The sequence below is a fragment of the Culex pipiens genome, chromosome 1 (assembly GCF_016801865.2).
Source record: "Culex pipiens pallens isolate TS chromosome 1, TS_CPP_V2, whole genome shotgun sequence".
Lineage (NCBI taxonomy): Eukaryota > Metazoa > Arthropoda > Insecta > Diptera > Culicidae > Culex > Culex pipiens.
The window spans coordinates 40,219,578-40,436,934 of record NC_068937.1 but is presented as its reverse complement, the minus strand read 5'-3'; the positions used below and the strand labels follow the sequence as shown (position 1 = coordinate 40,436,934).

General features: G+C 38.4%; 13 protein-coding genes across 17 annotated transcripts; 5 read left to right on the top strand and 8 right to left on the bottom strand.

Annotated features, from left to right (window-relative positions):
• Positions 1-17,140: 17,140 nt before the first annotated feature.
• On the bottom strand, positions 17,141-18,714 carry LOC120424175 (26S proteasome regulatory subunit 8). Its single transcript, XM_039588263.2, has 2 exons — positions 18,553-18,714; positions 17,141-18,460 (listed from the first exon to the last, which is right to left on the bottom strand). The coding sequence occupies exons 1-2, from the start codon at positions 18,565-18,567 to the stop codon at positions 17,267-17,269; spliced, it is 1,209 nt and encodes a 402-aa protein (XP_039444197.1). The 5' UTR covers positions 18,568-18,714; the 3' UTR covers positions 17,141-17,266.
• A 1,216-nt stretch (positions 18,715-19,930) lies between these two features.
• On the bottom strand, positions 19,931-21,811 carry LOC120426532 (uncharacterized). Its single transcript, XM_039591333.1, has 2 exons — positions 20,719-21,811; positions 19,931-20,654 (listed from the first exon to the last, which is right to left on the bottom strand). Exons 1-2 carry the CDS (start codon positions 21,745-21,747, stop codon positions 19,986-19,988), a joined length of 1,698 nt encoding a protein of 565 aa, XP_039447267.1. The 5' UTR covers positions 21,748-21,811; the 3' UTR covers positions 19,931-19,985.
• Positions 21,812-28,713: 6,902 nt separating this feature from the next.
• LOC120415792 (adenylate kinase isoenzyme 6 homolog) lies at positions 28,714-29,904 on the top strand. Its single transcript, XM_039577450.2, has 2 exons — positions 28,714-29,021; positions 29,109-29,904. Exons 1-2 carry the CDS (start codon positions 28,994-28,996, stop codon positions 29,615-29,617), a joined length of 537 nt encoding a protein of 178 aa, XP_039433384.1. The 5' UTR covers positions 28,714-28,993; the 3' UTR covers positions 29,618-29,904.
• A 100-nt stretch (positions 29,905-30,004) lies between these two features.
• LOC120415715 (titin) lies at positions 30,005-47,068 on the bottom strand. Its single transcript, XM_039577345.2, has 4 exons — positions 46,855-47,068; positions 46,621-46,788; positions 41,934-46,551; positions 30,005-30,673 (listed from the first exon to the last, which is right to left on the bottom strand). Exons 1-4 carry the CDS (start codon positions 46,895-46,897, stop codon positions 30,439-30,441), a joined length of 5,064 nt encoding a protein of 1,687 aa, XP_039433279.1. The 5' UTR covers positions 46,898-47,068; the 3' UTR covers positions 30,005-30,438.
• Positions 47,069-56,731: 9,663 nt separating this feature from the next.
• LOC120427646 (mannosyl-oligosaccharide alpha-1,2-mannosidase IA) lies at positions 56,732-142,095 on the bottom strand. Of its 5 annotated transcripts, none has more exons than XM_039592615.2 (7): positions 141,903-142,095; positions 139,730-140,432; positions 59,655-60,053; positions 58,227-58,665; positions 57,882-58,165; positions 57,700-57,816; positions 56,732-57,208 (listed from the first exon to the last, which is right to left on the bottom strand). In XM_039592615.2, the coding sequence occupies exons 2-7, from the start codon at positions 140,327-140,329 to the stop codon at positions 57,074-57,076; spliced, it is 1,974 nt and encodes a 657-aa protein (XP_039448549.1). In that variant the 5' UTR covers positions 140,330-140,432; positions 141,903-142,095; the 3' UTR covers positions 56,732-57,073. The 5 variants fall into 5 exon arrangements, with proteins under 5 accessions (XP_039448549.1, XP_052562782.1, XP_039448487.1 ...); XM_052706822.1 differs by having other exon boundaries at positions 139,730-140,412; XM_039592553.2 differs by having other exon boundaries at positions 139,730-140,419; positions 141,903-142,094.
• Positions 123,153-123,786, bottom strand: LOC120427876 (uncharacterized). The gene is made up of 2 exons (XM_039592843.1): positions 123,648-123,786; positions 123,153-123,586 (listed from the first exon to the last, which is right to left on the bottom strand). Exons 1-2 carry the CDS (start codon positions 123,711-123,713, stop codon positions 123,200-123,202), a joined length of 453 nt encoding a protein of 150 aa, XP_039448777.1. The 5' UTR covers positions 123,714-123,786; the 3' UTR covers positions 123,153-123,199.
• LOC120427567 (molybdenum cofactor sulfurase 1) lies at positions 129,289-139,723 on the top strand. Its single transcript, XM_039592469.2, has 3 exons — positions 129,289-129,897; positions 133,849-134,479; positions 134,539-139,723. The coding sequence occupies exons 1-3, from the start codon at positions 129,828-129,830 to the stop codon at positions 136,115-136,117; spliced, it is 2,280 nt and encodes a 759-aa protein (XP_039448403.1). The 5' UTR covers positions 129,289-129,827; the 3' UTR covers positions 136,118-139,723.
• A 3,829-nt stretch (positions 142,096-145,924) lies between the features above and the next one.
• On the top strand, positions 145,925-165,080 carry LOC120432235 (uncharacterized). Its single transcript, XM_039597447.2, has 3 exons — positions 145,925-146,084; positions 146,855-147,112; positions 164,346-165,080. The coding sequence occupies exons 1-3, from the start codon at positions 146,023-146,025 to the stop codon at positions 164,590-164,592; spliced, it is 567 nt and encodes a 188-aa protein (XP_039453381.1). The 5' UTR covers positions 145,925-146,022; the 3' UTR covers positions 164,593-165,080.
• On the bottom strand, positions 147,175-153,593 carry LOC120430610 (molybdenum cofactor sulfurase 2). The gene is made up of 2 exons (XM_039596015.2): positions 152,346-153,593; positions 147,175-149,401 (listed from the first exon to the last, which is right to left on the bottom strand). Exons 1-2 carry the CDS (start codon positions 152,416-152,418, stop codon positions 147,198-147,200), a joined length of 2,277 nt encoding a protein of 758 aa, XP_039451949.1. The 5' UTR covers positions 152,419-153,593; the 3' UTR covers positions 147,175-147,197.
• On the top strand, positions 156,797-157,640 carry LOC120432161 (density-regulated protein homolog). The gene is made up of 2 exons (XM_039597329.2): positions 156,797-156,947; positions 157,019-157,640. Exon 2 carries the CDS (start codon positions 157,026-157,028, stop codon positions 157,638-157,640), a length of 615 nt encoding a protein of 204 aa, XP_039453263.1. The 5' UTR covers positions 156,797-156,947; positions 157,019-157,025.
• On the bottom strand, positions 157,672-158,394 carry LOC120432328 (DNA-directed RNA polymerase III subunit RPC9). Its single transcript, XM_039597552.1, has 2 exons — positions 158,233-158,394; positions 157,672-158,166 (listed from the first exon to the last, which is right to left on the bottom strand). Exons 1-2 carry the CDS (start codon positions 158,238-158,240, stop codon positions 157,761-157,763), a joined length of 414 nt encoding a protein of 137 aa, XP_039453486.1. The 5' UTR covers positions 158,241-158,394; the 3' UTR covers positions 157,672-157,760.
• Positions 165,081-165,222: 142 nt separating the features above from the next.
• On the top strand, positions 165,223-172,696 carry LOC120431489 (uncharacterized). Its single transcript, XM_039596893.2, has 3 exons — positions 165,223-165,790; positions 171,039-171,306; positions 171,363-172,696. The coding sequence occupies exons 1-3, from the start codon at positions 165,689-165,691 to the stop codon at positions 172,676-172,678; spliced, it is 1,686 nt and encodes a 561-aa protein (XP_039452827.1). The 5' UTR covers positions 165,223-165,688; the 3' UTR covers positions 172,679-172,696.
• A 4,274-nt stretch (positions 172,697-176,970) lies between these two features.
• LOC120414948 (cytoplasmic dynein 1 light intermediate chain 2) lies at positions 176,971-215,568 on the bottom strand. Its single transcript, XM_039576313.2, has 8 exons — positions 214,663-215,568; positions 194,007-194,197; positions 193,735-193,938; positions 186,087-186,286; positions 185,768-185,997; positions 185,589-185,700; positions 185,329-185,517; positions 176,971-177,817 (listed from the first exon to the last, which is right to left on the bottom strand). The coding sequence occupies exons 1-8, from the start codon at positions 214,746-214,748 to the stop codon at positions 177,491-177,493; spliced, it is 1,539 nt and encodes a 512-aa protein (XP_039432247.1). The 5' UTR covers positions 214,749-215,568; the 3' UTR covers positions 176,971-177,490.
• Between the last annotated feature and the right edge of the window lie 1,789 nt (positions 215,569-217,357).

The window sequence follows — 217,357 nt, the reverse complement described above, 5'->3', positions numbered from 1 at the left end:
CCCAATTCTATTGCTTGGATCGGAAATGGGTCCAACAAAGGGACATCTACCTTAGATAAGTACCAGAAAAAAGCTATGCATCATGACTCATTGCTGCAAAGTGAACTTGTATCAAGGCCGTGAACCGAATCGGAACAAAATAAGGAAATCCTTGCCGCCATCAATCATGCTACTGCTCGAGTTGCCCGGAAGATGACTATAGCGCCCGAAACCCGGGAAGCCCCGTCACGCGTGGGGACTAATGTGAGAAGGAAGCTTTTCCGCCACAATAGTAACAGAGAGCGTAGAAAACGTTGTGGCGCCACTTCTCCCAGATCGGAGACGTAATCTGATGGAAAAATTGGAGATTTTGGACTCAAGTGCTAGTAATGGAGTTGTTCTTCTTCTTCTTAACGAATTATTTGAAAGTATTTTTTTTTCTTTGTTTGGAGGCACAAACTTTCAGTTTTGTAACTTCAAATTGACCAAAATTAAAAATAAACTAATACATTTGGAATAAGAAACTAAACTTTGTGCTTTGTTACCAGGAAACATCCTCATTCTGTTGGCAATAAATTCTGACGAAAGTGAAAAGGCAACTGTCGACAATGCATAACAAAAAGTACAAGATGGGGCCAATATACTGCCTCAAAGCTGACCTTGAAGGGGGAGATATTGGGTACATAAAAGGGCCCTCAAATCGACCACGAAAATTTCGCTCGTTCCTTTTTCTCTCGAAGTAGGCGTTGGCCGTCTTTTGTACTTTTTTTCAGATCAAAAAAAAATCATTTCACATTTTCCGGGTACGCACAGTGAAACAAATGGGGTTAATGAGTGTCAAATTTTCTTATAAAGGTCGTTAGGTCATTCCAGCTGAAGAAGTCGTCTTCCTGAAGTTGGAACAGACAAAAAAGGCAGTGGATTGGACTCATATTCCAGAGGTCTTCAGTTCCATAACAATTTTCAAATGATAATATGGATTATTTATTATTTTGTTGAATGGTCCAGCTCGTGGAAAGAAATTTTTTTTCTCAACTTATTTTTATTAGGTCCTTTTAGGTGCTGTGACCAGGTTTGAACCGGGGATCAGTAAAACAATATATAATAACAAAAAAAACTCCTTAAATTCCATACTTGGAGATCATGTAACTGACGAGGGTTACTTGGTCCAAGCGGGTCTTGCAGGTCTTGAACCTGCTGATGTACTCGGAGAAAATTCCCCACAGCTCAGCCGAACTGTAGAGTACCTCCCCGGCTTCCTTCTTCGTGGCTCCACCGTCTCGGGGGCCACCTTGGCTGCTTCCTGCGGGACGAGGGCGATCCTTGGATTTTCCGTCCGGAACTGCGCCCGGCAGCGGAGGGAACTCCGCCGGCGTAAACGCCGGAACTGCTGGACTCAGCTTCTCCGCCTTCCTTGCCGGCGGTTTCGGTTTCGACGCCTGCTGCCGCCTCCGGATGAAGTCCGCACGCTTAGGGCAGCTGCGGTCCGTGGCTTCGTGGGCTCCAGAGCAGTTGGCACACCGCTTCGGCTCGGCTTCTTGGACTTTGCACTCGTCCGTCTTGTGGGGACCCCCACAGTTGTTGCACCTGCCATTCAGGTGACAGTTCCTGGTTCCATGACCCAGCTGCAAGCAGTTCCTGCACTGGGTCACGTTCGGCCGCTTGTTCCGGTAGGCCTCCCACCGGATGATAGTGCTTGCCACAACTTTCATTGCAGAGAGCTTCTTCAGATTGGTGTATCCCTTGGGGAAGACCACAATGTACGGAGTTTCGTCCACGGTGGACTTTTCCTTCCGCTTGATGATATGCACCTCCAGCGCGTCCAGCTTGAGATCCCTCTTCAGAAGGTACTTGACCTCGTCCGGTTTCAGTTCATCAGGAAAACCACGAAGAACCACCCGATGATTTCGTTCGCTCCGCCGATCGTGGGAGTAGAATTCCACTTTCTTCTTCTTGAGTGGCTCTTGCAACTTGTCAAAATCTTTGACAGAGAAGCAGGTCACCTTGGTTCCAAATCGGGTTAGTTTGTAAATCGGTTTGAAACCAAATTTACAACTTCCCACTATCGCCACGAGCTTGTAAAATTCCGTGGTGTTCTTCACCACCAAAGGTGGTTGCTTTTGTTTACCTGCCGATTGGCCGGGTGGTGGAACCGCCGGGGCGTCCCCTCCTCCTGCTGGGCTGGCATTGTTGTTGTTTTTGTTATCCGCTAGCGGGCTGAACTTGTTGTTGTTGTTGAGACGGGTCTTCTCAACATTTTCTCCTTCGATGCCGATTCCAGTGACCTCGCTGGACTTCTTCCGCTTCCGATTCCCGCGGACGGGACGAAAATCTTCCTCCTCGGAGGATTCCTCCACCTCCATCTGTCAAAAACTTCCAAGCACGCGAGATGACAACACGAGCCAAATACGTCTTAACTTTTCGCTGGCTGGCGACTGAGTGAACAAGAGTCGGAGAGAAATTTTCTTTTTATAGAATTTATTGGTAGGCTTTTATGCATGTCGCGTATGATATTACAGATTTGGATAAAAAAATTAATTTTCTACAAGTAGTGACTATGGAAAACAAATTTTAAGTCGAAATTTTCGCAGTAATTTTGAGTTTTGACCCAGAAGGAGGGTAACCGTATAAATTAGAGCAACACATGTCTCATGGTGAGAAACATTGGAAAGTGATAAACATTGAATAAAGAAGTTGATTAGCGAAAAAATTGTGCACTGTATTCCGCCGGGGAATTGAACCCCGTTCTATCTCATACCGTGAGAACGCATCACCGATCTGCCAACGGAACCAAACCACCGTGCTGAGAGGCGACCTCTTAGAACGTGATCTGTTTCTACTGGGTAATCGTATGACATTTGTTCCATGTCTCCGACGCAACCATAACACCAATTCTTTCGCTCTTCTATTATGTCAATTTCTCTCTCTTTCCAGTGGCTCTCCGAGATCCTTGTGGATCAAGTATATTTTTAGAAGCATTTGTGTCGTTGTTCATTAGGGTCATTGGGTGAATACTGAACACCTCGACCCAAATGCGACGTATAAACGCGGTTGCCTACTTGAACAATGACAACATTTGAGTGGATTAAAGCCACCGGCTTATTTTCGCAGTAATTTTGAGTTTTGACCCAGGATCTCGGAGAGCCACTGGAAAGAGAGAGAAATTGACATAATAGAAGAGCGAAAGAATTGGTGTTATGGTTGCGTCGGAGACATGGAACAAATGTCATACGATTACCCAGTAGAAACAGATCACGTTCTAAGAGGTCGCCTCTCAGCACGGTGGTTTGGTTCCGTTGGCAGATCGGTGATGCGTTCTCACGGTATGAGATAGAACGGGGTTCAATTCCCCGGCGGGATACAGTGCACAATTTTTTCGCTAATCAACTTCTTTATTCAATATTTATCACTTTCCAATGTTTCTCACCATGAGACATGTGTTGCTCTAATCGAAATTTTCGTTTGCCACATCGTTTACTCTTTGATGTTGCAAGTGAGAGTGAGAAATAGTTAAATTTCGACGCTTTTTGGTTTCCCGGGCTGACGGTAATAACAAAATTCATGCCATTTCAATAACAAATACTGTTAAAATAACAGAAGTGTTATGGAATCTTCATTTTTGCAGAAAGGTTTAATAACAGTTTATGTTATCATAACAAAATTTGTTATTAGTCTGATATTGGTTGAAAGCCAAACTAACTTTGAAATAACATTTTTTGTTATGGAAGAATAACTTCAACTGTTATTGGGATGATCGGATTAGTTGTTAAAATAAAAAAAATAAAAAATAACAAAGATTTGTTCGAATAATAGCTAAAAAATTCATTAGTCTGTTATTACAATAACAATCCAATAACAAAAAAATCATAACGACGAATAACAAATCTGGTTATAAATAACATAAAATGTTATTGGTCTAGTATTTTCAAATATCGAAAAATGTTATTCCCAAGTTATTACCGTCTGCTCGGGTTCTTACAAATTAATAACTCATGTTCTAGTATGATAAACATTTTTCATTGTTAATCCAGCAGCGATTGGTGACTGGACGAATAAACAAAAACACAAATAATTAAAATGTTCAACCTATCAGCCAAAACGTGTCGTATTTGTCGCTGAAGAATGTGTCATGTGCAGGGATGAAATCCGTAGTAACAGTTCAATAGGGAGAATCTGCGTTTGTAAACAAGCAGTCTATCCCTTTAGCTCAAGTGACAGTTCACGTAAAGAAAGAGGGGGATAGACATGCTTGTTTACAAACGCAGATTCGCCCTATTGAACTGTTACTACGGAAATAATCGTGAAACGCGAAAGAGAGAGAAAAATCGCACCCAAACTTCTCGAAGAAAATCAATCGGCAGAAAGTTTTCTATGAATCTCATTGATAACAACACTTCATCTACAAAATATGACAGACCATTTTCCGACGTGTGACATTAGACCTGCAAATTTAGTGGTTCAAATCGGTGTTTCGCCGAAAAATCCAGATGATGATTTTTTGAGTTTCCTTTTCATGATCTTTCGGGCGCGAGAGAGGAGAGCCAAGGTTCACTATCGATTTTTTCTCTTGATAAGCGTCAACATCCGCATCTTGAGAAAGGATTTTCTGAACGATTTGGTATCTTCGGAAATGTGATAGGACTTTTCAGGAAAAATATTGGTACACAAATTGGCGAGTTGAATTTTCTAAACACATATTTTTAAAATTTCGAAATTTGATGATACTAGAATAGGTATTTTTTACGACAGAGTTTAAGATTGGAAAAAATCGAAATTTTCAAACAAAACGTCAACAGTCATTTTCACATGTCAAATCAAACTGGCAATTGAAAATGACTTTACATTTTTTTTATACAAAGTGCACCGTTTCCAAGGAAAAGGTATTTTGAGTGATTTTTTACGAAAAAAAAAGTTTTGTGGCAATTCAAAAAAAAATTGCGAAGGAAAAACATCAGTGCAAATTTTTTGAAAAGCTGAGAAAATGTGCTAAAATTTCCCTTTGTTGACTTTGTTGATCGGACTGCTGGTTGTTGTCATACTGGGTGCTGAAAAGACAGAGTGCGTATAGTAGTTTATGCAACAAGTTGCAAAAAGAGGATTTTTTCAGCACGAGTCGTACAATAAATACGGAGAGTGCTGAAAAAATTAAGTTTTGCAACGAGTTCCATACAACATTTTTTGCAATTCCAAAAAACACACACTGAGTGAAATTTTATGTCAAATTTTCATGTATTTTGTCAATAAATCGTTTAAATCAATTTTTTTTGAAAAGTGTTAATTTTCGAAACAAGTTCTGATAAGTTCAACTTTTCAGCACCCATTTGAGTGCTGAAAAGTAGAACTTTTCAGCATTTATTTTGAAAAGTGTTGCTATTCGATTCTGTTATTTTTGGTACAGAAAAGTAGGCTATTTCGTCGTTCAAGAATGACAGGAAAAGTAAGTAGTTTCACGACGGAATTGCAAAAACGTGCTTTTCGAATGTTCCAGAACAGCTGATAACATTAACCGCAGGGTGGCCACCGGATTTGGATTTTTAATTTCCCGGTTTTTTCCCGGTTTTCTCCCGAGGCCAGAAGGAATTTTTCAATATGTGTGTGTGTGTGTGTGTGTGCAACCAACCAAACGGGACCACGCGGTCGCTTCTTACAAATTGAGTTGTTTCCATGTATTTTTAGATCTACATTCTATACATGCAAATAACTCGCATAGGCATTTGGAAGGTGTTAGCTCTGCCGAGCTTCGGTAACCCATTTCTACGCTGGCTAGCCGAGCGCGAGGTACTTCAGCTTTGTCGACAAGCCCCGCCCTGAAGAACGTTTGGACCAATCGGATTCAAACGTTATTTAGAACTTCCGAACCCTTGTCAAATGGACAAGAACCCAGCGCGTATATAGTTGATAGTAACAGTATTCCTATTTCCAGTCATAGCTCACCAAGTCGCAAAGGCATAGTGGTTAGCATTTTTGCTTACCAATCCAAAGGACGGGGGATCGAACCCCGACTCGAGTGAATTGGATTTTTCGTTCATGTTCAGAATTTCAAGATTTATATTTCCTATACTTTCTCGTTGGGAGCAGATGGGAATCGAACCCAGGACCATTCGCTTACAAAGCGAACACCGTGACCAGTAAGCCACGGCCGCTCCCTAGAAGGAATTTTTCAATATAGTTTTAAATCAAATTACAATGTTTTTTTTATAGACTGACGTTAATCTAATCTAATCTAATCTAATCGAACATAAGCGCAGCCAGTCCTGGAAGAATCTTGTTTTTTTATAGACTGACGTTAGTATCAAAATACTTTTTGAACGCATGCATTTGGTTCAATAATTTTATTTCTCAAGAAAGCTTTCAAATTGAGTACAAAAAGTAAGAATCCGTTTTTAACAGTATTCAGTCCAAATCCTTAATTTCCATAATGCTTGTTATTTTTCATCTCCATGCTCCATCTCCATGCAATTTTTCTTAACTTAAAATGAATAAAAAATCGTATTGTTTTAAATTTATGAATAACGTAAATTATTACTGGAAAGCAGGAAATATAAATTACAATGTTTAGTATGAGTATAAGTAGAAAAGATTTGCAAAAGAATACAACATTAATGCAAATACTCTTCAGTTTTCTTTGAAAAAGCTTTAGTAAATTCAAGAAGCATGATTCTTCCAAAGAAAAAGTGTAATATGTTTAAACAATCGATTACTTAAAACATTTTTTGCTGATCGATTTAGTATCTTCGGCAAGGATTTAGGTACCGATGAGATGATTTCTAGAAAAAATGTAACTGTAAAAAAAAACCCCTCTGAGTTGGCCTGTACTCTAGCCTGTACTTCAACCCCTCATCGCGACTCGCAGATCGCGCAAACATAAACATAATTCTCGATACATCCTTTTTGTGAGCCGTGCCAAATTTATTGGAAAAAAGAAAAAATAAACATGTTTGGATGTTTTTAAATTCTTGAGTAACACAGAATGGTAAAAATCAATTGCCGTGCTGCGATTTTCTAAACAACACAACAGTAAAAATTCAGTAAATCTTTTTTTTCAGAATTTTCAGATGAGAATTAAATAAAACCCAACAAAAACTTATTTTTTGTGTTTGAATAAAAGAAAAAGGGACTGTTTGTATTGAAATGAAATGACAGGTTTGAACAATAAAAAACAATTCGTATTTTTTTTCTTGCTTTTAACATCAAATTCAAGTTCAGCGACTTAATTTTAGTCACTGTTGAGTGGTTGATTAAATTTTAAAAATGCATTTTTTCAATATTTCATTTCAGCCATTTTGACCGCCATATTGGATTTCATAATTCTAAATCGTTTTAAAATAGTTTAGGCTGGTACGAATTTTATTTAAAGTTTTTGTCTCCCCCCTTCAAAATTGGCCGAAAAATCAGGGGGCAAAATATTATTTTCAATAAACTTCAAAATTATAATGAAAATTTAAGTGGAATCAACTGAAATCAATTTTAGATCCATTCACCTGCGTTCAGAATCATTTTTAGCATGTTTGGGTTGATTTAAAAATCATTTGAATTTTTGAAAATTTTCGATTTTCATATTATTTTTTTTCGTTAAAATTTTTGTTTTCGTCAAATTTTACATTATTTGAAAACTAATGATTGCAAAACAACTGAACTAGTGTAAAATGCATTTTAAAACACAATCTCCATGCAAATGCGGAAACTGTGGCTTTTTTTTCAATATTTATATTTTTTTCCCCAGGAAAGTCGGGTCTGAACTGTATTCTTATTTTTAACGGCGCACACAAGCTAAGCTTTTTGCACCACAATTTTCGGTACGCAAATTTTAGTATCTTCGAAATTATGGGAACTATTGGTTATTTATTCCCTGAAGTTACTGTCTACAAAAAAAAAAAACAAAAAAAGGATTTTGACTCTTTTTACAATCATATTGTTGAAGGGTTAAATCCGTAAGAATGGCAATTTTGGAATAAAAAGGCAACAACTTCCTTGGCTGCTGTGCACCCGCAAGTTGATATTGAAATACATAATAAAATAAAAATAAATTGTTTATTGTGCTTATGAAATTCAATACTTATTGAAATAGGACTTCAAAAATCATAGCGCCGAGTAAATTTTCTATTGAACTTGATCGGAAAAATTGCAGCTTAATCGTAGTTGCTTCTCCCTACTCGTCAAAGAAATATATCATGGAATACTCAATTCAATTAAAGCTAATTAAAAGCGTTTTCAACTGAACTCGAGTGAAAAATAGCTCAATAAGAAGTGAGCAAGCAAGTTTCTACCAAAAGTTTTGCAAAATTAGTTGTTTAAATAGTGAAAATCAGCAAATTGGATGGAGTTAGGAGCGAGTGCTTAACCTGCCAAACATACGAAAATTTTCCCTAGCTTGAGTCTATTACACAAATTCAAATATTATTTTCCCGAATTCTTCATTTAATAATATTCTAATAGAGAAAAATATACGTTGAAGTCATTTAAGAGGAATTTGTCGAATTTAAACTAAACTTAAAATATTTTCCCGGTTTGTTAGTCGAATTCCCGAGTTTTTCCCGGTTTTCTCCCGGTGGAATAAATTCCCGGGTTTTTCCCGAGGTGGCCACCCTGCATTAACCAAGTAGCAGGCTATGTTCAAGTTCAAGCGTGACATAGTTTTCGCTGCTGAAGTGATTTATGTTAAAACATGTTGTGTATGGTGAAGTTGAACTACTCGCTGTAATATTAAGAATTTCGCGAGTTTTTGTTGGTACACCAGACGTTGGGCTGTACACAGAAAAAAAAGTTGATTTTTTGAATGTTGAAAATTTGGTAGGTTGAATATTACCTCTTTATTTGTGTAATATTACATAAAACTGTGTAAGAATGTGAACCTGATGAATATTCATCAAAAACTGATGAAAATTCATAATTTTCTGGGGTAAAATTTATCATTTATTTTGCCACAAAATCTGTCACCATTTCCGGATGAATATTACCATCATTTTTTTTCTGTGTAGAAAGAGGCCTTTTTCGTATACCGCGTAACGAAGAAAGGCGTCGGGATCGGTTGGAATTTCGTGAATCAAAAGAGCAACTAAATAGAAATTTCCGGAAGATTTGGATAAATGTTAATGAATACTACGGATATTTAAAAAAAATATATTTCGGTAGTGCATCCAGCTCCAGCTTTTTTATCATGCGACCAAAACGACTACAAAAACAATTTCCATTCAATGTTATCTATAATTATGCCAATCTCGATTAAAACCACTTTTAAACATTTTGACGCCTCTGTGCTCTCTTAAGCTAATTAGATAGGAATAACAGCAAGCTTAGCACAAGAGAGCACAGAGGCATCGATTTCACAGTAAAAAATAATGTAAATTTGGAAGCTGTAATTTTGGAAGGTTGAATATTACCTCTTTTATGATGTAATTTTACCTCAATTTAGACTGAAAAAGTGACATTACACCAGAAAAGTGTTAAAATTAGACATTTCCAGAGGTAAAATTACACCTTTTTTCTGACATAAAAGATGTACCCCTTCCCAGATGTAATATTAACATGATTTTTTTTTCTGTGTTGTTGACTTTGAATTTCTGAAAAGGACCGACGCCACAGACTTATTACTCATGACAAAAAATGATATGAATATATATGGGACATGAATTTTAAAACCAGATATTTAGTAATATAAAGTTTTAAAAAGTTGTTTAATACATTCACCACGTGCTTGTAAAAAAAATCAAGATTCTTCGTACCACGTGTGCACACTGTGTATATTAGGGTCTTTCTGTTTGTTCACTTTATGTTCACCGTATTTCATCAACAACATCCTGATTAGCAATCATCAATTTTTAAGAATACCCCTTCAAAATATCACAAAAACAAACTTTTTTACTCACATAAATTTTCCACAAATTCAGCTTTTTCAAATAATATCCTTAGGACCGCTCCATCGCACTGAATCCTTCCACCCTCAAAGGAAAACTCCGGCAAATCAGATGACGAGCTTCATCACATCCACCAAACTAGAGTCCTTTTTGCACTCACACAGGCTCACGAAACAAATCTCTCTCATCCGCTCGCAAAACTCTCTCTTTCTCTTGCAACCTCTCTCACACTTTCATCTCATCTTCTCATTTGCTCGCGCGCTCACGCTTTTCCTCCGAAAACTGACAGAACATCTAAAATTTCCACCACCCCCTCAAAAAAGGCAGCAGATTTCCACCGCCTTCTTCAGCGAACAAGAGCAGAACGTGACAGGACAAAGTGCGCGCGCTAGTGTGAGTGTGCCGAAACTATCCCCTTGTGTGCGTGTACGAGGAGCCCTAAAATTTTCACACTTTCTGATCCTTTGCACTTTTCCTGATTTTTCCTCCTCTCGATGGAAAATTGATGAAAATTTGGTTGATTTTGAACCTTTTCGAACGATTACGAAATCGCAGCAACCTTTGATCCTCAACTCACCGGAGTTCACTTGAATCTTTCAAGAAGAAAAATCTTCTGTGTGTCCTTTTTCCTCCCACCTCCCACTGGCACACACACACACACAAACAAGACCGCACACACACGCGCGAACTGCGGTCGGTCGCGGCCAACTGAGGATTTTCGTGTTCTGCTCGCTCGGCGGACGGGAATCGACTGAAGTTCAAGCTCACAAGCTTTTGATCTGACTGAATGAAAATTGGCTGCACACAAGAGCTCGTGAGGTGCGAGAGCGAGCGGTAATTTCGTGAGCAGCAGAAGGACATGCGGATTTGCAATTTGCTCTCTCTGCTCTGCTCTGCTCTGCTGGGAAGAATGGGGTGGAAAATCTCATCACTACCGTTGGGGGAGGGGATGGAAAGCAAGAGATCACAATATGTAATAGGGTCTGCAAACTTTTTAGATTACAGAATTAAAAAAACATGTTGTTTAGTTGGCAAATATTTATGAATTCATGATAATGTTTTTTTTTTCTAAAGTTCAAAATTTTTCTCCAGTCTGTAATTAAAAATTGAAATTGTAACTGTAATTTAAAATTGAAGAAAAAAACTCAAAATTAACCTTCTGATAAAAAATGATTTTTTTATTTATTTTTTTTTCTGTCTTGTAATGATGAATGATCATCTTTCATTAACAAGTTTTTAAATGCCTTGGAACATATACATTGATTTTAGCTGAAATGAGACAAACTTTGAGACTTTGAAAAAACGTAGGGCCATAGCAAATATTTTTAAAATCAAACGGCAAAAAAATTCAAAAAACTTCAAAATTTTAATGAAAACAGAAGTCAAATCAACTTAAACCAATCTAAATAGCATTTTTCTGCATTGATAATCATATTTAGCATGTTTGGGCTGGTTTAAAAATATTTTGATTTTTTATGAAATTCCCATGTACAGCACCGCAAACACGTTTTTTGCAATAAAAAAAATGCGTATTATTAGGTATTGTATTGTATTAGGTATTTTGGAAACAAATGCTTGCAAAACAACTGGAAAGATATATAACGATATAAATTTTTTAACTCTTTTCATTCAAATGTTGAAAGCATAGCACGGCTTTGGTCAGAGTCGAGGGACACAAACTTCAAAAATTATTTGCAACGGCCTTATTATTACAGTCCAGACTCGATTATCCAAAGTTTCGATTATCCGAAGTTCGGTTATCCGAAGGGTTGTGATTATCCGAAGTTTTTTTTTTATTTCCTTTTTTAAACTTCAAATTCGAGTTCTGCAACCCCGTTTTAGTCAAATTTGAATGGTTGATTGCCTGTAGATAAAATAAAATGCACTTTTTCAATATTTCATCACGGCCATGTTGGCCACTATCGTGAATTTAAAAAAAAAACATTTTAGAGTAGTTTAAGAGTCATACTAAGGGAGCGTTCTTTTATTACGTAATGCAGTAGGGGGGGTCGGAGGCCGTGTTACGCTCCATACAAATTTTTTAAAATTTGTATGGAAATTTTGTTACGAGGGGGGGAGGGGGTCTAAAAGTCCGATTTTTCGCGTTACGTAATAAAAGAACGCTCCCTAAAGATCAACAGTCGAAAATTAGACAAAGAAAAATCAAATTTCGTGATTCGATTATCCGAAGTGAAATTTTGATAACTAAAAAAAACCATTTCTGATCACTTTTTTTCATTTTAATGCAAAATTTTTGTTTAACAAGACAACATTTTTTCGATGCATCAACTATGGTCCCCTTGGAACGAGCTGTCAAGTAAGAGCTTTTCTGTCAAGAAGGACCGCGAGGTTAATTTTTCAAAATTGAATTAAAAATCCATTTTAAACTCTTTATGGTCGTACAAAGGGTCATTGTACTCAGAAAAATAAGATTTATCGCTGTAAACAATAATATCAGCAATCTAAGTTTCATTTTAGTACCCAATTATCAAAATTTCAATTATCAAAATTTCACTTCGGATAATCGAATCACGAAATTTGATTTTTCTTTGTCTAATTTTGGATTGTTGAGCTTTAGTATACTAAAGCTCATGAGAGCCCACAACAAAAACATAAATAGCTGTCAAATGGTTTTTTTCTTTTGGTCGATCAAACACATGGCTTTCTACCTGATAAATATACAGCCTTGGATCAAACAGTGCGCCCGTACACTGTGAATCGGCATTACAAATTTTTCAGTTTGGTTTTACACATTTGCATGGGACTTTTGAGTTTAACCAAGATAACACCTTTCGTGTTACCGAAGTAATAAGGTTTTCTAGTCACAAATTTACCAACACATTCAAAGTTTGTTTACATGATAACTGGACGTTTGTTTGCATCAGGTTTCCTATCTCTTTCTAGCAAAAGTTTTTGTCAGGAGACTTCTAGCTGGTTTTTTTGACTGGCTGCCCGATATGTCAGCTAACATACTTCGCAGGTCTGTGACAGCTACAGCTCGATCATTGTTTGCATCAGGACACTGTGACGAGGAGTTCGTAATTTTTGAGTTAAATTATATTTTTTTCACTGGGCCTAGAAAGCCTTATATGAATAATACTGATTCACAGTGTTTGTAATCTGAACTTCCAAGATGGCGGCTTCTTCGCTACCCCCTGGTTTGTTGGTCAATGTCAAACTAAAAAGTGACAAACTGTCACTGTTTACACGGTGCCACGGGTATGAATCTTCAAGCAATTTCAATATGGCGACTTGTAGCAGAGGGAAGTGAGGCATTTTCGCTATTTCTCACTGTTCTGTGTTCTGCGTGCACGTCCGCAAACATCGACCACACACATAGGGGAGTTTGGGGTAATACGAACAGGGGGGGTAATTTGGACACCCCTTTAAAAATCACGTTTTCTTCGGATATAAAGTGAAACGGCAATTTAAGTGATAAGGCTAGTACTAGTAATGGCCTAGGATTATGGACAAACCAAAAAAGTTGGAATAGGTTAAGTAGTTTTGGTGTAATATGTAAAAGTTTCCAAAGGCCGGTTGGCACTGCCTTAAATTCTAATATTTGAAGGTTAGGAAATAAGGTTTTGCAGGGGTTATATGGCAAAAAAGTGGACATTTTATGTTTAAGGAGGTTGCTTGGACGATGCCTGAGATATGTACGTATAAAAATTATGCATTTTATTCATTTTTATCATCAAAAATTGCAATTTATGATAGAATATGCTATGGGGGTAATTTGGACATGGCTTGTGGGGTAATTTGGACATACCTGAAAGTCTACCTGTCAGGCAACAAAAAAGTAACTTTCATGGTTGGATGAGTTTTTTAAGCGATTTAGATAAATTTAGAGGGATTTAATATGTTAAAACAATCAAAAAGGAAGGTGAGCAATGAGAACTTTCACAAAACCCCTATTTTTCAATTTAGATAAATTTATTCCAATATTCGAATTGATTAAAATCTGATTACTGTACATTTGGCGTTCAACAAGACTCTAATGTTGATTGCTTTTAATTAATTTCTTTGACATTTCTAATTTCTATGCTGGTTTACAATAATATTTAAATTTGAAGGGCTACAGAATGTAAAATAAAAAAAAATGGTTTTTTTCAGGCTAATAAAATAAATTGATTTATATAAACATAAACGATACCTTAATCACTAAAAACTATACTTGTACCTAATCCAGAATCAATGTTTAAATCATTTCAGTATTAATGATTAAATTATGTATACTACACTGAACTATTTGTTATCTTCCTATTGAATTATAGTTCTATCACAAAATCATTATTTAAACCTTTGATGAAATATTGTGAGCAAAACAACACTTCACAATATAAAGCAATTACAAAACCAGGTTGAAGGATAAAAAACATGCTCAAAAAATCAAATGTTAAACTTATTCTTCAACATGTGTCCAAATTACCCCACAAAAAGTGTCCATATTACCCCACAAGGTATGTCCATATTACCCCCACAAGGCATGTCCAAATTACCCCATAGGGGTGTTCATATTACCCCCACACAAAAATGTGGGGGTAATTTGGACACCTATTAATTTTTGTGATAAAAATGGGGTTTTCATCAAAATTTATCGAAATGAATGACATTTTTCTATCAAATATGGTCTCTATTATCCTCTGGTGTCATCCACATTCCTTTAAACTATCCATACAGCCCGTGGCAGAGCAATTTCCTTAGGGTGTCCAAATTACCCCACACTCCCCTACTAACACAAAGCGCCACCAAGAGGCAAAAGGTGATTACGAATATTTTTGGCACTTTCGTTAAAAATATGCGGTTTTGCAAAAACAAATAACAAAACCAACATTTAAGTGTAGTTCAACTGTCAAACTTGTAATTCGTTGCTGATTTGTTCGAAAATTTGTTAAAAATAATAAGTTTTTTTGCAGCACCCCTTTTGGACGGACATTTCTGTTGTCACCTTCTGGTTCCTTGGATTGGCCATGGATAATTTCACAGTGTAATAAACAGGGCAGCTACCACCACGTGGCGCCACTGTTTCGAATGAGAAAATGATACAGGTTTTTCAGACGAGTTTCAATCCCGTGACGGTGCTCACGCACTCTATCAAAACAAACGTTTGGTAGTGTGTGTGAAGTCCGTGTAAAAGGGGTGTCAAACTAAAAATTAACCCCGTTGGTTTGACAACAGTTGGTTTTTATATTCTTCATTCGATTTTTGAATCTCCGTTTCTCCAAGCTTTTTATAAACAGTTAGAGCAGGCTGATAGCACGGGATTGAAACTCGTCTGAAAAACCTGTACACTAGAGTGTAACAAAAATGACTTTTTGGCGGGCATTCAGGGGTTTGTTCCGGTGGGCATACTGAGCCTAAATCCCAAATATGAGCTTGATTGGACGTAACAGGAACTGGCGCTCCGCCCTTCAATTTTAAATGGGATTTAACCCGTAAAAAAAGATTTTTTCAAAAATGTCACTTTTTGAGGCATTTTGGCCACCAATGCGTTTACCAAAAACATCACTGGCGTGTAGGCCAGATCCTTGCGCATCTTTTGGTATATATAACATTGAAGTTTGGAGCATCCTGGAGCTCGGTACAGACCTCCAAAGTTTGGCATTTTTTCGAAAAATCGGCCCCGGCAAAAAAGATATGCGTCGCACCTCGCGACGCCCGAGACGCCATTTGATTTTGCTGGGACCGATTTTTCGAAAAAATGCCAAACTTTGAAGGTCTGTACCGAGCTCCAGGATGCTCCAAACTTCAATGTTATATATACCAAAAGATGCGCAAGGATCTGGCCTACACGCCGGTGATGTTTTTGGTAAACGCATTGGTGGCCAAAATGCCTAAAAAAGTGACATTTTTGAAAAAATCTTTTTTCACGGGTTAAATCCCATTTAAAATTGCAGGGCGGAGCACCAGCTCCTGTTACGTCCAATCAAGCTCATATTTGGGATTTAGGCTCAGTATGCCCACCGGAACAAACCCCTGAATGCCCGCCAAAAAGTCATTTTTGTTACATCCTACTGTACACTCAAACCCCGATGGTTTGGCACCAACTGTTGTCAAACGAACGGGGTCACTTTTTAGTTTGACACCCCTTTTACACGGAGTTCACACACATTACCAAACGTTTGTTTTGATAGTGTGCGTGAGCGCCGTGTAAAAAGTGACAGTTCGTCACTTTTTAGTTTGACTTTGACCAACCAACGGGGTACAAACTAAAAAAGTGTCAAACGAAAAAGTGACCAACCACCGGGGGTTGAGTGTATCATTTTCTCATTCGAAACAGTGGCGCCACGTGGTGGTAGCTGCCCTGTTTATTACACTGTGAAATTATCCATGGCCAATCCAAGGAACCAGAAGGTGACAACAGAAATGTCCGTCCAAAAGAGGTGCTGCAAAAAAACTTATTATTTTTAACAAATTTTCGAACAAATCAGCAACGAATTACAAGTTTGACAGTTGAACTACACTTAAATGTTGGTTTTGTTTGTTTGTTTTTGCAAAACCGCATATTTTTAACGAAAGTGCCAAAAATATTCGTAATCACCTTTTGCCTCTTGGTGGCGCTTTGTGTTAGTATGTGTGTGGTCGATGTTTGCGGACGTGCACGCAGAACACAGAACAGTGAGAAATAGCGAAAATGTCTCACTTCCTTCTGCTACAAGTCGCCATATTGAAATTGCTTGAAGATTCATACCCGTGCTGATAGCCTTACATCAGTGAGGAAGGCACAAAGCCTTATGCCTGATGCTCTGAAAGGTATCATTCCCGGTCGCCAACAAATGGGTTTTGTTTGTTTTAGAAAAAAAAACATCTTGTTTCAGAATTTTTTGTCCAACTTTTGATCTGGATCCTGCTGGTTTGACGCTGGTGGAATCGTAGAATAGACTACAGTAGTTGTTCGGTAACTGGGCGTTGTTTAACTGGGCTGCTTTTTAACTGGGCGCTCGATAACTGGGCCGTAGCCCAGTTAAAAAGCAGACAAACGTAAAAAAACCAAAACAAACCGAAATGACCGAGGGGTTAATGGATGCAAAAACATTTTCAATAAATAATAAAAACTTTTTTCAAACTTTTATTTCATTTCAAGTCACAATTAAAGAAATATGAAAAGTAAACATCGTAAATAAATTTGATTCACTTTTATTTTTATATTTCATCAGGAAAATATTATGCATCGGTGTTCCCCTCGTTATTTTTCGTTCAGCCCAGTTAGCGAGCAGCATTCGGTGACTGGGCTACGTTCTCAGCCCAGTTACCGAACAAATACTGTAAAAGACTTTCTTTTTAAATGAATAGCTCAACAACGTGTATATTATATTTGTTTTATTTGATTAATGCATACACTTAAGTTTACGACGCTCACGCAAAAAGAAGAAAAAGAAAGATGTTTGTTTTCCATATAAATTGTACCGCACGCGCGCGTCGCCTTCCACACCTTACTTCCACAACTTTTTGATGGACATGTTCTTCTCCGAGTCCTTCTGCATCACCTTGGCCACGGCCATCTCAAAGTCCTCCTGGGTGACGTGGACACGACGCTCGCGCAACGCGTACATTCCCGCCTCGGTACAGACGCCCTTCACCTCGGCGCCGGACGCCCCGGGCATGAGTTCGGCGATCTTGCGCAGGTTGATTCCACGCGTCAGGTTCATCTTACGCGAGTGGATCTTCAGGATGTCCAGACGGGCTTCCTCGTTTGGTGGCGGGAACTCGATCTTGCGATCGATACGGCCGGGACGGAGCAGGGCGGGATCCAGGATGTCGATACGGTTGGTGGCCATGATGACCTTGATGTTCTTGGTGGCTTCGAAACCGTCCAGTTGGTTGAGGAGCTCAAGCATGGTACGCTGGACTTCGGAGTCGCCACCGCTGCCGCTTTCGATACGGGACGAACCGATGGAATCGATTTCGTCCATGAAGATGATGGACGGGGCGTGCTCGCGGGCCATCACGAACAGTTCGCGCACCATTCGAGACCCTTCGCCGATGAACTTCTGGACCAGTTCGGAGCCGGACACGCGGATGAAGGTGCACTCGGTGTGGTGAGCCACGGCACGAGCAAGCAGAGTCTTTCCAGTTCCTGGAGGTCCGTAGAGCAGGACTCCCTTGGGTTGGGCGATTCCGAGGGCGTCGAACAGTTCCGGATGCTTCACGGGCAGTTCGATGACTTCCTTGATCTCCTTGATTTGCTTGTCCAACCCTCCGACCATTTCGTACGTCGAGTCCGGCACCTTCTCGACCATCATCAGCGACACCAGCGGGTCGACCTTGTTCGGCAGGATCTTGTGCAGCGTGTAGCTTTCGTTCCGCAGCGCAACCCGGCAGTTTGGCGTCACGTCGTTGATGTCGATGTTCTTATCGATGTCCACGACAAACTTGCCCTCCGGGTGGACCTTCACCAGCACCTTCTTCTTGTCCATCGGCTTGACGACCTCGCCCACGTAGCTGCCCTGTTCCTGCAGCAGCTGCAACTCCTCGCGCAACATCCGGACCTTGGCGTTCAGCTCGTTCCGCTGGGCCTGCAGTCGGCGCAGGTTCTGGTTCTTCTCCGCCACGATCAGCTGCAGCTCTTCGATCTTCTGGATGTAGTAGGACCGGAACCCCTCGCCCTTCTGGGAATCGACGTCCATCTGGAACATAACCACATAACACAAAGCCCACTTTAGTGTCGAGTTCAAAAACCTTACAAAATTCCACTCCTCCCATCGAAACTTCAACTCACCTTGGTGGCAGTCATGGCGGGGCCGAGTTATCCGTAACTTTTACGGTCCGAATCGGCGGATTTCGGTCGTATTTCGCTGAGAATTGGCCGGAACAAAATTCGTCTCCCCCGACACAAGCAAAGAGTGTTGTTTCAAATAATGCAAGCTCATCGGCTGTCAACGCTGGCGTTGCGGTTCTGCTGCTGCTGCATGGGCAAACGTTTGAACTGTCAGACGAGTTTGAAGACGCGCTGAAATGTTTCATGGACCAAAGATTTCAATATTTGGAGACGGCGCACTAACCAAAATCAGAGAGATGTGGGCCGGTAACCTGGAACCACAGCTGCGAATATGGACAAACAATTTAACTCAAGATTTAACTCCACTTTCAACTAACTTTCCTATAGTGGACCCTCTGAAGGGTTTTTGATGAAAAAATCAATAAAATCACAGTCCTTCTCACCAAAATAGGTGTTTTGAGTTCGACATCTGAGGGCTTATGTTAATTTGATTTGGTTAACCGCGGTGGATTTTCTTGAAATACACTCAACCCCCGGTGGTTGGTCACTTTTTCGTTTGACACTTTTTTAGTTTGTACCCCGTTGGTTGGTCAAAGTCAAACTAAAAAGTGACGAAATGTCACTTTTTACACTGCGCTTATGTGAACTCCGTGTAAAAGGGGTGTCAAACTAAAAAGTGACCTCGTTCGTTTGACAACAGTTTGTGTCAAACCATCGGGGTTTGAGTGTAATAATAAATCAGTTTAGTTTCGGTCAAGCATTTATGTTATTAATATGAAAAAATGTGCATCAACATAACTTTTTTTTAATTATTTTTATGTTTACAGTGGTTTTTGAAACGTTTTCTCTGATCTTTTTCGGATATAAATGTGTTTAAAGGTCTGTTAGGTTTTTGTTGTTGTTTAAAGCCAAATTTGTTAACAAAACATATTTATTTATGATGCAAAGTGAGCAAAATCCTCGGCAAAATCCATCTTTTATTCATTATATCTATCATTAGACCTACACCATGCATCAAAACATCAAATCTCGGTTAAATTTGGTATAAAAATAACAGTTTGCCTATAGTGGACCCGGGTCCACTATAGGAAAAGGGGGTCCATAACAGGCAAAAAAAACTTTTTTTTTTCAAATGGCTATTTTTCTGCTCAAAAACAAATAAACTGATGAAACAAATAGTCAAAATTGTTCAAAAGACCTCAGTTTTCATTGTTTTGTACAAAGGGTTATGAAAAAGTGCTTAAAAATATTGAAAATTTGTGAAAAATGTGCTTCGGCTCTACTAGGGGGTCTACTAATGGTTAAAATACCTTAATTTCTCGACATGAAAAAGAAAATTCAAATAAATAAATCAAGCAAATAAAGACAAAACAAATCATTCATCGTTGTACTTTTTATTAATCATGTAATATGCTTCGATCCCGCACAACCAGCTACTTCAAGTTGAGCTCCTCCAGCGCGCAACATTGCTGCCGGATGTGGCAGCTCAGCACGCTTTCCGTGTCGCAGCCCGAGGTGACGAACCTTTTCAGCTGCGTCAGGTTCAGAAAGATCGCGCCAAGGATCTCCGGCCCCAGCTCGATGTACTTCAGGTGGAGTTCCCACAGGTTGGGAACCATCGTTACGAGCGTGACCAGCATGTGCCGCGCGGTGTCCTTCGTTGTCGTGTTGTGGGATGTGAATTTGAGGTACCTCAAGTTGGTGAGAGCTTTGGGATGGAGCGTGTGAGGGGTGGGTTTGCAAGCGACTTTGTAAATGTCCAGCTTTAAATTCTGCAGCAACGGCAGTGCGCTTAAGGCGGTTAGGAAGGCACGCCAGTTGTCGAGTTTACATTTCTTTAGGCTTAAGATACGGAGGTTTGGCAGCGTGGCAAGTACGTGTTCATCATTAAGGTGAACATTGGTCAAATGCAGCTCGCGCAAGTTCGGATGGCTTTCGCTGGTGAAAGTTGAGGATCGAATGGATGTTAAGCTTTTCTCTCTTCCTCGCATTTTAAAAGTCTGCAGTTTGACGATCTGGTGCAGGAAGGATGGATCCACGTGGCTTGCGTAGATCGATAGAAACTTTAAGTTCGGAAGCAGTTGACCAAGTTCGTTCAGCATCTGAAATAGAATAATGGAAGAAATTTAACTTTTGAGACATTTGAACAATTCAACTGAAAATTACCATTCCATTTCGGTTGTTGAACGTGAGCATTCCTTGAACATCGAGGTATTCCAGAGACGGATGCATTCGGAGCAATTTCATCAGTTTTCGATCGTCTTTGAATTCTTTTTCCTCAGGTGTGTCGTATGTCAACGTTAGTTTCTTCAGGTTCAAACGGTCAAGTTTCAGCAGTTCAGTCAGGCACTGGTCCAAACAGTTGACTTCCAGCTCCTCCAAGCCGCTTCGATATCCTTTCACAAATTTCGCCACCTCAACCGGATCGACCACAGCATCTTCCTCGAACCACGTGATTACCAACGACTTTACGTTGGGACAGATTTTTCGAAAGATTTTCAAACGGCCCGCGTGGTTCTGAATGTTGTCCAGAACCAACTTTTCCACCTTCTCAAGGCAGTAATCGGCGCTGACGGAGTGTTTATCAATCAAATAGCAACCGCCCAGTTCCAATCGCCTTAGATTTGGCGTATGTTTCAACATTTTCAAAACACCCGCCAGTTTAATCCGTGGACTATCTTCGTACTGGCGACTTTTGATCTCAATCTCGACGAGCCCCTGGCCAAACGACTCCCACCAACCCCCATCGATCCCCTCGAATGACCTGAGCGAGGCCTTCGATACCGGCAGCAAGTAATCCGGTTTGAACTTCCGACCCCGGAACGAAACCGTAAGTTTGGCCATCAACGCCGGCGAACCGGTCACGATGTCCCTCCAGCGGCGACAAACCAGCCGCATCCGCAGCAGCTGATCCGCCGACATGTACCGGAACACCTCAGTCCACACCTCGCCAGGCAGCTCGGGAAGATCAGCAGCGGTGTTGCTCGCCGTGTTGGGCCCGGGGACCAACGAATGGAGTCCCCGTCGACACGCGTCACAGAACCAAAAGATACCACAATCCGCGTTGGCTAGCCTGACGCCTGTAACTGCGGCGCAGTGCGCGTGGACGGTTCGGCCGCAGGGGCCACTGCAGGGTACGCCGATGGTGCCATCCGCCAGCGAGCGGGACTGGCCGCAGATTTCGCAAGATTCCATTTCGTTTCGGGGATTCCGCGGATGAAGGAGCGATTCTGTGTTTGTTTTTTCGTTTTGAATCTGACTGACAGTTCGGGTGAAATAATTCACACACTCATCCAAAATGTGTCCTCTTTTTAAACCACTCAATTTTCGTCACAACAAAACCTACTCAAAATTGAGTAACTGTTGAAAAAGTAAGATTTTGGGCGAGGGGGATGACACTCCACGATTTCATTTCAATCGTGCCAAATCGCACCAAATTCCTTAAACTTTGCTCATCGTACCTTCATCGTGGTCGTTTTTCGCTCATCGTGCCAAATCGCGCCAGATCGCGCTCGTCGTGCTTAGATCGTGCTTGAACGAAATTATTCGTTCTAACAGTTTCCCATGAAATTGGGCGCACTGCTTCAATGTTTATTTTTGTTGATTCGAGCAGCCTGGTGTAAATACACTAAATTTCTTATTTTTAAGGACGGATTGCGGCAGACGGTAGCGGCGCCAAATGAGCGTGAAGGAACGGTGACGGAGTTGAGTCCAATCAACGACAAGTTGAACCCGTGGGGATTGTTCACGCAAGTTCTGGCCGCTGTACGCTGTACGAATCCTGTGGTGGAGTATCCTCACCGTCGAAACTCTTTTCGCAACTTACGAACAAAATTTGTCACAAAAATGGTTCCAATTTGTCAGCACGACTCGCATGAGCTGCTACGGCACCTGTTAGCAAGTAAACGCAGTGGAGCAATTCTCTAAGAAATCGGTCTTTTTTCTTTGATTTTAATTTTTGTACTTTTTCATTCGGCTGAAACTTTTTTGGTGCCTTTGGTATGCTCAAAGAAGCCATTTTACACATTTGGCAGCTGTCCATGCAAAAATGATATGTAAATTTAAAAATCTGTATCTTTTGAAGGAATTTTTTGATCGATTTGGTGTCTGGGGAGAAGTTGTAGGTATGGATAAGGGCTACACTGAAAAAAATGATACACGGTGATTTTTTTGTAATTTTGAATTTTACTTTTTGTCACTAAAACTTGATGTGCAAAAAACAGGGGGATGCTAACGGCAGCCATCTTGGGTGACTGAGATTGATAACGCGCGCAAACTGCGCGCAACTTTAAATGAGGTCATCGGCCCGATGTGTGCTTAATAATCCCACCTTAAGTAGTTTATTTTGCAAATAAATTGATGAAAATCACCTCACAAACATACACTAACTTTTAAACGTACATTGTGGTAATATTTTACATAAATAAAATAATTACTTTATTTCCATTTTATGCCTGCAGTTTTTGTACTTTTTTTTACAGTGCGCAGTTGCTTTGTTTTGGTTCCGTAACAAACAGCTGTTCTTTTGTGCTGGAGCCGAAGTTGACATTTCCCTTTTGTTCTGGTGCCGAAGTTGACAGCTTGTGTTGGCTACGGGCGAGCTGCCTGTAGTGAGATATAGGTGTCGCCCCCTGACAAAAAAATACAATTTCTAATATTTTTTTTTTATTTTCTGATATGTTTTAGGGGACAATAACCCAGACACGAGAATTTCTTACAGAATTGATTCTGCTGGAATCCTGCTAGAATGATTCTAGCAAGCCTGTCAGATTTCGGTTAGAATTTTGCCAGAATGTTCTAACAGAACAAAATCTGTCGAAAATGACGTCATTTTACAGAACCGCTTTGTGGCGAATGTGTTTGCCACCAAAACCATCTCATCGGCGAACTTGTTCGATCAAGTTCATTTTTACTTTTCCGTTGAAGCAAGATGTCGCGTTTTCCAGCACCGCCTGTTTTTGGTAAGTTAATTTATGTAAGATAATAAATCATCCACATTAATAAACATTCCGCTTTTTATTTTAACAGGATATTGCTGGGAACATGGTGAAAATAAATTCCATTTGCCGGAGCGTCCCCGGGAAAGGCAAGGCACTCCGCGATCTGCAAGTGTATCCGATGCAGCACACCAAAATCAGCAAGAAAATCACCACATTCGTTCCCCGGGACGGCGGGAGTAAACGACAACCCTTGGCGCTAGTTTCGATCGTCGTCGGCTATTAAATACGTTGATAAGAAGAATCAAAGTGCCACAGTGAAACAGTGATAAAAAAAAACATTGTGTTAACTTAAGATGTTGTAACCTTCTTTATTTTACAATAAATAAATGTTTCTATAAGTTTTATTTGGCAAACACAAGCTAGAAAAACTCCAAAATCCTCAAAAAATCGTTTCTTGTATTTTCTAACAAAATTCTAGCAGGATTCTAGCAGAATTTTTGCCATTTCATTCTAGCAAAATTCTTACAGAATTCTAACAGAAGGCCTGTCAGAATAGTTCTAGCTAAATTCTAGCAAGATTCTAACAGAACCGGTTGATTTCGCCGGCTCCTGCTAGAACCGGTTATTGCATTTGAGCTAGAATTCTCTGAGAATTCTTACAAAGTTCTAGCAGGATGATGACATAGTTCTAGCCCGGTCACGGAAATTTCTAGCAGAGATTGTTCTGTCAGAATCCTGCTAGAATAATTCTAGCAGGCCTGCCAGAATGCTGTTAGAATTTTACTAGAAAATTCTAGCAGATATAATCTGACAAAAATGACGTCATTTTCGCCAAACCGTTTTGTGGCGAATGAAATTACCGCCATCTTGTCAATTTTCTCTTTTATTTCTGATTATTGGAGGAGGATGACGCATTTTTCTGCATCGACCATTTTGGTTAGTAACTTAAAATTGATCATATTGAAACTAAATAAATAGCTTTCCTTTTTCATTAAAACAGGATCCAGCCAAACATTCACGGGATGAACTGCCTCTGCATATCACGGAACATATTGATATTCCAGCTCGCTGACCATGGGGGCCGGAAAACGTGGACCACAACACGGGGAACGTCTTGGAAAACGGAAAGTTACAACCATCCTCATTGGTTTCCAGGAAAAAAGTGCCCAAGTGAATTAGTGATTATTAGTTAATTAGGAAAAGTGTGTATTTTGAATCTATGGTTGTTGCGAGATATCTTATTTATTGAATAAATATATTTTTTTAATTTCTTTCAATTTGCTTGCAAAAATCTAGCAAATCTTCTCATGAAACCCATAACAAACTTTCCTCTTTAAAAAAACCGTATCCCTTCAATTCTAGCAAAATTCTGGCAGGATTCCAGCAGAAATTTGTTGCCATTTCTTTCTAGCAAAATTCTTACAGAATTCTAGCAGGCGGCCTGTCAGAATAGTTCTAACAAAATTCTAGCAGGATTCTAACAGAACCGGTTGGTTTCGCCGGCTCCTGCTAGAACCGGTTATTGCATTTGAGCTAGAATTCTCTGAGAATTCTTGCAAAGTTCTGGCAGAATGATGGCACAGTTCTAGTAAGAATATTTTCGCTCTGCTAGAATTTTGTTAGAATTCTGTGAGAACGCCGTGACTGGGAGTAAGAATATTTTCGCTCTGCTGGAATTCTGTAAGAATGGTAAGAATCCTGTGAGAACACCGTGACTGGGAAATGCCAACTTTTCAGAAATTTCCAGTACGGGCAAAAAATCTTCGACCGAGTAGTGAATTTTTGAATCAATACTGATTTAAAAAAGAATCAAACAATGGGTCGCAAAAAAATTATAACTTAATTTTTCGATGTAAAATCAAAATTGCAATCAAAAAGTACTTTAGTGAAATCGCAGACAAATTTTGATAAAGTGCACCGTTTTCAAGTTATAGTAATTTTTAGATAACTTTTTTGAAAATAGTCGCAGTTATTATTACTATTTTTTTTAAATTTAATTAGTGTTTATTAGAATTTAACCTCGAATTTAACAGTTCTGCTCCAGGATGTCACATTTGCAATTCAGAGATTTGGAGAACCTTTCAACTGAGATCAGTTAATAAGCCTTTACAGGGAGGGCACATATTTTTACGTTTAGATTTTGCTAGCTGAGTAGGGTTTCCAGCAAGGTCTCAGACTGGCAAGTAATTAATAATTACTTTGATTTTTAGCTGGTAATTAGGTACACTCAACCCCCGGTGGTTGGTCACTTTTTCGTTTGACACTTTTTTAGTTTGTACCTCGTTGGTTGGTCAAAGTCAAACTAAAAAGTGACGAACTGTCACTTTTTACACGGCGCTCATGCACACTATCAAAACAAACGTTTAGTAGTGTGTGTGAACTCCGTGTAAGAAGGGTGTCAAACTAAAAAGTGACCCCGTTCGTTTGACAACAGTTGGTGTCAAACCAACGGGGTTTGAGTGTAATTCTTTAATTACTTAGTAATTCATGGCAGTAAGAGTAATTTAAAGTAATTAATTGGTAATTAAAGTAACTTTTGAGTAATTAAAGTAATTGATTTTTTTAAATTATACTTTATCAACGAAACTATTTAGATATAATCTATAATAACAATATTTTATTAATTTCAAATTAGAGTGAAACACAAAGATAAAAAAAACTGATTCTGTATGTAGAAAGGCCTTATTCACTACAGTTCTCTTATAAAACTTTCCTAAAATTTATTTTTATCATGTTGTATATCGAAGCTGATTAACAACAAAAGGCCATGATATATTACTCAGTGAAAAATGTTTTGTGAATCCAAAATCTATTCATTTTTATTAAGTAATCATTAAAATATATATATTTTTTGCTAGAACTACATTAGAATTGATTAATTTTTTTAAGCTTTTCTACTAATACACTCAAACCCCGATGGTTTGACACCAACTGTTGTCAAACGAACGGGGTCACTTTTTAGTTTGACACCCCTTTTACACGGAGTTCACACACACTATCAAACGTTTGTTTTGATAGTGTGCGTGAGCGCCGTGTAAAAAGTGACAGTTCGTCACTTTTTAGTTTGACTTTGACCAACCAGCGGGGCACAAACTAAAAAAGTGTCAAACGAAAAAGTGACCAACCACCGGGGGTTGAGTGTAGGCAGTCAAAATTATTTGAAGTTTATGTGGATCAAATATTTAAAACCAAAATGTACTTAATAATCATTGAAAAAAAAAAAAACAAAGTTTTCAAGTGTTTATTTAAAAATCCATAAAAATAAAGATATGTATTTTTTAATATTTTTTCATCATCTGCAGAAAATGACAGTCCTGTAATATCTCTCTATTAAGAGCTAAGCTAAAAAAAATCGACTAATATTCAGATGCAGAAATTAAATCCAATGTAAATGTCACGTTCCACATTATCCGTATTTTCAGTAACAGATTTTTTTAATTTGCTTGAGAAAAAAAAAATGCAAAGTAATGTCAAACCAATGTTTAAAAAACGTTATTCTATATTTTAATGGCATTCGACTTTGGAAGCTGAAAATATTATTAAAATTCATATATTGAAGTAAAACAGAACAGTATTTTTTTTTTGGTTTTATGACAAACATGACTACAAAAACGTAAGTCAACTTAATTAATCTTCTTTTGCAATTGATTTAAATGCAATTTTTAAATTTAAATTAAATGTTTTTTATCTTAGTGAAAAATAATTATGTAATTTGTGTAATTAATCATTTTGTACCAGTAGCTTGAGTAATTAATTGGCAGACTGGCAAGTAATAAACGCTTCTGGAAACCCTTGAGCTGAGTGCTCTTTTAGGGAAAATAAATTTTGAGAAAAAACCCTAGATCTATGTTTGGCTTAAAAACTAATACAGTCGACTCTCTGGTTGTCAATATCCAAGGGACCGTCGAGGAAGAGAGTCATCCTAGGAGTCATCAGTTTACAGAACGATGCAAAATGAAGACTCGATTGAAAATATTTTTTTCTTGATACCCAGCTATGGGAGAAAATCATGGCAACGTCCATCAAACAAAAACAAATTAATGTCAAACACCCTTCAAAGCTTCGTTTCGCCAAGAAAAATGTCTATGCTAGCCATGAGAAAGTGAAATTATTGACAACCGGAAGAGATTTTTAAAGCAAACAGAATCCAAGGGACCGTCGAGGAAAAGATCCTTCAAGCAAGAGAAAATATCGAGGAATAAAGCCAATCGAAGTATGCAGTTTGAAGGAACTGAAGAATTCATCGATAGATGGAGCAATATTGATATCGAGAAGATCGACAGCCAGAGAGTCGACTGTATCACAGTTGTTCACGGAGGAGTGCTTCGGTGAGCGGATTCGTTGACATCCCACAGGAAGTCCTGAAGGTTCTCGTTGCTTTTTCGATGCTTGCGTCGATGGTGTCCAGGTTGTGCACCAGAGTTATTATTATTTTTTAAATTAGTACCCCTGTTTGCCCACTCCTGAAAAAAAAATGAAAAGCTGGGAAAATTCTCTATATTTTGCTTTTTTTGAACTTTGTCGATACGACCCTTAAAGAGCCATTACACTGCCGCAAAAAAAAAAAAAACAAACTCGAACTTTTTCGTGTTTGACAATTTGCCAAACTCGCAAACAAGGCAAAATGTATATGCAGGCTGACGTTTGTACAAACAAATCCAGGCAAACTGTCAAAAAGTGCAAGTTTGTTTGTTTGTTCGTTTGCCGTAGTGTAATATCTCCTTTAGTTGCTGAGATGTTGCCATGCAAAGATTAAAAAACAGGAAAATCGATATTTTCTAAAGGAGCTATTACACTACGGCAAACAAACTCGCACTTTTTGTCAGCCTGCATACATTTTGCCTTGTTGCGAGTTTGGCAAAATCTCAAACACGAAAAAGGGTGAGTTTGATTGTTTGCTTTAGTGTAATGGCTTCTTTAGGAACTGATCGTACAATCCAGGTCAAAATTACGGAGTGGTACCAATATTCCGAAAAAAAGTGTGCCATGGCATGACTGCCATATTTGTTTTCTGATGTTGGTACTACTGCGCGATTTTGACATTTCGGATGTTCACCATTCGAACGCCATCTTCGCTTAAAAACCTGGTTACTTGGGAAGTTACAAGTTTACTGTCTGAAAAGTCTATGGCGCCGAAACTTTTCACCTCTGCGCAGCTGTTTTCAACGTGGGACTACGCTCCATCCCGCGGGAAACCTTTCAATCTGTCAAGACGCGTTTGTTTTCTCCTCGCCTCGCACGCCGTCGCGTTTAACTACTCCAAAAACACATGAAAGTCTCGCAGCGAGAGTTCAAGCTAAAAACCAAAAGAAAGGGGTGAGAGGTGGTCCCGCGTCTGGAATCGGTTCTAAATTTAAACCCCAAGTTGCTAATTTAAAGAGCTCAGTTGGTTGTGTGTTTGAAACGCTAGAGGTTTGAGGGGATTTCCTGGAAACTGCTCAGAAATCGGGACCTACTCAGGACAGTGAGTGGAGTGAAAGTTCGTCTGGCGGCGGCCAAAAATGAAGCAGCCAAATATCTTGGTAACAGGTACGGTGCGGGTGTGGCGCGGACGATGATCAAATTTCCGCATTGGGATGAGTCTCGCAGCTAGACTAATGGATTTTCTAATTTTAGGAACGCCCGGCGTCGGCAAAACGCATCTGTGCCAGCGGTTGGCCGAGCAGCTTGGCTTCAAATGGCAAAGTGTGTCCGCGATTGTCCAAGAGCAGGGCTGCGTCGAGGAGTATGACGAGGAGTTTGAGTGCCCGGTGCTGGACGAGGACAAACTGCTCGATTACTTGGAACCGATAATGCAGCAGGGTGGGAACATTGTCGAGTACCACAGCAGCGAGTTCTTCCCGGAGCGCTGGTTCCAGGCGGTGTACGTGGTCCGGTGCGCCACCTCCCTGCTGTACGAACGGCTCCAGGGCCGGGGCTACAACGAGCGCAAGATTCGCTCCAACATGGAGTGCGAAATCTTCCAGATTCCGCTGGACGAAGCCAAAGAGTCCTACCGGGACGAACTGATCTTCGAGCTGCAGAGTGACCACGAGACGGACCTCGAGGCCAACGTCAAGACGGTCTGCGAGTGGCTCGAAAGCTGGCGCAGTGCCAACAAGCAGAAGGCGGACAAACAGAAGTAAGCCGCAACACTTTTATAATAAGATTGTATAAAACACACCACACACACCCGCAAAACTAAGTTTATCGTCGTTTCCCTGTGTTCAGAATGTTTTCGAGAAAATTATTTAATAAAAATGAAATGTTTTCGGCACACGGTAAGCGGCAAACGCCATGAGCACAGCAAAAGCATGTTTTAGAATCCATTTTGGCCTTTCAAAATTGTTACGCGTATAAGCTGAGTTTCTTTTCCCACTTTACACGGAAGGTAATAATAAATTTATTACGCTAGAATTAAAACCAAAGGAAACGTTGGACTTTTTTCTTTATATCCGAACAGCCTTCCAGTAATTTTGTCCCATGTTGGTATAAATTAATTCGGATTGTCGAAGAAATAATAAGACCAGCGAGAAGGTTTGTCCATAATCAAATAATAGTTCATGATTTATTTTATTAAATAATAAATTCAAATGAAAAATAATGAGTTATAAGCGTTTTCTATGAAATATGTACTACTTGACATGTGTTTAAAAATATAAAGTCTGCCTACACAAAATGAAAAAAAAAATGTACATTGTACATCCGGTTCGAGTCACCACCCTTCCGCTATCTAAAGGTACGATAATATGCTTTACAACCAGAAGCAAAACATTACACAACAACAGTGGATAAACTCTCTTCTTATTCGAATCGTCAATCGAGCGGGCGGGCAGGGAAAAAAAACAAAACACAAACGAAACTGGAAATACTTTCAACTTTTGGCTCGCGAAATCAACCGTCCTCAATGAAAAAACCCTTTCTTTTGTACAAGATGCGCTCTACCATCCTCTGCTTCCTTCCTTAATTACGACCCATGGAGATGCGACAGTATTGCCGCAATGTCGATGCTACTCTCCTCTTTCGGCTGCTGCTGCTGCTGTGCTGGTGCTGGTGGTTTTTCCTTCGGTTGCGATTGCTGCTTTTCGGACGAAGCGTGCTTCTCGCCGGAAGTCGACGACGATGATAACTTTTTGTCGGCCATCGTTTGCTGGTGCTTCTTTTTCATGTCCAGCTTGAGGGGCATCTTGGGCGATGGGGATCTAGGGGAGGAGATGAACATTTCTGTTTAGTTTGACTTTTACTAGAAGTTATTCCTATTCCTTTCACAAGCAGGGTTGTTACGGAAAAGTAGAAAAAAAAATCCGCGCCGACCCCAAAACCCAATCCGCGTGAAATCCGCGCCATATAAAAAAAATTTGCGACAAACATAGAAGAGAGTAACATAATGAATAAAATTTCAAACGAAAAATAATACATAATACATAAAGCATTTGGATAAGTACCGTTGATCAGTTGTGGATTCATATCCCACCTGCACCACGTAGAACCTTTTTTGCCGTTTCTGAAACAATATTAGCATTTTTTGTAACGTTGCGTTGCTTTCAAAACAAATTCAGGAAAAAAAAATTAAATTAAGAAATTTAAAACCATAAAATAAATCAGTTATAAACGTGGTGATTATTGCATTTGATCGTAATATTTCGATCGTAATTTGTCGAAGGTAAGTCGTAATTTGTCGATGGGAAGTCGTAATTTGTCGATAGTAGATTGAGATCATTCGATCGTAATTTCTCGATCTACCATCGACAAATTACGACCGACGATCGAGAAAATCTCGATATGTGTTTTAAAAATTTCAGGTATTAAAAAATTTCAAAAACTTCAAAAATTTCAAAAAAATCAAAAATTTAAAAAGATCCAAAAATAAAAAAAAATCAACAATTTCAAAAATTTCAAAAAATTTAAAAAGATTCAAAAATTTAAAAAAAATTAAAAATTTTATTTTTTTTAGGAATTTAAAATTTTTAAAAATTTTGAATATTTAATTTAATTTTTGTTTAATTTTATTAGGTGATTATTGCATTCGATCGTAATATTTCGATCGTAATTTCTCGACTCACGATTGAGATTTCTCGATCGTAATTTGTCAATGGTAAGTCGTAATTTGTCGATAGTAGATTGAGATCATTCGATCGTAATTTCTCGATCTACCATTGACAATTTACGACTTACGATCGAGAAAATCTCGATACGTATTTTAAAAAAATCAAGTATACAAAAATTTCTAAAAAATCATAAATTTCAAAGATTTTAAAAATTTATTTTTTTTTTAAATATTAAATTTGAAAAATTTCAGAGATTGCAGGCCAAGGATTGATACCTAAGAGCATGCAATGGCAGTGACCTTGTTGCGTGCTCTTCGGTTGACGTCCACGTAAGGAACATCCTGGAAGGAGCGTAACTAACTACATCCGTAGTTCTGTTAGATCATCCGAATTATCTTGATCAGAACAGTATAGCTCTGGTTCCTTGCGAGTGTTCTATTTTCTTACCTCCACGTTGGCTTGGTTTTCATGATGACCTAGCTGGTGGCCTGTGGAAACGGATCGTAAACCTTTGACCACCGCGGGTCAGAGTCGAGACGGCTAAAAGAAAGGGGCGCGACAATGTGGGAAAGGGAAGTAATTTGTGATTGTGGACGGTATTGTTTTGATTCGCAGTATGTTGAGTCAACTGCTGTGGATGTACCTGAAACATCGCACAACGGGGTTTCTCTTCTCTTCATTCTCAGCTACCACCTATCTCCTATTTTTATTTTTCTCTTCTGATTCCCAAATTCTTCACTGATTCTTCTATTTAATATCCAACCTTTGATTTTAATTTTACTAACTTTTGATTCTCTTATCTCTCAAAGCTTTTCCACTCTTTTCTATCAATTGATACTGCTGTAACAAACTTTGTTTTGTTTTTTTTCCTTAAAAATATACTTTTCCTTAATGTACTACACTCAACCCCCGGTGGTTGGTCACTTTTTCGTTTGACACTTTTTTTTTAGTTTGTACCCCGTTGTTTGGTCAAAGTCAAGCTAAAAAGTGACGAACTGTCACTTTTTACACGGCGCTTACGCACACTATCAAAACATGTGTGTGAACTCCGTGAAAAAGGGGTGTCAAACTAAAAAGTGACCCCGTTCGTTTGACAACAATTGGTGTCAAACCATCGGGGTTTGAGTGTAGTAATATCAAGTCTATTTATCATTCACCTTATCTTTTTTGATTTTATTGCGAATTTATTTATTTGAATAATTCTTTATCTGTCCTATAAATTATCGTTACTATAATCTAAGCTTGTTTTGTATCTCTATTTATTAACTATTGTCTAATTTTACATCTAATACATCTAGCTTCTCATTTTTATTCTTCAAAATACGCTCATCATTCTCTTACTATTGATACTTGATTTTTATAAATATTTCTAGACAGTAACTATTGTTTTCTATCTTCACCTTTTTTTTTTTTTTTCAAACAAGTGAGGTTTGAGCCCTTACTCAATTTATGGAATGGTTAAAGGATTAACACAAATATTACTATTGTATTCTGGTGAACTTTTATAACATGCTTAGGACCAAAAATTGTAACAAAACACCGCGACAAAAGAAATAGCAACAGATAAACAGACTCAACAATAGGGAAGATTTCAGGAGAAAACAATACACAGTAAATAACAACAAATTTTTGAATTCAAACTAAAAATAAAACAGTTTTTGCTTTAATGAAAGTTGATAGGCACACTATAAATGGTTAGGCGCTTATACTTACATCAAACCCTACGTAATTTACCACCCCCGGCCGAGTTAAAATGCGTAACCGGAAAAGAAGGTGTGCATGCCTGGCACGAACACTCAAAGCGTGTTCTAGCGTGCTGCTCGTACTGACTCAGAGCAAGGGTGAGATGTAGGTGTAAGGGCAGTGCGTGTTCGTCGGGAACCTAGTGCATAAGATCGGTCAAGGCCCGTTCTTACACTGAAAATTGCGAATTGCGAATTTGAAAAATTTCAGAGATTCCAAAATTTTTAAAATTTCAGAAATTTTAAAAAATTTAAAAATAAAAAAAATAAAATTTCTAAAAATTTCAAAAATTTATTAAAAAATTAAAATTTTTAAAAATTTCAAAATTTTTAAAAATTTCAAAAATTTCAAAAAATTTAAGAATTTTAAAAAATTTCAAAATTTTAAAATCAAAGTTTCTAAATATTTCTTAAAAATTCAAAAAGTCAAAAATTTTGATTTAATTTTTTTACATTTCAAAAAGTTTATTTTTTTTTAAACTTTTAAATAATTAAAAAAATAAAAATTCCAAACAACCAAAAAAAAATACAAAAATTCCGAAATTTGGATTATCCGAACTTCGATTTTTCGAAGGTTTGTATGGGAATTCGAATAATAGAATTACGAACTATTTTTTTTTTTTTTCGTTTCTTCTCTTATTTTAAACTTCAAATAGCCTATTTAATAATAAAATGCATTTTTTTCAATATTACGTCACCGCCATCTTGCATTGCAAAAATTTAAATCACTTTAGCTCGACAATCAAAAATTGAACAACGAAAAAAAAAATGTTTTTCGTGATTCGATTATCCGAAGTGAATTTTTTGCGAGGCCTTCGGATATTGTTCTGTTTCTTTTGCTAATGTTTTATAAACGCCCTCTCAAACGCCCTTATCAAGTTAGAAAATCACCAAATTCTTTCGCCATTGATACTTTTTTTGAAGTTATTGGATTGGATTTTATTTAAAGTCTTTTATTTTTCATTAATTTTTATCCTTTTAAATTTTTTAAAATGTTTGAAATTTTTAATTTTTTAAAGATTTTTAAAATTTCTAAAATTTTTAAAAATTATAAAAAAATTAAATGTTTAAAATTTTTAAAATTTTAAACATTTTTAATTAAAAAAAAAATTTAAATATTAGATTTTTTTTTAATTTTTGAAATTTGTAAAATTTTTGAAATTTTTAAAATTTTCGAATTTTTTAAAGTTTTTGTTTAAATAAAAAAAATATTCTAAAAAAAGGTATTACAAATTACGATCGTAATTTCTCGATCCACGATCGAGATTTCTCAATAGTAAAATTACGATCATAATTTCTCGATGGTAGATCGAGATTTGTCGATGATAAGTCGTAATCTTACTATCGAGAAATCTCGATCGTGAGTCGAGAAATTACGATCGTAATATTACGATCGAATGCAATAATCACCACGAAAATCTAGGGATTTTGTACTTGATAATTCTCGCCAAAATTTTACTCTGGAAAATCGAAACACGAAATTTCTATTAATTTCTTCTCTACATTTCTCTAAACTAAAATATGCCTCCGAAGATGATTCGAACTAAGAAAATGGCAAAAAAATAAGTTATTAATTTATTTATTGAATATTTTTTTATTTAGTAATTTAATAATTTAATAATTTAATAATCTAATAATTTAATAATTTAATAATTACATAATTTAAAAATTTTATAATTTAATAATTTAAAAAATTAATTATTTAATAATTTAATAATTTAATAATTTGATAACTTAAGAACTTTTTAAAAAAATTAAAAACCAAATCGTAATTTTTTAATTTAATAATTCGTACTTTTATACGTTTTTTGAGTCTGTGAATTTCGACAATTTCAAATTATGAATTCTATTTTTTTCATTAATTTGAATATGTAAATTCTGAGATTTCAAATGGTTGAATTCCAGATTTCTTATTTTATTTAATTTTTACATTACATTTCGCTTTAAGACGGAGATTTTAGCAGATTGCTGAGTGGATTTCGTCATGTTGTGAAAATTGGGAGTAGAATCAATTCTACCTGAATCAGAGTAGCAGCAGATTTTTTTTAATTTTTTCAATAAACCAAAAATATAAAAATTTCAATTTTTGTATTGAAAAAACTTAGAAAATCTAAAAAGTTTCATAGCTTAAATTTTTTAAAATTCTGTAATTTTTCGAATTTTGTTATTTTGATTTTAATAAAATTGTTATTAAACAGCTGTTTTAAAAATAATGAGTTATAATGTTATGTTAAATTTATATAACAAATCTCAAAACATTTAAAAAAAAATCGCTCCTTTAAGATTATTTCGAAGTTTCGTATTAAGAAAAAAACAATCTATAATTTTTAGAAGAAAACTTTCTTCATTAAGAACTTCTCAGAAATCGATGTTTTTGCACTCAACGAATTTATTCAATTCCAAATAATATTTTCCTTTGTAAATTGAAAGAAATTCTATCGTTCGCAATTATTGTGTTTATCAAAATTGCTATCCGCGCGAAATCCGCGCCTGAGCAAAATTATCCAGCAAATCCGCGCCAGATCCGCGCCGTCCGTAACAACCCTGCACAAGTTTATTCTGGTCTGATGAGAATGCACTGGAGCCCCTCGCAATTTCTATTATCGGCTGAGTTCTTTCATCTTTCAGCGCTTTTTTGTGTCTGCCCAGTGCTGCCACTTGTGACGAAAAGTTAAGCGAACACTTCCTGGCATCACTGGCTCACTACAACAGGTGAGCTGGTGGTGGTGTTGTTTGCCTCTCGCTCGGTTTTCGTCAGCCTTCGATTTGAATAGGCATAAACGTCAAGTGACTCGGCGCGTTTGTTTTTTTGGTGGCGCTGGCAAATTAATTACATGTTTCAGGATTATTTTTCAAGTAAGCGACTTACTAATGTGCAAATATACATGTTGCCGGTAGTAGGAAGCAATTTCATATCTTAAACGCTATGAAAACGTTAGCGCAAGTGATGGCAACTTTTGTTAAGCGGTTAAGCTCTCTTGCGTGTGGATGTGTGTGCAAACATAATGATGAGAAATGTTCTCGTCAAATAGAAATTATGATCAAAAGTGCATTAAATTTGATCTTTTTGGCCTTGAATGGCATTTTTTTAGCTTTAAACGAGCATCAAACTCTCCATATGGCGAAGATATGTGTTTGATTAGAAAGGGTATGTTTCCCCTATTCAGCCGGTTTGCAGGGTGACCACTCAAATCCCATTTTCAAATTCCCAACTTGTTTCCCGACTTTTCCAAAATCCCAAATAATAGGCATTTCTTATCAAAAGAATGATTTCAAACAAAAAACTTTTTATAAAACTATTGACAATTTTAGTAAAAACACAAAGATAACAACAAATTCCTTTAAAAAAACCATAAAAAATGGAAGCACTCATTATTTTGATTAAGATTAGAAACATTAACAACTAGTCTTTGAAAAATAACCGAAAGTTTAAAAATATTTATAATTTCAATGTTTTTTTAATTGACAGAAGTATAGTTTTTGATACTTCGTTTCAACTGAAAATGACAAAAAAAAATTACTGAATTTAAAATTTTATTCTTCATTTTAAAACATGATTGCTGTTATTATTTTTACAAATAATTCAGAAAATATTTAGAAATACATAAAAACATGTTTTTACCAAGTTTCCTTTTAAATTTTGTTATTGATTTTTTGAATTTATGTTGATTTATCAAGTTGTCAGTATAAAACTGCCTTAATTTTTTTTAATGGAGAAAAAACAGTTTGATAAGATTCTGTTTTTTACCACATATTTTATGTGAAATGATTGAAAGAACATTTTTTTTAGGCACATTTGGAAAACTTATACTAACATTTGTAAGATTTACTTTATTAGAAAATTCAATATTTTTTCATTTTTTCAAAACGTAAAAAAAAATATTGTTTTTCATTCAGAACGAACAACGAATAGATTTTTTCACTACAGTAGTTGTTCGGTAACTGGGCTGAGAACATAGCCCAGTCACCGAATGCTGTTCGCTAACTGGGCTGAACGAAAAATAACGAGGGACTACCGATGCATAATATTTTTTTGATGAAATATAAAAATAAAAGTTACTCTAATTTAAAAAATGATTACCTTTCATATTTTTCTAATTGTGACTTGAAATAACATAAAATTTAGAAAAAAGTTTTTTTTTTATTTGTTGAACATGATTTTTGAGTCCATTAACCCCTCCCTCGGTGATTTCGGTTGGTTTTTTTTTTACGTTTGTCTGTTTTTTAACTGGGCTACGGCCCAGTTATCGAGCGCCCAGTTAAAAAGCAGCCCAGTTAAACAACTCCCAGTTACCGAACAACTACTGTATTTAAGTTTTCGGATAACTGAAAATCAAGCTTTATCTAGAGTAATTTACCCATACTCAAAAAAAAAGTTCTAGGGAATCATATGAATAAAAAAATTGAAATGACTTTATGAATTTAAAAAATTATATTTTCCACAAAAAAAAACAAGATGAAATCTTTTTTTAAATATTCAACCAATATGATAAAATAAAACAGAATCATGCGTTCAAGCTCAATTTTTATAATAGTTTTTCATTAACTTTATTTTTGTTTTAAGTTAGAGTAAAAACAAGAGGTAATGTTTGATAAACATAAATAAATAAATAAAAATTGGATTCATAGAAAAATATCATGAAAATCTGTGTCAAATACATCCACTGTTTAGTAGGATTTTTTATGTCTTAGAAAACCTTTTCATTCTCAAATAGATTGAAATAGTGAAAAGACTAAATTTAAAGTAAGTTACTAATGAAGAATTGATTGTAATGAATTTGAAAATTGTACAAAATATTAAAAAAATATTGAAGAATAAGATTTTTTTTCAAGTAGGTATGGTAAAGTCAACTTCGTAGGTATGCCTGAGATTCCCGACTTTCTGACAACAAATCACAAATTCCCGACTTTTCCCGATTTTTGACGGATTTTTGGCGAATTCCCGACTTTCCCGACTTGAGTGGCCTGGGTTTGCTACCGCGTCAAATGGAATGATGCACGGAAAAAAAACAATAAAGAGCAATTCCAGCTTAAATCAGGAATTTGTCTGGTATTTTTGTACCAAACCCTCTCCGATTTCAATGAAACTTTTGAGACATGTTATCCTAGACATATATAAGCCATTTTTGTGTATATGGTGCCAATTGTACTCGAAAATGACATTTGAGAAGGGCGTAAGTAATTTAAATATTTTTGTATTTTGTAATTTAAAAATTACTGTAACTCAAAGCCGTTGCATCGTATCAAAAGTGGTCCAAAACTAACTTGTAGGAAATTGGACGGACTTTCTGAAAAAATACTCTGAAAAAAAATTACACGGCACTTCGATGAGATTTTTCAATTTTTAAGTTTAAAAGTTAAATTTAAAGGTTATGTCAAAATTATTTTTCGTTCACAATTTTTTAGAAAAAAAAACCCTCAAATGTTACAAAAAGACTTACGAAAAATGCAGGATGGTATGTCTCTCTTTAAAAAAACAAAATCATTTACAGTCATCTCTCATATTCGGAACAGTTTACAGATAGGCCAATGTTCAAAAAATCATAGCAATTTGATAAATGAACTTAATGATTCGCTTTTACCTTCATGTGAAAGCTATTTTTTGCTATCTTTCGAATGCTGTATCGAACAACTGCAAATTTTAATTTTTATATCAAGTTTTTAAGCATAAGCATAGGTGCCCACCCGCAGTTGCTACTCCGTTATTGACCAGGACCTCCAGAAGTTACATCCACGAGCCGTGGAAGATGAGTGGGCGCTATCTTTCCTCGCTTCGCAACTTCTCAAAGGCCCCTATCATGCTGATCAATACCGGCGCCGGCCACGACCAGTGGTAGGGTCACGGGGAAGTGGATGGGAATGTTAGTCCGATACTTGAGTGATAGAGACCGCCCAATCGACTGCTTCTCCGACAAAGTATCACATGAGTTTTGAGGGGGTTAGTAGATGGGTATGAGGTCAGGATTCACGAGTGGCAGTGATGTGACCATGAGCATTTTGTTTATCGGTTGAAAATGTTAAATCTTAGGCAGCCGGCTGCGGAAAGATAAATAATTGATTATTTAAAAAGTTTTTTAATCGAACGCGTGCCAACCGAGCAGTAGTGCTATGGGCTGGACTTATCAGTATATTTTTACTGTTTGTACAATTTAGATAACGCGAGCAAATTTCAAAAATAGTAGATGAGTTAATACTAAAGCTGCCAGTTGGAATAAATTATTACGATCAACGAATATAAACGAAAAGAAAACAGGACACCACGTAACCGATTGTAATGAAATTAAAACAATAACTTAAACGAACTTAACCGGCGACGTGCCTTCCTATCAACGATGATAAAAGAAGGACTTCTAAATTTAAAATATAAAAAGACTCCAAAAAAATACGTTGCATAGTAACCGCGAAGTCCCGCTACTCACAATCGAATCCGAAAGATAGCTATCTAGAATTTTAAATATAGTATTAATTCGACCGCGATCCTCCAGAAATTCTTCGTCGGCGTGCCTTCCGATCAACGGTGATGTAAGAAGGGCTTTATTCATTAAAATGATTCTATACCATAAGCCTTAAAACATATTCGTCGGCGTGCCTTCCGATCATCGATGATATAGAAAGGACTTAATCCAGCAATACGGCTTGCTTGTCTCGAAAAAAAAAAAAAGAATTCGGATCGTTTCTATCGAAAACTAACAAAACAAAAATAAACTCATTGGCCAACGAACGCGCGAACTAAACATAAAGAAAAAAGAAGAAGAAGAAGACCAATCACCCCATGCACACAAACAGCGACACAAAAGAGATGAAAACAACACGAATCAGAAGAAATCCAATCACCTCATGTACACAAATAGCGACACAAAAGAGACGGAAAATAACACGAAAAAAACAGGACTGAGCGTCCACACAGGCACCGCACTACTGATGCCATTATTTAATTATAATGACCAATCACCCAATGCACTCAAACAGCGACACAAAAGAGACGGAAAATAACACGAAAAAACAGGACTGAGCGTCCACACAGGCACCGCACTACTGATGCCATTATTTAATTATAATGACCAATCACCCAATGCACTCGAACAGCGACACAAAAGAGACGGAAAATAACACGAAAAAACAGGACTGAGCGTCCACACAGATTAATTTTTATATCAAGTTTTTGAAGAAAAACTTTGACCCTTAAAATCGGAACACTTTTTTTCTTACGGATGTAAACAAACTTTGGTTCTCTCCACGAGTACATAATTTTTACAAAACAATGACTTCACGCACTTAAACCAACGAAACTCAAGTTATGTTAGTTATGTTTTACGAATGGTCTGATAACTTTTGTTGTGAAAATATCAATTAAATTCAGGTGTTCCACAATTGTGGGAGGCACAATAACATCCCACAATTATGGAACAAGCAATTTGGAGGCAGGATTTTGCTGCTCTGAATAAAATAGTCTTGAGATGCAGTTTTTTGTTTTAAAAGTACTACTTTTACTAGTGAAATAGCAAGAGAATGCCCAAATAAAGGTCCTAAAAATAGTAGGGTCGACAGAAAAGATGCATTTGGCATGCTATTGACAAATTATCACAAAAGTGTTTCGAATTTGTGGGAGTTCCGAATATGTGGGATGACTGTACTAAAACTGTTTTTTTTAAATGGTCTAAACACGAAAATTTTCAAAAAAACGATAGTAGGAATCGATTCTTCAGACAAATTTACATAAAAGTATATATATTGAACATTGACTATTTCCATATGACTGATCTGATTTTTCAGTCTCAAAAATATTTTTATCGGAAAGCTCGTTCAATTTCCCATTAGTTTATCTTTGACAGCTATTGGAAATTTGAAATCGGAGAGGGTTGGGTACAAAAGTACCAGAAAAAATCATTATTTGAGCTGGAATTGCTCTAAAAAACTTGAAAAAAACTAAATATATTAAAAAAAGAAAGAAAAAAAAATCCAACCATTAACAAAAAAATAAATAAAATAAACTTTCCAAAAAATAAAAAAAGGTTAAAAATTATTGAAATTTTCAATGGGTTTAAAAAGTAGCATAAATTTTTAGCATTTCTAGGCATGAATCAGCGCATAGGTTATTGATTTTGAAGGTAAACAAGAGCAAAACACGAAAAAAACATATTTGCCCTCTCAAAAAGGGCGAGTTTGTTTGTTTGTTTGTCATAGTCTAATACCTCCTTCATGGTTCTTATTGAAGAGCAATCGAGCTTCCTACAAGAATCTCAAGCTTGGACAATTTTGGGCGAGACCTGCGCCACCTGCTGCCAAAATCCTGAAGCGATGTTTTTCCCTATAGATTCCCCTTAAAATCTTCAACGCTAAATAGCGATCCCTTAACTTAAACCTATTTTGCTCAAAATTGACACAGTTACTTATTTTTGCCTGAATAATCGAGCCAGAGGGTATCTCCTGCGATTTTCAAAAAAAATAATTCTTGTGTACATGGAGTTGAACTCTCTGTGAAGTTTACCATGGCACTTCGAAAAGTTTAACTCCATGTTGCAAGCACACACTCTCACTTTTAATCTCTCGATAAACAGTACACGTTCATTCAAAATTCATCGTATTTTGAGTTTAAGTCTCTTTTGCTGCATGGGTCAATTGACTATCTCTCGGAATTGAGGAACCGTTACAAATTTCAAAACAATACTCACACACTGTCCACCTTGTCGCCGCTCGTGGTCGCCCCCGATGTCCCCGCTCCATTTTCCTTCTCGCCCTTCGTCGTCTGCTTCGACCCCGCTGCTGCTGCCTGCTTCGCTTCCGCGCTAGCCTTCAGCACACTTTCCCGCAGCAGCAGCGACTTTCCCGTCGTCGCTTCCGGGGCGGCGGCCGCCGGTGCGTTTCGCTGCTGCACCTGATGGTTGCCGCGCTTGCCCGTGATGGGGTTCGTCGCCGTCCGGACCGCCGACACCACGTTGATTTTGGCTTTGATTGAGGGCGTCGACGGGGCCGGGGTTGAAGCGGGTGGTGGAGGGGGTTCCGACTTCTTCGGTTCTTTTGAAGATTTTTTCGAAGGTTTTGACGAGGATCTGGACGATTTCTTTTCTTTCTTCGGACTTCCGGCCGCTTTTTGGGGTTCCTGCTCGAACAGACAGATGGCGTCCTGCGGTTGGATGCAGATCTTGCGCCCGTCCAGAACGACGTTGCACTTTTTGATGACCCGGCTCGATGGCGAAGCCGTCGTCGTTCCGCGCTTCTTCTCGTCGTGCTGAAACCGGAAGTAGCAAGTAGAGTCTTCGGCCACGCTTCGGAGCGTCCACTCGTCGTCTTCGTCCTCTTCCTCGCCACTGCTGGAGGCGGCATCGTCCTGGATCCGTTCCGTCGAGAGGTTCTCTTTGTTGGAGTCTGGCGTGACCACGGGAACCTCTTCTGCGGGGGCGGTCCGTTCCGGACTCTTGAACGCGTAAACCTGCTTCCGGGGGAGGGGTTCTTCCTGGGTGGGTTCGACCGGGTCGGGCGTGCAGCAGAGCCGGGACAGGTTCTCGCTTTCGTAGGTGCCCTCGATGGGTCGGGACGTTTTGGGCTGGGTGGTTCGTGGGGACTTCCGGGTATGTTCCGGTGCGGTTGGTTTCCGTTTGGGGGAGTACTTCTTGGTTGGGATGGGGGCCGGTTTTTCCAGATAGACGACCTTTCGGGGAGTTGGGTTTTTGCGCTTGGACGAGGAGGAGGAGTACGTGGCTGTTTTGGTGGTTGGGACCGGTGGAACCGGTTTGAGCGGTGCTCTGCTTCCGGTTTGAGATGCGGCGGATTTTGGGGAGACCTTTTTGGTGGGTTCTTTCACGCCGCGGCTTACCACAACCTTGCGTGCCTTGAAGCCGGGTGCGCCGGAGAATTTCCGTTCGATCCGCTTGGGCGGTGGGGACATTTTGGTCGTTTTGATGCGGGCGATCGTGCGCTGCTTTTTGGCCTCGAGTTCGGCCCGCTGCAGGCGGCGCATCTCGAAGATGTTGTGCACGGTTGACGGAAGCTGGAGGGGGTCCGTTGGTTTCGCTGCGGTCGGTTCCGTTTCCGATGGTTTGACGGGGGACGTTTCCGGCGAGCTCGCGCTGCTCGATTCGGACGAATCCGAACTGCTAGAGGAGGAGGACGAGGAGCAGGAGTAGTGAGGTTCTGGTGCTAGAACCGGTTCCGGTTCGGGTGCCGGAAGTGGTTCTGGAGCGGCCGGCGGCCGCTTCCTCCGCTCATTCTGCAGCATCGTCTCCAGGTTTTTGTCTAGATCTTCCGACTCGTCGGGTTTGTAGTACGAACTTCCGGACGAGTAATCCGTGCGCCGACTGGAGAATCCTCCCGCGGTCGTACTTTGCGGACTCGTCAGCGACGTGACCGATTTGGGCGTGCTGATGAGACCCGGAGTAATGGGGAAGTTGGGCGTCTGGATTTCGCACGCTTGTGCCACGGACGAACCTTCGGCGGAACTTTTGAGATCGCGCATGATCTTCGTGATCGGAGTGTCCTGAAGAGGGTCCGGGACGAGGAAGCGCGGGGTGACGGGGAAGTTCTCCAGCTCGGCTTTGAAGGGCGTCTCGAGCAGGGCCGAGACGTTGAAGCTAAAGTCGCTGGGGGCTGGCGGAGGTGGTTCGTTTGAGGTTATGACTTCCGGTGGTTCCGGAACCACTTCCTGTTGCTGCTGTTCCTTTTCGAGACGGACGTATTCGGCGCTGGATTTCTTCGCCAACAGTTTTGGGTGATCTTTGACCGCCTTCGGCGGCTCCGGAGGAGTCACGGTCACTTCCGGAACGGGAACTTCCGGTTTAACCGGTTCTTCCTTCGCTGGACTTTCAACCTTTTCCGTTTCTTTGACTTCCATTGGTTCTACCGCCATTGTCGAAACAACTTTTTCTTTTGGCTCGGCAGGAACTTCCACCTCCATAGGAACTTCCACTTCCTCTTGCTTAACAACCTCCTTCTTCTTGACCACCTTCTTCCGCGCACTTCCGGACCGTCGCTTCTTCGCCGACCTGCCCCCCTTCGGATGCTTTCGCCTCGGACTTGCCTTGGCGGCGGCTTCCGCCTTCTTCTTTGGTGTCGCAATCTTCACGTAAATCTTGGCGTTGTCTTCCACTTCCGGTTGGTCTTCCAGCACTTCCTCGCGCTTGACCGGCGTCTTTTTTCGCGCCGACGCCAGCGCTTCCTCCAGCATCTGGGCGTGCGCATCGGTCAGCGAGCACTCGCCCTCGATGGTCGTCTCGCCGGACTCGTTCATCGCGTCCTGCGTCGTGTCCCCCCCTTCGGCCGCCGCCGCCGCCTTCTTCTTTTTCGTTTTGTGCGCCGTCGCGGGTCGCTTCTTCCGGGGGAGCATCTTGGTCGTGATGGACTTTTGCTCCTCGACCAGCCGCAGGTGCTGATCAAAGTTGGACTTGGACACGGCCCGGATGCGGCGCCACTCTTCCATGTCCGACGGATTGATGGCCACCGGAGTGCGGGCCTGGGTGGGCTTGCGCACTTCCGGCGCGGGGGATTCCGCGGGCGGTGCAGCTTCCGTGGGTTCGACGGAGGCCGCGCGGGACAGGACGCGCACGCATGGTTTTCGCGCGACCCGCGGCGTGTTGGACACGGAGTTGGGGTTGGGAGTTGCGGCGGCGGTAGCCGTGATGGCACCGATGCCGTGCACGGCGTCCCAATCGCCGGCCAGTTTGGCGAGAGGGGAAGGGGATGGCTCCTGCTCTTCGAGCAGATTCGATAGCTTGCTGACGACGGTCGAGACTGGAAGTCGTCGATTGTCAACGGAGGCCGGCGCAGATCCGGGCGTTGCGATGCGATTTCCTCCGAGGGCGGCCGCTTTCGCTGGGGTGTGAAAGTTGAGGATCCGGATGTGGGACTGCTTCCGGCTCGGGGTGGAGGCGCTGCGTGCTTTAGGGTTCGGAACGGACACGTTCTGCGGGGTGGTTTTGACCTCCTGCTTGATGAGTTGGGCTGAAGATGAAATGCTAGAGATGATGCTGGCCGTGGTTGTTGGGGCGTTGGCCATGGGGGCCGCCACGGTGCTGATAGATTCGACGGCGTTCGTTTCCGGCGCGCTGCTTGGGAATATAAGGAACTTATCCGGGCTGAGAAGCGTTTCCGGGGTGGGGGCGACGATGGCTGGAACCGGTTCCGGTTGGGGTTCGTTCGTGTACGCGCCCAGAACCAGCGGAAGCTGGCTGTCCAGGATGAAGTAGGTGTTTTCCGGGATGCCATTTCCGGCGATCGGGATCAGCGTTTGGGGCAGACTTTGTGTGCCATCCGGCCCGACGTTGATCGCCTGTTGCGTGGGGAATTGCAGCTGATTGATGTCCACAAGCTTTGTCGTGTTATCCGACTGAATTACGTAGTACTGCGTGGCAGAATTGCTTCCGGTCGCGATGGCTTGATCCCCCGTGGAGGACACTTCCGGTTGCACCTGAGCGGGATCGATTTTCAGCGATCGCAACACTTCCGGCACGGTTCCTTCGAATGGAACATCAGAAATTACTTTAACCTTTTTACAGCTTTTCTTAAGCGGGGACAAATTGGCGTAGTTTTTCTTGCAGGTCTTTCTAAGACGCGCCTTCAGCGGCGTTTCCGTCACCGGCGTCGTTGGCCGTTCCGTCTCTTCGGGAACAACAACGGGTTCTTCCGGTTTGCTCTCCTCAAGCATATCTTCAAACACGGGAATATGATTAACAATGTTCGATATCAAATCTTCAAAATTAAAATTAAACGATTGACTATCCGTCTTGGCCACTTCCTGCTGCTCCGGCACCGGAGGTGCCACAACCTCCTTCACTTCCACCTCCCCTACCTGCTGATTCATCGACGTCTCGCGCTCCTTATTGATCAAATCCGCAATCTTCTCCGGATAAATCTGATTCTCCAGCAGCGTTTGCTTCCACATATCGATCTGGGACAGTTCCTGCTCATCCTCCTCCGTCCTAACCCCACCCTCTTCCTCCTCCTTATTACTCTCGTCATCCCCGGCGACCGAATCCTGCGTCGTCTCGCCACCAATCGGCGAAATGTGCGACAAGTTGGACAAATTCCGACCTCCTCCCCCACCCCCACTTTCGTTCAGCACGATAAACGACCGGTTCATACAGATTCGTTTGTGCTTCGGCTCCGACACTTCCGGCGTGCTGCTCGCCAGCGACGGCTGCGGCGACGGAATCTTCCGCTTCCGTCCCACCGCCGTCGGTTCCCCCTTAATACGACGATTCTTCCGCAACGCCGCCAGCAAGTAGTCAATCTTTTTCAGCGTCGTCGAATCTCCCGGAATTTCCAACTGGTTCCCATACTTTTCCACAAAGGTATTCACTAAAATGGAAAATAACAAGAATCCGTTACAACTTCCAATAGGACACACGCGCCAAAATAAAAACCTACGCTTTATCTGAATCTCGCTGTACTCCCGGAACAAATCCGTCAGCTTGAAGCTGATGTACATGGCCGGTCGGAAGCCGGACTTTAGGCAGTTCCGTTCCTCCTTCAGGTACGGACTCGCCTTGCAGAACTCATCCGCCGCCCGGTTCAGCTTCTGGTCGTACAAATAAGCTGCGGAACGGAACACACATTAGCGTTTTTTTTCCTCCTGCGTAGAAAATCTCCACAAAAACTCACCCAAAACGACCCGGGCGATGTGCGAGCTTAAAATCACTTCCATCTTTTCCACTTTTTAGAAAACTGCGTCGACGAGTAAAAAGAGCACAATTTCACTAAACTAAATTCACGGCCATTCCGGTTCCCCGGGGAACGGAACGGAATCAACGGGTAAAGATCTCCGGTCACCGACGCGCGTCCTGTTTACGACCGCACAAAAAAAAGTTGCTTTGCTTGCGCTTGTTGTGTTTGATGAGAGGGGCAACAACAGCTGTCAAGCGTTTGATGTTTGCGCGCGAAAGTGTTGTGCGTCGGGGGAGTGGACGCTTGGGATCAGACGGTTGGAAGAGTTCGGACGCGTCTGATGAGATGATGGGGATGGTTCATTAGGGTGATGCGTTTTGAAAAAAGTTTAACGGATCGGTATGAACCAACGATGCCAGATTATTTTATGGGAGATCGGTATTTTCTTAAAAATAAATCTGTATTTTATCTGTATCATGTCACATTCGAAGCCACACAAGATATTTATAAAAATTTAACAGCAGATATCGTCGCCATCGTGTTAACTTGTCGTACGTGCATTTTGGGCCAAATTGAGTTAAGAACGCCATATTGTGCAGCTCACAATGCCTCACCTTTTGACCGTCACAGATCCCCAAAATTCGATTTCAATCCTGAGATATTCAACAAAAACCGATAAAACTCCGTGCATTTTTGTCACTTTATATATGAAAGTAGTTTCAATCTTGTCGTGCTATCTTGTCACTTTATAAAAATTGATGTAAGTGCGACAAAAGGCCAAAGGGATTTCAGGCCAGAAAAGTCAGGATGCGTTTATCGCACGTACAAGTTAGACTGCCGTAAACATTTGTAATTACAACTCGGAACTCCAGCAACCAACTTCAACCAAACTTCGGGACAACGCACAGAATGGTCAGCCAAACAAAACGTGTTTGTTATTGTTTACATTGCGTGCTCTCGTTTTTGTATATTCAAGGTCAAACATTAAAACGCGTTTTTCTCGGAACGTCGAAATGGCGGGTGCGACAAGATAGCACGACGACGTCGATATATGCTTTTTAATCATATTCAATTACCTAATTCAAATACCTAATTGTAAAAAAAATAATTACAATCAATTTTAAAAAATCTATATACAATTTTCAATCCCTTGATTTCACGGGGATGCTACGGCTGTCATCTGCGTACAATGTCACTGAAGCCTAAAAAGTACCAAAGTTTTGGTGTCTAGTGTCAAAATTATGGGTTGATTTCTGTTCCGTTTCGTTTGGGGAACCGGAATGGGCAGCGATTTTCAACGGGGGTACAGAGAAACCTCTTTTTACGCGGTGCAATCTTTTAAAAGCAATTTCACGGGTGAGTTTTCAAAAATACGTAAGAGCCACCGTGACCTCCGGCACTAATTTTCGTTTTTCTCCAAATTGAAACAATTTCATTTGTTTTAAGTTTAGGGCGATAGAAGGACGTGTAGATGAACAATCTCAAGCATTTTAGAAATTGGTTTTTCGTAAGTAGGTCGAATACCGATGCAAGAAGGGCTTTGTTTACCAATGGCTCTTACGTCTTTTTGAAAACTCCGAGATTTGTAGGGTTTTTTCAGATCTACAAAAAGCTTTTTGAAGCATGCACAAAAAATTGTAAGGTTTTAGACAGAGAAATCGAAGAAATAAAAAAGCATAACGCCACCGCATAATAAGAGGTATCTCTCTGTACTAGGCCCACTTCATTTACATGGCAGGGGGTACCAACCTAGAAGAAGGTTGAGAATCGCTGAAGTAGGAGATTCAACAACCAATAAGCCCTGAGTCGTATTGTTAACCAATTTTTGTAAATCGTGGTAGATTTTCTTGAAAAATAATTTTAACTGTCAAAAATGATATTAATCACACATAAAAAAACAGAGGTAGAAATTGGGATTAGCTGTCTTGTGCAGCGAAGATTTTTTTTTTTCATAAAATTATTTTTATTAGGTCCTTTTCGGTACTGGGACCTGGTTAGGACCGAGTCGGCTTTTGTAATTACATTTGACTTAATAATTACAGAGGATCTTGTGTGTAAATGTTAGTGGGAGGGGAGCCGCGGCATACTCGGGGTTAGTAGGGAAGGGATTGATGTTAAGGACAAGGCGTGGGAAGGGAAGGGGGATTGTGTAGGGGTCTTGATTGGCTCTGCTGGCCTTTGCGTTTTGTCCTCAGCCGCAACTCGGTGTCCAGCTGCTGGGGCGATCTTGCTTTGCTTCCGGTGCAACCAGAAACGACGGCTTTGTGCGGAGGCGAGTTATACTAACTAGAGGAAAACTAACTGAAGGGAAACTAACTGGAAGAAAACTAAATAGATATTTTGGAATCTGAGAGGAACTAATAGATAGGATAAAGAACATCTAGGTCTAGTTGAGATAGCGCGTCTCGCATCGGGATTTCTGGTGGTCTTCCTCGGGCCCTGAGGGTATCTTTCAAATTAATTCTGTGAGCCTGGTGATCTGGACACGCCCATACGAGATGGTGCAGCGAAGATTAATGACGTCAATAGACATAACATCGTGCATATTATACTGTGAGTTATGTCGTGACTTTCCCGATTTTCCTCAAATTTCAATAATTTCGGACACAAATAACAACACACGTCATTATTTCATACCCAAGCAAAACACACGACTGATTTATTTCTCGTATACTCACGCACACATACTCAACTTCTCTCTTAACACTGAGCAAAACTCACACAGCGCATCGAAGTGTTTCGCACATGATCTGAACCTGCAGTACAGAGCACTCAAATGTCAATCGCAAAACACTCGAAATTGCGGTGATTGGCCATGAAATAATTTCAATAGCCAAACACTTGTATTTTAAATGATGTTGAAAAATAAAAGTACGTACAAGCGATATACAGGTTCTCGCTTGTTAGTCGTGCACGCTACCACTGCGCCGGCTGGCCAGTTGAAAACGGGAGAGTTTTTTGTGCTACTGGTTCTAGCCTCGCTTCTAGCCATCGATAAAATTCGCGCTAAAATCGATCACTGAAACACATTAAATTCTAGTGGAATATCACGTTGACTTTGAATAGTGCATGTTTTGTGTAGATCTTAAGATCAGTTTCAAGTGTTTTCCTCATAACTTTGAATAGTTCAAGACAGTGGGACAAATTCATGAGCAAAACACAAAGCTTGAGCCACCCGAATGAAAATAACGTGTCAAAAAATAACAAAAAGTCAATCGCCCAAACAATTGCATTTGATTGTAATTTGGATTGATGTTGATACACACACCAATTAGACCTATGATGTGGTTTTATTCAATCATTCATTTGTTTGGGCACTTGAATAAAAAGTGTGGCGTATTTTCAGTGTTGGCTGGCCTGCTCCCACATTACGCTACATGAACTCTCTCTTCTCCAGTGATGCGATTTTGAGCGCTCATGCGCTCATGAGCGAGCATTTTTCGCTCATTCGTGAGGAGAAGCACTACGCGAGCCAGCTCACGTTTTGCTCATTGAGCAAAATGAGCGGTATTTTTTTACCTTTTTTACCATTATACGATAATATCTAAAATTCTATGTGTAATACAGTTAAACCTCGCATATGCACCTCATATGGGGGTTTCTTATGCGAAGCACGCATATGCGAGGTACAGAGCTTATGGGATTTTGGCTATATGGGAGACATGGGCTATATTTTTATAAAAAATCAACTAAACTATACAAATTTATAGTGTTTTGGAATCGTTATGAAGTCAGCTTTACAGCTACACCAAATTTACATGGTTTACGATGTTTTAGGTCATCCGAAACTTCGTCAAGTTAAGGCCTATGTGTTCAACGCCGTACAAGTATGAGGTAGGCGATTTGACTGTGGTTTTTGACCACAGGTCATATCCGGATAACCTCAGGGAGGTTCAGGGACTAGTCTACCGATATGTGGTGATGTTCTGGGTCTTCTGTAGAGTCCCTGACGGTACGTCCGATGGGTCTACCGCCGTAACACGGCAGAGGTCGGTAGTTTTAGACCTCAGATCATATCCGGATAGCCTCAAGGAGGTTCAGGGACTAGTCTACCGGTATGTGGTGATGTTCTGGGTCTTCTGTAGAGTCCCGGGAGGTACGACCGATGGGTCTACCGCCGTAACACGGCAGAGGTCGGTGTTTTTTGACCTCAGATCATATCCAGATAGCCTCAGGGAGGTTCAGGGACTAGTCTACCGATATGTGGAAATGTTCTGGGTCTTCTGTGGAGTCCCGAGAGCTACGCCTGAAGGGTCTACCGCCGTAACAAGGCAGAGGTCGGTGGATTTTGACCTCAGATCATATCTGGATAGCCTCAGGGAGGTTCAGGGACTAGTCTACCGATATGTGGTGATGTTCTGGGTCTCCTGTAGAGTCTCGGGAGTTACGGCCGATGGGTCTACCACCGTAAGAAGATAGAGGTCAGATGTTTTTGACCTCAGATTATATCCAGATAGCCTCAGCGAGGTTCAGGGACTAGTCTACCGATATTTGGAAATGTGCTGGGTCTTCTGTGGAGTCCCGGGAGCTACGCCTGAAGTGTCTACCGCCGTAACAAGGCAGAGGTCGATGGTTTTTGACCTTAAATCATATCCAGATAGACTCAGGGAGGTTCAGGGACTAGTCTACCGATATGTGGTGATGTGCTGGGTCTTCTGTAGAGTCCCGGGAGCTGCGTCCGATGGGTCTACTGATGTAACACGGCATAGGTCGGTGGTTTTTGACCTCAGATCATATCCGGATAGTCTCAGGGAGGTTCAAGGACTAGTCTACCGATATGTGGTGATGTTCTGGGTCTCCTGTAGAGTCCCGGGAGTAACGGCCGATGGGTCTACCACCGTAACAAAGTACAGGTCAGAAGTTTTTGACCTCAGATCATATTCGGATAGCCTCAGGGTGGTTCAGGGACTAGTCTACCGATGTGTGGTCATTTTTTGGGTCTTCTGTAGAGTCCCAGGAGTAACGGCCGATGGCTCTACCACCGCAACAAGATAGAGGTCGGAGGTTTTCGACCTCAGTTCATATCCGGATAGCATCAGGGAGGTTAAGAGACTAGTCTACCGATATGTGGTAATGTGCTGGGTCTTCTATAAAGTCCCTAGAGCTACAGTCAATGGGTCTACCGCCGTAACAAGGCAGAGGTCGGTGGATTTTGACCTCAGATCATATACGGATAGCCTCAGGGAGGTTCAGGGACTAGTCTATAGATATGTGGTGATGTTCTGGGCCTCCCGTAGAGTCCCGTGAATTACGGCCGATGGGTATACCTCCGTAACAAGATACCGATGTGTTATGATCTTTTGGGTCTTCCGTAGAGTCGCGGAAGTAACGGCCCTGAGGCTATTCGGATATGATCTGAGATCAAAAACCACAGACCTATATCTTGTTACGGCGGAGACCCATCGGCCGTAACTCCCGGGATCTTACAAAAGACCTATCACATCGGTAGACTAGCCCCAGAACCTCCCTGAGGCTATCCGGATATGATCTGAGGTCAAAAACCTCCGACCTCTATCTTGTTACAGTGGTAGACCCAACGGCCGTAGCTCCCGAAATCTTACAAAACACCCAGAACATCACCACATATCGGTAGACTAGTCCCTGAACCTCCCGAGGCTATCTGGATATTATCTAAGGTCAAAAACCATCGACCTCTGCTTTGTTAGGCGGTAGACCCGTCGGTCGTAACTCCCGGGACTCTATAGAAGACCCAGAACATCTCCACATATTGGTAGACTAGTCCCTGAACCTCCCTGAGTCTATCTGGATATAATCTAAGGCCAAAAACCATCGACCTTTGCCTTATTACGGCGGTAGACCCTTCAGGCGTAGCTCTCGGGACTCCACAGAAGACCCAGAACATTTCCACATATCGGTAGACTAGTCCCTGAACCTCCCTGAGGCTATCTGGATATGATCTGAGGTCAAAAAACACCGACCTCTGCCGTGTTACGGCGGTAGACCCATCGGTCGTACCTCCCGGGACTCTACAGAAGACCCAGAACATCACCACATACCGGTAGACTAGTCTCTGAACCTTCCTGAGGCTATCCGGATATGATCTGAGGTCTAAAACTACCGACCTCTGCCGTGTTACGGCGGTAGACCCATCGGACGTACCGTCAGGGACTCTACAGAAGACCCAGAACATCACCACATATCGGTAGACTAGTCCCTGAACCTCCCTGAGGCTATCCGGATATGATCTGTGGTCAAAAACCACAGTCAAATCGCCTACCTCATACTTGTACGGCGTTGAACACATAGGCCTTAACTTGACGAAGTTTCGGATGATCTAGAACATCGTAAACCATGTAAATTTGGTGTAGCTGTATAGCTGACTTCATAACGATTCCAAAACACTATAAATTTGTATAGTTTAGTTGATTTTTTATAAAAATATAGCCCATGTCTCCCATATAGCCAAAATCCCATAAGCCCTGTACCTCGCATATGCAACTCTTGCGACAAAACCGAATCAGGCGGAATGACTCGTATATGCAAAGTTGCATATGCGAGGCGCTCTTATACGAGGTTTAACTGTATGTACGTTTTTTCAGCAGAGCTTTGAGGTTGTGTCTTTTGAAAAATGGAGGCTGGACTAATCTTAATAATAATGGATGAACATATTTTTCTAAGTTTTGAATTGAAGCTTGAATTGGAGCCGGAGCTTACGCTTCCAAGTATGATTTTCATGGTGATCTGAAGAAATAATCCGATATAAAAATGAATTTTATAAAGGCACATGTGAAAGTAACCCGTTCAATAAAGCAGAAAAGCTGAAATCCAAAAACGTTTTATCGAAAGTGAAAATCAGACGATTACATATCTAAAGATGGGGATCTAAGAATTCAAAAAAGTGTCCACATGGTTTATGGAAGGTCGAAAGGAAGTAAGTACCAGTCGAAGTGAATTCAGGAATTTCTTTCAAGTTCTCCAAATTAAAACCGCACGCAACCTTTTTTTTAAAAACATGATAGTTTTAATCCACGTTTCACGCACTTTTCCCAAACAACGTTAACTTCATTTCTTCACGCTCGTACACGCACGTCAGTTTCACGATTCTCAAATGGTTCACTTTTTTTGTTCTTCCTCTTCCTCAGCTGCTATTTAGTGCCCTTGATTGTGTGAGCGAGTGTGTACTTTGCATTTGTTTTATCATTACTTCTGTCACTTTTGTAGCAATTTTTACCGTTTAGATTTTGTGTTTTTGTTTCTTTTCCCTAACACAAGTGTGTCTGTCTAACGAATTGGAGAAGGATTGTAATTGCTGTACTGTTTTTTTTGAATATTTTTTAAAGTTGTTTTCACTATTATATATTTTACCCATCAGCATACTGGAATGCCTGCTTGTAACGTTGCTAAATGTTTTTTGTGTGTTATTTTTCTCCCTCGCAATTTTCTGTCATTTGTTTTCTACTAAGATTGAACCAGCAGTCAAATTCGATCGGTTACTATTGTGTGTTGTGTGTTGTTACACTTTTTTTTCATTTACTTCTCTACTGGTAGTGCCTTGATTCGGAAAAACGGTGCTAGCTAGGGTGTTCTCTAATATTAAGTTACTTAGCGCTGCTCTGTTTTTAATTTTTGTTTTATATCCAACGAACGCGGATATTTACCCCTTCATTTTTTAATCAACTTAGGGTGTAAGGAAACGGCTTAGTGCGACTCTGTTAGAATTATTACTAATTTACTATTTGTTTAATGTTTTCTCTCTCTCTGTAGTGGAAAGTCTTCTGTTAAATGAGTTTGTTTTTTGCTTTGTTCTTTCCATTTCCCGTAAATATCAGTAATAGCGATAGTTTTGCGTAAAAGTTTTTTTGTTTTTCTAAAATGCTACAAATTATAACAGAATATTTACACGTAGTTGATTGCTAAATGTTTAACGGAAAGGCAATTCAGAAGAGAGTTAAAATTCTTGTTAAAGTTAAAGAAATTTTGTAAAAAGAGCGTCGGAAAAAACATTGTCTTCTACAAAATCCCAAAGTTTTATTCTCATTTCGCTCACTCTCTTTCAACTGTTGAAGAAATTCAGATAGCCAGGCCATGGTTGACCCTCTCTCGTTCTCGCTGCAACTTTGCGAGAGAGTAAAAATGAGAGCGAGCGCATAAAATGTACAAAATTGCGACTTTGTCGGAGAGATTTTCTCTCTCACTCTTCGACATAAATTCTTCGAGTCTGCAGAATAAACCAGACACGTGCAGAGAGTAAAAGTAACTTTATATGTACAGAGAAAATAATAAAAACTTAAAAACAGCAGGACAAATGGGTAAAGAAATGTTAGGCATCTCGGTTCGTAATTTTCGTGACCAGTTTTTGCTAGAGTTTGGCACCATTCGTGGGTTAATTTTTTAGAGATGTCGTCGATTTTCGTTAAAATTGGTGTTACACCCCCAAACCTGCTCTCGCGAGAGCAAGTTCTTTTTTGTTTGTTTTCATAAGTCTGCTTTAATTTTTTGGTGGGCTGTGTGGTTACATAGTAGTGGTGCCTCAATATCGAAACGTTCGTTTTTGATCCCACCAGGGGTGGGTGAGAAAACACTGTGCAGTGAGAAACAGACTTTCTACTTCTAAAAGGGTTGGAAGAGTTTAGGAGAAAAAGATTCAACTATCGGTCCGGAAAACGCCACGCGACAGATCGTGCCATCCGGACGCTTTAGTGTAGGGTATTTGTATTCTCAAGTTTCTTTTTCTTTTTTTTGCTAATATCAACACATCCTATAAAGAACAATTGTTGTCTTCGATAAATTAGTAGGTTTCATCACAATTATTGTTTATATATATATCTTTCCTATATAATTAACTACAATCACTCAAGAATTAAATAAATCCACGCACTCCGTTCCTCCTCACTTGTTTTTTAATAACCTTTTTTTTTGGGCTAATAATGAATATATAGATTAGGGTGGGTACGGATTTTCAAAAGTTCTCAGATCAAGTTCTGGTGTGGTTCCCCTTGTAGGGCATACCCATAGGGACTCTCAGGCCAAATTCCAGCTTATTTGGTTGAAAACTGGCTTGTCTCAAGCGAGTTCAAGTTTACATGGGATTTACTATGGGAAATTTTGAATTTTCGTTCATTCGCTCCTACAGGCCTGGGGGAAACATGTAGAAACTTCTAGGATGGCCAGAAATGAGCGGAATCGTCTGGAGAACAACTTTCTCTAAGAGACCAGGTCGATTCGTTCAACCCCCATCGAGCTCAACGGCAATACATCCGGGGTTTTCGGAACCAACGGTTTCCCCCAGAAAAGCAACAAATTTTCCTTAGCATGCTATGAATGCTTGATGAACACCGCGACGCCACATGTCAAACAGCTACCACGTGGACTAGCATCGCTTATAAAAAATTACTTTTTATTACTTTTTGAACCATAGAATTAAAATTTATGGCGATCCTAATGCTATTTAGCTGTATTCTAAACCTCCAAATAAGAAAAAAATGTTATGGTGCAAATTTTACAATCACGTGGTAGCTGTTTGACATGTGGCGTCGCGGTATTCATCAAGCATTCATAGCATGCTAAGGAAAATTTGTTGCTTTTCTGGGGGAAACCGTTGGTTCCGAAAACCCCGGATGTATTGCCGTTGAGCTCGGTGGGGGTTAAACGAATCGACCTGGTCTCTTAGGGAAAGTTGTTCTCCAGACGATTCCGCTCATTTCTGGCCATCCTAGAAGTTTCTACATGTTTCCCCCAGGCCTGTAGGAGCGAATGAACGAAAATTCAAAATTTCCCATAGTAAATCCCATGTAAACTTGAACTCGCTTGAGACAAGCCAGTTTTCAACCAAATGAGCTGAAATTTGGGCTGAGAGTCCCTATGGGTATGCCCTACAAGGGGAACCACACCAGAACTTGATCTGAGAACTTTTGAAAATCCGTACCCACCCTAATATAGATGTAGTGTCCATACACTCGCGCTAAGTTTCACAGTCAGACTGGCTAGTTAGAAGTTTTAAGGAATTGCTTCCTCCGCACAATCGAGGAAGGTTCGCTCACACTCTCATTCTCACTCACACATGCACGCAACGAAACGACTCCTCTCTCCCTCTCATCACTAGTGTCTACAACAGGTTTGTAGCGATAGTTTGTTGCTGTTACCCTTCTTCTTCCTCACCTTTTTTTCTCCTCATGCTTTGTAGTAGTGGTAATTAGTAGTAGTAGTGGGGGTGGTGCATCTTGTTGTTGTTGTCTCTTGAGTTTTTTTTTGATGCTTACGGCGCACTTGAAGCTGCCGCAGCCCGGAACAGCGAGTTCCGGCCCTTAACTGGGAGCGGATGTGCCTCCGTGTTGAACACCCAATCGTCCAGCGGGAGCAGCGAGTCGTCCGAGAAGAGCAGGTAGAGGTACTGGAGGAAAAAGTCGCATTTTGTTACTAAAAAGTTTGTCCAAATAAACTTATAAAATGTAATTTAAGCAAATTTGTTGCTACTTCCGTTGCAACGTGTAACACTAAAATTCACAGCTGTCAGTTGACGCAAACGAAAAAAAAAAAAACCGTTGGGCACTCAAGCGCCTGGTAACCTGTGTGACGTTTGTGACGCTCGCAGCAGAGAAATGTCAATTAAACAAGTTTTCGCTGTCAATCTTTCTGCAGCCGTCAAACAAAGCAGTTTTTGCTTGTTTGATTGGTTTTAAATCGCTAACAATCAAGTTTTGATGCCGAAATAAAACGTATTCGATAAAGTGTGAGAGAAATAAATCAGTCTTGTAGTATGTTGCGGTACAGAGTAACGCAATTTCTAAAATATATCCGAAAAAAACTGATTCCAGCTTGTTTACTTTTCGTTGTTCGTGAATAAATGTAACCGCTCCGGTAAGAGCCCACATGCCGACCTACCTTGAGTGTTTCCGCCAGGAAGAAGCTCTGCTGCACGTCGTCCTTTTGAGGATCCGTCAGATACACGTTCTTCAAACCGCTATAGCCGTTTGGCGTTCTGCAGTGCTTCTCCAGGGCCTGAAATGAAGCGCGTGGAAAACATCAATACACCGAGTTGTTTTGAGGAATGAGAAGTCGCCTACCATCACGGCATCCCAGCCCCAGTCGCGGTACTTCTGGTCGTGCGTCAGCCGCCACATCACGAAGTAGCTCTCGAACGTCTCCGGGCGCAGGATGTAGTACTTCTCCTGGGATTTGAGGGCCTTCGCCTCGACGCCGTCGTTGAAGCGGAACGCCTCCGGGCCGAGCCGCGTGTACGTGCGCACGTAGCTCTCGTGGCACGTGTTGGTGAGCCCTTCGCCCACCTCCAGGTACTTTTCCGAGTATTGGTTGTTCAGGGTGGTGCCGCCGAGGCCGAACAGGCCACCTGAAAGGGGGGGTTGGTTAGTAGACGAAGTTGGAATGAAAAAATGCCGCCGGGAACTTACCGGCAAAGCAAGCCAAATGGTCCATCTTGTGCTCCAGCCGGTCAAACTTCATGTCCGACACGTACGTTAGCCCGCCCGGGCTGGTCCGGATCATGTGCTGGATGATGGCCTGCATGGCGTCGTCGTACATCTCGCGGGCTTCCTCGTCCTCGTGGCCGGACTGGATCCACGCCTTCAGCAGGTACTCGTAGAAGCTGTCCCCGAGGGCGCCCAGCGACATGTGCTGCTGGCCCCACTTGCCGGTCTTCGGGTTCAGGTAGTTCGGGTACAGACCCTTGGGCTTTTCGATGTCCTTCAGGACGGTACGGATCGCCTGGACGCGCTCCCGGTACACGGAATCGCCGGTGACGTCCGACAGGTACGAGAACTCCAGGTGGAGCGTGCCGAACTCGGACAGGATGCTGCTGCCGCCGCTGGCCCAGCCGTAGTTTTTACTGATCTGTTGGAGGTGCGAGGGAAAGCTTTAGCATTGCTGACTTGGAGGAAGCGGTTATAGGAAAGAGATTGTAAAAATATTTCAACTCTTCGCTATTCTAGCTATTTTGGTGAAGTGACTACGGGAATCCTGAGATGATTGTAACCCTGTAACGCGCAGGTATCAGATGAGTCGTGAGAGCTATCGATTTGTGGTGTTGGTGGTGGTGGCAAAAATAACAGTCACACTTACTAACCTTGTAGAACAGATTGATAAAAAATATTTCTACATGATTGACGACCCGCTCGAGCAAGGTCTGAGGCTGCACATTGAAAACGATAGCGTGGGCGCACAACAAAATACCACAAACACAAAACCCATTTTTTTTCGATACGATTATTTAGTTTAGTGTTTGTACAAACAACCAACAGTTCCACAGAGTTTTCCAAGACAGAGTGGGAGAAAAAGAGAAAGATTACTGGATATGGTTGGACTCTAGCGGATCTATAGCCAAAAGGAGTAAAAAATCTAAATGGGGAAAAAAGTTTTACTCTATAAACTACTTTGTCCAATCCGGCTAGTGGTGTCGAGAGTAATGTGGGGAATGAATATTGTTTTTTATTAGACATACTTGAGTGGGTTAAAGTAACATGCAGTATAGAGCGCGAGGGCTAGATTGTTGTTTATGTACAGCTGTATAAATCACCCGTGAACTCTAGGCAGTTCGTTATCTACCTTTCGGGGTGCACACTATGAGATGACCTCTTGATAAGAGAAAGCGTCGAGCTAGGAATGGGATTCACATGGAAAGTCTGACCCCGCAAAAATTCTGAACAAACAATTTACACTAACAAACCCCCTGATTAAGGCTGATCTAATGCTCCGCAGGTCGTTACAATCACCTCGAATCCCATCCCCGTTGAGCGTTGGTGATTGTTATAGGTTATGTACAGATAAATTTCTTCAGAATAGATGATCAAAAAACTTTTTGAAAAAATGCCCTTAACACTCACCCCCGTATTGACGTTGACCAGCGCGTACGGGATCCCCGTCGGCGTCTGGAACGCCGGCAGCAGCTTGTCCGCCACGTACTTGGCCTTCTCCAGGAACAGCCGATCGCCGGTGAACGCGTAGCACGTCAAAAATCCACCGATAAACCGGATGTTCGTCTCGAACACGCTCAGATCGTTGCTCACGCTGTCCAGCGAAAACTTGCGCTCGACCCAGTCCCGGCCCTCGTCGAACTCCTTGTGCAGCCCCATCAGGTACAGCGTGTCCAGCCCGTCGACGATGGTGGCGCCGAGGTCGTACGCCCCGAAGATGCTGCCCGAGTGGCCCCGCTTGGTGATGGGCTTGAGCTCGTTCTTGCCCCACGCGTACAGCTTGTAATTGTCCCAGGCGTGGATCATCATCTGTTGAGGGGGGAGAAAAATGGCACAATTAGTTTCATTAATTAAACTTTTTTAATTTATTTTTTGAACAAAATTTAAGCCAAATTATTGCAATATAGACATAAAACTGCGATTATTGTTTTTGCGCAGTGGGTGGTAAAGGTGTGGGGAGAAATATACACAACATTTTTGAAGTCCAGGTTCGCATAGAAAATAATAAAATTCGTTAAAGACTTAAACGCATTTAACTTCAAGTACTTCAAAAGTCCCATCGTATTCTACATGTTTATGAAATGATCCAGCAAAAACATGTAGAAAATCTGCCAAACCTATCTGAGGTTATGAGTGATAACACCGACCAACAAAATTTCTGCGACGAATCGCCCTAATTCTCCATACAATTTTCATGCTTCCCTCGAGTTGAGCCTGCGCAGTCTTTTTTTGTAGGTCAGAGTAATCTGTTGGGTAGGGTATTCTAAAAAAATTAAGATCTGATGCACCCAATCTGATTTTTAATTTTTGATGAAAATTCTATAACAATGTGAAAAAGGTTCCTATACGCTTCACACAGCCGGCCGCCCATGTTCATACAATCGTGGATATACAAAAAAAAAAACAAGTGGGAAGCAGATGTGTTTAGAAGTCAACCACGTCCTGTAGTGTTTATCTACGTTCAAGGTTTTCTCAGTATTGATTTACGAAACAACTGTAGAATATTTAATAAACTACAAGAAAAACATCAGACGCACAGAAATTCTATACTATTTTTATACAATAGAATAGAAAGTCAAGATATCGATTTTTGGTCATATATTTTACATAAAACCCAAAATATGACCAAAGACATTTTGGCACTGTGGTATAATTCTGAGGACAGTTAGGCCTGCGCATTTTCGTGATATTTAAGTTTTAAATTTGGATCTTTTAACTAAAAATGGCTATAACTTTTGACCCTGAAGTCCAAATGGACATGTCAAAAAAAAGTTTTTTTTTTAAACTATAAAAGTGCCCATAATATATATTTTTTTCAAATAAAACGATTTTTGAAGGTTTTCTAAGATGTTTTTTTTTTTTTGGAAGGCGTGAATTTCGAGATAACATTTTGGTGTCTTCAACAAAGTTGTTTGGATTGGCAAGCCCAACAACTTTCTAAAAAACCCAAACATATTTTTAAAAAGCTAGATTTTCAAAATCACCCTAATCGTGAACCACTCTAATTTTCAACCAACCCAAAGGTTTCCCCTTTCTATTTGCAACAACCCTTCTCAAGACGCCAATGCTCCAAAACTTCGCAATTTTTCGGAAAATCAATTTTCGCTTGTTTGCGATCTGGACCACTGTTTATTTTTTTACATTTCGACCTCTTTGTTGATCGTTTTCCGAACACATTGTTTCCTGCTTTTGACAGCTGTCAGTCGCTCCAGTTACCGAATTAGGTTTTACACCGTGACGTCATTTGACAGCTCGTGTGCACTGTTTACATGGTCTTCGTCGATTGTCGACGAATTTCCCCGAACAAAATCGACGACCGCATTAGTCCATGTAAACAGTGCACTCCTTTCTAACCTCCAAATCGAGTCAGCGTAAAACCTAATTCGCTCTGTATTCGAAAAATAGGTATACGTAAAAATTGACTTGCTTTTTAACTAACTTTTGTCACAGAAATTCGATTTTGACAAAGTTTACTCCCTTGAATTTTATGATATAGTTTTTTTATATGTTTCAGAGGAAAAAATGTGCCAACTTATGAGCTATATGGTATGATGCACGTTTAGTTTTTCACCATATTATGATTTCTGGAAAAATAGTGATTTTTGAAAAGTATCGAAAATCTACCCGAAAAGCGTTCCAAAAGTCATCATCGATTAAATAAAATGTTATATATAACTAGAAAGAACAACACCACTTGTATTGCGACAACAAGCTTCTATAATGTTAATAACCTGCTAATGGTCAATCAAATGACCCTGACTTCGAGGAAGCTTGTGAATCAAGTTACATAAAAAAGTAAACAAAAAAAATCTGCTCAAAACTACCATCTAAACTAACAACGTAGTGCTTCTTACCTTCTTGAACCAATCATTAACCGAACAATTCAGTTCAATTGCCTGTTGTCTGTTTTTTTTGTCTTGCTCAAAATGACATAACTCTCAAGCCCCAATGCCAGTGTCCGTTCGAGAGGGTGCTCTCTGTCCTTAAGCCGGTCTTCTCGAGTGTCGTTAAGTTGGGCACCAACAAGCATATCTGAGAAACTTCCTTGCATCACAGACAAACAGACGTGAATCTTTTTTTTTTTAAATTTAACGGTCAATTTGAATAATCGGAAACTCACCACGGTATTGTTGTTGTCACAACTCGTTTACACGCATTTCACAGTTATACCAGTTACGCAGAGTGATGTCACACCCGACTTGAACTGGAAGCTTTTATATAAACACAAAGCTATAAAACTATTACCAATACTAATTAGGCATTGCTTATTGAGAGGGTACATTTCATTGCCGATGCTAAGTATCAATTTAATTGCCGGTAAAGATAAATAGTGCTTGCCGGTTTGACACAAGACTTAATGGTTCCAAGGGAGCTTTAGTGAGCTTGTAAAACAAAAACAGGATCTCAAAAGGCAATCAAAACACAATATATGGATAAACTAAACAGCCAAACCGACGTGTAAACGAGCTGTGGTGGGTTCAGGATTACAGTGGTGAGTTTGAATATTATTCAAATTGACCTTTAAATTCCAGAGTTTCTTAAAATAAATAAATAAAAAATTCTAGAATTGGGTTTTACGCCGACTCGGTTTTGAGGTTAGAAATTTGACAGCTTGGCTGCACTGTTTACATTTTTTGCACGTGTGTCTCAGTAAAAATGTGTGTGCGTGTGCACTCGTGACGTCACGCTGTAAAACCTAATTGTTGTTTGAAGGTTGGAAAAAGGTTTGTCTATATGTTTGAGTAATACCATTAAACAATTGAAGTTAGCATCATTGTCGGCCTGTTTCTGACCAGTTTCACGTTAGATGGCGTGACAATTGTTTTTAAAGCATTTCATATCAATTAGTTGAGTAAGAATAATGAATTAAAACAATCAACAATGCCACAGATTCTCTCAGCAACACTTTAAATGCACTCCTCCGACCCAGCCAACAATAGAGCAACTATGTAGCGAGGCCTATTTCCTCGTTTAATTTCCATTTAGCACCGCATGTTTAATTGCATGGTGTATTTATTTTGGACAACACGACCCACCTAAGCAAAAATTCCATTTGTCGTGCCGTCACGCTCTACGGGTTGTTAGTACTACCCCTGTCTTCTTCCTCACGCTCACCAGCCACACCGGTTCGATGCAGAATCGCCCAACGGTGATCGAGCTGACCTCACACCTCTCGAAAATAACATAACCTCAACGGTTGCTACCCAAGCGGTCGACCGAAACGTGCTCAGTGATTGTTCATGGCTTCGGCAAAGGTCACTACCGGCTTCAACAGAATCGAAGTTTTCACGCAGCCTTCGTGGTACCGATTACTGAATCGCGAACGTTCTCGAAGTACGTAACGCTCGAAAAAATAGCGATCTTTTGCGATTACTGTGGAGTACCGGTGGCTTCAACAAAATACCGCGTTATGTAATTTAAGTACGTCCCCCAAGCGATCAAAACACGTACCTCTTTGACTTTCTCACGCTTTTCGTGGTCGATTCCGGCCGAACCGACCTCGTCGACCCGCAACCAACCGGACGCGTTCCAGTACCGCGGCACGTAGCTGGCGTTCCGATAGAACTCACTCCGCCGCAGGTCCTCCTCGTCCGGGAAGTACGCGTCATAGTCCACATCGAGGGCGGACCGCCGACTGAGGCTGTAGAACGGAGATCCATCCTTCGGAGGACCCCGCAACCGGTACTCCTCGCCCTCCACAATCAGGTGGTTATCGACGGTGTCGTCAAACTTGCTGAAATCCTCGTACGTCCGGTACCGGTCCGCGGTCCGTCCGTCGTCGGCATGCTTGCGGACGACCAGCGTCACGCCGGTTATGGCCACCACGAAAACGGCCGTCGCGACCCCACTCAAGGCCGGTGCCATGCTACTGGAGTCTCACTGTTTAGCTTCACCTTAATCTTCTTTTCCTTCTTCTTCTTCTTCTTGTCTTCCAAACACACACACGCTAACTCTGCGCTTAGCCCTGGGCTAAGTCACGACCACCACCGAACGGTTCCGGGGCCGGTGTTAGCTCATTTTGTTGGTTGGTTCTTCAATTGATTTCCTATTTAGTGGCGCTACTTTCTCCACTTTAAACTATGGAAATAGGGGACGACACACAGACAAGCAGACGTGAAACACTAGCATACCGATTGTGGCTTGAAAATAACTGTCCTTTCCAAACATTTCACCGGAAATTTAAATTTCGTAGCGTTAACAGATATCTCGAACTTGTAGTATTTTAACGAAACTGCAAATAACGCGAATCATAATTTGAATTGACCGTTATTTTTTACGATGCAACATCAAAAAGTCTTTCACGTCTGCTTGTCTGCGACTTGTGGTTTGGGATTCAGTGACAATAGTTGGCTTTTTTGGACTTGCTGGACTGAAACTGTTGGGACGTGGGTATTCGGTACGACTTGCGTTGGAAAGTAAAAGTTACACGAGTTTTGAAGACTTCAACTTTCTTGAAGAGTTTGAAAGAAATTTAATTTAAATTTCAGTTCATTTTTCAATGACTAAACAACATTTTTCATCGATAATGTGTTATGTTATCCCAATTTTTCAGGAAAACTTATCTGAAATATTTCCTTGCGTGATTCGATTATCAGAAGTTTTTTGAAACCCCAAACTTCGTAAAATCGAGTCTGGACTGCCATAGCAGTCTTTTTATGGTACACGGAAAACCGGCATTAGTCTTTAAAGACTTATTTTTAGTCTTTTTTGAAGTTCGGTCAGTATTGTCAGAAAAAGGCCTAAAAATTAGGCTTTTTTTGGGCCTAAATTTTAGGCTTTTTTTAGAACTTAGTGCAAAACTTAGAAAAAGACTAAATTTTAGGTTTTTCTGTACTATAAACTTTGGTTCACGATTTAACATGTCAATTCAGGAAAAGTTGAAAGTTGCCGGTGGTGGTTGCTGTTCGTCGGACGGGGAAGGATTTTGGTCAGTTTGCAGGTAAGTTTTTGTGTTTTTCCTGCCGGAAGGTTCGGCAGGAGTGAATAAGCGGCCGAACGATAATGTCTGCTGTTTACCGGGTTCCCAAATTCCGGTCCTCGGTACGGTGGAGGAGGACGGGAAGGCGTGAATTGAGCCGTGTTATTTGCGGATGGAGGAGGGAAGGAACTTTTTTTTGTGGACGGCGTTGTGTTTCTGAGTGCTGGAGGAAGTTTTGAGTGAGACAACAGAGGACAGAAAATCTCGGAATCAATCCGCCGGGGATTGAATTCCAAAGTGGAAGCGAAAAAGGACAACGAGGCGGGAGTAGACAACCGATGGTGGCGGTGAAAATAATGGTGGTGGTGGTGGTGGTGGTTGTGTTTGTGAATGAGTGTGTAAGAGTGGTGTGTGTGTGTGTGTGTGTGTGTGTGTGTGTGTGTGTGTGTGTGTGTGTGTGTGTGTGTGTGTTCAAAATGTAATAATTTAAAAATTTAACCAAAAATTCAGCAATTCAACAATTTAAAAAAATCCAAAATTTTAAAATTAAAAAATTCAAAAATTTAAAAATTCAAAAATTCTAAAATTTTAAAATTTTAAAAATTAAATTTCAGAAATTAAAAATTCAAAAATTCCAAAAATTCAAAAATTCAAAAATTCAAAAATTTTAAAATTTTAAAATTTTAAAATTCTAAAATTCTAAAATTCTAAAATTCTAAAATTCTAAAATTCTAAAATTCTAAAATTCTAAAATTCTAAAATTCTAAAATTCTAAAATTCTAAAATTCTAAAATTCTAAAATTCTAAAATTCTAAAATTCTAAAATTCTAAAATTCTAAAATTCTAAAATTCTAAAATTCTAAAATTCTAAAATTCTAAAATTCTAAAATTCTAAAATTCTAAAATTCTAAAATTCTAAAATTCTAAAATTCTAAAATTCTAAAATTCTAAAATTCTAAAATTCTAAAATTCTAAAATTCTAAAATTCTAAAATTCTAAAATTCTAAAATTCTAAAATTCTAAAATTCTAAAATTCTAAAATTCTAAAATTCTAAAATTCTGAAATTCTAAAATTCTAAAATTCTAAAATTCTAAAATTCTAAAATTCTAAAATTCTAAAATTCTAAAATTCTAAAATTCTAAAATTCTAAAATTCTAAAATTCTAAAATTCTAAAATTCTAAAATTCTAAAATTCTAAAATTCTAAAATTCTAAAATTCTAAAATTCTAAAATTCTAAAATTCTAAAATTCTAAAATTCTAAAATTCTAAAATTCTAAAATTCTAAAATTCTAAAATTCTAAAATTCTAAAATTCTAAAATTCTAAAATTCTAAAATTCTAAAATTCTAAAATTCTAAAATTCTAAAATTCTAAAATTCTAAAATTCTAAAATTCTAAAATTCTAAAATTCTAAAATTCTAAAATTCTAAAATTCTAAAATTCTAAAATTCAAAAATTCAAAAATTCAAAAATTCAAAAATTCAAAAATTCAAAAATTCAAAAATTCAAAAATTTAAAAATTCAAAAATTCAAAAATTCAAAAATTCAAAAATTCAAAAATTCAAAAATTCAAAAATTCAAAAATTCAAAAATTCAAAAATTCAAAAATTCAAAAATTCAAAAATTCAAAAATTCAAAAATTCAAAAATTCAAAAATTCAAAAATTCAAAAATTCAAAAATACAAAAATTCAAAAATTCAAAAATTCAAAAATTCAAAAATTCAAAAATTCAAAAATTCAAAAATTCAAAAATTCAAAAATTCAAAAATTCAAAAATTCAAAAATTCAAAAATTCAAAAATTCAAAAATTCAAAAATTCAAAAATTCAAAAATTCAAAAATTCAAAAATTCAAAAATTCAAAAATTCAAAAATTCAAAAATTCAAAAATTCAAAAATTCAAAAATTCAAAAATTCAAAAATTCAAAAATTCAAAAATTCAAAAATTCAAAAATTCAAAAATTCAAAAATTCACAAATTTAAAAATTCAAAAATACAAAAATACAAAAATACAAAAATACAAAAATACAAAAATACAAAAATACAAAAATACAAAAATACAAAAATACAAAAATACAAAAATACAAAAATACAAAAATACAAAAATACAAAAATACAAAAATACAAAAATACAAAAATACAAAAATACAAAAATACAAAAATACAAAAATACAAAAATACAAAAATACAAAAATACAAAAATACAAAAATACAAAAATACAAAAATACAAAAATACAAAAATACAAAAATACAAAAATACAAAAATACCAAAATACCAAAATACTAAAAAACTAAAATACCAAAATACCAAAATACAAAAATACAAAAATACAAAATTGCAAAAAAATTAAAATACAAAAATTTAAAAATAAAAAGCTTAAAAAATCGAAAATTTAAAAATAAAAAGCTTATTCGAAATTCTTCAATTCTTAAACTCTTAAATTCTTAAATTCTTAAATTCTTAAATTCTTAAATTCTTAAATTCTTAAATTCTTAAATTCTTAAATTCTTAAATTCTTAAATTCTTAAATTCTTAAATTCTTAAATTCTTAAATTCTTAAATTCTTAAATTCTTAAATTCTTAAATTCTTAAATTCTTAAATTCTTAAATTCTTAAATTCTTAAATTCTTAAATTCTTAAATTCTTAAATTCTTAAATTCTTAAATTCTTAAATTCTTAAATTCTTAAATTCTTAAATTCTTAAATTCTTAAATTCTTAAATTCTTAAATTCTTAAATTCTTAAATTCTTAAATTCTTAAATTCTTAAATTCTTGAATTCTTAAATTCTTAAATTCTTAAATTCTTAAATTCTTAAATTCTTAAATTCTTAAATTCTTAAATTCTTAAATTCTTAAATTCTTAAATTCTTAAATTCTTAAATTCTTAAATTCTTAAATTCTTAAATTCTTAAATTCTTAAATTCTTAAATTCTTAAATTCTTAAATTCTTAAATTCTTAAATTCTTAAATTCTTAAATTCTTAAATTCTTAAATTCTTAAATTCTTAAATTCTTAAATTCTTAAATTCTTAAATTCTTAAATTCTTAAATTCTTAAATTCTTAAATTCTTAAATTCTTAAATTCTTAAATTCTTAAATTCTTAAATTCTTAAATTCTTAAATTCTTAAATTCTTAAATTCTTAAATTCTTAAATTCTTAAATTCTTAAATTCTTAAATTCTTAAATTCTTAAATTCTTAAATTCTTAAATTCTTAAATTCTTAAATTCCTAAATTCAATTCTTAAATACCTAAATTCAAATTCTCGCAACTCATCTTCAAAATATTGATTTTTTTATTTTCAGGTTAAAGCTGAACGCATCCGTGAATCCGTCGTATTCCGAAACTACCGAATTACCGAATAAAAACATTCTTATAAATATTTTATTTTCTACTGTTTATTCCCGCTATTTGATCCCCTAGCCTTCTCAGGCATAAAATAAGGATTCCGTCATCTTGGATTATGTCCGATTTGACCCCTCCCATTTCCTGCAAAAGCCTAAAAATTAGTCTTTTAAACCTATAAATAAGTCTTTTTAAGCCTAAAAATAAGTCTTAATCAAGTTCCGCCATCTTGGATTTTGTCCGCTTTGACCGCTCTCATTTCCTGCAAAAGCCTAAAAATTAGTCTTTTAAACCTATAAATAAGTCTTTTTAAGCCTAAAAATAAGTCTTAATCAAGTTCCGCCATCTTGGATTATGTACGCTTTGATCGCTCCAATTTCCTGCAAAAGCCTAAAAATTAGTCTTTTAAACCTATAAATAAGTCTTTTTAAGCCTAAAAATAAGTCTTAATCAAGTTCCACCATCTTGGATTATGTACGCTTTGACCGCTCCCATTTCGTGCAAAAGCCTAAAAATTAGTCTTTTAAACCTATAAATAAGTCTTTTTAAGCCTAAAAATAAGTCTTAATCAAGTTCCGCCATCTTGGATTTTGTCCGCTTTGACCGCTCTCATTTCCTGCAAAAGCCTAAAAATTAGTCTTTTAAACCTATAAATAAGTCTTTTTAAGCCTAAAAATAAGTCTTAATCAAGTTCCGCCATCTTGGATTATGTACGCTTTGATCGCTCCTATTTCCTGCAAAAGCCTAAAAATTAGTCTTTTAAACCTATAAATAAGTCTTTTTAAGCCTAAAAATAAGTCTTAATCAAGTTCCACCATCTTGGATTATGTACGCTTTGACCGCTCCCATTTCCTGCAAAAGCCTAAAAATTAGTCTTTTAAACCTATAAATAAGTCTTTTGAAGCCTAAAAATAAGTCTTAATCAAGTTCCGCCATCTTGGATTATGTACGCTTTGATCGCTCCTATTTCCTGCAAAAGCCTAAAAATTAGTCTTTTAAACCTATAAATAAGTCTTTTTAAGCCTAAAAATAAGTCTTAATCAAGTTCCGCCATCTTGGATTTTGTCCGCTTTGACCGCTCTCATTTCCTGCAAAAGCCTAAAAATTAGTCTTTTAAACCTATAAATAAGTCTTTTTAAGCCTAAAAATAAGTCTTAATCAAGTTCCGCCATCTTGGATTATGTCCGCTCTGATCCCCTCGCATTCTCGAAAAAGACTAAAATTTAGGCTTTTTGACGATAACATAAAGCCTAAAATTTAGGCTTTTTCGTACTAAAACGAAACTAGTCTTTTAAAGACTAACCCATCATTAGGCTTAAAAAGACTTAACACGGTTAGGTTCGATAAAGCCTAATTTTAAGTCTTAAAAGACTAATGTCGCCTTTGCGTGTAGTAATTGAGTTGAAAAATGTAGGAGAAGGCTTTCCAATTTAACGTGTAACCCTATTTTGATTTAAGTTGGCACCCCTGTTAACGGAAGAGCAACTGTCACTCTAAAAATTCTACGAGCAAAACAACACGCAAAATATATTTGCTCTCACACCGTAAAGTATCGCGTTTTATTACGACTACAGGTTATGGGAACCAGCACGAAATGACCTCGGAAAAGTCGGATTATCCGATCTTCGACGGCAAGGACTTCGCGGACTGGAAGTTTCGCCTCGAACTGACCTTGGCGGAGCGGGAGTTGCTGGACCACGTTAGGAAGGAGCCTAAGGTGGAGCAACTGCTCCTGGACAACTGGGTGAAGGTCGACGTGAAGGCGAAAAATGTCATCGTGAAGTCGCTTGGCCGGGAGCACTCGCACATCGTGCGCTCAGAGAAGTCCGCGCACGGGATGCTGAAGGCCCTGTCGGAGGTTTTTGAGAAAAGTGGAGCTGTGCAGGAGCGGCACTTGCGGATGAAGTTGAACAAGATGAAGTGCGAAGAGGGGCAGCCACTGGATGTTCACTTTGCGGCCTTTGATTCGGTTGTGATGGATCTGCGTGCCGCTGGAGCTGCTATGACGGAGACGGAACAAGTAACACATCTGCTGATGTCGCTTCCTCGATCGTACGAGCACATCGTGACGGTGCTTTTGGCAATGGAAGAGCTCACATTGCGGAAGGCTAAGGCCAGGTTGCTGAACGAAGAGGTTCGGCGCTCAGAGATGAACGAGGAAGAACCCACGGGACGAGCAGCTTTTCTCGGAGCCCCCAAAAAGTTCACGGGAAAATGCTGGCGTTGCAACGAGCCAGGACACAGGGCCTTTGAATGCCCGAAGGCTAGCGGAGAGGAAGCAAGAAACACGGAGAAAAGAAGGCCGGGCCCGCAGAAACGGGCGTTCAACCTCAGCAAGAGGGAGGATGATCGCGGCCAGGAGGAGGATACGAGCCGAGCATTTGCTTTCGTCGCGGCGCGAGGGACTGAATCACTTGGCAGTTCCGGACACGCTCCGAGAGAGGTCTTGTGGATCATCGACTCGGGATGTACGGATCATATGACCAACGATGACAAGCTGTTTCTCGTCGAGCGTCGACTGTCCGCGGTGTACCCGGTGTCGCTCGCAGAGAAGGGACAGGCCATTGAAGCGACAAAGATCGGGTTCATCGCTTCCACAAGTGTAGTCAACGGCCGAGAATATGACTGTCACATCTCGGATGTTCTTTTCGCACCTGGTTTGAGGCACAACCTCCTGTCCGTCAGCAGATTGGAGAAGGCTGGATTTGTTGCAGTTTTTCGTGAAGGTGGCGTTGAACTCTGGGCTGGAGATGTACTTTTTGCGGAAGGACAACGCAGGAACGCTTTGTACGAGCTTAAGTTCACGGTCAAGGAGCGTCAGTCGAACGTAGCGGCCGCGGTGGACACGAACGCGCTCTGGCATCGACGACTTGGGCACATAGGCATGAGAAGTATAAACCATATGGTGAAGAAAGGTATGGTAACCGGCATTAAACCAAACATTACAGACACTCTGGGCGTATGCGAACCGTGTGTTATGGGCAAACACAGTCGAGCTACCTTTCACCGGTGTGAACGCAGAGCTTCCAGACCACTCGAGCTAGTGCATACGGACGTGTGCGGTCCGATAACTCCAACAACGTGGGACGGCAAGAGGTACTTCGTGACGTTTATTGATGATTACACTCACTTTACCATTGCCTATTTGATCAGCACGAAGGATGAGGTCTACGAATGCTTGAAGGAGTACTACTCGATGGTCTGTGCTGGATTTGGCTCGTCCGTGGCTCGAATGAGATGTGACAACGGTGGTGAATACATCTCCCGGCGATGTAAGGAGTTCTGCAAGGAGAAAGGAGAGCAGTTCTCTAGGATTTCGGTCATTCGATTTTTTTTGTATTTTTTAATCCGACTGAAACTTTTTTGGTGCCTTCGGTATGCCCAAAGAAGCCATTTTGCATCATTAGTTTGTCCATATAATTTTCCATACAAATTCGGCAGCTGTCCATACAAAAATGATGTATGAAAATTCAAAAATCTGTATCTTTTGAAGGAATTTTTTGATCGATTTGGTGTCTTCGGCAAAGTTGTAGGTATGGATACGGACTACACTGGAAAAAAATAATACACGGTAAAAAAAATTTGGTGATTTTTTTATTTAACTTTTTATCACTAAAACTTGATTTACAAAAAAACACTATTTTTAATTTTTTTTATTTTTTGATATGTTTTAGAAGGCATAAAATGCCAACTTTTCAGAAATTTCCAGGTTGTGCAAAAAATCACTGACCGAGTTATGAATTTTTTAATCAATACTGATTTTTTCAAAAAATCGAAATTTTGGTCGTAAAAATTTTTCAACTTCATTTTTCGATGTAAAATCAAATTTGCAATCAAAAAGTACTTTACTGAAATTTTGATAAAGTGCACCGTTTTCAAGTTATAGCCATATTTAAGTGACTTTTTTGAAAATAGTCGCAGTTTTTCATTTTTTTTAAATTAGTGCACATGTTTGCCCAGTTTTGAAAAAAATATTTTTGAAAAGCTGAGAAAATTCTCTATATTTTGCTTATTTGGACTTTGTTGATACGACCTTTAGTTGCTGAGATATTGCAATGCAAAGGTTTAAAAACAGGAAAATTGATGTTTTCTAAGTTTCACCCAAACAACCCACCATTTTCTATCGTCAATATCTCAGCAACTAATGGTCCGATTTTCAATGTTAATATATGAAACATTTGTGAAATTTTCCGATCTCTTCGAAAAAAATATTTTTTGAATTTTCAAATCAAGACTAACATTTCACAAATGCCAAACATTCAATATTACGCCCTTTTAAAATGTTTGTCTTGATTTGAAAATTCCAAAAATATTTTTTTCGAAAAGATCGGAAAATTTCACAATTGTTTCATATATTAACATTGAAAATCGGACCATTAGTTGCTGAGATATCGACGATAGAAAATGGTGGGTTGTTTGGGTGAAACTTAGAAAACATCAATTTTCCTGTTTTTAAACCTTTGCATTGCAATATCTCAGCAACTAAAGGTCGTATCAACATAGTCCGAATAAGCAAAATATAGAGAATTTTCTCAGCTTTTCAAAAATATTTTTTTCAAAACTGGGCAAACATGTGCACTAATTTAAAAAAATGAAAAACTGCGACTATTTTCAAAAAAGTCACTTAAATATGGCTATAACTTGAAAACGGTGCACTTTATCAAAATTTTAGTAAAGTACTTTTTGATTGCAAATTTGATTTTACATCGAAAAATGAAGTTGAAAAATTTTTACGACCAAAATTTCGATTTTTTGAAAAAATCAGTATTGATTAAAAAATTCATAACTCGGTCAGTGATTTTTTGCACAACCTGGAAATTTCTGAAAAGTTGGCATTTTATGTCTTCTAAAACATATCAAAAAATAAAAAAAATTAAAAATAGTGTTTTTTTGTAAATCAAGTTTTAGTGATAAAAAGTTAAATAAAAAAATCACCAAATTTTTTTTTACCGTGTATTATTTTTTCCAGTGTAGTCCGTATCCATACCTACAACTTTGCCGAAGACACCAAATCGATCAAAAAATTCCTTCAAAAGATACAGATTTTTGAATTTTCATACATCATTTTTGTATGGACAGCTGCCGAATTTGTATGGAAAATTATATGGACAAACTAATGATGCAAAATGGCTTCTTTGGGCATACCGAAGGCACCAAAAAAGTTTCAGCCGGATTAAAAAATACAAAAATTAAAATTGAAGAAAAAAGACCGATTTCGTAGAGAATTGCTCAGGAGTTGTTTTGGAGTATACAGCTGCTTATATACCGGAGCAAAATGGCAGAGCCGAACGAATGAATAGAACGCTAGTAGAGAAGGCAAGGTCGCTGATCTACGAAAGTCAACTGCCGAAGGAGATGTGGGGCGAAGCGATTATGACAGCATTGTACCTGACGAACCGCAGCTGCACAGTTGCGCTGGATGACCTAACCCCGACTGAGCTGTGGTACGGGAAAAAGCCAGATGTGTCGAACCTCAGAGTGTTTGGATGCCGTGCCTACGCCCATTTGCCCAAGTGCAAGCGCCGCAAGATGGACGCCAAGAGCGAAAAGTTGATCATGGTCGGTTACTCTGGCAACGGGTACCGGCTCTGGAACCCAGAGGAAAGGAAGGTAAAGCTGTCCCGAGACGTCATTTTTGATGAAGCGGTTCTCCCGGGAAAAGAACGTGAGCCTGATCAAGATCCAGTGAGTGAGCAAATCGTTGGGGAACCGGTTCCAGAGGAGAATGCTGTTGAGCACGAGATGACAGATGACGAAGAGGCCGCTACGAGTGACGACGAACCTGAAGGTGCGTCTGAAGCAGGTGCACCAGAAGCAGTAGAACGCGAAGCAGCCGCGCGCGAGGCGGACACGCGCGAGGCACACACGCGAGGAGCAGACGTACAAGAAGCAGACGCGCGAGAAGCAGAAGCGAGCGAGGCAGGACGTCGCAAGTCCGAACGCAACAAGAAGAGACCTGTTTGGCACAAGGACTACCAAATGGACTCCACGGCACTGTTGACTAACGGTATCGAAGATGTTCCAGAATCGTACAACTCCATCGAAGGAAGACGGGACGCAGCTGACTGGTACGCTGCAGTTCGTGATGAGCTTAACTCGCTGACAGAAAACCAAACGTGGGATGTTGTCGATCTGCCAAGAGGAGCCAAAGTGATTACGTCCAAGTGGGTGTTCAAGAAGAAAGTCGACAAGAACGGAGATTTAGAACGCTTGAAGGCACGGTTGGTGGCAAGAGGCTTCCAGCAAACCGCTGGTGTTGATTACCACGACACTTTTGCACCAGTGGCCAAGCTGTCAACGGTGCGTTTCCTGCTGGCAGTTGGGATACAGAGGAGTTTCGAGTTCTGGCATATGGACGTAACCACCGCATTCTTGTACGGTGAGCTCGACGAGACGATCTTCATGAAACCGCCACCTGGTCTGGACGTCGAAGCTGGTAAGGTTTGCGAACTGAAACGATCGTTGTACGGTTTGAAACAGTCACCGAAGTGCTGGAACAACAGACTCCACTCCTTCTTGAGCAGTTTGAACTTCGAGCGGTCTGATGCTGATTATTGCCTGTATGTCCGTATCGCCCACACTGAACGCTTGTACATTTTACTGTACGTTGACGACCTCCTCATTTGTGGCAACAACAGCAGTGAGATAGCGGTTTTGAAGCAACAACTTTCCGCCGAGTTCCGCATGAAAGATCTTGGCCAGCTGGAATATTTCATGGGAATGCGTATCAGGATCGACGATGCGGCTGGAACGGTAACTATTGATCAGACAGCGTTTGCCGAAAGAATCCTGGAAAGATTCGGCATGGAAGCGTGCAATGCAGTGGCGACCCCACTGGAGCCGGGAGTCAAGTTTGATTCAGCCGAGAGCTCAGATGAAGTTCGAACAAACTTTCGGCAGCTGATTGGAAGTTTGATGTATCTGATGCTCGGAACCAGACCAGACTTGTGCTTCGCGATCAATCTGTTTAGTCGCTACCAGGACAAAGCAACGTGTGAACACTGGAACTGCGTGAAACGAGTGCTACGATACATCAAAGGGACGACCGGAATGCATCTGATGTACACACGGAAGGACGAAGCAACCCCCTTGGTTGGATACGTGGATTCCGACTGGGCGAACGATCCAGATGACCGTAGATCAACGAGTGGCTACTTGTTCGAAGTTTACGGCAACTTGATATCCTGGACAACCAAGAAACAAGGCCTGGTGACCTTGTCGACTGCAGAAGCGGAGTATGTGGCAGCGTCGCAAGCTGTCTGTGAAGCAATCTGGTTTAAGAAGCTGTTCCAGGACGTTGGATATCCAGTTGATCATCCCATCCCGGTCTACGAAGACAATCAAGCTTGTATTTTCATCTCGAAGAACCCGGAATCAAAGCGGACGAAGCATGTGGAGGTTAAATATCACTACGTGCGAGAAAAGGTTTGGCGGAAGGAGGTTGAACTGCGGTACATCTCGACGAAGGAACAGAAGGCGGATATCCTTACGAAGCCCTTGGCCCGTGTGGCTTTCGAGAAGATGCGGTTGGAGCTGGGTTTGGAAAGAGGAGGAGTGTAGGAGAAGGCTTTCCAATTTAACGTGTAACCCTATTTTGATTTAAGTTGGCACCCCTGTTAACGGAAGAGCAACTGTCACTCTAAAAATTCTACGAGCAAAACAACACGCAAAATATATTTGCTCTCACACCGTAAAGTATCGCGTTTTATTACGACTACAAAAAATAGATGTTGAACAATAAAATCTATTGAAAATTCTGAATTTTCAATAAGAGACACAAATGTGTTAATCGACTTTTCTTTGTATTTTTTTTTATTTGGATGACACGTCGTCAAAAGAAGTTATTTTGCAACAATGTGTTTTCCAAGTCTCCATACAATTTTGGGGGCTCGTCATACAAAATAAGGTAAAAATATTTATGGAATTCTATGAATGAATCTATGAATATTTCGTGCTTTCTATTTCATTAGGGCACAACACTTTTGTAAACAAGAGTGTATCCCTCTCACATCTTTTGCAAACTGTCATTTGAGCAAAAGGGATACACTATTGTTTACAAAAGTTTGAGCCCATTTGAAATGTTAGGCTTCGTTTATGGAATTCTTCAAGAGAAGGAATTTTTTGATCGATTTGGTGTTTACAGCAAAATTAGGACTGATTAGGACATTATGGGGAAAAAAGGTACACGGAAAAATCCGATTTTTTATTAAACTTAAATTAATTAAAAAATAATTTCTGAAACCAAAGTGTTTTTTATAAATGTCGAAAACAAAACAGACAACTAAAAAAAGGTTTAAATATCGGATGGCAATTGGTTTGATAAAATGTTCTCAAGTTATATTTTTTTTGCTTATTTCTATTCCATTTTTTGTTTTTTTTTTCATTTTCAAAAAAAAATTTTGAAAAAAAAAGCTGAGAAAATTTCTTACATGTTTTCTCGGAGTCATTGAAAATTGGACAATTACATTCCTAGACACAGGCTCACAGAGAATTAGAATTAATGAAAATCATTTTTTTTCTCTTAATGTCACCCGATTTGACTATTGGTTTGAATGTTTGAACTTCAATGTTAAATAATTAAACATATGCGAAATTTTCTGATCTTTTAAATAAAAAAAAAATTAGAATCCAGCACAAATTTTGAAAAGGGCTACAAATAAATAATGTTCCTCATTTCCAATTTTCAAAGTCTCAGAGAGAAGTTTTCATTTTTTTAAGGATTGCTTTCATTCATAAAGTATTTTTTTTTTTTCATTTCCGAAAATTACTAATATGACTATAATTCCAAAATGGTGCATTTTTCTAAAAATCGGTAAGTAGTTTTTTCGGCCGCATTTTTGTTTTATTTTTTCAAAAGTCGCATTTTTTTCAAAACCATTTTTTATCAGGATCCCCTGTAATAGATATATTTATGTACCCATTTTGTATGATCACCCTGCAAATTTGTATGGACTACTTTTATTGAAAAACTTACGATGCAAAATTGCTTCTTTTGGTATGGGGAATGTATGGACAAAGTTTAATCCAAATAAAAAAATATAACTCGGGTGAGTTTTCAAAAAGCCGTAAGAGCCACCGTGACCTCCGAAACTAATATTCGTTTTTCTCCAAATTGAAGCGAAATTTCATTTATTTTTAGTTTGGAGCCCGCCGGGGCAAAATGCAACTCTGCTTTTCTCGATATTTAGAAGAATTGTCCGAGAAAATAATCATAGAAATTGGAAGCTTATTATTGCTAAACCATGCTGAAAAAAATTGAGCTTCGTAGTACAAAATCAGCGTAAGTTATTTGCAAAACATTAAAATGTTGTGTTTTCATCTAATTTCCATTGAACTTTCATTATGAGTTTTGGACAATATAAAAATCATTTATTGATATTGTAAGTTTTGAGGTAGATAATTTTTGCCATAATCTTCATTATTCTGAAGATAGATGAGTCCAAAACCATCAAAAAATGCATTTTTAATTAAATTTTCTACAAAAAGCGTAGTCGGGGCAAAATGCACCGCTGTGAAGCTCCTATGTAAACACAGCGGTGTCATCTAGTGGTGACTAGTGACAACTGCTTTTACCCGGTGCATTTTGCCCCGCATGGTTGTTTGAAATAAATCAGAAAGGTTTTTAATTTTTTTTTATTTTCGAACAATTTTGAGGTTTTTAAAGACTTTTTTCACATGGATGACGAAGAATAATAGTTGGTTTAGAACATTGAACAAAATTCTTCCACAGTAATGCTGTAATAGTTGAGAAAACACAGTTTTCCCTTATTACCCCCTCTCCCCCTATAATAACATCAATTTATGTTAAAACTTTTCAACACAAAAAGGGAGAGAAAAATACAGAAACTACACAGTAAAAAAATGTTTAAATTAGGAAGGTGTAATTTTGGAAGGTTGAATATTTCCTCTTTATTGATGTAATTTTACCTCAATTTAGACTGAAAAAGCGACATAACAATAGAAAAGTGGTAAAATTACACATTTTCAGAGGTAAAATTACACATTTTTTCTGACATAAAAGTTGTACCCCTTTCCAGATGTAATATTATCATGATTTATTTTTCTGTGTAAATTTTCAAAAACTTATGTTGGGATAGGCCTACACAACAAAAAAAATCAATGGTAAAATCGCATTCAAAAGCAAAATCTTGAAGAAAAAAAAATTAGCCGGAGCGATTCAAACCCAGCACTAACAGTAAGGACTGGCGCCTTAGCTCGCTCGGCCATCAGACCGCATATATAATCGTATAATCGCATATATGAGCTTGACATTCCGGTCAAGTAGGTTGCCCATACTGATGGGCTACATATTTCAGAGTGTAATATTACATAAAATTTCATTAAATACATTTATTTTACAAACAGGTATTTTACATGCAGCTGTAATACTACTCATTTGCTGTTTGATTTAAAAACTAAACTGAAGAAAGCAGAAACTCACCCAAATTTGATTTTTATCCATTTTTGATCTTTAGTCGCATACTCCCAAAAAGTTCAGCTCTGGATTCAAATCCCGCAGGTTTAAAAATATTGTTCGATGTGCATGCTTTTGAATGCGATTTTACCATAGGAATTTTACTGTGCAGGCAAATGTCTCGGACTGACCCAGAATTACTTATGTATGGGTTAAAATAAAATCGTTAAATAGTTTCAAATGTTTAAACTTGAAAACACTGAAATTATCCTCAGATTCTTCAACACCCATTTTCGTTTTCGCCAAAACAAGACTACCACAATTTCATTGACCTTTTCCTTGGTCCATCTTTCGCATGGACCGGCTATTTACGACTGCGGAGGAAAGTTGGACCTACTAAAAACATGGCATCCATCCACTCTGCTTCTGAGCACCATTTCTAAATTTGACTGTTGTTGCATAATTCGACAACGCAGCATCGAGCCACGATGTAAAGGACCGCTTCACAAAAGGTTTTTTTCGTCTTTTGTTGATTGCGGTTTACAGTTTTCTTTAGGCGAATTAATGATTTATGAAACAACTTGGTTGGAGGAACCATGACTAGGCAGTTATGTTGATACCGATTGACTGCTTGTCAGCTTGTGTTTGGGACAAAAGAGAAAATTTTTCAAAGTTTGAAATTGGGTTTTCAAAAGAAAATTATCAATATTCTGAGAATCCCTGACAAAACATGGCGGTTAACAGTCCAAAAATAGAAAAGAGATTTCTCGAAGGCCTATAATTTATTACTGATCTGGTTCCATCCCATTTCCCAAGAATGTTGCCTAATCCAACCTTTTGTCTCATAAAATTTTAATTCCGGAGCCCAGAAATCGAATATTCATGCGTTACGTAGCGTCGTTTTTGCGACTCTTTTTTGTTGTTGCTAGTAGCAAAACAGTTGACAAGGCAAAAAAAAGTCACAACAGCTAGCAAAGAAAACAAAAGAAGAAGTCAAAAGAGAGGGAGACACTTGAAGCAAAACAAAAACGGTGTGCGCACTAAATAATCCACCAAGTGACTGTTGTCGAACAAAAACAGAACAATTTTAACACAAACGCGACAAAACTGTGTCGCCAGCGAAAATGGGCCACATTTTTAACCCTTAACATGCTGAACGTCCACGAATTTTTGAAATAATTAGCCTTCACAACAAAATCGTAACCAAATATTTCCATTAAAGCTGCCACCATTTCTTTCCGTGCAGTCACGCCAATGCCCATGTCCCGCAGAGTCCAGTTTCAGTCTAGCCAGTCAGCCGCGACGGTCCGCGAATAGCCCGCGCAGTTCTTCTTTTTCTCTTCCGATTCCCGGCCGGTCCGCGCTTCGTTGCACAATCCCTCAGAAAAAGTTTCACTTTTCAGCAGCTCACACCGCGAAAGCGCTTCGAATTCCCGTTGCGAGCTGGAACTCGACGGCCATTCACCAAAAGGGGCACAGACAATGACGATTCACTTGGCTGGTCAATTAACATGAATTACACACTGATGTGGTCGACCGATGGTCAGAACGATTCTTCTCGGTCTCGTACACGGAGGGAATCTTGACGGCTTTTGGTGCTGACAGAAATTGACTGAATTTGACAGGATTGTACTTACCTTTAGCAGGTTCACCAATCTGAATCACCTTCACTTTCACTTACACCTCAGATTTTGAAAACCACTTCAAGCTTAAGTACTGCTTGAAGTCCGTATTAGGGAAACGCTTGAGATGTCGAAGTCTAACATTATAATTTATATATTTGACAAGCTGATGAAAAGTTGATAACGAATAGATAACGAGATTCTTTCACGAGATTTAATGACTACAAGGTTTCCCAATCACGGACTTCATGGTGTACTTAAGCCTGGCGTGGCATACAAAAATTGCTGTGCGAGTAAAAGTGATTTTTATCGGTGGTTCCAACCAGGTAAGTACAGTTCTGTCAAGTTCATACATTTCTCAAATGCCAACAGGGTTTCTCTCCGTGCGAGAGTTGTTCTGTTATCTGGTTGCGCCAAAAAGGTCACTGTGCGACCTCCCCGCGAACGTCACACTTTGCACAGCCTTTAACAACAGGTTTTAGACGACACCTTCGCTCAGCCCGATCACGGTCGCCAGATTTGCGGGCGGTCAACGCGTTCATAAAATCAACAAACCAGACTAGCGGTACCGCAATCAGCGCGATCAGTACCGTACGGCGGCCACGATTCCAAGCAAAGTGGTTGTTCTCGTTCACGGCCGTTGCACCGCCGCTTCTTCTTCTTCTTCGCTGTTAAGCCGACGACTTGCAGCGAAGATCTTCAACACGTATGAAAAGAGGGGCCTTCTACCTTGGAGACCGGGCAGGGCGACCTGGACCCGGAGGAGAGACCTCTGACGACCCCCCCGCAGAGGGTGGTGTGTTCCCGGAGGACGTAACGTAACCGCGCAAACTACGAACCGTTTCCGTACGCGATCGACTCAAGACTGTTCGCGCAGCAGCTGATCGTGAGTAGCGATCGCCCGAGAGAGCGGGGAGAGCGGAAATCTTTCGTTGTTGGCTGAACGACGGCACTAAGTCGGAGCAGGAGAGTCGCCGAGATGTGCGAGAGATTGAGTGAGGAAGTTGGGGCTTTAGCTGGTGGATACGCGAACGCGAGTGAACAACCTGTTTTCGGCAAGCGGAAATCGATGGTTATTTGGGCTGGACTTCCTTGTAATATCGGGGTTCGCTTGAGCTTGTTGTTTTGCGTTTGCGAAAAGGTGAATAATACGCGGTAAAAATAGAGTGGTATTCTTGAACAAATCTTGGCATTTTAGCTAAGCGAACTAGTTTTGATCGAAAAGATAGATTTAAGTTAAAACAGTGCAAACTTGATGGATAACTAATATCTACCCTTTTATCGTTGAAAGAAATTGAAAATTGATCAACCCACATTTAAGTAAATTATAATTATACTCGTAGGAAGCGTTCTTTTATTACGTAACGCAGTTAGGGGGTATGGATCGACTGTGTTACATTTATATTAAAAATAAATATATTTATGGTCATTGTGTTACAAAAGGGAACAATATAAAATTCCTAAATGTTTGCATTACGTTATAACAGAACGCTCCAATATAAACTGTCATAAATAAGCAAGTTAAGTGTGACAAAATGTCGAATAGACAAATGGTCGAAGTTGGACAACTGGTCAAATGGACAAAACGTCGCAAGAACTAAATGTCGAATGAGGAAAAAGTGGAACAAAATGATGTAATATTTTTATGTTGATTTTCTAACATAGGGGAAATAAACCCACTTTTATCCCATTAAGCTTTTAGAAAAAAAAAACAAAATTCTTAATTTGACCTCTTAGACCCACCTTCATGTGTACATATTGATTCAGAATCAAATTCTGAGCAAATATCTGTGTGTGTGGTGGGGAGTTGATAAAAAAATGCACTAGATTATCTCGGCACTAGCTGAACAGATTTGGACCGTGTTAGTCTCATTCGATCCATCTTGTAAAGTTTTTATAAAGTTTAGTTAAGTACTTAAAAAAATATGCTAAAAATCGATTTTAACAAAAGTCCGGATGATTTTAAAAAGGGTGGTTTTTGTAAGAAACTTCGTCATGTTACACATTTTCAGGTATTCAAAAGACCTTTCCAACTAGTTCATAAGATTGAAGATCTGATAACCCTATCAAAAGTTATACGCACATAAGTGTTATTTATGCACTTTTAAGAGGCCGGATCTCAGATAATTTGATGAAAACGTTGTCCGGATCCATGATGCGACCTGTCGTTGGATAGGTAATCAAAAGACCTTTTCAACGAGTTCAAAAGATTGAATATCCGACAACCCTATCAAATGAGCATGAGCATGAGCATGAGCATGGTTGACTGCCAATGAGCTGCTACTCCGTTATTGACGGATCAGCTGAAGTTACACAATGAACCAACAGATGAATAGTGGGAGCTAATCATCCTCACTGTATAACCCCTGAAGATCTCTGCTTTAAGTCAATACCGGCGCCCCCCCAAGGAGATGCAGTTCAACAAAGGTAGGAATGTTAGTCCGATAGTTGAAGTTGCAGACTCATCAGACACAGAGTTTGTCGCTCTATACCTGTTGACACCGCATGAGACCGTTGAATCCACAGCATCTCCTTCAAGCATCACGGGAAGTGGGGGAGTTGTGTTAGTAGGGGAAGGAAAGGGAAGGTCAGGATTCATCTTGGTAGATGATATGACCAGAAAGTGAAACAATCGTTGCCTTCCGAGCTACGACGCTATGAGAAGGACTTATCAATCGCGTATTTTTACTTCTTACCGCCGGCGTGCCATCCGAGCAACGATGCTTTGGGAAGGGCTTTCAAACCGAATTGAAATTTGAATTGACGTATTATTCGGTGACGTACAATTTAAAAACCGAAATGAAATTTGAATTGCCGTATTATTCGATGACGTACAATTTAAAATAGATCAGGATTCATGATTGGAAGATGATATGACCAGAAAGTGAAACATTATAGTTGCATTCCGAGCTGCGACGCTATGAAAAAGACTTATCAATTCCTCAATCGCGTATTTATTTAACTTCTTACCGCCGGCGTGCCATCCGAGCAGCGATGCTATGGGAAGGGCTTTCAGAACGAAATGTAATTATAATTAACGTTTTGTTCGGCGACGTGCAGTTCATACTATAATATCACGAAAATTTCAAATAGTGCTGCTCAAGAAAAAAAAACTTCACGATTTTTTCCCGACAAGAGCGCAAACAACCGGCTCGTAGGCAGAAATTAATCTCACAAACAACGACGCGAATCTCTATTTCAATGAATTCATGAAATTTCCACTACGTCTCACGGGTTCTTACGCGTCGATCCTCACTTCGTCCAACGTCTCTGACCACACCGCGACCCCTTTTTTCAATGATTTCGAGAACTTTCTATCACTTTCTCGCGGATTCTCGCGCGCCGATTCACACCTCCGATCGATCCAACGAACACCACGCGACTGATGGCCCAACTTCTCTGGCCACACCGCGACCCCTTTTTTCAATGATTTCGAGAACTTTCTATCACTTTCTCGCGGATTCTCGCGCGCCGATTCACACCTCCGATCGATCCAACGAACACCACGCGACTCTCCGACAACCCTATCAAATGTAAAAAGCACATAAGTGCCCTGAATTATAAAGATCTGACTACCCAATCTGATGGTATGAATGATGATTCAAGTTGATAGAACATTGTATCTTTTTGTATCTGTTTTGAATAGCATTACCCTCTAAATGTGAGGAAGGCCCAACCACCTAAGGGTGGATTAAGTAACGTTTTTATGAGAAAAATTATGAAAAAATCATATAATTTGAAGATTTGGCAACCTTGTCTCATGTTATGATCACTTGATGTGATATTTATATACTTTTTTAAAGTGCGTCCATCCCGGGAATTCCCGGGACAAAGATCCAGGGATTTTTCTTTTTTTTTCAAATTTTTAACGGGAATTAACGACATTGAAAAAAATATCAAATTTTGCCCTGAAAATGTTTTGTTGTAGAAATACATTCATAGTTGAAAACATAGTAATCGATAAGAATTAAAAAGCATTAAAATTTGTATTCGGCATTTATCAGAATTAATTTGGCTTATTAGGGAAAATGGTTAAAATATGAGTTTACAGATTCACAAAATGCCTAGTGCATTAAATGTTTTCTATTTAACTCTCTATATTTTTAAAAGACTGGTTATTACATTTACAAATATTAATAATTCTAAAAATTGGAAAACAAATCATATTAAATTATTAAGACTGTAGTCCCGGATTTCTCCAGTTGGCCAAAGCAGAATAAAAAGCAAAAAATATATATTTTTTATTTCTTTAAAGGGGTTACATACATGCATATTTCATTATAAAACTGAGTAAGAGACGATTTGGACATAAAATTTTGCCATGCGCAAAGCAAACTGTCAAACTTTGTGAACATTTTTTTCTCAAGATAGGATGGACCAAATTGGCTGAAATTTGGGGAGAAGAATCACAAGACCTCCCGTGTGCATGACGATGCCCGATTCTTAAATTTTGCTTGTTTGAAAAATTCATAAATCAAAAGCTCTCTAGCTTTTTTGAAAATCAGCCTTCGTCAGGCACACGGAATCAGTTTAACGAGTGTTCACCAAAATTATGAGCCGATTTGGTCATAGCAGTGTTGCGATATCGTGGCACCCGTTTTTTGAAACTGCCAACTTCAAATTATTATATCTCGGCAATGGTATAACCAAAAGTTTTCAAATTTATTTAGTGAAAGATTAAAATATATATTTTGATGTCTTGAAAATAGATTTAAAAAAGTTTTAATATGTTCTCATACCATACTCTGACATTTATGCCGATTTACATTTATGTAACCCCTTAAGCTATTTAAAAACTGTCGTCTATGTTTAGATTGAAGTGTAGATATCACCAATTAATATAAATTAGCTGATTCAATGATTTATATAGATAGAGTGGGGAGACTTGATCCCCGGGGACACTTGATCCCAAGCCTGTATCTCATCAGCATGTGGGTAAAACAATTAGCTTTGTTCTAAAAAGTTGTGCGAAATTGACTAAAACTCATTGTAGAAAACAAAGAAAAAAATTAAGAAATGTTTAGATTGAGTTACACACATTTTTCTACAAAGTGCTGCAAAAAACTTCCAAGAGATCTTTTTTCTTTGTTTTGTTAAGTATAGAAAACACTGAAAAATTATTCAAAAAAATATTGTTTATATATGAATTGTTTGGTAAACATATCAACTCCAAACCCCTTACGCATTTGACGTTAAATTTATCGTCATACTATTTTTACAATCAATTGTTTAAAAAAGTGCGTTTAGGGAGACTTGATCCCTGCATTTTTACAGTCACTGGAATCAGCCTCAAGATTAAATAATTGGGCTGGGTTTTCGTACATAGTTTCCTTTAGTATAGTTGTACATAACTTACTGCAGTTTGAACCATTTTTCAAAAGTTTTGTAAACAAAAATTACCAGCTTTTGCTCAATTTTGGTCTAAAAAAGAAAATTTTAGGTTTTTAAATATTTTGCATGCTAAACTTGTTATATTTTGAACACAAACGTGCAGGTTTAATGTGCAATTGCTGTAACTTACGAAAATTAAAAGTTTGGATGAATAAAAAATATTTTGCTTAAGATTTCTTCAAAATGTTGAAAGGGGGATCAAATTACCCCCAACATTTTGAAAATGCCGGTTCAAAATATTTTTTTAAAACGCTTGGCATGATTCGAAGAGTCTATCTGATGAAATACCCTTATCAGCCAAACATAGTTGAATGTTTAAGCTTTCACTTCATGCAAAAAGATCATAGTTTAGTGAGAAATTTACAGAGTTATGTGCGATACAAAAAAAGGGGATCAAGTCTCCCCACTCTCCCCTAACTGTTCGAAAACCATATCCAGACCAATAATCCAACATATCGCTGGATGAGTAAGCACACCCTTCGAAGCGAGTCTAAAAGTTCGAACATTTGACAACACTGTCTTTTAAGTGATAATGATATACTTTTTGAGGGCGAATTTTAATTGGAAACAGTTGGATCCCACCATTTTTTTCATGCTAATTTTGTTTCTAAAAACATAATAAATTATGTGGTACAAGAAGAAACAAGTTTTAACTGAAAATGTTTATTTTTGTGTTTTTTTAATGTCTAGAAGACACCAACTCGCTACGACGCTGAGTTGATAAATTCAAAAAAATATTTTTTTCATAAACAGCTTCACCTAAATCACAAAAATGACTCTAAACACTTCCCGTTTGAAGATAGAGCTTTGTGCTCTTCAGCAAAGTTGCTCAGAATAGTGTCCCCTACAACTTTTTGAAGACAATGAAGCGCTATCTAGTCATACCGGTAAAATAATAATAATGGTTCACCACCCTAAAATTTTAACCACCCTAATGTCTTTTATACTAAAAGATCCCCAAAAGTATATACTAAAAGTATCCCCAGGGTTAAATTTTTGACAGTTCGACGTTAACGACAAATTTCAAGAAAATTGATTGGTTGATTGGTTGATCAAAATCTGTGTAACAATACGGCTAAAGTTTTCAGCAAACAAGAAAACTGTAAAGACTGTGGTTTGACAAGCTTGCAAACAAAGATTCCAGTATCAGTTTCACTGTAAGTGTTGCCAGATTGTCAAACTTTATGACTTACTGGAAAGTACATTACAATATTTATCCAACTATGTTTCTTGAGCTAACTTTACATCATCATGCATTGAAAATAGCTGTATACAAACTTTACTTGAGTCACGATTTTTCATGGTATCATACTTAAACTGAAATTAAAGTACTTATAACTATAGACAGTGTTGCTAGTTCTCTGATATCTCCACCTCATCTAAATTATCTTTGAAAACTTTTCAGAAAATGCAACTTGCAAATTTCGCTAATAATTAATAAAATTTTAAAAATCAACGTTCCCTGTAGGAACGACGTTTTTAAAGCAACATTCCTTCAACTCTTATCATTATTTTTTATTTACTTCCAGCGAACCCGATTCGCCACATTAGCAAAGATTACTCTCCAGCAGCGCCGACGATGATCGCCTGATGGTGCGGATCACTGGAAGCGATGACCTTTTTTTATTATTTTTCTTGTAAATTATTGCAATGAATGAATTGCGCTTATCTAAGTTGGTTTAAGTAGAATACGGAAAAGAAGTAAAATCAAGCGTGTTGAATTACAAGTTGCTGTTTATTTTAATAGAACTGATATGATTTCGGCTGAGGAATACGACTTCTGGCAAGCTCTCCACTAGGCTGAACTCATGTAGAGTCTTATCGCGAAACAGATTGCCACACAGCTGGAAGGGGCAATCTGAGTATATTTATTTACGTAGTGCACAATATACTATAGGAAAGTCCCGCGGGTAACGGTTTCCCAACTGTTCCACCCCCTGATGAAACTCAAAACACACAAACTGCACTGCCGGTGCAATTTTTAATGTTTTGTCGCAATTTCAGGCCCCTGCCTGCGATACGGATCAGTGACCACCGTACACGACGCGTACTCAACTAACGTTAGTTCATTGATTTGCTCCACATTCAACAGCCATGACATTGGCGGCTGTTGACCGTTGCATCACACCTGCTGCCTGTGCGACGACTGACGACTGACTCTAAACAGCTTATCCGAGGTTTGGTTGGGGGAGGGTGCAGTTACAATGTTCTGATTCACTTCCGTACTTGAGCGCGTAACTGGAGTCACTCATTGTGATCTGATCCCATTGCTCACGTAATGACACGTCCGAACTTGTTTAGACTCTTCCGGTTCTGAGCGTGCCTAGATTGGTACGGTATTATCTCGGTTGTCAAACTCTTAGTAGAAGTTCGAGCCTCCAACAGATGAATCAGATAACTTCCTAAATTTTCCAAAACAATGCTATGTTATTGGAAATACAAGCTACCGGGCAAGATCCTGACTCAATTATTAAGAAACACCACAATATCCGAACATAACTTACGCGTAAACTCTTCAAGGTAGTTACGCTGCTTGTGCCGCATACTAATTGTTGAAAGCGCGCGTGTAAACCATCTGAACCATCACCGGTCGTACACCCAAGTAAAGAACTACTGACAGCCAATGCGACATCCACATCGTGCCACCGAATGACAGCTATTTTGTCATTCGAAGCAACCTTGACGGTCGTCATCCTTTGGAAGGAAGCGCATTCTGGCTCTCTTCTATTGTCAAGCATTAGTGGTGCGATGGTAAAGAGGTAAGCTCTCGTCCAAAGAGCTTGGGATCGAATCTCGGATGAAGGCGTTGTTTCTACTCTAAAATTAGAGCTTCTACTAAGCTTATCCTCACATTCGATGTCAAAGCTATCAAACGATTGAGCAGTTTCCGGTTTGGGGTGTGTTCCACAATACCTGACCGTTTCTTCTGTTTGGTAGTGCGTGTTTATTGTCGATGGTCGAGCGGTTAGTTGCAGTAGCGGCAACCGAGACGACGGATGACCTTCTCTGCCTCTGTGTTTTTTTTTCTTGCAGAGCTCTTCTCGTCGTCTAGACTTGTAAACTTGCAGATCAGAAACAGGCCCCCTTCTCGGCTGGGGGGCAGCCCTTGGAAGTGAATTATACAGAGCATGATCGATGCGGATGGCGGAGATTTGAGGCAGTCTCACGATGATCAAGCAGTTTCTTGAAGGGTCCAAAATTTTAGCGAGTCAAATGAAATGTGATCTTACACCTTCTGGTAAGCTTGGTCGTTTGGTTGATATCAACCAGTTTATTAGTTTTTCAATATTAAAAAATATAGGAAAACTGTCGAATCTTTTGGAAGTCCAAGAACATAGAGCAATTCCAGCTCAAATCAGGAATTTTTCTGGTACTTTTGTACCCGACCCTCTCCGATTTCAATGAAACTTTGTAGACATGTTATCCTAGGCCTGTATAAGCCATTTTTGTGTATATGGAGCCAATAGTACTCGAAAATAACATTTGAAAAGGGCGTAAGGTATTTAAATATTTTGTATTTTGCAATTTAAAAAATAAGTGTATCTCGAAGCCGTTGCATCGTATCAAAGATGGTCAAAGACAAACTTGTAGGAAATTGGACGGGATTTCTGAAAAAAAAATACACTGAAACAAAAATACACACCAATTCTATGAGATTTTTCAGTTTTTAAGTTTAAAAGTTATATGGTGATGTCACTATTTTTCGCTCAAAATTTTTGAGGAAATAGCCTAAAATGTTACAAAAAGACTCACGAAAAATGCAGGATGGTATGTCTATCCTGAAAAAATGCAAAAATTATTTACTACAACTGTTTTTTTGGAAAGTGGTCTGTCAAAATTTTTCAAAATCGATAGTGGGAATCGTCAATTTTACATAAAAGTCTCCATATTGACCATTGTCCTAAGTCCAATCCTTGGGAAGATACACCGGTTTTAAAAATAAAAATGTTGAAAAATTGTTTTTTTGGTGGTTTTTGACCATTGCTATATCGACGTCGTCGTGCTATCTTGTCGCACCCGCCATTTTGACGTTCCAAGAAAAACGCGTTTTAATGTTTGACCTTGAATAGCTTTTCTGATGAATGTATGGGCTTACAGATATAAGCTTTATAAATTGCTCATAACTGAAAATAGAATATATTTTTTCAGTGTGGTAAAAACCTTGATAGTAAATAAGCTTATATAAATATTCAAACGAGTCAAATTGAAAAACTGTCAAAGACAAACTTATGGGAGGTTGGACGAGCCTTCCGGTAAAAATATTAACGAGACTGAAAAACCAAGTCTGTCATATAGAAATTGCCAAACACCACCAAAAAACCTATTTTTTCAACATTTTAATTTTTAAGACCGCTGTATCTTCCCAAGGATTGGACAATGGTCCATATAATCTTTTTGTAACATTTTAGGCTATTTCCTCAAAAATTTTGAGCGAAAAAAATCGTGACATCACCATCAAATTTAACTTTTTAGCTTAAAAACTGAAAAATCTCATAGAAGTGGCGTGTATTTTTGTTTCAGTGTATTTTTTCAGAAAGCCCGTCCAATTTCCGACAAGTTTGTCTTTGACCACTTTTTGATACGATGCAACGGTAATTTTTAAATTGCAAAATACAAAAATATTTAAATACCTTACGCCCTTCTCAAATGTTATTTTCGAGTACTATTGGCTCCATATACACAAAAATGGCTTATATAGGCCTAGGATAACATGTCTACAAAGTTTCATTGAAATCGGAGAGGGTCGGGTACAAAAGTAACAGAAAATTCCTGATTTGAGCTGGAATTGCTCCATATGGAAAACATACATTTAATTTAGAAAACAGTATACATTATAGCAATTTAGAAAAATATTTGAAGGTAAATTATATTCAGGTATATCTCTGGAATCACATTGTCTTCTCTTTAAACTTTTTGGACCATGTCCTGGGTCCTCTAAAGTTTCCTGTAATACAGATCTTGTATGCATAAGAGCATCATTACCGGTGCGTTGCGGAAATTATTGCTATTTTATTAACCCGTAACGCATCTATTTTAGTTTAGTCACCCGGTCCCACACCGGTCGTTGCTAAATTGGGTTAGCAATTTACTACCCGGCAACCTTACCGGTGGTTGCTGTATGGCAGTTTCATGAAAATGATTCGAAATCATTGTTTGAAGAAAACATAAAAGCTTTCACCATTTTAAATTATATTTTTTTATTGATACAAAAAACATACTACAAAAACAGAAGGCGCCTTCCAGAACCACTTTGGATGCTTATTGGCCAAATGGCCAGTTAACATGGAAACGGATACCAGAAAAATGGCCAACTTGATTATTTTTATGAAACCTTGTCATGTTGGATATTAAACTTTATGGAATTGAAAGATATGTAAATCTACGGTCATGCCGATGATTGCTGACCCATTCTGGCCAATCTGGAACCGGTTACAGGTGGCCCCTTGGGGACACTTCCGGAATATGAGAGAAACCCTGTAATCCGACATATCAAACTTCATGAAATTGAAAGATATGTCAATCTACGGTCATGCCGTTGTTCACTGACCCATTCTGGCCAATCTGGAACAGGTTACCGGTGGCCCCTTGGGGACACTTCCGGAATATGAGAGAAATCCTATCATCCGACATATCAAACTTCATGAAATTGATAGTTATGTCAATCTACGGTCATGCCGTTGTTCACTGATCCATTCTGGCCATTCTGGAACCGGTTACCGGTGGCCTCTTGGGGACACTTCCAGAATATGAGAGAAATCCTATCATCCGACATATCAAACTTCATGAAATTGAAAGATACCCATTTTGAATGATCATGTAAAATGGCCCGTTGACCACTTGTAAAGTGATTTTATGCTTTTTCAAAATTATGGTTTATTTTAAGCTTTTATATGCTAATCTTTTTTATTTTTTTGCTAATAAAAAAAACTTATGATTTATCAATATTTTGATCCCCACTTTAGGATACAAATAATATGTTCAAAATATTGTATAATTAAAACAATTTCACACGTTTCAATGTGAGTGAAACTAAACTCGTGAGTCGTCAAAACTTTCATCAAACATTTTTAGAAATATCAAAAAGACGTTCAAGTTTGCCTTAGGTAGAATTCTGTAATAGATGCAAAAAAAAAGTTTTCTTTATTAATTTGCAAGTCACCCTTAATCTTACATTGCACTTCATTAGGGATTCGAACTCATTACAGTTAGATAACGAATCTGATTGACTATCAACTGATTCAGGCAGACAAAATGTGGAAGTCGGAGGATCAAGTTTGCAGCAAATATTTTACAAAGCTTTCGTCGATCAACCCACCCCTCCACCATTATTTAAAAATTGACTCGAAAAACCAGGAGCAAAAATATATTTTCAAACAACTTAAAAAAAAAATTAAGAGCATTCAGCTGAAATTAATTAAATATGCATTCCTTTGCATTTAAAATCATTTGAGCATGTTTGGGTTTATTAAAAATAATTTGAATTTTAGTGAATTTTCGATGAAATAAATAAATGTTGTTTCGCTTTTTTTGAAAATAATGTTTGCAGGTTAACTATACGGAAGCATTTTCCAAAAAAAAATCATTGAAATGTTGAAATTCTGGATCTCAACGATTTTTCATTAGCCACACTTAACTTATAGAAGAATTCTAGATTACATTTTCAAAACAACCTATCCCTCATGGGTTTCCTATGCAGATAGAACCTTTTGAAAATTTAATCTAGAATTGTTCAACATGTAATGTCACCACCATTTTCGAAATATAAAAACAAAACTTTTTTTTTTGAAGATGCAAGTACATTCAGCTAAGAACACTTTTTTTAAATACCAGAAACTATAATACCAAAGAAACTCGTTATTTTGTGGTTCCTATTATTTTGAAAAGATTTTTTTTTTGAATAACAGAAATGTCTGATTATTTACATTAAAATAACGTAATTTATTTTTTTAACAACATTTTTTTGTAAATTTGGCCCGCAAGCTCATTTGAGCTTCAAATTTGGCCCGGCCTTCAAAAACTTTGAGCACCCCTGATGTCATGCCGCTGTTCGCAGACCCATCCTGGCCATTCTGGAACCAGTTACCGGTGGCCTCTTGGGGACACTTCCGGAATATGAGAGAAATCCTATCTTCCGACATATCAAACTTCATGAAATTGAAAACTACCTTAATCTACAGTTATGCAATTGATCGCTGACCGTTGCACTATGGTACATTGGGTGGCCAAGTTTAAAAAAAAGCGACCTTCTCCAAATATTTTTTGGTATTTTTTTCTCAAAAGTAAACATTCTAACTGAGAAAAATCCAAATTTTCAAAGCTCTAAGTTTGTTTATTACACAGATACGCAAGCTGAAAGTCAATAAATGGGGTAAAAAACTAGCGTTTTTCGTAAAAAAGGCTGATTGTTTAATTTTAACATAGCTCAGCCATTTTAAATATTTTATTAGGACAATTATACATCGTTGGAAAGGTAATGAGATAAGCTTTAAAACTATTAATAGATAACATGTTGTTTCCAAACCAAAAACTGAAATTTCATCGAATAACTGGAGCATTTTGTTGACAACACTTATTTTTTTGTGTTTGTTAATCGAGTACTTTTTTTTGCTAACCGATGCTAAACATGAAACTAAGATCATTTGAAAGATTGGATCATAATCTAACATTGCTGAAATTTCCAGCCTGCGATTTTTTGCGTTTTCGGAGATATGTCATTTGAGCATGAGCATGAGCATGAGCATGGTTGACTGCCAATGAGCTGCTACTCCGTTATTGACGGATCAGCTGAAGTTACACAATGAACCAACAGATGAGTAGTGGGAGCTAATCATCCTCACTGTATAACCCCTGAAGATCTCTGCTTTAAGTCAATACCGGCGCCCCCCCAAGGAGATGCAGTTCAACAAAGGTAGGAATGTTAGTCCGATAGTTGAAGTTGCAGACTCATCAGACACAGAGTTTGTCGTTCTATACCTGTTGACACCGCATGAGACCGTTGAATCCACAGCATCTCCTTCAAGCATCACGGGAAGTGGGGGAATTGTGTTAGAAGGGGAAGGAAAGGGAAGGTCAGGATTCATCTTGGTAGATGATATGACCAGAATGCGAACTGTGAACCATAATCGTTGCCTTCTGCGCTACGACGCTATGAGAAGGACTTATCATTCGCGTATTTTTTACTTCTTACCGCCGGCGTGCCATCCGAGCAACGATGCTTTGGGATGGGCTTTCAAAACGAAATGAAATTTGAATTAACGCATTATTCGGTAACGTACAATTTAAAATAGATCCGTCGTCGTGCCATCCGAGCCACGATGCTAAGGGAAGGGCTTTCAAAACAAAATGAAATTTTTAGCAACGTATTATTCGTTATCATGTAAACCTCAAATAGTGCTGATACACCGAACTGTTTCAATCGATTTAATGAAATTCTTCGCGCATGACTTCTTTGCAACAAACTTCACCAGGAATTTACCCAGTCCGGACCGCGAACAACCGGCTCAACAACAGAAAGAAAATATATACACAACGACGCGAAGCCTTCTATCAATAAATTCAAGAATCTTCTAGCACTTTCTCGCGGATTCTCGATTCTTCAACCGATCTCTCCACGAACACCACGCGACTGAGGGCCAAACTCCCAAGGCCACCACGAGACACTTTTTTCAATGAACTCTAGATTCTTCTACCCCTTTCTCGCGGATTCTCACGCGTCGATTCTTCAACCGATCTCTCCCACGAACACCACGCGACTGAGGGCCAAACTCCCAAGGCCACGACGAGACACTTTTTTCAATGAACTCTAGAATCTTCTAGCACTTTCTCGCGTATTCTCACGCGTCGATTATTCAACCGATCTCTCCCACGAACACCACGCGACTGAGGGCCAAACTCCCAAGGCCACGACGCGACGCAATTTTTCAATGAATTTCAGAATCTTCTAGCACTTTCTCGCGGATTCTCACGCGTCGATTCTTCAACCGATCTCTCCCACGAACACCACGCGACTCCGTTTTCGGAGATATGTCATTTTGAACATTTACGTTTTATCAAAATTTGCTTCAATCTACATATGCGCCCGTTTATTTCACTTGCTTTGCTACCTACTTCGTAAGCATCGTCGCTTCAAAAATCAATACCTGGTTTCAAGAAGTTCGTAATGACTTTATTGGAATTTTCTGTTGCCTACATTTAAAATTGAGTACCTTAGTCAAAATAAGGTATTCGTACCGAAGTTTCTCAAGCGAAACTGGAGAATCTCAGTTTGATACCGAAAAAAGTATTCAGCTAAATATTGACTTAGCATGATGAATTTCTGCGATCAATCCACATTTAAGTTCTATGTTGGTTAGTACAAAACATCATAAAAAGTACCTTTGACATATCCTGAAGCCGTCAGAAACTCTATAATCAAATGCATTTTCATGGACAAGAACATTAGGATTAGTAAGAATATGTTTTGTACATTATCGTTTTACTTCATAATTAAAATTTTGAATAAAATTAATTTTTCTATTATTTGATTTAACAATTAAAATTTTCGCAATTTATGCCCGTAAGGGTGGGGGGGTCTCAAGTTATATGGCATGGACTCACAAAAAGAAACACACAGCAGTAAATAATAAATATTTGACTTAAAATGATTTATTACGCTTAACAAAATTTTGTTGGAGGAGAAGGGGGGGGGGGGGTGAAAGAAAGAGGAGGGAGGGGTTGTGTCCTTAAAGTGGGGATGTATTAGCTTATCCATAATTTAATAATATAAACTTGCATTACAATATATACGCAATTCTGTTGCACTTGCAAATGTATGAAAAGACTATTTATTAGAAACAATCAACTATTGAAAAACATGAAAAGTCATAAAAATTTACGTATATCATTTCAATACCATACAATCACCCAAATTTGTATGAAAAAACATTTAAAAAGCAAAAAAATAATTTGGTCGCCTGTTTGTATGGAGATGGCCCATAGTGCGTTGGTTGAAATATCTATGAGTTTGATGAGTTTGATACATCGGATGATAGGGTTTCTCTCATATTCTGGAAGTGTCCCCAAGAGGCCACCGGGAACTAGTTCCAGAATTGCCAGAATGAATAAGCGTACAATGGCATGACCGTAGATTGACACATCAGAAGTGTAGCCAGAATTTTGGGCCGGGGGGGGGGGGGGGTGGCTTGAACATGATATTTTCTTCTTTTTTCTTCTTCTTCCCTCTCTCCCATTTTTCTTCCAAAAACTTTCAGGGGGGGGGGGGGGGTTTGCCCGAAGCCCACCCCCTTAGCCAAAGGGGCCACTGGTAACCGGTTCAGGATTGGCCAAGATTGGTCAACGATCAACGTCATGACCAAAGATTGGCATATCTATCAATTTCATGAAGTTTGATATGTCGGATAATGGGGTTTCTCTCATAATCCGAGAGTGTCCCCTAGGGGCCACCGGTAACCTGTTCCAGATTGGCAAAAATGGGTCACATCGGCGAACATCGGCAAGACCGTAGATTGACAAATCTTTCAATTTCATGAAGTTTGATATGTCGGATGGTAGGGTTACTTTCATATTCCAGAAGTGTATCCAAGGGGCCACCGGTAACCGGTTACAGAATGGCCAGAATGGGTCAACGAACAACGGCATGACCGTAAATTAACATATCTTTCAATTTCATAAAGTTTGATATGTCGATGTTTATTTACATATCAATCAATTTCATGAAGTTTGATATGTAAGATGATAGGGTTTCTCTCATATTAAGGAAGTATCCCCAAGGGGCCACCGGGAACCGGTTCCAAAATGGCCAGAATGGGTCAGCGAACAACGGCAAGATTGTACATTGACATATCTATCAATTTCATGAAGTTTGACATGTCGGATGATAGGATTTCTCTCATATTCTGGAAGTGTCCCCAAGAGGCCACCGGTAACCTGTTCCAGATTGGCCAGAATGGGTCAGCGAACAACGGCATGACCGTAAATTAACATATCTTTTAATTTCATAAAGTTTGATATGTCGATGTTTATTTACATATCTATCAATTTCATGAAGTTTGATATGTATGATGAAAGGGTTTCTCTCATATTAAGGAAGTATCCCCAAGGGGCCACCGGGAACCGGTTCCAAAATGGCCAGAATGGGTCAGCGAACAACGGCAAGACCGTACATTGACATATCTATCAATTTCATGAAGTTTGACATGTCGGATGATAGGATTTCTCTCATATTCCGGAAGTGTCCCCAAGGGGCCACCGGCAACCGGTTCCAGATTGGCCAGGATGGCTCAGCTAATAACGGCATTACCAAAGATGGACATATCTTTCAATTTCATGGAGTTTGAAGTGCAACATGATGGGTTTTCACCAAAAAAGTCAAGTTGGCCGTTCATCGGGTACCCGGGAACCGGTTCCAGGATACCCGGAAGTGGCCACTAACACTCCTGAGTGGTTCTGGCAATCGTGTATTGTATTTTTAGTAAGTTTTATGGATCAATTTCAACCATTGTGAGAGTATTTGTATCATATATATGTGGTAGGTCACCTGGCCCTGATATTAATATTTGTGGTCAAAGTACAGGTAAATACCTGTCTAATGCAACCCGGAGCATCCTGATTGGCTGAAATTTACCGGAGATACAGGTCGTCAAAGTTGGGGTCTCAAAAAGGTCTTTTTTTCGGTTGTAGCCGATTCCCGTGGCCACCGGTGTCCAAATGTTTTTGCCGGCTCTGACTATCGGAAGTCCAAACAGCATCCTCCCTCTTGCACAGGCAACTCGTTCCGGATGGTAACGAAACCAGCAAACACCATCCGGAAGGAGTTCCCTGCGCATGAGATGATGCTGCCGGATTTTGCTGCCAGCTCCGTGACCATCCGGAAGGAGTTCCCTGCGCTAGAGAAAGGATGCTGTTTGGCCTTCCGAGTATTCAGAAAACTGGGAAAACCATTCTCATGAACAGTCAATCCTTCAGTATCCGGTTCCGTGGCCAGTAAACCCGGAATCCAGGCCATTTTTCACGATACTTACCGGATTTTCTATTGCCGCAATCCAACTCCTTTTTAATTTTTGCGCGGTTTGGTCACTTCGACCGACAAAAGACGAAAAAAAACACATAAACAACATTCGAACATAAAAACTGAACAAACTTTGTTTTGAACTTTGACAGTTCCAAGTTTTAGTTGCGTTGCTAGCGCGTTGCTAGATTTGGTAACTCGCTCCCAACCGACGCGTTACGTTTTAGTTTAGCAACCCATTTAGCAACGACCGGTGTGGGAGCAAAGTTACTAACACGCGTTACAAAACGCTAAAACCGGCCTAATACTCACGCTGGTAAGGTTGCTCTAAGCCACCTCTACTCTACTCTACTAATTTAACAATTATAAGTATTCCCAAATTTGGAATTTTGAGACAAAACGTAAAAGTTTAAAGAACCAACGGCTTCAACGGCTTTTTGTGGCATAACTTTTTTTAGTTTGTTCAGATAAGAGCAGTGCTTCTGAGGACGCGCAGTCCGGTTTTTCGCGATAATTTTCGTCTCTTTTGTGTGGCTGTTTGTGTGCATGGGGTGATTGGTCATTATAATTGAAAAATGGCATCATAAGTGCAGTGCTTCTGAAGACGCGCAGTCCTGTTTTTTCGTGATAATTTTCGTCTCTTTTGTGTGGCTGTTTGTGTGCATGGGGTGATTGGTCATTATAATTGAACAATGGCATCATAAGTGCAGTGCTTCTGGGGACGCGCAGTCCGGTTTTTCGTGATAATTTTCGCCTCTTTTGTGTCGCTGTTTGTGTTCCGATTATGTTCCACCAGTGCAAGCGGATGGTTGTTTATGTGCAAAGTGAAGAAAAAAATCAGGATTGTGCCTGAATGAATGCTGAGTGAAGGGACGCGTTGGTTGGGGGAAATTATTCAATTATGGTTGTGTTTGTGTGCAAAGTGAAAAAAGCAAAAAAAATGAAAAAATAAGAAAAAAACAAATCAGGATTGTGAGATGGATTTTTGCGGTGTTCATTTTGTGCTGTATTCGGGATCGTGAAAATCAGGAGTGAGTCGCGCTGTAGTTATAAAACAAGATCGATCTTGAAAATTATTCATATTAATCGGTGAGTTATTGTGTGCTTCAAGCCCTTGTGTTGAAAAGACCTTCCCATAGCTCCGTAGCTCGGAGGGCTCGACGTCGGTTGTTTGTGTGTTAAGCCCTCTCCATAGCATCGTAGCTCGAGAGGCAACGAAAATCAATACTAACAGAAAGAAGATCGGAAGACACTTGATGGTTGAGTTCGTCGCGTCTATTCCGTAACAAATTCATGAACTAAATGATTAAATAATTAAAAATCAGACTACGCTATCATTGCAGCATTGCGTTTAACACCTCATTTTATAAATAAATATTATTTGGTTTTATCTTTCCACAGCCGGCTGTCTAAGATTAAACCATTTCATTAAAAAATTAACAACAGTTAAACGGGAAATGTCTCATCCGCAGCATCCGATTGTTTGCCTTGAGAATAAAATATAATACCTTTCAACAAACACTATGATTTTGGGTCACATCATCATCTTCTATGATGAATCCTGACCAAACACCCTATCCTACTAACAAGTTTTCAGGTTCCTGGCGCTCGTGGGGTGTAAGCACAGAGTAAATCAGCTGCCCTAGTAGCAACCTGCGCTAACTAACATTCCCGTCCCTTAAAACCGAGATCTACAAACTGACATGGCGGGCGCCGTTGGTGGCCAATGACTGTTACCTATTCGCAACTGATCTTGTTTTGGCAATCATAGTTTTTTATCTTTTCAGCGCATTCATACATGCTGTTGATAAGGGAAATACCACTTGATAGTCGAAGCCTATGATCAGTAGTGCTGAAAGGATATTACGGTTCTGTTCAGCAACGGAGAAGGACAACCATGGGTGGTCTCTCATGCTCATGCTCATGCTCATAACTTTTTTTAGTTTGTTCAATATTTGAAATAGCCTTTTTATTCTGGACTAGAATAAAATAATTAAAGAAACCCTACATTTTTAGTAATTTTTCAAAAGTTAACCATTTGACAAAAAATCTTTCGACTTTCCCGATTTCCTGAGTTGAGTGTCCACCCTGCTCTTTATGAATTAAATAACTCTTACCAGCAACAGCATTCAATCTATTCGATGCTTGAAATACATACCTGAAATAAAGAGAGACAAAATGAAACAAAATTAGTTATTTTTGAAAATAAAAATGTAATGCTAAAGATTGTAGTGTTTTCAACTTCATAATGATTTTTCAAAGAAAGAGTAAAAATCTGTTTTGAAATCAAACTGTTTTCTTTTTTGCATTTATTTTTTTATTGGTTCTATTGGATTTCTGTTGCACATGAAAACACAGTTTATTTTATTATTATTTTTATAAAGGAAAAACACACTTTTGTTATACAGTCCAGATTCGACTACCCGAAGTGATTTTTTTCTGAGGTCTTCGGATAATCGAGTCTGGACTGTATAGGTATTCTTCAAACACCAGAACATGACCGACGTTTCGCCAGCAACGGCTCGATTTCAAAATGTAGCATGACAGGACAACTGCATGCTGAAATTTGGACTTGATCAAACCACTTGCAGACAAACGGTGAATGTGAGACGGTTCGATTTTTGTTTTCTCATTTTCAGTTATTAAAAAATGGGTTGAAATTTGAATTTTTGCCAGCCATCGATTTGCGTCACTGGATGACACCATGAAGCTTCGTTTTTTTATTTGTTAAAAAGCATTTTTTCGAAACCTCATTCGTTCAGTCTTTTTTGCGAAAAGGTAGGAAAACGAATTTCAATTATAGTGCCATAATTAAAGGGTAACATTCTAAAAATCTGTAAAAGTAAGTACAGGGTTGTTACGGAAAAGTCGAAAAAAAAAATCCGCGCCAGATCCGCGCCGACCCCAAAACCCAATCCGCGCGAAATCTGCGCCATATAAAAAAAAATCGCGACTAACATAGAAGAGAGTAACCTAATGAATGAAATTTCAAACGAAAACAGAATAATACAGAAAGCATTTGGATCAGTACCGTTGATCAGATGTGGATTCATATTCCACCTGCACCAAGTTGAACCTTTTTTGGCATTTCTGAAACAATATTAGCATTTTTTGTAGCACTTTAAATATCGTTGCCTTGAAAACAAATTCAAGAAAAAAAAATAAATTCAAAAATTTAAAACGATAAAATAAATCACCAAATTATAAAATCTAGCGATTTTGTACTTGATAATTCTCGCCAAAATTTTAATCTGGAAAAACGAAACACGAAATTTTTATTATTTTCTTCTCTAAATCTCCTAAACTAAAATATGACTCTGAAAATAATCCGAACTAAGAAAATGGCTAAAAAATAAAATTCAATTATTTAATAATTTAATAATTTAATAATTTAATAATTAAATAATTAAATAATTTAAAACTTTAATAATTTAATAATTTAATAATTTAATAATTTAATAATTTAATAATTTAATAATTTAATAATTTAATAATTTAATAATTTAATAATTTAATAATTTAATAATTTAATAATTTAATAATTTAATAATTTAATAATTTAATAATTTAATAATTTAATAATTTAATAATTTAATAATTTAATAATTTAATAATTTAATAATTTAATAATTTAATAATTTAATAATTTAATAATTTAATAATTAAATAATTTAATAATTTAATAATTTAATAATTTAATAATTTAATAATTTAATAATTTAATAATTTAATAATTTAATAATTTAATAATTTAATAATTTAATAATTTAATAATTTAATAATTTAATAATTTAATAATTTAATAATTTAATAATTTAATAATTTAATAATTTAATAATTTAATAATTTAATAATTTAATAATTTAATAATTTAATAATTTAATAATTTAATAATTTAATAATTTAATAATTTAATAATTTAATAATTTAATAATTTAATAATTTAATAATTTAATAATTTAATAATTTAATAATTTAATAATTTAATAATTTAATAATTTAATAATTTAATAATTTAATAATTTCATAATTTAATAATTTAATAATTTAATAATTTAATAATTTAATAATTTAATAATTTAATAATTTAATAATTTAATAATTTAATAATTTAATAATTTAATAATTTAATAATTTAATAATTTAATAATTGAATAATTGAATAATTGAATAATTGAATAATTCAATAATTTAATAATTTAATAATTTAATTATTTAATAATTTGAAAAATTGATAATTTGATAATTTCATAATTTAAAGACAATCACACCGTCTTTGCAGACTGAACACTAATATTAAACGAGACAAACATTACATGGTGTCGATCCAAATCCCAAAATAAAATTCCCTGACTTTTCCCTGACCTCTCCAGACCACCAATTTTTTTATTTTCTATTTTTTAACTATCATATTGTTTGTGCGTTTTTATGGTTTCATGCATTTTCCTTTTTGAATATAACAAATTTAAGATATTGAAAAAAATCAATGACTTTTTTATTTTATTTTTTTAACGATGGATTATGCAAAAACTTAAATACATTTTTTATTTGTCAATCATTTTTTTGTAATCGAATATCCAAAATGAGCAACCATTAAATTGTCCTATGTTTTTTTTTATCTGGTGATGCCATTTTAAATATTGCCCTTTACCAAAAAATCCAGTTTTTTTTAATGGGTCCTATAAACATATGAAACACAATAGCTTATAGGACCTTTAAAAAAAACTCTAGAAATAATTAATAATTACAATTGTTGCAAATTTCAAATTGCGATTAGTTAGTTTCACTTCATTTACTAAAGAAAATTTAAAAATAAAAGTTTTCAACAAAAAAGCAATTGAAAATTTGAATTAAAGTAAGAAGTCATGTTAAATTTAAAAAAGGTTGCCTTTTGCAAAATTTTCAAACGAATTAAGCCGATGCCATTTTTGATTGTGTTTTTATAAAAAAAATAAAGGTTTTGGAGACAAAACTTGAAAAAATATGTAATTTTGTAGAACCTTAAGAAAGATTCAAACATAACTGAAAACTAAGAAAAATATACAATTAAATGTAAATTTTTCAAGTACATGTTTACGGTTTTAAAAAAGATCTAGGTCTTTTTCAACAATGATTGTATTTAAAGTAAACGGTTTTCTGGATATTTGAAGAAAACATCTTCTTAAATAATTTTACAAAAAAAATATTTTTGCTATAAAATTAAAAAAAAATGGTTTCTACCTTGACCAGAGCCTACAGACGATCATTCACACGATCAATACATTTTATAAAAATAAAAACAAAATACAACCTGCTCGAGCTTTTCAAAAAGTCATTATTTATCAAACTTAGATAAATAAATATATTCCAAATTTAAGCTCGAACTGACCACGGGAACTCCTCCTTGTAACCCCTTGAATGTTGTTTGGGGAAAATATGTTTTGTACAATCCCTATGAAATCTCGGATGCTGGAAACAACTTTTCCGAAGAGACCATATTATATAGATTCTTGAACTCTCAAACTCCTTTATTCAGAATTGTTACGCAGAAATCGAAAAAAATACGCGTCATCCCAAAACCCAATCCACGCAAAATCCTCGTCATTTTAAGAAAAATAATTTTGCGACAAACATACAAAAGAGTTTCATAATAAATTCAATTTTGTAATCTCAGAACGCAGAATCTTGAAACGCTAAAAATGTATTTTTGCTAGAATTAGGTAAACTAGAGGAAAAAGCCAAAACAAACATTTTGGCAAAAAAAAAATCAAAAATTTCAGCATTTAAAAATTGAGATATAAAAACTCAATGAAATCTTAGTAAAAAAAAATAAAATTTAAAAATTGTAATAAATTCTCGATCATGACGTTTTAAATGTAAGATACAGCTCATACTCGATGATCTTACCAAAGTCACTTAGAAAAATCGAAGCAAATTTTCCTAGATCTTCTTCTCAAAATTTCTCTAATCGAAAAACAACTCCAATAACACTTCAAATTTTATCAGGGTTTCTGCAATCTAAGATGGTAACAAAAATGGCAGCATTCAAGAACCTAGGAATTTAAGAATTTAAGAGTTTAAGAATTTAAGAATTTAAGAATTTAAGAATTTAAGAATTTAAGAATTTAAGAATTTAAGAATTTAAGAATTTAAGAATTTAAGAATTTAAGAATTTAAGAATTTAAGAATTTAAGAATTTAAGAATTTAAGAATTTAAGAATTTAAGAATTTAAGAATTTAAGAATTTAAGAATTTAAGAATTTAAGAATTTAAGAATTTAAGAATTTAAGAATTTAAGAATTTAAGAATTTAAGAATTTAAGAATTTAAGAATTTAAGAATTTAAGAATTTAAGAATTTAAGAATTTAAGAATTTAAGAATTTAAGAATTTAAGAATTTAAGAATTTAAGAATTTAAGAATTTAAGAATTTAAGAATTTAAGAATTTAAGAATTTAAGAATTTAAGAATTTAAGAATTTAAGAATTTAAGAATTTAAGAATTTAAGAATTTAAGAATTTAAGAATTTAAGAATTTAAGAATTTAAGAATTTAAGAATTTAAGAATTTAAGAATTTAAGAATTTAAGAATTTAAGAATTTAAGAATTTAAGAATTTAAGAATTTAAGAATTTAAGAATTTAAGAATTTAAGAATTTAAGAATTTAAGAATTTAAGAATTTAAGAATTTAAGAATTTAAGAATTTAAGAATTTAAGAATTTAAGAATTTAAGAATTTAAGAATTTAAGAATTTAAGAATTTAAGAATTTAAGAATTTAAGAATTTAAGAATTTAAGAATTTAAGAATTTAAGAATTTAAGAATTTAAGAATTTAAGAATTTAAGAATTTAAGAATTTAAGAATTTAAGAATTTAAGAATTTAAGAATTTAAGAATTTAAGAATTTAAGAATTTAAGAATTTAAGAATTTAAGAATTTAAGAATTTAAGAATTTAAGAATTTAAGAATTTAAGAATTTAAGAATTTAAGAATTTAAGAATTTAAGAATTTAAGAATTTAAGAATTTAAGAATTTAAGAATTTAAGAATTTAAGAATTTAAGAATTTAAGAATTTAAGAATTTAAGAATTTAAGAATTTAAGAATTTAAGAATTTAAGAATTTAAGAATTTAAGAATTTAAGAATTTAAGAATTTAAGAATTTAAGAATTTAAGAATTTAAGAATTTAAGAATTTAAGAATTTAAGAATTTAAGAATTTAAGAATTTAAGAATTTAAGAATTTAAGAATTTAAGAGTTTAAGAATTTAAGAATTGAAAAATAATATTTTTTAATATATTTGATTTTTGTTTTCAGATTTTTTTAGTTTTTGATCTAAAATTTTCGGATCTTTTAATTTCTTCTTTTAATATGAATTTAATTTTTTGTGGGTTTTTTAAATACTATTTTTCCAAATTTTATTTTCTAATTTCTGAAAAATCCAATTTTGAATGTTGGAGCTGTAATTTTTGAATGTTTTAAATTTTTTTAGTTTTCTTCAAGAATGTTCAAATTAAAAAAAATATTTTTACTGGTTGAATCCCATCTAAAATTCAAAGGCGGAGAAGCTTCTGTTACGTCCAATCAAGCTCATATTTGGGATAGAAGCATAGTACACCCACTGGAACATGCCCAATAATAATTTTTTGAGTAAAGTTTGAAATATGATTAAGATTCACAAGATTAAAATTGAATGTATCCAGAATAAAAGAACAATAAATAAAGATAAAAAACATTACTCAAAACTTTAAAGAAATTAAATGTTCAGAGTCAGTATGTTTTTCCATAAATTTTAGTTTTATTTCTTTAATTCTTTAATTTTTAATTCCATTTCACCATCATTTTTTTGCTTACATTTTAGATTACACAAAATTAGACTACTTTGGATCATTTTTAAATCATAGTTCAGTTTAATTTTGAGAAAATAAAAAATTAGATAACGAATACTAAAGTGAAATTTTGAAAAAAATTCTAGCCTTACATTCTTTAGAATTTTAGAATAAGAATTTAAAAAATTAAGAAATCAACAATTCCAAAAGATCAGAATTTCAAATTTTTTAAAATTTAGAATCTTTATGCTTTAGAATTTTAGATTTTTTTCAATTTTCAAATGTTCGAATTTTTAACTTTTGATTTTTTAAATCATTAAATTTTTCTGACAAAATGTATGATTTTCTCTATGGTCCCTATATGCTAAGCAAACGACCAATTTTAGAACAAATCTCTGAGGATGGTGGGGCAACTGCCTCATATTGTCCCACCCTGTGAGCGCTAGTAATTTGTAATTTTCAGTTGAACGGAAATCCAAATCAAATCCAAATTATTTGATTTTTAAAGCTAAACATATTGCAAACAAGCTACGCGCTTTTCATCGTGACCCTTTTCTTAAGCATTTTTATATGGAGTTCTGCGTTCCTTCCGGACTGACCAATATAAAAAATTAAATATTGCAAAGTTTGGCCTGGATGACATACAAATACATCATCAAGGGCGAATTTTCAAAAAGAAATGAATTGTTGTAGTAATAATTTTAAGATCATCGAAATTCCCTGACCCAGCTTGAAAGTCCCTGACTTTCCCTGACTTTTCCAGGTCAAATAAAATTCCCTGACAATTCCAGGTTTTCCCTGACTTTTCCAGAAATCGACACCATGATTAAACGAAAAGCTCCAGAAGGATAAGGCGGGCATCGTACCCGCAGCCCCATAGCAACTTAGGGATCGGCAGCCGAAGCCGCTAACCACCGCGCCACGAGTCCCTCCATTTTAATTGTAATCTAATGTAATGTAATGTAATGTAATTTTTCAATTTAATAATTCGTACTTTTTACGTTATTTCAAATTATGAATTCTTTTTTTTATTTTTTGAATATGTAAATTCTGAAATTTCAAATTGTTGAATTCCAGATTTCTTTTTTTTTATTTTTGAATAAATTCTACCTGAATCAGGGTGGCAACAGAATTTTTCATTTTTCAATAAACCAAAAATTTAAAAATTTCAATTTTTATATTAAAAAAACTTAGAAAATCTAAAAAGTTTCATAGCTTCAAATTTTCGAAATTCTGTATTTTTCGAATTTTGTTATTTTGATTTTAATAAAATTGTTATTAATATGAATTGTTAAGCAGATGTTTTAAAAATAATGAGTTGTAATGTCATGTTAAATTTATATAACAAATCTCAATGCATTTAAAAAAAACGCTCCTTGAAGATTATTTCGATGTTTCGTATTAAGAAATAAAATCGATAATTTTCAGAAGAAAATTTTCTTCATTAACAACTTTTTAGAAATTGATGTTTTTGCACACAACGAAAAAGATTGAATTTATTTAATTCCTAATAATATTTTCCTTTGTGAATTGAAAGAAATTTTATCGTTCGCAATTATTTTGTTTATCAAAATTGCTATCCGCGCGAAATCCGCGCCTGAGCAAAATTAGCCAGCAAATCCGCGCCAGATTCGCGCGATTCGCGCGATTCGCACCGTCCGTAACAACCCTGTAAGTAAGTCTGAGCTCAAATTTGAATATTGTTATTACTGCTTTAAGGCAATTAAAATACACAAATTTAAATTGCGTAACATTTGATCAAATACCAGGTACCGTAAACCGGGGTGACTTTGATAGGATTTCAATTTGTTTTTGGAATATTTTCGAACAGGTAAGGTTTTTCTCAAGATTATTATTTTTAAAACATGTACTGGGGTAGGCCACACAAAGTCCATGCACTATTTCGGAAAAAAAGTTTTTTCAATAATGTTTAGAAAAATAGTTACGTTAAAAAATTTTAGTTTTAATTCCGGGGTGACTTTGATAGTCATAGTTTTTCTTGTTAAAATCATATTTAAGATGTTCAAACTTTATTTGTACGCTAAATGTACCATCACTAAAGTAGCTGATATAGTTTTAAGAAAAAAAATCAATGTTTATATTTAGTTAACTAAGTGTATAAGCTTTTTAGCAAAAAAACATATAAATTTCAGGTAAAATTGTTAATAAGTCGGAATTTTGCCTGAAATTTGTTAAAACTTGTTTTGTTTATAAAATTATCGATTTATATTGCATTTTATACTGAATTTCAAGCACGAATCACAGATTTTCACATTTTACATGAAATTTGTTCAACTGAAATTGCCTATAAAGTTGGTGATTTTTTTAAATTGTGTTTCAAAAACAAAATATTATATATTATTTACAATTTTTTTTAACCTTCTCCTAGTGGAAAATTGTCCAAAGAATCCGAAAATGCATTCCGTTTTCCGATTAAAAATCATTCTCATTGAGAAAATCATGACACTTTGAGAAGTTCAAAATAATGACTTTCATCAACATTTTCTTAACTATACTTATCTAACTTTTTAAACTTGTCAAAATTTTATGAAAAGTTCTTTTTGAGGTACTTCGAACACTTCTCTACCACGGTCAGTATGTTTCTTAACCATTCCTTACGTATTTTAATTGTACTCTTCATTTTGCGTAAAAATCGCAAACCTATCAAAGTCACCCCGGCTATCAAAGTCACCCCGTTTTACGGTATGTACTATTGAAGAATTTATCGATTTATACCAAATTTGAGCCAGTGGCAAGTTTGGCAGTTCGCTTTGCTCGCAGTATTTTTCACTTTCACTTAAATAACATGGAATTTTTATTGGTGAATTTTTGAATCATGTGAATCTAGGAAAAAAATCTGAGCCCTCTCAAACCTAACCCTCGTTTTAAACAAAGTTCAATCATAAAGCCAAAAAAATACTAAAAATGCAAAAGATAATGACTGGGAGTTGTACATCATGCCCTAAACAATTTGCACACAATAAGAACTGAACATGATAAATGATCGAAAGAAGGCATGGACATTTGAATGTTATGGTATTCAATGAAGAAGGGACCATTTTTTGGAAAACTCTCATCACAAATTTTGATCGTAATCATAATCACCATCACAGCGGAGCAAAGTACAATACCAATTTGCATATATCCAAACCACTACCACAGCTCACAGCCTACTGCTTCCTGGGGGATTATCCAAACAATATGTCCGATTCAGAGTGTCAAGTACCATCAGCCAACGACCTAACGTAGACGAGGTGCACAACTTCCGTGATGCTCGTTGTTGACAATCTGTTTTTTTTTTTCCTGTTTGTAATTCTCATTTATGGAGTAAATTGAACAGATTTGTTTGGTCAGCGACTAATGTTAGGGTAAACTTTTGTTCAAGATTTATCTTTTTTTTTTTGTTACAACTTACACAAAGACAACTTTTACCATTATTGTTCACAATTTAGTTCTTATTGTCTATGGTTATTTAGTGCATCTAAAAGTGCAAGGCGACAACAATAATTAACGAACGGTAGGGTTACGACCTGATAATTCCAATACCGTTCCAATATTAACAGTTTACTCTAATCTCAAAATCATTGCGGTTTGTTTTTGTGAAATGATTTTTTTAAATTTTAGTCCAAATAATTTTGCTAAACGCTTACTCATGCAATAATATAAAAAATATAAAAATATATGAAAAATGTACCACCCTAATGCACAGTTTGTTTACATTTTGTCGTGGTTGATTTATCGATCCAGGACATCCGTGTAAATACAATGTCCCATCCCAGAGGGTCCCGGAGCACCAAAACATCATAACGTTGTAACGAATATACCAAAATCTCGCAGCGTATGGTGGTATGTCTCCACGCTTCTTCCCCCCCTGTAGATTCAGAATTGTGTTATTGTATGAACAGTACGGGCTCAAACTCAACCCACTTCATGTACCTGCGGTACAACTACACTACCGTAAACTGGGGTCAATCGGGACAAATGGGGCGAATTGGGACAGCAGTTTTAACCATGTTGGAGCACAATATTTTGATTTTTCTGGTTGGTTTCGGTTAGAACAGACTCAGGCCAACAAAATGTGTACATCCGTTTCCAAATTTAAAAGCTTTAAGTGCTCTAAAAATATGCCTTTACTAGACGTTGATGCTGAACAAACATACAAATGCTTTCATAACTGACGAACGGTCAAGTTGACTAATTTAATTGGTCACCTTGTCAATTCCTACTTCCGGTGACGAGGTCAATAGTCCAATTAGTGATTCCAACGATTCAGTCCATAAACATAGGCACACAAAAAAAGCAGACGCCACACATAACATGGTTTTGGCATTAGCATACGTTCGCTATTCTGCTGCAGGAATCGCAAACGATGATGAGTTTTGCACATTTTTTTCTAATATCGTTGTTTCCACAAATATCTCTCTAGCAGCGTATTTCAATGCCGCACATGGTCGCTCAAGTGCAAAGACACACATCCGAAAGTGTGTTTTGTTGGGGTGGCGACCTTGACCATTACTCGAAGTTGGATTTGGAAAAAAAAAAACAAAGTGTTTGACGCCCCGTTTCGCAATCAATAAAGTGGCAGCGTGTTTGCTCTTCTTCGTGCGAGCTTCTCTCGAGCGTGAATGAAAATAAAAACAAAGCGAACTGCCGCTCGACGCTCTCAATGAAACGTGGTTGTAAGAAAACGAACGAAGAAAACGAGTTGTGGTTGCATACCCACCGGGCGCATTCCGGCTTCTTTGAGGGTGAATGGTCAATGACAGGTACAGTTAACAAAAAGTTCTGTTTTAATCTTTGTCTTCAAAATTTTAATTTCTTGGCATAGCTATATCGTCATTTATTTAAAAAACAAATCTGCTCTACAACTTTGTAGGGTACGTTATACATTAGTGGGCCCCTTTCCTATAGTGGACCCTCTGAAGGGTTTTTGATGAAAAATTCAATTAAATCACAATTTCAAGCGTGTTTTGTCTGCGAACCTTTTATTTGGCAAGTTCAGCATCATTTGAAACAATTTTGACTCTGTTCTGAGTTCGACGTCTGAAATCAGCCATGGTCACTAGCATTTTCACAACAAAACAGCAGAGCAGTTCTCCCAGATTTCGGTCATTCGATTTTTTTTTGTATTTTTTAATCCGACTGAAACTTTTTTGGTGCCTTCGGTATGCCCAAAGAAGCCATTTTGCATCATTAGTTTGTCCATATAATTTTCCATACAAATTTGGCAGCTGTCCATACAAAAATGATATGTGAAAATTCAAAAATCTGTATCTTTGAAGGAATTTTTTGATTGATTTGGTGTCTTCGGCAAAGTTGTAGGTATGGATACGGGCTACACTGGAAAAAAAGATACACGGTAAAAAATGTTGGTGATTTTTAATTTAACTTTTTGTCACTAAAATTTTACTTGCAAAAAAACACTATTTTTACTTTTGTTTTTATATATATGTTGTAGAGGACATCAAATGCCAACTTTTCAGAAATTTCCAGGCTGTGCAAAAAATCTTTGTACGAGTTATGATTTTTTGAATCAATACTGATTTTATCAAAAAATCGGAAAATTGGTCGCAAAAATTTTTCAACTTCATTTTTCGATGTAAAATCAAATTTGCAATCAAAAAGTACTTTTGATAAAGTGCACCGTTTTCAAGTTAAATCCATTTTTAGGTGACTTTTTTGAAAATAGTCGCAGTTTTTCATTTTTTTTTAATTAGTGGACATGTTTGCCCACCTTTGAAAAAAATATTTTTGAAAAGCTAAGAAAATTCTCTATATTTTGCTTTTTAGAACTTTGTTGATACGACCCTTAGTTGGTGAGTTATTAACATGCAAAGGTTTAAAAACAGGAAAATTGATGTTTTCTAAGTCTCACCCAAACAACCCACCATTTTCTAATGTCGATATCTCAGCAACTAATGGTCCGATTTTCAATGTTAAAATATGAATCATTCGTGAAATTTTCCGATCTTTTCGAAAAAAATATTTTCAATCAACCAATTTTTAAACCAAGCCTAACATTTTAAAAGGGCGTAATATTGAATGTTTGGCCCTTTTGAAATGTTAGTCTAGGTTTAAAAAATATTTTTTTCGAAGAGATCGGAAAATTTCACGAAACATTGAAAATCGAACCATTAGTTGCTGAGATATCGACATTAGAAAATTGTGTGTTGTTTTGGTGAGACTTAGAAAACATCAATTTTCCTGTTTTTAAACCTTTGCATGTTAATAACTCACCAACTAAGGGTCGTATCAACAAAGTTCTAAAAAGCAAAATATAGAGAATTTTCTCAGCTTTTCAAAAATATTTTTTTCAAAAGTGGGCAAACATGTGCACTTATTTTTAAAAAAAATGAAAAACTGCGACTATTTTCAAAAAAGTCACCTAAAAATGGATTTAACTTGAAAACGGTGCACTTTATCAAAAATTCACTAAAGTACTTTTTGATTGCAAATTTGATTTTACATCGAAAAATGAAGTTGAAAAATTTTTGCGACCAATTTTTCGATTTTTTGAAAAAATCAGTATTGATTCAAAAATTCATAACTCGTACAAAGATTTTTTGCACCACCTGGAAATTTCTGAAAAGTTGGCTTTTGATGTCCTCTTAAACATATAAAAAAATAAAAATAGTGTTTTTTTTGCAAATCAAGTTTAAGTGACAAAAAGTTAAATTAAAAATCACCAACATTTTTTTACCGTGTATCTTTTTTTCCAGTGTAGCACGTATCCATACCTACAACTTTGCCGAAGACACCAAATCGATCAAAAAATTCCTTCAAAAGATACAGATTTTTGAATTTTCACATAACATTTTTGTATGGACAGCTGCCAAATTTGTATGGAAAATTATATGGACAAACTAATGATGCAAAATGGCTTCTTTGGGCATACCGAAGGCACCAAAAAAGTTTCAGTCGGATTGAAAAATACAAAAATTAAAATTTAAGAAAAAAGACCGATTTCGTAGAGAATTGCTCAGCATTACTATTTCATGATTGAATCAACTATCCAATCATTTTTTGATTGATTATTTAACCTCAGTAAGTCGAAATAATGCAAGTTTCAGAAACTTTACTAAAATAAAGCGAAGAACTGCTCGTTTTCGTCCAAAAAATTAGGGGGTCTAAAATAGGATAACGATAATTTGGTTCTAAAATGAAGCTTAGATTGCTGATATTATTGTTTACAGCGATAAAGCTTATTTTTCTGAGTACAATGACCCTTTGTACGACCACAAAGTGTTTAAAATGGATTTTTAAATCAATTTGGAAAAAATAAACTCGTGGTCCTTTTGACAGAAATGTTCCTACTTGACAGCTCGTTCCAAGAGGACCATAGTTGATCCATCGAAAAAATGTTGTATTGTCAATTTTTTTTTTTATATTAAAATGAAAAAAAGATCAGAAATGATTTTTAATCGTGTTTTTACCGTTGTACATAAAAATTTACATAGGGCTTTAGTACCCAATTCTAACTTTTCCAAAAGTTGACCCCTGTTAATTTAGCCTCAAAAAATGAAGAAAACTGTGTATTTTAGCAAAAGTTTCTCTTAAACATACAATAAATGCTTGTTGTAATCAACCTAATTGCATATTTTTCCAATTATGGGTATAAACACGGACGAACGGACATGACACCAGGAACAAATTTTCTTCCAATTTCTGAAGCAAACTATCACTTGCGCCATCTATACTCAAGTTGTCGAAGTAGCATCGCGCGATTACGCATGATTTCTCAAAATGTCTTATGCAATAATTAATTAAAACATTTAGCATTAGTGTTGTACTAGAAACAGTTTTTTGGCATTAAGCTTGTCTTTATGATTCAATGTAATTTATCATGGATACTAAAATTGCCGAAAAATTGATAGAAATGGTATTTTTAATATAAAATCATACGACCATTTCAAAAAGTGCCCATGAGTTTGCATGATCTGCTGGGTTTGTTTACGTTTAAGACCACGTGGCGCGAAGATTTTGACATAAGCGATCTCGCTTGCGCAGGTGTTCGCCAAGAAGAAGTAAAAGAAAACCTGCTTCACTTTTTGAAACCCCGTGTCATGTCCGTTCATCCCTGGTATAAATATAGCTGTTTTCATGTTAAAAGTACCAAAAATGCTGAAGCCGCAAGAATGTATAATTAATCAAAACTATACTTAATGGTACTTAACTGAAACATCAAAATTGACGTTTGAAATTATATTTTAGAATGATAAATCAATAACCAAACATATTTGGAAAATAAACACGCGTGGTTTTATCAGTAACTGTAAACAAATCTATTGTTTTGTTTCGGTCAACTATTTATGTAATTAATTTGGAAAAATTTGCATCAAAATTACCTTTTTAATCATTTTTTATGTTTACAGTAGTTTTTGAAACATTTTCTCTGATCTTTTTCGGAAATAAATGTGTTTAAATGTCTGTTAGAAAAATCTCGAAAATCGAAAAATACGTATTTTGGGAAATTGAATTTTTTGTAAAAAAAAAGATAATCAAAAAATCTGCAAAAAAAATCCGTGAACCTATTTTTTCTCAATAGTCCTCAACAATACCTACAACTTTGCCGAAGACACCGAAATGATCAGAAAATTCACTCAAAAGTAACAGCTGTCTAAATATTTACGTACCATTTTTGTATGGACAGCTGCCAAAAATGTTTGGAGACATGTACTGCCCCTGTTCGCATAAATGTCCCATATGCAAAAACAGCAAGCTGAGAAAAACGCATTTGAAGTTTGTCCCATACATAAGGCTACGTGTTAAGTTTTCGCGAAAAAACTGGATTTCCTCCTGATTTCTAGAACAAAGTACAGGATGTTATAGGCTCTTTCGAAAGAGCACACAATTTTGAACCAAACTGCATCAATAACTCGAAATCGATGAAAATGCATATGGGACATTTATGCAATCAGGGACAGTGTATGGGTTAACCAATGACACAAAATAGCTTCTATGGTCAAAGGGAAGGCCCCCACAAATAAAAAAATACAAATAAAATCCATTTCCGGTTTTGGTAGAGAGTTGCTCTTGTATTAATAATTGTCTTGATTAATTGCTTACAATTCTGGAGTTTATTTGAAAAGGACCAATAAACCAAATTTTCAGTATTTGCTTTTTGGGTGTTTTTCAATACCCCTGACACAAGGCGCTTCTAAAAACACCCAAAAAGCAAAAACTGAAAATTTGGTTTATTGGACCTTTTCAAAAAAAACTCCAGAATTTAAAAAAAGTGCGTCGAATGGGACCTTCTTCATAGTCTATTAACACTGGAACGCCCAACGCATTTCCAACTTACACGGACGCCCAAGCCTCCAAAAAAAGGTGGAACGGTAACTTCAACTCGCTGGTTCTCGGGCATAACTCAACCAATCGGGACGATTCTTGATTTCAGTGATTTGTTAGAATGTCTAGATGATTCTAAAATTTTGCAGAACTTGATTTAAACAAATCTGTAATTTCTGCGACCGAAAACATCGTTCCACCTTTTTTTAAAAGACTGCCTCCGCGGAATTTTCGGCGAATTTTTTTTTACACGCGAAAAAAAAAGTTGGAACGATGTTTTTGATCGCAAAAATTAGAAATTTGATCAAATTAAGTTCTGCAAAGTTCAAGAATCATCTAGACATCCTAACAAATCACTGGAAAGAAGAATCATCTTGATTGGTTGAGTTATGCCCGAGAATCAGCGAGTTTAAGTTACCGTTCCAACTTTTTTGAAGCCTTGGGCGTTGGAATGTTAAAATGTTCGCATACCAGCCCGATCGAAGTATGCTACCAAGCTACCAAGTCAATTGTAAACAAATGGCGAGTGAACCAGCTGTCAAATCAAATCAAAATCAAACCATCCACATTAACGACCCCCGGGTCTTTTGTGGTCTCTATTGCAAGTTTCTGCTCAAACCTAGGAGTCCGAAGGCTTGAATGGGGAGAGCACCCAAACCTCTTTCTAATCCAAGGAACCTTCCACACCAGGGTTTGAACTGACGACCTTTGGATTGCGAGTCCAACCGCCGCCAGCGATTCCACCGGAGTAGGCTTGGTTTGGTGTGTTGTTTGTACTTATGGCATGGAGACAACTCCTACACCTGGAATGACTTAACGGCCTAACAACCAAGGCCGGGACCGACATTTTACTTCCTCATCCGATGGAAGGTTGCAGCAGATGGGAATCGAACCAGCTGTATAATCACGTTTTTGCACCGGATAAGACACACTTTCTAACCCGCTTATTGTTATCCGAGCATTCGTTGGTGAAGGTTGTCTGAATCAACATGACTCGTCGCGTCCCGGCGCAAAACGCCGGCAATATTGGCCTACCTGCGGCTCAAGCAGGCAAAAAAGTGGGAATTTCCAAAAGGAAGGTTGAGGCCTCAACTGATGGCCAAAAACCGGGAATTTCCAAAAGGAAGGTGCTTTTGGAAGTGACATCGAACAGTAAAAAGACGAAAAAGAGCGACGGTACTGTACCGATGGATGAGGAGGAGGAGAACTCTTCATCGCACGAGGAGCAGCTTTTGAAGAACAACAAGTTTGCTGGACTGCCTGACGAGGACCAGGTAGTGGAAGCAAAGGAGAACGAAGTGAAACAGCGAAAGGAGAAACTCCCTCCTTTTTATGTGCGGCAATCAGCAGCAACGATCGACTTTCGAGCGGGGCTGGTTGAACTCATCAAGTCTGGGAAAATCCTAGGCAACATTCGTCTGTGTCAGGACGGATTTAAGGTGCTGGTGCAATCCAGGCAGCACTATCAACTGGTCAAGGATTACTTGACCGAAAACGAGGCGGAGTACTTTACCCATGATGTCGTCATGGATAAGCCGTACAAAATCGTCGTCAGAGGTCTGTACGACATGCCAGTGGAGGAATTAGCTGCCGAGCTAAAAGTTTTGAAACTGGATGTGTTGGCCGTGCACAAAATGAGCCGACGCAACAAAGACATCAAGTACCGTGACCAGCTCTACCTGCTGCATTTGGCTAAGGGATCGACGACGCTTCCTGAGCTGAAGGCAATTCGAGCGGTTTTCAACATTATCGTGTCGTGGGAGCGATACCGACCAGTGCATCGTGACGTCACACAATGCTTCAACTGTCTGGGCTTCGGGCACGGAGGTAAGAACTGCCACCTGAAGCGTCGTTGCGCCAAATGTGGTACCGATGCGCACATCACATCCCAGTGCATCCAAGATTCGCTGGTGAAGTGCCTCAACTGCAACGGCGAGCACTCGTCAACCGACCGAAAGTGCCCCAAGAGAGCTGAGTTCGTGAAAATTCGGCAGCAAGCATCGACGAAGAATCAGCCTCAGCGTCGTAGAACTCCTCCAGCCCTGGTGGAGCAAAATTTTCCACCTCTTCAACCGCGACGCCAGGTCCCGAACTTGGCACCGTTGCCGTTGGATCCCAGGAAGAGAGCTGAGATGAATCATCCACGGCCGGGTTCCAGCCAGGAGCCGAGACCGCCACCACCGGGCTTCAGCCAGGAGCCAAGACCAACCCAAGAACCAGCAGTTGAGGAAAATGGTAATGATCTTTACACCTCAACCGAACTCCTCAATATTTTCAAACAGATGTCCGCTGCACTGCGTGGATGCAAAACCAAGACCCAGCAGATTGAAGTGCTGACCTCGTTCGTCATCCAGTATGGATCGTAGGTCCCTCAAGCTGCTGAATTGGAACGCTTGCTCCATTAGGAGGAAGAATTTAGAGCTGGTGGATTTTCTTCGCGAGAAGGAGATCGACGTAGCTGTCATCACGGAAACTCATCTGAAGCCCGGTGAAAAAGTTTATCTGCAAAACTACAAGATCGCGACGCAGCTCGACAGGACCACCTCTGGAGGAGGAGGTGTGCTTGTCGCTGTTCATCGTGATCTCAAGCCACGCCGGTTGCCACACTTCAAGCTGGACATCATCGAGGCTGTTGGGGTGGAAATTCCCACTTCGGTTGGCCCAGTACTCTTCATTGCTGCATACTGCCCACGTCAGGTGAATTCCAGAGATGGTTCAGCAGCAAAACTGAAGAGCGATATCCAGAAGCTGACACGGCGGAGCGCAAAGTACATCATCGCTGGTGACCTCAACGCGAAGCATGAAGTTTGGGGCAACAGCAGGAGGAATCGGAACGGAGTGATTCTGCACAACGATCTGCAAAACGGATACTACAACGTTGTGAGTCCGGATCGTCCAACGAGGGTGGCTCGGTCTGGGAATCACTCAATCATCGATTTCTTCATTACCAATATGGCTGAGAACGTGGCTCATCCTGAGGTGTTTGAAGAGTTGAGTTCTGATCACTATCCGGTGGTTGTGGAGGTTGGAGCTTCCGTTACTCCGCAGCGGCAACCAACCCGGAAAGATTACCACAACGTTGACTGGCAGCAGTTTCAGCAAGTGGTCGACAGCAACATCGACTATGATCAACACCCGGAAACTTCTGCCGATATTGATCGTTCGCTGGAGGTGATCCAGCAGGCTATCAACCAAGCAGAGGCTGCCAACGTTCGGGAGGTTCCTGTTAATTTTAAGGTAACTGATATTGACGTAGATACTAAACACTTGATTAGACTTAGGAATGTTTATAGGAGACAATATCAACGGACTGGGGACTATGACAAAAAGATTTCAGTTAACAATTTGAACAAAATCATACAAGACCTACTTGACAATATTAGAAATCAAGAATTTTCAAAACATGTAAGCCAGCTTGGGAATTATTCAAAACCATTTTGGAAACTTTCAAAAGTTCTTAAAAACAAACCAAAGCCTATTCCTCCTCTTATTGTTGAGGATTCTCCTTTGATTACATCAGAGGAAAAGGCAAATGCACTTGGGCTTCATTTTGTTAGTTCTCATAATCTTGGCGCTTCCATGACCAGCCGTAAAGAAACATCAGTTGCCAATAGTATTTCAACAATTAATAGCTCTACTTTTGAATTTCCTGCAGATTCCCATGTTTCTGGTGAGGAAGTCAAAGTTGCAGTAAAACAAATGAAAAATATGAAAGCTCCTGGCTTTGATAACATTTTTAATCTGGTGTTGAAAAAACAGAGTGATCAGTTCTTTCAACATCTAGCCAATATTTTCAATAAATGTTTGCAACTTGGTTACTTCCCCACCAATTGGAAGCTGGGCAAAGTCATACCAATTTTGAAGCCTCAAAAAGATCCAACATCGCCAACAAGTTATCGTCCCATTAGTCTTTTGAGTAGCCTGTCCAAACTCTTTGAGAAGGTCATCTATTCAAGGCTTTTGGATTTTACCAACGATAATAATATAATTTTGAACGAGCAGTTTGGCTTCCGAAAGGGACATAATACTGCCCATCAGCTTACGAGAGTAACCAAAATCATCAAGCAGAACAAGCTTGAGTCTAAATCAACTGCTATGGCTTTGTTGGATGTTGAGAAGGCTTTTGACAATGTTTGGCATGATGGTTTGATACATAAACTGTATTTATACGGTTTTCCAATGTATCTTATCAAAATTATCCAGCACTATCTTTCGGAGAGATCGTTCAAGGTTTTTCTGAATGGGATTGCTTCTGGATTATTCAACATTGATGCTGGGGTTCCCCAAGGAAGTATTCTTGGCCCACTTCTGTACAATATTTTTACATCTGATTTGCCTACTCTTCCTGGTAATGGTGTGTTGTCACTTTTTGCTGATGACACTGCCGTTATTTATAAGGGTAAAATAACCAGATATTTAGTTGGCCGTCTTCAGAAGGGTCTTGACGTTCTTTCCGAATACTTTGGCGACTGGAAAATTCGCATAAATGCAGCCAAAACTCAAACCATCATTTTTCCACTTTCCAAATCGGCCCGATTTGCCCCTAAGGATGATGTTTTGATTAAAATGAATGATGTTTCAATACCCTGGTCAAAGGAAGTTGTCTATTTAGGTCTCATACTTGACTCGAAACTATTGTTTCGGCAGCATGTAGATAAAATATTGAACAAATGCAGCATTCTCATCAGGTGTTTGTATCCTTTAATTAATAGAAAATCAAAGCTATCTTTGAAAAATAAGTTAGCAGTTTACATACAAATAATTTACCCCGTTATTGAGTATGCAGTACCTGTTTGGGAGTGTTGCGCTAGAACTCATAAATTGAAGCTCCAGCGTGTCCAAAACAAGGTACTCAAAATGGTTTTGAATGTTCCTGGCTGGACAAGATCAAGTGAGGTTCATGAATTAGCAGAAGTAAAAATGTTGGATCAGAAGATTCAAGAAAAATGTTTGAAATTCAGGGAAAAATGTGCTATTTCTGAATACCCCTTGATTCAAGGATTGGTTTAGTTTATTGTAAGTTTAAGTTAGTTTTAGGTTAGGTTATGTTTTCCTAACATTTTTTTTTCCTCATTGTACCTTGTGTTACAAAAATGATAAATCATATACTTTTAAAGTTATGAAAATGAACAGTGTTTAAATCACGAAAAGCAAACTAAAGCTGAAGAGCCACAGCTGACCACTTATTATGTAAACCAAATGTAATTATTATAAGAAAGATTCAATAAAGTATATTTAATTCAAAAATTCTTTCTAACCCGCACATTAAGAGCCAATCTAGGCAACGACGACCACCAATTTGCACATAGTTTGTCTCGTCGCCTACGTTTAACCTGCTAGCACTCATTGTAGATTCTCTCAGGCAGACATACATACCCAAACAGTTGTTTTTTTTCCACGGTACTCACATACACAATAAAACACGATTTGCGTACGGGTTCAGTCCAGACGGGCTAGCCATTTATCAACCGCGACTAAGCAGATTGAGTTGGAGGGAGGAGGGAATGGGGGACAACGGAGAAAGTTGCATTCAACACACTATACTTTCATTACAATAAACTTTATGCGGAAAAAGTACCACACGACCCGACCTTGACATAATAAGAAAAAAAAATTATAAATTGGCGTGATACTGAAGATATGTTACTTGCACTAGCTTTTACATGGAGGCAGCGCGTGCCAAGACGTAAATTAAGATATTACACCCTCTTTTCTCACTTTTTTGCTGCTCGAACCGACACCAGCACAAATAGTTCTTAGCATGCACGGCCAGCCAACATTATTCACAGACAAACAGACGTTCATCTCTTTGAGATTCTCTCAATTTAACGATCAATTTGAATGGTCGAAAAACCACCAATCCCGGACAGACGGTAATAACAAAATTAATAATATTTCAATAACAAATCGTGTTAAAATAACAAAAAGTGTTATTATTTTATCCTGAAGTTCAACTTCAAGAAGAAAAAATAATAACAGTTTCTGATAAAATAACAAAATTTGGTATTGAAGTGATATTATATTGAAAATGTTTAATAACACGTTAATAAGAGGAAATGTTATACATTTCAAAAATTCTCCTAATAACAAAATTTGTTATTCGTTCGGTATACTGACTTAGAAATAAAATTACCATAAATCGCACAAATGGAAAAGTTTCTAAGTGTCCATAACACAATCTGTTATTATTTTTGCTTTTGTTAACTATGTTTAGATCTTTGGGATAATTTTGTCTAATTTCGTCAGGGTCATTATTTTGGCCATGAAATGGGGTCCTTAAGCTAAAATTATTCTTAAAAGTTGAAATTTTGAAAGTTGATTTTTTTAATTATTTGATATACCCCCTAAAGGACTTTGTTTAAAATGGTTAGAACTATGGGATAATTTTGACAAATTTTGTCAAGGTCATTATTTTGACCATGAAATGCGGTCCTTAAGCTAACATTATTCTGAAAAGTTGAAATTTTGAAAGTTGATTTTTTAAATTATTTGATATACCTTCTAAAGAACTTTGTTTAAAATGGTTAGAACTATGGGATTATGTTGACCAATTTCGCCAGGGCCATTATCTTGGCCATGAAATGGGGTCCTTAAGCTAAAATTATTCTATAAAGTTGAAATTTTGAAAGTTGATTTTTTTTAATTATTTGATATACCCCCTACGGGATTTTACTAAAATTGGCTAGAGCTATGAAATAATTTTGACCAATTTCATCGGGGTCATTTATTTCACCATGAAATGGGGTTTCAAGCTAGAATTAATCCGATAAAATTAATTTTTGAGAGTTCATTTTTTTTAAATTTTGTTATATTCCCTAACGGAATTGATTTATTTATTGAGAATTTTTGAAGGGTGAATAACAAAAACTGTTATTATTAGTCGAACTGTTATCAAAAACTGTTATTATTATAAGTCGGAGCTGACGTTGAAGTTCGAGCTGGAGTGAGACCTCGGAGACTGCATCGGATTGAGCAAATTTTCAGCAACTTTTATTTTTGGAGAGCTGAAGTCGTCGTTGGCGTCATATCCTGCATCTAGAGTCGGAGTTGTCTTCAATGTATGGAGTTGTCTTCAATGTATGAGATTCAAAGTCGCTTGGAGGTACCCGACTCTGCAGCCCTGACTAGTACAGAGTAGTTATGGCAACTGCAGGTTTATTTGCAAATTACAAATAAACCAAAACAATAACTTTTTTTGTTATGGAGACATACCAGTTCAATAATATTTTGTGTTATTATGCTGCTCCACCTCTCCGCACAAAATAACACATCTTGTTATTCCTTCATGATTCCTTCTGTATTATTGGTTTGTTATTGCAATAACAACATAATAACAGTTTAAGTTATTCTTCGAACAAATCTTTGTTATTAATTTTTGTTATTTTAACAACTAATCCGATCATCCCAATAACATATTTCGATCTTCTCACAATATCAAAAACTGACCTTCCCAAGTTATTTCCGTCTGCTCGGGACATCAATTTTGAATTTAAAACCACAGTTCAACAGCGATCAGTTTCTTTTCGGTGGGTGTAGATGGCTCTGTTTGATAATCAATTTTAATGATAAATGTCTGTTTGTCTATGATTTCAAGTTATTTTTAACTACAAATAATTGTACCAGTAGATAAGGATTATCGCCAAATTTTTAATAAAAATTAAAAAAACAAAGTTTAGTAACGCAAAAGCCGGATTCAATTCTAGGACAATCAATATAGCGTTGCACACATCACGTAACGCGTACACCCGTATCCATAAATCTTCCCAACCACGGCCTCTTGCGGTCAATTGTTGTAAGTCCACTGTGCTGTGCGGTTGCATCTGTCTATGATACCGCTGGTAGCAGGGTTTGTTGGCACCGATTTCATCAGCCATGTGGCCATATTTCTTAACCCTCCCACTAGTACCAGTATTACTACGCTTCGGTACGAGGGCAATTGTTTTGGTTTATGGTAATAATCCACCGAAACAATGATAAGGCTTGTAATCGGGCATGTCGGATGCAGTTTTCCGGTCCATTGCCAACGGTGCCAAGTGGAGCAAATCTGCCTCATCTATGCGATTCCGAGATGTTTCTCCCTATGGATCATTGGGTTTTCATCTTACAAGATGTAGAAAAAAATCAAATTGGAGAAAGCTTTTATTTTCATTACAATGTAACACATGTGACTAGTTTTTCTTACTCTTCGCAGCTCCCATAGTCAGTCGTTCGAATTCTTCCTTGTAGCATAAATAAGATCCGTAAACGCGCTCACAATACGCATCATCCGCCAAGGACTTCAAATTCCCCCGAATACACCCTAAATGCTCATCGACGTACGCCTTCTTCTCAAAATCCTTCCTCCCCGAGCGGAACATCTGCCAGGTGGCGTCCATGTGAACTCCCGTCAGATCGTCGTACACGCCCATATTGAGTCCGATGCAACGCATGACGCACTTGGTGACCGGATCCGCCGGGAACTCCAGCCGTTTGTAGCCCTCCACGAGCTCCCGGGTCACGTTCGCTCCCTTGGTGCAAACCTTGATCAGGCGACCGAGCCGTTCCGGGTTGAATCCCTGGATTGGATTAGGAATCCTTCAGTACAGAGTTGAATCAATACAAAAAGTCGATACTTACAGCAGGTCCTGCAAGGACTGCAGCTCCAAACAACAAAAACACAGCAGTTGAAACTGTTCTGATCATTTTACCAACGCTGCTTGTTCAGCTCTAATCCCGACTAGATACAACTAGCTCAATTTATACTCCAAAAGCAAAGATTTTCCCTCCCTATGAAACAATACGAATAGTTAGGGTAAACCACCTAAATACACGCACTTAAACGATTGTATCTTTTGTTACGCACTTTTCAATCACATCAGAACAAACACCAATCATTCCATCAACCAAACTGTTGTAACGATGAATGATAAAGTTGATTCGAGTTATGAAAAGAACGTCTGTCGATGTTCGCGGCTCGTACGAGCTATAAGTCACCCACAAGTGCCGGAATAACTTTGAGGTGGAATGTTTCACAGTTTATTACAAGTGATAGTGCAATGACCCCTTAACAATGCTTTTAGTAGTTGATAAACAATTTCGATCGAGCTAGTTATCAACGGGAAAAAATCATGCCATTGCCTTTTATACTGGTTTTGTAAACAAGAAATGTTTCGTTTATTAACGTTTTGTTTACGTTTTAGCAAATAATTTTTTCGTTGCTTATCTTTATTTAATGGGACGTTGTCCATTTTTTCAAGGATAGCAACGATTTCCTTGCTATTTATTCCTTAAAAATTTAAACATTCGAATAACTAAAACTAGGGATTTGCAAGTCGATTTGATATGTTCGGTAAAGTTGTAAGTTTGAATATTAAAAATAAATAGATAGCGCTCATCAAAATTTACATTTTTTATCCTTTTAGAGTCTTACACACTTCCTCAATTTTGGGAACGATTGACTTAGTTCCCACATTGCGCAAAGCGATTCTATTTAACATGGAAATTTGCACGGGAAACAAATTTATCTTTAATTACCACGTATAGAAAAAAAACACGTTTGGGCTTTGATGCAATGGATTGAAATAGAGAAAATTTGCAAACAAAGTATATTCCTATTCGCCCTAATTTTGAACTATCGATATTTCGGCCACTTTTGGGCTGTATTTTAATGACAAAAATTTTTTTTTTTTTGCGGAAAAGATCAAGCATTACCAAAAGTGCGAAAAAAAAGCATCCATTATGAAGAATGTTACAAAATAAATAACATATTCCCTCAAAAATCGTGGTCTTAAATGAGTGTATGCTATGATGCTAGAGAAACCCTCATTTTCCCTGTTTCAGAAAATGTACTGCAGCAACCTTCAACGTCTTTGCAGCAATTATTTAAGAATTTTTTTTAAACTTTTGGAAAACATATTTTTAGAGATTGTCAAGCTGAATCATGACTTCTATAGATAAAAAGCCACGCATTAAAAAACACTTTTTTTTGTGCACGATGTTGAAATTTTGATCAACTTGTAGCTCAAAAGATAACAGTTTTGGTCATTTTTTTTTCATACAGTTTTGGTCATCTATAACATCACAATAAAAAAAATCATGGTAATATTACATCTGGAAATGGTACATATTTTATGTCAGAAAAAATGTGTAATATTACCTCAGAAAATGTGTAATTTTACCACTTTTTTGGTGTAATGCCCCATTTTCAGTCTAAATTGAGGTAAAATTACAGCATTAAAAAGGTAATATTCAATCTTCCAAAACTACATCTTCAAAAATTACATTATTTTTTACTGTGATATCTTTCGAAGGTTATTTTTGCAATTTTTTTCCTTCTCTGTCCAATTCGTTCTCCTTCAAAAATCAAAAAAAAAATCAAACCATCTACATTAACGACCCCCGGGTCTTTTGTGGTCTATATTGCAAGTTTCTGCTCGAACCTAGGAGTCCGAAGGCTTGAATGGGGAGAGCACTCAAACCTCTTTCTACTCCAAGGAACCTTCCACCCCAGTGTTTGAACTGACGACCTTCGGATTGCGAGTCCAACCGCCGCCAGCGATTCCACCGGAAGTAGGCTTGGTTTGGTGTGTTGTTTGTACTTATGGCATGGAGACGACTCCTACACCTGGAATGACTTAACGGCCTCCCAAGTAGCATTTGGCAACATGATAAATTTGACTAAGTCCAGTTTTTGTTTTGTTTTTCTGTAGAAACATAAAAATGACATTTTAGCAACAATACGTTGCAATGTTGCAAACCTTTCGAATTGAAAACAACTTTGCAACAATGAATTTCGTTTTGTAATCGAAACATATTGAAAACTTATTGGTTCCATTGTTGCAACATGTGACTTAGCCTGATTTGTGTGCTAAGAATAATATTGAAATCAAAAATCCTTAGATACAGTTCAGCCCAACCATTTGTCCTTTCATCAATTAGTCCGTGGCTCAGTGGTAGAGGCAAGGTGTGAAGATTTGAAGGTACCAGTCCAGAATCTCGATAGACACACTTTAGTTTTTTTGTTTAAATTGATTTTTTTTTGTTTCGCGCAAATTAAACGACAACATAATGGCAACATCATGACAACACAACAAACTACTTTACCGACATATTTAGACAAACAAACTGTTTCTGGAACTTCGTCGTAACAAAGTTGAAACAAGCGGCTAAATGTTGCCAACACAAAATTTTCGTGCGCTTTTTAGGGCACCACGAGTGTTCTAACTATGTTGTGATAGCACATTTTGGGTGTTACGAAATAGTTGCATTTAAGGATCCGCAACAAAAAATGTTACTTGGGCTAACAACCAAGGCTGGGGACCGACATTTTACTTCCTCATCCGATGGAAGGTTGCAGCAGATGGGAATCGAATCCAGAATCATCCGCTTACAAAGCGGACAGCGTAACCATTCGGCCACGCACTGCCATTTAATTGTTAAAGCAACCTAATAAAATTACCTAATTACCTAAAAATAACATATCTTAAAACGAGATGTAAAAAAAACACTTGTTTTGCGCAATAAGGCTTTTTAGTCGAACATTTACTAATGCGTTCACACTTCTTAGTGCCACAGAAGTTGGTTTGTTTGCATCCAAAATCTGCTTTTTATTTCTCACAAAAGTTGTTTATTAGTCGAATTAAAACAAATGGGTACACATTTTCCAGGGTGTTACTATTTTGATCTGAGTAATCCTAAGCAAACCTATAACTTACCAAAAATACCAAATCGATCAGAAAATCCACTCCCATGATACAGATTTTTGAATATTGTTTAAGCCTTTTTGCCTCAACAGATGTCAGATGTGATTATGCAACAATTGAAAAAGCAGCCCAGTTAAACAACGCCCAGTTACCGGACAACTGCAGTCATCCCACATATTCGGAACGGTTTACAGATCGGCCGATGGTCAAAAAATCATAGAAAATCGATAGTTGAACATAATGATTTGCTTTTACCTTCATGTGGAAGCTTGCGATTTTTTACGCTTAAATAAAAAAAAATTAAGAAAAACATTAACCCATGAAAACCACAAATTCGGAACACGTTTTTCAAACAAACTTTGATTCTCTCCAGGAGGTCATGTTTTTAACAAAATATTGACTTCACACACTGACATCAAAGAAACTCAAGCTCATGGTCTGATAACTTTTTTGTGATTATATCAGTTAAACTCGGGTGTTCCATAATTGTAGAAGGCACAATAACATCCCACAATTATGGAACAGGCAATTTGGAGGCAGTGTTTTGCTGCTCTGAATAAAATAGTCTCGAAATGCAGTTTTATGTTCAAAAAGAACTACACAGTAAAAAATAATGTAAATTTGGATGCTTTAATATTGGAAGGTTAAATATTACCTCTTTTATGATGTAATTTTACATCAATTTAGACTGAAAAAGTGGCATTACACCAGAAAAGAGGTAAAATTACACATTTCCAGAGGTAAAATTACACCTTTTTTCTTACATAAAAGATGTACCCTTTCCCAGATGTAATATTACCATGATTTTTTTTTCTGTGTACTTTTACTAGAGAAATAGCAAGAGAATGTCGAATTGAAGGTCCTAAAAATAGTAGGGTCGACAGAAAATCTGCATTTAGCATGCAATTGACAAATTATCACAAAAGTGTTCCGAATTTGTGGGTGTTCCGAATATGTGGGATGACTGTACTGTACATTTCTACCCAGAATCAAATTCTGAGCAAATGTCTGTGTGTGCGGTGGGATGTTGATAAAACAAAATGCACTGGACTTTCTCGGCACTTGCTCAACCGATTTTGTCTGTTTTGGTCTCATCCATCCATCCATCGGATCGTCTTAAGTACTTCAATTTACCACTCCAATACTTCTAACTAACGTGAAATTTTCCGAGGTTTCCGAATATGACAAAATTGAGACCAAAAAGTGTCGCTATGGGAGCCTACAGGGCAAAAACTAACGTTGTAAAAAGTTTGTTACAGAAAAATCAAAAAACTATGAGAAAAACTGCGATTGGCCAAAAAGTTATTACCGTAGGCTTATAGTCCATGAAATTCCCTAACTTTTGACCTATAGGAGTATGGGTGTTGGAGGCTGTTGCAAAAAGATATTGAGGTTTTAAAAAAAAACAATTTTTAACAGTAATTAGCAAAAGCTATGAGAAAAAGTCAAACCTAACCTGGATGTCTATGGCCCATTTTGAAGTGCTTCGAAAGACCTTTCAAATACATCTACGAGAGTTGGAATTGATGAAGTTTTACGGAAATGCGAGCAATTTTAAGATTTTTTAGGATTTTTGGACCTCAAACTTCGAAGCCCGTTTTACCCCACTTCCCTTTGTCGTAGAGGGCTCATATTTGGAATGAGTTCATCTCATATATAGACAAACAAACGCTGAAAGTTTCATCCAAATCGGAGCACCTCGATACGACCTCTAGAACAAACCGAGCAGAATTTACAAATACTGCCTCTTAAGTTAGTTTTTAAGATATTTCCACTGCAAATTATAGCAAATTTCACATTCAAGATTAATAATATGTTCTGACCCATCAAGGTGTGATTTATTACGTGAACATCTTTGCATACAGTACCACACTTCCAGGCAATATAACCTACTTCTACCACCACTTGTGAGAACTTTATTTAAATAATGGATATTCTGGTGCGATTACTAGATTATTTCCAACGTGGATTTCCACGCATGTTAAAGATAATTATCGCGGAACGTGTCATTGCGGTAGCTTCCCGATAGGCTTTCTAGTGCTCTCTCATCGAGATCAAATTGCCAACACGAGCACCATGTTTACAAATCGTTCCGTTGGTAGTGCAATGCTGAGGGCACTCAACTTGGGAGAACGGAGATTTGTCTCACGCTCCGCCCGATTGTATTCAAATCGAACGTTTTGGTACACCTTACTTGATTGATATTTTCGCCAGGTTAAACGATTGATTTATAAAAAAGTTGTTTTCTTTGGACTATGGGAGATCATCGTTGAATGCGTAAGTATTTAAGAGACTTAAAAAAAAAATCTCTAGCAATCGTAGGTGAAGTAGGGGAACCGCATCTAATTCCAGCGTGCCTCTAATGTTGGCAGGTCAGAACTTTGACATTCAATTAAAGCCAATTAAAAGCGTTTTCAACTGATATCGAGTGATAAATAGCTCAATAAGAAGTGAGCAAGCAAGTTTCTATCAAAAGTTTTGCAAAATTACTTGTTTAAATAGTGAAAATCAGCCAATTGGATGGAGTTAGGAGCGAGTGCTTAACCTGCCAAACATACGAGAATTTCCCCTATGTTTTTGTTGTTGCCATTAAAAATATTTAGGATCAAGCATTTGAGTAAAACCAGCAAAATCTACTTCTGCGTCTATTGCGGGCTATACACAAGTTAGGTTTTCGAGAATGTTCCCACGAGAACAAAAACAAAATGACAAAAAAAACATGCTAATTAGTCGTCACAGGATAATACAAGCATTAAACCCAACTTCAACATGATTCCATTAGTATGTAGTACAAACCCCCATCAAAAACTAGCCCATTAAGTTGATATCAGCGTTAGTTGTTCTCACTATACTAATCCAACCGAGATGTTCAGCAATAACAACAACAACTCTGCGGCAGAGTTCTCACCGAGAGGATGAACCTAGGCTAGACCTAGACCTTTAAATAATACCGACCCCGGCACATGATAAGTCATTTGCCCCTCAACCACGGGTCAAGACGCGCAATCGAGAACTTGATAAAGGATACAGTATTTGCAGTGTTACAATTAGTGCTCGAACAAAGATTAGTGAGAATCGGTAATTCAGAGCAATTACCGGGGTTAGTCCAAGGCACATGGAGTTTGTCCAGGAGTACAGTGACGAGGAGGCGGCTGCAATCGAGCGGGAATTTACCAGGTTGAAAGGTTAGTCCAAATGGAACGGGGTAGTTTCAGTTGTAATCGAGTAGACTTTGTACATTTGTTATTGAGAGCTGAGTTGTACAACGCAAAACATCGGAATTGTTTGAAAATTGTTTATGAAATAAGTTTGAAAAATAACCTTTTGAAAATGGATTGAAAAACAACACACATCTGGAGTTTTTTTTAAAGGGTCCAATAAACCAAATTTTCAGTTTTTGCTTTTTGGGTGTTTGTTAATACCCCTGACTCAAGGCGGTTTCAAAAACACCCAAAAAGCAAAAACTGGAAGTTTGGTTTATTGGACCTTTTCAAAAAAATCCAGATATTTGCTTTTAAACTATGAAACATGTAGGGGAGAGTGGGGAGACTTGATCCCCTTTTTTTTGTATCGCACATAACTCTGTCAATTACTCACAGAACTATAAACTTTTTGCATGAATTGAAAGCTTAAACATTCATCTATGTTTGGCTAATAAGAGTATTTCATCAGATGAACTCTTCGAATCATGCCAAGCGTTTAAAACAAATATTTTAAACCGGCATTTTAAAAATGCTAGGGGTAACTTGATCCCCCTTTCAACATTTTGAAGAAATCTTAAGCAAAATATTTCTTATTCATCCAAACTTTTAATTTTCTATAAGTTACAGCAATTTCACATAAAACCTGTACGTTTGTTTTCAAAATTTAACAAGTTTAGTATGTAAAATATTTAAAAACTTAAAATATTATTTTTTAGATCAAAATTAAGCATGTTTACAAAAGCTGGAAATTTTTGTTTACAAAACTTTTGAAAAAAGGTTCAAACTGCAGTAAGTTATGTACAGCTATACTAAAGGAAACTAAGTATGAAATCCCAGCCCAATTAATTAATCTTGAGGCAATCAAGTGTCCCCGGGGATCAAGTCTCCCCACTCTCCCCCACATATTTTAAGCCTGCTAAGCTTCCATTAATTTTAACTTTTTGTAACAAAAATATGACAGTTATGGCTAATTCAGTAGCTTAACTCACATGACTGACTTTTGAACATTGAAAAATTATTGTCTATAATTTTATCGCAGGCTATCAAAGTAAAACGGCATTTGGATGGGCCTTATCTCTAACATAATCTAACACAGACGTAGCCACTCCGATGAAAGCATGCTTGAATGTATTCAGTTTAGATTACGCCCCCTGCAATCTTTTCTTGTCAGTATTAGGGGAAATATACCCATTTTAAGCCTAATAAGCGATCGTTTTTGAATGATGCTGGATAATCGGGAGTGTTCCTTGAAATTTACTAAAACCAAGTACACCAACGAGTAGAGCAACTTTTTGTGAACATTTCTGTTTATTTTCACTTTTATTAAAAGTTATGCTTTTTCTTTTACAAGCATTTAAAAAAAATATTTCCCAAATGCATTCTAATCAGTCGAGTGCATTGGGCCACGCCCATTTTTCTATTTTCAGCTTAGTTTTTTTTTTTCTTCCAACGCTCTTTTGGGTCTGCTTCGAATTTTTTATCTTAATGTTCTTGGGAAAATACACCGTGCCAAAACACTGCCTTCCACAATTGTGGAACATCTGAATTTAACTCATATTTTCGCAAAAAAAGTTATCAGATCATATTATAAAACATTACTTAACCTGAGATTTATTGGATTCAGTGAGTGAAGTCATTATTTTATAATCAAATATTAATGCACCCCTGGAACGAATCAAAGTTTTTTACATCCCTAAGAAAAAAGAGTTCCATTTTGTGTCACCGTAAAATTGTACAGTTGGTCGATACATCAATTGAAAGATAACAAGAAAAGCTTTCAAAAAAAGGTAAAGGATTTTATACGATTTTTTTATATTTGCCGATCTATAAACTGTTTCGAATATTTGAGATGACTGTATCACATATTTTATGGTGTAACATTACCTCGATCTAGATGTAATATTTTCACGATTTTTTTACTGTGTACTATCTGAAAATATTTCCCTTCGGTGGCACACGTGTTGGTAAACTGGGCATGACTCTCCCTGAATTTGTAAATACCGTTACGTCTTGCTCACAGAGAAAATGCCTTGGTATCAATTGTATAATGAACTCTGAAAAGTAAGCGTTCTCGATTGCGAGATTCCTACTCGAAACTAAGTGTCCGAAGGCTTGATTGTTGAGGCAATTGCAAACCTCTTTTTACATCTAAGCTTCCATCCACCCCGGGATTCGAACTGACGACCTTTGGATTTTGAGTCCAACTGCCTACCAGCGACTCCACCGAGGCAGGACCCAGGGAGACGACTCGTACACCTGGACTGAGCTAACGACCTAACCTTTTTAGGTTAGACCGGGGCCAACATTTACTTCCCATCCGACGGAAGGCGTGATCAGACAAATCTCGTCTCAAAATTTGCCACCGGGACCTTCTGGGATCAAACCCAGACCGACTGGGTGAGAGGCAACCACGCTTTTTTATTTTTTTGTGAATTTTCTCATCTCTTTTCAAGTATTTTGATTATCGCCAATTTTATTTTACACGAAAAGATCATAAGATTTTTTTTTCATGAAACATTTGCATTAAATAAATCAGGAACAGTTAGTTTATAAAAAATACAATTTTGAAAATATCGCTTATAAGTTAATTCTGGTTTTCTCAAATCATTTTTTTTAACTTTTTTTAACGTTTTTTTTTACAGCCAAATCAATTTAACTAAATTTGAAACAATATCTCTGGAAGAAAGTTCAAACAATTTTGGACTGCCAATGGTAGTTTATTTCACAAACTACATATTTTTATGTTTTGCATGATTTTTTTAATTGAAACTTCAGTCTTATGATAACCATTAAATGGTAAATTATGAAATTTGTTTAGAATTTATTCAAAATTTAAGAGGGGAATGAAGTTTATGAAAATTAGTCAAGGGGGGAATGGAACGAAAAAGGTTGAGAAACACTGTAGATAGTATGAAGATTAAAAGAATATTTATAGTGATGTACAATTTTCTTCGAAAATGATCAACGGCTTCACCTTAAGCCCAGGACAAACATAAGTTACGAGCATGGAGCAATATGGAGCATGTGACATTGATAACACAGCAAAAAAGAGTAATCCAGCTGCGTGTAAAAGGTCTGTGTGTAAAAAAATGGCATTATTTTATTAAAATCTATGTAATATTACACCGTGAAATATGTAGCCCATCAGCTCATGTATGCGTTTATCCATTTTTCATCGGTCTGATGGCCGAGCGGGCTAAGGCACCAGTTCTTACTGTTGGTGCTGGGTTTGAATTCCATCGGCTGCAACTTTTTTTTTTGATTGTTTTTACAAAAAATGTACATGCAGTGTGTATTATTAAGTGTATTTTTTGGCGAAGGTGTGTACATGTAAATTATTACAAATGCGATTACGTTGGTTTCTCTTATGGATCGTAAATTAAATAAGTCTGGCTACCGTGTCAATTGAAAATGTAAAAGAAGTCGGAAATGTTTTTTTTATCCATGGTCCCGTAGCATTTTTTCGTCGAGGCGACCAATTTTTTTTTGGGATTGTTTCTGCGTATCGTATGAAATAAATAAGATATCTCTTCGATGTTTTATGATGATCTTGGTAGTCAGAAAAGCCTTAACTGCCTGCTAGTGGACGGAGATTTTTTTTCTATGTTGTTGTTGTGATCGAATCCACACATCCTCAAACGTGACTCTATGTCTATGGTGGGCGCAACATAGCGGACACCTCTTTCTGAATAAGCTAGAAGTCGATCACGGTTACGACAGTACCTGCCCATCATCAGCTGGATACAAACAACTTTCCAAGCGTGCTCTTATCTTAAACTCACTGTCGTTGTTTTGTTCAAAGAGGATGTATAATGTGGATTTTGTTCAGGAGTTCACTCAACAAGAGCAACGACAAATTGATCAAAACTTCAAAAGACTGAAAGGTATAAGATCAATTGGTACTGAATACACGATTCAACGATCTCTTTCCAGACAAGCACTACCTGGACCATGCGGGAGCCACGCTGTACGCGGAATCGCAAATCCGAGCCGTGCACGACCTGCTGACCGCCAACATGTTCGGCAATCCGCACACCAGCCACCAAACCGGCCAGCTGATGGACGAGGTCCGCCGTCGAGTGCTGCGCTTTTTCAACACCGACTCGTCCGAGTACAGCCTGATCTTCACGTCCGGTGCGACCGCGTCCCTGAAGATGGTCGCGGAGAACTTTACCTTTCGCGCGGCGGACTCGGCCGAGGGAGACGAGGGCGCGTTCGTGTACCTGCGGGACAATCACACCTCGGTGCTGGGGATGCGGGCGATCGTCGGAACGAGCCGAATTCATCCGCTGGAACGGGAGGACTTTGTGCGGCATATGAAGGTTTCGGCGCGATCTTCGCAGCGCAAGCCCTCGCTGGTGGTTTTCCCCGCGCAGAATAACTTCAACGCGGCCAAGTATCCGCTGGAGCTGATCGAGGAGATTCGGGAGAACGGGTTGGTTGGGTATGACGATGACAAGTTCTACGTGTGTTTGGACGTCGCAAGCTTTGTGTCGACCAACTTTCTGGATTTGGATCGCTACAAGCCGGACTTTGTGTGCATGTCGTTCTACAAGATCTTTGGGTAAGTTGGAGGGGAGTACAGAAGGGAAGACACGTTCTATAAGAGTACTTTTCTCACAGGTATCCAACCGGACTTGGCGCTCTTCTGATACGTAAAGGTTCGGAAGACCTGCTGGACAAGAAGTACTACGGTGGAGGAACGATCCAAATCGTGATGAGCGGAAAGAACCTGCATCGCAAGCACGTAAAGCCGTCTGATCGCTTCGAGGACGGCACCCAACCGTTCCTATCGATTATCGCTCTACTGGAGGGATTCAACACGATCCAGCGTTTGATTCCACCGTCCAACGGGTACCGCTCGATGGAACGGGTCTCGAAGCACGTGTTCAACCTGGCCAAGTACTGCTACCATCAGCTGGGAGAACTCGTGCATGCGAACGGTGCCAAAGTGATCCACTTCTACATGGATTCCCGGTTCGAGTCCCGCGATCGCCAGGGTGGGATCGTCACCTTCAATGTGCTGAAAGACGATGGAAGCTACGTGGGCTATGCGGAGTTTGCCCGGATCGCTCTGAAGCACGATGTATACTTGCGGGCGGGATGTTTCTGTAACTCGGGGACCTGTCAACGGCAGCTGAAGCTGTCCGATGAGGGTTTGCTGGAGTACTTCAAGATGGGCAAGATCTGCGGGGATGACAACGACATGATCGACGGACATCCCACGGGAACCGTCCGGGCAGCTTTTGGCTACATGACCAAACCGGAGAATGTGGATCGGTTGGTGGAGATAATCAGGGAGAGGTTTGTATCGCAGGGGGTTTCCAGGCCTGTGAAGCCTACTAATCGATCATCGAACGATGAAGAGTTGGAACTCAAAGCAATCTACATCTATCCGATACGATCGTGCGGGTCATTCACCGTAACTACCAGTTGGCCAATGGTAGACAGAGGATTGAAGCACGATCGCGAGTTCAGTATTGTCAACAGCAACGGCACGCCCTTATCCCAGTCCAAACATACGGACATGGCCTCGATCGTCCCGAAAATCGATCCTCGAAGCAACGTTCTAATCCTAACGCATCCCACAATGCCCGATCTGATCTTGAACCTTAACAAACTCCCAACAGCAAAGTCCACCATCCTTCCGGAAGATTCCGTAGATTGCGGCGACGAAATTGCCGCCTGGATCAGCAAAGCCCTTCGCCAACCCCGACTACGTCTCGCAAAACACCTCAACGACGGAAATCACTCCCCTCCCCCCAAAATCCTCATGATCAACGGAAACGCGCTGCGATCGCTGGGCGATGAAGACAGCGCGGAAGATCAAGCGACCGCATCCTGGCTGGTGGAGCACTTCCAGGGCAACCTGGTGGTCGAGGCACCCGCCACGGTAGACATGCAAACGTGGAAGCAGGTCGCCATCGGGGAGCACCGATTCAAGGTGGTGGGGATGTGCACCCGCTGTCCGATGATCTACGTGGATCCGGCCAGTGGGAAAGTTTCGGCGGATTCGCTGAAGGCGATTGCTAACGTGTTCAAGAAGAAGGTCCCGTTGGGGATGTACTTGGCGTACGTGGGCGATGGAGGGGCGACAGCTAGATCGCTGCAGTGTGGTGGAAGATTTATTCCGGAACAGAAGGATCATTCTAAAGCGACGTCCATCACGGAATCTGTCGTTAGGTTTAACTTTAATGGGTAGTGGCAGTTTTCGTTCAATAACTTTTATATTTTACCGCGGTATAACAATGTAAATGCAAGCTATGCACTGGACGCGTGACTTCGATCGTAACATTATAATAAAGCTTCGCAACGCCATCGTGCACGATATAACCATTGTCATTAAAGTTGGAAACCTACAGGCAATACATGCCATAAATAATAACATACCCCTCTGTACGATACAGATAGATCCATTACACAGTGGTGTCCATCGACCGCGTAGGTAAATAAAGCGCTAATTATTATGGAGCAAAAATGGCATAAACACCCACGTAAATGTGCCTAATTGTTACGGTATCGAGTGCAGAAAAAAAAGGAAAATTATGCACGTCAAACTGAAGCGGCACCACCTGAGCCTTTTCACTTAACACAGCTGGCTCCATTCACATCTTATCCAGAGACTAGGGTACCAGTCTGTTTTTTTTGTGTTTTCAGATTTGTTCATAATATTTAAGATTCGTTAAAATTAAGAAAATAATACATTCAAAAAAACTTTACTGTCAATCATAAATCATACCAAGTTCTAACTACATCCACTGATTTTTTTTAAAGTTATGTTTACTCATCAAGTTCTAATTTCCAATGACAAATTTCGATATTCTATGGAACCGAACGGAGTTTAATCCGTTAATCTTAGGAAGAGTGGGGAGACTTGACCTAGTTTATATCCCGTCTGCGTGATATTCATACCCGATCCTGGAATCATTATTCATCTTGATCCTGGAATAGAATGTGAGCGATAGCGCCGGAAAATGTATAGCGGGTGAAGAGACACTTCGCATAGACGCCCTTGCTCCTATCACGTCAGTTTGTATTTCGTCAGCGTGTGGTTAGAAAAAGTGCTATGTTCTAGAAAGAAAGCATTGCCTTGGCGTTCTCGATTGCGAAATTCCTACTCAAAGCTAGGTGTCCGAAGCCTCAATTGTTGAGGCAATTGAAAACCTCTATTACACCTAAGCTTCCATCCACTCCGGGATTCGAACTGACGACCTTCTGATTGTGAGTCCAATTACATACCAGCGACTCTACCGAGACAGGACCCAGGGAGACGACATTTACTTTCCTGTCCCGTCACGGAAGGCGTGATCAGACGAATCTCGTCTCGAAAATGCCATCGGGACCGTCTGGGATCGAACCCAGTCCAACCACGCTTACCACTACACCACCGGTCCCTTCATGTTTTCATGTATACAGAAACCAATTAAAATTTATTCTATTCTACTATGTTTATGCATAAATTGTTTGATAAACTTATCGTAGCATAGCATAGCATTGGTGTCTACCCGTAGCTGCTACTTCGTTATTGACCAGGACCCCCAAACATTGCACCGTGGAACACATATGAAAAGTAGGTACCAATCATACCCCCTTCGCAATTTTCAAAGGTCCCTACCGTGCTGATCAATACCGACGCCGGCCACGACCAGTGGTAAAACACGGGGAGGTTGATGGGAATGTTAGTCCGATACTTGAGTGATGGGACCGCTAAATCGGCTGCTTCTCCGACAAAGTATCACATGAGTTTTGAGGGGTTAGTAAGATGGGTATGAGGTCAGGATTCACTGTGGTAGGTGATGCGACCGATGCGACCATAAGCAATTTGTTTATCTGTTGATTTTTTTTGAAAATCTTAGGCAGCCGACTGCAAGGGATATATATTTCATTATTTAAAAAGTTTTTTTAATCGAACGCGTGCCAACCGAGCAGTAGTGCTATGGGCTTGACCTATCAGTATATTTTTACTGTTTATACGATAACGCGAGTAAATTTCAAAAATAGTAAATAAAAGACGCTTTAGCCTTCATAAAATTGATAGCTTGATGAATTAATACTAAAACTGTCAGTTGGAATAAATTATTACGATCAACGAATTAGAACAAAAAGAAAACAGGACACCGCGTAAACAATTGTGGTGAAATTAAAGCAATAATTTAAACGAACTCAACCGGCGGTGTAATACCTTGGTTATAAACTTATCATCTACAAACAACACAAAGAAACCATTTTTTTTTATTGAAACATTCTGAATTCAAATTTGAATGTTTTTCTAAAAAAAACATGGCCGCCAAATGGCCGATCGAGAACGATACCTTTCAGAGCCTTAAGTAAATAAAAGGTTAAAACTAGTAAATCGGTACAAGTATTTACATTCTAACCTTAACCAAACCTGAAACTGAATACACTCAAACCCCGATGGTTTTACACCAACTGTTGCCAAACGAACGGGGTCACTTTTTAGTTTGACGGAGTTCACACACACTACTGAACGTTTGTTTTGATAGTGTGCGTGAGCGCCGTGTGTCACTTTTAAGTTTGGCTTTGACCAACCAACGGGGTACAAACTAAAAAAGTGTCCAACCACCGGGGGTTGAGTGTACGTGTACAAATGGGTACTAAAGCCCTATGTAATTTTTTATGTGCAACGGTAAAAAACACGATTAAAAACCATTTCTAATCACTTTTTTTTTCATTTCAATGCAAACATTTTTTTTTACAAGACAACATTTTTTCGATGGATCTACTATGGTTCCCTTGGAACGAGCTGTCAAGTAGGAGCTTTTCTGTCACGAAGGACCGCGAGGTCAATTTTTCAAAATTGATTTAAAAATCCATTTTCAACACTTGTGGTCGCACAAAGGATCATTGTACTCAGAAAAGTAAGCTTTATCGCTGTAAACAATAATATCAGCAATCTAAGCTTCATTTTAGGACCCAATTGCTCTATAGATGAGTTTTTTTTTCTTAGATCCATGTCTGTTTGTCTGTGCCAGCTGCGACGGAACGTTTTTTTTGTCAACTGAATAATTCTGTTTGCATGACAAACTTTGCTAATAATTGATCATAAGGGTAATAATTGTTTCCACAGTTTGCGTGTGTAGACAACAACGATTCATTCATAGTCGAATTATCAATGACAAATAAGCCTAATTTTTGAGACCCGCTACGCAACGAGTTTACAATTAACGACATTATCTTAGAAGCTCAAATGCCTAGTCATCCTGTTCACACGTTCTGCATTCTGTTTGTTGTGGCTTATCGTACGTAACTATAATTGGGCCTGAAATTTGCAAAACCACCGCCACAACAAACAGCTTTGATGGCTTCGCAGAACTAAGCCAACGCTCGTGGCTGGATTTCATAATACGTGACACATTACGCAAAGGTGCACAATTTGTCGTCCCTACTCCGTTAACTCCTTCAAGCTGAACGTGTTTTGTTGCAGCACGTTGTATAATACTGAAGATAGAAAAACAGTACGGCCATCGTAAAAAAAGGTTAAAATGAGTTTTTGGTAACATTCAGAATTCTCAATCTCCAGTACAGCCAGATCCAAGGAATGTCAGCAAAATTGCTTTTCACACGAAATAAACGAAACGTTCCAGCCAATGTTGACTGTTTTCTAACTGTACCGACCACACACTCTACGTCTGGCACTCCAAGTGTATGTACACAGAACAAACATCCAAATCTATTATTCAACCCAATCACGAACCTCCACGCGCTTCGTCATCGCAATCGACGACGACGGGTTGCAACAACGTGGCGTTGATAAGATAAAGCTGTGTCATTTCAGAAAAAAAAGTGTACTCACCTCTTTAACTTTCTGGCGTTTTTCACGCACGGCCAGATCGGGATCTTCGCCGACCGTCGAGTTAAACGTGTGGAATCCGCTCGGCGACGATCGCGCCCGCGATGACGATCCCTTCAGCTCGGGCTCCTCCTGCATCTGGGGCGGGGCGACCACCCCGGGAGGTCCTCCACCGCCGGGACCGGCCACGGCCGGTGGCCTCGAGTCGAGCGCGTTGTCGAATTCGGGTCCGGCCGTGCGGTCCCCGTCCAGGTCGGGCTTCTCCAGGAAGTCATCCGGCAGCTCCTTGCGGATCTTCTCCTGCAGCTTCTCGCGGTCGTTCAGCTTGTGCGGATCCTCGTCACCCTCGAGCAGGCCGTGAGCCGGCGGTGGCGGCGGTATAAAAATTTCCGGCCCGGCCCGCTGGAACTGCTTGTACACTTTGAGCACGCGATCGGCACCGAAGTTATCGGGCAGAAAGAAGAACCCGCCGAAGCACACGAAACCGAACGTGAGCAGCACGAGCAGGATGAGACACTTTTCACTGGAGCGGAACGAGCGGCGCACCGCCAGCAGCGGGTTGACCGGTTGGCTTCCGCCTATCCGTTGGTACGTGGGAAGCATGGCTTTAGAGAGGCCTTCACTTTAGTTTGTTTTTTGTTCGTTTTGGAAATTTTTAGCTGCGTTTGAACATTTGACACTAAACACTGAATGCTAGGAATGAGAACTGAAAGGTCAAATTTGGGTCTACTCTACAATTTTTAAGCTAAACAATTTAAAAACTTCAAACTAATCACGTAATGTGAGGTTTTCCCCCGTTGTTTACGATTGTTTAGATTGACCACTGAGTCGTAGCGTCCATCTTGTCGTCAAGTCTTATCTCGTCTAGTGCATATTTCATCCGAGAGGATAGAGGTTTGCCGATTATGCGACCTCGTCTGGGGACCCTAGACGAGGTCGCAAAATTGGCAAACCCCTATGCTCGGGGGTTATCCGTATACCACTCTTCGTGTAACTTGTTGTTAAGGGGATTCTTCAGATGGCGTCTCGTGTCTACCAGGCACTCCAGAGGAGTCAAAGGATTGTCTCTATTCCACTCTTCACTCTTCACACTTCACTTGTGATTAGGTTAATCTTAAAAACTCTATAGTTGATTGCAACTTAATTTGAGTAACTAACAAAGCTCCTCTACCAGTCGTCCTCCTTTTCTAAAGTAGATATCCAGAACTCCAGTCCCAATGTTTGCTTCTCCGCGCTTGTTTTTCGAACTTGACCTTTGCAACGAGAGTTTCTTTTGATCCGATCTTGATCTTCTGCCTTGGCTTGCTCTGTTACTAAACTGTATTGTTTATTTATATTGGGGAAACTCCCCAAAGAGAGCCCCAATCTGCCTCCCTTGCGGAATTCCCAGCAGTTTGATCCGATCGCGTTGTGCCTTTACTGGAGGCTATTTTTAGTGCGCGTTCAGAGAGGGAAAGGAGGAAGCTCCACGAAAGGAGGCCACTATCACTACCGTGCGGTCCAAGCGCGCGCACACATTCGTAGTTTCGTAGCCAGATTGTTCCGCGTTTAAAAGTAGGTTGCTTTCGATGACGACAGCGGCGGCTTGATGGAGGTCTTCCGGAGAATAACACAGCCTCTATGCATGTGATTAGTTTACTACTCTCTTTTGCTAGTTGTAAACAAATCCATAGTAGACCGTGGCGGGAGATGCTGGTTTATGCGCTTCAGCAAATCTAGAGCTGCTAGATCTCCACGGCCTGCTTCGCGTTGGCCGTCGTTCTCTGTTGCTTGCCTTGGGTTTGATTTTAGTCTGATTCTTGGCAGGCAATTTTTCTTCTACCTTTTTGCTTGTGCTAATCTGATTTATCCAATGAATCTCGAATCGAAATATTCCACCAATACATGAATCCTCCACGGTCGGACATTGCGAAAATCTCCCTCGGCTTTGCGGGGTATCCAAATGCCAAACAAGCAAATCTCAGCTCCCTCCTTCGTTCCTAGCTTGCAACTTCCAAAAAAAAATCGAAATCCAATTTTCGTGGTTCCTTCGTTTCCTCCTCGTCCTCCCCCGCGTCGAAGTTTCGCGTCACGTTAATTAATTTAGGTGCAAAACCCCCGTCGAAACTCAAATCAAAGCAACCAAGGCGTAGTCCTGCCCTTGGACATCCTCTCCCGAGTAAGAAAAAATACACACCCTCAATCGAAACCCGACGCGCACGGAACCCGGACTCCCGAACAAACCCGCAACCGGAATCAAAGACTTCAATTCCGACGAAAAACGGTGCACGGTTTTTTTTCTCCTCGCCTCCTTCTCTTGCTTCTGTCTGACACTCTGTTTTTTTTTCTCTTCTCGGTTTCTCTCGCGCGCGCGTCACAGGCCCACCAACAGCAACGGGATCGCCATTACGACTGGGCACAGGCTGCTGTGGGGGGATTTGAAAAAGTCGGAGCAAAAAGGAAAGCAGAAAAAACTTGTGAGAGAAAGAGAAGAAAGAGCGAATGCGAAGCGGAACTCAAGGCTGTATATCATAGGTACTCGCGATCTTGCTTTGCATTAGTGTGAGTGCATGGCTCCGTGCCACTAAAACCAAAACAATAACAAAAGAACAATGGACCGTGCCAGGAAAACCAAAACATAAACAATGCCAGTGTCAGTGGAGTGAGAGAGTCAGAGATAGCGATTTTGACAACCGCACTACTACACACTCAATCGCGAGTACCTTAGGTAGAAAGCCATGAGCGGAACTGTCAAAAGATTTGGCTGATTTTGGCGGTGCAGCAGTGTTGCTAGTTTTTTGAAATTAATGTTGCTGTAAAAAATAAATTATATTGCAGATTTCAGAGAATTTGCAACCATCGTGCAAGTTGTTTCCGCGGCACTAAACCGAATTGGGTACTAAAGCCTTATGTCATTTTTTATGTACAACGTTAAAAAACACGATTAAAAACCATTTCTGACCACTTTTTTTCATTTTAATGCAAATTTTTTTTTGACAAGACAACATTTTTTCGATGGACTAACTATGGTCCCCTTGGAACGAGCTGTCAAGTAGGAGCTTTTCTGTCAAGAAGGACCGCGAGGTTAATTTTTCAAAATTGATTTAAAAACCCATTTTAAACTCTTTGTGGTCGTACAAAGGGTCATTGTACTCAGAAAAATAAGCTTTATCGCTGTAAACAATAATATCAGCAATCTAAGCTTCATTTAAGGACCCAATTATCTTTAATTCTCGCGACGATTTTTTATCGCGAAATACCTGTCAAACATGTATCGGCTATTTTTAATCAGTGTGTTCGCTTGTTTGTTTTGATTGCTTGGCATTGTTTGGGTTGTTAAAAAATAAATTGAGCTTATTTGCGGGGAAATCATTCAAAAAAGTTTATGATATGAATTTGAATGTTTGATTAGAATCCCATGTTCCGATTAATTAGAAGCTCAAACTGTTCAGTTGATTCTAAGATTCAGAAGAAGAGGCAGAATATCAAGAGTCAAGATGGTGGTCAGATCTTGAAATAGTTTGCTATCTGGCCTCAAAAGTCACCATCAAATTGGTCCGTTACGTCCAACCGTCCCCTAACATGACAGTTTTCGTAAGTTGCGCGTATCCACCGACAGATGGCAAGTGGGCCTCGTCGGAGTACGCCCATCAAATACGCAACTCAAAATTTGTATAGGAAACTTTTTTTTCGTGGCGGCTTTTGTGGCACGCTCACTTCAACAGTTCTAGACTAATATTTGAACGTGGCGTATCTCTAAACAAGTTTTTAAAGAAAATGATTCCATAATGCTTATTTTGTCGTTTTAACCCAAATCAAGGCAAAAACTATATTTAATTAAACTATTCGCCATTTTCAAAAATTTGGCTAGATAATATCAAAGGCCGCCATCTTAGGCCCACTGGGCCCACAAAACGGGGTACGCTCAGTTTGTATGGGAGCTGTCAACATGCTCCCGGGCTGGTTACGTCCCGTCGGAAGTGAGTCATACCATAGAATAGGTATAGGTAGAATTGCCACTCATTCATCTAACCGGGAGACAAAACAGTGCTGCCTAATTGAGATTGGTGGCGAAAAATGTCGCGAGTACCAGATTCCGACGCACCACCTGTTCATCGATTTCAAAGCCGCGTACGACTCGGTCGATCGCGAAGAGCTATGGAAGATCATATACGAGAACGGCTTTCCCGGGAAGCTGATCAGACTGGTAAAATCGACGATGGACGGGGCACGGTGCAGCGTGAAGATTTCGGGTGCTATGTCCGACCCGATCGAATCGCGCAAGGGACTGCGACAAGGTGACGGTATCTCCGGCCTCTGTTTCAACATTGGGCTTGAAAATGTTATGAGGCGGGCGGGCTTCAACATGCGGGGCACGATCATCAACCGGTCCAGCCAGTTCATCTACTATGCCGACGACATGGACATTGTCGGCAGAACTTTCGAGGAGGTGGCTAAGCGGTACACCGAATTGAAGCGGGAAGCGGAGAAGGTTAGATTGAAAGTGAATGTGGTGAAGACGAAATATCTGCTGGCAGGAGGAACCGAGTCCCTTTGTGCTCGCATAGGACCGAGCGTCACGATCGACGGCGACGAGTTCGAGGTTGTGGAGGAGTTTGTCTACCTTGGATCGTTGGTGACGTCGGACAACAACTGCAGCAGGGAAATTCGGAGGCACATCATCACCGGTAGTCGTGCCTACTACGGACTCCACAAGACCCTACGGTCTGGTCATCTTTCCCGACGTGCAAAGTGTACCATGTACGAAACGCTGATAAGACCCGTCGTCCTCTACGGGCACGAGACGTGGACGATGCTCGAGGAGGACCTGCAAGCGCTTGAAGTTTTCGAACGACGAGTGCTTAGGACGATCTTTGGCGGTGTACGTGAGAACAATGCATGGAGGAGAAGGATGAACCACGAGCTAGCGCAACTCTATGGCAAGCCAAGCATTCGGAAAGTCGCCAAGGCAGGCCAGGTGGGCCGGACATGTCGCGAGAATGCCGGACGCGCTGGTTGCGCGCCAACCGAACCAGACTATCAATCCGGTGAAGTTGGTGTTCAATTCAGAGCCGGTTGGAACGCGGCGGAGGGGGCGCAACGTGCGAGGTGGTTAGACCAAGTGGAGGAAGATCTGAGAAGTGTGGGAGTTCCGAGTCGGAATTGGAGAGTAGCAGCCTAAGACCGAGTTCAGTGGCAGCCTTGGTGGCAGCGCATCTGGAGACAGTAGGTAAAGTAAGGCGAAATGGGGAACTAACCTACCCTGCGCATTCAAGATTCAGATGATCGTAGTTTTTAAAACAAGAAAAATATTTTTAATGTAGCAAATTTTAAGCACTTTTTAATTCAAAAGTAGGTTACTTTTGTCATTACAGTAATATTTTTTGTGTGTATGTAAATTTTGATGTAAAACGATTGAAAACACGCTTAAAAACCATTTCTGATAACTTTTTTTTCAATTTTAATGCAAAAAAAAGGTTGACAAGACAACATTTTTTCGATGGATCAACTATGGTCCCTTTGAAACGAGCTGTCAAGAAGCAAGGTTACTGTAACATTGGTCAAGAAGGGCCGCGAGGTTAATTTTTCAACATTGATTTAAAAACCCATTTTAAACTCTTTGTGGTCGTACAAAGAGTCATTGTACTCAGAAAAATAAGCTTTATGACTGCAAACCGAGCTGCAAACAATAACATCAGCAATCCAAGCTTCATTTTAGGACCCAATTGGGATGCTTCACTCCACATTTTGTTGCATTTTAAAGCCCTTTCAGATGCAATTTGAATTTGAAAATTTAATTTAATTTTGTCTAAGTTACAGCCTTTTCAAGATTTGTAACGTTTTTTAACCATAAAACTTGGTGTTCCGATTTGCCCCACTTTCTCTTGTCCTGGAGGGCACATATTTTGACCAGATGCTAGTTTTATATGTACACACAACCCCTGAAAATTTCAGGCAAGGTCGATTCGAGATGGGTATGATTTGCTCGTGGACTCGCTCTTTGCTTTTAAGTTAAGGTTAAGAAATGTTTGAAACACACTAACATTTATATACAGACTTGGTACCGACTTTTCATTTCTTCTCACCACAAACCTGAACTTGACCTGAACATGCAGTCTTTTTGCAAATCGATCCGCCAACACTGCGGCCGCGCGCCGTCACGTTTGCCTGCCCAGCGGTTTTTCGCCAAAGCACCACGCATGTGTCAAACTCTGATGGGTCTGTCATCCACGATCGTCACTTTCTGAATCGAAGAAAAAACATAAACAAATGAAATCACGAAGCAGCTTCTTTAGTGCGTGCAAAACCCAGTTGGAATGGAAGAATCGGCCGCTAGCTCGACCCAATCACATCCCGTGCGCGTGGACATTGAATATTGGTACGTACTTTTGGGGAGCATCGCCGAATGGGGCAGATTTTCGCGTTGGAAGAAACTTGCTGACCGAAAGAACAAAACTATTACGAAATTCTGCAATGCGTGAATCTTGCACGTGCCCAGCGGTTTTGTTGGGCTGCAAATGAGATTCAAAAAAATATTTGATTTATTTTCAAATTACAAGAAAAATAAAATTTTCTTCTGAAAATGCTTTTCAGTCATCTTTTTAAATAATTATTAATCAAGATAACTTCTTTTGCGTCAAAACTTGTTTTATTCCTTCATTTGGTTTTGTAAACCTTCAACTGCCCAGACATTAATATTTATTTAAATTCATGAATCATGATGTCTGTACAGTTGGTTCCGGGACTAGGGGTAATCACTTGTATCGGAACATTGATATTTGACATTTACCTTGTGATTGCCTTGTTCACCGGATGATTTGTAGTTGCCTTGATAGTCGTTCTGAGTGTCTTTCACAGCCCAGTAAGAAATGTAAGGCCGACAGAAGTCTGATCCTCAATGAGAGCTTCATCGGTCTACAATTCTTACTGGATTGCTACTCCAATATTGGCTTCACATGATGTGCGATACAGGAAGTGACTTGCCCTTTTTTACTGAAACACAGTCCTCTATGGCTGTGAATAACGAAGAAGGTTAAAGTTGTTTCAAACAAACGAGCAAACAACAAAAAATTTCCTTATTTTTTATTAGGAAGGACAAATTTCTCAAGACATTTTTGATAACGTTGTCTTAAATCTCCTTTTCTCCAGCACCGTATGCAACTCGAAGCCCCAGTGTGTGGAGCTTAGACGCCTGATCGAGGAGCGCGTGCCGGGCGCGCAGGTCACGTGCAAAACCGGTCGCCGGGGCACCTTCGAGGTGCAGATCAACGAAACGCTAGTCCACTCCAAGCTCGGCTCGATGGCGTTCCCCGACTACGAGGCCGTCGTGGAGAACGTGCAGGCTGCCGCGGCGGGCAAACCCGTCAACAAGGTCAAAGAGCAACCTATCACCGACTGCGTCATCCAGTAAGTAGAATACGCCTTACTTTGAGGGATTTGTTTCGGATTGAAGTTCATTGTAGTCGAGATTAGTTTTGGATAAAGATTTTTGTTATTCCGCAACAACTTGAAGTGGGCTTCCACAGTGCAGCAATTTTTCGTCCGAACCTTCCAGCGATTTGACGTGCGACAGGTAGATTCCGAAGCGCATCTTTCCCTTGAACTCACGGGCGATCGTGCGCAGCGGTTCGGCCGTTCGCGTTCCGCTCGACTGATCGATGCAGATCATCTGGCAGCGCGAGCACGGTCCGTCCACGGAGAATTCGAGCGGACCGATGCGGAGCTGGGTCCAGGAGCTTTCCTCGAGGGGTTTCACGGAGTCGATGATCAGATTTCCGCGGAAGCGATCGACCAGCGATTCTAGCGTTGGTTCCTGGGATAGATCGTCCCAGTCGGGAACGAGGTCGGCAAGCCAACGTACGGAGGCTTGATTGATCAGCAGGAATTGGGCCTGGTTGGAGAGGGCGATCTCCGTGGTGGACTTTCGCAGCGTTCGGGCTTCATCGTCAGACTGTTTGAGCAATCGCAGTCCGGAGGTTTGCAGCGCGATACTGATCCAGTTGGCGACTGCGTCCCCGCAGTCGATCGCTTGAACGTTGTCCTGACAGACCTTGGTTTGGCAGAGCTTGATCGATTGGGATTCGTTTGATAGTGGTTCCATACTAAGAGTGAAGTTCTCCATAGCTGGGTGGGTTAAAATCAGCGTATTGGTCTTAATATCGATCTTCGGTTTGATAAGGCACATTTCGACAAGCTTCTTTTGGGTCATGGCAACGCCATTCTCGTCAACGATCACAAACTCTCGATCGTGCTTCAGTCCTTTGTGGCACAGCGGCCAACTCGTCGTGATCTTGTAGGCTCCACAAGACTTGATCGGAAAGAGGCAGATCATCTTCAACTTTGGTTGATCATAGTTCTTATAATTCGAAACGATCTGCTTTCTCGTCAGTCCGTTCGCCGTCATCTTCTTAACGTAGCACTTTTCAACCATCTCAACCAGTCGATCGACGTCCTCGCGGCGACTCATGTACCCAAACGAGACCCTCACCGATCCCGTGGGTTGACCCCCGATCAAGTCGTTTGCGTCGCCACAAACATGCCCAGCGTTGAACTGCTTCAACACGTCCTCATCCGTCAACTCGAGCAATCTCTGACAAGCACCCGGATTGCAAAAGCAACCCGTTCTTAGCACCACGTTGTGGACGCTGGCCATGTAGGCCACCTCGGCGAACCCTACAAAACTCCCATCTTCATGCAGAACGTTGAAATTGACGATCCCTCCCTGCGAACCGCGATCCTCGAACTCCGTATCGTGGTACAACTTCACCACCGAGTTCGAATTCGCGTGCCGCAACCCTCTCAACCTTTGATAGCAATACCTTCCGAGGGCAAACGTGTGGCGAGACACGCGATCAATCGAGGACAGCTCCCCACTCGCGGGCACCAACCGTTCAAGCGTTTCAAAGCCTTGCAGCAGCGAAATGATCGATGTAAACGGAACCGTTCCGTCCTCGAACTGATCCGCGAGCGAATCTCGCTTCACGTGGAAGTTCCGTCCGGCCATCGCGATCTTGACCGTTCCGCCACCGTAGTAACGCTTCTTCAGTAGGTTCTGCGCGGTTCGGTGCACTAGCAGGGCTCCCAAACCAGTTGGAAAGCCGAATATCTTGTAGAATGACAAGCAGACGAAGCTCGGTTGATGCTTGGCCAAATCTAGTGCGTTCGTTGAAACAAAGCTAGCAGCGTCCAGACAAACGTGGAAGCGATCGCCATCGAATCCAACTAAACCGTTGCGTTCTATATCTTCCACCAACCCTAACGGGTACTTGTACCCATTGAAGTTACACTGCGCTGGAAAGACCACCAACGAAGGCTTCCCATCCCCCGTAGATCGCCCACCTCGTAGATCCTCCCTCCCAATCGGAACGATCCTCTCCGTACCAACGACCGCCCTCATCCCCAGCACCGAAGTATGATTGTCCCTCGTGTAGACAAAAGCCCCCTCATCGCCAAAGTCGAAACATTCCGCGACCAGCTTCAGCGCGCCCGTTGTTCCCGGGGTGAACACCAGCCCATATTCCGACGGGCGGGTGCCAAAGTGCCGCAGAACGCGGAACCGCACCTGATCGAGCAGGTCCTCGGTGGTGCGGCTGGTGTGCGGGTTGCAGAACAGACTCCCCGTGAGGCAGTCGCCGACGGTGCGGATTTGCGAGTCTGCGTACAGGGTCGTGCCGGCGTGGTCCAGGTAGCAGGTGTCTGTCGAAAGGAAATTTGAAGAAAAAATTGTTTGCATGTTTAAAAAGTTTTATTCAAAAAAAAAAACAAATTTTAGTATCCACACTCAGCCAAAACAATCCATACCAGCCATAAGGATACCTTATAGATTTTTTCCATACACAAACCATATAGATTATATAGGATCAATCAATGGATTTTTTTCCATATGATAACCTTATAGACGTAATATATGATAAATTGTTGCTTTCATAAGCAAACCGTATATAATTTAAATATGAGAAGCCTATAGTTTTTGGTAGATATATGGCAAACTTATGATTTTTCCCGAGATTTTTCCGCCTTTTAAATGCTACAAAATTTAATTAGCCAGAGTTTCAAAATTTATTTCAATCAAATTATAATACATAACAACATTCGCAACCTTGTTCGCAACATCTCTTCTGGCGAGGTTTCGTCGTCTTAACAGCTTTCTTCGGGGGAGTCCTATTTACGGCCGGTCAGCGTTCCGGAAAAGCCCTCCGCGACTGTGAAGATTGAACTTCGTGGCCAAAGTTGCCTTCCTAGCGGGTGATGCGTTCCGCGCCGGAGGGCCGCCTTCGCAGTCCAGCCTTCTTCGGCTTTGTAGTCGCTCACTTTTTTCACGCCTTTTTTCACGTCAATGTCAGCGGTGCTGTTTTCGGCGTTTTCATCGACTGCCTGTCCGCAGCCTCGTGGAGACAGGTTTCTGAAGAGGTGATCTCAGTAGGTTTAGGGGCTTGAGATGCTTCCGATGACTGCAAAGAAATGAAAAAAGACGGTAATTTAGTTCTAAGTTCTAAAGTTCTAAGCTAATTGATCAAACTTACCGATTTGACGATCTACTTTTCAGCACTCTGCTGCTGTTGATCTCTCTTCCCCCAAACTTGAAGCTCATCTCGGGTGACTCTGGTACCGGCGGCCGTGGAAATACTGACACTCCACCAGATTTGACTGTCGCATTTGCACACTGTTCCGGTTGGTCAAGGGTTGAGCCGTCTGAAGTGTAACGAATACTTCCGGTGAGGCACACGGTCTAAAACCTTCCCTCGGTGGAAGGCGTTCGATATCGGACACCACTTGACCGCCGGCCCGGGAACAACTGCGAAAGATTTTTGAATTCACAGAAGACTTTTCCCGACGAACTTTCAACCGGTACATTTCCAGGCGAGGTGTTTTTTTTTCTGAAAACTTGAAAACAAACCGAATTGAAAATTAAAAAAAAACGAAGAACATAAAAACTGTTCAACAAACCTGAGATATGCTGAAGCCTGCTTTGCCAGTTGTTTGATGTGCTCCGCCATAGTACATTTACTGTTTATATGGTTTACCATATGAATTTTTCACATAAACAACATTAATGAATGTCATATGTGAACCTTATAAATTTGATAAAATCTATCATAAGCCATATGTTAAGCATATGAAATGTAAAAATGAGAATGTTTTCGACGTATATATGGTTTGCCATATGAATTTCAAAAGATTATTTGGCTGAGTGCAGGGGCATTTGAGGGATTAAACAGAACATAAACAATCGCTTGATTTGAAAACCGCTGGGCAAGCCTCCAAGCAAACTGTCAACGCGCGAAAGCTGTCAAAATTAAACGAAAACAACAGCTACACGCTTCCGAAAATTTATGACAGTTTTTGGGGAATTTTCAAAGTAGTCAAATCAGGGTAAGACTAATAAACTCGACGGTAACATTTCAAAAGGCATCATGTACATTTTGACTCTTTCTGGGTTATTGTATATTCTGAAAGTACTTCTAATAAGCTACCTCTCCACCAAAAATGAGCAAAAGTTACTTCAGAAAAGTCTGTTTAATCATGATTTTAAATAAAGTAACATAAACAAAATCTCTGCCATCAGCAGTCCCTGTTCATATAGCCCTGTCAACCTGTCAAACAAAAGGCTACATAAACCTCGTGACGAAAAAAAAGCAACATGAAAAAAGCGCCATGTACATTCGGCGAAGAAAACCGAATCATAACAAAGCGTCCCCCTCAATGACAGCAGGGTGATATAGACGTTGGTGATTTCAAAAGAAGTTATGTTTGTTTTTCTCAAATAAAATTACGGAAATAATGTTTTATTGAATTTGGATGATCAAGTATCAACAAAAGCAACGTTTTTCATCGTTCGTTATCATTAGAACATCTTATTTTGCTTTTATATAAAAATGGTAATTGAAAATGGATGCTCAACATTCAAATGCGTTTTTCTCAAAACGCATGGTTTGTACATGATGCTTTTTGAAATGTTGGCATCGAACTTACTTTCAAACTTTCTTATAAGAACTTTTTTTGATGCTTTGTTTTAAAAATATTTGGAACCATTCATTAAATTTTTGAAATCCAGCAACTAACTTCGATTTTTGTAAAACACATTTTTTTCTCTAGAGTACTCAAAAGTTTTAAATGTTCAACTTTTTTGTATCGTAGGATGTAATGTATTAAAGTCTAAAGGAATTATTAGACTACGACAAACAAACAAAAAAACTCGCAAACAAACCAACTTTTTGACAGTTTGGCAGCGGGCAATCTGTTTATTTGTCTGCATTTGTTTGCAGAAACGTCATCCTGCATTTATTTGGCTTTGTTAGCGAGTTTACCGCAAACAAGTTTGCGAATTTGGAAAACTGTCAAAAATAAAAGTGCGAGTTTGTTTGTTTTTTTTCCATAGTCTAATAGCTCCTTAAGTCGCCAATAACTGACATGACAAATATGCGTAGAAAGGCCGTCAGTGTGGATTGTAAAGTCTAATTAACTCGCCTGTCTAGTAGAAAACATGCAAAACCAAAATTTTACTCTCACTATTTTTTGAGAAATGGTGTCATTTCCAATCTAGTTTCCAATGCTTTTTCAACAAAAAACAAGTACCAGTTCATGATTCACTTTAACGTTAAACTTACCAACATACAATTTAATGAAATTAGTACCTTACCTTTTAGTCGAGTAAACTCCTTCGCGATTTCCGCATTTTCTTTCGCCGTAAACACGCTCTCGAATTGCTCCATCGCCTTTCCCCAGACTGTTTCAAAAACTTGTGCAACGAACGAACCCCGCACTAAAGAACCACGATGTTTTGAGCCCAAACTTGCTGTTGTTGTGCTGACTTTGCGCTAGTGGCGGTGCTGTTTCCAAGCTTGCAAGCAAAGCAAGTCTCAGCTGTCTTAGCTGCTTTGCCTGTAGCTCAAAATTCAACGGTGTCTCGTGCACTGAAATTAGTACTGATAATGGCAGTTGTGTGATAAGCCGCGATATTGGTGAAGGCTGTGACGGAAGGTGATGACCACGATAAACAAAAAGTATCCAACTCGATTCCGACCGTCGTCGTCAAATGTGAAATATCATCGCGGTGTTTAAGTGGCACGCAAACTTCGCGAGGAAGCGATAGATAGTATTGTTATTAGGTGCGCTTACTGATTGACTTTGGTTGCGCGACTGAGGCGGCTGGGGTGAAGTAGAAAAAGTATAAATATGTAAAGGGATGATTACGAAATTATTTGGCCTTATTAGGTAATTGATAGAAATAAAAAAAGGAAATATTTAAATTGCTGTACTAATTTTTGGATGCAATCAATAACAGTTTAACAACTGAATTCTCAACGTCTCAATATATTTTTTCGAGGTATTTTTTTCTTTTCCGTGACTAGGCTGTTGCAAATATAAAAAAATAACCTCTCAAATTGGTCCAAAAAATCAGGGTGTAAAACATATTTTTCCAAAAAAAATCAAAATGTCAACGGAAATTCAAGTGCAATTTGCTGGATTAAATTTTTTTGGAATTATTATTTTTTCTTAGTTTTTAGTTTTCGTCAAATCTTAAATTTTTTGAAAACTACAACAGAACTAGAGTAAAATGCATTTTAAAACATTTTTTTCATTCCTCTCCTCGACCGCGGCCAGAACCGAGGGATAAAAACTTTTTTTTTGCATCGGCCTTATCAGGTGCTCTGCATAATTATTTTGGAAAAAAATGTTTTGGAAACATGGAAAAAATACATAAACAAATTAAAAATATATGTATAATGAAATGTCCTGCAGCTTTTTCAAAATTTAAATTTCGTATTAAATTGATTTTTGACGATTTTTGTTCGGAATACTGAAAACTTGGCCATTTTGAAATGCTCGTTTTTTTCAAAAGGATCTGAAAATTTCACAAATGTTTGAGAATTGGTCACTTACGGGCTGCAATTTTTCAGTTAAAATCGAGCTTTAAAGAGCCTTATCTTGAAAAAGGTGCACGTTAGAAAAATTTCTGTAAGATTCTTTTGATTGCAATGATTTTACAATGAAAACTGCAATTTACAATAAAGTACAATAACATTTACAATAAAAAAATGTGTGGGTAAGATTTCTATTTTTTCTCAAAATTACTATTTAAAAAAATATATCTTCTCTATGACTCAAATGTTCCGGGTTTTGTTGACTTCTCTGTACCCTGAATACGGATTTTTTGCTGATGGCAATTTCTATAACATTCTTAGAGATGCAATCGCAATATTGGCTGATTATTGATATCGAAAAAAGTGATTTTTCTGTTCACCTTTTTTTTAGCTTTTTGTCATTTGGTCGATCAAACAGTGCCTCAAATGTTTACACAAATTTGCGTGGGACTTTTGAGTTCAACCAGGATAACACACTTCGTGGTACAATACTGATTCTCAGTGTTTTGTTTTCTAAACTTCCAAGATGGCGGCTTCTTCGCTACCCCCTGCTTCTGTCTCACAAGCAGAAAGTTCAGTGATCAAATCCCGGTCGGTACCTTTGAAATTTGTGGAATCAGGAATTCGAACTTGAATATGAACAAAAACGAAATCGAACTCACATCTTTGGAATGATGGTCTGGAACTCTAACTAGTCGGCCATCTAAGGGCATCTCCATCCAGAAATTTTTGAATTTTTTTAATTTTTAAAATTTTTGAAATTTTTAAATTTTTTGAAATTTTTGAAATTTTTGAAATTTTTGAAGTTTTTGAAATTTTTGAAATTTTTGAATTTTTTGAAATTTTTGAAATTTTTGAAATGGGGTTGACGTCGGGTGCAAATTAGCTTTGCTTCGATGTTTGCAACCGATGATTTGCACCCGACGTCAACCCCATCGCGGTAGCAGTCGCGGTAGCAAATTTGCTCTCAGTTCTTCGGGATTTCACTTTGCTACCCGGTATTCAGTCTGTTTGCTACCGCTTCAAATGGAATTATGCACGGAAAAAAAATTATAAAATCTAAAAAATTTAAAAAAATTATTATTTTTTTATTTAAAAAATTTCAAAAATTAAAAAAATTAAAAAAATTTAAAATTTAAAAATTTTAAAAAATTGAAAATTTTTTAAAAATTTAAAAAATTTAAAAAATTTAAAAAAATTAAAAAATTTAAAAAATCTAAAAAATTAAAAAATTTTAAAAATTTAAAAAAATTTAAAAAATTTAAAAAATTTAAAAAATTTAAAAAATTTAAAAAATTTAAAAAATTTAAAAAAATTAAAAAATTTAAGAAATGTAAAAAATTTAAAAAAATTCAAAAATTTCAAAAATTTCAAAAATTTCAAAAATTTCAAAAATTTCTAAAATTTCAAAAATTTCAAAAATTTTAAAAATTTCAAAAATTTTAAAATTTAAAAAATTTTAAAAAATTAAAAAATTATTGAATTGAATTATTGAATTTTGGAATTTTTGAATTTTTGAATTTTGGAATTTTGGAATTTTGGAATTTTGAAATCTTGGAATTTTTGAATTTTTTGATTTTTTGAATTTTTGAATTTTTGAATTTTTGAATTTTTGAATTTTTGAATTTTTTAAATTTTTTAAATCTTTTAAATTTTTTAAATTTTTTAAATTTTTTAAATTTTTTAAATGTTTTAATTTTTCACGCATTCAAAACTTTGCTCCCGGCTTGCCGGTACTTGTCGGGTATCAGAAAATGAGTACCCGACAGGTACCGACACATATTTTTCTTCTACAGATGAACTTGAGATAAAAATTTGATACCTGCTTTGCTACGCGCGGTGGGAGACTCGGAGGCAAACTCGAGAGCAAACTAACAGGGAATCAAATCGGGTAGCAAATGGTTTAACTTTCGACATTTTCGAAAAATGAAATTATTTGAAATTTTCAATAGGATTAAAAAGTTTAATAAACTTTTAGCATTTCTAGGCATGAATCAACACATAATTATTGATTATGAAGGTAAACGAGAGCAAAAAATGATAAAAACCCATATTTGCCCCCCGCGGTGGGCTTGTTTCGGTGGCAAATTTGCTACCCTAGCGGTGGGGATGACGGAGTTTTTTCAAGAAGGCAAATTTGATCTCGGTATTCATGAGCCGGGTGCAAATTTGATTTGCACCCCAGCGCTGGAGATGCCCTAAGGGTTATAAAACATGTTGAATTAACTACGCTCTGATCCCTGATTTGCCTGAAGGAATCGGGAGTCTTAAGATAGATCAAGGATCCGTCTGGTGCTTGCTTCTATGTTAAGGTGGGGCCGGACAATGCCCAACGAACTCGGAAGTGGGTCGCTAGGATTTCTGCCATTCTGAAATGGGTCGTTGGAAGCAGCGCGAGGCCTATCACCACCCAATACCCGGGACTGAGATAAACTGTATCAGCATTCGGCATATACAAAGTCTGATGCAAATTATACTTTCCCATAATTTCGCTACTGGTTACCGGGTATTGGATTGGACCCCACACACGCATGAATCATCAATAGTTTGTTTTTATGTCATTTATTTAAAATACATAGGGCAGCTAATGACCAAGAAGGTTAAAGCTGCCAGAAATAAATAAATTAACAACAAAAACATTTACAACACTTAGCCAAAAAACTGAAATTCAAATAAAACCCATTACCGGAATTCAGAGTGAATTGTTTCTTGACAAAAAATAACCACAAAAGCGGTTTTCTCGAGACCCTGAATAAAGCATTAAATTGCTCACTTTGTTATAAAAAGTCATATACTTGATACAAATTTTAGCGTGAAATTATGCCTTAAATGGAAGGCAATATCAATTCATTAAACAAAATTATTTAGTTTTGTCCCTGTTCAATAATCAAAAAGCATTTTAAGGTATTCAAACAAATATCAACACGTGAAAACACATTGTATGTAGAACCAGTTTCCTAAATAAAATCATTCTTGAAATTAATATTATTTTGATAATGTTTTTGTGACCTGAACAATTCTGGGATTTTTTTAAAAAAGGTTCAATAAAAAACATTTTTTGCTTTTTGGGTGTTTTGGATCACTTCTAATCCAAGGCGGTTAAAAAAATTAAAATTTGGTTTACAGGATTAGCGCCAGAAAGGTTACTCCTCAGAGTACCCAATTTTAGGTTGCCTTTCACAAACTTTACTCCCGTGTCGTGTTCCTTCTACGCGTGCAACCTGTCAGCACATCCCAGCGAGTGGACAGTCGTTGTGTAATTTTCGAACAAGCCCTCAAATTTGGCAAACGTCATAAAATTTCTGTTTTTCTGAAAATCTGTCGCGAGTAAAATTTTGCTTGATTCCTTCAAATTTGAGCTAATATTCAGTGAAATTGTAAGTACTTACACCTTGGTCCGAGTTTGTATCAATCCGCGTGGATAAATACTTTAAATTTCCCACCCCAGAACAACGATGGTCAGCGAAATTCCGGCCCGTCTGCAGGCAGGCCCCAAGGAAGGCGTCAGCTATCCTCTATCGGTGCAATACTGCGGCCACTGCTCGATGCCGCTGGAATACTGCGAAAACTACCCGGAGTACGACAAGTGCAAACAGTGGCTCGAGAAGAACCTACCGTCGGAGTTTGCGCGGATTAAGCTGGGATCGGCGGAAGGTGGTAGCACCGGCGGAGCCGGAGGAGCGGCTGGTGGAGCGGCCGGTTCCGGAGATAAAGCAGCTGGGGACGATGGCGCCGAGGAGGACAAGAAGCGACAGAAGCGGGGTGGTAAGGGCATGCTGAAGAGCAAGAAACCCAAAGAAGACGGACCGAAGAAGATTTGCCTGTCGAGATCCGCCCGCGGCAAGAAGAAGTCCGTCACGGTTGTGACGGGACTGGCCACGTTCGACATCGATCTGAAGGTGGCGGCCAAGTTTTTCGGAACGAAGTTTGCGTGCGGGTCATCGGTGACGGGGGATGACGAAATCGTCATTCAGGGAGATGTCAAGGACGATTTGTTCGATGTGATTCCGGAAAAGTGGCCCGAGATCGATGAGGACTTTATCGACGACTTAGGAGACCAGAAGCGATAAGCAGCTAGGAATGACTCAATCAACCGGAATATCCTTACTTTTGAAAGTCGTGTTTTTAATTTAATCAATAAATATACAAATTTTCTTAATGTAAGAAACGAAAAAAAAACTAGCCTAACTCTATCCATCCTGCTCGTCTGCCTGATGACCACCACCACCTTCTCCCCCACCGTCCGCCGGGCCCCGAACCTTGGCCGCGTACTCGATGATCTTGGCCACCTGTTCGTCCGTGAGCCGCTCGTCCGAGTCCTCGATCATGATCTGGATGTGGAGCGCCGATGCCGGCGGATCGTTCACCATCATGAGGCACTCGTTCTTCGTCAAGTTGAACTGCTTCATGGCCTTCAGGAACTCGACCACCGATTCCGCCGTCTGGTCCTTGCACGAGGTGCCCTCCAGGAACTGCACCGTCTCGTACGTGATGGTGGCCAGGTTGCGCAGGCCGTACTTCTTTTTGCTGCTCTTCATGCCCTTGAGCGTGGCCATAACCTCAAAGTTGGTGAGGATGGCCGCGTTCGGGTTGACGCTGGAATATTAATCACCAGAATGTGAGTTAAAATTGCGTCATGCGCAGCGAATAGCATTTACTTACATTTCCATGGCGAATAAAACACGGAATTCTACACCGAACTAGCAGAGAAATTTCATTATCAACATGCAGCGCGCAGCCAGTGTTTTTGGTTGAAATTTGTGATTACAAAACAAGCAAAACATCATCGGCGGCGCAGTGTAAACATGTCAAACTGTGCTGACAAGGTGCACGTTTGTGGAAAATTACTCAAATATTGAGTGAGATTTGATCATGCGGAATTTTTATTTTACTCATATTGCATCGCTTGATTGGCTTACATTTTGAATAAATTTTTAATTTTTTGAATGAAACAGGCAGATTACTAACGTCATGATTCGAATTCCCGGACGCTTCGAAACCCGGACACTTCGTCGTGTTTTATCGATAATAATAATTATAATTAAAATTATAATTATAATTATTATTTGGATATAAGTTCGCATTACGAATGTCAAAACTGTGTTATTTGATGAATTCCAACATCAACTTTCATTAAAAGTTTGTTTGAACGCTGTAGTTAATGCCAAAACAATTAAATACAATAAAATTATAAGTTTACCAAAAATGCGAAACATTTTACTTGAAATATTTAATAGGCGTTCGAAGCACCGAGAAGGCAAAGCAAAAATTTATGATTTCGATTTCCTTAAATTCTAGCAAATTTTTAAATAAACTATCGATTGTTTTCATGTTAAAGCGGTATACGCACTTCGGAAGAAACCGGTCAAGAAAAAAATCAAATGGGCAGCAGTGGCAGCGCAAGCAAGTCAGAGAGGGTGAAGAAAAGCCCCAAGAAATCGCTCTCTCTCCTTTGTTCTGCTGTTCGTAAAGCTGTTTCTTGACCCCTTTCCTTCCGATCTGCATACAAGCCTTAACAGCTTATTTGAGACTTAAAAAATGCCATTCACTAACATTTCAGTCCAAATTTGTGCGATTCGTAATTAAGTAAAATCGAGTGTGCGGATTTCGAATCAGCTTTTATCAGTGTCCGGGATTCGAAGCACAACAAGCCATTTTAATTTTAAAATTCTGATGAAAAATAGTTAGAAAAGGCCTATTTTGCATGCATTTTCTTGAAACTGACTGTTTATACTACGTTCTGATGATATTTATACATTTCCAACTTATTACATGATTGTTTGCCAGCTGAGCAGTTCTCTCAGATTTCGGTCATTCCATTTTATTTTATTTTTGTATTTTGTAATCCGACTGAAACTTTTTTGGTGCCTTCGGTATGCCCAAAGTAGCCATTTTGCATCATTAAATTCTCCATATAATTTTCCATACAGATTTGGCAGCTGTCCATACAAAAATGTTTTATGAAAATTCAAAAATCAAAATTTTCTTTTGAAGGAATTTTTTGATCGTTTTGGTGTCTTCGGCAAAGTTGTAGGTATAGATATGGACTACACTGAAAAAAATGATACACGGTAAAATTTTTTTGGTATTTTTTTATTTAACTTTTTGTCATTAAAACTTGATTTGCAAAAAACACTTTTTTTTTATATGTTTTAGAGGACATCAAATGCCAACTTTTCAGAAATTTCCAGGGTATGCACAAAATCTTTGACCGAGTTATGAATTTTTTTAATCAATACTGATTTTTTCAAAAAATCGAAATTTTGTTCGTAAAAATTTTTCAACTTCATTTTTCGATGTAAAATCAAATTTACAATCAAAACAGTACTTTGGTGAAATTTGGATAAAGTGCACCGTTTTCAAGTTAAATCCATTTTTAGGTGACTTTTTAGAAAATAGTCGCAGTTTTTCATTTTTTTAAATTAGTGCACATGTTTGCCTACTTTTTGAAAAAATATTTTTGAAAAGCTGAGAAAATTCTCTATATTTTGCTTTTTTGAACTTTGTTGATACGACCCTTAGTTGCTGATATATTGCCTTGCAAGTGTTTAAAAACAGGAAAATTGATGTTTTCTAAATCTCACCTAAACAACCCACTATTTTCTAATGTCGATATCTCAGCAACTACTGGTTCGATTTACAATGTTAAAATATGAAACATTCGTGAAATTTTCCGATCTCTTCGAAAATAATACTTCAAATTTTTTTAAACCAGACAAACATTTCAAAAGGGCGTGATTTTTTAGCCCTTTTAAAATGTTAGTCTTGATTTAAAAATTTTGAAAGTATTTTTTTCGAAAAGATCGGAAAATTTCACGAATGTTTCATATTTTAACATTGTAAATCGGACTATTAGTTGCTGAGATATCGACATTAGAAAATTGTAGGTTGATTGGGTGAGACTTAGAAAACATCAATTTTCCTGTTTTTAAACACTTGCATGGCAATATCACAGCAACTAAGGGTCGTATCAACAAAGTTCAAAAAAGCAAAGTAAAGAGAATTTTCTCAGCTTTTCAAAAATATTTAAAAAAAAAGGCAAACATGTGCACTAATTTAAAAAAAATGAAAAACAGCGACTATTTTCAAAAAAGTCACCTAAAAATGGATTTAACTTGAAAACGGTGCACTTTATCAAAATTTCACTAGAGTACTTTTTGATTGCAAATTTGATTTTACATCGAAAAATGAAGTTGAAAATTTTTTACGACCAATATTTTGATTTTTTGAAAAAATCAGTGTTGATTAAAAAAATCATAATTCGGTCAATGATTTTTTGCACAACTTGGAAATTTCTGAAAATTTGGCATTTGATGTCCTCTAAAACATATATAAAAAAAAAATTAAAAATAGTGTTTTTTTGCAAATCAAGTTTTAGTGACAAAAAGTTAAATAAAAAATCACCAAAAAAAATTTACCGTGTATCATTTTTTTCAGTGTAGTCCATATCCATACCTACAACTTTGCAAAGTTACTTTGCCGAAGACACCAAATCGATCAAAAAATTCCTCCAAAAGATACAGATTTTTGAATTTCCATACATCATTTTTGTATGGACAGCTGCCAAATTTGATTAGATTAGGACAGCTGCCAAATTTGTATGGAAAATTATATGGAGAATCTAACGATGCAAAATGGCTTTTTTGGGCATACCGAAGGCACCAAAAAAGTTTCAGCCGGATTAAAAAATACAAAAAAAATCGAATGACCGAAATCTGAGAGAACTGCTCAGCAGTATCAATTGGTAAAAAAAACTGGAAAAGCTTTGAGAGATCAGAGAATCAAAAGTTAGTAAAATCATAGTCAAATGATGGATATTTAATAGAAGAATCAGTGAAGAAGTGAGAATCAGTAGAGCAAAATAAAAATTGGAGATAGGTGGTAGCTGAGAATGAAGAGAAGAGAAACCCCGCTGCGAATCAAAACAATACCGTCTACAATCACAAATTACTTCCCTTTTTTTTTAATTTTTTGAATGTTTTAAATTTTTTAAATATTTATTTTTTTTTTTTAATTTTTAATAAATTTTAAATTTTTTAAATTTATTAAATTTTTTAAATTTATTAAATTTTTTAAATTTTTTAAATTTTTTAAATTTTTTAAATTTTTTAATTTTTTTAAATTTTTTAAATTTTTTAAGTTTTTTAAATTTTTTAAATTTTTTAATTTTTTTTTAATTTTTTAAATTTTAAAAGTTTTTTAAATTTTTAATATTTTTTAATTTTTTTAAATATTTTAAATTTTTTAAATATTCTAAATTTTTTAAATTTTTTAAATTTTTAAATTTTTAAATTTTTTTAAATTTTTTTAATTTTTTAAATTTTTTAAATTTTTTTAATTTTTTTTAATTTTTTACATTTTCTCTGGACTGCCAAAACTGCTTTACAGAAGGGAAAACCCTCATGACTGTCTTTACTGCTGATACAAGTTTAATTTCCCTTTAAAGTTGAATTTTCCCTTCTTTAGACTGTCTGCAGCGCGAAGTTTTATAATTGTTTTAAATTTTTAGAACTGGCGGAAATGAAACTAAAACACGGTGCTCGCAACGCGCTGATCTAAATGTTGTTTCAAAAAATGCTTTTAATTGTGTGCGTATGATTATCAACACAGCATCATAGTGTGTGTGTAAGAATAGGTGGATATCTCTATATATCTGATTTTTTTTTTTTAACTGAGTTCTATTCCAGTTCCAAATCGTCTCCCGTTTGAAACAAACTCGTCGAGCAGTTTTATTACGGTTTCAAAATACTACTCGAAAAATAAAACTACAACTCCGCGTTGCGGGTGGTCTGTTTCAGTTCTATTTGAAAAATGAAACAGCCAGAACAAAGTAGAGCCGCGTTGCAACCAGTCTTAAAGAAGGGATAACTCTTGTGACATGCTGACATGAGATGAATTTTCCTTCAGCAGTTATCCTTAGTGAAAATACCAAATGCCAAATGAGAAATCAAACATCTGGAGTTTTTTTTTGAAAAGGACCAATAAACCAAATTTCCAGTTTTTGCTTTTTGGGTGTTTTTAGAACCGCCCTGAGTCAGGGGTATTAAAAAACACCCAAAAAGCAAAAACTGAAAATTTGGTTTATTGGTCCTTTAAAAAAAAAGAAACTCCAGACATGTTTTTCGGGGTCCTAAATATTTCTGGGGAATGGGTCATTCTGGGGAATGGGCCATTCTGGGGAATGGGCCATTCTGGGGATTGGGTTTCTGGAGAATGGAATTCTAGGGAATGGGATAGAACCAAATTTTTTAAACTTTTTAATTTTTTATTTTTTTTTTGATTTTTTAAATTTTTTGAATTTTTTATTTTTTTGAATTTTTAAATTTCAAAATTTTTAAAATTTTTATTTTTTTTTATTTTTTTTTATTTTTTTAATTTTTTGATTTTTTTAATTTTTTTTTTGAATTTTAAAATTTTGTAAATTTTTTAAATTTTTGTAATTTTTTAGCTCTAAATTTTTTTAATTTTTTAAATTTTGTTTTTTTTTTATTTTTCGGACTTTTTTTCGTACTTGATTCGATTTTTTCGTGCTTGAGTGTAAATTGAGGGGGTTGACGTCGGGTGCAAATTTGATTTGCTTCGATGTTTGCCATCAGAGCTGGAGATGCACTTAATACAATTCCATATTTTTTTTTTAAAGGTCCAATAAACTAAATTTTTGATTTTCGCTTTTTGAGTGTTTTTGAATACCCCTGACTCAAGGCGATTCTAAAAACACCCAAAAAGTAAAAAAAAAAACTCTAGATTTTAAGCTTGTTTGTTACCTCTATTTATTAACAATGGAGCACTTCCATTCGAGCAGTTTTTGCTTTTTTCTATAATGTATTTCTTATGGAGCGAACTGTCACAAACTGCTCGACTGCGGGTGTGCCATTGTTTTTTTTTTCTTTTGCTACCGTAATCTGGGGTAAATCGGGACTTCAGTCTGAATAGGGACAGCAGTTTTTAGAGCACTTAATGCTTTTAAATTTGGAAATGGATGCACATATTTTGTTGGCCTGAATCTGTTCTAACCGAAACCAACAGGAAAAATCAAAATATTGTGCTCCGACATGGTTAAAACTGCTGTCCCAATTCACCCCATGTGTCCCGATTGACCCCAGTTTACGGTAGTGATTCTTTCAATAGTATATTTACTTCACTGTCCATTGTTTTAAATTTTCACCCTTCTTGTTCTTAAAACAAGTGAGGTTCGAGCTCTTACTCAATTTATGGAATGATTTTAAGATAAACACAATATTACTATTGTACTTTTGGTAAACTTTTATAACTTGCTTAGAAACAAAAAAAATTAACAAAACACCGCGACAGAAGAAATTGGTAACAAGTAAACACGACTCAACACTAGGAAAGATTTCAGGAGAAAACAATACCCAGTAAATTACAATTGATTTTGAATTCAAACTATAAATAATACATTTTTCGCTTAAATAAATGTTGATAGGCACATTATAAATTGTGAAGCGCTTACACTTACATCAAACCCAAAAACAATGGACCGAGTTTAAATGCGTAAGCGGAAAAGAAGGTGTGCATGCCTGGCACGAACATTCAAAGCGTGTTCTAGCGTGTTGCTCGTACTGACTCAGAGCAAGGGTGAGATGTAGGTGTATGGGCAGTGCGTGTTCGTCGGGAACCTAGTGCATAAGATCGGTCAAGGCCCGTTCTTACACTGAAAATTGCAAATTGCGAATTGATAAATTTCTTTAATAATTTACCGGTACGCGGTGCATTAATTCTAAATTATTCTGACTTTCGCTTCCTTCCACTTGCAGATGCCACCCGCGCAACAACAGCAAAAAGTACCCAACGCTAACGGTGCGGTTCAACTTCAAAACGCAGGTGCACGTGATGCGGGTGTGGGACTACGCGTACCGGCAGGCCCGCAAGAGCGAGTGGGAAATAGCGGCGCGCGACCGGGCCTGGTTCAAGCGCCGGATAGAGAACACGGAGCCGGTGCTGGGGCCCATCTTCGATCGGGACTTGCGCGAGCGCGTTTACCGGGAGCGGTTCGCCGGATAGTGCGAGGGGTAACATTTGGTTTGGGCGCGCGCTTATTTATTTTTTGCTAAAGGCTGACGACTGTGAAAATTGTGTGTTAATGAATTGAAGCAAGGAGGTTCCAAGCGCGAACCGATCACATGTTACCCCGGCGGTGTTTAGATAATAAATGAAAAGGATTTTTTTTTATTGTTAGTTAGGTTCCAATTTAGAATAACCAAATGTTTGTCCATAAACTGCTATGTTAAATAAGGAGGGAAACGTTGGGACATTCGATTTCTTTGGACGACATTAGATATTGATAAGCAGATGATTACCTAGCCATTTCTCGATGCTTGCAAGAAAACTAAAGTTATTTTTTATGATTCCAACAGAAGTGTTCTATAATTGAGAAAATGTTTCAAAACTGACTCCTCCAACCAAATGAAGTGTAAATAATGCAATATATTGAAATGTATATACGAAATTATAAATTAAACAACAAATAAAAGAATAGTTGATTTTTCCAATCGTCTGGTTTTATTTCTAGTACCACAATTGTAGAATACCTCGTCACCATACGTTCATCCCTGCCCGATGCAGATCGCCGCGTTGATCCAGATCAAACACCTCATCCAGCTACCTTACAGCAGCAGACTACAAAAGGGTGTGCAAGCCGTCATCAGCGTCGTCAAATCACTTCGGCACTGTTTACCTGCGGGCAGCATTTCCTTGACACCGTGTCCAACAGGCCCACACACAACACAGTCGCAGAGCTTGACTGATAACACTGATAAACAGATAACGCGCGGGCTCTGCGACGGAAGACTCCTTTGAATGAACGAAAACCTCCTCCACACACATATTCGAGCAACAGCGGCACGATGTCGTCGTCGACACGGCCACGACTCGCAGTAATACGACGTCCCCGCAGTACACAGTGCTCGTTGAACGGTTTATCTACGGACTCGCGCAAACTACTGCGCGGCGGAGAAAAAGGAAGTCTTGCGGAACAACACGAACGAATCCTGGCGAAAGAGTTCCGTGGTTGAACCGCAAAGTGTGATGGTGCAGCGGAAGCTTAGTCGGAGACATCTAGTGGACATGCCCTGACCACCTCCTCCCCTTTTTCTTGGATATGGAGGCCTTCATCAACGAAATGGTTCAGCCTCGGGTGCTCGACCTAATTGTGCTGATTCTGCCCAAATGGAAGCTGCTCGTGTACATCCTCCTGATGAACGTAAGAACATTTCCCCGCTTCTACACCTGATATTCGTCGCGCACGACTTTCGATTGGAAACACTTGAGGCCGCAACGCAACGATGGCGATGGTTGATGGAGATAACAGCGAGAGAGGTGTTCCTCTTTATGACACAGTAAACATTTCACGGTTGATAAAGTGATTACTGTAGATTAAACATAGCTCACTCTGGTTCACTGGCAACAAGAACCGCCAAAACATTCACATTTTGCTGCTTGATCATGTCTGTTTGAACAGCGAACTTCAATAGAAAGGGTCGCATCACTTGCTTGGGGCGAATCCAACATCTCTCGGAACGTGGCCAACCGTTTATCAAGGAGCAGTGCATACCATACGCATCTGTGCGAAGTTGTGCCGTGAGGTCTTAGATAGCCAAGCTGCAACATTGGCAATAAATGTTGGGGCGATTGCCTGCAACATCCCTATTTTTTAAAAGGACAGGCCAACTGCGTAAAGTTAACCGCAAAGATGATTCATTTAAGTGGAGTTAGCTTGAGTACGAATGTTCTAATAAAAATTCTGATTCTACAGGGGAGGAAGAAATGTAATCGAAACGCAGCGAATTCAACCAAATGGTCGATGAACTTGCCAGACAAGTCCTTGCAAGTAGAGGGTGACGAGCGGGAATTCCCGGGCAAAATTTCCCGGGAAATCGACCATTTTTGCACCTTTCGATTCCCGGGAAATTCGGTCGAGACTCCCGGGAAATTTTAAACATATAAACATCGAAGCAAAATCATATAAAATGTTCAATGTTCGATGTTCAAGTTCGAATTAATCAATGCTTCTCTAATCTTCTTATTCAGAAAGTGTAAATTTTAACTTGTCAAAAATTCCAATAACTGTGGACCCCAAAATTAACCTTAAAAATATTAAGCAGTTACACCCAGAAATGAAATCGAATGTTCTATTTTCAAATATTATTTTTTTCAAATATTTCTAAGAGGGAAAACCTTTTTCAAGTTAAGTTCAATTTCCATATGATCTTTCGAGCATATCAATCCTCATGATCTTTTTTTTGTGAACATTTGGGTTTTCCTGATGAATATTTCTTCATGGAATTTTTACAGTTAACCTTAAAAATTACAAAAAAAAAAAAACAGTTTAATTTGTTGTTTTAAATCGCTGTATCATATAGCCGAATTCCCGATAACGGAAAATTATATATAAGCTATATTGGTTTTTTTATTAGCAGATTCAGAAAAAAAAGGTTCCTCAAAAAAAATGATGCTACTTAAATTAACGTTTCATAGAATTTGTATGAATTAATTGTAAATGAATTCATTGAAAACAAACAAATTTATTACTTTTCATTTTAAATTTTGGCACTATTGGCATAGTCAAAAAAAAACTCCCGGGTCCCGGGAATTCCCGGGAAATGTCCAAATTCTACTCTCGATTCCCGGGAAATTGAAAATCTCGAGAATCGTCACCCTCTACTTGCAAGGCTTTCAAACATCTTCGTGGGTCCTGAGCCCTTGCCTAAACATCTAAAATATGCCGTGATGAACTGTATTCGAGTGAATTTTGGTATTGATCAGACGGTTCGTTCAAAAGTTAGAAAAAAATTTATCAAAAAAAGGTGAGGGATTATTCAGAATCATTCTCTCCAATGATTTATTCCTTTTTTTACTCGAATTAAACTTTCCAACTGGGTGTTCACGACTGGATTAAACTTTGACACAAATTTTACAGCGAATTTAAAGGTTTCGGTGCGTTCTTTCAATTATATTTTGGCTAGAAAACCGGAACTCGAAGCCTGATTTTTTAGAGCTCTTTTTTCAGAAATACTTGAGCGATGTTTATATCTGCTTTTAATAATTTGTGTCTTCCCATTAAGGGGTTACAAACATGTAAATCGGCAAAAATGTTAGAGGTTGGTTTGAGCACACACTTAAACTTATTTCAAAATCTGTTTTCAGGGCATTAAAATACACTTTTTCATATATTAACAAAACAAATTTGAAGACATTTGGTTGTATCATTACCGAGATACAGCTATTTGAAGTTAGCAGTTTCAAAAAAAAAACGGGTGCCACGATATCTCAAGACTGCTTCGATCAAATCGGCTCAAAATTTTGGTGAAAACTCGTAAAACCGGTCCCGTGTGCATGGCGAAGGCCGATTTTCAAAAAGTTTATTTAAAAAAAGATAAACATATTTTACTGTTTTTCATATAAAAAAAAAATCACCATTTTTAGATTTTTGTATTTTTTTTTAATTCAAAATTTCAAAATCGGGCTTTGTCATGCACACGGGATATATCTTGGGAGCCTTCACCCAAAATTTCAGCCAATTTGGTCCGTCCCATCTTGAGATATCGTGGCACCCCTAAATCAACTTGGTGTTCAGAGAAAAACGCTCAGAAAGTTAGACAGTTCGCTTTGCGCATGGCAAAATTCTGAGCTTAAATCGTTTCTTACTTAGTTAAATCATGAAATATCTTCTTTAAACTTTTAGGAGTGATTGCAAATCATCTTTTAAGTGGATTTAATAAATTTTCTGCAGTTAGAAATTTTGTGATTTTCTACATGTATGTAACCCCTTAATTAAAAACCACTCGTAAAACCCACATTTTTTTAATTCTGATTTGTAGCCGTGGGATCGGAGACGAGACTTCTATTTATAGGTTCACAATTTAGGACCTGTAAATGTGGTCAAAGCCATTTTCAGAGGTAATTTTTGGACTATTTTACAGATAAAACTTTCAAATTCAAAGAATTCAATTTCAAACCAAAATCCATTCAAAAACATGGGCTGCTTGTGCCCAACATTTTAAGCAACAATTTGACCCACCTTCATTCATACTTATCGACTATCGATCAAATTCTGAGCAAATGTCTGTGCGTATGTGGGAATGTTGATCAAAAATATGCACTAAATTTTTTCGGCTTTGGCTGAACGAATTTTGTTCGGATGTGGTCTACAAAGTCCAGTCTTGGGTCCCACAGCTTGGTTTTGAAAATAGTAATTTTTCATTTAGTTGTATGATGAAAAGAAAACTATTTAGGCGACTACAAAAAAGGGTGTTTTTCAACTTACAGTGAAACCTCTTTTTACGTTTTTAAGTTTTTCTAATTTGTCGATTTCTTTGGAACGACGCAGTATTTTTGCAATCTTTTAAAAGCAATTTGTAGGTTTTGTTCAGATCTACAAAACGCTTTTTGAAGCTTGCAAAAATATTGTATGGTTTAAGAGAAATCTACGAAACAAAAAGCGTAACGCCACCGCGTAAATAGAGGTTTCTCTGTATCTAACCTCAAATAGCCGGGTCTGATCACCACGTCGGTATTTGTATATTCTTGGAAAAAGTTTGCAAATTTTTTTATATCGGAAAATTTCTATTTGTGCTTATCCAGCTTTTTAAGCGAAAATGGCGTTCGAATAGTGAACGCTCAAAATGTCAAAATCGCGCAGTGGTACCAACATTGCGAAAAAGTGTGCCATGGCATGACAGCCACATTTTTTGTCTAATGTTGGTGCTACTGCGCGATTTTGACATATCGGACGTTCAACATTCGAACGCCATCTTCGCTTAAAAACCTGGATATAACTTTGGATAGGATTGCCAGATATTCAATCTTTTTAGCTCGCAAGTTGAACCAGGTTAAAAAAATGCATGGTTGCCGAAAAATTTAATTTTGAAAACAAAAATTCGTGGTGCTCTGGAGTAACCATAGAGTAATCTACGTGCGCATGCATTGCGTGTACGTACACGAAAAAAAGTGAGGTTAAATTTTGTCTGGCCAGCAAAATCTAATGGTGCGCTAGTGTGTGTACGCGAAACGTCATAAAGCTCTATGGGCGTTAGAGGATTAATGTATTTCAAGTATCTAGCTAATTCTTCAAAATTAAGATATGGAAAACTCTATGTCCACATATCAAAACTTTACGTAGTCTACGCCATTCCGGTTTTGTCTGTGGCATAACTACTTTGACTTTTTTTTCAAAGTTGTTTGAAAGTTACGATAAAAAAAACTATTTAGACGACTACAAAAAAGGATGATTTTCAACATAACTTCAAATGGCCGGGTCTGATCACCATGGCGGTATCTGTATATTCTTGACAAAAAGTTTGCAATTTTACTTAACTAAACTAAACTCTATAATTTTCAATAGCGATTTAACCAAGGATTTAACAGACCCCTAGACGGATCGAATGTGTCCAATTAGGTTTTACGCCGACTCAATTTGGAGGTTAGAAATTTGACAGCTTGGCTGCACTGTTCACATTTTTTGCACGTGTGTCTCAGTAAAAATGTGTGTGCGTGTGCGCTCGTGACGTCACGCTGTAAAACCTAATACGGACAAAATCGGTTCAGCCAGTCCCGAGACAATCGAGTGCAATTATTTTGATCAACATTCCACCACACACACAGACATTTGCTCAGATTTGTTCCTGAGTTGGAATGCATACGTGAAGGTGGGTGTGTGTGTGTCCAATCCAATACCCGCTAACCGGTAGCGAAATTACGGGAAAGTTTAATTTGTATCAGACTTTGTATATGCCGAATGCTGATACAACTTATCTCAGTCCCGGGTAGTAGGTGGTGATAGCCCTTGCGCTGCTTCCAACGACCCATTTCAGAATGACAGAGCTCCATGCGGTCCAATTCCGAGGTCGCTGGGCATTGTTCGGCCCCGCCTAAACATAGAAGCAAGCATCTGAAGGAAACTCGATCTATATTTAGACTTCCAATCCGCTCAGGCAAATCAGGGATCAGCGTGTATTTAATATGAGAAGGTAACATGTTTCAACACTACGGCTCAATTCACTGCTAGAGTGTAAACCTTCTGATGGCCGACTGCTTAGCGTCCCAGACCACCAATCCAGAGGTGTGAGTTCGAATCCCACCTGATTCATTTTCGTTTTGGTTCATATTCAAAGTTCAAATTCATGATTCCAAGTTTCAATGGTACTGACCGGAATTTGATCCCTGAACCTTCTGCTTGTGAGACAGAAGCCGTAACCATTGGCATAAAACAATTGGCATTGGTATAAAACGGACCAACCACTTATTAATTGACTGATCAGCCGAAACAAAAAAAACCCCCATAAGTAACCATTAAGCCAAGCCACGGAGCCGGTTACATACGTGAAGGTGGGTCTAGGAGTTCAAATTAAGAAGTTAATTTTTCGAGTGATTTATAGCCTTTCCTCAGTGAGGCACAAATGGTCGCACCACTTGCTTAGGTCGAATCTCATCAAAATAAACCCTCTTTTCAGATTACCATCTTCTCGCCGCTGTACTTCTTCAACGTGATCCTGATCGGCCGGCCCGACCTGCAGCTCATCTGCCCGTCCGTCCTGCTGTTCGGCTTCAACCAGATCCACCGGGCGCTCTTCGTGCGCCACAACCTCAACAACACACGCTCGATGCTGACCGGCGGTTGCATCCTGAGCGCAGCGATCACAACCAGCGGACTCGTCAGTATGCTGACGAACGATCGCGGGACGGTGCTCACCGTGGTGCTGCTGTACAGTCTCGTTGGGGGTAGGTTGAGGGTAAGCGATCGTTGGCTGGAGTAAACTTACTGTTGATCTTCACAGGCTATGGCTACCATTTGGTGTTTTCCAAAATGTGGAAGATCCTCGCGAAGATCTTCAACGCCAAGAAGGAGATGTTCGTCATCAAGTTTCTGCACTCGTTCGGACAGTCCGTAACGCCACTGCTTCTGCTAGCGCTGTTCCACTGCCCGTGGACTGATTACATCTACGGAGCGCTGCTGGTTCTATTTGGAGGCTTGCTACTCAATCTGATCCCCGTTACCATCCTGATCGAAAACGAGAAGAACTTTCTCAAGCTCGATCAGGACTCGTGCATCAAGCACACCGCCAAGGGGAAGGAATCTTTTTATGCCGATGTCGCCAAGAGTTACTGTGCGGTAGCGGTGGTAGAATCAGAACAGTCCAACTCGCCAGCAATGCCTGAACCCGCGATGAGTTGGAAGAATCCGGCAAAGTGCAGCCGCGATGAATACGTCCCGGTGACGTTTGGCTGCGAAGACGACTTTGACGACGATGGGGTAGATCGCGACGGTAAGTACTTCAACGCGGACGGCGTCGAGATCCTGGAGATGATCGTCGAGGAGGACGAGGAGAATATGGCGGAGTACGAAGCGGAAGATACGGCTGGAGAGCAACAACCACCCGGCAGTAAGACTGGAAGCGGCGGAAAGGATCACTGGTTCATCCTGAATCGACTGTGCACCGGGCTGGCCAAGTACTACCATAGCATCCGTATGCGGCAGAACTTCAACGGCAGGTTGTTGAAATCGCTGCGCTTTGCACTTCGGGATCTCAAGTTCTACAGCTGCCTGCTGCTCAAATCCACCGACCTGTGCGTCTTCCTGCTGTTTCTTACGCTGCTGCCCCGGTTCATGCAGTTCCACTACCAGTTCAGGGGGAATCCCCGCCGGATGGTGCTGCTCGCCGTGGTCATTATCTCAGCGTCCTGGGCCATGTGCGCGATGCTGCTGCTGTGGTGTGACCTTAAGTTCCGCAAGCAGCAGGACAAGTTGCTCATCTTCAGTATCCTGTTCAAGGTGTTTGGATACTTTTGTGTGTACTCTACGCGGTCCAGCTTCTGGACGGTGAGCGGGTGCGTGCTCATCGGGGTGGGCCACTCGATTGCCTGTTCGTACCAGGAGTTTGTCATCAAGCGGAAGTTCACCGCCAGCCAGTGGAGTTTGGTGAAGGGAGCGCTCTGTCTGGTGGGCGGGCTGCTCGTCGTAGTGATAGCTAGTTTGATTAACGTTGCGTACGTGTACTGTAAGATAGACAACGTGTTACTCGTAGTGCTGCTGCTGTACTGCTTCAGTGGCAGCGTTTGGTTGGCGTGCAATTTTAGGATTATTTTTCGATAGTAAAAGACACTGAACGAAGTTTTGCACTTTGTGGTTGATCCGAATGCCTTAAACAATCCGGTCTTTTACCCACAACATCCAGGTCTCACGCTTCTTGCTGTCGACAGTTACCAGCAATCAAACATAGTTACACGAACACGCTTAATCTCACTTTGCGCAGATGTTGAACAGAGAATTAGATTAGAGAATTAGGCCTTGTCGTAGCCGAGTCAGTTTGTCCAAAATTCCGTTCTCGTGCATAATCTACCATAGCTGTTCGCGGCTGACTGTATCGTAAGCTGTCATGAAATCGATGAAGATGTGATGTGTGGGCACGTTGTACTCGCGACATTTGTCGAGGATCTGTCGGAGTCTAACACTTTTTTGTTTACCATTTCCCCCGTTACCAATCAAAGGCGGCTGCCGTGGCGCACTGGCAACACGCAAATTACCAGAGCTGTCAGGTTGAGAAAGCCCAACGGTGCTGTAAGTCGGCGAATGGTTTTCCAGCAGTGTTGCCAATTGCAACCAAAGAGAAAGTTTTTGCAAGGATGTTCGGATAAAAGAACGTAACTTCACGCACGTTTCTTTTTGCAATAATTCATTTTCATCAACCCTACAATTTCGTTACTTTGTTTTCTGTTTGCTTCTTTTTATTGTTAAATAATATACCGTTTTCTAGTGCTGATGATGATCCCTTCGGCGAAGATTATAAATTCAGTTAGTTTAGTGCAGTGTTGTTACAAGACGAAGGATTTGCTCTTCTGACTATTGTTTGCCCAATTTTTTTTCTGTGTTAGCAGTTTTGATTTTTTTTTCACATTATTCTCAGGATAAATTGTTTATAGCGTCACATAAATAATAACGTTTCGTTACTTCACTAACACTAGCAAGAAAGTTTTTGCTTTTAACAAAACGCAAAAAAAAACTGATAAAACATCTCTCTATCTTTTTTTTCTCTCATTCTCTCTAAAATTAAAACGGAACATCTAATGGAAACTTTACAACAAAACACGTTCAAGCAATTGCCCGCGCCAATCTTTACGTTTTCTTCTCTTTTCTCAACGAATACTGCAAAAGTATCAACTTTCAACAAAAACGTAAAAAAACCCGGCAGCAAGAAGCAATTGTTTGAGTTTTTGTCTTTTAATAAATCTAAAATGTATACTTTTAGATATAATATATAAACTTTTTTTTGTTTAATTCTTTCACTAAATCTAATTGAGTACGTTGTGTGTGTGTGGTTATTCCATTTCAGCCGAACAAAATGATTGAGGGAATTGTTTGACCGCGGGCGCAATGAAATAAATTATTACAAAAAGATTTCGATCACCATCGGCGCACGCTGCTCCTTCGGAGCCGCAGTTCCCACTTGGTGGAACTGCAGGGAAGGGGAGCTCTCTTTAGCATAATTAGGAAATTATTTCGTGTTTTTTTGTTCCTTCTTTTTTTTCTTCGTGTTATTTTGCTTCTCCAAGTTTTTCTCGGAGAAATACAATGAATAAATGTGGGTGTGTGTGTTTTTATAAGTTAATTTACTTTTATGATTTTTTTTCTCTCTCTCTCCCTCTCATCGTTCTTCCACTATTTTTAAGCTGCAAATTATTATCAATTCGATATAAGTTAATTAGTAGTACTGTTTTCTCTCATTCTCACTTGCGTAACGCATGCTCTTTTAGTGTTATCTTTTTTATATCCCTTCCTGCATGTGTGTGCGTCTCTTGCGCACGCTCGTTTATCGGTGCCCCCACCAAAGATTATCCATTTCTTATGCTTTTTTGCGTGGAAAAGCGCGGGAATGAAAGCGGAGAGGCAAAGCCTAGACGTGACGGTGAACAAACAGTTGCGTAAAATGATGAATTCAATTTTACACTGAAAAGATCTGAAGTTTTAATTCGCTAACTTTGACCTAAATTTAAATGTTTTTTTTTAAGAAAAAAATGAATTTTTCACAGTTAATATTGAAAACCGGTTCACAAAAAAAAACGCTAATAAAATTGCTGAATAAATTTAGAATTAAATGGTGTAAAAATCGTGCCATTCCGATTTTTCTGCAGGAAGTTATTAGGGATTGTAATGTGAAAGATTGAGATGTTTATTATTTAACAATTTTCGTTGTCATATTGGTCATGTGGATAACATAACCACCTGCACCTTTTAAGGCTAGTACGCAGCTCGGAACATCAACAGAAATAAGCCTTTGACCTATCTTCTTTTGCCAGAAAAATTCAAAAATGTTTTACCGTGTTTAAACCTTCTAAAACTCAGAGATATAAAATTTAAAAATTCTAAAACTCTAAAATCTAGATTAAATTTTCAAAAGGTCCTATCTGTATAGGAAATGAAAGATTGTTGTTTTGAAAATTTAATCTAGAAATGTTAAAATTCAAAAATTCTAAAATTTTGAATTGCATGATTCAAAAAATGAAAGATGCAAAAAGTTTAAACTCTTAAATTCTTGAACTCTTAAATTCTAAAAAATCTGAAAATTAAAAATTATGAAATTCAAAAATAAATCTGAATGTCTTTATTTCGTAAATTCAAAAAATCAGAATTCAAAGATTGAAAATAAAATTAAAATTTTCTAAGAATTCTGTTGAATTCAAAAATTTAAATGTTCATAAATAAAAAAACACAATTTTAAACACATATCTAAAAAAACGAAAATTTAACAACAGTCCGTATTTGTCTATTCGAAGACTTCGCCAAAATTTTACTTAAGATACTCAAATCACGAAATTTTTATTTTTCTCAAAACTAAACTGAACAACTGACTTAAAATATTTTTTATGAATTTAAGAATTTAAACATTTTAGGATTCAAAAATGTTAATCATTTAGTATTCAAGAAATGAAGCATTAGAGATCTTCGCAACTTACACTGAAATGAAAAAAAAGTACCAAATTCCTAAATTCTAGGAATTTTGCCTCCTTTCCTTATTAAGTAATCCAAAAAACCCGATTACTAAATAAGGAAAAGTGGCAAAATTCATAGAATTTAGGAATTTGGTAATTTTTTGTTTATTTCAGTGTAGGGATTAAAAAAATGAAATTAATTTAAGAATTTAAAAATTTACGAATTTAAGAATTTGAGAATTTAAGAAATAAAAAATTTAAGAATTTAAGCATTTAGGAATTTAGGAATTTAGGAATTCAAGAATTTAAAAATTTAAGAATTTAAGAATTTAGGAATTTAAGAATCTAAGAATTTAAGAATTTAAGAATTTAAGAATTTAAGAATTTAGGAATTTAAGAATCTAAGAATTTAAGAATTTAAGAATTTAAAAATTTAAGAATTTAAGAATTTAAGAATTTAAGAATTTAAGAATTTAAGAATTTAAGAATTTAAGTATTTAAGAATTTAAGAATTTAAGAATTTAAGAATTTAAAAATTTAAGAATTTAAGAATTTAAGAATTTAAAAATTTAAGAATTTAAGAATTTAAGAATTTAAGAATTTAAGAATTTAAGAATTTAAGAATTTAAGAATTTAAGAATTTAAGAATTTAAGAATTTAAGAATTTAAGAATTTAAGAATTTAAGAATTTAAGAATTTAAGAATTTAAGAATTTAAGAATTTAAGAATTTAAGAATTTAAGAATTTAAGAATTTAAGAATTTAAGAATTTAAGAATTTAAGAATTTAAGAATTTAAGAATTTAAGAATTTAAGAATTTAAGAATTTAAGAATTTAAGAATTTAAGAATTTAAGAATTTAAGAATTTAAGAATTTAAGAATTTAAGAATTTAAGAATTTAAGAATTTAAGAATTTAAGAATTTAAGAATTTAAAAATTTAAGAATTTAAGAATTTAAGAATTTAAGAATTTAAGAATTTAAGAATTTAAGAATTTAAGGATTTAAGAATTTAAGAATTTAAGAATTTAAGAATTTAAGAATTTAAGAATTTAAGAATTTAAGAATTTAAGAATTTAAGAATTTAAGAATTTAAGAATTTAAGAATTTAAGAATTTAAGAAATTAAGAATTTAAGAATTTAAGAATTTAAGAATTTAAGAATTCAAGAATTCAAGAATTTAAGAATTTAAGAATTTAAGAATTTAAGAATTTAAGAATTTAAGAATTTAATAATTTAAGAATTTAAGAATTTTTGATCATTGTTATTTATGTTTACCAAACAAATATTTTTTTTTTTGAGAGGTATTAATTTTCTAAAAACATTTTTTTTGACCAAGTTAGAGAGTTCGTATTAAACTTCAGCTTTTTAGGTAAAACTTAAATTCACCTTCTTTTCGCAACTGAGTGAAGATCCCGAAGCAGCAAGTAGCTAAATTTCTAAGCGAAATTTTAAAAGTGCTTTGTTTTTTTGTTGGAAGAAACCCAATAAAAAAAATAGAAGACATGTAGAAGCACCAATGTGTGTAGCGACGAAGACGACAACGACGAGCGCAGAAAGAGTTTGCATTTTTTCAAATATTTTCCTTCTTGTTTATTTTTTTTTATAATATTTTCTCTATCGAGTTAATCTCTCTACTTTCTCGCACTACCTAACTACTAAAAGTGGTTCTTCGATAAGCTTTTCCCACCGTGTTACTTTCCTTTCTGGTTCGTTCTGTGTTTTTTTTTCTGCATTTTTCCATCCGGGGATGATGTTATATTTCTGTTGCCTTGCATGAACTTCTGCCCTCACACTCACCGCGCGCACACACTCGCACTCCAACTGCTGATGTTTGTAACCCCTTCCCCCCACGTTCCGTAACTGCACTTATCACACAAACGCGCACGCACGCACGACACCAGAAGCATGCAATTCCACCGCGGCGTGAGGCTGCTTACCGACCTGTGTCCCACCACTCTTCTGCCTGCTGCTATCCCGTCTAGCAATCCGATTGTGCAGAACCAAAGTCCAGATCCTTCTTGACACTGCGCGTCAAACGGTCCAGCTCCATGGCGGCGTCCGTTCGCATGGAGAGCTTTTCACTCGCGGACACCAGATCGCCCGGACCGGTGCCAACGGTTGCGCCGTTGGTGGTGGCCCGTGGAGAAATTCCCGTGCCGGGAAGGTTCGGGCTAGTGCCACCGACGCCGCCAGCACCACCACCAGCTCCGGCCGGGGAACCGCTCTTTTTATGGAGCAACGAGTTGAAAAAGTTTGCCAGAACGCCCTCGCCGCTGGGGGTGCTCGGGTTGAGCTTGCCGTCGACCTGGGAGAAAGAAAAGGGGATGAAAATCAAACATTAATTGGAATGTGAGAGCTATAGCGTTGATCTTGAGCACTTCATAGCATCGTAGCTCTGATGGCACGTCGACAATAATATAACAAGGCAGTGCAGACACAGGTAAAGTCTGCTGTTGCGAAGATCATTCGTATGAGTGATGCATTTTTTTTAGTTTTGCTTGTTTTGTTAAAATCCCTTAACTGCCGTTCTACGCATAATTGTCCCATGTTAAAAAAAAGTGCAACTGAGAAAAACGCGATTGAAATTTTTCGACCGATTACTGTGTTTCTACGCATAATTGTCCCGTGGGTTCCTATTCGCCCTATGTGTCCCTAATCACCCCAGTTAGTAGTTTATCATCATTATTTGTGATTCTCTTGCTATAAAACAGGTAAACAAGACAGAATGCTAAGTAAAACTGATGATTTCGTGATAGAAAATACTTTGTGGGACAAATATGCGTAGAAGTTCGACGATGGGACAAGCAGACTTGGTGTTGTTTTTAATGAGTTTCCGAACAAAGCACCAGATTTTATGTGTTTTTCTTAAAGTACACATCAGACTAAACTTAAAAATGTCATAAAGTCAAAATCGTCGGAAACTGACATGGGACAATTATGCGTAGAACGGCAGTTAACTCATCGAAAACAATACCAAGTCTGTTTGTCCCATCGTTGCATTTCTACGCATAATTGTCCCACCAAGTTTTTTCTTCCACGGAATCAATAGTTTTACGAATCATTATATCTTGTTTACCTGTTGTATAGCAAGAGGATCACTAGTAAGAGTGATCGAAACAAATATGCGTAGAAACACAGAAATCAGTCGAAAAATTTCAATCGCGTTATTCTCAGTTTCCCTTTTTTGAACATGAGACAATTATGCGTAGAACGGCAGTTAAGGTTACACAGCAACGAAGGAAGTTGTTGTCTTCTTATTCCAAAATTGTCAAACTTACGGACCTAATCCTGCAATAACAAGCTTGTAAAATTAATCAAACTTTGTTGTAATCTACTTTGTGGACAGTACCTTTACTGTCGTTCTACGCATGATTGTCCCATGTCATTTTTTGACGATTTTGACTTTTCAAAATTTTTAAGTTTAGTTTGTTGTATACTTTTTGAAAAACACATAAAATCTAGTACTTTGTTCAGAAAATCATTGAAAACAACACCAAGTCTGTTTGTCCCATCGTCACACTTCTACGCATAATTGTCCCACCGAGTATTTTCTTTCACGAAGTCATTAGTTTTACGAAGCATTATGTTGTGTTTACCTATTGTATAGCAAGATGATCACAAGTTAGAGTGATAAACTGCTAACTGGGGTGATAAGGGACATATGGGGCGAATAGGAACCCACGGGACAATTATGCGTAGAAACACAGAAATCGGTCGAGAAATTTCAATCTCGTTTTTCTCAGTTGCACTTTTTTAACATTAGACAATTATGCGTAGAACGCCAGATTTAGGGGATAAATAAATAAATATTTCGATAGTACCCGTAGTTTTGAAGATATTATTGATCCTTGCACTGTAACTTGGGTTTGGCCCGCACTTTTCTCTCACACTTTTGACAACAAAATTTCCAAAAAAATAGGCAACCAGCAGTTGTTTATTTACATTTCCAGTCGCCAAATTCCACCAAACTGGACATTCGCACTTTAAAATTGCGATTGACAGGTGAGCAACATCGGCTCGCTTTGATCATTTTTTGAGAAAATTAAAATTTTCCAAGCCAGTTTGACAAGTCGCAATAGTGCGATCGATAGCAATAATTTAGTGCGAAGTCCAAGTTAGTGAGAATTGCGCAATAAAATAGCTGTTTTCAAATTGGGATAAGTTTTGAAATTTTGGAAACTACTTTCATTGGCAGTCAAAAATGTTCTTGCACGCTAAGGCGATAAACAACAAATTAAAATTTCTAAAAAATAAAAAAAACCAAAATTCATAATTCTAAAGTTTTAAAATTTAAAATTTCAAAATTCAATAAATTTCAAATTCTGAAACCTGAGTTTAATTTAATTTAAAATTCTTGAATTTCGAAATTCATAATTTTTTAAATTCTCGATTCTAATTTTTTTTTAATTTAAAATTTTTTTAATTTTTATTTTTTTAATTCTTAAAATTCTTAAAGTTCTAAAAATTCTTAAATTCATAAAATTCTAAAAAAAATTCTTAAAATTCTTAAGATTCTTATGATTCTTAAAATTCTTAATTTCTAAGAATTCTTAAATTATTAAATTCTTAATTTTCAAGAATTTTTGATTACTAAGAATTTTTAAATTTGCTTGTTTTAGATTTTTTTTGCATTATTCAATTTTGCGAATTAAATATTTGAAAAAAAGGAAAAATTTAAGAACTATTAAGAAAAAAACAGAAGTTTTGGAATTTCTAAAAATTCTATTAATATTAATTAATTATAATATTAGAATTTATAAGAAAGGTTCAATTCTAAAATTCATTACTTTTTTTAAATATTTAATTCGAAAAAAAAATAATAATACCAAGATTTCGAGAACTGAAAAAAACAATTATTAAAAAAATATCAAAATTTCAAAATACACAGAAAAACAATGAATAAAAAATATCAAAAATTTAAAATACACGGATTTTTTAAGGTTCTTACAATTCTTAAATCCTCAAAATTCTTAAATTCTCAAAATTCTTAAATTCTCAAAATTCTTAAATTTTCAAAATTCTTAAAATTCTAAAAAAAAAATCTTAAGATTCTTAAAATTTTTAATTTCTAAATTATTAAATTCTATATTTCCAAGAATTCTTGATTTTTAAAAATTCTTAAATTTGCTTGTTTTAGATTTTTTTTGTATTATTCAATTTTGCGAATTAAATATTTGAAAAAAAAAGAAATTTTAGGGAAAAAAAGAATTTTTCGAATTTCTAAAAATTCTATTAATATTAATTAATTATAATATTAGAATTTATAAGAATAGTTAAATTTTAAGATTCATTACTATTCATTAATATTTAGGCCGTTGCAAATATTTTTCAAACATGTCGGACCCCCCCCCCCCCCCCAAAGTTAGCAAAGTTGGCCTGAATAATCAGGGGGCATAAAAATATTTTTTCGAAAAACTTCAAAATGTTAATGAATATTAAAATTTAATCAACTGAAAACCAGTTAAAATGCATTTTCCCGCGTTTATAATCATATTTAGCATGTTTGAATTCCTTTGAAAACTTTTTAATTTTTCATGAAATACCAATGTACATTGTACAGTCCCACGAAAAGTTTTTTTTTGCGAAAAAAAAAATCCGTCGATATCTCGATATTTTCAAAACTAATGATTGGAAAGCAACTGTACTGTTCTTATTTTCTAAGAATTCTTAAATTCTAAATTTCCAAGAATTCTTGATTTCTAAGAATTCTTAAATTTGCTTGTTTTTTGATTTTTTTTTGTATAATTCAATTTTGCGAATTAAATATTTGAAAAAAATGATGAATTTTAGAACTAAAAAAAAGAATTTTTGGAATTTCTAAAAGTTCTATTGTAGCGAAGCAAGCTTTGAGAAAGCTGAGGTGCGATCGACAGGCCAGCTTCTAGTTCATTAAGTCTTGAACACTCAAGCGAGCAAGACGTGCCAATAAAGATTCCTTACGAAAAACCCCAAACCGAGTCAAGAATTCTTTTAGGTTATGGGCACTACGAAGGAAGGAATCCCGCTGCTGACCAGCGAAAACTTCGAGAACTGGAGCTACCGCGTGAAGCTACATTTTGAAGGCGCGGAGTTAGCTGATGTTTTCACGGCGGAAGTACCTGCCGGAAATGAAGATCGCGTGAAGTTCTTGAAGCTGGATCGCAAGGCCAAGACGCAGCTTGTTGGATTCATATCCGAAGAATGCCTCGGGATTGTCAAGGGTAAGGAGACGACGAAGCTGATGTGGCAAGCGTTGGAAGGCCACTTCCTGAAGAAGTCCGTGGCTAGCCAGACCATCATCCGGATGCAGCTGGCCAGATTGCGGATGAAGGAGGGGACCGGGATGCGGAGCCACTTCCAGAGCTTCGATGACCTCGTTCGGCAGCTCAAGTCCGTTGGAGCAAAGTTGGAGGAGGGTGACCTAATTGCCCAGTTATTCCTGTCACTGCCGGAGAGTTTCGACCCTCTGGTAACTGCGTTGGAGAACCTGGACGAGAAGGAAATCTCCCTGGATTTGTGTAAACAACGGTTGCTTGCTGAGGAGGCCAAGCGGATCAACCGTATGGAAGAGTCGCCGGAAGTCACGACTGCGGCGTTTGTTGGACAGAAGAGGAAGTTCAACGGTAAGTGCCATCGGTGCGGCACGAAGGGCCATATGGTCAAGGACTGCCGGGTGAAGTTGCCTGAAGGCGAAGCGAACGCGGTTATCAATGGGACACCTGTGTCGTTCGTTGCAAACCATGCCAAATCGGGAGCAGTCTCAACCAAGGTGGTGTTCTACGTGGATTCCGGGTGCAGTGACCACCTGGTGAACAACCTGGTCTGTTTGAAGGCCGTCCACAAGTTGAAGCAGCCGTTTGTTGTGGAAGTCGCCAAGGACGGCGTCTCGTTGACCGGATCTTACGAAGGTGTGCTGGAGGGCGTCACTATGGCGGGAGTTCCTGTGGAGATGAAACACGTCGTTTTCCTGCCGGAGCTACGTGGGAACCTGCTGTCTGTGAAGAAGCTGTCGAAGGCTGGCGTTGACGTTCTGTTTACCGGCAGCCATGGACGTGAGAAAGCGGTCATGAAGTTCAACGGTGTTGTGATTGCAGAGGCATATCTACGAAACAACCTCTACGAACTGGAGCTCGAGGTAAATATGTTGGGAGGTACAGCGAACCTGTGTACTGCCGTGATGAGCAAGCAAACCCGTGAGTCGTTCAAGGGCCGACCTGAACCTGTTGTTCGGCTAGAGGAACGCGTGCACCCGCATGTGGATGGGTTGCTTGAGCTGTCAGTCTGGGACAGATCAAGTCAGCAGAGGAAGCAGCTGGACCTTAAAAGCCAAGAATCATCGATGACCGGGAATATCCTCAAAAAGCATGGAGACGCCCAATCCGAACCCCCGTTGTTGGTGAAAGCTCACTACGGTGAGCCAGAGGGGGATCAGTACGAAGCAGATGATGTTCCGGTGAGTCTGGATGCGGCTGAGGTTGAAATACCTCCGATCGAGGACAGCACGGATGGAGATGGACTCTGTGACGTAGGACCTGTGGATGGCGACGCGGACGACGTCGGCCAGTTGGGTGCGGAACAGGACAATCCTGTGGCGCTCCCATCGCAACAAAGAGGTGACGGCTGTTTAGAGTCAAACACTAGGCGCAGCGATAGGGAGCGCAGACTCCCAGGTAAGTTCCTGGATGTTTCGACCTTTGGAGCACACTGCGCTGTTCAGAAATTCTACCTTGCAGATCCACCTGGTAGCGATAACGAAACTCGTAACGCTACAGAAACGGACGAACTCAACTTCCTTGGTGCCAATGTTGTCTGGAAGCTGAAGAAGAGTCTGGTTCGTGTCAAGCCAAAGAAGTCGAAATGGGTAGTCCGAGTTGATGAGTACGAAGGCGGTGCTCCTGTACGCTGCAAGGCAAAGCTCGTTGTGGAACAATTCCAGCGGGAGACCGGCCTGGACTATCGCGAGACGGTCAAACGGGTAGCGAAGCTGGACTTTTTTCGGACGAAGCTGGCTGTTGGCGGTCAACAGAGTGGCTTGCGCGGGAAGCTGCACCAGACTATTTTCGAGGTCGTTCCGGACGGCGTGCAAGCAGAACGATGGATAGCATGTCAACTTCTTAAGTCGTTGTACGAGTTCAAGCTGTCTTCAAGGCACTGGAAAGATGATCGGTTCAACGAGAGGGGGAATGATGCTGTCCTTGTGCTGTACGTTGATGATCTGCTGATTATAGGTGACCAGGAAACGATGATCCACACATTGAAGTTGGCAGGTTGCGGTGGAGTCCATTCCTACCTGGACATGAAGATCAATAAACGTTGGCAGCGAAGAAAGGTGATGCTGACCCTCGGAACCGGGTTGTCCACATCTACCTGCGAAGCCGAGGCACTCTGGCTGACTGTTCGTCGAGGAGATCTTGGAGAGCGTTTACATATCCGGGACCATGTGGCTGACGGGAAGCTTGCTGGATCCTGGACGAACGTGGAGACCTTCACGGACAATTAGGGTTGCACGATCGAGAGGGGGTGTAGCGAAGCAAGCTTTGAGAAAGCTGAGGTGCGATCGACAGGCCAGCTTCTAGTTCATTAAGTCTTGAACACTCAAGCGAGCAAGACGTGCCAATAAAGATTCCTTACGAAAAACCCCAAACCGAGTCAAGAATTCTTTTATCTATTAATATTAATTAATTATAAAATTAGAATTTATAAGAATAGTTAAATTCTAAAATTCTAAAATTTCTTAAATAATACCAAAATTTTGAAAACTGACAAAAACAATTAATAAAAAATATCAAGATTTTAAAATACACAGATTTTTAAAGGTTGCCATCTAAGATTGTAAAATTAGATTGTGAAGTTTGGAGCATTTTTGGAGTCATATTTTAGGTTAGAGACATAAATTTTGAGAAAAATAAAAATGTTGTGTTTCGATTACCCGGAGTCATATTTTGGCAAGAACTTTGGAAAATCGAGTACGAACAGTATTTTAATTTTTCAGAACTCTGGATGTTTAAAATTTCAGAATCTTCTGATTTTAGATTTTTTAAATTCTAAATGTTTTTATATTAGAAATTTATGATTTTCGATTCGAAATGTTGATTCCTTTTTCTAGTTTCGGATTTTATTCTTGAATTCTTGAATACTGAAATTTTTAAATTTAGTATTATTTGTATAATTAATTTCAGAATTTTCAACATTTGAGAATTTCTAAATTTTTAAGTTTTATTTTTTTGTTTTTTTTTTTATTAATATTTTTAGAATCCTTACAACTTTGAATTACAAAATATGATTATTTTTTTTATTTTGCACATCGTAAATTTGAGTTTCTATTTTTTTAATGTCTTCATTTTCCATTATTCGTTTTAAATGTTTGAATATTCGCATTTTGTTTTTTCCAGAAAATGAAATGAATATTGTTACAACATTTCCATTTGTGTTACTTCAAAAAGTTGGAAAGATGTTTTTGATCGCAAAAAATGCAGATTTAATCAAATCGAGTTCTTCAAAACTATCGAGAAATTAAAAAAGAGAGATGTGAGCCGGTAACATGGAGTGAAATTTTCGCAGCTGTCATGGAAAACTTTACAGCAGCTTGACAGAAAGTTTAACTCCATGTTAAGCTTTTAATTTCTCGATAGGATCATTTAGACATCCTTGCAATTGGTCGAGTATTGCTCGAGAACCAACGAGATGAAATTACCGTTCCAACTTTTTTGAGGAGTTGGGAGTTGGAATTTTTATTTTCTATAGAACCGAGCTCCGTACTAGCCTTGTATCAGTAAATTCTATAATGTCATTCAGCTAACGGTTCGACTGAAAAAAAAATCACAATCCAATTCCTACCTTTTTCGGCGATCCCTGCGCCCCGCCCGAGCCCGGCGTCCGCGGTGTCGTCTTGCCGGCGCTGCTCTGTGACCGCATCGGCGACTCGCCCCGCGTTGGCGTTTGACCTGCCTGCAGCAGCTGCAGCTGCCGCGTCAGGAACGCCTGCTCCTCCTCGGTTTGCACTTCGATCTCGCGGTTCGAAACAGTCTGCGAAGCAGAGGGGAGCGATAACTTTAGTTGCGGAAAAGGTTTTCGGGGTTTGGGAAAGTTGTACGAACCTTTCGGGAAGGCGGTTGTGCTATAATATCATTGTAGTCATCATCCGGCTTGCACGATTGCATATTTTCGTACAGAATGTTGATCTTTTTCATGTTGTCCCAGCCAGCGGGTCTGTCGAGAAGAAAAAGCTCAAATTAGTCTCAAAACAGTATTTAAGAATCAAGATCTCCCCCGTTACATTAGCACAGCATCCTTCTCGACGATGAGCGCGGGCGTACGGAACGGCAGCCCGTAGATTCGATGCGTTAGGTATTTATACAGCAGGTCGCAATTTTTGTCCTCCTTCACGCTAGTGTAGAAGAGCGACGCGCCGTACAGCAGGCAGAACCGGCGGATCCACTGCTGCATAAAGTCGAAATGCTCATCCCGGTAGTCGAGCTCCTTTTCCAGTGTGGTCATGTAGTCGGTCTGGAAGGTAAGCAATCAAGGGAGGGAATTAGACGTGGGACACCGGAAGATTGAGAAACGGAACAACAAACGCTGGTTAGGACACGTACTTTCGTTACAACAACTACTACATCTAAGCCCAAGTTGGTCGTTAGTACACCTTCGGGCAGGGGCAGCGCGTCCAGGTCGTCATCCACCGACGAGAGACGGTTGGTGCGCTTGATCGGCGAGCCCGGGTCCAGCTCGTCGATCGTGTCGCAGTAGCTCTGCCAGACGGTCACCAGCCGCTGGCGGCATTGCGATTTTTCCTCTGGAAGAAAAGAAAAGAAGAAAAAAAAAAAAGATATTAGTCTACAGTAATACGAATAAAAAATAAAAGTTTTAACATTCAACTGCTAAAGTTTTCGGCCATATTGATATTGTTCTACGAAACACTTTACTCCTTGTTTCTAGTTTTTCATCTTGTTTTTTGAACTTGCCAGCTAAGGGTTTTCGATATTTTTTCAGACACATTTTAAACTTAATTACAATGTTTGAAAAGGGATACAACACTGAATGGGACCGCTCGATATGATCATGATCAACATTGCTTGGCGACGGTCGGGTGAACGTAAACACAAAGACGAAAAGAACGAAAAATGAGCACCACTCAAGCAGCCGCCCGAACGAGACAACGTGCTTTTTCTCTTTCTCTCGTTTTCGTATCTCTCTTCCTTGTGTTTGTTGCGTGGTGACAAAAGTCATTTGAATGCGATCGTGGGAGAGATGACCGGAATCTCGGTATAATGTCAAACGACCATTATTTGAGCGAATGTATTTCTAGAGGGAGGTCAATGACTGCGTGAGTGACTGTTTCGCTCTCATTCGTCAAAATTTACATTTAATAAATAGATTATTCTATTGATCAAATTGAATATCCTTCCTACCCCTTCTGCGTCTTCCATTTTCTTAATCCCGAATTCTACATTTCTCCAAAATATAATTATTTGTCAAATTTACACTTACACACCCAACCACAACTGATTCGGGGCGCTTGGTACGGTATGTCCACGCATATTTCCTCCATTGTAGATTCTGTGAAATGTGACCCGTTCACAGAAAACGCTCTGCGGTAAACATCACGCAGTATTTTTTTATGTTTTATGTTTTTATGTTTCACATACCATCTACACTATTCAATCACAAAACTTCACCAATAATCAAAATTTCTACTGAATTCCTCATTATTTCTAACTACACAAAAGGGCCCGTAAACATCATTCAAAACAACAATCCGGTGACAGCGCTTTACCCAAGTAACATTTTAGGTTTTAAGTAGGCCATAAAAGCCTATTTAGGCCGTATCAGGGTTTTCAGAACCATGATAAAACCTTTAAGTTTAAAAATGTTACTAGGGTAGTGCCCTTTCAGTTCTCTTCGAAATTGCATTTAGAAAGGGCCCATTATGAACAACAGTTGGAAAGTTAAAAGGGCCCAATAACGACTTTTTTTTAAATTATGAGTTTTATTGCGAAAATCAACAAAAATTAAGAAGCATTTAAGCAGAGTTGAGGATAATGATGTGTTTTATCCTATCATCAGTAAAAATACCATCAGTCAAGCTTCTTTTTTAAATAGGAATTGAAACAAGTTGTCCACTTTTTGCAAGCGATTTTCTCGAATCGCGGTTTTTGGTTTTGTGCCCTAATGAAATGTTAGGCGTGAGCTATCTGGGTGATGTTTAGAAAATTTAAAAGAAGACTATTTGAGTAATGTTTCAAAAGTGAAAATAAAAAGTGAATAAAACTAAAAATAAACCAAACCATGGTCATGGTCACATTCAATTCAATTCATTTTATTTACCGAAATAACAATTTTACAATTTGTGTGAATAACTGGTTCATAGAGATTTGGTGTTCCTTGCAACTATTTCCTTTTCAATAACCGTTTGGTAACAGAAGGTTCTTCAAATGCAATTAAACAGAAACTAGGGAAAATTTGGCCAAAAAACCTAGTGAGATCGAAACTTGGGGTTTCTTAAAACTAATATCACAGACGAGTGGTGGGGTTGAGTTCCGCTTCATTAAAGGGGAAGGATGGCTTCAATCAGTGGGTTGTCCGACATCTGGCAGCTGGTCCGGAACTTCTGGAACAAGCGATCGATAAACTGGTCGATCGTCTCCAGTTCGGCAAGCTGGTGGAGATCATCGGTGGGGTGCCACGGATCGAGGTTGTAGATCATCTTCAGCAATTTGTTCTGCATCCTTTGAAGCTTTTTGCGGTGGGTAGCTGCGCAGGTTTTCCACGTTGGAGATCCGTACGTCAAGACTGCACGGAAAACGCACTTGTACAGCAACAGCTTGTTGTGGAGTTGTAATCGGGAGCGTCGGTTCACCAGCGAGTAGAGAGCCTTCGTCAGGTTTTTGCACTTTTTGAGCGTCTGGTCGATGTGCTTGTCGTAGCGAAGCCCGGTGTCTAAGACAAAGCCTAGATACTTGGCCTCTTTGGACCAGTCCACCTCCAAGCCGCAGACTTTGACCTTGGAACTCGGAAGGTACTTGGGCGCTCTTCGGCGCGTAAAGAAGATGGCTTGCGTCTTGGAAGGGTTGATTTTGATCCTCCACTTTTGTTGAAACTCCTCCAGACGGTTCTGAGCAGCTTGAAGTTTGATTGTGACGATTTTCGGATCGTTGTCTGTTGCAAAGAAGCCAGTATCGTCAGCAAAAAACGCATACGACACTCCGTCAATCATCAGTACATCAGCAGTGAAGATGTTGTACAGCGTTGGGCTTAGAACCGAACCTTGGGGCACGCCACACGGTATTCCGTGGATGGCCGACAGTGCACCGTTGACGTTCACTTGAAAACTTCTACCCTTCAGAAAGGAGTGCAACATTTTGACAAGATACAGTGGGAAGTTGGCGACTATCAGCTTGTGGACAATTGCTTCCTGCCACACCGTGTCATAGGCTTTCTCTACGTCCAGCATCAGCATGCCCGTCGATTTCTTCGAGTCAAATCCTTTCTTGACTGCTTGCGCAATCCTCACGAGCTGGTGATTCGTCGAATGCGCTCGCCTGAATCCGAATTGCTCGTCGGGGACGATGCGGTTGTTGTCCAAGTGTCGGTTCATTCGTGCGAGTACTATCCGTTCCAGGACCTTACTGAGCGTACTCAGCAGGCTTATGGGGCGATAGTTTCCGGGTTGCGTGATGTCCTTATTCGGCTTTGGAACCGCTACCACCAACGCGTGTTTCCACGCAGCAGGAAAGTAGGACAGCTTCAGGCAGGCGTTGTAGATTTTTGTGAGGTAGATTAATCCTTTTCGCGGAAGGTGCTTCAGCGTAATGTTCCGCAGGCCGTCTTGACCCGGGGCTTTCCTGTTTTTCAGCTTCCGGAAGATAGCTTTGATCTCGCTTGGCTTCGTGTATGTGGACCAGTCGTCGTTACTTTCGTTCGCCTCTGCCACCACCGACATCGATCGCGCTACCTCGTCGTTCACTGAAGGGTCACCCGGCAAGGTGTTGTCATGTGCCTTCGCGAAACTTTCAGCGAGCACTCTGGCTTTCTCCGCGGGGGAGATGACCAGGCCATCGTCGATACGGAAAGGAGGATTGTGTTTAACTTTATTCCGCACGAGCTTGGAAATTTTCCAGAACTTTTTGTGGCCATTGGCGATATCGCGGACCGTATCGCCGAAGTTTTTGTACTTAAGTTTGCTGCACTCTTTTTGGATTCGTTGGTTCAGCGTGTCGACGATCAGGCCCAGCACAGGATCTCGCGAACGGATGAACTGCCGTCGACGGGTGTTTCGCAGTGTAATCAGCAGCCGCAATCCATCTGGTAGAACCACTTTCTGCGGATTGTACTCCGCCCAGGGAACTGCAACGTCTTCAGCTTCCAGTACTGCAGACGTGAATCGGCGAACAGAAGCGTCGATCTCGGCTGTTGTCTGGATGTTGTTCAGCGACTCTACGGTTTCGTCCAGCTTTCCGCCAACGTCCCGCTGGAACCGGACCCAGTCCGCTCGGTCGTAGCAGCGAACTCGTTTAGCTTGTGTCTCCGCCTGAATGATGCAGTCGATCTCAAACGTCACGGGCAGGTGATCTGATGATAGCTCTTGATGTACTTTAGGAACTGACATGTTTACCCGGTTGTTAGACAAAACCAGATCAATGACCGAGGGTCGTGCGCGACCACGCGGGACGTACGTCGGCGTAGTGGGAGCATGAATGAAGAAATCAGAAGTACGAAATAGATTCATCAAAATGTTACCAGTCTGGTTTGCCCGCGTACAATTCCACATCCTGTGGCGAGAGTTGAGATCTCCCACGATGAAGTATGCTCCACTTTGCCTCGTCAGGGTTCCGATGTCACGCTTGAAGTTGACTCGATCTTCTTTGCTGCGTCCTCCAGGGAAGTAAGCAGCAATTATGTTGATTGGATCGCCCTCCGTTTGAACACGAACGCCAACCGCTTCAATCACCTTCGTCCGTAGATTGTCCATCGGCTTGAAACCGATTCCTCGTTTGACCAGGAGAGCAACCCCGCCCCCTCTTTCAGCAGCATCTGTTGGTCGATCCAGTCGAACAACTGAATAACCATCGATGAAAAATGACACGTTTCCCTGGAGCCACGTCTCAGTTAAAACGGCCACGTCAATTTTCTGCGACACAATAAACTCGGAGAGTTCAAGTGCCTTCTTCGGAACGGATCGTCCGTTCCAGTTTAGTACTTTTAATTTAGTTAAACTAGTGAACGTAAATATACTTCACCATGAGCTCGTGAAGAGCGAAGAACTGTTCCTCCCTAGTCGTACACTTACTGAGTCGAGCGTACATTTCTCTCGCCAAGCCCAAGAACTCGGTAATTGAAAACAGATCGTCATTGGGAGCTGCACCGGGTGGGGAGCCAGTGCCCGGACCAGCAGCAATGTTTGCGAAGGATAGGCCGGGTGCCACCACGTTTGAGGTGAACTTCCGTGGCGAGGGCGACGCTTTCTCGGCCTGCGGTGAGGCTTTGCGAGGTTTTTTCTTCTCCTGGTGCTTGAGGTAGTCCTTGCGAGCAGTGCATTCCTTGAAGTTGGCCGTGTGGTTGAGGTTGCAGTTGGCACATCTTATCTTCTGGCGGACGTCATCCGGGGCTTTCTCCAGCTCGGCCTTCGTTGGAAGCTGACATTCGTTCGATCCGTGCTTCTGTCCACACTTGACACAGCGAGGCGTCATGTTGCAATACCGGCTGCCGTGACCAAATCCTTGGCAGCGGAAACATTGCATCACGTCAGTTTTGTTTCGAGTGTAAAAACGCCACCAGACCACGACGTTGAAGATGGTTTTCACCTCGCGAAGCTGCGTCAGCTTCACCGAACCCTTCAAGAAGTTGAGAAGGTAAAGTGCACGATTTCCACCTTCCGATTTCGACAGCACTTTGACTTCCCGCGGGAAGATGTCGTTCTTTTCCAGTTCTTCGATCAGATCATCAACCTCGAATACGGGGAGACCCGAAAGGACGATCTTCACTAGGGCGTCCTCCGGCTTGGCATGGGTGAAGAATTCCGCGTTCAACTGCACCAGCTCAGCGGTAATTTTCTGGAAAAGGTCCGCGCACTTCACCTTGATCTGGACCGCCTTCTCAAAGTTTCGTAGGCTGTAGTTGCCGCCGCCACCTCCGAGACGTGAAATCAATTTGTTGATTTCAATCGCCGACTTGTTTCGCACTGTTATTGGGGGGCAGCGAGCCTTCGTCGTTTTCTTGACGCGGATGTCAACAACACCCGGGATGCTGTCGCCGCTGATGCTGCTGAAATCGTCGTCGTCCATCGATTGCAAAGTGTCAAACCCGTTGGCAAGTGGGATTGGCTGGGTGGAAGCACCCGCCCAGGTGTTTCGATTTCTCGTACTGGTGAGATCCGAATAAGATGCTCGCCGCCGGAGTGAATAGCCGTGACCTGCTGCTGCGAGTTTTTTTACTTCTGTGTCCAAAGTGGGGTTAGTTTTCAGTTTCGGACCGTAGTCCCGCCGATCGAACGTATGCTGAGTTGACTTCTTCACACCCGGGACATCATCCGGTGGGGGCTTTGGCTTCTTTTTTCCCATGGCAGGGAAACCGCGCGAGATTTCGACCCGCGATTTACGGTGGAAAACGATTTTGAAAATAAACAAGCTCGAGAGCGTTTTTCCCACGATGTTGACTGGTTGGTAGCTGTCAACGAACTGTCATGGTCACATTTGAATGAAAAAAGTGTTTTAAAATGCACTTTTACTAGTTCAGTTGTTTTGCAAACATTACTTTTCAAAAAATGTAAGATTTGACGAAAATAAAAATGGCAAACTGTACGTTCATTTAAAATTTTCTAAAATTTAAAAGATTTTTGGATAAACCCAAACATGCTAAAAATGATTCTGAAAACAGGGTAATGCTTTAAATTGATTTTAGCTGATTGCACTTAAATTTGCATTGAAATTTTCAAGTTTTTTTAAATAATTTTTCTTTACCCCCATATTTTTCGGGCCGTTTTTGAAGGGGGTGTTGACAAAAACTTTAAAAAATGTTTGTACCAGCCTTATGTGCAGGGATGGAATAATCACAAAACAATCACGAACTTTCTTCACTCGCGAAAGAGAGAGGAGGCAAATCACGCAAAGAAAATCGCTCACGATCTTCTCCAAGAAAATCAATCTGTTGATGATTTTTTGTGAATTTTCTTGTTAGAACCACTTAAAATTATTTATTTCGCTTTGTTAACACACAGTGACCATCTATGAAAAATGATAGGTCATTTTTCGTCGTGTGACGTTATACTTGCAAGTTTAGTAGTGTAATAGATGTTTCGCCAAATAATCAAGATAATGTTTTTTTTTTAGATTCCTTGTACCGATCTTTCGTGCGCGAGAGAGGAGAGCCATGTTCCTTTCGGATTTTTTTCTCTTGAGGAACGTTCAAAGATTTTCTATTGATGATGATTCTTCCATCGCTGCTTATGTGTAAAAACAAGTATCCAGTAATTTTTGTAAAAGTAAATTGTCACAGACTATGCCTCTACTTATTTTTAAACAATTTAAAGATAATGGTATCGTTCTATAGTAAAACATGTGAAAAACAAGCAAAACATAGAGGCTGTAAAAACATGAAAAAACTAAATAGGCAAAAGATAATGACAGGAGGTGGTAGGATAAGCCAGATACTATCAGAAACAAACATAAACCAAACAAGATATATGCATAAAAAATACTTAAAATGAAAAACAAAACAAAAAAAAAGTAAAGTTTTTCGAAGAACAAAAGTTGCTTAATATGTCCTCCGGGAAAAATAAATAATCGAAGAAATTGTTACACGCACAAAGCGTGTGAGGGTTAACATTAATCATTAATACATAACATAAAATATTGAATCAAATAATTAATTTGTTTTGGAGTTTGATGAGTTGGCAGAATTGTGAGGTTGCTCTCAAGCTTAAAAAATGTCTTAATTATTTAAAATTCAATTTGATGTTCCAAGCAACAACTCGTCGCTCAAATCTGATAATCCCATCAAATTGTTGCTCCATGAAAATTTGTATGAAATCAACACCCCAACCAAAAAAATCCTAAACAACCTTCGTAACGCGAAACCTTACAGTGCGCGTCCGTCATTCTGTTCTCACTCTTTCTAAACGCTCCACTTTTAGAACGTTTTCCAGAAGAGCCGACCGCGTCCTTTTGTAATGTGACACCTCGCTCGCACTGACCGGCCTCTCACTTTGGGAGGACAAAAACAAAAAAAACAGAGGCCACAACTCACCGGGCTCGATTTTCAGCTCCGCTATGTGATGCTCCAGTATCTTGATCCAGTGCTGCAGCTGTTCCACCCAGCTCCACGGTGTCGTCATCGATAGCGTCAGAATGACCAGGGTGTGTGCGTAGTTGGACTCGTTGAGCGCGTACTTGAGCAGGTTGTTGTGGCCGGGATCGCCGTCCAATATCCACACGCCCAGGCGGGTGACATCTACAAAACAAAACAAAAAAAATGTATCAATTAGAACGCAGCTTTCTTTTGAGGGCGAATCTACGAACCGTCTCGGTACTCGTCCCGCACGTCAATGTACGCGTATTCGAGGCCGGAGCCCTTCTTCGGGTCTTCGACGCCCTGCAGCTTCGCGATCAGTGTCGTCTTGCCGCTGGCATTGTCCCCGAGCACCAGCACGGATTTGTTCGAGGGAAGTTTGGTACTGCTCTGGGTTTGTACTTCGCTGAGGATGGCCGACCTGCGGGAAAGGGAGAGAGAGGAGGGGTTAGAGAATGATTGCAATAATTAAAATGTATTTGAAGAACTCTTAAGTTCTAATCTAATCTAATCAAACACAAGCGCAGCTAGTCCGAAAAAGGATCCTGGAAGAACTTGCGGTTAGATTACGCCTCAAGTCTTTTCTTGTCAATATAAATAATTGCAAAAATCTATAGCTAAAATAAAAGCGGCCAGGCCTACTGCGTTGCATTAACCGCAGAGACAGATTTTGTGAACGAATCACATTTCACATAATGAACAGGGGAGGAAGGATGCGTGGACATACCGTACGAAACGCTCAGAATCAGTTAGGTGTGATGTGTAAGCCTTCGGATAATCGAGCCTGGACTGTATTATCTTTTCAAAATAACCATAAACTTTCGAAAATTTGAACAGCGAGTGGCACAGTCTGGGTAGATGTTTATTTGCAAATATTCTAGTATACCGTCAGTTGGGGTGACATTGGTTCGAAGTGAAGCAATTCTCTGAGATTTCGGTCAATCGATTTTTTTCTGTATTTTTCAATCCGGCTGAAACTTTTTTGGTGCCTTTGGTATGCCCGAAGAAGCACTTGCATAATTAGTTTGTCCACATAATTTTCCATACAAATTTAGCAGCTGCCCATACAAAAATGATATATGAAAATTCAAAAATCTGTATCTTTTGAAGGAATTTTTTGATCGATTTGGTGTCTTCGGCAAAGTTGTAGGTATTGATAAGAACCACACCGAAAAAAAATTTGAAGTGATTTTTTATTTCACTTTTTATCACTAAATTTGATTTGCATGAGCAAAATGGGCAAAAGAATCTTCGACCGAGTTATGAATTTTTTAATCAATACTGATTTTTTCTAAAAATTGAAATACTGATCGCAAAAAATTTTCAACTTCATTTTTCGATGTAAAATTGAATTTGCAATCAAAAATTACTTTAGTAAAATTTTGATAAAGTTCACCGTTTTCAAGTTATAGCCATTTTAAGGTAACTTTTTTTTAAAAATAGACTCAGTTATTTTTTTGCCTTCCTCACCTCACTGAGGCAAGGCTATAAAATCACTCGAGAAATGAACTTCTTAAATACACCTCCTAGATATACCTTCACGTATACCTATCGACTCAGAATCAACAGGATTATCTCAGAACTGGCTGAACCGATTTTGGCCGGATCCGCCTTACTCTGTTCGTTTTGGGGTCCCCTAAGACCCTATTAAATTTTATTCCGTTTAGTGAAGTACTTTTAAAGTTATGCCATGAAAAAAGTTTTTTTTTGGGGCTGCAAACAGGGTGATTTCTGCTTAACCTCAAAGGCCGGGTCTTTTTTCTTACGCGCGAGAGTCGCGCAGCATGCGTATCGCCCGGTTGCCACATTGCTTAAGCAGTGACGGCGTCTCTTCTGGAAAAAGTCTGTATTAATTATGTTGCTGAATAGAGTTATCTAAGCCCGATCTCACGCACACTAGCTTACCATTTGTTTTTGCTGGCGGGTACAAATTTTAACCTAAAAACCCTTCGTGTACAAACACGCAATACATGCGCACGTATAGATAACTCTATACATCATTTTGTCTCGAAAAAGATTTACACGAACTTTTTACTGAAATATACAACTCATAAGACATTGTTTACTAAGGATATGGGGACAGCATGCAATTCCATCGTGCACCTTATGTTGGCATATCGGCACTTTTAAATTCAATTACAGCCCCCCCCCCCCCCCCCTTTTCTCCTTTATTTTGGAGAGTTGGTAAAAAAGAGTTAAAAACGAGATTGAAAAAAAAATTAAAAAGATTGAAAAAAAACTCTTAAATTAATTTGTAAATACAACCTAAAATACAATATGAATGTGAGGAAGGCACCAACCACCTTAAGGTGGATTAAGTAACTTTTTTTTTTAAATTAGTGCTTATGTTTGCCCACATTTGAAAAACATATTTTTGAAAAGCTGAGAAAATTCTCTATATTTTGCTTTTTTGAACATTGTTGATACGACCCTTAGTTGCTGAGATATTGCCATGCAATGGTTTAAAAACATAAATATTGATGTTTTCTAAGTCTCACCCAAACAACCCACCATTTTCCAATGTAAAAAAGGAAATCGTGAAATTTTCCGATCTTTTCGAAAACAATATTTTCAAAATTTGTAAATCAAGATTAGCATTTCAAAAGAGCGTAATATTGAATGAATCGTTTGGGTGGGAAAACTTGTTTCTTTTCTTGAAACCGGTGTATCTCAACAACTAGACGTCATATCTTCAATGTCTCTTAGACAATTTTTAACCAATTTTTTAAAACTTTTAAAAAAATACTTTCAGAAATGATCACTCATGGTCACTGTTTTTAAAAAACGAAAAACTGCTAATAATTTCGTTATAATCAAACTTTCGGTGGCTATATCTTGAAACGGAGCCCTTTATCAAAAAATCTGTAGAGTACTTTTCGATTGCATATTGAACTTTACATAAAAAATTGAGGTCAAATTTTTTTTTGGTATAAAATTATTTTTTTCCAAAAATCACTATTTAAAAAAATCTATTTTTTCAAAAAATCATAACTTGGCGGCCGATTTTTTTACCATTTCTTCTCTACAGCACAAAAGTTGCGGGTTTTGGTCCCGTAAAACATATCGAAAAACCTCTAAAATCAAAAAATACGTATTTTGGGAAAATGAGTGTGTTTATAAAAAAAAGTTAATAAAAAATCGGCAAAAAATCCTTGTACCTATTTTTTTCAATAATCCTCAACAATACCTACAACTTTGCCGAAGATCAGAAAATTCACTCAAAAAATAACAGCTTTTTAAATATTTACGTACCATTTTTGTATAGACAGCTGCCAAAATTGTATAGAGACTTGTATAGGTAAACCAATAACACAAAATAGATTCTTTGATAGGCAGGGCTTGCCAAATTTCGACTTTGTTTGTGATAGCTGACAGAGCACTCCAATCGTCTTCACCACGACAACTTGATTTTTACATTTTGCTTTCGTTCGTTTCACACACAAAGGAATGAGTGCTACGCAAAGTCACTCACACAATCATTGACTTCCTTCCAGGAGAAAAATCGCCTAGAGAGGCTAGAGAGCGGTCGTTTGACATTCTACCGAGATTCCGATCATCTCTCTAATGATAGCAATAACATGATTTCTGTCACCACGCAGCATACACTAGGAAGAGAGAGACAAAAACGAGGGAAAGAGAAAGAGCACGTTGTCTCGTTCGGGCGGCTGCTTAAGTGGTGCTCATTTTTCGTTCGTTTCGTCTTCGTGTTTACGTTCATCGACCGTCGCCAAGCAATGACGGTCATGATAGGCGTTGTGTGTCAGCGATCAAACATCGTTTTGGGAAATGAACGCTGTCAGAAAGTTCTATCGAATATCGAGCAGTCCCGTTCAGTGATAGATCCCTTTCAAGCATTGGTCATAGGGAAGGCCCCCACAAAGTTTGAGTCAAATAAAAAAATACAAATAAAATCCATTTCCGGTTTTGGTAGAGAGTTGCTCATCTGAAGAATCCTTTGCTGAAGAAACATCCTAGAATAATTCCTGTAATTCATTATTGTAGCATGTCAATACGATTTTCTTGAACAAGTAACACTGTTGGGTGACTTGTTTTGACTCTTTCTTGTATTTGAGCGTCATTTTAGTTTCATTTGACCCAATGTCACCCCTTCTAAGGGGTGAGATTGGTACTATTTTCAAAAGGTTGACATTTAAGGTCGTAGAAGGTGTAATCACGATACACAGAAAAAAATCATGATAATATTACATCTGGGAAGGGGTACATCTTTTATGTCAGAAAAAAGTTTTACACCTTTTTACCTCTGGAAATGTGTAATTCCACCTCTTTTCTGGTGTAATGTCACTTTTTCAGTCTAAATTGAGATAAAATTACATCATAAAAGAGGTAATATTTAACCTTCCCAAAATTACAGCTTCCAAAGTTACATTATTTTTTACTGTGTATGTAAAAAGCTTCTACAAACAACACAAAGAAATCCATTTTTTGATTGATAGATCCTCAATCAAGATTTGATTTTTTTTTAAACAAGCATGGCCGCCAAATGGCCGATTGGGAATGATGCCTTCCAGAGCCTTATGGTAGAATTCATCAAATTCCAACATAATTTGGGAAAATGTTGGTAAACTATCTAAGAACAATCCTATGTTAAAGTTTTTTTTTAAATCCCGTGTTCTTTTTCGGTGGCAACATTTTTTTAAACACAAAATTCTAACATTTTGCATTCGACTTGAAGCCAATCCATGTATTCCAATTGTTCATATAGTAATTTTGAACGCACTTTGAAATCCCATCGATCATCTCTCCCAATCCCATCAACCCCTAAACAACAACAACGAGTGACAATGACGGCAATACCTATAGAAGATGATGATGATGATGATTAGGGGGTATACGTATAGTGCCGGCAGTTACTCTGCGAAAACCAAGCTAGAATTCATAAATAGCACTTGGACGCACCGCCAAACTGTGACAACGGCTCTTTCGTATACGTTTGCGTTTTGTTTGGTTAAGGTGCCAAGCGAAAAAAAAGTACCGTAATGATGAACACTTTAAGAAGCTAAATTTAAGTGATATTTTTACAAATTTTAGGAACCAAGTAATTTTAAAAAGATTTACACCAATCCAAAAATTTAGTTGAACTTTGCGACGGAGCGTCAAAATAAAAAGCTCATCGATAAGCAATCCAGTCTGAGACAATCAATAAAGTGAGCTTTGTGTGTGGGCAGGGATGCGGTGGGGAACAAATACATTACGTCATGCACGTGAAATCATTCGAGCAGGTATATTGGAGGGAGGTGTTTTACTGCTCCTCAATGGAGTCATTGCCAACCGAGGAAGACTAGAAGACTTAAAGAAAAAAAGAACAGCTGTTTGCCAACTTGACACCACCACCACCAGCAGATGATGCTGAACTCTGAACACCGTCGTCGCAGACCATCGTCGTCGACCAGTTCAAGCGCAAATCGTGATCACAAGTTTGTAATCTTGTGTTTACATTCAGGGAAGAAAATAAACAGAAATCTGCTGTCGGCTTTTTGTCGCATTTGAAAGCTTTTATAAATTATGATTAGTCTGAAATGAATGCTTTAAAGAACATTAGCTAGGAAATCATCTAAAAAATGGAAAATAACTATAACATTGTATAGCGGAAACATGAAAAACAAGCAAGTCCTTTTTAAAATAACTTTCTATTACAAAAACTCGATTTTGACCAACTCTTCCCCCCTTGATTTTCTGTTTTAATAGAAAAAAGTGCCAATTTTTGAGCTTTAAAGGCCAAGTCATGATCTTTTTTAAGAAGAGTTTTTTTATAAAGTGAAAAAAGGCACACACAAAAATTCAAAACATACATTTTATTTGTAAAATTGAACTTTTAATCGAAAAGTACTTTTGTAAAATTTTGATTAGGTTCACCGTTTTTGAGTTATAGCCAATTTTAGGGCATTAAATTTTTTTTCTTTGATTTTTCAAAATAGTGTCCATATTCATTTATTTTTTGGATGATCCATGTCGAAACCTCTAAACTGGGCCCTCGTCCTGTCACGTCCGTCAGTAATCTTGTCGTTGTATGGATCTGACTCTAGAATGAATGCACAGTTGTGTGTTATTCATAAGTCCAAAATGTTCAATTTTTCATATAAGTCCAAATATTCATTTGCGGAAAACTACCTGACTTGAATTGAATACAAGATTTAAAGTAACCTATCCGAAAGCTACTCTTATCTCAAATCCCTGACATTTTACTTAATAGCCAAACCATCTAGAAAGTTTCTTTCAAAACCTGTCTGGCTTCTTTTGAAAAACAAAAACAAAAAAATTAGATTTACAGTTCATATTTTAAAAGTCGTGAATTGAAAAAGAGACGACGATTTGATCGTCAGAATTCCAGTAGATCCTCGATTCGCAACAATGGTCGATACAATCATAATCCGACAACCGTTAGTTCAACAGATCAACGAATTTAGTCCGATATCATTTCACTACACGGAGAAAAAACAGTTGCCAAAATCGTGAACAAGCGTTCATGAAAATGGAAACCACGAACTAAGTGGGATTTGAACACTTTGTTCGTGGTTCCTATTTTCATGAACGCTTGTTCACGATTTTGGGAACTCTTTTTTCTCCGTGTATTGATTGATCGAGATTATATGGAAATTTTGACAAATCAGAATGGTTTGTAAGCTACTTGAATGCAAATCACCGATTCTGATAGAATTACTAAATTCACTGTTACTAGAGTTGTCCATAAATAACTAAAGGCAAAGTATTAAAAGTTGATATTTACAGAGCAATTCCCGCTCAAATCGGGAATTTTTCTGGTACTTTTGTACCCGTCCCTCTCCGATTTTAATGAAACTTTTTAGACATGTTATCCTAGGCCTATATGAGCCATTTTTGTGTATATGGAGCCAATTGTACTCAAAAATTACATTTGAGAAGGGCGTAAGTTATTTAAATATTTGTGTATTTTGTAATTTAAAAATTACTGTATCTCGAAGCCGTTGCATCGTATCAAAAAGTAGTCAAAGACAAACTGCCGTTCTACGCATAATTGTCCCATGTTCAAAAAAGTGCAACTGAGAAAAACGCGATTGAAATTTTTCGACCGATTTCTGTGTTTCTACGCATAATTGTCCCGTGGGTTCCTATTCGCCCTATGTGTCCCTAATCACCCCAGTTAGCAGTTTATCACCTTTATTTGTGATTCTCTTGCTTTACAAAAGGTAAACAAGACATAATGGTTAGTAAAACTAATGATTCCGTGTAAGAAAATACTTGGTGGGACAATTATGCGTAGAAGTTTAACGATGGGACAAACAGACTTGGTGTTGTTTTTAATGAGTTTCCGAACAAAGTACCAGATTTTATGTGTTTTTCTTAAAGTACATATCAAACTAAACTTAAAAATGTCACAAAGTCAAAATCGACCAAAACTGACATGGGAAAATTATGCGTAGAACGGCAGCAAACTTGTAGGAAATTTGATGGGCTTTCTGAAAAAAAATACACTGAAAGAAAAATAAACGCCAATTTTATGAGAATTTTCAATTGTTAAGTATAAAATTTAATTTTCAAGTTGATGTCACCATTTTTTTTCGTTCAAAATTTTTGTGAAAATAGCCTAAAATGTGACAAAAGACTCATGAAAAATGCAGGGAAAAAAAACAAAAATCATTTACTAAAACTGTTTCTTTGAAAAGTGGTCTAAACGTCAAAATTTTCAAAAACTGAGAATCAATTCCCCAGACAATTTTACATAAAAGTCTCCATATTGACCATTGTCTTATGTCCAATCCTTGTGAAGATACAGTGGTTTTAAAAATAAAAATGTTGAAAAAACAGTTTTTTTTGTGGTTTTTGGCAATTTCTACATGACAGACTTGATTTTGTAGTCTTTTAAATATTTTTACTGAAAAGCTCGTCCAATTTCCCATAAGTTGGCCTTTGACAGCTTTTTTTTTCAAAAACGTTACAAATATTTTCAAAAGTTTCACTATCTAACATTAAAAATCTGATCAATGGTTTCCGAAATATTATCGAAAATCGAAGGGTTAATTATTGTCCCATGTAATTTTTGGACGATTCTGACTTTTTATCATTTTTAAGTTTAGTTTTACGTATAATTTCCGAAAAACACATACAATCTAGTGCTTTGTTCGGAAACTTTCGGATGAAAAATTATGTTACGTAACGCAAAATTTTCATATAAGCACTCATCAAAATTAGCAAAAAGACCTTGTGTATCGCTCATCTGTTACGATTTGTTACGAAGGGGGGGGGGGGGGGGGGGGTCCCTAAGGCCGTTAAGTCATTCCAAAGGAATCGTCTCCACGCTATAAGTACAAACCAAGCCTGCTCCGTTGGAATCACTGGCGGCGGTTGGACTCGCAATTCAAAGGTCGTCAGTTTGAACCCTGGAGTGGAAGGTTCCTTGGAGTAAAAAATAGGCTTGGGCGCTCTCCTCATTCAAGCCTTTGGACTCCTAGGTTCGAGCAGAAACTTGCAATAGAGACCACAAAAGACAAAACCTACGTTTTTAAATACCTGGGCAAAAAGTAAGTTTGATCCACGAGAACAAAAATTACGAAATTCCATACATTTTTGGCAGGTTGCTCAAACGAAACCATAACAACGTTTTTGCTTAGGTATTTAAAAAGCGTGAGTTTTATAGAAAACCTGGATGTATGGGTATCAAAAGATCGGAAATTTTATGCCCTTTCTGATGCCACATAGGTTGACTTATGAGTTGTGGACCGGTTCAGATGCCGGCGGATTTTCCGACGACGTATTTCCGGGTTGGTACGAAATCCCAACGAAATATCTATTCTATCGATACAAAGACCCCCAAAACGGTGTTATACCCACTCCAAAATGTTTATTTAGCAATTCTATGGTCATATATTGACATTTAGATGAATTGAAAGTTTGCCAAATTAAGTTTAGATAAGTTTTATATAGAATTTCCAGAGTTATATAAACTTTTATACTAAGTAGTTAGTAAACTTTATATTCAATCCAAATATTTTTTTAATCAGTCAAGGATGCCTATTTGGAGTTGGGAGACTGGATTTATAGTGATTTGTCAACAAATAACATTATTTATGTTAATTTTTCGAAAGGTGTACAAACATTTTTTGCACCTTTTTTATTTTCGTAATAGTATTTGTTATTTAACTTTTTATAGAAATCATCTTTTCGTGAGCTTTTTGAAGCTAAATGTTTGGCATGATCCGCATGAATATCTGAACAAAACGTAGTACTAGGTTCCTGTCAAACTTTAATGCATTAAAAAAAACTTTTTTCATTCAAATGTTGAAACCGTGGCCTGTTTTGAAGTGAAGAATGCATGAAAAGCTGACTTTATAACACAAATAGTTCCTCAACTAGGAAAAACTAACAAAACTTTAAAGGTTATATACGAACCAATTTCTGTGATTTGGATAAATATTATTATGTGCCCTTACGGATTTTTTTTTTCATTTTTAGTGGCAAATTGCAGCAAATTCAGGCGGTTAATGTCAACATCAAATACATACAGATAGACTTGTTCTAAGTTCAGGACCAAGTATTAGCTTCAAATAACGCATATTTTATCACAACGATCACCACACCCTCGTCACCACACACTTCTCAGAGAGCAAGAACCACTTTCTGTAACTTTTGCATAATTAATTTTCTTTCCCGCCGACGTCCATTTCTGGTGTACGCTAGTGCTATCGGTGTATGGTTGATCGCTGCAATTGCGATCGCGTCATTCGCTCAATTCTTCGGCGTCGTCGCATTTCTCACTCCAAAGGTGAGTTGCTCTATTATAGGGGTGTGCGCGCTATGCAACAGTCAACTTTCTTGTTGCTGTTCTCTTATTTTCGTGGGTGGGTCACCTTCTCCAACGTTCGATTGTTTCAGCAGAGCCAGTCGATTAATCGAAACAAGCGACACACATTGAACCACTGCTGCCATACCACTGCAAAACTGATATCCATTTCGGGGTATCGCACACACAGTATAGCTGATAAACGAATGTGTATGCGACGCAGAGTGAGGACAAAATCAATGCATTTCGCTTATAGTGGTTTCCCCTCGTATGCATCGTATGTTGATGAATCATATCTTGTATCGTCGTGTTCAGTGGTGGTGCTCTCAATTCATTCTCCCCTCTCTGTCTGGTTGATGGTCAATGTTGTTGTACTGCAGGGGGACGTCTGGCTCTTTGTTTATGTTTTTGTGGATCAATGTCAAGTATCAGAATGATTAAAAATTATCTATAGTGCTAGTTGTTTATAATCGGTAGCATATCATGTATCTAATATTTGACCCTCTCCCGCCCATGGTTACAGCAGAGCACTAAAACTTTAAACTCAAACATCTCGGAACTGACACAACTTTTTATGGTGCTTTAAGGTGAAATTCCAAGACATACAAAAAATGGCCGAAAAGGCTGCCGTCGTTTGGCCTTAATTATTATCAATGATCCACCTCCTAACCTTAAACTTGACTGTTCAAAAAATACCGTGGTCAGAATAAATGCTCTAAAACCAACATATCTTTACCAAAAGCATACTCCAACACACCATATTCACAAAGTATCGATTAAAGTATAATTCAATGTACAAATTTGCTTAAAACTTGCAGAAACTCAGCAAATTTGAAGGCCCATCAATTTTTGCTTCGCTGGCTGCTTCTTATAATCAATTTTCTTCTGCTTCTTCCGAAAACTTGGGCGCTGCGTTGTTTCTTTTAATATTAATATAATCACTCACTGTATGCACTACATATCACTACCCACGTCTATTTATGGTAAATACTTCACGAAAAAATAATTTTAAGAACGCGAAAACTTTTATTTTACCCGCAATTTGTAAAAATATTCAAACCCCGCGCCGGTTAGAAGAGCAAAATAAAATTTGTTGTCTCCTTCTTTCGCATTACGAAACTTTTTGTGGTTGGCAAGTCATCATTTCTTGACGAAGATTGGAAAAAGTCATTTTATTTCTTCTTTACGTTTTCATTCAAATTTATGATCGATGATAGTTCAGTATAAAAGGAACAATTACATTTCTATGAATAATTTTCCAAATAAGTTGCTTATGCAGAAAGAATTTTCAAATTATATGGAAATAAAGGAAATTCCTTAACCATCCAAACATACCAGTTCAAAAAGGTTTCAAAACTTTATGTTATTATCTTTTATTGAGATTCTTGGTCCTATTTTTATTTGACATACATTTTTATTTGACATACGATTACCTACAGAATAGTTTATTTTATTTTTTCTAGATTCTTTATGTGTGGTACATTTGAACAATTAAAAAATAATTTTTAATTTAAAAAACACTGTTAGGTAAATTAATCCTGTATGTAAATATTGACATTTGAAATTAAACAAAACAAAAAGACTTTTGTTTGGAATCTGTTGGTAAACAACAACAGAAAATTAATCTGATGACGCTAATGATTTTAATGATTACTAGGAAGAAGAATACAACAAAGAAGAAGCCCAAAGTGATGTACACCGATTTCACGTTAAGTTGCAGGTATTCATGTAGAATGTATACTAACATCTCACCAAATTTCATCAATTTGGTTAAGCACAAGCAAAGACCTGTTTTCGAAAGTCCGTAAAAAATACTAAACACAAAATTTTATGAAACAAAAAATGTTTTGCTATTATTTGAACCTTGGACAAGAACCCCTGTGAATAACATTGTGAGGTTGGACTGGTTTTGAGTGTTTTTCAACCGTTATCATTTGGTGCACCAGAGCACCTTCTCGGCATATCAGCAACTAAATATTCAAGGGCACTTTTTTCTAAATTACAGAAAAAGCTTATTTTTTTATCAAAACAAAAGATTATAAACGTTTTGACTGTTCACAAACAAGACAAAACATTGTTATTAGACCGATGGCTTTATTATTTTCCTTACTTTTCATGAAAATAGTTGTTTGTGAGTTTTGAATGAGACAATCAAAGAAATCTGAAAATGCAGAGATTTTAGAGTTTGTAATTCATACTTGAGAAATATGGATTTTTGGTAAGAGTGTACTAAAAAAATCGTAAGAGTAAAAAAATTAAGCTGCCCCCCTTTCCATTAGCCTACCATTCCCCGATAACATATGAGTCTTCATATTTTATTGATAATTGGCACCGTTTTCAAATTAAAGAGGTATTAGACTATGGCAAACGAACAAACAAACTCGCACTTTTTTGTGTTTGACAGTTTGCGGCAAACTCGCAAACAAAACCAAATGTATGCAGGCTGACGTTTCTGCAAACAAATGCAAGCAAACTGCCCAACTGTCAAAAAGTTTGTTTGTGTGTTTTCGATAGTCTAATACGTCCTTCATATGCATATTCAGATAAAAACAATGAAAAGACGTAGAGAATGTATAGACTTAAGAAATTAACCCTCTACTGGCCAATTTTTTTTTCGAAATTTTTCTTTTTCCCCGTGTTTAGGAGGACATTTTAAGCAACTTTTGTTCTATGAAAAACTTTACTTTTTTGTTTTATATTTAGGCCGTTGCAAATATTTTACAAAGTTTATGTCGCTCCCCCTTCAAAATTGGTCGGAAAAATCAGGGGGCAAAAAAATATGGCGATTGTCCACGATCCATACAAAAAAGTTTTTTTTTGTATGAACAATTCGAGCAAAACATTTCATTAGGGCACAAAACCAAAACGTAAACATTCGGGATTATTCCACTATTCCATTCATTAGTACACTCCCTACATGCCCTCCAAGAATCAGATTGATAACAAACAATTTCCTATTGAAAAAATCAAAAACACAAAAGGGCACATAACCATGTTCACTCCAAACCAGAAAAAATAGTTCAATTAGGCCCTTTTCTTTTTCGTTAGTTTTTCGTGGTTAAGGAACTTTCTATGTTATAAAGTGAACTTTTCATACATTCTTAACACTAATTCATTTCAAAAAAAAGTTTGGTTTACTTTTCACCAAGGATTTCTGCAGAGAAAAAACTTCGTCAAAAAACAATATTTAATACGGTCCCGCGGCTGCTGTTCAGTACACTTTTGAAGAATTTTTATGTTTCACATACCTTATCTACACTATTTAATCACATAACTTCACCAATAATCAGAATTTCTACTGAATTCCTCATTATTTCTAACTAGACAAAAGGGCCCGTAAACATCATTCAAAACAACAATCAGGTGACAGCGCTTTAGTGCCCTTTCAGCTCTCTTCGAAATTGCATTTAGAAAGGGCCCATTATGAACAACAGTTGGAATGTTAAAAGGGCCCAATAACGATTTTTTTTTTAAATTATGAGTTTTATTGCGAAAATCAACAAATATCAAGAAGCATTTAAGCAGAGTTGAGGATAATGATGTGTTTTATCGTATCATCAGTAAAAATACCATCAGTCAAGCTTCTTTTTTAAATAGGAATTGAAACAAGTTGTCCACTTTTTGCAAGCGATTTTCTCGAATCGCGGTTTTTGGTTTTGTGCCCTTATGAAATGTTTGGCTCGAATTGCCCACGAGGTGGGGGGGGGGGGGGGTGGGTGGTGTGTTGCTTGTTTTTTTTTTACATTTTCTGCTATAGAATGGCACCATTATGATTTGAATTGTAAAAAAAAAATGAGTAGAGGTATAGTCTGAGACACTACAAAATTATTGCATACTTCTTTTTTCTTAAAATATAGGAATTGCCAAAGTTGACCCCTAAAAAATATATTTTTCAATACATTGGCAAAGTCAAATGAAACTTCCACCCAGGGCTGTGGAGTCGGAGTCGGAGCCGGAGTCGGTGGAGTCGGGTCTTTTTGGGGACCTGGAGTCGGAGTCGGAGTCGTCAAAACTCGAACAGCTGGAGTCGGAGTCGGAGTCGGCTAAATTTTATGAGCTGGAGTTGAAAATTTCTGATAACCCGGAGTCGAAGTCGGAGTCGGAGTCATCTTAAATGCAAAAAAAAAAAATGTTGTTCAGTATTTGCTATAAAACAGCTTAATTTACAAAACTTGTTATATTTTTCAATGTTTTTTTTAAGTCGTATGCACTGAATTGCCTTTTTTTTAAAGGTTTATCAGATGCCATTATGTTTTTGAAGCTTTTTATTGTGATTGGAAACTCTTATTGTGTTATTTTACTAAATGATAACCTGTTTATTCCCTCTTACCCAAGTATTTAGTATTATAACTTTTTGTAGTCAGAAATATTTAATTGATTCTTTACTGCATCCCTTTCAATTAAAATTAAAAGCAGACGGTAAGGTCCTTTTAAAATGACCTAGAAAATATTTTACCTGTGGATTTTGGTTTTTATCCAATAATTTGATATTTCATATATTTTGAAGGAGGCGCACGATCATTCATATAGATTCGTTTTAGGTGAAGATTCAAGAAGTATTGCGCGCCTCCTTCTATGTATATTGAAAATTTTAAAATTTAAATAAATCAATAATTCCCAGGTAAAATATTTTCTAGGTCACGGATATTTGAAAAGGACCCCTTAAGAGCGAGTTTTTCACCAATGTGTAACAGGTCGTATCGAGGTGCTCCGATTTGGATGAAACTTTCAGCGTTTGTTTGTCTATACATGAGATGAACTCATGCCAAATATGAGCCCTCTACGACAAAGGGAAGTGGGGTAAAATGGGCTTTGAAGTTTGAGGTCCAAAAAACCTAAAAAATCTTAAAATTGCTCGCATTTCCGTAAAACTTCATCAATTCCAACTCTCTTAGATGCATTCGCAAGGTCTTTTAAAGTACTTCAAAATGTGCCATAGACATCCAGGATTGGTTCGACTTTTTCTCTTAGCTTTTGCAAATTATTGTCAAAAATTGATTTTTTAAAACCTTAATATCTTTTTGCAACAGCCTCCAACACCCATACTCCCATAGGTCAAAAGATAAGTAATTACATGGACTATAAGCCTTTGGTATTAACTTTTTGGCCAATCGCAGTTTTTCTCATAGTTTTTCGATTTTTCTAGAACAAACATTTTACAGCGTTAGTTTTTGGCCGGTAGGCCGCCATAGCGGCACTTTTTAGTCTCAATTTTGTCATATTCGGAATCCACGGACAATTTCACGTAAGTTAGAAGTATTGGAGTTGTAAATTTGATTGGAAAAATTGCCATTAAGAATGAATTAAAATATTTTTTAACAATTTGTTTAATTAGGGGTAAAACAGGTTTTCGCCTACTTGATACAGCATTTGACGTATTGATCACAGGGTAAATAAGATCTATTTCTTTTTTCAAAAATGTTTTATTTAATTATATTTTAAATCAAATTTACAACTCCAATACTTATAACATACGTGAAATTGTCCGAGGATTTCGAATATGACAAAATTGAGACCAAAAAGTGCCGCTATGACGGCCTACAGGGCAAAAACTAACGTTGTAAAATGTTTGTTCCAGAAAAATCGAAAAACTATGAGTAAAACTGCGATCGGCCAAAAAGTTATTTCCGTAGGCTTATAGTCCATGTAATTACCTATCTTTTGACCTATGGGAGTATGGGTGTTGGAGGCTGTTGCAAAAAGATATTAAGGTTTTAAAAAAATCCATTTTTGACAGTAATTTGCAAAAGCTAAGAGAAAAAGTCGAACCAATCCTGGATGTCTATGGCACATTTTGAAGTGCTTCAAAAGACCTTTCGAATGCATCTAAGAGAGTTGGAATTGATGAAGTTTTACGGAAATGCGAGCAATTTTAAGATTTTTTAGGTTTTTTGGGCCTCAAACTTCAAAGCCCATTTTACCCCACTTCCCTTTGTCGTAGAGGGCTCATATTTGGCATGAGTTCATCTCATGTATAGACAAACAAACGCTGAAAGTTTCATCCAAATCGGAGCACCTCGATACGACCTCTAGAACAAACCGAGCAATATTTACAAATACTGCCTCTTAATTATCTTTTCCACGAAGACATTTTTTAGATACCTTGATTTGCGATCATAATCTTTAAATAGTAGTATATGCAACAAGTTGCAAAAAGAAGTTGTTTTAAACACGAGTCGTAATTTATCCAACGAGGTTTACCGAGTTGGACAAATACGATGAGTGCTGCAAAAAAACAAGTTTTGCAACGAGTTGCTTACAACATTTTTTGCAATTACGAAAAACGCTTTTTGAATGGAATTTTATGTCAATTATTAATGTGTTAAGTAAACTCACCGTTCAAAACAAAAAAATATTGAAGAATGTATCTTTTCGATACTAGTGCTGAAAAGTTCAACTTTTCAGCACTGGTGTTGAAAGGTATAAATTTTCCATTTTGTTATTTTTGGTAGGGAAAAGTAGGCCGTTTCGTTTATCCAGAAGGACAGGAAAAGTTGACAGTTTCACAGCGGAACCCGAGCAGACGGAAATAACTCGGGAATAACGTTTTTTGATATTTGAAAATACTTGGCCAATAACATTTTCTGTTATTTATAACAAGATTTGTTATTCGTCGTGAGGATTTTTTTGTTATTGGATTGTTATTGTAATAACAGACTAATAACATTTTTAGTTATTCTTCGAACAAATCTTTGTTATTATTTTTTGTTATTTTAACAACTAATCCGATCATTTCAATAACATTTGGAGTTATTCTTCCACAACAAAAAATGTTATTCCAAAGTTGTTTTGGCTTTCAACCAATATCAAACCAATAACAAATTTTGTTATGATAACATAAACTGTTATTAAACCCTTATGCAAAAACAGATTTTTCAAGAAGGTTCCATAACACTTTCTGTTATTTTAACAGAATTTGTTATTGAAATGGCATGAATTTTGTTATTACCGTCTGCCCGGGAATTGCAAAAAAAGAAAACAGTTTCGTTTAAAAATGTTATTTAAAAAAACAAGGTAACTTTGATAGACAATGTGCTTCTTATAAATGTCAGCTTAAAAGTGTGCAAATTGAATTTATATGTTAAATCAATCATTAAGGCCAGGTTTCTTTAAATGATTCATTCAAAAAAAATCAATTTAATATTAAAATATATAAGCTTTTTATAATTTAAATGTAAATAAAACAAACAAGCTAATTTTAGGTTAAGTAAATAAAACCCAATTTAATTACAAAACTGTTCTTCTGAAAAAGCCTTCAAAACTGGAGATAGTTTTTGAATTCTGTTTCAACAACGTATAAAACTTGTAACCTATAAACTTTTTTTCCGTTGATTCTTCCTTGAGAAAAACATAGCACTTAGAGTGTATTTAAATAATCCTATTTATCAATGTTTTCAAAATAATAGTTAACAAACTTTTGAAACATTTCAAAATATGTGGAGTCGGAGTCGGAGCCAACCATTTGTAGAAAGCTGGAGTCGGAGTCGGCTAGAGTTGGTAGGCCGGAGTTGGAGTCGGAGTCGGTTGGGACTGAAAGCCGGAGCCGGAGTCGGAGTTGGAGTCGTCTAATCTCAGAAAGCCGGAGTCGGAGTCAGAGTCGGAGTCGCTTGAAATATGACCCGACTCCACAGCCCTGCTTCCACCCATGAAAATTTCTATAATTTTTAGAGAATTTCTTTCCAATGTTTTTCAAAGATCAAAAAATAGTTGAAAAATTGATTTTTGGCGAATTTTTAGATCGAAACTCGTCTAGAGGCGGGGTTGGGTTGTAGAGGGTTAAGGAGCTACTAGACGACGACAAAAAAAAAACAAACTTTTTGACAGTTTGGCAGATTGCATGCTTTGTTTGTTTGCCTGCATTTGTTTGCAGAAACGTCAGCCTGCATACATTTGGCTTTGTTTGCGAGTTTGGCTAACTGTCAAATTGTCAAACACAAAAAAGTGCGAGTTTGTTTGTGTGCCAATAGCTTCTTAAGGCTACCAACTGTACGAATTTTATTCTTACCGTATGGGTTTTTTTTCGTTTAATATGGATTTATATGGAATTAATAAACTGTTATTTTCAAATTACTTTAAAACAAATTACTCCAATAAAAAGCGGTATTATTCGTGAAAGTCAACTTGTAATTTCGTAAACTGAGTTCAACAAAACATTGAAGGGACAGAAAGTTTTGGTTAAACAAATCGACGGTAACATTTCAAAAGGCATCATGTACATTTTGACACTTTCTGAGTTATTGCATATTCTGAAAGTACTCCTAATAAGCTACCTCTCCACCAAAAATGAGCAAAAGTTACTTTAGTAAAGTCTGTTTAATCATGATTTTAAATAAAGTAACATAAACAAAATCTCTGCCATCAGCAGTCCCTGTTTATATAGCCCTGTCAACCTGTCAAACAAAAGACTACATAAACCTCGTGACGAAAAAAAAGCAACATGAACAAAGCGCCATGTACATTCGGCGAAGAAAAACGAATCATAACAAAGCGTCCCCCTCAATGACAGCAGGGTGATATAGACGTTGGTGATTTCAAAAGAAGTTATGTTTGTTTTTTCTCAAATAAAATTACGGAAATAATGTTTTATTGAATTTGGATGATCAAGTATCAACAAAAGCAACGTTTTTTATCGTTTGTTATTATTAAAACATCTTATTTTGCTTTTATATTATAATGGGAATTGAAAATGGATGCTCAACATTCAAATGCGTTTTTCTAAAAACGCATGGTTTGTACATGATGCTCTTTGAAATGTTGGCGTCGAAATAGCAGTTTTTAAGGTTTTTAAAGCATGCAATGCACTATGGGCCATCTCCATACAAACAGGCGGCCAAATTATTTTTTTGCTTTTTAAATGTTTTAAATGGGTAAATGTATGGTATTGAAATGAAAAAGGCGAATTTTAAGACTTTTCATGTTTTTCAATAGTTAATTGTTTATAATAAATAGTCTTTTCATACATTTGCAAGTGCAACAGAATTGCGTATATATTGTATTGCAAGTTTATATTATTAAATTATGGATAAGCTAATACATCCCCACTTTAAGGACACAACCCCTCCCTCCTGTTTCTTTCACCCCCCCCCCCCTCTCCTCCTCCCCTCCAACAAAATTTTGTTAAGCGTAATAAATTCATTTTAAGTCAAATATTTATTATTTACTGCTGTGTGTTTCTTTTTGTGAGTCCATGCAATATAACTTGAGACCCCCCCCCCCCCCTACCCTAACAGAAAAATTAATTTTATTCAAAATATTAACTATGAAGTAAAACGATAAAAATAGAGTTTGTGACAGCTTCAGGATATGTTAAAGGCACTTTTTATGATGTTTTATACTAACCAACATAGAACTTAAATGTGAATCAGTTTCATGGATTGATCGCAGAAATTCATCATGCTAAGTCAACATTTTGCTGAATACTTTTTCCGGTATCAAACTGAGATTCTCCAGTTTCGCTTGAGAAATTTCGGTACGAATACCTTATTTTGACTAAGGTACTCAATGTAGGTTGTCCCGCCCGTGTGGATCAATCGGACCGCGCACTGGACTCACAATCCAGAGGTCGCCGGTTCGAATCCCGCGGCGGGCGCTCTAAAATTCTTTGTGTAAATATGGGTATTCGGCGCCGTCGCTCCGTGCCATACTTTCATACACTTAGGAGCCCAGGGCGGCGAAGTCCTTGTAGATAAAAAGGAAGACACTAGTGGTTGGTACTAGCAATGGTGGCCGACAGCTATAAAGTCAACTTCGTTCACTCAATGTAGGCAACAAAAAATTTCAATAAAGTCATTTCGAACTTCTTGAAACCAGGTATTGATTTTAGAAGCGACGATGCCCACCAAGCAGGTAGCAAAGCAAGTGAAATAAACGGGCGCATATGTAGATTGCAGCAATTTGTGATAAAACGTAAATGTTCAAAATGGCATATCTCCGAAAACGCAAAAAATCGCAGGCTGGAAATTTCAGCAATGTTAGATTATAATCCAATCTTTCAAGTGATCTTAGTTTCATGTTTAGCATCGGTTAGCAAAAAAAGTACTCGATTAACAAACACAAAAAAATATGATTTGTCAAAAAAATGCTCCAGTTATTCGATGAAAACTTCAGTTTTTGGTTTAGAAACTACATTTTATCTATTAATAGTTTCAAAGCTTATCTCATTACCTTTCCAACGATGTATATTTGTCCTAGTAAAACATTTAAAATGGCTGAGCTATGTTAAAATTAAACAATCAGCCTTTTTTGCGAAAAACGCTAGTTTTTTACTCCATTTTTTTACTTTCAGCTTGCGTATCTCCGTAACGAACAAACTTAGAGCTTTGAAAATTTGGATTTTTCTTAGTTAGAATGTTTACTTTCGAGAAAAAAATACCAAAAAATATTTGGAGAAGGTCACTTTTTTGAAACTTGGCCACCCAATGTACCATAGTGCAATGCATATTTTCATTTGATAACAGATTCATTTTTTAGTTCGTTTCGATTTCGTTTTACGGAGCAAAGTTCATTAAAAGTCTTCAAAACAAGATAACTAAATAAATCTTCAACGCGATTCTGGGGCTCTTTTAGAATGTGGAGAAAAAGTGTTTTCAAGTGATAAAAGAAAGTTTTTTTTTTTTCCATTTCGAAGTTAAAAATGCCGTCAGAGCTATTGGCAGATCAAGCCGTCTTTGTTGATCTTCCATTATTATTATCATTTTTTTTTTTTTGCTGAAACCCATTTCTAGAATTCTTGAAGCTGTTCTTCTTGATATTCTTCAAATTCCAATAACTCAGAATGAATAATATTTTGCTATGTTTAAAATAAGAAGAAAATGTTATTTAGTGTAAAAGGTCATGGTGGCTCTTACGTCCATTTGAAAACTAATCTGAGATTTATTCTAGAGTAATTTTTCATTACCAGCTGTGCTAGTAAAGCAATACAAACTTTCTGTTTAATAAAAAAAATGGGTTTTTGAGAGTTTGTTCAATTCAAATTATAAACTTTGTGCAGTTTGTTAATTTTTATCATCAGGTGAGTGCACTCGTCTACCGAATGCACTTCCCAAACCCAATCCACCGACAATCAGCAGATTACATCCCCAAAACAGGTGTGCGTAGATGCTGCCACTTACCAGAGATTCTCCTTCGGATCGATATCCTTCTTGCGGGGCGTCGTCGTGGTCAGTCCGTTCGTGAGCGATTGCGACAGAATTTCCATGGTTCCAGCCGTGGACACCAGCGGCAGCAGCTTCCTGCCGACCTGCTCCTGCTCCCCTTCCAAGTGATCTCCTCCTGCCAAATCAGCTGGTTTGTTTTCAATCTCCGGCAGATTCACGCGACGGTCCGGAACTCGCACGAGACTGTGTCCGAAACCCCTTTCACGCCGCGCGACGTTTCGCGGCCACCGGAGGAGTTGCCACGGGCAGATTTTTTTTCACTCGTTTCTACTTTTTTTTCCTCCTTCGGTGAGTAACACACTGCCGTGATGTGATGACGACTCCGGCAAGTTGGGTGATGAAAGAGAGGCGTGGGGTGGGGAAGAGCAGGGAAAGACCCCGCAGCGGGTGGAAACGGAACGCGCGGGGGGAGACTCTCCACTTGGAGTGAGAGATGGAGCTGCTGCTGCTGATGATGATGATGATGATGATGCACACGAGAAAAAGAAAGAGGGGAAAGAAGAGTGTTGCGGGTCACGACGACGACGACGACGATTTTCTTCGCGTTTTCACTGTGCAGCACGGCCCCAGAAAAGTGGGGAGAAAAAGACGACGGCCACGGCGCTGGAACGCACCCCCGAATTCCACACGCACAAGGCTTCCGGATTCAAAAACTCTGGCCACGGCAAACTCGCGACGAACCGAGAAATATCACACACGGGCGCGGATTAATACATTTTTCCACCTTCGATTTTCGAGAGTGGCCGTACCAATTCTCCTGCTGCCACCTAAATAATCTGCGAAGACCCGTTTTTTCCTTGTTAAAATTGCACAGTGGGCCAACCAGCGCACACACAGCCAAACCAGCCAGACAGCAAATTTTGAGAGCTCACGTCATTCGAGCTGTCAAACGCTGCTGCTAGTACTAAAAAGGAACGTCACAAAAGCGTTTCAACGCGTGATGTTTGTTTTTTAGAACACAATGGGCGATGAGGGGTCGACCGCGTCGGAGTCTTATATGACATTGTGTTTTTTTTTTCTTTATTATTTTAAGATTTTTTGGAAGATGGTTACTTGGGCTGCCAACTATCGAGGCATCACAATTCTCAACGCAGCGTTCAAAGTACTCTCCCGCATCCTGGGGAGCAAGCTGAGACCGATGACCGAGACCTTTGTCGGCGAATACCAGTGCGGTTTTCGGGCGGGTCGGTCAACGACGGATCAGATGTTCACTCTGCGACAAATCCTCGACAAGTTCCGGGAGTACAACCTGCAAACACACCATTTGTTCATCGACTTCAAGGCGGCATACGATTCGGTCTAAAGAAACGAACTTTGGAAGATTATGGTAGAACACGGCTTTCCGGCGAAGCTTAAAAGACTGATTCGTGCAACGCTCGACGGAGCAAAATCAAGCGTGCGAATAGCTAACGAGACATCTGAAGCTTTCGCTACGTTGGATGGATTGAAGCAGGGCGATGCTCTCTCGAACTTAAGCTAAGAACAAGATTGTCCGTTCGACGCAGTGGTGAACGCAGAACGCTGTGCCAGTTCGATTTTTCCATGAACTGTCAGTCGAACAATCTGCAGGGGTTGCTTTGTTCAATGGTCGATGACTGGCAGGCTATGATGACAGGCGCAAAATTTTGCGTTTGCGTTCAGGCCTGACGGACAATCTTGTTCTTACCTTTACTATTCATCATAGCGTTGGAAGGTGCTGCTCGAAGGGCAGGCGTGCATAGAAACGGAACACTCATCACTAAATCGCACATACTGCTTGGATACGCTGACGACATCGACATCATTGGTATCGACCGTCGTTCAGTGGAGGAGGCGTTCGTCCCTTTCAAGCGGGAAGCTGCGAAGATCGGACTGACCATCAACACTGCCAAGACCAAGTATCTGGTTGCTGGCAGAGCGTGTGGCAGTGCAGGTGATGTTGTTTCGGAGGTGGAAATAGATGGAGAAAGATATGAGGTGGTGGATGAATTTGTATATCTTGGTACACTCGTGACGTGCGACAACGATGTGTGAGGGCCTTCTACGGTCTTCGTAGCCAGCTAAGGTCCCGCAGCCCAAGGACGAATACGAAAATCACGCTGTACAGGACCTTGATACTCCCTGTAGCTCTTTACGGTCACGAGTCGTAGACGCTAAAGGAGGCTGACCAGAGAGCACTTGGGTTCTTCGAGCGGAGAATCCTGCATTCTATCTTCGGCGGCAAGCAAGTAGGAGACCGGTGGCGCAGGCGCATGAACTTCGAGCTGTACCAAAACTACAAACATGCTGATATCGTGAAAGTCATCAAGCACGACAGGCTGAAGTGGCCTGGACTTGTAGCCAGAATGTCGGACGAGCGGGCGGCTAAAACGATATTTAGCAGCGAACCTGGACGGGGTCGTCGGCTTCGTGGAAGGCCTCGTACGCGTTGGCTGTGTGCAGTCGACGAAGATGCAAGAGTGGCCAACATTGTGGGCGACTGGAGACGAGCGGCCCAAGATCGAGCATCCTGGAAATCTTCGATTAGTTCAGCGTTGGGTCGATAGACCTGTTGCTGATAAAGTAAAGTAAGTAAGTAATACTACCCAGGGCATAAGGGGGTCCTCGCCGGGTCCAAGCTATCCTATGGGGAACGGAAAGAATGTTAGTAAACACCTATCTAAAGTGCGCA

Bases quoted from the DNA above. Each gene is read 5' to 3' on its own strand.
- LOC120432161 (XM_039597329.2), top strand. From the start codon at position 157,026: ATGGTCAGCGAAATTCCGGCCCGTCTGCAGGCAGGCCCCAAGGAAGGC.
- LOC120414948 (XM_039576313.2), bottom strand. From the start codon at position 214,748: ATGGAAATTCTGTCGCAATCGCTCACGAACGGACTGACCACGACGACG. The intron at 186,287-193,734 runs GTGAGTTGTGGC...CTTTTCTTCCAG, and splicing joins GGAGCTGAAAATCGAGCCCG to AGGAAAAATCGCAATGCCGC. The intron at 185,701-185,767 runs GTAACGGGGGAG...TCTTCTCGACAG, and splicing joins GAGAAGGATGCTGTGCTAAT to ACCCGCTGGCTGGGACAACA.
- LOC120427876 (XM_039592843.1), bottom strand. From the start codon at position 123,713: ATGATCAGAACAGTTTCAACTGCTGTGTTTTTGTTGTTTGGAGCTGCA. The intron at 123,587-123,647 runs GTAAGTATCGAC...AATCCAATCCAG, and splicing joins CAGTCCTTGCAGGACCTGCT to GGATTCAACCCGGAACGGCT.
- LOC120432235 (XM_039597447.2), top strand. From the start codon at position 146,023: ATGGAAGAATCGGCCGCTAGCTCGACCCAATCACATCCCGTGCGCGTG. The intron at 146,085-146,854 runs GTACGTACTTTT...CCTTTTCTCCAG, and splicing joins CGCGTGGACATTGAATATTG to CACCGTATGCAACTCGAAGC. The intron at 147,113-164,345 runs GTAAGTAGAATA...TTCCACTTGCAG, and splicing joins ATCACCGACTGCGTCATCCA to ATGCCACCCGCGCAACAACA.
- LOC120415715 (XM_039577345.2), bottom strand. From the start codon at position 46,897: ATGGAAGTGATTTTAAGCTCGCACATCGCCCGGGTCGTTTTGG. The intron at 46,789-46,854 runs GTGAGTTTTTGT...TCCGTTCCGCAG, and splicing joins CATCGCCCGGGTCGTTTTGG to CTTATTTGTACGACCAGAAG. The intron at 30,674-41,933 runs GTGAGTATTGTT...CTCCTCCCCTAG, and splicing joins GGCGACAAGGTGGACAGTGT to ATCCCCATCGCCCAAGATGC.
- LOC120427646 (XM_039592615.2), bottom strand. From the start codon at position 140,329: ATGCTTCCCACGTACCAACGGATAGGCGGAAGCCAACCGGTCAACCCG. The intron at 60,054-139,729 runs GTGAGTACACTT...CCCCCTCAACAG, and splicing joins AACGCCAGAAAGTTAAAGAG to ATGATGATCCACGCCTGGGA. The intron at 57,817-57,881 runs GTAGGCGACTTC...GCTTCATTTCAG, and splicing joins GGGGCTGGGATGCCGTGATG to GCCCTGGAGAAGCACTGCAG.
- LOC120431489 (XM_039596893.2), top strand. From the start codon at position 165,689: ATGGAGGCCTTCATCAACGAAATGGTTCAGCCTCGGGTGCTCGACCTA. The intron at 165,791-171,038 runs GTAAGAACATTT...CCCTCTTTTCAG, and splicing joins TGTACATCCTCCTGATGAAC to ATTACCATCTTCTCGCCGCT. The intron at 171,307-171,362 runs GTAGGTTGAGGG...TGATCTTCACAG, and splicing joins GCTGTACAGTCTCGTTGGGG to GCTATGGCTACCATTTGGTG.
- LOC120426532 (XM_039591333.1), bottom strand. From the start codon at position 21,747: ATGGAATCTTGCGAAATCTGCGGCCAGTCCCGCTCGCTGGCGGATGGC. The intron at 20,655-20,718 runs GTAATTTTCAGT...ATTCTATTTCAG, and splicing joins TCAACAACCGAAATGGAATG to ATGCTGAACGAACTTGGTCA.
- LOC120430610 (XM_039596015.2), bottom strand. From the start codon at position 152,418: ATGGAGCAATTCGAGAGCGTGTTTACGGCGAAAGAAAATGCGGAAATC. The intron at 149,402-152,345 runs GTAAGGTACTAA...TCCTTTCGACAG, and splicing joins GGAGTTTACTCGACTAAAAG to ACACCTGCTACCTGGACCAC.
- LOC120427567 (XM_039592469.2), top strand. From the start codon at position 129,828: ATGGAGTTTGTCCAGGAGTACAGTGACGAGGAGGCGGCTGCAATCGAG. The intron at 129,898-133,848 runs GTTAGTCCAAAT...ATCTCTTTCCAG, and splicing joins GGAATTTACCAGGTTGAAAG to ACAAGCACTACCTGGACCAT. The intron at 134,480-134,538 runs GTAAGTTGGAGG...CTTTTCTCACAG, and splicing joins TCGTTCTACAAGATCTTTGG to GTATCCAACCGGACTTGGCG.
- LOC120415792 (XM_039577450.2), top strand. From the start codon at position 28,994: ATGAAGCAGCCAAATATCTTGGTAACAG. The intron at 29,022-29,108 runs GTACGGTGCGGG...TTCTAATTTTAG, and splicing joins GCCAAATATCTTGGTAACAG to GAACGCCCGGCGTCGGCAAA.